At 42.5% G+C, this 277,157-nt stretch overlaps 23 protein-coding genes and 1 long non-coding RNA gene across 35 annotated transcripts; 6 read left to right on the top strand and 18 right to left on the bottom strand.

The window, feature by feature from the left end:
- Window positions 1-13,710: 13,710 nt before the first annotated feature.
- Window positions 13,711-15,229, bottom strand: LOC147216369 (uncharacterized). The gene is made up of 3 exons (XR_015109177.1): window positions 15,169-15,229; window positions 14,653-14,763; window positions 13,711-13,801 (listed from the first exon to the last, which is right to left on the bottom strand). It is a non-coding gene; the product is annotated as an uncharacterized LOC147216369 (long non-coding RNA).
- Window positions 15,230-16,495: 1,266 nt separating this feature from the next.
- On the bottom strand, window positions 16,496-39,580 carry zmym4.1 (zinc finger MYM-type containing 4, tandem duplicate 1). Its single transcript, XM_086178358.1, has 28 exons — window positions 39,379-39,580; window positions 36,758-37,304; window positions 34,997-35,140; window positions 34,340-34,498; window positions 30,947-31,020; window positions 30,597-30,746; window positions 29,842-30,077; window positions 29,534-29,729; window positions 28,443-28,646; window positions 28,214-28,364; window positions 28,014-28,129; window positions 27,100-27,282; window positions 26,829-26,979; window positions 25,469-25,644; window positions 25,239-25,383; window positions 25,044-25,139; window positions 24,932-24,954; window positions 24,159-24,303; window positions 23,867-23,979; window positions 23,467-23,692; window positions 22,556-22,780; window positions 22,207-22,316; window positions 20,813-20,990; window positions 20,508-20,659; window positions 19,843-19,957; window positions 19,513-19,761; window positions 18,683-18,815; window positions 16,496-17,065 (listed from the first exon to the last, which is right to left on the bottom strand). The coding sequence occupies exons 1-28, from the start codon at window positions 39,454-39,456 to the stop codon at window positions 16,828-16,830; spliced, it is 4,713 nt and encodes a 1,570-aa protein (XP_086034484.1). The 5' UTR covers window positions 39,457-39,580; the 3' UTR covers window positions 16,496-16,827.
- A 1,197-nt stretch (window positions 39,581-40,777) lies between these two features.
- LOC147216367 (peroxynitrite isomerase THAP4-like) lies at window positions 40,778-41,557 on the bottom strand. The gene has a single exon (XM_086178359.1). The coding sequence runs from the start codon at window positions 41,405-41,407 to the stop codon at window positions 41,054-41,056; it is 354 nt and encodes a 117-aa protein (XP_086034485.1). The 5' UTR covers window positions 41,408-41,557; the 3' UTR covers window positions 40,778-41,053.
- A 793-nt stretch (window positions 41,558-42,350) lies between these two features.
- On the bottom strand, window positions 42,351-45,921 carry LOC147216366 (uncharacterized). The gene is made up of 2 exons (XM_086178132.1): window positions 45,506-45,921; window positions 42,351-43,063 (listed from the first exon to the last, which is right to left on the bottom strand). The coding sequence occupies exons 1-2, from the start codon at window positions 45,718-45,720 to the stop codon at window positions 42,484-42,486; spliced, it is 795 nt and encodes a 264-aa protein (XP_086034258.1). The 5' UTR covers window positions 45,721-45,921; the 3' UTR covers window positions 42,351-42,483.
- Window positions 45,922-46,871: 950 nt separating this feature from the next.
- Window positions 46,872-67,598, bottom strand: sfpq (splicing factor proline/glutamine-rich). Of its 2 annotated transcripts, XR_015109175.1 has the most exons (12): window positions 66,557-67,598; window positions 65,728-65,916; window positions 65,331-65,632; window positions 65,134-65,229; window positions 64,315-64,511; window positions 64,125-64,209; window positions 63,909-64,020; window positions 63,776-63,824; window positions 63,117-63,223; window positions 48,397-48,445; window positions 47,102-47,182; window positions 46,872-46,983 (listed from the first exon to the last, which is right to left on the bottom strand). XR_015109175.1 is itself a non-coding variant. In XM_086178357.1 (10 exons), exons 1-10 carry the CDS (start codon window positions 67,487-67,489, stop codon window positions 60,021-60,023), a joined length of 2,181 nt encoding a protein of 726 aa, XP_086034483.1. In that variant the 5' UTR covers window positions 67,490-67,597; the 3' UTR covers window positions 59,353-60,020. The 2 variants fall into 2 exon arrangements, 1 of the variants encoding a protein (XP_086034483.1); XM_086178357.1 differs by lacking the exons at window positions 46,872-46,983; window positions 47,102-47,182; window positions 48,397-48,445 and adding an exon at window positions 59,353-60,131 and having other exon boundaries at window positions 66,557-67,597.
- A 2,172-nt stretch (window positions 67,599-69,770) lies between these two features.
- On the bottom strand, window positions 69,771-85,525 carry lypla2 (lysophospholipase 2). 4 transcript variants are annotated; one of them, XM_086178353.1, is made up of 10 exons: window positions 85,475-85,525; window positions 80,432-80,525; window positions 77,735-77,766; window positions 76,111-76,176; window positions 75,825-75,872; window positions 75,595-75,665; window positions 73,112-73,185; window positions 72,919-73,020; window positions 72,256-72,420; window positions 69,771-71,626 (listed from the first exon to the last, which is right to left on the bottom strand). In XM_086178353.1, exons 2-10 carry the CDS (start codon window positions 80,507-80,509, stop codon window positions 71,576-71,578), a joined length of 687 nt encoding a protein of 228 aa, XP_086034479.1. In that variant the 5' UTR covers window positions 80,510-80,525; window positions 85,475-85,525; the 3' UTR covers window positions 69,771-71,575. The 4 variants fall into 4 exon arrangements, with proteins under 4 accessions (XP_086034479.1, XP_086034482.1, XP_086034481.1 ...); XM_086178356.1 differs by lacking the exon at window positions 85,475-85,525 and adding an exon at window positions 85,244-85,264; XM_086178355.1 differs by lacking the exon at window positions 85,475-85,525 and adding an exon at window positions 84,784-84,893.
- Window positions 85,526-89,016: 3,491 nt separating this feature from the next.
- pithd1 (PITH (C-terminal proteasome-interacting domain of thioredoxin-like) domain containing 1) lies at window positions 89,017-95,125 on the bottom strand. The gene is made up of 6 exons (XM_086178352.1): window positions 94,784-95,125; window positions 93,344-93,387; window positions 92,897-92,974; window positions 91,425-91,529; window positions 90,200-90,308; window positions 89,017-89,502 (listed from the first exon to the last, which is right to left on the bottom strand). The coding sequence occupies exons 1-6, from the start codon at window positions 94,973-94,975 to the stop codon at window positions 89,401-89,403; spliced, it is 630 nt and encodes a 209-aa protein (XP_086034478.1). The 5' UTR covers window positions 94,976-95,125; the 3' UTR covers window positions 89,017-89,400.
- Window positions 95,126-96,369: 1,244 nt separating this feature from the next.
- Window positions 96,370-110,647, bottom strand: eloa (elongin A). Of its 2 annotated transcripts, none has more exons than XM_086178350.1 (12): window positions 110,505-110,647; window positions 108,163-108,219; window positions 105,602-105,714; window positions 103,905-104,422; window positions 103,031-103,362; window positions 102,747-102,858; window positions 100,225-100,377; window positions 99,998-100,095; window positions 98,959-99,139; window positions 98,748-98,877; window positions 97,559-97,716; window positions 96,370-97,460 (listed from the first exon to the last, which is right to left on the bottom strand). In XM_086178350.1, exons 1-12 carry the CDS (start codon window positions 110,574-110,576, stop codon window positions 97,399-97,401), a joined length of 1,986 nt encoding a protein of 661 aa, XP_086034476.1. In that variant the 5' UTR covers window positions 110,577-110,647; the 3' UTR covers window positions 96,370-97,398. The 2 variants fall into 2 exon arrangements, with proteins under 2 accessions (XP_086034476.1, XP_086034477.1); XM_086178351.1 differs by lacking the exon at window positions 110,505-110,647 and adding an exon at window positions 108,513-108,753.
- Window positions 110,648-113,080: 2,433 nt separating this feature from the next.
- klhl43 (kelch-like family member 43) lies at window positions 113,081-126,191 on the top strand. Its single transcript, XM_086178346.1, has 8 exons — window positions 113,081-113,268; window positions 120,328-120,445; window positions 120,525-120,859; window positions 120,939-121,087; window positions 121,843-122,189; window positions 123,470-123,769; window positions 123,847-124,022; window positions 124,107-126,191. Exons 3-8 carry the CDS (start codon window positions 120,546-120,548, stop codon window positions 124,897-124,899), a joined length of 2,079 nt encoding a protein of 692 aa, XP_086034472.1. The 5' UTR covers window positions 113,081-113,268; window positions 120,328-120,445; window positions 120,525-120,545; the 3' UTR covers window positions 124,900-126,191.
- Window positions 113,264-120,434, bottom strand: LOC147216361 (uncharacterized). Of its 2 annotated transcripts, XM_086178349.1 has the most exons (5): window positions 120,308-120,434; window positions 120,107-120,240; window positions 117,174-117,272; window positions 116,761-116,813; window positions 113,264-113,438 (listed from the first exon to the last, which is right to left on the bottom strand). In XM_086178349.1, the coding sequence occupies exons 2-5, from the start codon at window positions 120,199-120,201 to the stop codon at window positions 113,356-113,358; spliced, it is 330 nt and encodes a 109-aa protein (XP_086034475.1). In that variant the 5' UTR covers window positions 120,202-120,240; window positions 120,308-120,434; the 3' UTR covers window positions 113,264-113,355. The 2 variants fall into 2 exon arrangements, 1 of the variants encoding a protein (XP_086034475.1); XR_015109174.1 differs by lacking the exons at window positions 113,264-113,438; window positions 116,761-116,813; window positions 117,174-117,272 and adding an exon at window positions 119,309-119,642 and having other exon boundaries at window positions 120,107-120,332.
- Window positions 126,192-126,776: 585 nt separating the features above from the next.
- On the bottom strand, window positions 126,777-129,904 carry rpl11 (ribosomal protein L11). Its single transcript, XM_086178347.1, has 6 exons — window positions 129,846-129,904; window positions 129,084-129,234; window positions 128,865-128,971; window positions 128,284-128,415; window positions 127,205-127,315; window positions 126,777-126,854 (listed from the first exon to the last, which is right to left on the bottom strand). Exons 1-6 carry the CDS (start codon window positions 129,849-129,851, stop codon window positions 126,825-126,827), a joined length of 537 nt encoding a protein of 178 aa, XP_086034473.1. The 5' UTR covers window positions 129,852-129,904; the 3' UTR covers window positions 126,777-126,824.
- Window positions 129,905-131,641: 1,737 nt separating this feature from the next.
- LOC147216358 (elongation factor 1-alpha) lies at window positions 131,642-137,020 on the bottom strand. The gene is made up of 8 exons (XM_086178344.1): window positions 136,918-137,020; window positions 135,898-136,062; window positions 134,817-134,996; window positions 134,177-134,473; window positions 133,863-134,013; window positions 133,294-133,550; window positions 132,512-132,746; window positions 131,642-132,011 (listed from the first exon to the last, which is right to left on the bottom strand). Exons 2-8 carry the CDS (start codon window positions 136,039-136,041, stop codon window positions 131,887-131,889), a joined length of 1,389 nt encoding a protein of 462 aa, XP_086034470.1. The 5' UTR covers window positions 136,042-136,062; window positions 136,918-137,020; the 3' UTR covers window positions 131,642-131,886.
- Window positions 137,021-137,311: 291 nt separating this feature from the next.
- LOC147216357 (elongation factor 1-alpha) lies at window positions 137,312-140,708 on the bottom strand. The gene is made up of 8 exons (XM_086178345.1): window positions 140,568-140,708; window positions 139,657-139,811; window positions 139,094-139,273; window positions 138,597-138,893; window positions 138,356-138,506; window positions 138,031-138,287; window positions 137,720-137,954; window positions 137,312-137,584 (listed from the first exon to the last, which is right to left on the bottom strand). Exons 2-8 carry the CDS (start codon window positions 139,798-139,800, stop codon window positions 137,463-137,465), a joined length of 1,386 nt encoding a protein of 461 aa, XP_086034471.1. The 5' UTR covers window positions 139,801-139,811; window positions 140,568-140,708; the 3' UTR covers window positions 137,312-137,462.
- Window positions 140,709-147,684: 6,976 nt separating this feature from the next.
- Window positions 147,685-158,064, bottom strand: LOC147216356 (sialin). The gene is made up of 11 exons (XM_086178338.1): window positions 157,892-158,064; window positions 155,313-155,453; window positions 154,424-154,641; window positions 153,694-153,927; window positions 153,130-153,304; window positions 152,817-152,935; window positions 152,237-152,398; window positions 151,855-151,987; window positions 150,950-151,097; window positions 150,641-150,731; window positions 147,685-149,756 (listed from the first exon to the last, which is right to left on the bottom strand). Exons 2-11 carry the CDS (start codon window positions 155,395-155,397, stop codon window positions 149,589-149,591), a joined length of 1,533 nt encoding a protein of 510 aa, XP_086034464.1. The 5' UTR covers window positions 155,398-155,453; window positions 157,892-158,064; the 3' UTR covers window positions 147,685-149,588.
- Window positions 158,065-158,221: 157 nt separating this feature from the next.
- mycbp (MYC binding protein) lies at window positions 158,222-161,246 on the top strand. The gene is made up of 5 exons (XM_086178342.1): window positions 158,222-158,463; window positions 158,731-158,803; window positions 158,930-158,978; window positions 160,887-161,016; window positions 161,099-161,246. The coding sequence occupies exons 1-5, from the start codon at window positions 158,449-158,451 to the stop codon at window positions 161,141-161,143; spliced, it is 312 nt and encodes a 103-aa protein (XP_086034468.1). The 5' UTR covers window positions 158,222-158,448; the 3' UTR covers window positions 161,144-161,246.
- A 593-nt stretch (window positions 161,247-161,839) lies between these two features.
- Window positions 161,840-165,697, bottom strand: gja9b (gap junction protein alpha 9b). Its single transcript, XM_086178339.1, has 2 exons — window positions 164,017-165,697; window positions 161,840-163,749 (listed from the first exon to the last, which is right to left on the bottom strand). The coding sequence occupies exon 2, from the start codon at window positions 163,729-163,731 to the stop codon at window positions 162,220-162,222; it is 1,512 nt and encodes a 503-aa protein (XP_086034465.1). The 5' UTR covers window positions 163,732-163,749; window positions 164,017-165,697; the 3' UTR covers window positions 161,840-162,219.
- Window positions 165,698-165,922: 225 nt separating this feature from the next.
- Window positions 165,923-170,504, bottom strand: srsf10b (serine and arginine rich splicing factor 10b). Of its 2 annotated transcripts, XM_086178340.1 has the most exons (6): window positions 170,349-170,504; window positions 168,964-169,068; window positions 167,817-167,920; window positions 167,538-167,709; window positions 167,391-167,444; window positions 165,923-167,122 (listed from the first exon to the last, which is right to left on the bottom strand). In XM_086178340.1, the coding sequence occupies exons 1-6, from the start codon at window positions 170,411-170,413 to the stop codon at window positions 166,900-166,902; spliced, it is 723 nt and encodes a 240-aa protein (XP_086034466.1). In that variant the 5' UTR covers window positions 170,414-170,504; the 3' UTR covers window positions 165,923-166,899. The 2 variants fall into 2 exon arrangements, 1 of the variants encoding a protein (XP_086034466.1); XR_015109173.1 differs by lacking the exons at window positions 165,923-167,122; window positions 167,391-167,444; window positions 167,538-167,709; window positions 168,964-169,068 and having other exon boundaries at window positions 167,823-168,762; window positions 170,349-170,487.
- Window positions 170,505-170,708: 204 nt separating this feature from the next.
- Window positions 170,709-172,022, bottom strand: fabp10b (fatty acid binding protein 10b, liver basic). Its single transcript, XM_086178343.1, has 4 exons — window positions 171,941-172,022; window positions 171,702-171,874; window positions 170,942-171,031; window positions 170,709-170,759 (listed from the first exon to the last, which is right to left on the bottom strand). Exons 1-4 carry the CDS (start codon window positions 172,005-172,007, stop codon window positions 170,709-170,711), a joined length of 381 nt encoding a protein of 126 aa, XP_086034469.1. The 5' UTR covers window positions 172,008-172,022.
- Window positions 172,023-172,041: 19 nt separating this feature from the next.
- On the bottom strand, window positions 172,042-187,230 carry slc9a1b (solute carrier family 9 member A1b). The gene is made up of 12 exons (XM_086178336.1): window positions 186,856-187,230; window positions 180,964-181,424; window positions 179,139-179,389; window positions 178,741-178,958; window positions 178,365-178,561; window positions 178,145-178,234; window positions 177,957-178,027; window positions 177,680-177,853; window positions 176,115-176,229; window positions 175,920-176,015; window positions 175,666-175,741; window positions 172,042-174,446 (listed from the first exon to the last, which is right to left on the bottom strand). The coding sequence occupies exons 1-12, from the start codon at window positions 187,091-187,093 to the stop codon at window positions 174,205-174,207; spliced, it is 2,229 nt and encodes a 742-aa protein (XP_086034462.1). The 5' UTR covers window positions 187,094-187,230; the 3' UTR covers window positions 172,042-174,204.
- Window positions 187,231-194,830: 7,600 nt separating this feature from the next.
- cfap69 (cilia and flagella associated protein 69) lies at window positions 194,831-205,158 on the bottom strand. Its single transcript, XM_086178335.1, has 23 exons — window positions 204,876-205,158; window positions 203,621-203,680; window positions 203,466-203,531; window positions 202,978-203,087; window positions 202,814-202,890; window positions 201,795-201,965; window positions 201,477-201,629; window positions 201,056-201,233; window positions 200,303-200,426; window positions 200,160-200,208; window positions 199,957-200,078; window positions 199,637-199,868; window positions 198,913-199,077; window positions 198,706-198,821; window positions 198,442-198,560; window positions 197,626-197,707; window positions 197,326-197,518; window positions 197,095-197,232; window positions 196,956-197,032; window positions 196,691-196,888; window positions 195,680-195,766; window positions 195,518-195,589; window positions 194,831-195,341 (listed from the first exon to the last, which is right to left on the bottom strand). The coding sequence occupies exons 1-23, from the start codon at window positions 204,963-204,965 to the stop codon at window positions 195,177-195,179; spliced, it is 2,844 nt and encodes a 947-aa protein (XP_086034461.1). The 5' UTR covers window positions 204,966-205,158; the 3' UTR covers window positions 194,831-195,176.
- A 252-nt stretch (window positions 205,159-205,410) lies between these two features.
- Window positions 205,411-215,346, top strand: kdm1b (lysine demethylase 1B). The gene is made up of 21 exons (XM_086178102.1): window positions 205,411-205,581; window positions 205,779-205,921; window positions 206,963-207,084; window positions 207,166-207,255; window positions 207,360-207,471; window positions 207,625-207,738; window positions 207,827-207,865; window positions 208,199-208,391; window positions 209,350-209,534; window positions 209,684-209,854; window positions 209,944-210,018; window positions 210,623-210,757; window positions 210,837-211,008; window positions 211,127-211,254; window positions 211,364-211,495; window positions 211,565-211,639; window positions 211,986-212,102; window positions 212,191-212,316; window positions 212,461-212,583; window positions 212,659-212,811; window positions 213,789-215,346. The coding sequence occupies exons 1-21, from the start codon at window positions 205,566-205,568 to the stop codon at window positions 213,870-213,872; spliced, it is 2,505 nt and encodes an 834-aa protein (XP_086034228.1). The 5' UTR covers window positions 205,411-205,565; the 3' UTR covers window positions 213,873-215,346.
- Window positions 215,347-219,607: 4,261 nt separating this feature from the next.
- Window positions 219,608-231,953, top strand: LOC147216348 (putative C-mannosyltransferase DPY19L4). 3 transcript variants are annotated; one of them, XM_086178192.1, is made up of 19 exons: window positions 219,608-219,984; window positions 220,172-220,333; window positions 221,547-221,668; window positions 221,760-221,850; window positions 222,585-222,706; window positions 223,502-223,647; window positions 223,929-224,052; window positions 224,138-224,272; window positions 224,503-224,634; window positions 225,022-225,123; window positions 225,231-225,304; window positions 225,523-225,681; window positions 225,931-226,050; window positions 226,158-226,278; window positions 228,447-228,503; window positions 228,576-228,658; window positions 228,803-228,935; window positions 229,515-229,667; window positions 229,937-231,953. In XM_086178192.1, exons 1-19 carry the CDS (start codon window positions 219,894-219,896, stop codon window positions 230,099-230,101), a joined length of 2,292 nt encoding a protein of 763 aa, XP_086034318.1. In that variant the 5' UTR covers window positions 219,608-219,893; the 3' UTR covers window positions 230,102-231,953. The 3 variants fall into 3 exon arrangements, with proteins under 3 accessions (XP_086034318.1, XP_086034316.1, XP_086034317.1); XM_086178190.1 differs by having other exon boundaries at window positions 219,609-219,984; window positions 221,544-221,668; XM_086178191.1 differs by having other exon boundaries at window positions 219,610-219,984; window positions 220,175-220,333; window positions 221,544-221,668.
- Window positions 231,954-232,710: 757 nt separating this feature from the next.
- Window positions 232,711-243,967, top strand: ints8 (integrator complex subunit 8). 2 transcript variants are annotated; one of them, XM_086177996.1, is made up of 29 exons: window positions 232,711-233,059; window positions 233,933-233,978; window positions 234,366-234,504; window positions 234,978-235,152; window positions 235,266-235,406; window positions 235,550-235,621; window positions 235,736-235,787; window positions 236,075-236,254; window positions 237,824-237,931; window positions 238,091-238,243; window positions 238,825-238,925; window positions 239,167-239,308; window positions 239,491-239,561; window positions 239,808-239,983; window positions 240,063-240,193; window positions 240,341-240,451; window positions 240,802-241,006; window positions 241,132-241,253; window positions 241,600-241,784; window positions 241,867-241,900; window positions 241,984-242,043; window positions 242,133-242,194; window positions 242,286-242,404; window positions 242,500-242,603; window positions 242,732-242,782; window positions 242,878-242,951; window positions 243,041-243,105; window positions 243,637-243,680; window positions 243,779-243,967. In XM_086177996.1, exons 3-29 carry the CDS (start codon window positions 234,372-234,374, stop codon window positions 243,893-243,895), a joined length of 2,988 nt encoding a protein of 995 aa, XP_086034122.1. In that variant the 5' UTR covers window positions 232,711-233,059; window positions 233,933-233,978; window positions 234,366-234,371; the 3' UTR covers window positions 243,896-243,967. The 2 variants fall into 2 exon arrangements, with proteins under 2 accessions (XP_086034122.1, XP_086034121.1); XM_086177995.1 differs by lacking the exon at window positions 233,933-233,978.
- LOC147216346 (T-cell differentiation antigen CD6-like) lies at window positions 243,875-253,599 on the top strand. 2 transcript variants are annotated; one of them, XM_086177997.1, is made up of 13 exons: window positions 243,875-244,061; window positions 245,375-245,498; window positions 246,658-246,738; window positions 247,569-247,844; window positions 247,920-248,234; window positions 248,723-249,034; window positions 249,125-249,187; window positions 249,311-249,442; window positions 250,647-250,739; window positions 250,837-250,944; window positions 251,193-251,261; window positions 252,343-252,477; window positions 252,571-253,599. In XM_086177997.1, exons 1-13 carry the CDS (start codon window positions 244,014-244,016, stop codon window positions 252,657-252,659), a joined length of 1,845 nt encoding a protein of 614 aa, XP_086034123.1. In that variant the 5' UTR covers window positions 243,875-244,013; the 3' UTR covers window positions 252,660-253,599. The 2 variants fall into 2 exon arrangements, with proteins under 2 accessions (XP_086034123.1, XP_086034124.1); XM_086177998.1 differs by lacking the exon at window positions 250,837-250,944.
- Window positions 253,600-277,157: the final 23,558 nt, after the last annotated feature.

Genomic DNA, 277,157 nt, shown 5'->3' with positions numbered 1-277,157 from the left:
AGACCCTGATATACTCGTGAGCCTTGAGCAGACTCGTGCTGTACATGCTTGGTTTCGCAAATAAGAAAGGGTTATCTGGTTTTACACCGCATTCTTCTCTCTTGCTTATTAGCAGTGCTATTGTACTCAGCAGTTCAGGAGTCATAGTGAGGATGATATTTTTACCGCCTTCTCCTTGAACAACGATCTTCACACGGTGCATGGACATCAGGCCATTATTAATGCATGCTTGGTTCCTCTCGTTGAATGACTTGAGTGATAATCTGCAAATCTCTGAACAATGATTTAAAAGTGACACTTGTGTAATAGTAACTCTGAGAAGTGCCAGGTAGAGATGGGGGCGTGGACGGGCGTTTAGGCTTTCCAGTGCAGACATCGCAATCTTTTCAATGTACTGATATAAAAGCTGCGCATCCCGTGTGAACACAACGGTTAATGGTCGTCTTACTTCTGGATATGCCTGAGAGGCTGAAGACCACTGTTTGGCGCATAACTTCATGAATAACTCTGCATCCCGCTGAGTCTGTTCATCAGCATTTTGCTTGAGAGCATTTGCAAAGTTCAAGTCTGCAAGTACCTTAATTGAATTTCCCAGTTTCAGATTAAAACCGGGTCTATCGTAGGAATTTTTCTTTTCATTGAAACCGGTCATCTCCCTGACAGCTTGAATGAGTTTACTGAAGTTTTTGGGTTTGAGAGCTTCTTCAAAACAAAAGATGGACCTTTTCCTCAATACCAACAGGAGTCGGGCCATTTCCCTCAGTTTCTGTTTTATGTATGAAGGTGCTCTCGGTTTATCATCGTGGTTGTGATAGAAAAATTGTGCCAGCTGCAGTATGTGAGGATCTTTCCTAATAATAAGTGTAATATCATCTTTCTTCAGTCTTTTCATCATGGCGATCACATCTTCTTTGGACATGGGTGACTCTGCAAAGCTTGAGACTTTAGACCGTCCTGTGGATGCTCTTGTGCAATTGAGCACACATTTTTGGTAATGCCGCCAAATAGTTTTACGAACGTATGTGCCTTTACAGTACGGACAAACTGCATATTCTTTGGTAGGGTTGGAAAGACCTTCTGTTTTTTGCAAGGGTCCACCCTGACTATTCGAGGCGCCCTCATTATATTTGCGGTTTCCTCTCTCGCGTAAAACATTCAGTCGCCTTATCCTCTCCAATGAATTGTCGGGTAATGCATATACTTCGGCGATTTCAGGTACTTCCTTTCTATGGATGAAAAGATGACGATATAATTTGGTCGAGGCAATCCCACAAACATAACAGTAATGTTTGCGGCGAGGAGTGGGGTTTTCAGGTGGAACGTCACAATGGTTGGATTCCTCCGGTGGGTTTAATTCACCATCAATCTTGTTCTCTTGCCCCTCAGAAGTCCCGCATTGTGTCACATCTGGACTAGTCTTCAAATTTGGACACATCGGATAATCATCAACGGGTTGTGCAGAAACGGAGGTTGCCGATTCCTCAACCTAGAATAGAGATTGACATTTTATGAAAATACGTAAATCTTACATACATCGTTCTTATTTCTTCTTCTTTTCCTTTGGCTGTTTTCTTTCAGGAATCCCACAGTGACCAAGCTCGTCTCTCCGACAAACTAACTTCATCTAAGTCTCCTCCCTCGCAGTTCCAAATCCTTGAAACTCATCTTTGTCTCCAATCCCTGTAACCTCACCGATCCACTCAGGCTGCTTTCATTCACTAACTTGTTCAATCCTGCTGCAGCAAACTTTCACTCCTCCCTTCTACTGACATAGCACCACATCTCTCGATTCCCTTCCCCTGCTCCCACTACAGTTCACAATGTCATCTGCAAACATTATAGTCCATGGAGATTCCAGTCTAATTTCATCTGCCAGACTGTCCATTGACGGGGCAAACACAAATGGGCTCAGAGCCCATTTGTGCTCTTTTGATCTTTTATTCATTTATTATTTGCTATTTTATGGTACACTATGATCACCTCTTCCACTTGTTCTCTTCAATTTCATCAACTCTTCAAAGTACTCTTTCCATCACATTTCTGGCACCTGTCAATAAATTTACCTCTCCTAAAAACACCGAAGCCTGCAGCACCCCCCCCCTTTTCTCTATCTCTGCTCTGCCAACCTGTATAGATCAAGCTCTCCCAGCTTAATGTAAAACCCAGCATTCAAGTCTATCGTTCACTTTTTCTCATATACTTAAAAAAAAAAGCACAAAACATGAAATAGGCTAACTAAAGGCTGTGAATTGGTCACAGCTGTGAATGTGAATCGATTTATCTGTGTAATGTCAGCTGAGATTTGCTCCAGCATACCCGCGACCCTCAATGCAGGTTAAGCGGTAAATAATAGATGGTTAGCAGAGTGTCACGACCTTTGTGAAATATATGTTCAAGAGAATGTGGCTGATTAGACCCATGTTAGATGAGAATTGCTTGGAAGTTACCTTGAGGGCACACAAAACAAATCCATGTTTATTGGTCTTTTCCTATCACACCTTTTACTTTCCATTGAAAATTCACAAACACAAAATTACTAAGATAAAATACTGCTACCTAAGCATGTTTAATCCTGCTCTCTGATATGCAATTATTGATCGTGATTACCCATACAAACTGACCAAGCAATCCATTAATAGTGAGCATTTCTTTAATACTCCCTATGACCTCAGTCTATGCCTCTAAGAGTTGTCAATAGAGACAAGAGTCTCCTTAATGTCACTAGCCAATTATCTTCCCAGGTAAGGAAGTCATTTACTTAAACAGGAAAATTAAATAGGGCCCCATTATTACTTACTTTGAAGCGCCAGGGATAAAAGCAGTCCCCATAGTTGTAAGTTATCTCCTCGTCAGGAGATATATTCCTCACAGCAAACAGGCATATGTGGGGTACTTCTTCGAAAACAATTTTCTTGATTTCACAGTTGGGACTTGTGTGATCGTCATTCACGAGTCTTCCAAGGGTCCCATCCTCCTTCGATGCATCAATCCTGCAAGAATGTGTGTTTTCTTAATCCAAGTGCTCCAATCCATCACTCCTAACTTTCGTTGGTATTTTTGAATATTAAGCAATGTGTTTAGTCTTTTTGAATGGAAAATACATATTATTCTTGTATATTCCCCAAAATTATTTTTCAAACTCATACTTGTAAAATGAATTCAATTATCATTAAATACAGTATAAACGTCATGCAACATGCAGGGTTAAAAACAAAACATTTACTACTCGCAGACTGGTTATACATGCTATTAACATCCGATAAAAACATGGTGCCTGACTAAACAACAAGCAGTGAACTCACCGCCATTTCCCTCCATTGTACGAGAAGTCAAACAAATAATTGTTCAGAAAATCGCCCCGTTTCTTATTCCTGGTTTCCTTCTGAGGGAAGACTTTCCCCCGATATTCAATGACGAAGGAAGATGGTTCAATAGATTCACGAGTAAACACACCTTTCCCTATAAAATAAGATGAAAAAACTTACATCTATCTAGATATCACCTATCACCTTGATAGCTGAGATTTAGCTTAATGACAAGATTCCAACAGAATCAACATAGCTGCACAGACCTGCTCTTGTTTTTAATATAAAAAATAGAGGAAACATACTTCTGGCTAAAAACAGGAATTAAGCACAAGCCATATAGAAGGTGTGTATCACTGAGGTTCCTTTGTTTCAAAATGGTAGAAAGCTCCAAAGCCTTCCTGTTGAGGGCTTTCTTTAAGCCCCAAGGTTCAATATACAGTATATTTAATGACAAGCTTTAAGCTTTAGAGCTGTGCAACTTCTCAAATGATAAACAATGACTACAATATTAACAATATTAGAAATAATGATCACATCAATAAACAATTCATGTTATGTTTATTGAGGCGGGGGAAAAGCTGAAATTCAGCTTAGGCCAATCATGAACTTGGCAGTAAAACAGCAAGTCACTTGCATACAAAACAAAGAACTAAGTTCTGTGTCATCAACTTTCAGACACTCAGTGATTGCAAATGAAAATTCAAGGTCTTTTTTTTTTATCTTTTTTTTTTAACATGGATTTGCTAAACTTTTGCACCACACAAAATGTGGTTTTCAGTAGCATGTCGACATAAGTGCACATTCACACTTAAACAGGCTTTTCACAAAATTCACTCAAGGAAGACGGAAACGCATTGACGTAGTTGAGAGAACAAGCGCTTTCATGATATTAGAGGGTTTACAAGTCAACATTTGTTCTTTACGTACAGAGAAAAAAATGCATTTACTGCAGCAACCACATCATGTGTGAGCTCTGGTACTCCCATGAACGCACCTGTTTCTACGAGGGGGATTCAAGGTTGTCTATTATTCCACAAGAAATAATGTTTATGTTTTAAGAATAAATGCAATGGGAAAGACTTCCAATTTAGAGGATTAAGCAAATTCACACATTGCTGATTGTGAATAATAAATTCTAAATGGAATCTTGCATACACTAATTTTTCTAACTTGTGATCACATGTGATGATCTGGGTACCAGATGCATCCCAAAGCTTGACTTTTCAAGACAGACAATTAACCCTTCAGGTAATTCAAGTAACCGTTTCATTGGAAAACATTGTGGGATTTTGTTTTTTTGCTGCTTTCTGAAATAACAGTGCATAAATAATCCACACATCTCAAAGTAGAACTATGATGCATTTTGGACGAGGCATAGAGGGACAGCTGGAATGAATAGAGCTGCTTAACCTACCTTTGGAATGGTTGATAAACCTTTCCTCCAGAAATGCTTTGTCTCTTTGTGACTTGATGTGCTCCAGGGCATCTTCTTCAGGAGACATCTGACTACCATGTTGCTCCATGGTATCTAGAAAGAGATGGCAAAATATGGAAAAAAGGAAGTCAGAAGAGGCATGCATAAGCGCCCCATGCAGAGATAGCACTACTCTTCTGTAGTTATTTATACCACTCCCATTTTTTGCTAACTCAACCATAGTTGGGTACTCTGCTGCTAATGCAGCATTTTTCCCGGATATCTATAGGCATTTAAAACCAATTTACAGTTAGAACTTGTCACAACCCCACTTCTAAGAGTGCCACATTTTGCACCTCTAAATACCAACATTGCAGGCAAAGAGGCTGAGAGGTTTAATTGTTTAAATATTTCCATTTACTCTTGCAGGAAAATTAAAGAAAATCACCCTCTGAATGGTGTCACACATCATTAGACAAACACATGACCAAGAGCTCCCTTGTCAAGGGCCAGGCCCACTGATCATTCATGTCCTGCTGCAGGTGCCTTCACTGAGCAGCAGGTCCACATGAATATTGAGAGCCCAGAGCTCCCAGTCCACGATCTACCAAACTCAGACTTCACAAGCAAGTGAGAAACAGTCTGATTATCGACATGGATGCGCAACAGACGTGGCTCAAAATAGGCAGGATCACTGCTTCTAGCGGGAATGCAAAGCAGTTACCACAACCACACATCTCATCGAAGGAGCAAAATATTTTACAATAGCTAGAATCACAGTGCAATGTGTGTGTACAGTAGCCCTGGCAAACTGCGCTTCTACCCACCCATTATACAAAGAACAGTCAGCATCAGTTGATGAGTGTCAATAAAACAGCTATACTTTGTCCTGTACAATCAGGCCATGTGGCAAAAGCCAGCGAGAGGAGCCCGTTACCCCGCCTTGTCTGTGTGCGACCACGTGCACCTGGACACACAGCCCAATGACTCAAAAGTGTCTTAGTGATAGAAATGGTCACCCCAGATCCAAAAACCCTGTCCATTCAGCATGCACCCTAGACTGCATTCTGCTCATCACCACTTAGCGGAGACCCCAACAGCAGCTGACAGATCGAAATGAACAATATTAAGCCCCCAGAAACAGACAAACCATTATATATAGCCCTCTATCATGGTACCAGTGATAAATATTGATCTCTTATGTCTTTTCTCGAAGAAAATAGGTGAAATAAAGTATGATGATTTTTCCCGCTCGTGTGATGTAAATCACTTCCAACACTTTAGTTTTAAGTTTGTTTTGTGAGACTTGGAGACTAGGAGAAACTGTTATCTAGCTAATTACAGAATAGTTACAAAACCTATTCAAAATGATGTCTTAATAACATCAGATCACCTCTGGAAGAATGGAAAGATAGTGCAGCCGACAGGTGCCAGAAAGAACACTTACATGATGTGCCACTCTGCTGAGGAATACAATCAGATTCATTGTTCTCCTCAGTGTCACTGTTATCACTGCTACCCTGCTCCTCATCGGGCTGCAATTCATCTAGATTGAATAGGAAGGGCCGTTATGAATAGTAGCTTGGGAATATGCATATATTGATGTACTTATCACATACTTACAATTAACACATACCCTCAATCTCAATGTCCTCAAGGGAATTCCCTTTGAATCTTTCTAGAGATCCTTTTTCCATTTCAAGAATGAGCCTTGCTATTTTTGCAAGTTCCACAGCCGACTCCGGCGTGCGATAATACTCCCAGACGGCCTTGATGTCTTGCCCTAACAGTTTAGCTAGGTGATCTAATTCGTCATTCTTCAAGTGAAGAATTTGAAAGATTCTTGCAATATGCTTGTGAAACGTCATGGCCTGAAACTGCTGCGAATGCCTTACATTGCACAGACATGAGAAACCTAGGATGCAGTCCCTAACCCGATAGAGGCTGACGACAGAGGAGTCAGGCTGTGCAAATAAGAATGGATTGTCTTCGTGCACGCCACATGCGTCTCTTTTGTTCACAAGACGTTTTATTGCATTGATAAGCTCAGACGTGAACAACACTGCAACAGTTTGGCCCCTCTTGTTCAGAATATTCAGTCTGATGAAGTGCTTGGACAATACTTGAGTCATGTCATCCATTCCCTGGAACGTCTTCAGTGTCATTCTTGAAACTTCAGGCGCACATCTGTTTAAGATGGACAGCTGTACAAGAGTCACTCTACAAAGTGCACTGTAGGCCTCCGGGTTTTCATGCGTTTGCAGGTTCTCTAAGGCAGAGGTTGAAGTTTTTTCCAGGTATTTGTAGAAGAGCTGCACATCAAGTGTGAAAGGGACAGTGGAGGGGTTCTTTATTTGTCCGTCCTTCAGTTGAGAGAAGGCTGTTCGGTGGTGCGTCCACTCTTCTGAGCACAATTTCATAAATGTCTTAGTGTCCTTCAAGATCTGTTCGTTACCAGCGGCTGCTCTGAGAAGGATTGCCCCTAATCGTTGGAGTGAGTGTCCTAATTTCAAAGCCAGACCTGGGGTTTTATAACACTGTGCTACTGCATCAAATCCAGACATGTGTTTCACCGCTTCAGCCACTGTGTAGAAATTTTGAGGTTTAATGGCGTCTTCAAAGGTAAATACCGACCTCTCTTTCAGAACTAGCAAGAGCCTTGCCATTTGCCTCAGCTTCTGTCGAATGATGTTGTATTTACTTGGAGTATTTCCATACTTCATGGTCAAATGGTTTGCCAGCTGCATTAAAAGCGGATCTTTTTCAATAGCGATAGCTACGTCATCTTGCTTCATAGAGCGAAGCATCTCCCACACACCGGTTGCAACCCTTTCGGTGACAGATGAGCCGGCAAGACTGAACTCCCTCGAGACGCTTGTCTTTTCAGCCGTGGAAGAGACCGCCATTTTTGAGGGGCATCTGGCTACATGCCTCCACATCTCCTTCTGTTTGAACATGCCTTTGCAATATAAGCAGTGCACGCATGTTTGAGCACCGACTCCACAATTACTCTTTAAAACCTCTTGGTTATGTTTAGCATTTCCTCTGTTCCGCAAATTATCAAGTAACTTTTTTCTTTCTCGAGACTTTACTGGTAATGAAAACGCCTCAGCGATTTCAGGCTCTTCGTTAGCATGATTAAAGAGGTGACGAGCCAATTTTGTCAGTCCTTTCCCACAAACATAACAATAGTTTTTACTTTTTCTAGGAGAGACGTCATGCTTTTGTTTGGCCTCCTTATGTCTTCTGTCTTCATCCGAGTCAGCCTCAGAGCTGGAATCAGCCCGGGCCTCCTGCCGTGAGCATGAAGCATCAAATGGTGCTGTGCAGGTTTTCGACCTCGCTTGCAAGGACCTGGGCACTATCGATTTTGTTCCATCCCTCATTTTCATCTCACTGGCCATATTGGTAGAACTGCAGCTGTCATCAGGTCCACTGACTAGTAGGTCGTCATCATCGAAAGAGGATTCTGCAGAGCTGAAAGACGGCTGGCTCTGAAGCTGGAAATACAAACAAGTGTTATTGGACAAACCAAAATAAATAACTAAAATCAATCAATTATCCTCAAATACAATGAAACAAGCTTCTGCACTACATATACCCATTAGTACAACAATTACTGCGTTTTTTTAGAAAACAATCCTTAAGTTAGAAATATTAAACTGCTCTATATTTTGACTGACATGCTTCCTTTCCTTTTATTACGTCACCTTATTTGACTGTCCATACTCAGAAATACTGACTCGAAATTTGCCTGTCGTGTTGTGTATTCTCTTAAAAGAAATAAGAGCAAATTGACGTGAATGAGCTAGCAGCAAAACACAGTCCAAATGGTTTAGGCAAACATGCTTGACGGAGCAGCTATTTAAATTCCTAGAGTTGTAATGTGTAGACAAATGTACTACTGATTTAGTGGCGGACATATAGTCTCCGCGCAAAGGCCACTCCTCTGGATCGAACCAGGGACCTCCCTGCTGTGTTTTATTTGTCTTTAAGCAATCAGAGGCTAAAACTGTCGGTGTCTGTAAAACCAAGTCTAGGTATGACAGGGGCATATTTAACTGACACTGCATTAGGGTGCAGCAGTGGCCGGAAAATCATGTGTTCACAGTCTGTATTAAGCCTTACATGAAAGACAGTCTTACATACCCCATCATCCGACGAAGTTGAAGTAGGAAAGGGGTCCGTTTTTGGAGGACAGATTGAATAATTGGATTCCTGTGAACATTGAGGGGGTCAAGGAAAAAACAGAAGTTTCAACAATGAGGATTTAATAACGGAGCCATCGTCAAAGGCATAAAAATATAGTGTGATCAACCTGTGTGTGAGAGACACAAACTTTTTTGAAAAGAAAAAAAAAAAGTATATATATTGCTTATTGCTTTTAGAGAGTATGAAGTTTTTAATGCATTAAACACAAAACGCTGAATTAACTAAAATTAAAAACATTTTTTAGTTTCACTTTTGTATTGAACATGAGACAACTGACTTGTAGAGAACAATAGAGCTTATTTATATATTTTTATTATTTTGCGGGCCTTTAAACCTGAATTCTTGATAAATGTAATGGTGGAATTACTCAACTATACCGAATAGCTTACTAATGAATGAATTACTTTGAGTAAAAAAAAATATTAATTTTTTTTTACAAATAGCCACTGGATTTTTAAAATGATAAATGACATTCAACTCAAGAGCTGGGCCATAGCGAGTGTGATTCACCCTGGACTAGTCACCAGTTGATCACAGGGCAACATACTGTCGCATTTTAGTCAGGGAAACACCCAGGTGACAATAAAACATCTATTTCATGAGCAATAGCTGTTGTTGCCCACAACCCCACCACACAAGCCTACAATATAACATTACATTGCAGTCATTTGGCAGATGCTTTTATCCAAAGCGACTAACAAAAAATGCAATTCAGTAACCAAAGATCCGAAGTACCAGTTGTCAGAAGTGACCACTCTACCAAATAGCCATCTCAAAACCATATACATACATACATACACTTGTTTCTTGTTTTGTTTTTTTTCTCTCTTCTCAGGGGGGGGACTTACTGTTCCCACTCAATTCCAGGTAAAAAAAAACAAACAAACAAAAAAACAAACAACAGAATTCATCACACCCCAAACCACACTCACATCATTCCCAGTAACCCCAAAATCACACAGAAAACAAGCATCAAAATGAACCCCAACATTTATGAAATACATTCACCCTCGTTCACTTGTCATATAGACATAACCATTCTCTCCCTCATTTGCTCATCCTAGATCGACATTCAGCACGTCATGTCGATACATCCTTTCACTTTCTCATGCACTCGTCTTGGCAATTTAGGGTCTCCAACCAATTTGCTGTATGTCTTTGGACTATGGGAGGAAACTGAACAGACAAAGGTAGAACATGGAGACTAAACATGGGGGACTTTCCTGCTGTAAATACGAAGCACTAATCACTGTACCACCATCCATCCCTTCTCCTACTCATGGTTGCTGGGGATGCTGGAGCCTATCCCAGCTGCCATCAGGTGTGAGGCAGGTTACAACCTCAACTGGTCACCAGCCCATCACAGGGACACATATACAGACACACAACATTTTTCCATTTTTTGCGATTAACCTGCTCTATGTTTTTTGGACAGTGGGAGGAAACCAGAGATCCCAGAGGAACTCCCCACATGCACAGGGAGAACATGGAGATTCCACACAAAAAGGTTCCCTGTTGGAATCAAACCAGGGCCCTTTGTGCTACGAAACCACTATGCCTCCTGCTACTATATTTCCAACCTATACACACACACACACGCACGCATGCACGCATGCACGCAATTTTTTTAATGAATTGTGTCTAATGACAACACAATCCATTCAAATACAGAAAAAAAGGGAAAGAAATTTACCTTTGAGCGCCACGGATAGGACAATGCCCCGTAATCGTACGTTATCTCCTCGCCCGCAGATATTGTTTTGACAGCGAACAGGCACAAGTGCGGTTTCCCCTCACAAACAATTTTCCTCATTTCACAGTTGGGTCTTAGATGGTCATCATTCACCAGTCTGCCAAGAGTCCCATCATCTGTCGAAGCGTCAATGCTGCGAGCAACATATCATTGATTAATTGTAACCCTTTTCAGGTTTTCATTTTTTTTTCCCCAAAATAATCTTCATGTATAATGGATGAAAAAAAAAGAAGAGCTAATCAACAAAGTGGCTCGATGATAAAGTAAAATAAAAGCCAATAACTTACCACCAGTTTTCTCCACTCCATGAAAACTCATACAGGTAATTATTGAGCGAATCACCACAGTCCCTCTGAGGTGTTCCTTGTGAAATGATCTTTCCCCGATATTCAACGACAAAGGAGGATGGTTCAATGTTTTCCCGAGTGATCACACCTCTCTCTAGAGAAGAATAAGTTAAGTATAAAGAACATCATTAAACCATGTCTCTTTTTTGATTACAATACAGTATAGAGAAGTTGTCATGAAGAGATTCATTTTGCAGACTTGTGACTGATCCTGTTGGAGCAACAAATTAAGCAGAGTTGAAAAGTCAGTTTGTTGACGAAAGAACACTGGCAGTTTCTTTCTCTCCTCAACACTTCCTTCCCTGGAAAAAAGGGTCAGGACTCAATTATAATACAACTACTGTAATACTAAGCAGCTTTAACTCTTGTTTATTCGTCACCCACACAGCTTTCTTACATGCCGATGAAAACACACAGATTTGAACTGTGAGTAGCATCACAGAAATGGCTTTGGTGAACACTTTTTTCAAGGAAAGACAGGAACAGAGGGTAACTTATAGGAGCAGACATAGGAGCACCCAGGCAGACTACATTTTGTATAGCCGAGGTAACCTGAAAGAGATAAGTGACTGCAAAGTAGTTGTAGGTGAGAGACAGCATAGCATGCTGGTTTGTAGGATGACTGGTGACAAGGAAGATCAAGAGGACAAAGGCAGAGCAGAGGACAAAGTGGTGGAAGCTGAAAATGGAGGAGTGTTGTGTGGTTTTCAGGGAGGAGTTGAGAAAGGCTCTGGGTGGTCAGGGAGAGCTTCCAGATGATTGGACAACTGCAGCTAGTGCAGGGAGACAGGTAGGAGAGTACTTGGTGTGTCATCTGGAAGGAAAGTAGATAAGGAGACTTGGTGGTGGAATGAGGAAGTGCAGGAGTGTATACAGAGAAAGCGGTTAGCAAAGAAGATGTGGGATACCGAGAGGACTGAAGAGAACAGACAGGCGTACAGGGAGATACAATGTAAGGTAAAGATAGAGGTAGCAAAGGCAAAACAAAGGGCGTACGATGACCTGTATGCTCGGTTAGACATTAAGGAGGGAGAGAATGATCTATACAGGTTGGCGAAACTGAGAGATAAAGATGGAAAGGATGTACAACAGGTCCGGTTGATTCAGGACAGAGAGGGAAATATATTGACAGATGCTAAAAGAGTGATGGGAAGATACAAAGAGTATTCTGAAGAGCTACTGAATGTGGAAAATGAAAGAGGCAATGGTAGAACAGATGACCATTGTACACCACAAAGTAGCAGATTAGGAAAAGTGAAGTCAGGAAGGCATTGAAGAGGATGAGGAGTGGAAAGGCAGTTGGCCCTGATGATATACCTGTGGAAGTGTGTAGGAGAGGCAATGGTAGAGTTTCTGACTCGATTATTCTACAGGATCTTAAGAGAGTGAGAAGATGCTTGAAGAATGGAGACAAACTGTGATGGTTCCCATTTTTAAGAGTAAGGGGAATGTGCAGAATTGCGGCAACTATAGAGGGATAAAGTTGATGAGCCATACGATAAAGTTATAGGAAAGAGTCATGGAAATTAGACTGAGAGCAGAAGTCAGCATTTGTGAGCGCCAGTATGCCACAGAATGCGCATTTGTTTTAAGAATGCTATAGAGAATTACAGAGAAGGCCAGAAGAAGCTGGATTGTGTTTTTGTAGACCTAGAGAAAGGCATACAACAGGGTGCCAAGAGAGCAGCTCTGGTATTGTATGAGGAAATCTGGAGTATGTTAGAGAGAATTATGTTAGACTGGTGCAGGACATGTATGCTAGCTGTGAGACAGTGGCGCGGTGTTCTGTAGGGGTAACAGAGAAGTTCTGAGTCCCTTCTTGTTTGCAGTGTGATGGACAGGCTGACAGGTGAGGTTAGACAAGAATTTCCATGGACCATGATGTTTGCAGATGACATTGTGATCTGTAGTGAGGGCAGAGAACAAGTAGAGGAAAATCTAGAGAGGTGGAGGTATGCGCTGGAAAGGAGAGGAATGAAAGTTAGTCGCAGCAAGATAGAGTATATGTGTATGAATGAGAGGAACCGGGGTGGAAGGGTGAGGCTACAGGGAGTGAAGTTCAAGAAGTTGGAGATTTCAGATACTTGGGGTCAACAGTATAGATCAGTGCTTCTAAATTATTTTCTGATACGCCCTCCAGCAAGAAGAAAACAATTTGCGCCCCCCCACTCTCCGCCACGACTATAAATAATATAATATCTCTATAACGTTGTTATAAGTACACCTCTGCATAAAATTATATCCTTAGTAAAATTAAAGAAAACAAAAAAGAAAGAAATATAGTTCAACTTATATCAAAGAATAACTTTATTATTATTGTTTTTAGTCTAACAGAAAAGAAGTGTTAAATTTCCTCATCTCCCATTGTAGTCACAGTGAAGCCAAGCGCTACATACGCTTCATCATATTTCCTCATCTTAGCTTTCGGGTGACTTTCTTTTGTCTCATTATCTTAGTCTCTCGCCGCCTTTCTTTTCATCCCTGTTGAAAAAAATTTCATGTCTCTTGAGGGTTTGTTTACTGCACTTCATGCCCGCTTGGTGCAAAGGCATTGAACACCATTGAACAAATACTCCTTGCGCACAGTGACAGTGAGAGGGCCACTGCCAACTACTGTAGTGGATGTGCTATTACACTTCATTCTAGTGAGGTAAAAAAAAAAGGATGTTCCCCAGGGTCACACACACGCTCCCCCTGGCATCGCACCTCGCCCCCCCAGGGGGGCGGGCCCCACTATTGGAGAAGGACTGGTCTAGAGCAATGAAGACTGTGGAAAAGAGGTGAAGAGACAAGTTCAAGCAGGTTGGAATGGGTGGAGAAGTGTCAGGGGTAATGTGTGATAAAAGAGTAGTATAAAAGGAAGATGTACAAAACAGTAGTGAGACTAGCAATGCTGTATGGGTTAGAAACAGAGGCACTGAGGAAAAGACAAGAAACAGAGCTGAAGGTAGCAGAGATGAAGATGTTTAATTTCTCTCTGGGAGTGATGAGGATAGATAGGATCAGGAATGCATCAATCAGAGGGACAGTACATATTTGATGTTTTGGAGAAAGGGCAGAAAGGCCACACTGAGATGGTTTGGTCATGTACAAGGAGGGGATAGTGAAAATATTGGTGGAAAGATGCTGAGATTGGAAGGGCCAGGCAGGAGGTCTAGAGGATGACCAAAAATAACATTTATGGATGTAGTGAAAGAGGACATGAAGAGGATACAGAGAATAGGGTTAGATGGAGGAGGTTGATTTGCTGTGGCGACCCCTGACGGGAGCAGCTGAAAGGAAAAGAAGATACTTTGCACATTTACTACCTGTCATTATTTAAAATCAGATCTAATGATTAACTTTATTTAACTTCATCAGCTCACACTGCTTCTAGTGGAACAGCAAGAGCCCGTTTAAATCAGCCTGTATTTTTCAGAAATGCTATTGGTATCTGTGGTGGTCCCCTTTCCAAGTTACTAAATCACTGTGCGTATGATAGCTAGTGTGACTGGGCAAGATAAATGAAGCGAGTAAGATTGTGTTCAGATTTCCCACAAATTAATAAAAGGTGAGGTAACCATCAACCTTGGGGTTCTGCAGTAACAATATACAGTGTCATGGAAATATACAACATACCTTTGATGGGGTTTATAAACCTTCCTTCCAAAAAGGGTTTGTCTGTACAAGTAGTGATGTGTTCCAAGGCATCTTGCTCAGGACTGAGGTGCCCTTTCTGTTCCATGACAGCTTCAAAGGACATGAAATACGGTAAAAAGTTATATTGGCTTCAGAAACTTGCCGTACGTGCAGCACTTCTGAAATATAATTCAGGCATATGTGGCTAAAAAACACTCATGGTGTCAAAATAGTCTGTGGTTGCATGGATAATACCGGTCATGCATTATCTTTGTGCACATTGTATCATGACATGTAAGCTGAGATGAAACTAGGAACAAACTGGAAACACAAAAGTACAGAAAAACAGCTGGAGTGTTGCAAAAGTAAAAACAGAAGCTAACATGCTTTGCTAACTCGGTATGCTAGCACTACAATTGTACTGTAAATATTTCATGAGGAAGTAACACATTGACGTACTACGGCTTTTTTGGTGCGAATACAGACCGTGAGAAGTTTTCACATAATATAATTTACCTTTGCTTAAAAATTCCAACCCAGAAGCAAGAAAGGGTTACAAGAGCTAACTAGCTTGCAGCCATCTTCTTTCGTCTAAAACGCCACCTGACGTTGGTTAATAGAGAGTTCCCAGTGAGTGTCGACGGACGGCGCGTTCATCCAATCCCAGGGCAAGATGTCATTGCTTGACAGCAGATCTAGCCAATGGGGAACCGTGGCTGCATCTCGGGCGGGGGCAGTCGGGTGGTCAGAGGAAGTATCGTGTGGTTCATGGGGACACCGTCTCCATCACAACAAAGGACATTCTCAGATGAGCATTTATACAACAACCACATCCCGTAGCAATGTGGACACGAGATGTTTTGTACTTTTATTAAAAAAAGGACATACAATAGAAAATACTCGGGAGAACCTTACTAGCAGATACCCTACTGAATAGAGGATAATATATGTGGAGAAAATTGTCTTTGCACACCTAGTATCAGTGTCAAGGTTATGTTATGTCAACTGTTCAGAAAATTATTTGGACCATTCCCAAATTAACCCTTTAAACATTGCAGCATGATTAAGTCAAGACAATTTTATCACCCCGAAATAGCCTTTTCCAACTGATTGGAGCAACATATGGATTTTTTTTTTGTATCAAAGTATTGTTTTCTCCCATTTGTTAGAAATCAGATTCTATTTATGTTTCAGAAGCGAACAGAGAAAGAAAGAAAAAAAGGAACAGTCCAATACTCATTCAAGAAATCCAAGTCAATTTGACCATGGAAATCACATGACTTAACCGTTCAAATTGATTAGCATGATTGGGCAACACAAAGAATTTACGGCATGTGTAGATCCACGTTTATTTCCGTGCCAATTTTTAAGACACATTATTTATTGACGAATACGGTAACAGGTTTGATTTTGAGGGAGCGTTTGGTTTCAAGGTTTTGAAAATGAAGTTGCAATTTTCTTAAATTCCCCAGAACGTCTTTCCAAAAACCTGAAGGAGGGATTTGAAAAGAGAAAAATTGTGGATTGTGCACATTTCACTGTTTCCCTGCTGGCTGTAAAACAAATTGCCCCCCACGGGGACAATAAAGTTCAACTTTTACTTGTCTTTTATTTGGTGTTTTGTCCTAATGAACTTTTGAGGAAAACAAGTTTATTTGGGTTTTCAACGCAGAAAGGTCTCAAATCTGCACACCAGAAACCACTGCGCTTAACAACGGCAGATGAAATGGCAGCGCTCCCATAATAGGAGCCTCTATCCCTCCAACACGTTTACCTTATAACAGATTGGATTTGCTCTGGCAATTAAAAGAAACATAGAAGAAAATGAGTGTAGCAACATCAATAAGAGGGAACCCTTTATCAAACAAAACAGAGGACAGCTCTGCTCAGAGCTCTGCTCTGAACAGTAGTAAACAGTATTGATGCCCAACTGAGTCTAGCATCTTGGTCCTCAAGTCCCGTCAACACTGTGCATTTAAGGAGCTTCAGCTCAGGATAATAGGTGGCTTAGCAGGTCTTGACTGTGCAGTTCAGCCCAGTTTATTTTTCTGTGTGATTTGTTCCGTCCATTTGTTTTTGTTGGACCTTGTTAGACGGACATTTCAGTGAATGTACAAAGATTTACACATCGGCCTGTTGTCCCAATCAAAGATGACATGAGTCCATTGTCCCTCATCATTCTGAATCCTCATCATCCTCCTCATCGGGCACAAATGGCAGATCACTTGAGTCAGTCCCTCCACCTTTCTTTGTGTTTAGATGCAGCTCTCGAACAGTGAGGATCCGGGTGAGCATGGCCTCCATTGTCGTGTCGTCCAGGGGGGTGGACGAGAACCACAGCGGACTGTTGGGAATGCAGCAGCGTTCTGGTTGAAGGTAGAAAAGATTTGTGCGCTGCTTGACCGACTCAGAGCTGGATGGGAAACAATTTTTGACGTCAACAAGATAAGAGAGATTCTCGGGAGTCAACTGACAGCACAGATTACATTTCAAATCTCAGATCATATTAAATGGGGTCTAGAATGATTTAAAATTGTAGTGACACTGCAAATTAGATATTCAAAGCTGTTTTCAACATATTACAAAATCCCTTCATTGTTATCTTTAGATATTTGACTGAAGCACCAGACTGTTTCAAATTCTGGTTCTTTCACCCACAAGAGACTTTGTTTTGTCGGAGTCTATTCCGAGTGTTGTGCTAAGTCCGAGACAATAAAACAGAGACAATAATAAAAACACACTATGACGAAAATCTAGGAATAAAAAAAATATATATTTTTTTTATTCCTAGGTTTCCAATTGGCCTAATAGCAAGAAGGTCCCTGGTTGTATTCCAATGTGGGCACATTTCTGCATGGAGTTTGCATTTCCTCCGGGTTAACCAGTCTTGTAGGAGGTTTATTGGAAACCCAAAATTGCTAAGACATTGGCAAGTGAAGAGTTGAATGTCTATTTGATGCATGGATGCAAGAGCGAATGCTTGAATGTCACTATTATTTGTGAATGCTTATGTCGCGATATGACGAATGAATGGTTGTGTATATGCAGCCCTGTGTTTGACTGGCGACCTGAAATCACGCCTCTCACCCAATGACATGACAACTGGAGTAAAATGTATGAATGAATGGCTTTTAAGAGATATCAGGGTTGACATCCTGGCTTATGTAATTTCCCAGAGTATGATGCGTAAAGAGATGCTTTTCTGCTTTCTAATGCACTTACTGAGTGTCAGATGGTATATGAGGCTGACTGTGCTTTTCTTCTGTTTACAGACCTTCGCAGTACGGGAGTACAGTGCTGGGTTGGGAAATACAGACTGATAGTGTGCTGGCTTGTGGAGGTCTATTAAGCGCTTTTGTGGGCGAGCTGGTGAGATGCAACACTGAAAATGCATTGCTCTTGTCACTCATGCTTATCATATCTGTTGGCTGAATGATTTAGTGTGTAAATCAAAGGGCTCCGACAGTTGAGTTAGTAATGATGTAAAAGGAATGCAAAGCATCACATGTATTGATTAAAAACTGAAACAACTTGTGGGGGAGAATCTTTAGGAAGGAAATGTTTGTTTTTTAGAATTGCTTTTTGACAGAAAATTCCGCTTCAGATGCCATGAACTACGAGCGAACTCAAAGTGACTATTAATAATGAAAGTGAAAAGGTGCATATGAACAGTGTCTCCGATTGGGGTTTAAGCCATTAGCATCATCCTTTCCACAGAGTACGTTGAAGGATACAGATGCATGAAAAAGGAATAACCAGTTAGCCTGGTGCATTAACTGAAGTACACAAAGTTCAATGCAGAGGTATGTCTGGGGACGGGGAAATGGTGGACGTACACATCTTTACACACATAATTAATTTTATTGTAATTTCTCTGCATTACTGCTGGCCACAGAGATCCGAGATGTAATATACATAATTACATTGCAACGTAGTGGTAATTGATTATGCGGACAGAGCTTTGGAATTCATTGAGCGCATTTGACAAAGAGATGACATTTGAAAAACAGCCAGCAGTTACAATACGTACCATTTGGAGAGGTAGAACTCATAGAGCCGGACCGGACAGCGCAGAGGGTTGTCTGTGTTTTCCATCATTTCCAGGATTTCCTCTTTACTCTCCTCTTCCTTGCGCTTCTTGGCTGGAACAGAATCTGTATCTTCTTAAAAACATAAACACGCACACACGAAATTATTAGCAGTTATTTCTTGTAATTAATTCCTGTGGCATGTCAGGTTGAATGGCGTGAATAATAGTTTGCTAATAAAATTGCCCGGTGAAATATCACCAAAGCTATCAAGAGGTTGTGACTACTATAAACATAATGGATGCAGTTAAATAATGATTACATATTAAAATCATTAACCCTCTCAGGCTCAAATTAAGTTGTAGTTGCAGGAAAAATCTGATATTTGGCTGTCGCAAATCTGCAACATCTGCCTGGAGAAGGTTAATAAGCGTTGGCTTTTTCAGATAATAGCATCTTTGTTTTCCCGTGGTTATATTGTGTCAAGACAGGTATCTAAATGGTTGTCATGGTTACCTCTTTAAAACAAAATGAATTTGAAATGAACAGTTTGGCCCCTAAAATCTAATTCCATGAGTCCAACAAAAATATCGCATCAACCATATGTGAATTTATGTTATTTTGAGTTCAGTTGTGGCCTGATCTCTCCTGAAAAAGGCCTGGTGCCAATTCTTGAGGGGAAACATTTAGCCAAATCACACAGAGGAGACTGAAAGGAGACTGATGGAAACAATGGAAGAACAGCTTCTGCAAAACGATGACAAAAGTAACGACGGCAACTCGCTGTGTATATCCAAAACGTTACAAGACGCTAAACCTGTACAACTGGTACCTGTCTGGGGTTCATTAACGGGTATAGGTGGGTAAAAGCGCAAGAAGGTGGTCTTGGTGTTATTGGGGTTGGTTTTGGTGCAGCGCATGACATGGGCGAAGGACAACTGGCGATGCTGTTCCACTGTGGAGAAGCCGAAGTATTTGCAACAGAAGAAAAGCAGGGTGTTGAGGAGCACGATGGGGGAATACGCCCCCAACTGCTTACAGTCCCAAAGAAACTCCTCCTCCACACGGGAATGGATGTAACCTGCAGAGGGAGAGACACCCGCCATGTCATTGGCTGCAAAGAGGGGTGGTGAATGACATGACCAAAAAACACGGGACTCACCGCTGGCTGTGACGGATGGCTTGAAACCTCGGAGCATGTTGGTAAACTCAACTGAGAACTTGCTGTAGAAGCGATCCATGAAAATGTTTTCCACACGACCATACTCAAACAGGAACTGCAGACAGAGTCACGTTGTCATTAGCGGTGAGACAAGTCCGGTTGCCAAGGGAAGAAGATTTCCACAAGAATTCACCATGACCTGGATGACTGAGAACCTCCACAGACACGATGCTGATCTTTTAATGCATTTTCATCATTAGCTGCTCTGAGACAGAAAAGTTCTCAGGATAAAGGAATTATCCCACTCCAATTTGGTTCCAGGAATCAGCCTCCTCCAGGGGAACTTTTTAGATTTGCATTTTCACAGGTAGTAAGGGATTACAATGGCGCAGCTGACCAGTGACCAAATTTTTTTTAAATGGCACTCCACAATCATTGGATATCTGGTAATGGGCGTGGCCCCCACCAATCACTAAAAATACGGTCTGTGGTTCTTCAAGGCCATTCTGAAGCTGCCTATATTTGCAAAAATTTAAAACGCGCAAGGAAACTTAAGGGTGCGGGAGTGCATACATTAATAAAATAAAACATGTAGGTTTAATGTCAACAGTGTATCGCGTGTGCTCCAAAAAATGTGACAAATCCGCAGGTGTAAGGTGACTTGCCTGTTGAATGCCGAGGCAGAGGTAGAACAGGCTGTCGGGGGAGTAGGGCTCTCCGGTGGGCCGTTTCACCTCGTTGATGTAGCAGCAGAGGCCGTAGCTCAGCTCGGCGGTGGTGCAGCGGAGCAGATCCTCTTTCAGCTCCATGGGACGTGCTGAGGGGACAGATCAGCAAATCAAAGGTTTATTCCTCAACGGCTTTGCTCGGATAAAAAAAAACACGAAAAAAACAAAACACAAATTAATGAACAAATGCTGTGATTTCCAAAGTCCATCACGTGATGATGGACTTACATTGAGGGACTTACATCCAAACCTTGGCTTCTCCAGGTCAGGCTGAGTTTGTCTCCACCGGACCCACGCCTTCCAGGACTCTACTCCATACTGGCTCTTCAGTTTGGGGAATTGTGCAGCTGGTGATTTTTCAGTGGCGCTCTTTTGGGCTTCCTTTTCAGCATCCTTTGTCTGTCGCTGTGCCTTACGCCCCTAGAGTTCAGTAGAGAGAGAAACGAAGCTGCATCTTGGTAACGTAGTCATTCCATTATTATCCATACTGCTTATCCTGCATTCAGGGGCGCAGGGGAGCCTAAACTGTTCCTCACTGGGCGAGGGTGGGGGTAGATCTAGAACCAGATGCAAATCGATTGAAGACATATAACCGTTCACTCGTCTGGGCAATTAAGGGTCTCCAGTCAACCTCCTATATGCTTTTGGACTGCGAGAAGGGACCTTTGTGGCTGGATTCTGACCACTGGGCCACTGGGCAGGTAGAGCGATCGTCCTTTGAACCAAACATTCCTGCTTGAATTCCTGGCTCCTTCTATTGTGTCCAAGTGTGGTTGAGCAAGACACGGAACCCCTGACTGCTGGTGGACGGAAGCCTGATGCTAATGGATCATCCATGATGGGTTAATTGCAGAGAATGAATTTCCCCACGAGGGATTAAGAAAGGATGATAAATTATTATTATTATTATTATGTGTTATTTATCAAAGTAAATTTTACTTATTTAAAAACATGTAATAAAACTGTGAGGCTAGAACAGCTTTGTAGGGCTTCAATTTATTTTAATGGGGAAATTATATTGGATGTACGAGCAACTAGTTAAAAACTCTGTTACAGAACAAATTCAACTTGTAAGTCAAGGTACTACTCTATAGTATAACATCCGTATTTGCAACCTACAGTTATTGCTTTATGGATGACCACAGTTTGGCAGTCCATACATTTTTGCTTACATCCTCTGTTTCTCTCTGACTATATTGTAGAAAAAAGGAAACTTTTGCACAGACCAGTGAGTATTAAATTGACTCCTCACGAAACAGTCCCTCTTCTTCTTGGCTTCTTGGACAAAGGAGGTAAAGCTATAGAAACCAAAATCCCATTTAACACCTCAACTTGACATTCTCAAGGGAATCGCAAGCTTTTCTTTCGCGTTATCTCAATTCTGTATGCGTTCAATGAGAAAGAGTAACGTTTTTAATGACTCATGTACATCTGTGTTGACAAAGGGTGCACGGTGTAAATAAGGCCTTGACATTTTTACCTATTGGACAACCAAGAACCTTCCTCTGGTGCGAGGCTGTCTGCATCCACGTAGTGGCATCTTAAGTCGAGGAGACTGCAGTTTGCCTGCCTAAGAGCTGCTTTTAAATACATGGTCATCTAATGATGCACCGTTGTCACAGTTTCAGTCACTTACCCTCTTGTCTCTTGCTTTCCTGTGAGCTTGTCGTCTTCGTGACGTCACGGGCGGAGAACTGGCCGGCTGCTGTTCCTCCTCCCTCGCCCGGGCCATCTTCTCCATAGTTTCTAGTGAACGACAGCACAGGACATCTCTGAGCCACCACGCCCAAAATCTGCCGGTCCGTCCTTGGTGGTTGACGTCACAAAGGGCGAGGCCTTAGCTCTTCATCGCATTCATATGTGACCCCCTTTTTGTGGATGCAGGGACAGTCACAGCAGCTAAACAATTCAGATAAAAAACATCCCCCCCGCCCCCCAAAAAATGACATTAACTTGATGATAATATCTTCAGTTTGACTCCTCACCATCAGAGAGGTCAGCTTCTATGTCCATGGCAGGCAGGGCCGGGGCCTCGGAGAAAGGCTCACCGGGCACGGGTACAGGTATGTCCAGGATGGGGTTGAGTTTTTCAATGTTGTATTGCCGGCTGGGCGACCGGAGACTGGCGTCAGACGAGGGGTCCTCCCAGTTGTTCAGGAAACTAGCCAAGTCTTCGGAGTCCAGTTCGTCGCTGTAGTTACTGTTATGGTCTGTAAAATAAAATGTGAAAAGACCAACAAAATATATATAAAAAAGCTAGATATATATGCACTCGAGAGGAGTCACACAAGCCATTTTTGTTGGGAAAAAACGTCTCTGAACAGGGGAGGTTGCCTTTGGCATGACCTTTCACCAAAAATATAACAATGTGCCAGTATCTATCAGCTCCACCCTCCAAACTACCTGAGAAGATCCACCACCATGACCAGGCCAAGTGACTGCCGCCTGAGCCATCGTCCGACTGAGTGATCACTTTTTTGGCACGATCAGAATTTTAGCTGCACCTATTCAAAATTTTACTTGAGTAAATCTCCATATGTTCCCCCCAGCGAGAACCCAGTTAACACAATAACCCAATCCAGCCTCGCTTCTGCAAAACAACTCAATTATTAGCATAACACGCCACTGCAGCTAGGGTCTCCAATGAATCTCAGTATGTTTTTGGACTGTGGGGGGAAACCAAAGAACATGGGGGAAACCTTCTCTGTGACACGGGGGAGAACATGGGGGCTCCACAAAGAAAGCCCCCCTCGGTTTTCCTGTTATAGTATATTATTCATTGAAATAGCAGTTTTTATCCTAAACACTTAAATTCACTCTGCTATTTATCCTATGCCACTGAAAATGGCACATTTTACTAATAAACCAACCACGTCCTTCCTTTCACTTCTCTTACCTCCGTGGGAAATTTCGTCTTGCCTGAATTTCCCTTTTTCCTGCACTTTTTCTTTTGGTCCCTCCGGCTTGTCGTTGGATTCGCTTTGTTCGGCCACCATCTCCGCCATGAGGATGAGCTCCGCCTCGAAGGGGTCGGACGGGATCTTTTCCTTGATCTCCTTGATGGTCTCCACGATGCGCTCGGCATTGTTCATGGTTACGGGGAGGAACATGGGCACGGGCAGCTGCATTGGACAGGTCGAGAATATCCTAACTATGAATGACGGTGGAGGTTCATTGTGTTGTTTAAAATAAAAGTTTTCATTTCATTTCACTGTTTATGTCCTCGAAGGGCGCCCTCCCCCCGCAAGCCACTATAAGCTAATGATGATGGAAATAATAACAAAACAATAACATACCGGTAAAGGCACCCCCACAGCTTTGGGGGTACACTGACTGTACATGTTCATGGGCACAGGGATGTAGACAGGCACGGGAACAGGCAGGACCAGGATTTTAGGCTGACAGTCATCTACAAAAGAAAATATATATAGAGAGAGAGATTTATTATTGATTAGCGAAGCCGGTACATAGAGCAGATGCAGAGGCCAAAGTGTGAGCACATCAAACCGCTGATATTCTGAAAAGGAAAATCGCCAAGTCACAAGCATGTAAATATAATTAGTGAAACTCTAAGCGCCGTCGTCTCACCTGTTTGTGCTTCGGCATCGGCCGTCTGCGTTTTACAGGAGACCCCCTTGTTCTGCACCAGCGGCCGGCAGAGCAGAGCCTTGTTCTTTAGGATTTTGGGGGGAGCGGGAGGGTAAGCCCTCACAGAATCAGGAAGGATACTGATCTGATGGCCAAACAAACGGTAAACAGCGTCAAGGAAAGCACCAGCCCAAACACAAAACAACAAATGACTCAACATGGACCGGAGTTAGCTACATGTTCAAAATGAATCGCTTCCAAGATGAGAAAACAATAAAAATCCCAAAAAGCAGGATCTTCTTAAGTGGACCCTGACTGCTATCATACTGGACTGTCCTGACCACACACACTATCAATACTGCATGAGTCTAGTAACACCAGGGAGCTGCTGTCCATCTTCATTTATGTACTATTAAAGGTCCATTTCATCTGTAATATTGTATAGCATAATCTATCATTTGTACATTTCTATCTTTATAGTATGTCCATTGTTCCTATCTGAAGTCTACTACATGTAATGCACATATCACCTGTATAATATTTTCATAGTGTCCTATCAGGAAATCACTTGCAAGTTATTGACATAATACACCATGTACAAACTGTTCATTTATCCAGTATTTCTGCACCTGCTGCTTTTTTGTACTTGTGATGCTAAACTGCATTTCATTGCCCTGTACTTATACATGTGTAATGACAATAAAGTTGAATCTAATCTAATGTTAATGGTTTGGGTTTCTACTGTATATAAAACACAAAAGCATGGATCTTACCCGTCCAGAGTCAGGGATTGTGCCTGTAGAGGAAAAGACCAATATCAATACAGATGTATATATGACAGTATTTTCTCACAAGTACATACGTTTGTTATTTAATGTTATGTACTTTGCTGTGGAGCTGTGTTCGAAACCCCGGCTTCCGGTTTCCCGGGGCCTGCGAGCGAGACTACGTTCGCAATGATGGGAGTTGCCTCTCCTGTGGCTGAGGATCCAGTGACAACATGGACAAGTGAGTTTCATGTGGGCGCAGAAGTCAGACTCAAACATTGGATTGCCGCAAGGCGAATGGAAATGACCAGACCTTTGAAGACGTCGCCCTGTGCGGTCAGTTTATCGCTGCAGAACTTCAGCAGGCAGTTCAGATCACAGAAGTGTTTGACCTCTCCCAGCAAGGAGAGACTCTGTTTGAGCTTCCCCTTCTGACCACAGGTGTCGCATTTGGCAACCTGTCGGCAAGTCAGAGATGTGAAACGGTGAGTTATCTCTACTAGTGCTATTTCGATTTGATTAATACAAACGCTGCTTGCTTACATGGCAAAAGAGCATTGTGTATTTGGACCGGCACTCCTCGGAGCAGAACTCTTCGGTAGAGCCGCCGTACTGTGCAGTAACCAGCTTCTTGGAGACGCAGCGGCAGAAGGCGCAGGAGTGGCAGTGCTTCCCACCCCAGCTTTTCGCCAACTCATGCCTGTAGAGCAGTTTGCAGCCTGGGAGAGAAGACATGCAGGAGACACCACCGCTGAAGACAACCAGGACAACTCCTCAGCTACCCCACCGTTAGAAGACAGAAACCACAAATGCAAAAGAGGAACAGTCCTTAACGTAGTAGATTTGCTTATTTCAATGCATTGTCACATTGCTCTGTCTGTTAGAGAATTTTCAGTTATTTGCAGTTTGTAGCCAGGTTTTGTATAACTTAACATTTTTGTCCGCGTTGCGAAGCATATTGAGAAATATCGCCGGTCTTAAAGCTGCCCATCACCAGTGAGTATTTCAAGCCAAAAAACATGTAGCTGGAGGACTGTTTTTCTTTTTTAAAAAACACCGATGGCCATTGCATTGGAAAAACAATAATCCATTTTTACCTGCTTTGTTCAAAGTCCCTTGACTTATGAGTTAAATTCACTCTATGACCAAGCTCGTAATTCAGTTTGCTTCTACATTAAATTTCCCCATTAAAATTAACCAAAACTAATCAATTCCACCCCCCTGGTTTTGTGACATGCTTTTAATATGAAAATGTACTTTACAAAATTGCGGAAAAAAAATGATACATAATAAAAGAGAACGTAAAGAAATGAACTGAAGCTATCAAGTGTATTAACCATGAAGAATGGACAAAGATGTTGGCGGTGGTGGAGGAGCAGGTCAGTAGAGGAGGTTCGGGGATATTTGCATTTCATACTCTACACTTAATTTATTTGCTAAACACTTAAGGCTACAATGTATCGCGAAATGCAACTTGCACACACAGCTACACTTCATTTCTTGACTTAATTTAAAAACGATATGCTCCCATTTGCTGCACCAAATCCTGGCAAATCCACTCTCACAGAGGATGCTCTCCATCACGGGATCTCACCAACATCCTCTCCATCTCTTCATGGGCAAGTCATCAGCACGCACAACTCGCTCATGTTTTTGCAAGACTTTCGCTGGGCTCCCTAGCGGTGGACGCCGCATTCAACTGTTTTTACACCTCACTTGACCGAGACCGACATCCACGTCATCATTAACCCTCTCACTCCTAAACTCAGATCTCGCCTCTTATTGCAAAGCTAAAAATCGACTGAGCAACGGTTCTTATCTCAAAAAAGTTCCTGAGTTGTGGTTTCACTGTAGTTTCCGTGAAAGGGACAAACATGCCAGCTTCTGAAACCGCTTCACTTACCGTCGCTGCAGAAGAAACAGTCTTTGAAATTGATTCTCTTCGCATCTTTGGTGATCTTTTCCATCTTGCAATAGTCACACACATTCGTCGCATTGTTCCCCCTCTTGAACTCCTGACAGCAGTCCACGCTGCACAGGAAAACCATCTTGTCCTGCGCCATACAGTAAACATGGGTCAGTGTATTTTTCCAATATTACACTATCTACAGCAGCTTTTTTGTGTGTAAGGGCAGACATCTTTAAGTTAGATGTCATGGACCAGGATAGATTACCTTGATCTGAACCAGCTCAGGCTTAAAGTTAATCTTGCGGGAACACTGGGGGCAGGTCAGCTCCACCGGGGCTTTTGGGGCATCTTGCTGCGATTGCTGGGGCGGGGTGACCGGGCTTTGGGTTGACCCCACGGGCAACTTGGTGAAAACGCTCACCTGTTTCTGCGTCGCCTTGAACTTTTCCTATTGAGGAAAAAAAATACCACTTGCTAATTCGATAAATGAGATAAAGATAAATCACTTTAAAGTTTGGTAAATAAATAAACTCAAGAGACAATCCTGCAAAAGAAGTGGAAAACCTGGTCTGCTGAAGGATTCATTTTTACTCATTAACCATGCATCTATTTAATAGTATGGATCTGGAATTATTTCATTCCCCATGCAAACGAAGACCCTTGCAAAAAGAAATCATCACAACAACTTAAAACATTTATTCTCTTACTTAGTCAAACATAATGTCATTGTTAAATGGTCTCAACTTATGTCGTGCCTTAACACCATGCAAATTCAAAATGATTTATGCTACATATCAAGAAGCAATTTTTTTTAATATGTTGTTCGAGGATGCTTCTGCATGGAGACAGAAAGAGTCGGTAACTGAACCACCAACTTTCTGAATCTGGGTTGGACACCTGTTCAACACATCGAACCAACCCTACCATGTGGTCATATTACATGCTGTGATGTCATGTTACGATGGTTTGCTTGCAGAAAAAACTAAATACTGGTTCACGTAACACCAGACCAATTAAATTAAATGTCAAATGTAGTTCCTGAGACTCTTCCCAAAGTGTTTTCCGACCAAGATCTGTTTGGTACCTGCTTACACGTGGTATTTTCTATCACTGCTTTTGTCACCATCCCTCAAGACTATTTTTCTCCTTTTTCTGTGTATGGAAAAAAACAGTCCTTACCTGAAACGCCATGACACACTGTAGCGTGCAGAAGTTTCTGATGGAGGTATCTGACATGGCGAGGTGGTACGCTGGCACTGTGTTTTTTCCGCAGCTATCACAATTCAAACGGGCACCTGTTAAACAAAAGCACCTGTGAAGACACGGCGTTGAGAGCTGACGTCCACGGCTCAGGCAAAGACTAGACGCCGGCCGCGTACCTGACGAGCTGACGCTCTGGACCATGAACGCCATTACACAGCTGCTGCTGCAGAAGAGATTCACCGAGTCATCGTTATTCTTGTTGTCCACCATCTCTGAGAGCGGCCGGGAGGTGTGGCACATGGTGCACGGTAGACTCATCTTGGTTTTCTTAACAAGAGAAAAAGGGTCGATCAACCTGGCCGTTTGAGTTTTTCTCACCGTGCTTTTGCACCATGCGCTGCATACCTCCTTGAACTTGAGCAGACACTCTGTGTTGCACAGGGTTTTGTTGCTCTCCTCCAGCTTCAGCAAGATGGGCTTGATGTGGCAGAAGGAGCCGCAGCTTGCACAGCCAGCCATGGACAGGTTGTTCACCTCCCGGAAACGGTTGAAGCAGGCGTCGCTACACATCTTATGGACAGAGCCACTCAGGATCACCTCGTGTTTGCTCTGAAGGGATAGGTGAGTGTATGATATGAAAACATTCCCCCTTTCAACATTCTCATTTTGTTTTATTTATAAATAACATTCTGCTATAACAATTCTAAAATAAGAGTTTTAGATGATGATAATATAAATAATTCGAAAAAAAACTTGATCATGACCTTCAGCCTTCCCTATAAATCAAAACATTAGTTTAATAGATACAGAGTTAGTCAATAAAATCAAACATGAAAAACATTACCATTTATCAGTGGGACATTTTCACTTTTCATTCAACTACAGTTGATTTCTAAAGGGGGAACACATGTTGAAGAGTGCATCAAGTAAATGCTGACTAGTAATTTGAATAACTTGTAGCAATTGAGCAATCGACTGATTTGAAGTGCCAGCTTAAACGGACCACTGTTCTACACGTCGGAAAATAACGATGATGTACAGTAAATGTCTCTGATTCCTGCATGCGAACATATATACAGTACCTAATACTGCATGCGTAATCTTATGAGACAGCTTTTGAATCTCCACTACTGTAAATGATGAAACCTAGAATTAAAAACATATGACCAAAAGTACAAATTGAATAAGACTGTTTGCTCAGGAAACGGCTCCCAGGCCAAGGTTGTCCTCGCCGCTCAAATCCTAAATCTTAAGCTTGACGAGACGGGAATAACAAGGCAAATCACAGATTTCTCTAAGATTGATGCACGTGTCTCCATGTGAGTCTCCTTGCATGTGTTAATGTCAAATGTTCATAAGAACATGATTGGCAATGACACTGAGCTCCAGCCCGATCAAAACGGGATGCTGATCTGGTGTCAGATCTACCTCTGACATGTATGGGAAGGAAAAAAAAAAGAAGATGAAAAGATTGCCAAGTTTTGGGTTGGACTTACAATGCAGCATCTCATGCACATGCTGCACAGAGACTGTTTCTGCGCCGCTACCGGCTGCTGGGATTTCTGGGAGGCGACGCCAGATTTGGAGAATTTCTTGCCATTGAAGGCCGTCAAGCAGCTCTGGCTGCAGAACTCCTTCATATTTCCAGACGCGTTGGGTGCCAGGATGACGTCCTGGGGCCGAAATATAACCCTGACAGAGTGAATGGGAAACAGGGCTGATGCATCATTCAGTAGTAGCACTATCTGATCTCTCAAAGCAATGTGATCAAAACACATGAACCACTCTCTTCCAACAAACTCACTTTTGGCAGTTGTAGCAGATCTTGACTCCTTTGACGGTGGTGAGCGACGACGAGAGGCAGGCGGTGGAGCAGAAGAGGGCAGAGGAGCCCTTCCTCTGGAAGGCCGTCTGGCCCTTCATCAGCCCCTTCTTGCAGTGCGAGCAGGACATGTGCAGTGTTGACGGCTGGGCGGTGGGGAGCATCTGCGCGTCGATGGTTGGGGTGACGGAGTACACCGACCCGATCTGTAAGTCCTCCTGTTGGCCAAAGAATCGTGACATCAGTTGAGCCGGTGAGCTTTTGGGATGAAAATGGTGAAATGACCAATGAAGTTCTGGGGAAAGTAGAGTTTCTTCTTCCTGTTACTTTGCAGAAATGTAAATTGAATTAGATACTGCAGGAGATGTTTGTATGATATAGAGTCAGCACCAAACCATATTACAGATATCATAGATGCACAGCCATTTCTATACATGTACAAATGTACAGTTTAGGATACAGTTGTATAGTACATTTATAGAATAAAGTTACATGTCTATGGAGGTTAATCAAAGTGCTTTTATGGATATGAAAGGAAAGTTATTGTGATCACCTGAGGTATAGAAACTAGAGATGTGTGTCACATGGTAAAATCACAACAATGACAGTGATAATCTGCTGATAAGTATTTGCTTGCCTGGTGAACATGTGGTACACCAAGAGGTTCGAAGTGCAAAAGTATTTACACACCAGTGACAGTTTCCTCAATTTCTGAAAAGAAAAAGTGTGTGACCTACGTTCGCAGTGCTGGGCTCATCCTTCACTTTTGCATTGGAGGCAGACGACGTCAGGGCTTGTTCGTACTCCTCGTCGATGGGCTCATCTTTCACCTTGACCAAAGGCAGATTGGGAGACGACGCAGGCTGGGGTGCTTCCTTAAGGTCCTCCTAAAACAGAGGGAAAGAAAAAAGAATTCCTTGGTATCACCCAAAGCCATCGCTTTCTGTCTCATGAAGGATGGTTTAAAATAAAATCTATAATGATGACGAACACTTTAAAGGTTCAAGTGAGAACAACTACCAAGGTATATCGAGGCAAAATTGGTTTGTCCATGTCAGTATTTACATATGGCAGGGGATGTACTCACTTTGTCCAACCTTGGTATCAAAAGCTTGACTACCTTCATCCCATTGACCACGGCTGGTGAGGAGCAGTCACTTTCTGCAAGAACATGAGCAGCACATGAACAGATGTAACGGGAAAATTCCCCCTTTCTGAATGAACACGTTGAAGACACTAGCTGGTTCGAACCATCTTTGAAATTCCCTCCTTATCTTATGCAAGACCGAAGTGGCTGTACCGTAATCTATGCACCTGGCTACCCAAGGCTATGTGCATTTTTGTGATGGTGCCAAGAAGTAAGTGGATGTCTCATATGCCATGCTCAAGTTTAATTAGGATGAGCAGAGCCTGCCCATCCCATTCTCCCTTGAACTCCTATATAACCTGATATTATGTATCCATCCATTTCTATAACAGATGTATTCAGCACTTGTATCAATATATGTATCCTCCAATCTCTCTTAAAAAAAGGGCCGCAGCCTCCCAAACTTTGGAGACTACCGTTGTGTGCCTTGCACATATCTATACTCTGTCTTCTCGTGAGAATAAAATAAATGACTGAAAGATCATTGTCTCATCAAAGTCCTGCATCGGCAATTTGGGGTCACAAACAGGATTCCTCGGATGGCCGTGGAGGACGAGAGGATCAGGAAGTGATGATTTGTGAGTAAATTAAAACTCACTCCAGAGCTCTAGAATGAGCTGGAATCAAGCAAACTCAAGAGTAAATAATATCGGGTGAGAACATTTTCTTTTCGGACTGTTTATGACAAATTGACAATGTTAAGCGCGCAGGACTGAAGGGGAACAGCTGTGATGATCGTCAAGATTACCAACTTGTAAGCACAGTGATGTATATGTTGTTGAACAATGGATAAGGAAATGTATAAAGACAATAGAGATTATCTAGGATCTAAGCAATTTAGGCCAAACAAAACAAATTACTTGGAGGGAAACTGTAAATACAGTTGAACCGCGAGCAAAATCATGGGTTCCAGACAATCCAAACAGAGTTATACAGAAGGTTCCATCATAAATTTGCTGAAAAAAAAAAATACGGCGAAGAATGTTTGGATGACTGGATTGAGAAAAATGGGTTTCCAAGGGGAGAAACATTAAGTGAGTTCTAACAACATCTCAGGGAAAGAGAAGGTGAAATAAGAAGGAAAAGAATGCGCAAAATACAAAGTTTAGGATGAAGTAGAGAAACGAAATGTTTGAGAATATGGAAAAAGGAAGCAGAAAGTAGAGAAAATGAAAGAGCTAGCAGGAAGCTGTTCCAGGGGTGAGCACGATCACACTGATCACCTGATTTTAATCCGGCCCGCCAAAGACTGGTACAGAATTCATACTGGATGTGAACGATTGAATGATTGGATCAATGAATATGGGAGGTCAAACAGGAGGTTATTACATTTTTGGAGCTGCTTGAGAATTTTCCTGAGCTGAATGTCCATAGCCTTTACCTTGAACATACTGACACACATGAATGAGCTGGACGTGAAGCCGGTATGCACATGAGATGCAAGCAAATGTCAGAGCCTTCTAAACTGAGCTGGTTTTATTTTCAAAGTAAATGTCAGACAACGTTCAGACAAATGTCAGACGAGTCTGAAATGTACTCTTAAGAATGTGTTTGTTTGTTTTTTTTTTTTATATGTATTCTATCTTGTGCTGATCTGGCACGTCTGTCAAATTTTAAAAGTCAATGTGGCCCCTTAGCCAAAAAGTTTGCACACCCCTGGTGTAGGTCAATGCTTAGTAACCACATTCAAAAACCGCACCGTAGTAAAGCATGTCTTAAACCACGGGTGGGCTCAGGGGCCGCATTGACTTTTAAAATTTGACAGACAGGCCAGGTCAGCACAAGATACGATACAAATAAAAAAAATGCATTTGTTAACACTACATATCAGACTCATCTGACATTTGTTTGAACATTGCCTGACATTTGCTTTGAAAATAAAACCAGCTTGGTTTTGAAGGCTCTGACGTTTGCTTGCATTTCATGCGCAAACCGGTTTTTCCTTGTAGCTTCACGTCCAGCTCATTCATATATCCACAGTAAAGGCTAAATCACAAAGCCAATGTGTGTCATTCAGCTCAGGAAAATTCCCAAGTGTTCTCAAGTAGCTCCAAAAATGAAATAATCTCCTGTTTGAGCTCCTATATTTATTGATCCAATCATTCACATCAAGTATGATTTCTGTACCAATCTTTGGCGGGCCGGATTAAAGAGACCAACAGGCCAGATGTAGTTTGCCCCCTTGACCTACATGTATATAATCAATATATATTTACCGTATCCAAATGTAAGGTGCTTTGTTTACTGTATGTTATCTTAGTGCAATTGATCGATGTAGCCAAGGGTTTAAATGATCAATAGGGGGAAATGGAATGGGAAAATCCCTCTTTTGGAAGCCTATCTGAACAAACTTTGAAGACACTGCTGCTGGTTAGAACCGTCTTTGAAAAACTTTCAATAAACTGTTGATCATTAAGAACTTTTTGTACTCCCTCCTTATCTTATAATAGCAAGACCAAAGCAGTCAAACCATAATCTATACCTGGCTACCCGAGGTTATGTGCATCTGTGACCCTGCGAAGATGCAACTCGATGAACCCTATTTCATGCTGAGGTTGAACAATAGGGATGGTCAGATGGGCCGCCCATCCCTACCATTCTGCGCTAAACTCCAGTGTAACCTGACGTTATGTATCCACCCTTTTTCATAACAAATGCATCCACCCATCTCTGTTAAAAAAAACGGCCGCACACTCCTAAGCTTTGGAGATTAACATTGTGTGCCCTGCATGTATCTGTACTCTCTCTTCTTGTGAGAAGAAAATATATAACTGACAGATCATTGTCTTATGGAGATCATTCATCAAGAAGGGGAATGCCATGCGCGTCAAGGGAGAGAGCGGACAGTGCCTGTAAATTGTGCTTCTGAGACACTTTGGTCCAAACAATCCAGTGACTCCCCTTGTGATAGAAAATATTTTGACTAAATTGCGTCTGAACTTTGACCATGTTGGCACTTTAAGGCAAATTTAGTCAAAACAGTATATTAGGAATGGTCCCTTCACTGGGACAATAAGATTCTATTCTGGATTGCAAACAACACTGCAATGCAGAGAAGCAGTGAGAACCAAAACATGGAATGACATCAACCACATTCTAATTAGATCTTGTTTGTATGCGACTTTGTTCATTTATCTCCAGAACTGATTTGCTGGATCCTACAAGCCACGCAGATAGTTTTTCTCTCCCTCCCTGCCCTTGTCGGCCCACCAGGCTGTTTCTATTACCGATTCATTTCTGAATCACACACTTATGTTATAAACAGGATTTGAATAATAATTTTTTGTAAAAATGCTAGCGCTATCCTCGGGGTTGGTAAATCCAAACAAACACCTGTACTGGCTGCTGCTTCCGACCTCGGAGATGAGCTGGACTGTATCACATCTAAAGGCACTTTCACATCCTCTGATGGGTCGTCCTCCGCTGACGGTGGTGGCACGGTGTGTTTCACATCACTATGCCCCTGGCAGTTTGCGTCCTCTGGCACTGGCACTGGAAAAGAGAACCAGAGCACCAGCAACATCCATCAAAGTATCCACGGATTGATTTTTTCATCATCTACAACGCTTATCCTGCAGTCACGGTTACGGTCAGACTTTATGATGCAATTTGTGCTATTACACACTTTGTCTTTGCATGGTTTATCATCCAGTCTCCTTAATACATGAAATAAACTTCCTGCGCAAGACATCAAATTTACCACTGATTTGTAAAAACTTGTTTGACAATTACTAACATATAAATGTTACAGGTCTTCTTCATTAAAATATTTGAATTTACCAGGTTAAAGCACAAAGCCAAATAGAACCAAGCTGAAAATAAATATTAGTCCATCTCCCTATCATGCTGATTTTCCCAACAGTGGAAATTGGAGCAACAGATCAATAAGCCCCTACCCCTCCATTCACCCTTTTTCTCCAAACCACTTCTTGTTCTCACAACAATCGAGTTCCGTACACTGTCAAACACTGTCACTACGACATCCCTTACCTGTACTAGCTGCGGGCTGTGGAGATGGTCTGGAGCACGCGGCAGCTGAAGGCACATTCACGTCCTGCGACTGGTTATCCTCTGCACTTTGGGGCAACACCGCTGGTTTCACATCAGGATCCCCCTCAGAGTTATTTTCAGCCACTGAGAGTGGGAGTGGGGAAGAAGAACTTAATTTACAGATGTGATCTACAAACAACGATTTCTTTGCGTATGAAACTGAGTTGTCTTTTTGCTGAACTGCTAAAAAAATACAATGCAAACTTTCAATAAGTAGTTGCCAGTTTGGCTAAATCAATTCATTCATTCATTCATTATTTATACCACATATCTTGCAGTCAGTGGTTAGCAGGGGACTAGAGCCATTCCCAGCTTCTCACTGGACGAAGGGCAAGGTTCACCCTGGGTTACTAGGCCGCATAAGGGAAAACGGCAAGTTCCGGTCTCAAACTAACCTCCTGCGTGTTGTGGACTGTGGTAGGTAACTGGAGAATCCGGAGGAGAGCGCAGACAGAAAGAATATACAAACTTTGTCAGAATCAAACCCACGGACCTTCCTACTGTGGGGTGGAGAACCCTACCGCTGCACCTCACCCCTAAAAATCATGTTAATGATGATTCATTGTGATGATTCACTACCCTCCCCCCATAAAACACATTTCACTGAAAAGACATAAGATTAAGTGGTCAGTCCCTCGAAAACTACAAAAAGCCTCTTCTAAAGCAGGCACATACAAACTGTGAACAAAACCCCAATATTTCTGCTCAGCTTTGAGGGTCTCAGTAAGTAAGGCTCTCTGGGTCGGACAGACCTGACGCCTTCAGGTATTCAAGTAAGGTATTAAAGCAAATGTTTTCATCACTAAGTACCTTGACCCTAGTGAACACACTCCCTTACAGAAACCTTAGCTTCTTGTCTTCCCATGTTAAATAAGAACCAAAAGAAAAAACACATCCTGCATGGGTCACATGCAGTCCCCCCCTTAAGTCCCTCTGACCCCCTTTAGAGGAGGACGCCTACACGGCACCTGCACCTAAAAGCAGTCTGACTTGCCTTCCAACCCTGGGGAAATGTGGCACTGAAACTCCCTGACCTTCCTTACAGCTTCAGAGCCCTGCCCTTTGCTTATGCTTCATTCAAAAATCTGTCCGTTAGCTTGATCTTAAGTATGAGCACAAATGCAAAGGTCAAGGGTCAAGGTGAGAGCAAGAAGACAAGAGGACAAAGTTCTCTTGAGAGGCACAGACACACCAAATTCTAACATTCATAGAGACAAATTAAAACTACTTTAGTTACATGCGATATTCCATTGTCTTGGTGTTACATACATACATACACATGTATAACAGACATATATACATACACACACAAACACAGACACACACACACACACACACACAATCTGGTAAGTGTAACTAATGACATCTTAACATTATTTAGATGTCAGTCACCAACTCTGTTTTCAGTTACATTTCTGCCATTAAACTGGTGAATCCTTAGTGTTCTGGATATATACTGCTACAAGTGGGAGACTATTGACAGTAATGAAAACAATAGTAAATTTGTACATCGGCTCATTAATAAGTCAATATCCAGTCACGAAACATTTCTAAATAGGTTATTCCTCAAATTTTGACAAATTGGCACATCATAAGTTTCGGGCGGATGTGACCTGATTACGCTTATTGGCAAAAATTCTTACCTTCCCACAAAAAGATAAAATAAAACTTGCTAAGAAGGAATCAATTATTTGTCGCTACCGATATTTGTAGTGGCAGGTGAAGTGCTGCGATCCACATCCATCGAATTACTGTGCTCCTCTTCTTTCATTTGAGCTTCCTGCTCCACCTGGTCCACCGTTCCAATGTCCATCATCTCGTCCAGGTCATCAGCTGTAGAAATCCTAGTGCCGCAGCCAAGGGACATGTCCTCCCGTGTGCCTCTGCTTTCCTGGTCCTCAGTGTCTACATCGTCCTCGGGTCCTGCATCATTAGTCTCTTGTTCAGTGTCTGAGGGGCTTTCTGGTCTACCACTTTGAATCAAAACAGTGCTGACAGTGTCTGATGGCGAGGGGGACGGCGGCGGCGAGGGTGAATTCAGAGGTGAGATTCGACAAGGGACCAGCTTAGTGTTCATTTCCTCATCTCCCCGCTCTTTTCTTTCCGTTTCTGTTTCAGCAGCAACAACGTTTTCCTTCTCAGTATGTTCGGAAAGTCTAGGGGAAGATCTGTAAATGTTCTCAGAGTCTCCACCGTCTGCTGATGCTCCTGGATCCAAAACAGTGTCTCTGCCTGCCCCACCTGTCAACTGCAAAAGACAGTGCATAATTGACAGTTACAATACACTCCTACAAACAATAAGTCAGTCTAGTGAAAGACCTTTGTGGAATATAAAAGAATGCTTATTTTATAGCAGCTGCAAGAGGGATTTTTAAGAATAGATTGTAATATTCTTCCTTTATTTGATCACTTTCCATCATTTATTCAAGAAAACCATAATATAAACCATCAACCAATTGGATTTGTTCAGCTCAAGCAACAAAAGGTACTTTTCATAGGATGTTTTATTTGTTGTGCACTATGTTTAGTGTAATCCTGTTATGAAGACTCAGTAACGTGAAAAAGCGTATTTTGTTAAAATAAAATGTTTAACAAACTCTTTACCATAAAGTAAAGAAAGTCACATTCAGTAATCATTAAATGGAGTTCATGTTCAGTTAATAATCCTGATCAGGTAGGTATTGCAAAACTGACATTCTTTTACTACATGGTGGCACCAAAAAGAAAAAAAGGGCACATATTATTCTGTTGCATATAGTAATACGTTTAAAATGGGTAAATGATGCTAAATCATGCATAAACATTTAATTATACTGTAAATAAGGGATTGGTCCTTCTGAGTTAACTGAAAGAGATGCAAACCTCTTATTGTAACAGGGTTTACGCTCCATGTTAATGGTAGCCTTTTTCAACAATACAGAGGCTTGCAAGACTATTCGCAACCCTTTAACTTTTCCGCATTATGTCATGTTACAACCACAAACATAAATTTATTTTATAGCAATTTTAATCTGATAGACCGACACCACCTTGTGGGGCGTGGGCCAGGTGGTCCTCTTGGAACCGGTAGTACCTGGTTCTATTCCCGAGCTCAGAATGCTACTTAGCGAGACATTGAACCTCTGAATGCTGCACCGTTCAAGTGGCTGACCACTGATCTGATGACGGTTCACCCATGCTAAGTTAAAAGCTGAGAACAATTTCACGCAAGTGACAAATAGTCATAAGTATGACCTATTCAAATACAACATTTAACAACAGGTTGATGTGGAATCACGAAAACTTCACCAAAGCAACTAAGCAAACTTTGTAGATACACCACTCATACGCTGAAACGTTCACATCTGTACTTAATGTGCCATCGCCTGTGACATTGTTGGAAGGGTTGATGACCACGTGTCTAAAGGTATGGCGTAAACATGATATTACAACTGAGTGCTCTGTGTGTTGCCTCCTATTAATAAAAACAAATAGCATTGCTACATGACTGACATTTGAAACCCCTCATTGCCAACAGAGCACAAATGTACCTGCAAGCTCTATCATAGTACTTCAACCCTTATTTTTTAGTAATGCAATTCAGAATAGACTGGGGGAAAAATAAAATAAAAGTCAAGCCCAGCGCTCTCTGGAAGTTTCAGCTAGAAACCTCAGCTGGAAGAACAGGAGTAAGAGCACGCCTTTGACTGGAGGCAGACTTTGAATTATCTCTACTTTGTGAAATAGGTGGCCATGCTGTCTGGTTATGTTGTCCGTGTCAAAATAAATAAATATTTGAACAAAGCACACGTCGGCTGTACACTACAATAGGGAGTTCATTCTTCGTAAAAGAAACGAGCCGAGCATATTACTATTACTTTCTTTCTAAGTTTCTTCAAGGAGAGGCGAACACGTTAGCTTAATGCAACCCATCGCATGTAATGTAAACACGGCTAGCACTCCGCTAGTTAGTGCACTGTTTAGCAGGTAACTAACTAGCTATAGGGTGTAGCCGTGGTCCTTAATGTTGTAAAAGCATTCGTTTTAGTCCCTTTACACGATTTAACTCAGCCATGTCGATATTTATGTCATGAACTGGAAAAGTGGCTCACGGTTTGCAAAGCTAATGCTAGAACGCTTGTAAACTGCCACCCACCCCCCCTCACCAGCCTTGTTGTTAGCAAGCCGAGGCTAGCTAGCCTCAACTCACACACTGTTCAATAAATCACCATAAAGCTACACAAAGCTATCGGGTATTTAATTCATCTAGTGCCGAATACCAAAACGCTCCGGTAAGGTGTTATGTTGGATGTATACCGCCGTAACAACGTGCAGTGGATTACCGCGCCAGCGACTTGGACAGGCGAGTCTTGATTGGTGGCCAGGCGCTGGTGTCCACCGCCAGTTTCCGTAGCCGCCATGTTTGCTCCAATGTTCTAATCCTTCTATTTTGCAAATGAAGTCCAACGGCAGACGTTTAAACAAGACAAAGCCCTCGATAAACAGCCATTTATGGCCTCTTTCTACATCCTATGCAGTATGCCTTGCTTGTTGCAGGGCATGATCTTCTTCTCTTGTTTACAGTTGGTGTTGATCAAACTTTAGGCGCTCACTACCGCCTCTTAGAGGCGGAATGCTTTTTGGAAAACCCCGACTTGGAGGCCAATTTTAATAAACAGCCGATTCGGCAATTAAAAAAAATGCTTTCGGCTTTGTATTTAAATAAATGTCTTATTTAAATTTAGGAAGATCGATTCCACTAGTGTTTATGATGCAGTGCATTTTGGGCAATGACAGTGATGTTAGGATGGGGTTTTCCACTCAGCCGTTACAATTGGAGTCCAGGTGCACGAAGAGGGAGGATGGCTGTGGCCGTAACTGAAGACCACTGAACGGTAACGGGGGCAATGAACCGGCGGATTGTTAGGTCCCGCCATGTCCAGGATAGGGTCCAACGGTTCGCACTCGGACACCGTGACAGGGCCGGCTGTGGAGCGTCCAGCATCTCCTGTCCTATGTTGAGTTGCCCTGTGACAGAAAACTGTCGGCACTGCATTTGGTTTCAGCCTTAGCTGAGGTTTCAGCATGGGACCGTGGCAGGTGTTTTTGTAAATCCACTATCCAAGGGTAAGAGAAATGTAGCCCCAAACTAGCCTTCACTTCCGCTGCTGTTTTTAAGCAGAACAAACGTATAATAATTACAGCAACAGTTATATTACGGTCAACAAAGGCTAACGCTCGGGGTTCCCACCCAACCAGATGAGCAGTGGAGCCGTTTTTCTCAGACAGGTCATCAGGTGTAGTTGGCAGTACTGAAAATCAGCTTTACATAATATCCGTAAAATGAAACGCCATTCAGATCGGCAGGGTAGAATATTCAAGCAAATCACTGAGCTGATTTGATTTATTTGATTTATTTTCTAATGTTGAGCTATTTTGGTACAACATCCCGCTTTCACAGCTTTTTATGACCGTCCACTCTGACACCTCAGTTTAGACATTCCAAGTGTGTCAAATGTGTAACATTTTTTTAAATGCTGTGAAGAAACAAAACATTTCTTTCCAATGCTAGTTATTCCACATATCCTCTGTTAAGGTGCTGTCAGGTGTCTTTGAGTGTTCTGAAAGGCACCTTCAAATAAAATGCATCATTATTATTACTATTATTATTATTATTATTATTATTATTATTATTATCATTAATCACTGTTTACATAATTAGTTAATTGACCCCTGGAGGCTATTGCTTTTGCAGAAGCAGCTCCGACTCAAAGGCTACAATATAAGAAAATAGAAGCATCAAATGAAAGAAAAATATAAAAATCAATAACGGTTATAAAAAATGATATTAAAGTATGTACAACTATATATAGAGGTGAAAAATATAGTTCCGTGTTTTGCACTGTATTAAAATTGGATATAGGTCGTTGCACAGAAGGAAATATTGCAAATAGGGAGTATAGTTACAAGTCCCTCCTGCTGTGTGTGTGATGAAGGTCGATGTCGAAAACCCAATAATTAATCTATCAGCTTATTGATCCAGACCAGCGTGGATGCGGGCGGCGGGCACGGAGGGATAAGGGACGGTCTCACCGTGATGCCCACGGACGGTACCGCCGTGTCCTTCAGGACCAGGTTCAACATCTTTCCCCCGGATCTGAACTCCACTCTCCGGCCGTAGTCCTCCGGGCAGAAGTGGTCCGAGCAGACGAACAGCTTCGGGGTTTCCCCCGCCGCCTCGGGCTCGATGTTCAGGGCCGCCAACCACTTCCTCATCCGCTCCGGGTCTTTGGACGGGACGGTGTGGAACTTGACGCCGGACCACTTCTTGGGTTTGTTCCCGCATCCCCGCACGCAACACACGAAGCCCATCCTCACGGGTTCGACTTTGAGGCGCTTTTATTTTTTTTCTTCAAGTTCTGTCATGACAGAGACTGAAACCGAAGGTTTCTTCGGTGAAAGGTGTGGGTTCAAGTCCTCTTTGGGGTTTATTTGGACACCATTGAGCGCTAAAGACGCTCAATCGGCTGGCACGGTTGTTTCTACTAGGCTTCCAAATCCCGCGAGATGTGCGAGACCTCGCGATAATCCGCAGACTGAGTGTTTATTTACACGCTTCCCCGCCGCGTGTTTCCGACACGCACAACTCTCGGGTGACTCGTTTATTGTATGTATTCATTTAGTCTACTGTCATGAATTTCAATCCATCGAAGAAGACGCAACCTCCAGCCAAACGTGGAAAACGGTGCATTAATGCATTGATGAACAACAACTAAAAAGAAGAAAACAACTCAAAACACATCTGTTGAAAGCGCCCCATTCCTTCTGTCACTTTTGTTGTTTTATTTTTACCACATTGCTACTTCTATTATTTTCATTGTTTCTTTTAACGTTTATTTTGTGTTATTTATATGTTTGCAGTGTCCTTGAGTGCTAAGTAATGTGCCTGCAAATAACATTTATTATTATTATTATTATTATTATTATTATCATTTAAATATAAAACATCAATAAAGAACTCAACTGCTTTCTGAGCGGTGAGGCCATAGGCTACAGGAGTTATTATAAGCAGGGTAATTATAAGATTTTAGCCGTGAGGGCTGGAAGTAACAAGAATGAATATTTAATTTAATATTTTTAATTCAATTTAATTTTATCTTGCAACACTCTTGCAATCCTGGCAAACTAAAGAATCTGTCCATTTCTTAACTACCACAGTGTCACAAAGTGGTCGTTTCCAAAGGGGCAGGAAACCGATATGGAGAAAGGCCATCACCTGCTGGAATAAAAACGCCACAACCGTTGGTGCAGATATAATAATGGATTGTTTATTTACTTTTAAAGACAAGGGAAATCTTCAGCATACGAACAAGTGGAATGAGTCGGTCTGAAAAAGACACTGACAGAGCAACAAAGATGCTGAAACGGCTGCTTAACAATAGCAAACTTTATTGTGTCACCATATTTTGTCCTTCCGGCTGGAGTTTCAGAGACATTATCTTGCTCTCCTGCTCATCCATGAAGCCCTCATCCACAGACTCTCTGTCCACTTCCTCCCCCTTGGCCCCAGTGGGCAGAAACACATGAAGGTGGGCGCATCCTGGACCAGAAGCGGCGCCTGTGGCGGGGCGGAGACCGCAGGACAGGGGACAAGGCCTCCCGACAATCGACAGAGGCTCCGGTTGAGAAGACAAGCAACAGATAGGCGTCGCTGAAGGTCTCAGGTCGACCTGCGGCATTTCTGCGCGCAGGACTGGGTTGTAGGAGTGACGCCTCGCAGCTTTTGTCTTGCAGCTGGACTGGATGGCTTGGGAGAAGTGAATAAAGCCCTGCCTGCCGCCGTTTTGCACACGGTAGTGCTGCCTCTGCGGCAGGTGAACTCGGCCGGCGCCATAGGAGCCCCATGACTTGCAGAACGGAGGAGGCGGAGGCGGCGGTCGCCTTTGGAAAACACCGGAGTTACAGCTCTTGGAGAAACCCTCCAGTAGGATATTCTCTTGTGGGGCGAGGAGGGCGGGTTCACTGATGCTGTGGAGGAGAGTGAAACAAAAAGCAAACTGAAGCTCCTGTGCTCAATAGAAGAACACCGATCTCCAGCTGCATCTTGTTATCTGGACCAGATTCAAATTATTACATGACATTACAGTCATTTAGCAGACGCTTTTATCAAAAGCGACTTACAAAAATTGCAATTCAATAACCGAAGATCCGAAGTACCAGTAGTTGTTATTCAGAAGTCAACACTCTAACACATAGCCATCTCAAAACCATATACAGTACATACATAGCTTGGTTTAAGAAAAGGCTTCAAACTTTTGTTTTTGAGAAAGCGCATACTGTAGTTGGTGCTAGGCTACCCCCTGGTGATGCTGCCTGGGGCTTAGTCTGATGATAGACATCCCATGATGAACTTCTTGTCATTCCTCCCACTCTTCCAACCCTGTCTGCACCCATGCCCCACCATCAATGCATGAGGGTAGCCTCATATCTCCTCCTGAGTCCTTGGTCAGCATGATTTGCCGCAGCATCCCGCCAGGCGTCCACCAGTTATTTCTTTTCTGAATGTAAAAAGCTATTATTGTATCTTGTCAGCTATTGACTGTCATTATTAGCATGAGAGGATTTGTGCCTGTACCTCCCAGCCCTCATACCACCTCCGTCTCAATCGTTCCTGCTTTCTATCTCTCTATCTGTCCTTTTCTCTCACTCTTACTACCCCAACCGGTCAAGGCAGAACTACATCAAGCTGGTCAAAGGCAATGTTTCGTCACCGCCGTCGCCAAAGCCTGCTCATTGGGGGAATGCTGGGCTTCTGTCAGTCATCTTAAAGAGTGATGGTCCAGACTTGTTCTGTGTGGAAAGTGTCATCAGACAAAAGGGTTGTGATATAAATAAGTCTGACTTGACTTGACTGACCATTTCAGTGATTTTCAAACTTAAAGCAGCAGCGACTGCAGCTTGTCTCGGCGTCCATCGACATTAATATTCTCATAGAATACAAATAACCACGAAGAATCCTAAATGAATGAACCAAAATTCAGCCTCAACATTTCCAACAGTGGTCGAACATCAGGGTGACCAAGGGGGATTCATCAATGTGGATTGGGTTTCTTTTCAGGGGAATAATTTATTCGCCAGTTATTGAAAACCCCTGCTTGGGTGAGCTGCCATTAAATCCGCGCTCAGGTTTCATCCCCTCCAACCCAACCCTCTTACCGAGAGGCTGCAGCAGGGCACGGATCCATTTCCACACCTGAGATTTATGCTGCTTATAAACACCATCTCGTGGGGAGGGGGGTGGCGAACTGGGTCGGACCCATCGCAGGGGAAAGAGTCGCAATGTAATTCCACTCAAGTGCCCGGCTGGCACCGTGACAGACACTTTTGCCGAAACAATTAGTGGAGACGGCGGCGGGGGCGATACATTCAAACCCACGGCGGTGCTGAGTCACCTGGACGTCCTGGCCATTGTGTTCTTTGAGAAGGCAATTTGAATCTTTCATTAAGCTGGCACAGAGATGACACAAAAGCAACTAATCTAGCAAGATCGGGTTGATGGGCTTTATCATCTGGAGTTCAGACAATCAGACGGAAATCCTGTGCGATAAAAGGCTTGATTTGATCGTCGCCTCCAGGGCAGGCGTGAGAAAGCAGGAACTCATCTCATGTAAAAATCAGTGTGATGATGTTGTGACACACGAATGCATCACCGGGCTCACTGTATTCAGATGATTTTCATGGGTGTAATAATCTAAATGAAAAGCAACATTTTTGGTTAAACACAATATTTTTTTTAAACTGGCAGTGAACGTGACAGAGGCCGTACACTTTTTTTTTCTCTATTATTTACTGAGATTTGGAAATAAGGCTGTAGAGTTGCTAAACTTTTTTTCTATTGTCAATATGTTGTCAAAATGTTGTTTTTCACCACTCTCTGTAAAGTGTGCTTGAGTTTTAAGAAAGGCCTTGAATAAAAAAAAGCATTATTCTTAGGGTTACTTAAGAGTTCATTGTCTGTAAAAATGCATGAAACAAAAGGAAGTGAAGTCTTCCAGCTTCTTTCCTTGACGGACAAGATCACTGCTGCTCTACAACGTAGTCTGATGGTAAACCCTGACAACACTTATATTTTATTACCTTTATTTATTTCTCTTCATCATCTTATTCATTTTTCAATTTCCTTCTGAATGGATCATCAGGAATCATAACTTCCTCCAGGAGCAATAAAGTATAACTGATTCTGATTCGGAAAGAATCGCTGCAGCGCGTCGACTTCTGGCGGGTCATTCCCAAGCTACACTTGTGCATATGAAACATTTACAATGTATTTGTAGGGCGATTGATCTAAATATGCATAACACAAGTGGAACTGTTGATGCATGTGTATGTGTATATGTGCCAGATGAATTTCACAAACACTAAAACAGAATCAATCAGCTGAAAGATCTCATCTCCCACGCTTGGGTTTACCTGAAACGAGCAATCCTGCGCTTTTGGGGTCCTCTGGCCTCAGGAACCAGGGAGGGCAGCCTGAGCGGGGGCTCCTTCTTCTCCTCCTCCTCCCCCCTGTCTTCCTTTGCAGCCGGCAGCAGGCAGGTCCGGACCAGAGGTCTGCTCCTCTGCTGCCACGGCCCACCCAGGCCGAGCACGACTGTCGGCGGGGATGATCCAGCAGGCCAACTCATTGGTCTTCAAGCGTCGCTTTGAGAACGGAAAACGAAATTCACCGGTTGCCCTACAGTGATGGCATGACTTCGGCCAGGAGAAGATCCTCTCGCACAGAGGCTGGTTGGACCTGGAGCTGACCCTCTCTCTCTCTCAAGGACCTGAGGAGATATGCTGCTGCTAGTGCTCCAACGTTGGACATCAATAATCCATGTCCATTAATGATGAATGGCTGGAGCTGGTCAGGTGGACGGCACTACTTCACTTCCTCTCCCCCCCCTTTCGCTCACCTGAGGGTCACTTTACAGGGGCAGCTGGTAAACATACATGTGCACGTCACCGCCAAAAGACCCTTTCCCACTGCTTAAGATGAATGTGAAATCGGTTGGCTCAAAGTTATTTGTGAGCACTTTTATTTTCCATCTTTGTGGGAGGAGGGGATCCATACATTTATAAGTACAAAATATTTTGAGGTTAAAAATGATCATATTTAAACGTTTCATTTTGTTGTATGGCTTTGTGCCCGGATGTATTGTCTCTGATCAAATTCTATTTGAATGTAACCACTTTGAAAATAAGGGTGCTTTTCATTTAATCCTGCAGTGCTATAGAGAAGGGCCGGCAGTCGGAAGCGTGTCAGATTTTGAGGTGGTAGTTTTAATGTAGTTTTATATTTCAATGTGGTTCACACACACACACACACAAGTCATTTGTTTGACAAGTCTTGGTCAAAAGCAGGACAAACAAAACTCAAATGACCCACAGACTAATGATGCCTTCAGGTGTCACTGGATCATCTTGCCACCTCGGGACTGAACCCTGCTGGGTTTGACACACAGCCAAACCGCAGGGGACAAGTGTGTTCCAGAAACACAGCACCTTCATCCTTAATTGTCATTGACCTCGAACAGCTTCCTGACGGATACCGAGGCGAGTCGGCGGCGGTTAATCATCCGATCAGTCTCCGGCTGCAGGAGATCATTTTCTTAGGTGCTGATGGGACGTTTTATTTGTGTCTCTGGCTGCTCTTTTGTTTCAACACACTGTGATTACTTCCATCACATGATTCTTTGGAGCACTTTTAATTCACAAAGATAAAATATTTAGGTACCGGTTTTAATGCGGTTCATCCCGGGTTTTCTCTCGTGACCCAATAACACCAATATTCGAGTGATGTTTCAATATTTATTTTAAAAACAGAAAAGCAATAGAGGCATCCATCTGCCTTGTCCTTCATGTGGACAGCAGGTTGTCTTCTGTGGGCTGCGTTACCCCCTGCAGCTCTGCGAGGACAAAAAGAGGATTTTACAGGTTGGTCGAACTGTAACGGTGGTTTTTTTCCAACTTGTTCCACAGCCATCTTTTTAAACATATAAAAGATTTAGGTGTCAGGGAACTTACATGCAAATAATCCTGGCATAACAACACTGCGGGCCGTCGCTCGTCTGCTGGCATTTGATCAGACACCAGTCTTCATTTTACCTACAAATCAGTAAGAGAAGCGAATTATTTTGGCATTTTCACTGAAACCACGAGGCGTTCCCCAAAGGGCAGGTTGTTTGGAAGTTCTGAGCTGTCAGTAACTGAATTTATCAAGACCTGGTCAACGTGCTGTGACCGAGGATGCTGTTCAAGAACATTTTTATTCACCGCAGTGAGAAGTACAGCTGCCAAAGATGAGGTGTTCACACCATTTTATCGTTTTGTCTACTTTACTGCAAATGGAGCCTTAAATCACACACTGATGAAGTACCTTTTACAAAAATATAAAAAAAACAAAAACATCTACTGAGACTATATCTACTGAGACAGACTATATCTCAATTGGAGGAAATACGGCAGTTTTGTTCCAGATGTGAGTGAAACCAACTAAGATTTTGTTTAGACATTAAATACAGTGGAACCTTGACTTAGAAGAGCAGCTTATGAATTTTCAAAGATACAAGGAGTCGCTTAATCGATATTTTTTTAATTTGATTTGAGATATGGGCAGATATCTGAGAAATTAACATGCAGGATGTGGGTTTGACACTGATGCGGATTCCGCTGTCGGTGAAGTGGCGTTTTTAAAACAGTCGGAAGCACCGCCCACTGCTGGGTAGTCCATTGAAAATCAAAGACACCCATGAGCACGATGTTTGTATTGTCAACTTGTCCATAAAAAAAATTGAGTTGTTTTTGAGATATTGCGACTGCACGACATTTATGGGGATTTGGAGCAGCAGACGGCGACACTGGAAGTCATTCAAAGCCAGTCAGAGATGATTTGATCATTTTAAAAAGAGGACTGACATTCAGTCTTGAAATTAAGTTTGATGAAAAGGCCCCTCGACCTTCTCTCCTGTCAATTTTGTCCAATCTCTTAAGTTAAACCCACTTAATAAAACAGTTTTTCTTTTGTCTATCACTGTATATTATTGTATTTTTAATAGACTATTTTGCTATTTCTGTACATTTATTCATTCAAAAAAGGGGCTGGAATGGATTAATCGCGTTTCACTTCATTTTATAGGGAAATTTTATTTGATACACAAGCAAAATGATTTAAAAGCTTGGTCAAACAATGAATTACACTCGTAAATCAAGGTATGACTAGTAATGTCAGTGATGCAGACAGCGATTTATGCTGCACGACCTCTCCAGATACCACACGTTACAGACACGTTTGCAAAATCACTGTCTTGCGTGGACCTTACCGTGTTTTAACAGCCTGGACGATCACCCTCCTTCAACCCGTCCGGGCTCCTGTGGCGAGAGACAAACGATGAGAGCCTGATAATGGACCACTCGGCTTTTACCAAATAGTTAGAGGGGGGGTTTGGGGGTGATGAGGTTGCCATCCTCAAAAAACAAACAAACAAACAAATAAATAATATAAAATAAATAAATAAATAAATAAAATCACAACTAATCCATCTATATGTATTTGTTTTGTGTGTGGCTGAAAACTCAACAACATGCCCCAGCTGTTATATTATGGACATGCATTATAAGGGGATGTAAGTGTGAGGCAGTATGTGTGGTATGGAGTGTGTGGCAAAGATTGTAGACATCTCGGCACAAAGTTTGCGCTGAAACTGCAGGGGGTTGGGGTAGGAGGAGGGTCGAGACAAATTCTTGCCAACATTCGGACGTTGCGATCCCCGGAAGTGTACTTCTGCGACAAAGCCGTGTGAGTTGGTTTGTTGCTAACACGAGGGGGTTCTACTGCGAGACCCCCGAACGCAGCTGGAGCTGAGCCCTGCCATTTGTTCGGAGGAAGCCCTGGTCGTACGCAGGTTCAGTCTAGGGCCGAGCCCTTTTTAGACAAGGTCTTTAGAGACCGAAGAGGGAAATTCTGGCATCACACTCTGAGACAGGGATTAGAAAAATGTGGCCAATGAGGACAGAGGACAACTTGAAATGGATCACAGTGCAGAAAGACAGGTTTTCCTGACAACCGTTAAGATTCATTCATCGTGACGGCCGAACAGTGATTCCTCTTCCAAGCTCCTCTGAGCTTGCATGGAGCTTGAACCACCAGGAGGCAGCGCGTGCCCTCCGAGGCTAAAATACAACACTATGTACAAGAGAAGCAACAGGCCAGTCATTGTGCGCTCTTCTTGGTGGAAAAGAGTCTGCTGGACGAGGGCATGACATGGCAACCAGGAGCAACACACAGAAACACGACAGAGAGGAGACTGGAAACGCAGCGAGTGCAATTTCTTTTCATAACTGAAGTACCATGTACAGGTATATGTGCTCCCAACTCCAGCCTGCCTCAAGCGGTGTGCAGGCCTCTAGGTTACCACTGAGTTCCCGGGCAACTGCTTATCGAACGACTACTCAACAGGCTGCTTATAAACATATTTCAAGTGAGGGATCGGGTTGAAGTGACACCTAGAGTCAAAATTGTTTTTCACGTCTGCAGAGTCACCATTATTGGCCCACAATGCAGTCCGCCACTAAACACAAGTGGACTTAAAGGCTGAAAGCCAGATTATAACTGTTTTGATGTGTTTTGAACACAAAAGCTATATATGTAATATCATATGTGAACTACTTTAATTCAAGTGTCTAAGAATATGGTTGTTTGAATTAAATGGTCTATATTTGCTCTACAGTGAACCCAATGTGGGTGGTTTCAAGGCTACAAGTGGATGGTGGAGATAATCTCGTAACACACGGAACAACTAGTTACTAATACACACCTATCAAAGAGTTGCGGTTCGACATGTCAGCTGTGTTCAGAACTTCACCTTTGGTGGGAATGACATACAACCAAATGAAGGAATATACGTGTGAACGGTCTACTGATGGGTTATTAATAGTTTTGCTAGAGAGCAAATTTAATTGCAAGTCTGATTCAAGACATATTGTACATGATGGTACCAATATTGAACAAAAACCAAGTTTGTTTAACTTATCAAGTAGAATTTTAATAGCAGAGACATGTGGACCAGAGGAGGTCAGTGGCCATCAGTTTCAGTGTCAATATGGACAACAGGAGGAACCAGCCCGAACACACCAAAGTCAAGGTTGTGGAGCAAAAAGATTGCCGAGAAGTTCTCACTGTTTGTTTGACTACCCAAAGTCCCACCCGGAGCAACCCAGCACACAGACGCAGGTCATTTCCCAAAAGGTGGGGACACGTCAAACCAATATGGGAAACTCACATTTACTCGAGTGTTTCAGTGTGACCTCGCGGATGAAACGAGTCAAGGATGGTGAAAAACACATTGCTGCTCTGTGAATAGATACAGTGGAAAGAGCCTGCATTCATGGGACTTTCTGTTGTGAAGGTTTTCTCTGATAAAACTAATCAGTGATCCATTCCTTGTGTAATAGTTTGCAAATAAATCTGAAATAATAGTTTTATTTCATGCTCACCAACTACAGTTGACAAATCAGATGGATGAGCAGTTTGCACTTTCATTTCATTTCTAAGAAGCAGAGCTGGTCCTGCCGAACTTCTAAGAGTAGCACATTAAACTCTTGGGAAATTAGATGATAAAAATGTGTATATAATTTAAGGCTTCTCAATACTAGTGTGAAAAGATGAGTTCTGAGATGACATGTGTCATTACCATCACTGAGGGCAAGGAATGTGGGACTATACTGTAAAATGATGCTTCAGTGATCTTTGACTATGGGCTATTGGATTTCAAATTTGGCATAAAACCTTGTAAACCTCATAAATCTCTGAAGATATGAATGACAACTGAAAATTATTTATACACTATGTGATATAAAGGGCTATGCTATAAGAGATTTGTGCTGTTGACCGATCTTTACGTGTGTATTTGAGCACAGAAGGCAGCAAGTGAAAACATTGAGATCTTTTGAAAAGGTTGTCATTAACCAGTTTGTCATTCTTCTGAATCCTATTGCATACAACCTGCCTCTTTTTAGCTTGGTCAAGTCTCCATCATCATGGGAAATTGGCACCATGAATGTAGAGAGAGGAAAAAAAAAGCCAATGACGCAAAATTATTCCATATACAGGAATGACCGTTTACACATTTACAGAGGCTCCTTGTCAAAAGTTGCCTTTGCAAAATCAGACCTTTAACCAAAAGAAACTCGCAGTCCGTTTGTTTGCAAAACACAGCTGTGTGTAAGTGTCTTGTGTCATATTCACATCCGACTTGGAAATGTAGAGCCACTCACATGGCCTGGCTCATGTCATGCATACATGGAAGAGAAGTACTTGCACCATACTCACATACATACACACACATACGGCGTGACCTACATTGTGTTGCCACCAGACACATAAAAGAGTAGAGGAGCAAAGATCTGCACTGTGATGCCATTCTTCAAAAAGTGTGATGCCAGAAGCCCTGTAACTGTCACCTTCAGCAGTGACATGACATGAATGAGGACAGAGAGTTACGTTATGGGAGAACTGTGCATCTTGTATTATAAACATGGATGGGACACTTACCTTACTTGTTCAGCTGATCTGTGTAAGCATACCTCTCTGGCTGCAGTGCAAACAAGTCCAGGCTTTACTGTCCACTGACTTCTGCAGCACTACTCATCCTCAATGCAACCCAATGCAGAGAAGAGCCTCTATTGTGGGCTGGGGCAGCCTGTCTTTGACAAGCTGGCTGACAGCGGCTAGCACACTTCATGTTTCCCAAACACGACACACACACACACACACACACAACCGGTCAGCCACATCATGCCACACTTCTTCCGACTGCACGGCGCACAGGACTTCTTGCCTCATGTAGTTTAAGCTGAATTGGGGGGAGGGGTGTGGCGATGTGTTTTTGAAAAAATATAAACAAATAATATGACTGTAGATGACGCTGTTGTGAATGACTGACAAGCAGCTGAATGTGTTTCCCATCACTCAAGTACATTTAAGAGAGCTTTTGTTAATTTTTGCAAAGATAAAACCAAAGTGTGAGTATGCGTGTACGGTGTTTTTTTTTCTTTTTGCTTAAAATTTCTTTTGAAGGACAATTTTACCTTTTCCCCAAACTGTGGTTTTTACATATAAAATGAAGTGTTTGCCGTATAAAAAGAAAAAAAGGCATGTGTATCGTACTTATTTGTGTGTGGATTGCAATACTGCTCTATTACTGTGAGCCCACATCTCTTTATGATGTTTACCAAGCTTGAGAGAACATTAATAGGGCATTTAGTTTTTTATGAAGGCAAAGATCCTCAGTTCTATAAATTCAGAAATGGGCCGTATACACAGGTTTGGAAAAAAAATATTTACCAACATACCTTTTCCCCAAACTTGCTAGAAAATTTGTTTCTAAGTAATGAATACATTTTACTTCGGAAGAAATAATGAATCTAAGAATATCAAAGAGTGGGTTTCCATCCAGTGTGAATTGTTCCAAGTTTTCACTGTTTAAGTGACGATTCATCAAGAATAGCGGTTGGTAGAGTTAGTTAAAACCGTTGAGGTTGTTAGGACTTAATTAAATCACATGGCGGTTTATTAAGGCAGTTTCCTCATTCTATAATGGCTATTACAGAGTAGTAATTATAACACTCAAGTGTTTTTAGGTTGAAATTTAACAATTTTTGTTTCACAAATGTCTATTTAAACAGCAATATTGTATATAGCTGGTGTCCAGCAATGAGTCAATCCTGTTCCACTATTTTGGCGTGGGGAATGAGGGGCATCCATGTTCTGGGCCTCGCTGAGAGCTAGTCAGGGCAATCCCAAAGTATTTAAGCATATGGAGAAATTCTCTTGAGGAATTTCAGTGTTTTGAGTCTAACACTCATTTTTAGACTTAAGTTATGCAGACTATCAAGGGAAAATTACTTGCTACAGAACTTCATATACTCAATATGCGATGTATCAAAAGCATTTGGCATAGTTTGTTTGATACAGCTTTCCAAATACAGTCTGAGCTATAGAGTAACTTCCTACTATGTACAATAATGAGCGTAGCAGGTTATTGAGGGGTAGTTTTACATTACCCACAGCCACTGAACAGAAGCTACGACATGACCTTGGCTGAATGCTTAACCTGCCAATTACCATACATTGTGCATTTCTTGATTTGGAAAGTTCTCTTCTTTAAAGATGGTCAAACCTGTTAAAGAAAACAAATTGTACACAACACGAACACACAGACATAACAATACAAGGTTTCAAATTTACACATGGCTCCAATTGTATTCAAAAATTGTTCAAACCATCGGTGTGTGTGTGTATATATATATATACATATGTATATATACATATATATATATATGTTTTGACAGTAGTGGACCTAAAGTAGATATTTGAATAGTTTACCTAATGTGAACAACAGAGGTGTGTGTTATATGGCTTTATCTAGTCTGCTAAGCAACTGCTTGGATCATGGCACAATAGGTCCCATTTAGCACTTGAAAAATGTCGCTTTTTTTACAAGTCTCTCACAAAATCCAAACTGCCAAAAGTATCTTACAAAACAGAAAATGTAATGGTCAGTTATAGTAGGACTCCTCTGGAAAATATCGGTCTCAAAAAACTGTGGCATGGTCTTATTTGAGGTAGACAGCCATTACGTGGATGTTTTCCTTAAAAAAAATAAATAAATAAAAATAAAAAAATCTGTATTAATCTGCTGGGGTCGTTGTAACAAAATGGCAAGAAAACCATATTCTAAAAAATAACCAACGCATTTTCCTAAATGACAATGTGGCTTCTTTACACAGTCTTTGTAAAGTAACAGCGCTATGAGGAAGGGATAGTGTGAAATTTATTTTATTCTGGATGCCTTCAGTGTAACCTTTAACCAGGCATGTTCAAAAAAAGGCTAACTGCATTATTTGTTTTCCGTATGTGGATTTGTGTAGCGTTTTCAAGAAATGTGTTGTATGAGACCAGTAATGCAGTGTTGGATGGGTTCTGGACAAACCTGAACTGCTGAGAGACTTATTGTACACGCAATGCTAAATCTTGCCACAGTTGTCCCTGGAACATCACCTGTTCAGGATTCTCGATTAAAACTTGTGAAACGCGCAGTGCTTTTCCTGTGTATGTGTTGGGGGAATGATCCTGTTGTTGATATCTAGTAGTGTTTTCACAGAAGAGAATTTGAGGTGAATGAGTTCAAACAATCATGTGGTTGAGTTATCAAGAAAAGGTAACAGGTCCGCACAGGACAGACATGCTAATCATGTCATGTAGTCTGAGGTCAAGAAGATTTGCAAATTTGCTTGTCCTACATACAGAATGACATCAAAATGGTACAATGCCATTTCAGTGTATGAATAACCCATAAATAGGACAATGTTCAAGTTTCCAAGACATTACCTTTCCCTGCTTCCCAGGCATACACCCCTAGACTAGATACCTGATTTCCATTTGGTGTGCTTTCTAGGAAGAAAGGATGTTTGCACTCATTGTTACTATTACTCAATGTAGTAATCTTAAACGAGAACATTAATATACCTGACATCCAATCTCTGAGCGCTGTTTACACAGTGTCCATTCTTCGTCCTGTTCTTTCCCCGTCTGCAGGTGTTAGCTTGCTCCTAGCAATTCACTATTAGCTTAAGCAATGCACGGCTCTTGTGTGGAGCGATGAATGCCATTTAAAGACTCCATGATCTGAGGTGTTGAATACTTGGTTCAAACAACATCCGGGTGTCCATCTCGACTGTTGTGGGGTCTGCTCTGTTTGGGTGCATGTGATCTACAAAAGCACCCGACGATCTGTCAAAGCCTCAGAGCTATGAACAGAGTCACTCACATAATCATCAGCAGTATCAGCAAAGCATGGTTGATAAACTTTAACCACAGTGTATCTTCATTTGGTCCAACACTGTTTAGAACACTTGCATGCTGCTTCTGGTAAGACCGAAAGGCTTCAAATAGCCGCTGGGCTTATGGCGTCTCGACATCTCCCTCCAAACTTATTAAGGTCGAGATGGAATCAAAACGGGGGTCATATATGCAATAAAATACACATGTTTGTTGTAGCAGCAAAGTCCAAGCTACAACAGCCAATAATTCCTTCTCAGACCAAAATCTTTATAGTTGGGTTAAACCTGTCAAAGAAAAAGTGTACATTACACAAACATTAAATTTCAATCAATACTCCATGACCTTGGAAACCCAATGTGCCACGTAGACACCAAGGGTCCAGAATGGGAGAGAGATGGGGGGGTGGGGTGGGGAGAGAGAGAGAGGGAGGGAGGGAGGAAGTGTGAAGGAGACTGGGATATCCAATGTATGAGGAAACACAACCAAGTAGATGTAATGTTCTACTTTGTAGCAACGTCAAAGGCCACGCAAAGATGGTGAAGAAATTTGGTCAATCATTTCAAGAAAGACGAATATGAAAATGCTTAACATCAAAGTTGCATTGGGTACGTAACCACTCTGTACACTTGGGGTTTAAGGGTGCATCGTTATTCAAGTGAAATTAAGAAGTCATGATTCGGAAAAATACTTTTCCACACGTTTTTTTTGCAAATGTTACAGCAATAGACGATAAGGGACATGGTCCACTCATCATAAAAGGGATGATGAAAACAAAGACAAGGAGTTTGACAATCTTGCCGGTTTTACTCTTTGCCAAAAGAGAATAGTTCAAATATAATGGTTTTAATGGAAGGTCAGGTGTGTTATTCAGTGTGTCTGAAATAGGATCTGTTTTGTCCAGATACTCAAGCTAATGTTGAATAGGACCAGATCCAGCAATGCCCTGTTCAGTCTCCTTAGGGGCATGAGGAAAGGCAGCCATTTTAGTCTACATAGGTTTTTGGGATCTCAGAAACTTGCAGCTTCTCTGCAGCATGTGAAACACATTAAGGATTATTTTGAGGGGCCATCAAGTGCCATGGAGCAATTCAAGCAGAGTACCAAAGAAGTAGGACATACATTTTCTATCTCCATTCTACACAAACAAATATAAAAACCAAATGGGATTATGGGTTATAGTACTATATCTATGTCGTCAACCTTTCATATTTGTGTCAGAAAACCCTTTAGTGGTGTTTGACACAATATCTCCCTCTCCGCTTGGTTATGGAGGATTAAGTGGCATTAAGTGTGAAGAATACTATGATGATACAGCATGTATAGCCCTTTTTCGCCCTTATTTTCAACAAAACGTGTACCATTAAACCCCTAATGAACACAGAAGTACAAATTACTTATCAAAATCACTTGTGTGAACCTTTTGTCACAAAACCAATCAGAAGATTAAGGATGATATAATCCAGTAAAATACTTAACTTTGGTGGTACCAAGGAATGCAAAGGATGCGACTCCAAAACGTAAGGCAGAAACCAATAAGGCTCGTTTCGGAGATGAGAAACAACAATAACAGTTAAGTGATTCACAGGAGATCCACAGAATGTCCAAGTCAAGCCGGTCCCTCGGGAGACTACACAACAAATCTACTTAATCTATCTGCAGAGAAGGTTCAACAAATATAGTTAAGATTTCACATACTTGAACAATTAAAATGTGCTGTTTCAGGAACTGTGAATTATTTCGAAATTACTTACACTCATGGCTTCACCCGGTCTTCACCTACCAAAGATTGCTTGCCGGTGCAAGAATGAACAAATGGACAGAAGTTGTTCCTCTGAATCCAAAGGGTCTTATGAAAACACCATAAGACATTCCCACTTGCAAAAATATGTCAATGTGAAGTTGGGGGTCTTAAACTTACATTTCCTAAACAGCGTGACCCAACTGTTAAGAGTTTAATTAATATTGTACAAACACTGCTTACAATTTCAAAGAAATTCCGTCGTGGTGGCAGCCCTTGTAGAGGGCAGCCTCGAATGACAAGACCATTGAATTTTGGAGAGTTTTGGGAGATCATTTAAACTTTTCAATCTTTAATCTGTTCTCCAATAGTTAACTGAAGAGAATACTCTTCGGGTAAATAGTTATGAACTTCATGAATAATAAGATTCCTTAAAGCAATATATTGAGAATTTGAACTGCATCATTTAAAACAGGGCTTCACAAATGGAAAAGGCTTTGCCATCAGCAGATTCAGCCTCTTTAATGATATCAGCTTATTTTCAATGGTTCAGACATCATCATCGTGATTAATTTGAAACTTGATTAATATATTGCAGTTCTTGTTTTATTATAGTCCCCTGACAACAGCCATTCATGCTTTTGTAAATAACATTTCCAACTGTAATCAAACCATTATTATGTACTACATAAGAGCAAAAAAAAACAACCCTCCTTTAGATCGATAAGGGGTAGTAGCCGTTTGCAGCGCAATGCGACATAGACCTTTAAAACATATCTGGCAGTTTTCTGACAAAAAAAAGGTCAGAACTCTGCAGGATGAGCACAGCTGATGAAAAACAACTACAATGTATGACGAGAAACATGAGCTAATAATAATAATAATAATGATGGTGTAGGTTTTCCTTTTTTGTTGATAGGACATCAGTGATCCTGTCATCAATGCCATTAGTATAGTTCCAGTGCAGCTGATGACAGTTTATGTATGAAATCCTGGTTGACAACTGCAGTATATGCAAATAATATCTTCCTGAATAATTACCACCATACACATGCAGCTAGTGAAGCAAGTCCTGCATAGTGGTTATGATTTGTCAACTCAAGAGAGCATACATGAAAAATGAATTACTTACAATTAACATAAACTAGCCAGTTTTAAGGCCAACAACACTAATTTTGGCCATGTTACATTTTCAGTTTACCTCCCATTGACAGATGAACCAAAGCTAATCTAGGATCCTAAGGGAAATGTCTGTGTGTCCATTACATTTCAATGGTTATACCTAAATCATCCTTATTGTTGGTTATTTTCATCTACGCCCACAGAAAAGGTTTAGCTTGCGCTCCTTTATGTTCTTTGAACCGACCACACCGATCTCTTAGCAGTAATGTTAATTCAGATTTACACTTTACACTTTACTAGTGCTGCGGATGTGATCATGTCATCTATTTCTGAGAATGAACATATTCACTGTTTTTGTTTCTAAAATATTCAGGTTAAGTCAATTAAACAGTCCCTATAAGAGATGTTTTATCAGCAGAACAGCCATTACATACAGGATCATCAAAACATAAGATTGTTGGTACACATCAAAATCCTGCACTGAAACACAAACATTTCCATGAACTTGTTTCAATGCTTCCCCCTCAATCAATGACATGAATACTTTGAGCTTTTGTCTAAAGATAGTGAATAGAAATAACATTGTCAGAATAAGGTGCATGTGACAGAATTAATTGGTACTTGGGAAATTGTGAAATATTTTTTTTGGAAATGTGCCTTGAAGTTGTTGGCAGCCACCAATGAAACCTCCAAGCACATACACAAGGTACACCTGAATCATTTATGGCAAAGACCATGCGGTGGTAGCCGAATGATGTCATTGAAGCTTGGTGGTAATAATAAAATTTAGTACATAAAATAATATATGTTCACAACTTGTACCACCCAAGAGAAAATATTTAGATATTCCTGGCTGAAAAGAATTGATGTGGAAAAATGACAAAGACTTTTTTCCATCTGCACAATGCAAGTGTAGTATGGAGTAACAGATCATTTATATAGAGTACAGGTGCCCGCACTCAAACAACAGTCAAATCAACTGTCAAACAAGAGACATTGTAATTCCAACCATTCTGCCAATCCCATCAACTATCCTGATTCATCTGATATCTTATGAACCAGGCAGGTTTCTTGGTGCCACCTCCTTGCTATGTTGCAGATAAAGTTGTGACAAGAGCTGTCATGTTTGTGCACAGGTCATTTAGATGGAACTCTAACAAACATCTGGGCTCTTGACTGCTCATTTCTCTAGATTTGTCTGTGGGTTTCTGGAGGATACTTATTCTTCTACAGGTTAACACACACGCACACACACATACAAGTACTTCAACAAGTCCAATGTTCAGTAGACTTTCATCTCCATTGCTAAATGCGCTATACTGAGGAACATTAGCAAACTTAAGTTAAAACTAGGATTATAAAAAGAGAGATCAGCATCACATCTCCATCAATTAATCCAGCTGTTTGAAGCAATAAAAGGGATAAGTTGATTAAATTTGACAGGACATGTAATTTACATGTCTAATTTCAAAGCACACTTAAGTTTTCGTGATTTGATTCACTTGAGTGTATGAATGTGTCTATCGGTCAAATTTCATACAATTGGAAAGTCCACGTAAAAAAAAACCAACTTGATTTGTGATTTTAGCAGTAATTTATTAGCTGTATTTTAATTATTACAGAGCCAAATCCTTGGAAGTTCTTTCTGTGAGGCACTGCAAATGAGGCACAAGGCTAGCTTGAAGCAACACCTTGTGTTTTTCTGATTTTCCTTCAGGTATTTGCAAGAAAAGATGTCAGGATAGTAAGAGAAATGATACATAGACCCTTTCGTGCTTAACTTAGCATATCTTTTGAGAGAATAATCAACTTCTGAAACTTGGTTGTTTTTGTACTCAGCAAGTTTTAGGAATGAATGTTAAAAGGTTTGTCCTGATAGAACCAATTTCTCTTTATTATACATGCTTTGACTCCAAATGTATGGCACAAAACACAGCCATATAAAGTTAAAAAAAAGTTACAGTTATCACTTCACGACGACTCACAGAATGAGCGACATCTACAAAAGAAATTATACAAGGGTCAAAAAGAGCTAACGGATCACACCAGGGCAAAACTATCGTTCCAAACTACTGACAATACAAAATAAAAATAAAAAAAAATGAGTATACCGACTTTCATAAAATGAGTAAATTATCAGAATAAAATGTAGAAACAGTTTAAACTTAAATACAAGAAATGTGAATCAACATGTTTTGAGAATCTATACAAGTGATGCTGCAAGGAGCATTTAAGGAGAGCGCTTAAAAACGAGGTTTCTTAGCAGGACCTTCAAACTCCTCGCGGACCCTCCCATAACTGCCGTTACCAGGGCCCATTCCCCTAGGACCACCCTGAGCAAAGCGCTCATTGCGCTGTGGGGGTTGATTTGCCAGGGAGGCAGATAGAACAGTGGGGGATATTAGGAATGGGACGAGGTCATTGCAAAAGTTCATGTCCATATGGAGGTGAATAAGTAGATATGGCAAGAGTGTTTTGTTTTGTTTTGTTTTTTGTTTGTTTTTTTAAATATGGCCAGAATTACAACATGACCAGCAGGAGACACATCCGAAGAAACCGTTCGTTCCAATATGAAGATCCACAGGTGCCACAGGTTACATACGGAAAAGGAAGAAAGGTAATGCTTTCGTTAGTCAGAGCCTACCTAATATGGTATCTCCAGTGCATGCCAAGACTTGCTTAGAGTCTTATGTAGCTATCAGGTCAAGTATTTTGTACATGCTAACCAAATCTATCTCGCAATGATTACCATGGCAACAGATAAATCCAAATCTCTTTAAAAGAAATTTGTTTTGTGAGGGAAAAAAATCTAAAATTATGCCACAATAACTATGGTATATAATAGAATTCCATTAAGAAGTTTAATTTGTTGTCCTCCTTTCACAGAGCCTTTTATGGTTCTGCATTAGATGTTGAATTCAGCAACTTAACATACTGAGGTTCGGCCTGAGGCACGTCTTGAATATCACTACTTTGACAAAGCAAAATCTGAAATTATAAGACATGTACCAAACACTTCTAATATAAATACGGCCATTTTACCCATATTCATCAGCATGACAGACTGAATATCTCAAAGCCCAAAATTCCGCACTGCTGATTGTGAATTGCAATAGAAAGTTATAAGACAATACGGAAAACATTGAGTCAGTGTTTCCCATAAGTTTAGATTTCATTTGTGGCAGCAAGTCAAAATTATAATCGCAGTTGTTTTGACAAACAAGGAGTTGAGCAACTACATTTCTGGTTGCTCCCTTGATCATTTTTGTGCCAACCCGGAACGTAAAGCATCCTGATCACAGTTGTTATACAGCATTACAATATGTTAGAATACTCCAATTTTTCTATAAGCCGGGACAAGCTTGGTATGTGGGAATGTTTAGTTGTCAGGCCACCACAAATAGACTAATATATGTGAAACACTGAAAGTGGATGCAACAACTAAATTTTTGCTTTTTTGTTGTGATATGAGTGATGTTCCTAATTTGTTCAGCAGAAATCATTATTGTAGTGATGGGCCTAGACTTAATAATGAGCCATTGGTTATGGCAATTTTACAACTATGCAACTCCCATGTCAAGACAAAATATATTTTCCTTTTTCACAACACTTTCTACTGTGCTTCTTTGATCAGGGAAGAAAATACACTAATCATCTGCTGGACATCCGCTTTTGAATGATAGTATAATGTAATTTAAGGTTCAACAACAAATGATTACTTACCTCTAGTACACCTGTTCTATGTGATAAATGTCCAGATAAAATATTGATGCTGTATGAATTTTAAAAGCGTGGTGGATTTTCTTTTTGTGCTGTACTGGTATTCACTTTACATGAGACGCTGTAACAAAGGTTTTCCACGCTTATGCAATCAGGAATCAAGACCTAGGTTTGTTTTCATTGTCTTTGTTAAATAGACAACACTAGCCCTTTCTTTTGTTTTTTAAACGTGTGGGTCAAAGCACTATGATACAGTGCCATCCAGTACAGATTAACGGCATCTCAATGGTACACCTTTCAAAATAATTTAAATAATCCAACATCAAAATGATTCCAGAAAATGTGCACAAAAAAGCCTCAAAGCTGTTAAGTTGGGTTTATATAAGGGAAACTAATATGCAAAAGTATAATGGAATGTCTAATAGTGTTGAGTGTAAATGTAATGCAAACTGGATCTGCAGAGCATCTAGCAGTGCAAAGTAAAGATTATACTGAGCATTGCTCAACTTATTCCTCCAACATCAAAATATTCAAATAATTCCTATAGAAGTTTCCTCTGACAAAAAACATGGGTCAAACACTGCCATGAATCCAACACAAGACTCCTTAAGTTAACTAATAGAAAGAGTGAACCCGATGAATTCACTACAAAGATTGAGTGGTACACAACTCCATAAACACAGTGGAAGATAAAGCAATAATGTGCCTTCAAAATTAAAAATTAGAAAATTATGGTTGAAAATGAATTCAGAATCTCTGGTGTTGGCATGTTCAGGCATTCTTAAACTGTAATCCCAACACTTGAACTAAGCTCCCCCAGTTTTGAATTTATATTATGCTTCCAAATTTACCTCAGAACAAAGTCACAAAGCTTTGCTCTGCCAAATCAGTCCTGCAATGATCTACAGTAAGTTTTTTTATTCAGTTTAGTTAACTTAAGACCATCAACCGGCACTAAAACACAATTCAAATGCACACAGAAAAATATTTAACAAAGTGACAGAAGGTTCAGAAGATGGACTACAGTCCTACTTCATTTATGAAAAATTGGTCTGGTGCAAAAAAAAGGATACGCAACATTTCAAAATGCCACCTAAACCATTTATACTCTTCACAAGATCAATATATTACGACAAATGAAGCTTCAGACTATTAGTACTGCATGTGAAAGTGATTTAGAGTACATAAGCGCATTGTCAACAGTTCTCTGGGATGAAATACTGCCATTCTGCCTCCAACCATGAAGTGCCTGTCCAGCTCACATGACAGGGCTTGCAAAAGCACCCCACTACACAAAACATGTGATTGGAGTGATGAACAATCACTTTAGGATTTAGTGCAGGTTGATGGTACAAACTGAAAAAGTTTTCTCTATTGAGTTCAATTGAAGGGGCTCTGCAATATCGGAAAACTATCAAAAGGCACCATATCTTGAACATTCAACAAAACAACAAGCCATTCCGAGAAAGCTGGGAATGTAGAAACCGCTTCTGTCTTAATCTCCAATTCTAGTTAGCCAGCTGGCCATCAATATTAAAAACTGAGATTCTTAAGCAAATAAGGGAAGCCAGACACAAGGCAGATTAACTACAAATTGTCCCAAAAGTGGGATACATTACCATTTCGTTGTTGATCAAGCCTCCAGGTGAGGATCCCATTCCTTGCTGTCCCTCAAAGCCCAATCCACCCATAGCAAACTTCTGGGCTGCTGCACCAAAGGCCATTTCTAAAAGAAACAAAAACATCAAGTTCACACATTTTTACTTATGAAATTAATACATCATTGGAAACATTGATAACAAAGGAAACCCACAGTGCAAAGTCCCAACGTATAAATTGTACCTTGGAATTTTCGCAACGTAATAACTGATATTATTAAAAAGGCGGCAGTAACTTTCAGTTACAAAGAATGAACTGATATTTCCCCCATTCAAGATAGCAAACAAGCTTGTAACATATTGAAACAGACTTTGGGAGCTTGCATGTTTTCATATCTATTGAAAGCAACGATTGGGAATGACTAAGTGGGAGGAGTAAGCAGATGGAACAAAGAGGCAAAATGAAATGCTTGTTGATTTGAAGTTTCTGCTTGCAATTAAAATATTGGTATGTTAAACACCCTAATGCTGGCTAACAGGAATCTAGCATGGTTGTTTTTTTTTTTGTTATTGATTTTTCTTAGGCCTAAGGAGTTAAAACCTTAGGACTAATACAGACTGACAAAAAGCCAAATGATTCGATTGAATTCCCTGATAAATTATTTGATAAATTGACTTACCACCCATGCTCAAAGTTCCGCTGGAATTCATTCTCATTTCCCTATCCCTCTGCAATGACAAACAACAGTCAAATATGTTTCTGTTACATTCATTTTTTTTACTTTATTCAAGAGAGGCAAATATTTAACTCACATCCATGAAATTTCCCATTCTGTAGCTCTCTTCGCGCTGACGGCGCATCTGTTCTTCTATCTCCCTCTTGCGAATCATTTCTTCCTCCCGTCTGCGACGCTCTTCCTCTTGTCTGATACAACATTTGGGACAAACCAAATTCCAAGTTGTTAGACATTTGTTCCCTTTTCTGCCAATAATATAATTATAATTACTCATTGTAACTAAAAAAAATACCTCAGCTGCATCTCCTTCCTTTTTTGCATCTCCTGGCTATGTAACTCCTCCATGCGTCGCAATTCCTCCTGCCGCCTCAGTAAATCTGAAGAAAAACAGTGATTAAAAAAACTTGAGCGTTCAAAGTCTCCTAGCGGTAATTTGTAAAAAATAATTAAAAGCAAGTGATCATAACTTCAAAAGCACTTGCCTTGACGAAGTAGATTAGCCTGGTGCTCATGGTAAGCATCCTCCATCTCACTTTCTAGCTTCTCACGGGCCTCACGCATGTTCTTCTCCACCTGCTGCCTCTGCTGCTTCTCCATTTCATCAAGTGACTTCCAACGCTTGGAGTACTCAAACTCAAATGTGCCAGGACGAGCAAAGCGCGGGGGCTCTTCCCGCTCTCTATGGAGGTGCAGAATATAACAGCAGGTGAGATGTATGTAATCACTTCAGTTTGCCATTGAACGATACGATGGCTAAATTAGTTTATTAGGTGTAGATCAATGGCTTATGCTATTTGAGATATATGTAGTCATAAGCAGTTAGAATTTTATTTCTTCTTTTTCTCAAATCGTGAGACAGGGCTTGCAGAGACTGCACTGTTTAAGATTTTATGTTTAACTAGTACTTAGATGGAGCCAGATTGGCTGCGACTCCTCAAGGGAAGAGTCGAAAGGAGGTTTGGCCATGACTTAACTAACACACTATGTACGTTTGTATGCACTGTCATTGTTACTAGTGCCTTAATAAAATACGTCATTATAAAAAAGTCTGGTATTTTCAACCAACTTGGTATAATAAACAAGTGACTGCAGAATTGCTGAAGATTCAAATGAGGTGGTCAGTTCTTTGTATGTCCATGTACATGCTTTACATGTCTACATTTTGTTACAAAATTGAGTTTGGTTGAGGATGTGAAGAGAAAATTAATGGCAGTCATTACTACAATGTCTCCAAATCAAATCAAACAGATTGCAACAGTAAAAGGAAATAAGTCTGATGTTCACATGTCTAAAACACTTACACCTGATATCTTGGGTTCTTCTGTGCCAATTTCTCAGGTAGACCATCTTCATCATCATACTGCTCAAGAGGCTCAACAAGTACTGGCCGAGGAGATCTGACCAAAGAGGTAAGGACACATGACATATCAGTGTTCTTGTATCTATTAAAAAATGTCTTCAATTTAAACAGAACAAAAGTATTTTGATTTTCGCTTACGTTGTGAGCAAGAAGATTCCCTCATTGCACCGATCCAAGGCTTTTCGAGCTGCGGGTTTCGATGCGAACTCTACGATACCCTTTCCTGTGGAGCGGCCACGGTCATCTACAATGACAACAGCCCTTTCAACCATTCCAAATTGAGAAAATGCTTCTTCCAGCAGTTCATTGGACACATAGGGGCACAGATTCTTCACAGACAGAGCTGCAGAGTGTGTGGCAAAGCGAACACGCAGGGGTCTGCCTTTCATCGGCGTATCATCCAACTCTGCTTTTGCAATCTCCGCCAGTGCACGAGACTCCTACACACGTCAAGGGAATATTGCATCCATCAATGATCTAGAACTTACAGGATTGTGCAGATTTCCAAACATCAAACTGATCAGGTGTCTCTTACCAGTCTGATAAAACCAAAGCCTTTGCCTTTATTGATGAAGACCTCACTTGGCTCTCCATATTTTGAGAATATTTTCCTGAACTCGTCCTCTGTGATGTCATTGGGGAGGTTGCCGATAAAAAGGCGACAACGCTGAGTGTACGTCTTCTCGCCGGGCTTAAGCAGCATGGACAGAGTGGCCTTGAATACCTATGGGTGAATAAATGTGATACAGAGATTCGTACTCCCAAAAAACATCATGTGAGACTTATGTAACTGGAAAAGAGTGATTGCAAACAATATTTAACTGTAAGTTGCGCAGTGTTGTAGTACACGAAGCAGTAGTTTTGGTCAATAATTACAGACGTCCATTCAATTCCGTCAACATTCCGCCCATCCCCCTACCCTCTATGGCGTCGGGAAAAACAAAACCTGTTTGACCTACATTTTCCTCCACGTCGCTGAAATAACAAACAAACTGACACGCTCGAGGTTCGGAGGGGTACGTGTTAAGCAAATTTTACCAACATAGTAATACTAATTTCAAACGTCAGGTTCGGCGAGTTTTCGCTTTTTGATGTCGAATATTTTGTACAAAATGGCGGCCAGGAGAGGCGACAAAATAAGGGCGCGTTAGATTTCTACACCATTGGCACAGGCACGCGCGTAGTGACCGGAGGAACAGACGGGAACACGACAATGCTCGTGACATGTTAAACTCTAACCAAGCACCGCCCGTCCGGGCCGCCGGGGTAACAAAATCGAACATACAATTTGCAAAACGAGCTAACGCCCGTCAACATCAACGTGTATCAACCTGGATAAGACGATGTTTAGTAACATGACCGACCTTCGACTTGTCATCCTCCTCGGTCCCGGTGTTTGAGAGGTTCTGGTGTAGGTCCTCTCTGCTCTGCTGGAACCTGTTCTGCATCGGCGGTCCCGACTTTGGGCCTGTCCTCTGTCCGTGTTGGGGACCTGACCTAGGTCCGTGTTGCAGGCCCATCTTCTGGCCCTGCTGCATTCCCAGCCTCTGGCCTGAAGATGGTCCCTGCTTCTGCATTTGCTGCGGCCCGGGGTTCAGGTTTTGCGGCGGTCCACCCTTCTGGTTCTGCATTGGGCCCGTCTTTTGAATTTGCTGGGGGCCGGTCTTTGGATTTTGCTGCGGGCCCGTCTTGGGGCTTTGCTGCGGCACCGTCTTCGGGGTTTGTTGCGGCACCGTCTTCAGGTTCTGTTGCGGGCTCGCCTTTGGCCCTTGCGGCGGGCCTGTCTTCTGGCCTTGCGGCGGTCCTGTCTTGGGGCTCATCTGCGGAGGCTGCTTCTGCTGTTGGCCGTTGGCGTTTCCTACCGGAGACTTGAGCTGCTCAGCCGGGTTCTTATTTGCCGGTGGAGATGTGATGTTTGGCTTCGGCGGTTGTGTCTGAATCTTAGCTTGGGGTGCAGGAGTTGTGGGTTTATCCTTATCCTGTTGGGTTGCAGTCGGCGGCTGCTGCTGCTGCATTGGGCCTTTCATGGTGAGAGCCGGGCCGGGAGTCGGCGGGGGGATTACCGCTAACCCCTGGTTATTCTGTGGCTTCTGAGGAGTCGCCTGTGGTCCCTGGTGTGGCGGTCTATTGAAGTTATTTGGTCCCCTCCGGTTTTGGTTATGATTTTGAAAAGGATGGTTCCTGAAGTTGGGGCTTCCCATAAGCCCACCTCGAATCGGTCCGCCCGGGCCACCACCCCTTCGTGGTTGGAAATGATTCATCCCCATCCCCCCGCGGTTGTTATTAAATCGAGACATCGATTCCAATACTACAGAAACTCACAAGTTAAACAGCACAAGACGTTGTCGAGATACTGCGTGACGGTAGCCGTCGGTCGGACGCTTCAAAATGGCGATCAGTACATGAAGCTTGAAAACGTCTTTCTTCCCCCAGCACAATAAGATCCGCCCTCCCCCGGTGATTGGTCGGTGATTCGGCAACTGGGCCAATGGGCGGCCAGAGTTTTTCGAAGGAGCCATTTCGTGCCATCTGGCTTCCTGTCGCCACCTCTTTGTTGTTCAGAACCAGTAGCCTGACCCCCAGGGAATATAGCAGCTGCTCATCAGAGGAAAACCAGAAACACAAAACCCTCGGGGCGTGGGTTTATGCAAATAAGGGGTTTTAAAAATGTAAGATTTTTACGTCGAAAGCGAAAGCTATGATGTCACACAGCCGCCTCGATGAAACAATGGGGGAGCACCTGCTCACCCGCTTCTGACAGAGAAAATTGTGTTGATCCCAGATGCTCCATCCATAAAGAATTAAGTATGAATTAAATAAGAAGAGCTGAATATAAAGTAAAAACAATAAAGATAGTTAATTACAAGTGGTTCAAAATAAATAAGATACAAGAGCGAAATACAACCAGATGAGGTTGTGTGATGTCATTAAGAATAAGAATAAGAATAAGAACAACTTTATTAATCCCGAAGGAAATTGCTCTTTTATTACCGGGCTGAATAACAGTCTCATCACCACAGGCAAGAATTATCTCCTGTGACATTTGGTTGGTCAAATCAGTCTACTGGTGAAAAAATTTCTGGAATTGGCCAGGTCACGGAGTGGGTGAAAAGTGTTGTGAAGTTGCCCCATCCTGGTAAAACATTCTCTTCTTAGGCACCACTTGCTAGCCTTATCAGATTAGTTCATTAAGTCTGTTGGTGTCAGCCTGCCTCGAGCTGCTGCCCCAGCATGCAACAGTGTAAAAGGTGCCGCTGTCCACAACAAACTCATGAAAACATCCTAAGCATTGGAAACGGCTGTGGCCCTTCTTATTGACTGCATTCGAGTTTTTTTGCCCAGTACACAGGCCTTTGTAGACTCATTTGCCTCTTGGATATGTTAAGCTGCAGATGAATGCACCAAGAGACAAATAAGTCTACAAAGGCCTGTTTTTCCAATTCTTCCCCCCCGCTGAAGCAATCCATCGGAAAATTTCTGAAGGTGTCAGGACTCTGCTGTGTCTAAAAGCAGAGGTGTAGAGGGTGAAGAGGTAGGGGGAAAGGGCCGTACCTTGCAGTGCTCCAGTGTTGCAGACCACCCTATCAGACATGTACTGTTGTAGGTAGGCAACCATACTATGGTCCTTTGCACCAGGTAGAGACGGTCCGATCCAGTTGTATTCAGCAGGTAGATGATGTTAATCCACATCTGGAGTAGGTCCAGATGTGGATTAACCATGGGCTTGGGTTAATACAGGCTGGACCTCTCGCATGGGGCATCAGCAGTACAGGCCTGAAATCCCGTGTGACACGAGGACATGTCGTCTTAGGAACCAGGAAGATGCAAGATGTCTTCCGCAGCAAGGTAACCCTCTGTAAACAAAGGTCACTTCTAAAAATATGCCAAAGGATACCAGCAAACTGGGTCGCACAGGCTTCAAGAATACGGGTGGTCACCCTCACCTTGAAAGTCGGGCATAGCCCACTCCCCTAAGGAGGACCGTCCTCTACCACACGCTGTCATGGATGATCTTGACCGAATCCTCCCTCTTGAATATCAGTATCGTTCTGTGATCCCTGCGTCCCCATTACCTTTGCTCTTTTACCGCTACTGGTTCTGAAGTGCTCCCTGGAGTTCACAATGCTATGCAGTGAGGGAAACCTTTTTTTATCCAAGAAGACAATCTTTTATCAATACCTATTTTTACACACCTCATGTCATTTGAATATTGTATGTTTTATGAATTTGTATTTGAGAGAAATAAGTGAAAATAGTACAGGGGCAAAATTTAATCAGCAGTTTTATACTGACAATGATTTCTGGTTCTGAATACTAATATCTCACATTTGGTACCTTTTAAAAGTCCAAATTGAATTCGAATGCACTTTGTGACAATTATAATTCAATTAATTGTGAATGAATTAAGTCAAGTTATATAAAGACGATACTCTGCAGACATTAATTTTTGTCTTCCTGTGAAAGAGGGACATAACTATTGTGAGTTGAAGTAATATGGGTGTTTTGCACATTCAAATTTGTGCTATGCATCTTATGACATTCATCTCAGACATATCAAATAAAGATACTCAATTGGTCTACTTTTTCTCCTTTTCATTTATTCCACATACAGGTGTTATGGAGACAAAACCTGGATCATCAGTCTCACTTCACCATGTCTTCTGATCGTTCATCATTACAAACACGCCAAAAAGGATGAGATGACAAAAGTGACAAAACACAACAAAAACCTCAAACTGTTAAAGACAAAAAAAGAAACGTATGCAAAAAGAACTTACAACATGCAACCAAGGAGAAAACACAGGACAGGGCAATGCTGTCAATACATATATTGGAATAATACAACTTTTTAAAAGTGAGGGTATTAAAAAGGAGGGGGGAAAAAGGAAAGTGGGCTATGAAGTGCAGAACACAAGGCAAGATCGGGAAACCATATATAACACAGGGAAACATTCATTGATTTGTCAGTAATAATCAAAGCAGACATCTTTCCTTTTCCCCCGCCACTTTTTCTAAAATCAGGTTAGAGAATGGCAATACAGAATAAGAACGAGGAGAGCAAAATCAACATTCACAAATGAAAACGCAGAACACCTGATATATATATAGATATATAAATATATATCTATATATATATATATATCTTTACACACACACACACACACACACACACACACACACACACACACACACACACACACACACACACACACACACACACACACACACACACACAAAACTCCTCAGAGGTACACTCCTTTGTCCAAGAATCACAAGTTGTTCAAGGTTACTTCATCTTCTTCATCTTTTTTTTTAAGTTGTAAAATCACTCATCAGTTGTGCTGGAACAGCATCCTAACACTATCCCAGTGGATAGTCTTTTTCTTTTTCTAAAGATGTAAATAGTATTAGTGTTGGGGTTTCATCTGACCTTTTAGGCATATCAGGGAGTTACAGTAAGTTGTCCAAGGATGGAGCTGTGAGTGTGTATGGCGTTTGTTTTTTTGGGGGGAGTGGGGCAGCTGAAATAGTGCGTGTCATGCAAATGAGTCAAATTTTCCAAACTTTTTTTTGTTAACCAGTTATTCTGATAAATGAGTCACAAATCAAAGTTACCATACCCCATCAATACCCCAATATGGTTGTAGAAGTTGATAAGTTGTCTTTAAGTTGAATTTAGATCTTATGCTTATTCTAATGTCATGATGTATAATTTCATTACAGTCATTAAAAGAAAAAAGAAATGTTGGCCCCGCAGTGGTATTTCAGACAGGGAGCTCCCATATTCAAGCAGCCATCAAATGCGAGATCGGGACAGGCTGCGTGCTGGTGGGGGATGGAAGGCGGTGGGAGCGAAGCGTTGGTGCTGCACCTGAGCAAGATTCCGGCACTGTGCTATGTTAACTATGCTAAGACGGTTAGCATGGTCACAGACAGAGATCAGGTCTGACAGATTGAGATGCTAGAGGGGGAGCCGTGCAAACAACAGAGATGGCGATGGCTGCGAAAATGAGGTAAACGTGGAGTAAAACTTGGGACACAATGGAATGGAGGTGTCAATTTTGATTTAAAATGAACAAAAAGGGAATGTTTCGTGTGAATGGGTTTCTCCCTTTGGTGGCTAAGACTTGAAAGCCACCCGCTATTTCAGTTTAGTATCACCATTGTGGGCTGGGACCGCATGAGGAGTGAGTAGCAGTGTGGGTTAAAATTCTTGTGTGCGCGTGATCTTGTTGGTGTTGTGCAAGTGTGAGTGAATATGTATGTATGTGTGTGTGTGGGGGCGCTCATGGCTGTTTCCTATGGGGGAATGGCAGATCACGGTTGAGAGGTCAGTGTCTCGGGGAAGGGGACAGGGGGGTCACTGAAGGAACGAGGTGAGGTCAGATCCGAGGGATCTCCTTTTCAATATATTTCTTTACCTCTGACATCTCCTGCAAGAGAGAAAAATATAAGAGGAGCAAAGTAAGTATGTGAACATTTACTGATGTGTTAATACATCTTAATAAGTTATCCTTGATGATGTAATGATTTACTTGCCACTAATCCAGCTCGTGGGGTAACAAGGTCAAAAACGGCATGAGCAGCACTCATGTGCCTCAAAGCAAATGTTGCTTATTTTGGGAGTTCATGTGAAGTTGTTTTCAAAATCACACAAATTTGAGTGGAATCGAGAGTCCCACGAATTGCCACCATGAAATAATTCAGGTTCATACCACATATCGTAAATGGTGTTCATTCTCATTTTTAAACTATTGTAAAATGTAAAAAAACGGCACTTATAAAAGGGATTTTCACAGGATCAAATAATTAATCAAATGGGAACAGTGCTTGTTGGGTGATGATGCTTTTGGTTTCTGACTATTGCTTTACCTTGAATGTAGAGAACAAGAGAACATCTAACTTGTGTTAAAAGGTTTCTATCACACTGTCTACTGTATGCAAAACTTTGTATCTTTTTTCATTTTTTTTAGCTTCAATAAAAGGACATTTTTGATCTCTGGGAGTCCAACGAGGCTAAATAAAAGGCGACCTTGATCTTGATGCTTTAGTGGGAGTGTACCTCAGGACAGGACATGTGACCAAGCCCCGAGATGATTTTCAAGGTGACGTCCTGAGGGTTGACTATGGTTTTGAGCTTCTCCCATGTCATGACACCATATTGCAGGGGAATCATGGGGTCGTTTTCACCATGGACTTGAAAAATCTTGAGGTCCTTTCGGACGACCTGCAGATGAGGACGGTGATAGTTTACTTCCCTAGCCTTTCACCACGATCACAAGAAGGAATGTCATGGGAACATGAAAAGATGTAGGCGGATGCCAAATTATGCCTTTTTTAGCAATAAAATTATTTTATAAAACAGAACAAGAAAACTACAAATCTGGAGGATTAACAGGGACCTACATATCACATCTCAGTTTTACATACCCCAACTAACTTATATCCAAATATATATATTTTTTCTCATAACCTCATCTATTCCACACACTTAAGACTTTTTATCAGATATATATCTAGAAAAAGCATATTTCTGACCATAATTTTGAGATGTGACTGTATGCCTTTTTGGACTCCTTAAATAAATGCGTCCATATGGCAAACCTTTACACTCTCATGTAGTGTAGTGACAGCATGGAGTTTTGTCTCCACAGTTCATTTAGCATTTGAAATAAATTGCCTTTTAAGCATTTAAAATTAAGTGGAACAAAATGGGGGACTGCACCTCTGGGAAATTTCTGTGAAGCGGTAGCCAGCAGCTGAGGGCCAAAACACCAGCCAGCTTATACGGACAGGTCAAGCCAGTGTACAGGGATAAGGCCCCACCCTATGGGTGGAAGACATACCAGGAAATGTGGTTTAAGGTATTCAGGAAATACTGTTGCCATACATGTGAAGTTGCACGGGGGGATTCCTACCTGAGAGAAGCCACCCAGCATTATACGGTTTGAGGGGATCCCATTTGAAATTTCATGCTCGATTATGGCCCTGACTGCAGAAATCCAGAGGGGTCATTAGGTTATTTGGTGGAAAGGCAACAGACAAGTATCACACTGACACACACAAACATCTATCAGATATAGATGTTTTAACTGTCTGAGGTTGAAAAAAAGGGGCGCTGAACAAGAGTTCTCACTGTAAATCCTGTGCCTCAGGGTGTTTTAATGTAGCCAAGATGTTTATTGACATTTTCGATAAAGGAATAATAATCCATTCTGAAATAATCAAATTCAACCAATGAGAACATAAAAAACATGCCTGGAACCAGAAAGACAACATTGTGTTGGATGGACTTATTTCAAGGGTTTTGGCAATAGCGACACTGCAATTTTTACCATATTTTACAAATCCACTGCAACCGAGAAAATTGATAATCCAATTATAACGAAAAGGAATATCCTTTCTGGTTCATTTCAAAGAGTCAGCAAGATCCACTGCTCACAGTCTGTCCTGTGTGACAGGCAGAAGAGGCGACAGATCCAGAAGTTCTGAGGGGCGCTGACAAACGTGCTCATAGGTTACCAAAGAGGGCACACCCAGGACTTCTATAGATTTGACATCTGTTGCAATTCATATGATATCGCAAATGAAAACGATGTAAAACTTGTCTATAACACAGCTAAACTGACTGCCCGACCTGCCCCCGCCATGAAGCAATCAGAGGTGTTTTGAAATTTGACCACTGGGGGGCAATGCAGAGCTGAATTATCCTTCCAAGCTCTGTAAACCGCTGGGATCTGATAATATTTGACAAGTTCCAGTTAGGTCCAGAGCACATGTGGCGAGCTGGCTGTATCCATACCCCACAACCCACCTAATTACATGTGGCCCAAATCAATATGATTTACATGATATAATTGAATGCAGAGTTATTTTCCATACGTAACATGCCACCCAAGGTTTCCAATTATCATTATTATCGAATGTATAAATGTATATTTGTCGATTATGTTCTGCCATTATATTTCATTCAGTTCCGTTGTCAAAGCTTCAATTGATTAATCAATGAAATAATTATGTCAATAAAAAGCAAGGGGATTTATTACTATATATATATATATATATATATATATATATGGTCTTAAACTCCTTGCGGCCCTTTTGATGGCTGATGTGGCTTGGTTAAAAAAATAGAATAAAATAATCTAATATGACACCTCTGCTCCAGAGGAACCACACAAGGAGCCTGGGGTTAAGAGATGGGATTATAGTATAGATAAGGGTAACTGGATGGGACAGAAACATAACATTCCCCTCTGCAGCATGTTCATGAATATACAATACGGTGTAATAGCAGTTGTACACCCTGTACAAAGAGCTGTCTTGGACTACTGCAAACACCCGGAGAAGGTTACTGACCATCTATGAAAGAGCAAAATGAACTCCTGCTGGGCTGCATTACTAAAATTTTTGCTTCTTACTAGGTTTATAATCTCCCAAAGAGAACATTTACAGAAAGGAGTAATGGTCTCCAAAAATTGAATTAGAAAAGAAAAGTGAGAAGGTTAATGTCTTCATACTGAAGGGGACTAGGCACAGATGAAACAGGCTAATGGTGCAGTCAAACAGAAACTGAATGAAAATGCGCCAGTTCTTAAAAGTCGGAGCACTCAAAGAAATGTCAGCCACCGACTTAACGTCTAATCGACCTGTACGCTCTCAAAACAGGCTCTCCTTTCTTCCCTCGTGATGCCATGGTATTTAATAACCCATTAGACTTTCTCAATCAACAACACAAAAAACATCAGGAGGGGTGGGTGGAAACGGCAATATCTGAAAATGATCCCAGGCTGGTGCAGGAGATAAAGAGAGTGGGCTCAGTGGAGCGCGTGCGCACATGCACACACACACGCACGCACACATGCACGCACACGCACACGCACACGCACACACACACACACACACACACTGGTTATATTTACTGGACAGGCAGCAGGATCGTGGCCCGTGCTGACCGTGATATATTGATCAGAGAAGGGGAGGGATCTCCCATGAGCCTCTGCATTTCATTCGTTGTGAAAAAGCAACATGGGGTACGACATAAAAGTACAACAAAGTGCGTCAAGCATGAGGGGCTTGAGAATTTGCGAGTCTGTGTATTACCCTTTAAACACGAATGCGGACAGACATTGTTTGTCTGCATTCGCCTTTTTCCTTCATCTGATAATCAAATGATCAACCTTCGAAAGACAGGGAGTGTGATATGTATATTGTGAAATGACCTGCCTTTAAATCATCTCCACTCACTAAACGCAAGCGAGGGGAAAACCTAGGTAGTCTTAATTTCGTGAGCCATCTGGCCTTTACGAACTAAAGATTTCCCCACAACAACACGACGGCAGCTCTGCCACAGGTCTCACTGAAATGTTGTTCCGATAATACACAGGATTCTTCCACTCACTGTCTTCCGCGGCCTTCTTGATGCCGGGTACATCCTCAGGGGCCTCGGGGGTCAGGCCCATCTGGTCGAACCTGCACACACACACAAAGGCCAGTGCTTAAGCAGATAGAGAAATACAACTGCAGTTATGTCAATAGCCACATGGCTGCCAAGTGTGGTTTATGGGAGGGGAACTACAGCAGCCAGTGTAGAGTTGAGACGCTGCCTCTTCCTTCTGCACGCCAACTCACCAAGCAGGCGTGTTCATCTTCATGTTGATAGTGACAGGAATGGTGGACCTGTGGGCAGGGACAGAGGGATAATTATAACGGACCACACACGCGCACGCACGGACACACGCACACACACGTTGGTTTATGATAACAATATTCGCCCTGACAAATGGGAAGATGGATAAACTTTTGGTTCCAAGGGCCTTTGCCTTTTGCCAGACGGACGAAATAAGATTTTCATGCAGTTATATCGGGTGTGCATGCAAAATGTGTAAGAGGAAAGACAGAACAAACCACGACTCACGCATGGGGGCAGATGATCTTGACGTACGGCAGCTGCAATTCTTTCAGAGCTTCCGCCCACCTATTCCTGAAAGAAAACAGAAAGCAAGTCTTTGTTTCTAATCGAGTTTCAGTGGAATGACTGATATGCAGAAGACCAGCCCCTGATGTATGCAGCTTATTGCAATTCATGAAATACTCAGCAGCGTGTCGGGTCGGCTCAAAACGTTTGATTCAGTTAGACATTGACAACATGAAACCACAGTTCTCTCTCGTCAATGCATGAAGATTTACACAATAAACTGAGAAATATCTCGGTGCAACATGTAGACGTGCCGTATGTCAGACTGTCATCGGTTCTTGTGTATGACATGGGTGAACTTCTCTATTCTCTGTTTGAATAGACCAGTGGTTGTGAGCAGGCCGCAGGTCTGGACCCATGTTTTATCTCTGAAATAAATCTGTGACGCACATTATTGAAACACTCAGATCTATTTTACAATTACAAAAAAAAACTTCTGAGACAGAGACACAAGCTGTCATGCAAGTGGCCATTAAATAAAGCATGACTTGGGCTGAAACTCAAAAGTGAAATTGAAGGCCCTCGTCTTGAATTAGATACATATGGTTTGTAAACATGTCTTTCCAGCAACACAATGAAGCTTTGTTTTAGGTTTGGTTGTGTGTGTGTGTGTATGCATATGGAGAAAATGGCCCTGCTGCTAGTTGAGAGCTAATGTGACTTTGATTTTCAAAACAGGATTAAAAACTTAAGTGGAAAAATGATTTATAATATCTCTTTGCTATGTGACTTTTAGCATGCTGGGTTAAGTGCCGCTGATGGATGACTTTATTTATGCTTAGTACATCTTGAACTGGATGTGTTTTTATTTAAACAAGTACATTTGATATGGCACACAATTAAGCTTCGAAACTTTTAAATCAAATGAGGCTAACAAATCCCACAAATCAATCAGCAGCAAATGTCAGAAATAGAAATGCAAGTGCCTGTTAATTAGGCATGTTGTACATTCTATGTCTGAACAACTTCATGGATCTTTCCCAGAATGGAGAGGAGGGTCTGAAGGGCTATAAGTAAGTCTCTTCGTTTTTCACAGACAAAGATATGGTACTTACTTGAGATACAGAAAACTAGCAGGGTGTTTTGGATACATAAGGTTAAAATAACCCATTTATAGCAATAAAACAATGCTCTGGCACAGTTTCCATAGATCAATATGGAGTTTACTGCAAACAAAACACAAACCAATCATTGTTTTCTGTTGGCAGACCTCAAAGTTGATTAAATTAAAATTAAATATTGCAGAAATAAGTTTACCTTAATCTGACCTGAGAACAGATAGAGAAGAGTACGGATCCTTGTATCCTTGTTAAATGCTTAGCACAATAGTGTAAGTGTTCGACAAATATGAAGTTTAGACACTGAACCCGTGTTGTTTAAGTGTGTGTCTGTGTGTGTGTGTGTGAGTGTGCGTGTGTATGTGTGTGTGTGTGCGCGCGCGCTACGCAAACCAGGATGATGTCACAGCACAGATAATTTGTTTTTTAACACTGAACATTGAGTGTTAAAGAAGCTTTAATGTGCCAATGTTCTTCTTGAGCGTGGAGATGAGAAGGAAACTCACCCTTGGTCTCCTAAACCATGGAGGAAGATCAACTGTAACAAAAAAAAACACAAAAAAAGAGGCAGTTAAGCATTTCACTGACATTTAACACTGGCCGTTTTCTCCGCAGTTCATCCAAAAATTATTCCAAATATTTGCCTTCATATTCAGACAAAAAGGCATTAAGGTGTTCCTCACATCAGTCACTAATTACTGACGAGAGGGAACTTGTGATCTCCCTGAGAGAAGCACAGTATGTTCCAAACATCTAACTACGCACCAATTTGTCACACTGAGCGGTTCCCCTGCACAAAATGTACTCGCGCTAGATGACCACATGTGTGGAAAGACAAGAAATCAAATATATATCAGCCAATCCGCAGATCTTGCCAAACTATCTGAGCCATTCTGGTCATACACTCATCCGTGCAGAGACACTATGATCATCCTTTTTAAAGGAGCTTGCAGATCACAGGACCTTCCGTATGTTCGGTGTGAAGCTGGAGAGGAGGGTCAGAGCTGAAACCGCTGCCGGCATGCCATCATCCGAGAGTTTGACAAATCCCGGTGCTGCACTTTGCCGCAGCTTGATAAATCCATCAGGTGAGAATATAATAACTCCCTTCTCTAAACCTTTAAAACGGAAGACAATCTTTAAATGCATTTAATAATGGATGCTGGCATGGTGACACAGTGGTTAGCACTGTATCTCACAGCAGGAACGTTCCAGGTTGTGTTGGTTCTCTCCGGGTTCTCCAGCCACCTCCCACTGACCGACAACATAAAGTCAGCTAACCAAAGACGTGAAATCGTCTGTATGCGCAAGCGAGAGCGTGAAAGGTTGTATGTCTCTGATGAGGGCCCTGTGATTGACAGCCCACTGGTCCAGGGTGAGCCTAGCCTCTCGCCAAATGCCAGCTTTGATTGGCTCCAGCACCCCTTGCTACTGAGTGCAGGACATCGGGCTGATTATTTTGAGATTTTAACGTAGTCAAAATACTAATTTGAATTATATCTTTAAACCTTTTATACTGCATTTGGACCTATTTCCCTGTCAGCAGATTATATGCCTTTCATGATCTGTCAAGGGTCCGTCATGTTTCCATTTGACATTCAGTGGTTACCTGCACAATGATGTAACACACAGAAAAGAGCAAGTGAGTGTGGAGGTTAGCATTGCAGGGGTGTCTAATGAGAACAGCTTTATCACCAGTTGTAAAATTATTTTAATTTGGTCTGCTTTATAATGCCATTTTTTGCAGAGGTGGACACATTTTGTTCACTGTATCACATTCTTTTACCAATCAGCTGCAAGTCGCTGTTTAAGACGCTTTTCTAGATTAACCTCACAGATCCATTTTGAAGAAACTTTATAGCGGAGAGAAATTTTGACTTATCTTGCAAAAATCAAACTGGTTCCTAAAGACTGCAGCCATTATATTTACCCTGCGTTCGAGAAGGGCCCCAGAGGGGTCAACTCACCATTAAACTTGATACAAGTCTCATGTTTTAATAAGAACAAATGAAAAGAAACTAATGGCTTATTTTTCATTCACTCCCCATAGACTAAGTATTTTTCTTCCAAGCCAAAGGCCAGATTTTAAATCAATCCTCTAATTACAAAGGGAAAAATATCCCTGGTTTAATTCTCACAGGAGGCCGTTCTGTGTGGAGTTGGCATGCCCTCCCCGTGTCTGCGTTTTCTTTTGGTTTCTCCGCTTTCCTCCCTCAGTACAAAAACATTCAGGAAGTTCATTGGAGACCTAAATTGCTCAGACAAGTGAATGAGAGTGAATAGTTGTGCATCTTTGATGTGGCCCTGTGATTGACTGGCAACCAATCCAAAGTGAACCAAACCTCTCACCCAAATGACATCTGGGATCGCCTCCAGCCCCCCCTCCCCCCCGTGACCCCGAGTGTATGATAGGCGGTATGGATAGTGAATGACTGAATGGGTGATCAATAACCTAAATTAAATTGATTCATTCCTGACTGCCACTCTGTGACCTAACGATGACTGACTGGTGTTTGTGTCTCCTCAAGCCAATCTGGAGTTTTAGTTTATGAGGTGTAAATGTTGACTTTGAGCCAGAGATGAAGAGCCATGTTTCTTCAGTTTCAGCGACTCGATCTGAGTACAGTATCGCCTCTCTTGAGCTTCCCATCTCAATCTCCATTGAAACTTTCCACCATATCACTAAATAAGGCTCATCAGGTCCATCAGTGTTTAAATGAAGTGGCCTGCAATAAGCAGTCAGATTAAATAGTCTGCAGGCTCTGCTTTAAAGGGTCCGACATATTTATTTCACATTTAAGGCAACACTAAAAAACTAAGGGCCATAAAATTTTTATTAGGACTGTCCTAATTATTTTCAAAGCTTGCATCAGCTCAAACTGGGCAAAGAGATATATTCAGAGACGAATGCTTAAAACATCAATGGGCGCTGGACAAATGAAAACTGTCTCGGCGAAGAACAGCTCCTGTGAGAGAGCGATTGCACTCGAAAGAACCAGGGAGGTGGATGACAAATGACGGTGCAGATGATCTAATTTAATGCAGCAAAAAGAAGGTCCACAGTTCTCGCAGGAAAGCCATGTGCCCATTTGAAAACACCCTATCCTCCCTCAGTTGATGCCAAGATGCTCATACTACATGGGGCTACATTAGAGACATTGGAAAAGAAAAATAGGGCATCAGGTTTTTAGTTTTTCACTCACCACAGCTGTCTCCTTCTCTCTCCCAGACACGATCACAGCCTTTTCAAGCAGCGGCAGAGACATGTTGTTGCCACACATACACTGTTGAGAGGTGCTGAGGGACAGGACAGGAGAAGCAGAGGTCAATTCAAAGATACTGAAGATGTCAGCGAGGACAAGAGTTACTGAGTTCATGCTCCTGCACGTAATCTTCAGGATCATTTGGTGACACTATTCATACAACAGATGTGACCCCCAGTATTTGACTCCAGTAGTTATGGAGAGGTGAGCTGAGAAAATGATATTCGGTGAATTCAACTGTTAATGTTTTCATGAAACAAAAGAGACATTGTGTTCTGCAAATTATTTACCAGTCAAAGCTGCTTTTAATACATCAGCACGGATCCCTGGAGTCACTGGATCACATCACATTCAATTGACGAAGATATTTCTGTGGTTTCTTAGATCTGTACTGCAAGTAAACTGTGAAACAAAATGGAGCGTCGATTCCATTGGGGAAGTTAAGAGTTCATTTCATTTAGTCACTATTATGTCCCTAAATCCTCCACTGTGACACTTCATTTTACAAACAACAGACAAGAAGGGAGTTCATTTACATTTTCTCATTCTTGCTCGCCCGAGTGGCCATCCTTACTGTCAAATGCTGCAGTGGAAAGCTTCAAGGCTGCAGCAAGTGGAGTGACGTGGAATCTCATTCCCCGGGCTTTGCCTCTAAGGCTACACTGAGGCCCATTGCAAACACAAGTCCTGGAGTATTAATGTTTGCAAGGCCCCTCATTATGCTTAGGCTTTAGGGATGAGCCATCTGATGACACGTCAGATTCTCAAGAAATCTGTGTTAGAAATATCCTTTCATTACTGTCACAAAATAAAATCTGCGTCGGGATTTACTGTTGTGGTTTACATCACTCGAGGACTCCGATCAGCATTTACAACCACGTATAGTCTCCGTGGATTATTAGACAAACAGAATGGGGGGGGGGGGGGGACACCAAACAAAACTCAGACCGAGCAAGGAATGAGGAACTTGCAGCTAATACAGGGCATTTCTCTCTTAGTCACTTACCAGAAATTCATACGATTTGATGTATTTCAAACATGTTTTTGTTTGTTTTTAAGTATCAATGGTAGTGCAACGAGAGAGGCTGAATTACAGAAAGACATTTAGAGAACAAAATGAACAATCAGACTGGACACTTTGGCAACATTACTATTGGGGATTTATGGATAAAATCTAAAATTTGCAACACAGTTAAACAATAATGCAATAATACTTGCGAATACTACAATCATAGTGCTAACATTCCACACAGCTGCATTTCTAATAGTGATGTCAGAGCACTGTTAGGGCAGTTTTTATAAATGAGGCCCTTGTGTGCATCCATTGTCTGACAGCGATCATTTTAAAAATGGCAAACCAATCATTGATCCGTCACTCTAGTGTGACAAAAAAAAAATCCAAATATGGCTTTATGCTTGATGAAGACACAGAATAACTGTGTACTTTCTGGAGCATCACAGTATATCATGGGTAACTGTGAATCCCATTTTGGATAACTTAGCAGATCACTTTGGCGATATCACAAACAAAGAAGAGCCTATGACAGAATCAGTCGTGTGCTGTGACAAAGAGCATCACTCTCTGACAGTTACAATTCCAACTGGTTATCAGCACAGCCTTTCATCCACCTGAAGGCAAAAACAGAGCTAGACATACCGTTTTCAAACACAGACACGTCACAGTTCACGTGGCTGTGTGTGTAGAAGGAACCAGACTCATTAACTAAATGGACCTCCTTCTCTGCCTCTGGTGTGTTCTGTAAATCGTCTACACACATCCACTCTGGTGCACAGAGTGAGTCAGTCACAGATAGCACCATGAGATCATGTTATTTTACAGTAAAGGCCCGCAGTAAAACCCGTATGCCCTTTGTCTATGTGACTGTGTAGAAAATGATTGGATATGAGGGTCAGGCGGCATTCTGACATGCAAATAAGTGGTTGAGGGGATGGGGAAACGTCTGCAATACAAAGGTTAATGTGTAAACATTGTGCGAAATTATGCCTGATGGGTGTAAAAAAATTCCACTGCTGTTATGAACGAGCAGCTCACTTACTGCAGTCTGGGGTTTGTGGGTTTGCACTCTGGCCGGTGACAAATTATCACCCGGCGGGTCAAATTCACAGCTAAAATACAAGGAAGTGGGTGGGAGTTAAAACAAAAGAAGTTTGTGGTAGCCCTGAAATATGACCTCTAATAAATATGTAGTAACTGTTAAACTCAAGGGAATAGTGCCTCTCAGTCCAGAGGATGGGACAAAACACTAAGACAGAAGAACAGGAAATCAGTTTTATGCCAAAATCCAGCATCAAATACAATTAAATCAGTGTGGACAGTAACATTTGAATAATAGGAAGATATTACATATTGGCAAATAAAACAACTTAAGAACAACACAATATCTATGTTAGCTGCATTTATTGTGCTAACTAAATCATGGGCATTACACAATGCCTACATTTAACTGTATATCGGACTTGGGTGCCTGTTGGGACGTGGACGCAACAAAGGGATTCAATATTTTATGTATGAATATTTTTCTGGCTCTTAAACCGACACCACCAGAGAGCTTAGACATAGCCCGTTTGGTGTATTCATTATCATTGATATTCAAATTGTTTTACCGATAAAAGAAGACAAAGTTGTGTTCTCAAGTAAATTACCTTTGGAAAAATCTGCTCTAAGAACTGGGACATGCTCTGAAATAAAAAAATTTTTTAAAAAAGTAAGAGCACAAGCACAGGGGGTGGTTGATCATTTTTATAACCCCTTTCCTACCTGATATAATTCATCAGACTCACATGGAACAAACCGAGTGCCGGCATGAAAACAAGTGCAGGTATCCAATGTGTGCTCCAAGAAACAATGGCTCACTCTACACCTCTGGAGGAGGATGCTGGTTAAAAATAGAGTTAAGCTTTGGAAAAGCATGCAGTCCAGCCCAGATTGGCTCTCTAAAAACAACTTAATACAGGGCTTCCCACAGTTTGGCAATCTGATTTGCAGTCTATCACTTGATGTGAGGCTTTCATGAAACAGCGGCGCACAAGCCCATGGTGAAGGCACATCTTGCCTGCAGTGAGGTCTTCATAAAAGATCTGTGTGTAATACAACTAGCCGAGTTACAGTCTCCACTGCAAAGGGAATTAGAATAAACCCGAGCTTCTACTGGTGTCAAATACCTTAACTGCTGTTTCTGTTACTACTGAGGAACAAGCATTTTGAGTTATGCTTTGAATTGAAACTTTAGCAGCAAATGGCAGAGGAGATGAGATTATCCGTAAATACTGATTATTAGTTGTAACCTGTTTTGCAGATGATGGTGATACAATGGCAATAATATCTAGACCAACAAGACAGATAGGTTCATGGAGCATATCAGCTAATGAAAAAAATTAATAATATTTTCCTTTTAAAGATCAACAACAGGCATATATTTTGAGTAATTTCGCAAGCATGTTAAACAATTTTGCATTTTCTCCCCATGGCTGCATGGGTTTACATCCAGTTTCCTACCACAGTCCATGTCCATACAGGAGGTTCATATGAGACCCTAAATTGGCCAGATGTGTGAATGGTCGCATGGTTGAATGATTTTAAGACTTGTGAATGGGAGAGTGAATGTCTTTTGGCTCTATATGATCTGTGAATGGGAGACTGAGTGGTTGTATGTCTGTATGGTGTTTGGATGGGATAAGTTCTTGCGACCCTGGGTGCAGAATAAGCTTTGTCGAAAATAAATGATTGAGTTAATGAATGAGCTACCGCCATTCCGTCCAGTTAAATTAAATTTTGTCTAGTATAGCATCATTGTGGGTTTTGAACCATCAGCCCAGCTCTGTAGATATGGGAACAGCCTATTTGCATTTGGCTCATGAACGAAGGCTGTCAAAGCATCTTTAGTATTAAGTCTCATTTAAACATGATAATAAAGTGTTGTGCTTTTTTTTACTTTTACCAACATGAAATTGCTTAGAATCGTTTGGTTTGTGTCTAAAAAGAAGAAGAGGTTAGTTTTGGCCGGTTCAAAGCAAAATTCCGTCTGTGTTGCAGCCAAATTTAAAGTAAATCACGAGTCTCCATCCTGCATGACTCCAATTACATGAACGTCAAACACAAAAACAGGGTCTGCGTGTGCGGGCACTGCAGACAGCTCCCTGCTCAATGGCCACGGGTGGCTGGCAAACAACAGGATAATATGCGGCACTGAGTGACAGGCACCCCCCACCCTTTCTTCTTCCTCCTCCTCCTCCTCTCCCACACACAAACACACAATACACCAGCGGCTAACCTTGCTCTTTGCCTGCTGCTGTCCACTGATGGAAGTTCACCGCTAGCATGCTAGCAAGTGTAAGGGTGCCGCAATCTGAGCACCGTGCACCGAATAGCTGACCTGAAAAGGGAGCTTCTATCGGGCGAACGGGTCGCGTTTGAATGTGGGAGAGGAAGTGAGAGGTTGGGGAGCGTCACGAAGGAGCACGATGAATGGCTTAGTATTAGCTTTAGTAACCGACCTCCCGTTCATCTTCACTGCTTGTGTTGGCATCCGTGATGCAAAACCAGTACTGGCCGATACACCACGATCCGACTGCTTTAACAGCCGTCGCGGCCAGGATTAATCCCGATTTATCCTGCCGCGAGCACGCGCACGCACACGCACACACACACACGCGTACAAACAAACATCCGGCCAGACGCGCACAGGGGAGCGCGCACACCCGCATCTAGACAATCATCAGGATTGTAGTCACCTGTGTTGCTAGCTTCAATTCCAAACACCGATACGCTCTTCTTGCGTTACTCTAACGTCGCCTGTCTCCACCAAACGTTATCATTCTAATTTACACGTCATACAAGGGTTCTTTTAAGGCCGAACCTTAACACCAAAATCCCACCACACGCAATAAATCACTTAGGACCGCGGTAAACTGGTTAATCTCACCAACCGCGGCCCGCAGGCTAATACAGACTGATACACTCACCGCTTGTTGTCCCAGTTGATAACGGAGCGGAACTTCCGCTACTGTCCGTACCATACAATTGTAGGGGGCGGGGCCACGACCACTGACGTCATGGCATCACCACGCCCACTACCGCTCCAAGAATACGTGACTCTGTAAAGAGCTGATTTATGTATTGTTTCCTCTTAATCCTTCACAGAATAATACAAAAACACACCCTGGCACTTTATTGTGTAACAGAAGTGAGAATTATACATTTCTATTATTTTGAGAGATGTCTGTCATCGATTATGCTGAAATCCTTTATAGACGCGATCCGACTGATCATCTTTAAATCACGATTTGCGTTGATCTATAATCGATAAAACCCAAGGCATACTGTATCATATCTAACTGTAACCTTCCCCGAACAGAAGACTGACCTAAATGTCAACACTATAACACTTTGCGGAAAAGAGGCAAAATGTTCAATATTGTTCAATGTTATGCTGATAAAAAATTGTCATATTCTACATGGTTACTTTATAAAGACAAGTTTCAATTCAAATTTATATATATATATATATATACATATATATATATATATATAAATTTGATATATATACACACAAATATATATATATAAACATATTATGATGTACTCCATTTTCAAAGTGAGAACTTGTGTGAAAACTATTCCATAATTTGAGCCCCATCCCTCATACTGTACATGCAAACATACACTTAGTTAGTAGTAATGACTTGTTTTTGGCGTGGGCATAGCTGTCGTGATCACAACAGAATAACTAATAATAACAACAATATAATACAAGTTCTTACAAAGTATTTTCCATCAAAATGCTGTACAATCAAAGTGAAATAGGAGTAGGACACAATGCAATCAAAATCATTCATACATTCATTTATTGTCTATTCTGCTGGTCCTGTAGTCGAGGATATGGTGACTAAAGTAGGCTTTCAACCGTTTGAATGAATATATATGTATAATATTAATTTATGTATAAGTTAATACATCTTCTGCCTATTAAAACTACAACAACGCATTGACAAATATGAAAGATTTCCTATTACAAATGCTGAACTCCTGATTACTCCATGTATCCTAACTGCTTTTAAAGACTTCGAGTTTTAACATCACAGTTAGCTCTTAAGCGGTCGGACATGTGACACATATGATGCTGCATATTATGTTAATTTCTCCTCTCATTTTAAAATTAGATTTCCATTGACCCAAGAAAATATGAACTTAGATCAAAATAATGAAGCCATTGTTCAATTGAAAGTGGGTTAGGATCCTGAATTTTTCCCAGTGGCCATTTATATGAATCTTAAAAGTGAAATTGATTCACTGCAGCCATTAAAAAATATTGTAGAAGTGATGTCAAAAAAACACCTATATCTCCAAACCTATGGTCGTTCATTCTTCTCGTAAATGCATCCATAGTGTGACGCATTTAGCATGAGCTCATACTGCATTACTGACACAGACAGCAAGAAGCAGCACTGCAAGCATTTCTGAACAGACCCATACACACACACACACACACACACACACACACACGGAGTGTGCGACAGTCCCTCTGCTGCTACTGCAGTGCAAGAACTTGGAGCAATTCTACCACAAATTGCATTTTGCATTTATCATATAATCAGCATGGATACAGAGAATAGGGTTAGATGGAGAGGGTTGATTCGCTGTGGCGACCCCTGAAGGGAAAAGCCGAAAGGAAAAGAAGAAGAAAAAGATATCATCAGCCAAAAGATGATGGCCAAGAGCCTCCTGAACTCTGAAAAGAACTGTCTATGTGCAGATAGTTCAAGACAATCTTGTGTTCATGTGAAAATGTCAGGCGTTAACTCTCACCCAGGTGGGCAGTGCTATAACTTAATTAAAAAATAGTCTTTTAAATTACTTTAGACTAGGACACACAAACAAAAAACGGGATTTTGGACCAGATCAGTCAATGCGAAGGCTCTTTTGTACAGTTCGAATACTGTTCTGAATGCACATTCTCACCACTTCTGATACTGATCTGAAGTAAACAAATAAGGAAATAAATAAAAATAAAAAAAATTCACATGTTTTTCAAGCCTGTTAATCCTTATCAACAGGATTTATTTGTCATTGTGTTAAAAATGTGATGATTTCATGCAATTTCCTTGGTTCCAACAAGGGGTTATCTCGATCTTCTCTAAATTGATCTGCAAACATGCATGAGCAAGATTATAACCCTTCTAATGGAAGTCTTACCTAAAACTTTGGTCTAAGTTGAAATCCAAAAGGGTCAGCGCCACCCAGCAGCCGAGCAGTCACACCATGCACCCATCCCCAGGTCACCTGAGAAATAATCCCACCCAGATTTCCACCTGCATTGCATCGTTTAGTTTTAACTGCTTCGTTTATATTTTCACTATTTTTTAATCTATTTTTGATTTTGTTTGTTATTTCTGTTGTAAGAACTGCGTGAGCTGCAGGGCAAAATCCATCTACTGTTATGGCATGCATGTATCCTAAATATGTCACAGGTTTATTGAGTATCTGAAGGGCACTTTTTGTAAGTCGCTTTGGATAAAAGCGTCTGCCAAATGACTGTACTGTAATGTATTTAGCAAATATTTGTGTCCCTGTTACATCATACCATGCAAAGTGCTTCCCTGTCCTCTGAGCAGAATAGCCACAATGCTTTCCCCCTATTGCGCCCCCTACTGGTGACTATGAGCCATCATTGCAGTCCATTTCACATAGCAGGTATGTACCACTACTTGAATTTTATCTACATTAGCTTCACTGTGAAAACTGCATCTGCTTTTAATGTAAAAAAAAAAAGAAATAATCATTGACAGCGATGCTGGATGATGAAAACACCGTTTTGGAGGAAAAAGCTTTGGAAACCCTCAATGAATAGAAAATGACGGAAACATTTACTTTGAAACATTAGAACTAATTGCAGGTTGTTTTTAGTTGAGACAATGGGACAATGCAATTGGTTTTCAAAAGAAGAATAAGCAAATTATACTACTAAAATTTGTCAGCGTTTTAACACAATTGTCTTCTTTACTGGAAGTGATGTAAAAAGCTAAAAGAGATTTAAAATACCTATGGTGGTCACCTTTACAATGGATCCTATGTTCTATAGAAATGTGCAGACATACAAACAGGTGTAAATCTACGTTTGCTAAAAGCAGGACTGGAGTTATACATTTTAACCAAATCATAGATGACCTATTGATTCACAGGCAATTTTAGATAATTATTGGCCCCAAATTATCAAAAAAATAAAGAGTAAAATAATCCAAAAACATTAAGATAAAGTCACTGACAACATGAATTTAGAAATTAACCAAACACTTTTAAAAAGTAGCAAAATACACAATTTTAATATATCCAGAAAAGCAAACAGGCAGAGAAAAGAGGCCGCTAATTATTTCCCTGATTAAATATATTTTGAACACAGAAAAAAAAATGAAATGGGGGCACTGCACCAATTCAAAGGGGGCCTGGATCCAAGGGAAAACATGGCAAAAAAAAATCCTTTGAAATAAAAATAAAAAGGGCAATCAACTTGTTCCATTTTCGGCAATCAATATATTGATAGCCGGTGCTTTATTGCAGCAGTGGATATATTCAAACATGAGCGTACAGGGTTAACAGGAAGCAGACCTTTGTGTCACACGGTTCATGCATTAATAAAGCTTTTTGCCCGCATTCTTCAAGCCCCCGCTCTTTATTGCCACGGAAACAGTGGCAACTTGGCACGTCCAGACACCTCTGCAGCTCTCTGGGCTTCAGTCGCCGTCACGCTACAACAAGCTGCCAGCGCATAACATTCAACTCATCTTCTCTGCTTTTGATCCGCATCACTGACAGTCAGCAGACGCTACTAACAATTCTTCCTCTTCTACTTCTTCTTCTCCTTCACTTCTGTGACTTCCTTCAACCTGTTCTTTCAGGAAATGAAGTTGGTTTGTGGGATGATGCTCTCCACCTTGTGATCAGCTGGATTTGCCGTCGCCTCGTAGCTACAGATCGTCACCTCGTGTCTGTGAGCCTTGGAATGATATAAAAGAGACGACAGGCTGATTTTGGGGATTCCAAACGATGCAAAAAATCCGCCACGCATACATTTTTCAAATGTGGAAATCCTGAGCATCCACGTGCATGAAATTTGACAGACAGAACACGCCTTGCTTTCAGTGTTTTAAAAAAATTGCCAATATTTACCGGTGTCGAATATGGCGTACCTCAAGGGTTGGTTCTCGTTACCTTTAAGGTGTTCTTTCCTATGCTGTGTTTGTCAGGTTTTATGTGTCTTAGCGGCTAATTTAGCAGCTAGATTGTCAGCGGAGATGACCTGAACATCGCACAACCTAACCCGTAAAGCCCAGCTTTCCGAGGTCACCGTTCCCTTAAAATCAAGGACGTTGGTGATTTATTGGACAACATTCTGTCACCTGCGCGACATTGCTCAAATCAGATCCTACACAACATTGGTTGATGTTAAATGTTAAATCAAGCTTTAATTCAGATACGTGTTTATATTTTAATCTCACAATGACCAGGGGGAAGCTCCTCAGATATGTGACCTTGACAAAGTAAAGGCTGAGGCTGATGGCAGTTTGGTACATTTGGTCAATTGCCACTTGCAAATTACACAGAAACACTGCTGAACCACGACATAATACATCATGGTTGAATTCTTTGTTACTTGAGTCTTGAGAAAATGAGTTGAGTCTTGAGAAACTGACCTCTGCGTATTCTCCCCTCAGGCCGATGTAGTAGATCCGGGTGTTCTCTGCTCCGAAGTTCTTGGAGATGTGGATGGAGAGGTGCTCGACGTTGGAAAAACGCGTGATCCTAAAGATAACGAAAGGAGACGGATAGGGGGGGTGACAACCCTGAAAAAAAAACAAGGACTCTAGAAACGCTCAAAAGAGGCGGCAAGGCGGAGAAGATTAGCGCTGAGTCAGACAGCTCCTTTCAAATATGTGAATAGAGCTCCGCTACAGTGACTCATGAGTGCTTAAATAACGTGGCAGTAGAAAATGAATTAGATATCAGTCATTCTGAATGGCAGTTGGTTCTCATGTCCTGGGATGCAACTTCAAGACTCGCAGAAAAGGCAGGCACCTGCTTTATTGATCGCCCCGAGGCAACGAGTGCACCATTGATTATAGACAATCGGATATTTCAGAAACAGGCCCTTTGAGGGTGATAAACATATGTTGGGCTGCACGCTGAGATTAGGAGATTAAATTACCATGCTGCTTTCCAGGGAAAGCAAATCGACTACGTGAGTTTTATAAATGGTGAAAAACAGCGTAAGACCTTATTTCAAAGCTCTCATTCGCTTCACTTTGCCATTTTACTAATCAGCCATATTTAAATGTAGGACGCCACACCGGTTTTCCATCCTCAACCCAGCAGCCGCTCTAAGAAAAAGACCTATTTACTTGACAAAGTTGTGTCGCCAAAGCGTTTTCTTGAGGGAGGGAGACCTTATCATATCACCTTATCTCGGTTGGATTCGAGCGGCAGCCAAAGAGGCCCAGATTAATCTCGGCGAGACACCGGGACTGTTTCTAAATCTGCTCTGATGGGAGGATGTGCTTCCTGCTGCCTTCCGCCTTCCCCCCGTGGTGATCTGTACTGATGTGTTTAGCGTCAGACAGCAATAATAATTGGTTCGCCATACCTTAGTGATGGCAGATGGTATGTAAAAACAGATGCATAAAAGTATATTTTCTCCCCCCGGTGCTTGAGGGACCAAAATGTCTTCACAGTGGGATATCGTTCCAAATAAGCAGATGACGCAGGTGAGAGGCGGCGTGGATGATAGCATTTTCACATAGGACACGGGTGACAATTTGAGAGTCGCGATGGACTTGGATCTAAGAAATGTTTGGATTTTGGTAACGTTCCCTCTCCCCCCTCTGTCAGGGACGGGTTCTGTTGTATTTCCTATGCTCTCACTTGGTGGGGTACTCCAACTCGGCCCTGGGATCCCTGTTGATTCTGAAGGCCTGCTCAGGTTCCCTGCCGGTGTCGTCGAAGGACATCTGAGGGATGTTCTTGAACCTGAAACGGAACAACACACTGTGAGCACATGTAGGAAATACCTGACGGTCTTTGTTGTGATGGTAAATGACTTGGCCCGAGTCTGGGGACGGTACATCCCCAGACCCCGCAGGCTGCAAACACTGCAGCTTCCAAATGACCTGGTGCTGGACTCGGACGTAATGGCAGCTGCTTTAGCAGCTACTAAAAGGTGTCAGACAACCAATTCGCTTTTCATTTTAAATAAACCTCGATATTTTTGCCGGGCACTTTCGTGACTTCTCTCATTTTGAGCTTTTCATGGATGCGTGGGAACCCTTTTGACCACCCCCTCCAAAAACAGTATCTATTCAGGAATTCTTTAGCGAAAGAGAGCCTCTATTTTGCAGGAACGCCCTGAGCACATTCAGCCCTGGAGGCCGCTCAATAGAAACAACAGCCTGGTCTGCTGCGGAGCACCTCATGTGAATCAGTTGTGTGTGTGTGTGTGTGTGTGTGTGTGTGTGTGTGTGTGTGTGTGTGTGTGTGTGTGTGTGTGTGTGTGTGCGTGTGCGTGTGCGTGTGCGTGTGTGTGTGTGTGTTGGGGGGGGCTTGTTGCGTTTTCATTCTGCTTGTCCGGATTGTTTCTTACCAAATTGTTTGATGTGATGTTTGTGTTTTATTTTCTTCATAAATTTTGGATACTAATGAAATTTTGAATGGTGAAATTTTGCCAGGTTTGGTGTGAAAAGGTAAATGACATGTTCCGGGAGTAGCAGCGGCCTCGACTGCCCTTGAATCCAAGGGAACATTGGGCTCAAGGAGACTATTCCCCTCGGATGAAATTAATTCCAAACATTGTTGGCGCCCTGAAAACCTTGAGACACAGCGTGTAACTAAACGCATGTTGCAGCAGTTTAAGAAATTGTTGAAATTGAATTAACTGCAGCTAAAAAGTATAGTTCGGGAAAAAAAAAACACACACAACTGTGAAGTGAGCTGGATAAATCTAGCCTTACAAAGACTTTTATCGTCATTTAGCTTTATATCAAATTAAATACTGTGGCTAAGAGCATAGCAGGGAGATTGACAGAAATAATATGTACATATAAAAAATTGGGATGGATTAGCATCTAGCTTCTAATGACTTAGCACAGAGTTTTACCTATGGAAACGTCACTTGAAATATCATGTGTATGTCAGCGCGCTTGTACTCTCAGTTTACAGAAATGGTTTTTGTTTTCTTTTTTCGCAAAGCTTGCAACTAATTTCTCTCACATCCCTTTTGGTTTGAAGCAGCCCAGTCTCAAAGACTTCCTTATATCACAAAGAAACATTTGTTCATTCACGTGTTGACTTTAATAAAACACATTCACGCACACAGAGGGGCTCGTGTGTGCCACACTCACAGTCGTATCTCGGCTGGATGAGAGTCGTCGTCCTCGCCTGAGATGATGATGCCCTTCAGCTTCACGCTGCCTGTAAAGCTACAAGAGATGAAACACAGTTCCCTTCAGGGACAATCTTTGCCTTAGCAGACGCCCTCGGGACGGAACAAAAGCATTCGGACGCCTTTTGAAAGCATTAAATATCAGCCGTTCATCACTGATCCAACGCTTTACGTGTACAGTTTAAGATGTGGTTCATCGATTTTCATTTCTTAATAGTACTAAACCCTTTGCACTGTGCATTAACGCATATGAAAATTATTTAACAGTTCAACTGTTGTTATCAACAAACTGTTTCGACGAGCAGTAAAGGACAAAAGCACGCGTGTTCATCCATAACAAAAGATCACACATATCGAAAACTGATGATGATTCTTATTTGGGTGAAACTGACACCGCCGGACTTACGGGACGTTGAACAGCAGCTCTTCGTCAGCATCGCTTTCCACGTACTGGAAAAGGAAGCGCACAAGTGAAATCAAAATGAGGTGACTGTGTCTTTTTTCTTTTGCTTTTTTTAAAACAGTTTTATTTCACTGCCACCTTATATCGATTATGGTGGAACCCGCCTGATTGATCAAGATGGCAGGAAGTGGTCCATTTTTAGCTTTCAGGTCAAACAGCTGTCTGTTAAGACCCATGCTGCGAGGAATACACACTTTCTGTCTGAAGATTTAGTGACTAAAATAAAGAAAATATCTCCATCTTGTATGGTCTCGATCGGTGGTTTAATCCTTTTCCGGGCATCTCGTATCAGAAACGAGTAACGTGAAAAAATGACTCCATCAGAGTAGAGATGTACACTGACGGTTTCAATTTACAGACAAACAGTGGAAATGCATCGACTGACATGGCAGTTTGTTTGCATTAAGAGATTAGGGGCATAATTTGATACACAAAATCGATTTATTGTGCAAACATTTCAACCAGCTAGAAAAGGAACATCATCTGCAGGACAGTTAAACCAAGCTGTTTTCCTTGAAAGTTTATATCAGGACCCAACAGTTATTTACTTGGGAGAGATAACTTTGTTCTTAATTAGGTGAAAAATAGAAAATCATTATTTCAAAATACAGGAAGAAATGTTTCTGTCGAGAATACATCTTATGGCTTTTATTCGAAATGTATAAGATGCCCATTGAAATGTAGTTTATTTGTTTTATTGTAACATTTTCCTGTGGTCGTCATTTAAAACACTATCATTCTGTGTAAAAGGCCTTGTCCATTTCGCCTGCAGATTTATCCAGTGTCACTTTTAACTCATTATTTCTACTTTTCTAAAATTAAACCACCAATGAATAAACACGGCGCACGTTTTTATCTAAAAACGCCGAGTCATATTTGGCATTTTAATTCAGCAAAGGGCAGCTGTTTCTGTGTGTTCGTGTACGTAGGTTGGTGACAAATCCTAAAATTATTTCCATTCAAACGTATCATTATTCTGCGAGCAAACGAGCAATAATACTACTGCTACTATTATTATTATTATTATTATTTACAATAAAAACGACAATTATAAACCCGACTATTCATAATAAAAGCAACATTTTAAATAATAACAATAATTAAAACATTATTCATATTAATAATGGTTATTATTATGACAATGGAAATATCAAGATAATGTTGATCATTTTGGAAAGAGATGTTTCCACGCCTTACTTCCGTAAACAAAGCACATTGCTAGTAAAGTTTTGTTTACTTCGCAAGTCCTAGCCCGCCATGACGCTGCACTCTCCGGTAGACACAGGCACCGACGGCGGGGGTTCGCGTCCCTGGAAAACGACGACGGACACCGGCGGATTTTGGTGTCGTAAGACCGGCCCCGGAAGCTCCGAGCTCCGTTACCTTGTTCCGTTCGTTCCGCTGCTCCCACGGTTTGAACACCACCTTCCCGTCGCCGTCCCTGCTCTCATTCAGGCACTGCAGCCTCTCCAGGTCGATCCGTTTGTACAGTCCGTATTCCAGGCCCCTCTCGGCGGGTTGGTGCTCGCATTCGCACCCGCAGCCTTGCCCGTGGCTGTGACCGTGACCGGACATCGAGCTGGATTTACGGGAGGCTGAGATTCGGTAACGGCTTCGCCGGTAGTTGTAACACTCCGAGACTTTCAGGCGAACTGCTCTTTATTGGAGACGAAGAAGTTTCACTTTAAAGCGTGAGCCGAACTCACTTCCGCGTTAAGCTAACTGGAGTGTGACGTTTCCTGTTTCAATTTTTCAAAATAAAATCACACGCTCGCTTTTGTTGACAAAAAAGGTACCGAGTCACACATTCTATCAAAATTTTAATTGGACGTTTTTGTGACTAATTCAGAAACATGTCCTCCTTTTAAACATTGACAGTAAGATATATTAAATTAAGAGAGTATATATGTATATATACATACATGTATATAGATATACAAACGTATAATTGAAAAAAAAATTGACCCTTTTTTAAGTATTTCTTTATATGTGCATTTGTATTTTAATACCTATTTGTAAGAAAGTCTTAACTGCTTTTAATTCTCTAGAACAGGGGTCGGCCACTTTTAACACCCAGAGAGCCACTTGGACCCGGTTTCCACGGAAAAGAGCCGCAATTACTTTTTGACATCTAAAATAAAGGTAATATTGTATAAATTGCTTTTTATTACCTTTATACTTTGTATAAACAAATGTGGATTATGTTGCTCATGAAATCCACGAAGTGCTACAGAGAAAATTAATTTTTATTTATGTGATGAACACATTTTGAACATTTTGAGCTTTGGGCCTCCAGAGCGTGTAGCGGAGCCTTGACCTGACTTTTAAAAATAAATTAATAAAATAAAAAATATATCAAATTAAAAAAATCACTGTGTAGGTAAACAATAAAAAGAAATATTTGTAAGATATCTTCATAAATATTTATTTTACCTGGTTAATGGGACTAATTTTATTTAAATATTTCAAGATCACAATAATCTTCCAATTAGAACTGAAATTAAAAAAGGAACTAACACAAATAAAATACAGTTCAATACTTATAAATTATTTTCTCAAGCCACCCGGAACCGCAGTGTAAGGATAAGAGCCGTAAGTTGCCGATCCATGCTCGAGAAATTATTCTCACGTATGCTTTTATTTTGGAGAGCGCTGACTAACTGGGTCAAGTGCAGCTTCATATGTTAACGAGGATTGTGTGTTACCTTTTTGCAATACTTAATTATCTGTCTTCGGTCATTTTACTGATTTTAACAAAGGGACTATTTACTATTTCGTGAATTTCTAAATGTACACGTTTTTGGCAAAATCTTAATTCGCTGTTTATTCAAATTACTTAAGAAAATACAAAATCAGTTAAACCTTAAAATAGTATTTGTTTGAAGTATGGATTAAATCATTTGTTATAATTAAATACAATATTTATTTTTTTATTGAAACCACACACAATGACTTCTGCACACAGGCTATAAGGGCAAAAAGTCAATTTTAATAAAAATGACCATATAACATTTATTAAAATCTAATAAAATTACAGTTTTTAATCTACCACCTTCAGGGCCCAAGTTGTGGGTTTCCAGGTCCCAGTAAATAATATATGTCATAAATACATTTTATCATCATTGCAGATTCAAGCTGGAGAAGTTCAGTCAAATTCCTTCCTTTCATGTTTTTTACCATGTTCTTCTCTTCCTTTGCTCGAGCTGTTCATCACAGTGAAGCAGATAAAGACGGTGGGGGCACATTTGACAGCAGGGGAACATGGGGTGGGAGGGGGCCCAAAATTGGACAATTTTGTGTATCATTGCATGAGTGTGTGTGTGTGTGTGTTTGTGTATGGGTGTGTGTGTGTGTGTGCAGTTCATCATTTGAATCGTAAACATTAAAAAGACGCACTGGGCAAAGTCTGTAATTAGTGATGTGTGTTTTTAAAAACAAACCCGACAATGACTGTTTCAGGTGCAGTCTAAATGCTGCAACTGATTTTTGTCACTCTGTCATCCAGGTCAGAAAAGAAAATGGAAAAAGAAAAAAAAAATTAAACAGTGTCATGTCTTCCTAATGTGGTGTTTCATTTCATCTTCACTGAAACCAAGGAATGACCTAAAGAAGAAATTCCTTTTTTACCTTCCCCCAAAAAAACCTAGATTCCTGGAGACACAGAAATGTAACAGTCTGCTTTACTGGTCCTTTGTTTCCATTAAAAGCCTCTTTTAAAAAAAAAAAACACAGACATTGCATCCACTGACCGTAGTGTTAGATTTAAATATATAATTTAAAAATAAATTGGAAAGGTGTTATTGTTTAAAACCTTTTTTTTCACCAATTCTACAGAGTTCATGATACGGATGGTAAAAATTATGATATGCATATATGTGTGTACGTGTGTGTGTGTGTATGTGTGTTTGTGTGTGGGAAGTGGAGAAGTTTCCAATGAAATTGAAGCTTAAATTAAGAACACAGGTGGAAATCATAAAATACATTCAGTCCCTTTCATCCTATCGGCGAGAGAATCTGTTCTTGAACGCTTTGATAGTTTTGGCCATCATGGGGGCGATTTCTGCCAAAGGTAAACACAAAGACAAGGTGAGACGTGACGCCGCTTTTTCCAGGAAACATTTTACTATCACAAATTCTAGGTACATCACACACACGTACTTTTGACCTGTGGCTTGTCCCGGGCAGCGTGTCCTCCTGCTGCGACTCCAGCACCGGCGCCCAGTGCCGAGGGCCGGGACGAGCTGGCGGGAGGGTTGCTCAGCAAGGATGAGGAGCTGCTGGGTTCACCGGAGTAGTCAGTGGTGGCTGGTCTTATCCTGCAAGACACAATGAGAACAGATGTGGAGAGCAGAACACGAACCCTTCTGCTGGAGCACAGGACGTTGTGGATGTTTGAGTCTTTCTACAATGAAAATGTTAATTAATAGCCTGAATAGTGGTTTTGCAGATCATTATATAACAGTGGAGCTGGCAGTTTACCCTGCGGGTATTAAATACCCTAATTTTATCCTGTGAGATAGTTGTGTGACATTTTAACACAGTAAGTGTACGAATATCAGATGAGTAGCAAACAAAAAAAAACAAAACATAATTTTGCAAGGTTACAGCCACCTTGACATTTCACCACCCGACTGCAATCGCTTCATCAGGGAGTCAAATGGAAATTAATCCCCTTCGGCTTTTCTGGCAGATCACGGATGCACAAGCAAAGTGGACAGACGGCCCTGACACACAAGGAAACGCTTTCATTTTTGACCGTTCTTGTGGTAAAACGTGACTAGTTTCCCGGCAGGCTGTCGCCACAACGATCCAGACTTCTTTTAACGCTCTGGGTTTCATGCGTCGCTGCGACGTTTGAGACCAGATTAGGTTGCTGCCTTTATCCCATCGCAACAATACTCTATTGTTCTCCCGGTTATGTTGAGCTGGACACTTATCAATATCAGGTGCTAATGAGATGAGATGTACTTTAATGTACTTGGGAAAACTGTTCAAGTACATTAAGTACAAATGTAACCAGGTTTAAATAATACCAGGATGTGAGAAGCGCTAAAAGTATAAATAGGCCTGCTTTAGAAGTGTGCCTTCTGAGATATGTTTTAATATAGAAGAATTGTGTTCAATCATTGTGTCTTAAAATGTATTCGGTATCATAGATCGATCTTTTAAAGGTCAAAAAAAATATGCAGGTGGTGGGATTGTAAGGGATTACTTGAAAAGTATTGTGGTGTCAACAGTTTAATCTCAGGTTTGTCATATAGGGTACTGCAATAAAATTCACATTTGTAAAAAGGTGTCCATTGAAAATAGTTCCCGAAAAATCAGTTAACATTACACTCCTACTTACTTGATGGGAGCAGAAGCCATGATAGAAGCAGAAGAGGAACCGTCAGAAGTGCCAAACTTCTCTTGGCGGCGTCTGACATCGCGTGGCGGCTTCGCAACGGAGTTCACAAACGCCATCTTTACTTGTCGCCCTGCCAGGACACAAAACAGTAATGGCATTAAAACACTTGAAACCTCAGGTAAAAGTAACAAAATTATCCAGTCAGTCCCACCTTTGGGTTTGTTGGCGTGTGCGGAGCTGATGTTCTGGGTCAGCATCCTCAGCCTGGCCTCGCGCTCGTCATGCAGCCTGAGGTACATCTCCCGCCAGGACTCGTACTCCTGAGGCGTCTCACGCTTGAAGTCCCGCTGACAGTGACGCATCCACAGCTCGTCGGAGTCCTCCGTGAACCACTGAAACGACGAGGCAAATATCTTGTCAATGTTTCTGAGAAGCTGATGGCGTTGTGGTAAACAGAACAAAAGATGGGTGACACGTTCACTGTGAAGGTTATCATCCAACAAAAAATGCACCACTTAAAGTTTTTATTCAATTTATTCCCCTAAACAACTGACCTGCCACTACTACTGATTTTAAACAAGAAGTTCTGTGCCTCCATTGTTTTCCCCCCAAGTGCTTGGACAATGATAATCAGATCAAAATTCTGAAGCTGAGGAAGGTGTCTGATATTATCTTGACATCTTTAGCAGCCATCCTGCACAGCTGGTGTAATAACTGTGAACCATGTTACATCTGCGCTGGCTTTCGAGCATTTCTAAAAAAAAATTAAAATTAAAAAAAATAAAAAGCTCCAGCCCAAAGCAGCAGTCTGTCCTCAACAGTGGCTCACACGGCACGGGAGCGTAGGGGTAGCAGATGGAACAGAGTCACGCACATGTTACCCAGGTTCTCTGCCATCCTCATCCTTTTTGCATGATTTACATTTAATCAATACATTTTTGTACACCACCTCCATGGAATATGCTTAGAAAACAGTGGATGGCTTTCTTTAAGAGAAAAAAAACAGGGGGGATACGACCTTGAACAGCTTCCATTGAAATTAATGAAGGCTGGTGCAGTGACAAAAGGAGAGGGCGTAGTCCCCGAATAATTCAGGCAAAAACATGTTTTTTCCCCCTTCAATCCTCCCACTCAACACCCAAACAGAAACACGGATAATTTAAAGAGGAGCCAATCTGTCAATCGACCTGACAATTACAGTCCGCAAAGTGAGAGATAATCGCGCCTCACTTTTCGGGATTGGGAGTCACCTGGTTGCTCTGCTCGATGCGATACAGCTGCTCGGGAGTGCAGCGCTCCAGAACTGGTTCCAGGATCTCAAACGGCACTCCGCCCACCTCCGCGATGGCTGAAAACACGACAGCACACGGTCACACCTGGGTCAAATCTAGGCTTCGAAAGACTCTTGCAGACGAGACGACATTTCTTGACAATTTTCAAGTAGAAACGCTACAGTGAGTTCAGTTGTATTGCTCACAGTCAATGTTGTTCTGCAGCACGCGGATGCACTGCTCATACAGCGTCATCATTCTGGGCAGGTAGGAGGTCTTGGATCCCGAGTAGACCACCATTTTAGAGTTGAACCGCTTCCCAGTGAAGCCAGCATCTTCTTCATCGTTGCAGACAGCAACTGAAAGAGGGAAAGAGGTGAGACGTGTTAGTCGGCAGGCCGTTACAAACAATGTATATATGATAAGTAATTCCAAACAAATCCAAAAAACAGACACAATAGTATAGGCAAGCAGCAATCTTAATTTCTGAAAAAAAAAGCATGACATACATGAACTAAAGAAAATATTATCCAGTTCTTCTGTAAAGTAAATTTGATCCCATCTGTTAGGCTTCTTTATTCAGGTTATACATGGAATAACAGATCCATAATTCCAACAAAAGAGACTGGAAATCCCCGCCTGACCAGTAAGATTCTTGGAGAGTATTCCTGGAAAAAGTGGTATTGGGTGAGGGTCCAGATTGAGAACGATTCAGACACATTCTGATAACTGACACCAAGAGGCAGTGAAGACTATGGGGGAGAGAAGACTTGCTATGTTGGGGCTGGAAACCCAATCAAACAATGTGGGCTCGACACCCTCAATTGGGGGAAAGAGGCGAACAGCGTCTGGTGTGTCAAACTGGTGCTTGGTTCTTAGAATGTTACCTCTCTGTCAGGGAAGGAGCTAGAGGTGGTGCGTGATGTATAGCTGCACCAGCTGGAAATAGCTGGACTTTTTGTGTAGCATTGGCTCTGAGATCAAGATCTTGGAAAGGGATTGGCCTCTAGTCTTTTCTGAAGGGGCTCAGGGGGGAAAGGCGTTGGTCTGGTTTAAACGTACTCACACATCCCTGGGTGAACGGCAGCGTGTGGGGAGTTTCACCCCTGAGACAGATTAGGTCACATTCTTGCAGTTACGTAGGGAGGAGAGGATCACCGATGGCCATTTGCATTGATCCAACAAACAATCCATCAGCTTTCTTAAGAGTCCAACGATCAATAATGGACTTTATATTCGTATCATCAGATTTGTGGCTGTACATCTCGAACACTGAGCTAAAGGAAGAAACAGAGCTGTCAACTGTGCGAATGTTGCTGGAGCTCGTGTCCTCCTTCTTGGCGCAATGTCAACTATGTTTTCAATGCGTGCTGGCTATACATGGGCTGCCAATTTTGACGGATTCCGCATGCGGTCTTCAGATAGGAGTTCTAGGCACAGTCTGCAGGAGGAGAGCCGGTACCTCCATGTTGGAGCCGATGGTTCTTTCCTGGAAACCAGAGGGTTGTCCTCCACTGGGGTGGACATACTGCCTCAAGTAAAGGAGTTAAATTTTCTTGTAGGAAGGAGGGTTAACTGGACAGGTGCAGCATCCATGGTGCTGTGTAAGCTGCATCAGCCTGATGTAATGATGAAGGAGCTGGGCCAAAAAGGGAAGCTGTCATTTTAACCAGTCCATTTATCTTCCAACTCAGCTTTAGGTCATGACTGAAAGGAATGCGCTCTTGGATAAAAATATCTCCTTGTTACTCTCTTCCAAAGGACGGGAGGGCCAGGCCTTCTAGAAAGTGTGAGACGTTCAGATATCCAGTGGGAGGCTCCGAGTAGAACCACTGCTCCTTTGTGTTGAAGGAGTCAATTGGGGTAATACAGGCAACTAATAATGACGCCTCCTGTTTGAGGTGTTCCAGGCACTTGCACGTGGCGGGAGGCCCTGCTGTCAACTTAGAACAAGCTGAGTATATCCCATCTGGCCAGGGAACACCATGGGGTCCCCCAGGGAGAGCTAGAGTTCATTGCACGGGACACTGGTGCCTGGGTCAGACTACAACCTATCCAGGTCAAGGAGTGGGACTGATCATGATACAAATAATGAACTGAATTTATGGATGAGTCAATGAATACATTAAAAATTAATAAAATCTGATTTTGAAGGGCATTGATTGTTAAGAGGAAAAAAATCCAAATCCAATTCTTCCAAATTTTCAACTGCACAGTATATTCAGTAACACTAGTGGAATTGAAGACCATCAATGGATGTTATCTCATGAGGATTGCTGTGTTTTCAAGAAAAAAAAATCAAAAGGAAATTCATTGAGACTTGATCAGAGTTTGCATTCAAATTGAATGTCAGTAGGTGATCACGCAAGACTAGTGAGATATTGCTGTTTGAATTTCAGATAATGTTTAACTGGAGGTTCAGGCCTCTGAAGCTGCAGGTACACAAACACAAACGGCTCAAAATGGCCCACTCGTCATGCGTTCAGCTGAGCATACTGAATAGCCATTAGTTAACAAGTGGTGTAATGCGAGTGTTCTGAACATTGAATCTATCTGTTGGGCTACAAAACACTGTTTCACAAGTAGCATAAAGTGCTGATGCCAATAACCCTTAAAAAAAGCTTATGAAACAGAAAACAATGATCTGGAACTTTAGAGGAGTTTGGTTTGAACATAACACGGGTACCTAGAAATTAAATTATATCAAAATTTGAAGCTGGGCCTCTACCTTTCCGTCTCTGAGGCGACAGCGGCGTGACGTCGATTGAGGGCAGAGGTCTGTAATTGGGCTGAATTGCTGGTAGCGGAATTTCGGGGAGTGATGGCACGGGCTCTACCACCTGCAAACGCATTAAATCATCAAGGTCTGCAGTCTAAATTTACAGTCAATTCTTAATTATGGTACAAAAATTGTGACAGTTGTTATGACAATAAATAACTAAATCACTTTTTTATAATCCTTCTAGGCAGAATGAACATCTTTTTTTTAGGGATATCTGCTAAAACTCTTACCCTCCTGCGTTTTTCTGACACGGCTGGAGTGGGAATGGAGTCTTGATGTGACCTCTTTGTTCTCTGAGCACCGTTCGCCTTGCTTGCCTTGGAGGAGGAGGAGGCAGGGGAAGAGGTGGTCACAGGCTGCTGGGTGCGTGAATGATGGGAGGAGGGCGTGGAGGAAGAGTGACACGGCCGACTTTGTGACGAGGACGAGGACGCTGGCTTCTTCTTCTTCTTGACAGAGGTCGGGGCATCATATGTAAGAAATGACTCAAAGGACATGGTGGGGGTCTCAAAATCCTCCTCTTCTTCCTTGGTGGGCGAGTCCTTTGGGGCTCGCTGTCGCCCTGTAAGAGGTTATAAAGAGATACCGTTACCAGACATTTAATTTAACTTTTGTGTTCGTCCTGGTGTGTTAAAAAAATAATTAGATTTAAAAAAAGACTTGAAGCTCTTTCTTTGCATATTGATGGTTAGTAAACATTTTACAGCCAATACAGCTGTTAGCATTAGATAAAAAACCACTGACAGATTTTGTCTGTTAACTGCCAAAAGGGGAACCTTTGAAATAGGAGTGTTTTTTTTCATATTATTAAACAAATAAATAAATTTGACTGAAGCTGCTTTTGCTTTCAGCTTGTGGTACGAACATTACCAATGTGCCCACCAAGCTGTTGTGAGAGGTACAAAAAACGTTTGTGGGTTTTACTGGAGTTTCCTGTCGGCGGAGTCACTCTGCACTAGCCAAGCTAGTCATGTTAAGCTTTGCATTATGTTGATATAAATTGAATCTCATCCAATAGCCCATTGTGGATATTTGTAGTGGTAAAAATAGTTTTGGAAAATTATACTGGCAACATCCATACACCGGGCACTACCTGGCACTCACCTTCATCCCCTCCTTTTTTCTTCTCCTCCCTTTTGCTGTCATGTGAGCTGGACTTCTTGCTGTGCTTGCTGGGTTTCTGCGGCGGACTCCGCTCTCGGTCCACGCTCCGCTTCTTGAACTCCCCGCTCTCTCTTTCGCTTCCGTTACTCTTCACCTGCGCGTGACGTTGCCGCTGTCCCTCGTCCCTGTTTCGGTCACCATGGGAACCGTGGTGGTTCTTGCTGGGCTCTTTGTTTGGCTTTGTGTGACGGGCTTCTTTGCGAGGAGGGGGAGGAGGAGGGGGGCTTGGCTCTGGCTCGGGGCTCTCGTACTCATCTGACTGGTAGCCCCCTGGCTGTGGGGGGCTGTACTGCTCTTGCCGAGTAGGCGAAGGTGAGTAGGCAGTGTGGTAACCTCTCTCCTCCTCTTCCTCCTCTTCCACATAGGAGGGCTCTTCCTCAGGGGAGGGCTCACGAGAACGTTTATGAGAAGAGTAGGTGTGTGACCGCGAGGCCTCTTTCGGGTGACTGTTGGTGGGTCTGGCAGGAGAAGGTTGCGGTGGAGGGAATTTTCAACGGAGCAAAATAGAAAAAACAAGTCGGGGCATTCATCAGCTTTAGTACTTCGACACAAATGAAGCAGCAGAGATTTCGGACAAAATAGGAACGGTGTTTCATGTTCTTACTGTGTCTGAATTCAAGTAAGTTATCTTTTGGACTTGAAAGCAAATTGATATTAGAGACTCTTTCCTCACCCGTGAACTTCTGATTTTGAAATCATGGCACTGTAATGCCTTTCCATAAATAACACTGACTGGTTTGCAGGAGGCCATGCGTATGTTATCAAAACCATGAAGATTTTATAGTATTATCATTAACATCAGTATTAATGCTGCAGTATTATTACCTCATTATCTATCAAGGATGGCTTGCAAACAATTTGTACTTTTACAGGCTAGTGCCTGTGACAAGCTAAGGAAGAAGAAAAAAATAAAAATATAAATAAAAAAATCATGCACTATTAATTTTGTGCAACATGGTGATCCATCAACTTACACATCATCACACACATGCAACTATGAGTGCAGTAAAAATGAAGACACTGTGAATTCTCTGAGGACAGATGTGCTCTCAACGTAAAATAAAACCATTAATATTCAGCCAAAATAGGACTGGACTGGAATAGGACTGACCAATAAGGACAAACAATAGAACTATATTTATCAATAATATTTTCGGTTATGTCGAGAGAAAAAAAAATCACAGTAAGAATTTGAAAAAATTACTTTTGTTTGTATTTAGTACAACATTAACTTTATCAACCCCTGAAGAAAGGAGTAATTCAGAGGCATTCATGTCATATATGTGACTTTTCCACATACATAATAAATGGTCTGAAATAAAAAAGTTTTGGTAATCGTCTGCTAATTCCTTCAAAGTGTTTGGATGATTTCCAGCTGAGTTTTGGGGAAACTCATTACTTTATTAAATTTCAGGTTATATCATTGATTATTTGTACTCTATGTCTTAATTATTTTTTCAGGCAATGTTTGAAATTTTCTGAAGTGACTGATGGCCATGTGACGAAGAGAACTTACCAAGGAAGACGATAAATGGCATTCGGATGCTGACGGTGAAACTATGTATCACAATCATCACAATCAATCAACATTGGGGCGGGGAAAGGTTTACATATTTAACTCAGCGTGCCAAACGTACCTGTCTGCGGACTGAGGGACCAATTTCTTCCATTTGGCGACGAGATTTTTTGCCAGCTCAGCTGCAACTTCATGTTTTCTAAAAGAATTCACAGTCTTCCCCACGCCAGTTTCCTGGGGGAGAGAAACAGAAAATGAGTGCGTGTATGATTTCAACACCGAAACCTAAATGTATACCATAATTTCCGGACTATTGAGCGCACCTCAATATAAGCCGCATCGGCTAGCCAATCGCTATCTTGGGCTTCCTCCTGCGCACTAAAACCGTCAGAGTCGTCTCCTTCGATGTCGGAATTGAACGGACTCAGAATTTCCTGGTCATTTTATCGGTCCGATGTGACAGGGGTATATGTTTTAGCGGCGTGAAGCTCGTTAGCCCCCCCCCAAAAAAACACATATTAGCCGCATCATTGTTTAAGTGAAAAAAGTCGCGGCTTATCGTGCAGAATTTATGGTAGGTTAAATTGGAGAATGTGAAATGTCCGTCTTCACGTCAATGACACAAAGAGTTCCAATCGCACGGGAAACTCAGCCTGTGCCCATAAATTTAACTTTGACTTCTCTTATCATATCACTTGAGGCATCAATCCAGTGATCTAAGTGGAAGCCGGCATGTTCAGGCTGACATAAAAAACAACAGATAATATTAAAATGTAGAGGTAAATAGTCCAAATGATGAAGAAACAACAGGATCATGATTTTAAGACAGAAGTAAAATAATCTTTGTTTGGAGTTCATTCTTGCTTCAATAGCTGGAATAGGTTATCAAAAAAAAAAATAACACACTAGAAAGACTGATAGCCATATAATATTAAAAATGTTTACAGCTTATCTTTGCCACCATGCGTTAAAAGAGGCCATTAGCAGGTATTTTGTCTCTCGCTTTTCGGGAAGTGCTAGTCCATATTCAATTATCCAAATGAAAATGAAATATTCAACACGTTCAATGCTTTACACAAAATAAAATCCCTCCAAAAAAATGACCTTTTATATGACTTTAACTCTGAAACTAATTAAAGGTCTGCTTTCCTTTCTGCATTTGGCCAAACATGATGGACTCAGCAGTCACATGAGAAAAATCCAGTGAAATTGAATTAGAACTGCAGCCTCCAGGATGCAATACCCTTGTTTATTGGGGCTGTAAACTATTACTGTTCAGAATTATGGGCATGGGGACAAATGTAAATATTTATTCTACATTGTTGTTGTTGTTGTTGTTGTTGTTGTTCTGCTGTTTCTATTTAGCCATGTCATGACAAAATAAGAGGAGAATGAGCAATAAGTCACAAAAAATGCAAGCTGAGCCAAGAAAATCAAGAAGCCCAAAAACTGGGTTTTCAAGTGATAACCATTTTAATTTTTTGAAAAGGTGATTCACCTCAGTATCTATGGTTAAAGCCAATTCGCAATCAACTTTTCTACCTTGAATTGAGGTCGTGATTCAGTACTTTTCTTCTATTCATATAAACTGTGCAAATTCAGCAACAAACGTTTTAGATAAAAATCTGATTTCCATTGTCCTGTTTGTTTTTCTTACAAATCACAAGTCTATCTTTTTGCCTCATTGAAAATCCTTTGCCAGTCCTTTTCAGCTGATACCTTATATTCTCTTTGCTGTTACGGTCACTGAGCAGAATGACGCTGGACACGATAAGGCTGTTTTCAAAGCTACTGATTGAAGTGTAAATCTCTTAGCTCACTGAAAATACTATATCAAAACAAAATCAGACACTTTTTAACAAAATAATTATTGGAAAGGGGCAGTCATTGGTAATTACCTATCAGTTTACATAATAATTACTTCTATTGCAGGTATAACTGGATTTTATTGGCTTGTAACCTACAGTTACATCAGAGGGGGACAGGGCAAAGGTCACTGTGTGTTTCACTAAAAAAAAAAAAGGAACAGCATTACAATGCGTCACAGAGTTGCCCCTCTAATTTTTCTCATCATTTTAAATTTTGAAAAAGATCCTCTTCGCTGAATACCTAATGTTCTGAACACTCTTTGTATGCACACTTTTTTACATTTAGATTTATATTATGTTAAACGTATGTTCATTTGCTGTCAGCATTGGCACACCTCAATCGTTTGCTGTTTTTGCACTTTTGCCTCGGCCATCAACAGTCAACTTGTTTTTAATTTAAGTCCTAAAAAAGGGCAATGCAATCACTTCATTAAACTATTTGGGTGTAGTTGGAGAAGGCCTTTGGATCATTAGACCCAGATGCACTCACTGCACTCTTTGGGGCTATAGCACAGTGTTTGAATCAGGTCGATGTGACAGCTGTCTGTTGCCCTCTCACTCACTGCTACAATGACTTATTAAATTAAGCCGGCCGCTGTTTTCTGCCCTTAGTGGAAAAAATAGAGGCAAAAATGAAATTAAAGGATGGACAACCAACGGTCTGGTATGTCGGCAGCCTTAAAATGGAACAGGAAGCCAGATCTCAAACAATCAAATGATTTCAGCCCAGTCGATCGCCTGAGCCAAAAAAGTCTGACAACTCCGTGACCTCTTTTATTTATACATTGTGAACAATGAGTCGACAAATCCTCACCACCAGTATGTCCACTGTCATCGGAAGTTCTCCCAATCTCCTCAGGGTCTTCAGTAGCTGAAAAAAAAAGAAAGAAAATAAGCTGTTAACAGACACCATTGATTTAACTAGTCATAAAGACTTCTGATGTTAAAAAGATACCCGTGCAGCTCGTTGTTGAAGACTTTTCAATAGCATTTTCCCACAAAAGTATCAGTTAAGAAATATAGGTATATGACTATTAACAGACACATCTGATCCCTATATTACGTTGACACTTGTACTTAATACTCTTAATTGCCTATATCTTGTGGGGTCAAAATACAATGGTAGATAGCAAAAGATGGATGATAGGAAGTAAAAGTAGGTACCTCTGGCAGAAGACGTGAAAGTCACAGGTTCTTAACGTTGTGGTCATGATTTACAGTTGAGTTTACGTGCCTGCAACTAAGTTTTAAATATGTCACTGTGTGTTGGTTGCCTGCTTTTCAATTTGCAGTTTTGACCTTTAGGATCACTGCACTGAACTCTAAATCAAATCTCTACGTTCACAGGCATGTGGTACTTTCTCCATTGAGTAATACCAATTGTATCACTCCATTTGTTTGCTTATCACTAAAATTGTTCAAAATGAAATGATTCATACAGGAATGCCCCAAAGAACAAAATAGACAAAACCTTTTCTGTAGCCTTTTTTTCTGTGAAAGGTTTACAACATTGCACGAATTACTGGGCCACGATGATCAAAACAATTTGAGGAATACAGATTTAATCTCAATTTGGGAATGATAACTGGAATTCCAAGACAAAGGAAAACAAAAAGGCTCGCCAAATGCTGTTGCAATTCGACTGGGTATGAAACACTGCACAACAGACAATCTTGACTGTTTTTAAATTTTATTTATATATTTTTATGTCACTGCTATATCTCACCGCAGCCATTACGGCTCCATTTACTCCCGACTTCAGATTCAGCTTTGAGTGGCGATTGACAAACGTCGAGGATTAGCATATTCAGACTTTAACAAATATTCAGGCTTCAAGCAAACAAACGGCTTCTAATTTCACAAGTTTTAAGTGGAAAAGGGGCTCCGGCTCGGCGGAGGGACACCAGCGGGCTGGCGTCTTGCTTTGTTTTGGGAAGCACAGTTACATTTCGACATAAACAAAGGGACGTCGTCACTTGACATTCCGTGGCCTGTAAACTTCCTTGATATAAAATAAATGAATAACAAATAGCCCCGGAGAGGCGAAAGACAGGTGGCATAAACTGGGGTTGACAAATTCCGTTTCACGTATAAGGCCGGGAGTGTAAACTGTCACCGCGTTCAGCGCTAACGTGAGTTAGCTGGTTTGGCTAACGGCTACATTGGCCCCGAGCTTCACGAAAAGAAAACTAGATTCTTTTATCGATATTATCCGGTTTGCAAGTGATAACTGGCATGTGGGAGGTTACTATAGCTCGCTGTCTTGTATTGGTGTTGGCAGGGGGACAAAGAATTCGAAAGAAGTAACGTTATAACAAGTTAAAGCCTCTTCGTGACGTTCCCCGTGATGCCTTCACGGCGGTCAGAAAGTCATACAGCCATTCGACGTATGGAGATGAAATACCCAAATTCGTACTCATCCATAATGCCGTGCAATACGCAAATGACGTCCGGCGCGACGAATAAACTGAAATCACGACTTGGTTTTATATGAATGACATGGATTTTGGTGCTTTTTTGCATAAACACAAAAAATTATACATTATATGTTTTATTATTTAATACCAAGAGTCCGCTGAGCCCAAGTGCATATGACATGTATGGCATTGGTAGGAAAAGAAAAATGAGAAAGAGTAGTCACCTTCGATAACTCGAATCAGATTTCCTAGCGGAATGCGAGTGTCATTGGAATGTATTTGAAATACACCAAATTGTAAAACTGTAATATATCCGCGTGGTTATGTTGTAATGACGATTTGTCCATCGGCTCTCCGTAGTAATACAGTTGTTCCACATTGTTTGGGGTATGTAGGAAAAAACGTTAGGTCTTTTCCATGGCGTCCCATTTGCGATTTAAAGGATACATGGGAGGAGCAATACTCAATTGTCACAACGAAAAGCTGTGACACGTTGCCATAAAGGATTGTTTTATAGAATATTGCCCAAATAAAACATTACATTGCTGCGTTAGGTGAAGAATTACTAGTATTGGGAGCTTGGTGGCGGCCCGTAAACGCAGCATTAAAACGTTACGACTTTCAGGGACCCGCCGCGGCCTCGGCCTCAATTCGGGGTCCAGAGACAAACGGTCAAGTTACGGGAACAAGTCGGTGCCAAACTGCCGATCTCCCCCGCTCTGTCCCCAACAACCGTTACCTTTCGGGGTTCCGGACTCTCCAAGAGCCGGGACTGAAGTCTGTCCACTGTTTCCAGCAGGTCCTCCGCCATGTTTACTGCTGGCAACCTGTTCCCGGAAGCTACTTCATCTGGACAGTGGGGGCCGGTAGTAGGATCCGCCGCTCCGCTGACCGCTCCGGTAGTATTTAGCTGGCATCCAACGATATTGCAATGATACGGAAGTAAATTAAACTTTGAACAACAAAAGAAAAAATATTTCTGTGGGAAAATGAGGGTTAAACTCAAGTTTGAGCGTAAACGGTTTGCTCAACGGCGGAAGTACGTCACAGCACAGCTGAGTGTCACGCAATGGACAACTGCTGACGTCACCGAGGAGGCCTTTTAAATCAGTCGCGAGATATCACTTTCAAGTTCCCTGAATTATTTTAAAGCCAAACAATTTGTTAGTATTAATAATGTTCACAAAAGGTGCCCTGTTTAATAACACTGATTTAGGGTGTTATAAAAAGATTAATACAATAGCTTTTTATACAGCCGGTTTACTGTCTGATTGATTGAAAACACTGTTGGAATCAGTATTGGTGATACTTGGATATGTTTTTTTAAAATATGCAACATTTTGTGCGTGCTAAAAGGCAATGTGGCACACACTATATTATAAAATTGTTCATTCAGTCCAGCAGTTTATTACTAAATACGCATCAAATGTTTCTGCATATTGTCTATACTCTGATGATGGCACCAGAGCAGCTGCCTGATGATTTTATTTATGCATTTATTCTTGAAATTAATGTTGAAATATAAATGTTGAAAACACCTGTTATATGTAACAAAGATATACTCACAAATTCATTTTTTTAAATCACGGTGAGAATAGCGTGGGAATTTGTAATGTGCTAATGTTTTGTCAGTTGTTTTTTTTTATGCTCACTATATTTCTAGAAAGTCAAATGGTGTTGATCAATTTTCACCTTTCCCTTTCTCTTACAAATATTTGAAGAACTGCTAAATGAAAACTTTGAACCTCTATAATGGAAAATTATGTATAGCCACTTGTGTTCTTGTTTGGTCATTGTTCATTAGTTTTTGTCATTAAGTTTAAATCATTGTGTTTTCTAACACAAGTTTACTGAACAATGAATAAAGCGCTTCACTATCACAATACATGGATTATTATAATGGTTTGCTAAACTGGCAAATTAAAACATTATTATGAGGGCTATTGCAAATATCATAGAGCTACGAAATCTAATCTTAGAATTCTACATCCACTGTTCAAAAATATGTTTTATGCAGCTAATTGGAGACCATAAATTGAACTTTGAAGGTTTTTAATCAAATTATAAGATAAATACTGATTACAGAATACAAATCATTTGGTTTAAGACGATCGGTGATGTATTGCATCAGATAAATGCTCTTTTTTTTCAAAGACTATTTTACTTCATAAACTACAAAAAGAAAACAATGTCTGATATCAAACGGCTCAGTCATTTCCCAAAAGACAGGAAACCACACTGTTTATCATCTTTATCAAACAGTGTTGAAGTGCTAGTCATCTCCGTGGTGGCGAAAATTAACTGAATACAATATAACTTCTTATTTCAACAACCTCACCCACCCCAAAAAGAAGAAATATTTTATGTCTTACAATTTGCAGCTTCATGGTAGATCTGCAGTACCACCTGTGGTCGACAGATGGCGGCAGAAACAAGATTGGATCACGACCTCTGGCAACACACGCAAACACACCACACATAAGAAGCTTGGAGACAAAAAAATAAAATAAAAAATAAGCAAACAAAAAAACTTGATCATTATGTTTAACTTGATCCGTGAGCTTGATCACTGTACTTATCTCACTATGTTCAAATAATTAATTCAAATAAATAGATCCGCTCACATTGCTGTGCAACCACAGTAAACACATATACAGTTGTTTCATGATTCTGGTAACTTAAATAAGTCCCTGTCACAGAATTGACTTAACATTACAGCACATTATAGATGTTCTTCACAGATATTTAAAGTATCATCCAGTCATCAGCTGTGCTGTTCCATGGTTTTATTCATAGGCATGTTATTTTTAGAAAATCACACAACATAAAAGATGTCTTCTGACCGATTTAAATGTTTAAATTCATCACGTACTTTGAACATGAAATCAGAAAAAAGTTAAAATGACATCTCTTTGTTTATTTTTGTGCATGTCAGTGCTACATAGAGGAGGTTTTAGGCTGCTTTGTGGCCTGTCTATTCATAAGGACGGTTGCAGGCAGAATAAACCAAAAGCACCAAAACAAAATTCATCTTTTATTGTAAAGTAATCATTTATTTTTGACTAACAACACCAAGACTGTGGAAGACCAAACCAAAAAATATCTTTGCTTGTGTGTGTGTGTGTGTGTTGGCAGTGGGATGGTGGGGGCTTCTAGCAACTCTTGTGGGATATTTTTGGAGGGGAGGGTGCTGATGGGGTGCCTGTATTTGGACATGGAGGAGGAAGTCAGAGATGGGTTGATTCCAGCTGAACGAGGCAGGGCTTGAGGTCCCGAATCCGACGTCACCACCGTTGTTTTGACTCCGATGTCCCCCTCATACTCTGTGTACGCACACGCGCACATAGACACACACGCACACAGCACTCTGATAGGGACAGAAGGACCGGTGTGAAGAGGAACCCCTGTGGGAGACCATCAACCACAAAGTAACAGAAATAAGGAAGAAGGAGGTGAGAGGGGAACAGAAAGAAAAGCAAGAAGTGACCAGGCAAGAGAAAGAGGTAAATTGCCTTTCCGGATTTGAAGACTGTGGAGTCTGTGATTGTGGCTAAAAAGCAGTTTCCTCTCACAAACACCTCCCTTGCACTTTAACTCACATCTCTAATCTCCGAAGCTGTTGACATGCATGGTAGTGCCGAGGTAGCCGGCGAAGCCAGCAGGCTCTTCTTCTCTGCACAGAAACAATGTGGAGCATTTTGTCAGCTGCTGTGAGGATCTGACTTTATTGCAAGGAGTAGGGGGGAGGGTTTTTTTTTTTCCAGTTCTTAGCTTTAAAACACACACACACACACACACACACACACACACACACACACACACACTTTCACACAACTGCTGCATAGGCCCTAAACTATAAATACCCCCATGAGATGAGAAAAGAATAGAGATATTCTGTGTATGTTTCTGTTTCTGCAGATTGTGTGCGGATACCAATGACATTTATTGATATCGTCCGTAAAACTAACGATTTAATTTTAAAGGAAAACTTTGATTTGAAGAATCAGACTCAATTTAACCGCTTATCATCGTTGGAAACACAAATGAGTTGACCACTCATGTTGTATGGTGCAGTTAAACCTGTACAAATCAACGTGAGAATTAGAAATTAGCATTATAGCTATGCTAAGCTAAAACCAAATACAGCATCAATATAAAAATGATTGCCCAAAGGAAATCAGTAGCTTTTCCTAAATTATCAACTTAGGTCAAACTGATGTTCTGTCTTGTTTTTTTACCACACTGGCTATGTCATTGTTTATTTAAATCTCAAGCTTCTGTGACACTGCATGAAAGTATTAAGGGATTTAAATTGGGAAAAAAAAGCATGATATTATCTTGTAAAGTAGTTTGCCTGCAAGGAAGTGAATCTCTGATAATGACGATCTGTCAACTACTACAAAACATCAAGTCTGATGACTATCTCGCTATGGGATTCATATCAAAAGTTATTTCAAAAAACCCAATCTGTTCCTCATGTGTGGAGTGTTTGTAACAACTTCCTTTTGTCAGCACCATTACATGCGTCAATATCGCATCAGTGTTTTATTACATGCGTATTAACAACTCAGCTTATGACAACATCCCATGACCTTAAAGTTGTAAAATGTCTGTCAGCTCAGCAAGAGACAACAGGTTCAGTGACCTTCAAGATATTGGCTCAATTTCTCACCGGATGAAGCGGTAACCTTAAAATAATCCTTTTATTTTCTTTCTAAAAATAAACAGAGGAGCTTTGTTTTTCTCAAGTTCCTGAACGTGACATCTAAATTAAGACACGGCGGCCGTCAGTCGTTTATTTGAATAAAAAGGATTGCTGCAGTTGGAAAATGTAAAAATTAAGAATAATTTTAATTTATCATCCGACCCAATAACCTCACAAAATAAATTGAATAATGACGCTATTTCTCTTGTGCTTTCATGACATTTGGGGGAAAAAATCCCAATAACTGTATCATGGGAATTAAATATTTTATATTACAGAGCTACTATGATACTGCCTCCCAGGTGTAATTTACATCATATTTTAGAGCAATGTTTCATATGAAAAATAGAGAAAAATGAAATGTCGAAGCATGTGAGAAAAAGCTAGGGAAACTTTTAAACGTGTTTTTTGGGGTTTGTCAGCGTCTCTCACAAACACCACCTGTCCGCCGCCATCACTTCTGAACTCTGCATCACATCCGATGCCCTCCTCTTCGTTTCACCCTGCTCCTCTCACCCTTCATGGCGGATTAAATTGTTCGCCAACAGCAACAGGTCAGACAAATGACAGGAAGCGGCACGTCGTCATTTAAAACAGCAGTGTAACAACCAGAGTGAAAAGACAGTGGGAGACGCACAGGTGACGAGGACACACTCCAACATAACAGTGGAAACTATGGTGGGAGGTGTGTGTGTTTGTGAGGATGGTCATTGTAGCTGTATCAAGGGTATAAAGCAAGGGTGGTCAATTATGTTAGCTGGCGGGCCATATTTGTCATTTAATTTTTATGTGTGGGTCAACTTGGTATCATGACAATTTAAAAAATCAAAATTGCAATTTCAATATTTAAATTTTTTGGCATTTTAGTTGAACTTTAAAATCATTAATGATCACATAAATGTACAGACATTATTTTGTATGTAACCATCCATACGAAATTAAACAAAAGGAAAAAAATAAGGAGTTTGTAAATTCAGTATTGATTGAAAATACTTATTAAAATATTCAAAAAAAATTGTTTGGCAGGCCGGTTGAAAAAGCAAAACTGGACGGATGTGGCCCTCAGGCCTTAAAATGACCAGGTCTGGTATAAAGTGTATACAGGACTGTCTCAGAAAATTAGAATACTGTAATAAAGTTCTTTATCTTCTGTAATGCAATTAAAAAAACAAAAATGACTTATCATGATATTCTAATATTTTGAGATAGGATTTTTGAGTTTTCTTAAGATGTAAGCCATAATCAGCAATATCAAAATAATAAAAGGCTTGCAATGTTTCAGTTGATTTGTAATGAATCCTGAATGTATGACATTTTTGTTTTTGTAATTGCATTTCAGAAGATAAAGAACTTTATCACAACATTCTAATTTTCTGAGACAGTCCTGTAAAGGGAATGCTTGACAGGAGAGTTAAATCTCAAAGAATCGTATATATACTATCATTTCATTTTTTTAAGTGGGATAAATTACTAAATAAACAAATATGACACTGCAAAGGCAGCAGTACGTTTCAGCAACCAGGATTTCTGCCCACAGCAAGAAGGTCTGGCTTTCCTCCAAAAGCATGCAGGTTCATAGGAGAACCAAAATTGTCCAGATATGTGAATGAATGGGGGAATTATTTTTACGTCTCTTAATGACATGTGAATGATTGAGTGAGTGTGACATGTCTCTATATGAATGACAGTGAATGGTTGTATTTCTATATATGACGATGTGAATGACAGGGTATTTTAGCGATAGGTATTATTATATATAATATCACATGTTAAATCCATGCCTGCGGGCCATAAGTGGCCCGCCACATCATTTTATGTGGTCCGCGAGAATGTCTTAAAAGGTCTGATTATCTTAAAAGAAGTAAGTCAAACGCATGCATTGATCATAAACTACATTTCCCACAATTCATGCTGATCATGTTACCCCTGAAGTGACGGCATCAGATCACAGTGTGTGATTGCAGTAACATTTTGGATTTGGATGAGCGATAAATTAGGTTTTTTTAACATTAAGGAGTAGTTACATTTATTTTAGATTACATTTGGTTACATTTGGTTACATTTATACTGTTACCCTTACTTGTGGCCCTTTGAGAGCATCAATTATGCTGTTGTGGCCCTTGTTGAAAATGACTTTAACACTCCTGTATTTTATGAATGAGTGACTGATTGTCATATATCATTCGATTGGCGTGTTGTGTTTAAAATCTCATATCAACTTTCTTCATGCATACAAACTGTAGCACACAAAAAAGCACATTTAATTAAAAAAAAGTTATTACGGTCTTACCTTTACTGAACAAAAGTGTCGATAATTTCTTTATAGAAGTTGTCCTTGTCGTCCTTCAGTTAAGAAAAAAAATGCAGTGCAAATCACTGATAAATATAATCATTTAATTCTTTTTGTCATTTTAATTTTTTTTTTCTTTCCGAGATTGGCAAGTGAGGCACGGCCTCTCCTGCCTCACCTGACTGCACGTGAATGACAGGATGAATAGCTGTGTGTCCATATCATGTTATATGAAATAGTGAGTGATTCTTGTGTGTCTCTATGAATTTGGTATGATTGTATTTTACTATATGACGTGTAAATGGTTGCCTCTATAATAATACATCATTAATACATCATCGCCTCGCCTGTGTGTGCGGATACAAAAATGCCTCTGGGCTGTGTAAAAGAAACACGCAAAGTTTCTTTCATACCAAACTGCAATGTGGCTGCAGGTTGTGGGCGACAGGCTGGTGGGACGCTGGAATTGGGGGTCACGTGTGTGATCCCGGAGTCTGGGCGGGGGGTTGGGGCTGCGGAGACGGAGCGAAAAGATCATCAGCGTCTTAATTAGAATTCTAAAAATGATCCCGCAACTCCCAGCAATCACCCCTAACAGTGGGAGTTGTAATAAAACAGTAATTACGCAGCCAAATTGGCCTCTGGGCAGAGAGCAACCAAATGATTTTGTTTGTATTTTCCAATTGGTCAGCGTTCGATGCTCGACGTCCTTGTCTTCAGTTTGCTTCTGAGCACCCTTGAACCCTCGCATATAAACATGTAATACCTTTATTTGTGCGGGTGTTTGTTGTCACAGTGTTGATACAGTAAAAACTCCCGGCGAGCCTCGCTGATCCCAAGTGTGTGCCCCCCTTCTCATCGGCCCTCCCGACTTGAGTGTGAACTTGGCCGGATTTAAATAGCACATTTTGGCCCCGCACATGGACAGACCGGGACGGAGCGGCAGCTGCTCCCGGTGTCAAGTGAGAGGGAGGGGCTCGCAGATACAGACATGCTGGAAAAAAAAAACTCAAACAGCCTGCTGAAAAATGCTCACCAGGAGCACGACCTCTGATAGACAGTTAAAAAAAAACAAACAAAAAAAAAAAAAAACATTGACTCCAAAGAAGAAAATCCCATGAACATTCAAGTGATTTATACATTTGTAATAGATGTGTAATAGATGTGTAATAGCTGTATAATTGTGTTTTTTGGCCAGCACTGAAGCCAATAAAAGTCAGACATAGCCAGTGATTCACTCAAGGGCCGTTGTATATATTGGGGGGAGTGCAGGGCGCAGCTGGTCCGTCATCCACCATTCTGGGGGACAGACGTCAGCCTCCAGCGCCCCCCCCCAAAATCATCCTCATCCTCACCACAGAGATACAGTGTGTCTATGTCTGCCACTGTATACTCGTACAATCAACAGCTTCTCCTTTCAAAACAAAACGCCTGCTTCAATGAGGTATGACCATTTCTTTTATGTCTTTAAATTAATGTATCAATAATCCTATATCGAAGGATATAACTAACATTATATACATCATATAAACCATATCATTGATAATTACAGCTCCATAAATTCCATGATTATTTTTAATAGTGTCATCTGACCACAGCTCTCTTTAAACAGCGACAAACAAATCCTAAAACAGTTGCGTTTGAATGGATGATGTTTTCCCATTTGGAGTCCTGTGTTTCACACTGAGTTAGGATTTATTCAATTAGCGAGTAAAGTTATCAACGGTGAGATTCATCCAATAACTCATTTATATCCAAAAAAATTTACTCACTAACTGTGATGCACACAAAACATCCGTACTGGCAATATCACATCAGATTAAGATTAATCTCTAATCAATATCTCCTCAATAATCACATTATGACACCTGCTGTTGATAAACAGTAAAGGATTTGTTGGCAGTTTGGTGTTGTTTTGCTATTAAATGTCACTTAATCAATGCTTTTAATGCTAAAAAAACAGAAGGTTTAGGTTCATTTGTATGAAATGATATTATTGGGTTATAAAATTAAACAATCATGAAATTGTTATTTCAATTGTTATTCTATTTACAGCAGTGGTCTGATTAATAAAGGCAAATAATAATAAAATTTGTGAAGAAAGGCGGGTGGTGATCTCAGTGTCAGGGTCACCGCCGCGGGCTGACGTTTTATTTTGGGAATCGGATTCAGTCCTCGCAAAGGAAGCAAAGTGTGAAGCGCTAAAATTCATTAAATGAATAAGACACGTGAGCGGTCACTCTCCGCTTACGAGTTCAACATCTTACCTCGGACGTTACCACGTGCAATAAACATGTAACAACATAATTTTCATATATTCTGGGCTTTTTCAGCTTGTCGGCTTTGCATACGTAAAGAGAAAAGTAAATAAATAAAACCGAGGCTGAACGAGCTGTTACAATTCACAATATGTCATTTAAATTTTTATAAATTTAATTTATCAGAATTAATAACACGTATTGGATTTATAATAATCATATTCCTACAAACAATTTAGAAATATATCGACAAACCTTAGATTTTAATTTTTTTTTCTGAATATGTGTGATTCCCCTTCTCAACAATAATAAAGAAAATAATATTCATCAGGCTGAGGAAATAAGTAACATGAGTAACTCTATCTGGGCAGGGACTGGATATCTATCAACACTGATTATTTTGTCTTCCCACATCAGTCACATGTACTTAGAAATAAATCCAGGAAAGTTGGAATCCCATTTTCTCTCCCATTTCTTTATTTCGGGCACTTTCTCCTCCCGAGCATGTCGGCGCTTTAAAACGTGATCCCTCTGCTCCGAAACCCGCTGAGGTCTGCAGCTCAGATTCCACCGGCGGAGGCTCCGAGATCCCTCCGTGTTGTGAAATGATCAGGACCCTCACACCTGTCATGAGCGGTCAGTTATGCTGCTGTTGGCTTACTCTGCTGCTCGCAGGCATCCACCATTGTTATTTCTTTTAAGAATATTAAAGCTATTATTGTGTCACATCAGCTGTAAGTGTGAAACTGTTAATGCTATTATTACTAGGCGATCATTTATTTTTGTCACGGGAACTGGACTTGAATTTCTTCACTTGAAGATGTTACACCCGTCATCCAAGAGGAGTCTTACGGGGTCATCAGAGTTTCCGAATATGAGTGCAAGGGTGTGGGCAGGTCTCGGTTATGATGGTTTGTTATGCAAATAAAAGAGTTGAAACTAGGTTATTGGGTGGAGATAAAGGTACAGCTTTTGGGGATTTACCTGGATTACAATTTGAAAAAGCCAAACCTCTCAGAATGTGAAACAAAGGAGTGCGCTTGTCCAGTTGCAACTGTTGCCTGACACACACACATCGGCGATTTTACCTTTTTGACCCGACCGTTCGAGGCAGACGGCCGCCCACATCGAGCTGGGATCTCTCCGAGGTTTCCGCATCGGTCAAAGGCGTTTCCTCGCTCATGGGCGACTGTTGGGTTTCTGTCAGTCATCTTAAAGATCTCTGCATGGAATATGTCATCAGACAGCTGGGTTGTGACTTGGCACGGGATAAATCAAATCTGACTCGCCTTATTTCTATCGTCACCAGGTGCTGTGTGTCGTGTTGAACGGAAATCGCCATCTTGACCGAGCTTCCTTGGTTCGATCTGTCCAGAAGAGGACACCGACGCTCCACCACAGCTCACGTCAGCTGTCTGCAGGAGAAGGTAAACCCCGATCTCGAGGTCGGCGACTGGCTCGTGTTGCTGATCGGGTGGATTGTCGCCAAGTGACCTCTACCCCTAGGAAACAGACACAACACTCGCGATGGCCCCCAAGAAGAAGCCTATGCGCCAGAAGAAGACGGGTCCCGATACTATTGCCCAGGTCGCCATGGAGACGGCAGCAGCGCCACTAAAGGTGGAGAGACGCGGCGATGGAGTGGTGGTAGTGGAGGGCGGCGCAAAGAAGATCGAGCAGATGGCGGCGCTGGACATCGCCCAGCTGAACAGCCTCAACCTGCCTCTGCCCCCGCCTGTCATCAAGCCCGGAGAGAGAGGCCTGGGCCTGGGCAGCGAGCTGACGCGGCCCCTGCATGGCAACGCCCTTCTGGAGGAGCTCAGCAAGATGCGTCAGGAAAAGTATGTACGGCTAAAATGCCGTATTACGCCGCGGTAGAGCGGTAATAAAACCCCTGTCCGCTCCAACCCGCTTCCTCAGGTTCCTCACTGACCTGGAGTTGAGCTGTAAGACGAAATCCTTTGACGTGCACAAGCTGGTCATCTCCTCCATCAGTCAGTATTTCCGAGAGATCCTGGCTAAAGATCCCGACATGAAACGCCTGGAGCTCCCTTCCCTATCTCCTCTTGGTACGTAGAGCTTGAGCAATAGAATAAATTTAAAACATGTGTGCGTGAATTAGTATCATTGTGATAATTATTATATAGTTATAATTACTATCATCATCATCTTTATCATCATTAGTATCACAACCAAGATTATAACTATTATTATGTGATTGCTTTTGTAATGACTTTGTTAGAATGGAGATGATGATGATTGTAATTATTATTATTAAAGTCAATGTTAGTGTTTGTCTGTATAATGATTAACATCATCATCACTATTATCATTATATTATTGTTTATTGATATTATCAGAATCAGAATGGGGATTATCATTGAAATTATTATTGCTGTTGTTATTGTATGTATAATGATGATGGCAATATCATCATCATTATAATTATTACTTTTATTGTTATTAAGATAAGATAATCTAAGATAAGAACAACTTTATTTATCCTGAAGGAAATTGTTGTGCCAGAGTTTCAAGCAAAACATAACAATAATAGATAATAGTAGGAAGGAGGGAGAATAAGAAATACAAGTGTTATGATTAATATAATTATTATTATTTAGTTGTCCTTTTTTTAGTTGCTATTAGTTTTTAGTATTGTAATGATGGTGATGATGATTATTATTAGTGATCATAATTATTATCACTCTCAATATTGTTAATGTGATGATGATTATTATTAATACCATCATCATTATTAATACCATCATCATTATTTTAATTATTGTTGTTGTTGACCATTCATGTGTGACCCCTCTCTCTGCAGGCCTGGCCAACGTCATCACCTTTGCTTACCTGGGACGTGTCCACATGTCTCTCTACACCATCGGCTGCACCGTCTCTGCCGCCGCCACCTTGCAGATCCCCCAGCTGCTGAAGATGTGCATGGACTTCCTTCTGGCCGAACTCAATGTCCAGACCTGCGTGTACGTCTGGAACATCGCCGCCGCCTACAGCCTGCTGCCCGTGTGCGACGCCGCCCGCCGATTCGTCCTGGAGAACTTCGTGCAGTTTGCCGAGACACCGCTCTTCACCCAGTTGACCCTGGAGCAGATTTCTGCCTTCCTGCAGGACGACACCCTGGTGCTTCCATCTGAGGTCACCGCTTTCCAGGTCAGAGGTCACGTTTATAAATGGAAACCTTTGAGTGACAACAGCAATTGTAAACATATTATAAACAATCTTGTTACACAATATTCACTCATTTCAGGTACCAACAGATATTTTGAGTAATTTCACAGCTTTGTTCTCTTCGGGTTTTCCGGTTCCCCCACCGTCCAAAAACATGCAGGAGCTTCATTGGAAATACATGTACCTTTACAAATTTATTGACCTAAAATAAAATAAAATAAAATAAAATAAAATAAAATAAAATAAAATATTGCCTTTAGTGTGATTACATTATTTTTGAAAAACGTGTCAAGATGTCCCAATTCCCAGCTGAGGAGAAATGCAAGGACTTCCAGGAGGGACATCCCCTAAAAGTGTGTCAGCCCTCCCGCTATTTTCATCTGGGCCTAAAATCGGACCTTCGACCAGCTGCTCTGGGCCAAAAGTAGAGGTGTGGGTCAAAGCCAACCGCCAAACACACAAAGTATCCACAGCTCGAGTGTATTTATAACACGCCTGCGTCCACAGATCGGAATCAGAAATGAAGCGTTTATGAACGAAATGCGACCGTACGAGCGATTCCTCAAAAACCGAAACATGACACCGAGCGACCGCGGAGGATAAATTCTGAAGAAGAGTCACCGTTACTGGCCGAGCCAGGGAGAAAAGGCAGCTTTGCGTGTGTGTATTTGTGTGTGTACAGTGAAATGGATACTAGATACTGGATAGGCCCGGGTCTCATTCATTTCCATGAAAGCTGCTGAGAAGGCATGGGACTCCCATGAGAGTTCAACCCCTGACTGTAGTTTTCACTTCGTGTAACCAATGGAGACCCACGCCCCTCGGAACGATCCCTCGGTTTATTTAGAAACTTACACTTGGACATAGTTTTGGGTGGGACTGGGTCTTAAAAATGTGCCACCTGAGCTGTGTGGCTCACGGAATCAAAAGGTCCTGAGACTCCTGTTCTTGGATTTGCAACAACCTGATGGATGGATGGATGGATGGATAGAAATAGATGATAGATGGATACAGATAAAGAGAGCGAGGGAGAGGGAAAGAGGGAAAGGGAAAGAGATAGACTTTATTAATCCCCAAGGGGAAATTAAATTTTCATAGCAGCCAGGCACATCAAAAACAAAGAAAAGAAATATAATAAGAGGAAATTAAAAACCCCAAAAAACTGCAATAATTAAAACTATGTCAGATGCAGGCAGATCAGACGAGGGTCAAAGAGTCTGGATGCATTTATTCATCCTGGCCTTTTTTACGCCGTTTCACAGCTCGCCATGAAGTGGCTGGACTTCGATGCCGTCCGTCAGCCTCACGCGGTGGAGCTCCTGTCCCACGTTCGCTTCGAGACCATCCCGGCCAGCGAGTTGGTGAGCCAGATCCAGCCCGTGCCCCGCATGATGCTGGACCCTCAGTGTCACCGCCTGCTGGTAGACGCCATGAACTACCACCTGCTGCCCTATCAGCAGAACACCCTGCAATCGAGGCGCACGCAAGTCCGCGCCAGTCAGCAGACGTTGCTGACCGTCGGAGGTCGGCCGTCTCTGACCGAGCGAGCCCTCAGCCGCGAGGTTGGTGCTTCCCTGCCGTGCGTTTTACGTCATCGCACCGAGGCATTCCGACGTGACCTCTTGACCCCGGCATACAGGTCATGTGGCGGGACCCACGTGAGGGAGGCGCCACCTGGCGCCATCTCACCCAGCTGCCAGCGAAGAGTTTCAATCAGTGCGTCGCCGTGATGGACGGCTTCCTGTACGTGGCAGGAGGGGAGGACCAGAACGACGCTCGTAACCAAGCCAAGCACGCCGTCAGTACCCTCAGCAGGTAGGATCACCACAGGCTTCCTGGAAGCTTTTACGCACTGCACATTCCTCAAATGACACCTATTCCTGCTTTACGACCTCTCAGATACGACCCTCGTTTCAATACCTGGCTACACCTGGCCAGTATGCGCCAACGTCGTACTCACTTCTCCCTGGCGGCCAGCGGCGGACGCCTGTTTGCTGTCGGAGGCCGCAACGTGGAGGGTCTCCTGGCCACGACCGAGAGCTACCTGCCCTCTTCCAACACCTGGCAGATGCGTGCTCCCATGGAAACGCCGCGCTGCTGCCACTCCAGCGCCACCATGCCGTCGGGAGACATCCTGGTGACGGGCGGGTACATCAACTGCGCCTACTCTCGCTCCGTGGCGTGCTACAATATAGGGAGCGACACCTGGACTGAAATGGCACAGATGGAGACGCCTCGTGGCTGGCACTGCTCCGCCACCCTTGGCGGGAAGGTTTACGTGGTAGGGGGGAGTCAGCTGGGGCCCGGCGGCGAGCGAGTAGACGTGCTCTCCGTGGAGGTCTTCTCGCCGGAGAGCGGCCTGTGGAGCCGAGCCGCCCCTCTGCCCCTGGGGGTGAGCACCGCCGGCCTGTCGACGCTCTCGGGCCGGCTGTACCTGCTGGGAGGCTGGAACGAAGCTGAGAAGCGTTACAAGGCGGCCGTGCAGAAGTACGACCCAGATACCGACAGCTGGTCCGCGGCGGAGGATCTGCCTGAGCCCACGGTGGGGGTGTCCTGCTGTACCCTGTCCCTGCCACCCCGGCATGCGCCTCGTCGGCAGCAGCACCGCAACACGCCCGCCCATGAAGAGCAGCCTGCGAAGAATCGGAGCCGGGAGAGCAGCGCGACGCCGTCCCAGGTCATCACGGCGTAGGAAGACAGGAGGGACTGAAGGGAGAGGAGGGGCGAGTTCATCTCAGGGAAACACCTGGATCACATCTGTGCTCTCTCTTCATGAACAGTCATAGTGGTTTACCGCTGATAATACTGGAAAATAAAAGCCCGGGTAATACAAGAGAATTAGCTATCAGAAAATTAAAGACATCATGAAGAGATCAAGTTAATTAGGCCCAAAGAACAAAGTCCTCATGTGTATTTTGTTGTAACCCAAATTTGTGATCGTAAAAAATGTCTTACATGAAGAGTATTTTAAATCATAAGATGTTGAATCCAAAGAAATTAAGGCAAAGTGACTAGGAAATAAAGCAGACTGCAATACCAAACCCATATAAATTACAAGTATTGGCCGTTATCAGGCTTTGGCGAGTCTTGAAAAACCAAAACCCGTTTTAGATGCTAAAATCAGACTTTCTTAAGAAATTGATAATAGCAATGCCCATGCTACAAAGGGCTTGGATGGTCCAGTGTTCTCTGAGCGTCTGATCGATGGAAGGGTTTGGAGGAAAACAGGAGAAAGAAAAAGGTGGAGGCAGGGAAGGTGATGACGGGCGGAAGGGTGGGTTCAAAAGGGACGAGCATCACTGTGAACGGGCCGACCGCCCTTTGTGAAGATGTAAAACTGTGAAGGGTGAACGCGAGGAAAAGACGTGTGCGTCCACTGTAGGAAACCAGGCATTTACAGAAACAAATCAGTCAATTCTCCACTAATATTCACCACATTGGTTGAGGCAGGCCCACAGGTTCATAATCTGGTGTATATTTGTTCAGGAATAGCATAGGTTACTTGCAACAGAAATGTGAGAAAAAAAAAAAAAAAAATCGTAGCTGTAGAATTAGTTTTGTATGTCAAGGGGTGGAGGATGACAACACAGGTAATAGGAGGGGAGAAACAGGTGTTTGGAGTTTTCGGTTCGTGAAAACAAGCGGAAAAAATAATAAAATATATAAAAAAATAAATGTAAAAATAGTTGAAACTTAAGTAGGACACCTCACCTGTGTTTGTTTCAAACATCCGCCGGCATAAAATAAAACATTTTTACCGAAACAGACAACGCGCCAACTGAAGGACCAGTGAGACTCCCAGCAGACAGAAAGGAAAACTTAAGAGCAAAAATCAAATATTGTGGAGATATGAGCTAGTCGGACTTGTTTTTTTTGATTGGCTGAATCCCTCTAGAACTGTCATCTGGGGCGGCGCAGGTGAGCTGCAGGACAAACAGCATGTGGGGTTTCACTGAATAAAGCCAACCTGAATCAAAATACAAATGCTGGCATGTGACTTCATTATTTTGCAAAGAAGTTTAGAAAGGAAAAGGGAAATGTCATAAATGAAAATAAGGAGGTGAGTGGGGAAGTTTAGTTTAGGAAACCAATCCTTCTTTTTCCTACATTTCTTCACTCTTAAAGTCCCCATTTATAAGTTATTGAAAATAGTAACATATTAACAGGAACATAATTGTGATATTTGGATTTCTAGGTTTAATACCAAATATAAACTTTGTCTATCTTTTGTCAGCATTCCTGGCATCTACAACTTGTTAATACTGCACCTGAAAAGCTACTGGAAGAAATAACCACTGCTTATACATAGTACTTTACAGCGCTCATTAGTTATGTATGTAAGCAGTCACTGCTGAAAACTAGCCACTGCTTGGGTCATTATAGCAAAGTTTAAGCTCGACGGCGGCCACTTCATGGAAAATAATGCAATGTTGCATTAAGGTTTTACCACAAGTCAAAAGGTTTCTACAGAGTGGGGAGGAAGATTCCAGTTCAAGATGATGTCTGACGGTATGCAGTTTGAATGTGAAAACTGCGGTGGGATTCGAATAGGATCACAGGACAACACTATCTTTTTCATTGTTTTATTTGTTACAAACAAGACAAAAAGGTGGTCCTTTACTTGCCAGGGAGGATGATACCGTCATACTGAAAACAAAGAGATGGCAGTGTGTTAACATCCAGTTCAGCAGAGAAAAGGGACATGAAAGCCGATTTGTCCCTGCACTCAACTGGCGAGTGATTTAAAATGACAATTCATTTATATGGAGCGATAAGGGCTATAAGCGATATTTCTCCTTTGACAGCTCAGTGTTAAAAAATTTGAAATTTCCCCACTTTGGGACCATTAAAGGAATATTCTATTCTATTAAGATGCTTGAGCACGTATGAAGTTCAGTATCACCAATTGAACGTATTCTTCATGAGAGTGTGATATATCACGTCAACACTTTAGGCTTCAGGACCTACAGGTTAGCTTGGTATGTCTCAGCACTTACTTTCTGCTGGAACCAGCGCATGGCCTCCTCTTTGCGGATGCGGTGCTTGAAACCGATGCGGCCTCTTTTCCGCTTCTTGTCAGCAATGCTGAAGCCTGGCCTGCCCAGAACCTACAGAGGGACAGGGCAGTCAGTTACTAATACTTTAGGAAGAAACTTTATTTCTTAGTTATTTTATGTAAACTACTGAAATATGCAAGACTGAGCAACAAAATTTATACAGTCATCACCGATTCACCTGGATCCGTTATCTAATAACTTTCCTTCCACTCTAAATCCAGAACCTGAAATTTTTACTTGATAAACAGTTTTCAAACCCATTTACAAATTACTTTCCCCTCTATTAGATAAAAGTGTGACTTCCTTCCAGCTTGATCTTTAACAATCTAATCCTTGAAATAAAGTTGAGATTTCATTTACCATATAAAATAACTTTCAGGGAATACGTAGTATAGAATGATGACTATACAACCAAACAAGTACTTCATGTTAACATGGTTTATTTACTGCAACTTCCCTCTATTTCACAAATACGCATTTGATTTAAGAGTGCAGAATAGATTATAAAACTGGCTAAAATGTGCATAACTGGTGGCCTTTCTGACAGCTAAGATCATGAAAATCAACCAAGAGAAAGGAAGTGGAAGGTGAACAAATTGGCTGAGTAAGTTACTGACAAAGAAAAATGTAAAACAAACCAAGTCTTAGTTGTGCTTTGTGTTGGATATAAAAAAGGGCAGCCCCTATCTTACTTGAGTGTTAGGAGGGTATAGGATGTGCTTATCGTAATACAATTTGACTATTTAGTAATAAATAGTTTGTGATAGTCAACTTCACTGAACAGCTGCGATCTCAAGATATCGTAGTCCATTTTATCAATTCATTCAGAATGCCATCATGTCTCCTTGGAAAATAAATTACTGCAACTTTTCCCTTAATCTAGCAGACAACATATCTTGGAGATGTGTTTCTCCAGCCCAAAAACAAATATTTGAAGCATTAAGAGTTCAAGTTTTTTTTTTTCCAACTATTATTCCAAACTATCACAACAAATGACCAGTAGGAGTTGTTTCACTTACCACATAGAAATCCAGTCCGTAGATGCCAATGCTGGGATCGTACTTGATACCCAGATCGATATGCTCCTGGATGCCGAAGCCAAAGTTTCCCGTATCTGAGAAGTTGTTCTTTCTCAACTCGTACTCACGCACCTAGGTGAAAGGAAGAGAGCGACAAGTCTTTACTTATGACACTTGTGCGCTCAGGTGAGAATTTAAGCAATAACATTAAAATCCAACTCTTTAGGAGTTAAAAAAAAAACATGAAAAAAAAAAACTCTCAAATAAAATCTGATTCTTAAATCTCGACTACATGGTGTGCTTATATGCTTGCAGTTCAATTCCATAAAAAAATGTAATGGTAACAGTACTTCTTAATCTTTAATTATGACATCTGACTGAGAATTCTAATACCATGGTCATATAGTAAGGAAATGCCAATTCACAAAAAGGATCTTCATATGGCATCTGAGACTTGCAAATTTTATTTATTTTTACAATAACGAGATGAAGGATGTGAAGTGACTTCATATCCCTCCATTTCCAAAGGGCCCAAAAGCACGAACAATCTAAAAAGGAAACAAATCATTAAGTCTCCTAACCTTGAGTCCTTTCTCGAGGATCTCTTCAGCTTTGGCTCCACGGACGGTGCAGTGGACAGCAATTTTTTCATTTCTGCGGATACCGAAGGATCTCACGGTGTAGCGGGCTGCAGGGAGAGGGGAAGCAACATGTTACCACAAAACAATTACAACTGAACCCTCAGTCAGGGATCCGAAAGGTCATCGGTTCCCTCGCTGTTTCAGTTTTCCTACACTCACCCTTGGAGAAGACAGGGGTCTGTCCTGTGAGCTGTTCCAGCACCTTAGCTGCACGGGTCAGTCTGTCTCCACTCTCACCCACACAGATGTTGAGGCAGAGCTTGCGGATGCGGAGCTCTCTCATGGGATTCTCCTTCTTTTCACCCTGGTCCTGGAGAAAGCACAGCACACGGCCACTCACTTTCATGAAGTTGCAACTGAGAGCCAACAGCTACGAAACTATTGGTTATTGTAGCTAAAACTTACAAGTAGCAGTGCACAAAGAATTGACAACCAAATATTTTGAGCTGACAATATGTAACCAAAGGGTCTCAATGGAATGGCTGGGATAAACACATGTCCAACCGAAGGACATGTCCGAGCATATCCTCGGTGCGATTCCCCACAGCACAGTGTAACACAACACATTAATAACCAAGTCTTAACCACGAAATTTACATTATGACATGCGTGTTAACTGTACTCACACATTTCCCAAGTATTTTTAAGTGTCAACTAAATAGGCGAACAGTTAGAAATTAGGTATGAAGTGAGTACCGGCTACTTTCCGGCAGCTAGCCTATTAGCATGACTCGGTCTGCGAGTTTATTATGTTTTTTGACAATTACGTGACAAATATTCCTTTGTGAAAGTCGTTCTTATGTTTGTTTAATTTAGTGTGAGTGAAAACGCCGTTGGGGTGGTTTCACAGTCCCGATGATTGCGGATAACTACACCAAGATAGCCTTACAAATGTGTCGTATGTTAGTGGATTCCACTCACCGCCATGTTGGATCACTAGAAGAGGACGTAACGCTTCCGGTAAGACAAATTTATAGCAAGGTGTTCACTTCAAATCGGTCCGGGTAAGGATCATGATAAAAAAATAAACGTTCCGGTATTGAAATCGGACCGGACATAATTTGAATAAATAAATAGACAAAACCAGCATTAATAATGTCAGCACTATCAAGAGCAATAATAATAATCATCATCATCATAATCAAAAAAATATCAATAAAAATGATGCCCCCTGTTCACAAAAATAAATTAATACAATATCCGCAATACGATGTTTGAATTAAATTAATGTAATTCTAACCGTAACATCACCAAAAGATTTTTACAGAAATCCAGCTGAATTATGGTTGACATGATTTGTCAAAGGTAGACATAAATTGTACGAAAAAAAAGCTGAACAGCCAAAGTATTGTTAAATGTAGCTCTTTATTCCTCCGTCCCCTCGGTGGAGGTCTGGTTCTCAAAGATTGATAATAAAGAAAGAAATACACAGATACATACGTACCTATACATAAATAGATAGTTTAGTTGATTATTTTCATTGTTTTACACTGATTGGTGTCTTTGTCTTTTGCCACCACCAGTAGGCGCCAGAGTCTTTATACAAAACAAAACAAAACAGATTTCAAAACAGAAAGATTTCTGAGAATAATATCAACTGGCATTTAAAGAAATGGCAGTGCTGAAACCACTCTTATTTAAATAGTAACCTCAGACTGAATTCAGATGAAAAAAATACAACCTCAGTTCCTGACCTCCTAAACGCAAGAACTTGATTTGATAGAAATGATATGATTTTGTATGCTCCCAAAAAGTTGTTGGTCTTTGAAAATCGAGTGAAAACCTATGGAGATGAGAAAGTGCTAGGCTGCACAGTCATTCAGATCACTCAGTTTTTAAAGCAGTCAGATCACTCAGTTTTTAAAGCAGTTGTGCAAGGGAGCCCATCTCCCTCGTTGTTCTTGGCTCCCATTGGCGTGCAAACTTAAAGTCCTGCTCCACATAATCGGTCATGTATTTTTGAAAAAATCCAAGTGTCTCTCTCTCCTGAATATCTCATTCAGTTGTGATTTAATAAGATAGTGTTGAGTGCAGTTGCGATAACACTGGATCAATTAACATCTATAATTCAGAGTTGATTATTTTAAAAATTAATATTTTCCCATAGCAGGTTAATGGATACGGATATTAAAAAATGATATGACGTTTTTAAATCCTCCTGATCAATATTTTATTACTTCCATTCAACTGAATGCTCTTATCACATGAATAGAATAGTGGACTATTTTGTCGGTGCTTAATATTGAATTAATCAATGTTTATGTGTTGTTGTAAGGAGCAACAAGTACACTAGATGCACGGCTTAAAGACAGATGCTTTTTTGAAATTCTCACACACACACACACACACACACACACACAGATTAAAAACACTAGTCTAACGAGTGTATTTGTGTTGTATTTGCACAACATAACGGCTGCTTCAAATTAAATAAACCTGGACTAATGAACTGGAGCCCTGTGAAATGAATGTGATGATCCCAATCAGTTATGGAAACAGAAAGGATCCAGCATATTAGAGACAATACTTTAGAAATAATGTTTATGGGAGAAATATATGTCTTTTATTTAATGTGGTGCAATAAAAGTATCATGCATAGTGACTCCTAAATAAATGAATAAATGAAAAAGAGGGCCTTTCAGTAATTCTAATGTACCATGACATGTGAGTGTGGATTGGAGCATCACAATCAATAAACACACGGGAAAGGAGATGCATTTCTTTGGAAATGTTTAAGGATTTATTGATTTGTTTCTAATTAATCGCAATCACAGATTTCCCTAAAATGCACAAGCCCTCCTTTCCGGCGGAAACTTTTGCGATGGGTTTTAATCAGCATAAGCCAGTCCTTAAGAAGAGAGCTATGCCTCAGAGAAGATGGTCCTTGGTGGCAGGACGGATGCTGCTGTTGCTGCTCCCGCTGCTGAGACGGGACTTTGTGTTGGGTGTCCTGCATGACAATTCATTTCTTCTTGTCGGCCTTCTGTGCGGACTTGGTGACCTTTCCGCCGGAGGCAAGCTTTTTCTCGACGGACTTGATGACACCAACGGCGACTGTCTGCCTCATGTCACGCACGGCAAAGCGACCTTGGAGGTAGAGGAAGATTGAAGAAGTCAGTGAGGGATGATCGAGTTAGGAATTTTGGAAAATTAAGTAATATGGATATACTGCAATGCGGTGCTGTCAAAAGTTTAGATAACAAAATTTATTGTGGAATGAGATCCCCATTAAATGAGAGATGGCAGTGTTAACACTATGATTAAGGCAAACTTGGTATTTCAAACTCCACTTCACCCAATCTATTTCTATGTATTTTGAATCACCGAGTAGCATTTCCTAGCAATTTTTTGGCCTGCAATTAAAATGATATGAAATATCAGTGCTATTTAAGCTTTATTGAAACTGTAGTCGTTATAGAAATACAGAATTGAGTGATAATGTATTTTTTACGTTACAATAGAGAGGCACTTCTTACATTTGTTTTGTTTGAGTGGGAAGGATTTCCATCCATCCATCTGACAAATGTGTAACTCTAGTTAATTAGTCATGGCAGGGCTCACATTCATGCAGGAGCACATTAACTTACCAAGCGGAGGGTACTGGGAGAAGCTCTCAACACACATGGGTTTCCCAGGCAACATGGTGATGATGGCGGCATCCCCTGACTTCAGAGCCTTGGGGTTGTCCTCAAGTTTCTTGCCAGAACGACGGTCGATCTTCTCCTTGAGGTCGCTGAACTTGCAGGCGATGTGAGCGGTGTGGCAATCGAGCACAGGCGCATAACCCTGGGAGATCTGGCCAGGGTGGTTCAGAATAATGACCTAAGCAGTGGGGGAACACATGAGATGATGTTGAAGTGACTGTGGTCCCTCTGCTCAATGACGGCGGCAAGTCCAAATGATCAGTTTACAATATTTAGCATCCATATTTTTACAGATATGGCTCTCAGGTGGTCAATTATTATACCTTTTCCAGGCCCAAACCTAACTTGACTAAATTACCAGCTGGACAGAATTAGCACTGAAAATCAATAAAAAAGAACAAATATTCCCGTCAGGCTGTTCCGAGACATTCCCATAATTTCTGGGATAAAATGAGACAATTGTTCTGCAAATAAGCAACAAATGTTCTAAACAGAAAATAATACTTTTGTTAGTTAAGTGATAGTAAAGTGTCAGTAAAACACATTTACAATAATCATAATATTCAAAGGGAATATATTAAATTTTATTCAGGATGATCATGGCCAAAGTGAAAATTTGTGATTTTCACATTTTAAAAAGTGTATGTTAAAAAAAGAGCAATGATATTCAATATCCATCAACATATTTCTTCTTCTCCTCATTCCTCCTCTTCCCTCCAACTCACCTGTGAAGTGAAGTTCTCGGCCTGCATGGGGGGATCATTCTTGCTGTCACCGGCCACATTCCCACGACGGATCTCCTTGACTGACACGTTCTTGATGTTGAAGCCGACGTTGTCTCCGGGGAGGGCCTCAGGCAGAGACTCGTGGTGCATCTCAACAGACTTCACCTCAGTGGTCAGGTTGGGGGGGGCGAAGGTGACAATCATACCGGGCTTCAGGATACCGGTCTCAACACGGCCAACGGGGACAGTTCCAATACCTGAGAAAGAAAGTAAGATGTAGATGCAACACTCCTTACATATATGTATGTATATATATATTCAAAATTGACCTCAGTGGCTGGTGTGTGTAAAATAATATTTGGTGTTTGTGCTGGCTCATACATTAAAACCCTGCCTTTTGGAAGTTCTGCAGTATGAACTCACTCTACTAGGTGGATGTTTCATTGAAATGTGATTGAATCTCATTGATGAAATGAGAAGTACATGGCAAAGAAATGGACAACACAGCCCATTAGATGAGCTTTGCTCTGGAAATCTTGCTTGAGATTATGTGATGCGACACCTCTTACCGCCGATCTTGTAGACATCCTGCAGGGGCAGACGCAGAGGCTTGTCTGTGGGACGGCTTGGAGGCATGATGGAGTCCAGAGCCTCCAGCAGGGTGGTCCCACTGGCACCGCCCTCCTTGCGCTCAATCTTCCAGCCCTTGAACCAGCCCATCTGAAAAACAAACAAGAAGGTTTAGAGGTCACATGTGACAGAGGAGAAGGAACAGACATCTTCAGAGGGTTATAGGTCAAGAAATGTGACGTCTCTTTTCGAGAGAAGACATATACTGAAGCCACAGTGACATGTGACAAGGCTACTAAGATACACAGCTCACCTTGTCGCTAGCCTCCAGCATGTTGTCTCCATGCCAGCCGGAGATTGGAACAAAAGCAACAGCGGCAGGGTTGTAGCCAATCTTCTTGATGTAGGCGCTAACTTCTTTGGTGATTTCCTCAAAACGCTTCTGGCTGTAAGGGGGCTCAGTGGAGTCCATCTTGTTGACTCCGACGATGAGCTGCTTCACACCAAGAGTGAAGGCCAAGAGGGCGTGCTCACGGGTCTGACCGTTTTTGGAGATGCCAGCCTCAAACTCACCAACGCCAGCGGCGACGATCAGCACAGCGCAGTCAGCCTGAAAGGGAAGTGTGATTCCGTTTTTCAACAGTGAAAGAATGTTAAGTACAATAGGGTTTAAAGATGTAATTGACCTGTACTTATGTTCTTCAGCACCCCTTGATGTCTGTGAATCAATCTTAATTCATGCTAAACAAATAGCAATATATATCTATATCATGAAAGGGATTTCAGAGCAGTGTGTCATATCAATATAATCAAGGTCATGTAGCAGAGCTATGAATGTTTTACTTTGTACATCAATTAAGGCCGCTTGAGGCCCTTAACAGATTTTTTTTCGTTTCAGATAATTGAAACTAGTCATCCCAAACTGAGCTCTCGTTACTGACAAAGGGGATCACCTGAGAGGTACCAGTGATCATGTTCTTGATGAAGTCCCTGTGTCCGGGTGCATCAATGATAGTCACGTAGTACTTGCTGGTCTCAAACTTCCACAGAGCAATGTCAATTGTGATGCCACGCTCGCGCTCGGCCTTCAGTTTGTCCAGCACCCAGGCGTACTTGAAGGAGCCCTTGCCCATCTGATGGTAGGGACAGGAAAAAAAGCGGCACATGAGTGGGACGAAACCATCAGAAAGATTAAGTCGTCTTTCATTCATTATCTATACTGCTTACGTGAGGGGAAAGCGCTAACCACTCTGCTCCACTGTTGGAAACACTTGTAACAAAATGACTTTAATACCACTATGGTTTTTTTCACCAATATTTTTAACCATAAAAAGTAATCTAAATCTGAATACTAATCTAAACTATGTCGATGAGCTTCACCTGTTGGCTCAGAACCCTCATTAAAACGCCAATGGTTAAAATCAAATTAAGGACATATCAGACATATTTCTTAACACTTAAATCCACGGGAAACGTGGATAAACCTATTTATTGCTTCAACGAATAGTGCAAACTTTTGTTGAGAAATTTGTTGTTCATAGACTCTAGGTGTGTGGCACATTGAAAGACTGTTACAGCAGAATAAGTATTACATAACTTATAGAATCCAGTGATGGCTTTACACGGATCCTCTTTACAAAATTATATTTAAACTTAAATTGTACTCTGGAAAAATATTGGATATTTCCTCCTTGATACTTTGAGCTATTTTGGCATTCTTTTAGGTATTGTTTGGAAAAGCTCCTAAGTGTTTTTGTGAAATAAATACATATAAAAAACAACTTTGCTTGTTTGTGGTCCTTTGTATATTCTCAGGTTAGCTTCTTGATATCTTAACTAAGCTTTTTACCCGAGATTGTTTTGACGGGCACCGGTCGGACCTCTGAGAACCCAACCCGGAATGACTATCTTGAAATATTTTAAAATTTACTACTTGGTTTTCAACAGCAGGTGGCGGCTAAATACAACTGGAAGTCGGCGGGAAGCGTCGGAACCACACCCGCTCCGGGTGCCCTGTTCCCGGGACTAACTTACCTCGGCGGCCTCCTTCTCGAACTTCTCGATGGTTCTCTTGTCGATCCCTCCGCACTTGTAGATCAGGTGGCCGGTGGTGGTGGACTTGCCGGAGTCGACATGGCCGATGACCACGATGTTAATGTGGATCTTCTCCTTTCCCATTTCGATGCGCTTCTTTGCGGGCTAATTAGTATGAAAAGTGTGAAAACAAGCTCCGTCGGAATTAAGATTTATTGAGTCCCTGGATAGGCGGCCGCGTATATACTTGTGACGTCACGTCTGAGTGACAGCGATTCTGTATGTGACATCAGCGCCTTTATGACGACAAAAAGCAAAGTTGTATCATTCTATGACATCATAGCCATCCGAGTCATACTTCGCAACCACGAAGACAAAGAACCCCTTAAACCCCGCCAGAAACTAGACGTGTTAAGCACATCTAGTTTGGATACAATCCCTTCTCAACATCACTTGTCTGCCCCGTGTACCTCGATGCCGAGGCAGGCACACGCGCGCGCCACGTGCGCGCCCGACGTCGACCTCCATATTGCGGCGTGAACGCGCGTCCGCCATGTTAGCTCACTTCAGGCTGAGGGGTGCGCGCTCACGAGTGCGTCAGACTAGCATGACTCGTCCCGTGTGCCAAAGGGTGTGTGTGTGGGAGGGTTCCACCCTGTAACTCTCAAGACTTTAGCGGTTTAGACAACATTGAGATAACTAGCTTCCGGTTAAGGCTTAACGGCACAATGCACCCAGTGGGTCTCAGTCTAAAAAAAAAACAAAAAAAAAAAAAAAACACTTGAATAAGTTTGTTCTCCAGAATGCAAAAAACCATCAAAGCTGGCTACCAAGACGTACCAACCCATGACTTCCATCCAGCTAAGATGATCAGTTCTGTACATTTCTGATACTGGTATTTGGAATTATTCCTCCAACAGGTGGACTGTCACTTTGCAGCATTTGTCAGAATACCAGGATGTTCTAGACTAACAGTACAGCCCATTTCCCCACCAAAGAGCAGTAAATGTTCCTACTGACCTGTGCCTTGCAGCTCGGTGGCTATCCGGTTTGAGAGAAGGGGCAAAAAAGGACAGAGTGTGTTCTGCTCCTAATTTTTATACCAAACCAAGGGGGAGGGCTGTTTACGCCTGTTGCTGTCACACTAAAATTAGGAGGGCCATTGGCTGACTGACAACTGCGTCACTGGACAGAGATGGCACAGTCTGGGACAACTGTGCCACAGCTGAAAAGGACTGCAAGGAGTAAGACAAGCTGTCAATTTTTTTAGAGACTTTTATTAGTTACCAGCAGCTCTTTCCAATCAATTGTGGCATTAACAGATTTCTAAACCATTTCAAAACAACTGAGAAGAGGCACTGTCATTTGATTCAGGTAAGTGACAATGCCACATAGTTCTTTTTCCTGCGAAAACTTTTGCGATGGGTTTTAATCAGCATAAGCCAGTCCTTGAGTAAAGAGCTCTGCTTCAGATAAGATGGTCCAGGATGGGGACAAGCTAGAGGGGATGGGGTTGCCTGCTGCTGCCAGCACATATCTTGTTGGTGGGGGTCCTGAACAACCATTCATTTCTTCTTCTGGGCCTTCTCTGCAGCCTTGGTTGTCTTTCCAGTGACCTCCTTGGTATCAACAGCCTTGATGACACCGACAGCCACAGTCTGCCTCATGTCACGCACGGCGAAACGACCTGTAAGAACAAGATGGGGTCAAAAGCATGTTCTCACTCTCACGTGTCCTTCAACAGCAGGCGATATGGTTGGACATTGACTTGTTACACGAAACAGAGTGGATCTACACATTGATGTGCAGGTGTTTCCCTTACCAAGGGGTGGGTAGTTGGCGAAGGGCTCAACCACCATGGGCTTCTGTGGAACCAGTTTGACAATTGCGGCGTCGCCTGACTTGACAAACTTGGGATTGTCCTCAAGCTTCTTGCCAGAACGACGGTCTATCTTCTCGATGAGCTCCTTGAACTTGCAGGCAATGTGAGCTGTGTGGCAGTCCAGAACTGGGGCGTAACCCTCAGCAATGTTGCCTGGGTGGTTCAGGATGATGACCTATTTGGAAAAGTTAGAATTAATACCTCAGCAAATGCAATCCCTCTGCCGTCCATTGACTGTGATTGATTTCTACCTGAGCATTGAAAGAGTCAGCAGCCTTGGGTGGGTCGGCCTTGCTGTCGCCGGCCACGTATCCACGTCGGATCTCCTTGACTGACACGTTCTTGATGTTGAAACCAACGTTGTCTCCTGGGACAGCCTCCGGCATAGACTCGTGGTGCATTTCAACAGACTTCACCTCAGTGGTCAGGTTAGGGGGAGCGAAGGTGACAACCATACCGGGCTTCAGGAGACCAGTCTCCACACGGCCGACGGGGACAGTTCCAATGCCTGAGAAGGCAAATTTGTCAGTGTGCGTTTACAAACATGCGTGCACGCGTACACCCATAGACACACACCTCCAATTTTGTAGACATCCTGGAGGGGGAGACGCAGAGGCTTGTCGGTGGGACGGCTGGGGGGCAGGATGGCATCCAGAGCCTCCAGCAGGGTGGTCCCGCTGGCATTGCCCTCCTTGCGCTCAATCTTCCAGCCCTTGAACCAGCTCATCTGCAACGAGTTGCAAAGGAAAAATATACATCAATGATTGCCGCAAGACCTTATCAGTGTTCACCAAGTTATTGAAAAAAATTTGCTCACCTTGTCGCTAGCTTCCAGCATGTTGTCTCCATGCCAGCCGGAAATTGGGACGAAAGCAACAGCGGTAGGGTTGTAGCCAATCTTCTTGATGTAAGTGCTAACTTCTTTGGTGATTTCCTCAAAACGCTTCTGGCTGTAAGGGGGCTCAGTGGAGTCCATCTTGTTGACTCCGACGATGAGCTGCTTCACACCAAGAGTGAAGGCCAAGAGGGCGTGCTCACGGGTCTGACCGTTTTTGGAGATGCCAGCCTCAAACTCACCAACGCCAGCAGCGACGATCAGCACAGCGCAGTCAGCCTAAAATGATCAGAAAAGAGTTCCATTTAATAAATGGTTGAATTCCTCAGTGAAAAGGTTTAGAGAAAAAATTGAGTCCATGATTTTACTTGCTGAATACCACAAGTCTGATTGGAAGGTATTTTATTCAGAATGTTTGAACATTCCGAATTTTAACAAATCCCAGACCTGACAGTTTTGAGAAATAAGTTTTTCCTTACCTGAGAGGTACCAGTGATCATGTTCTTGATAAAGTCTCTGTGTCCGGGGGCATCAATGATGGTCACGTAGTACTTGCTAGTCTCGAATTTCCAAAGAGCAATGTCGATGGTGATACCACGCTCGCGCTCGGCCTTCAGTTTGTCCAGCACCCAGGCGTACTTGAAGGAGCCCTTGCCCATCTAGGATGCAAACAATCAATTTGGTTATTCTGGAGCAAATGGCTGTATCACCATATCGTGTTCCTACCAAGCTAGTCATTTAGAGTGCAGTTCCTCTTCGCAGCATTGCAACAGTTCCTCAATCGTAACATTTGAATGTTAATTATTGAATACGAATTATAAACGCTTCAGACCATTTAAAGTTTAGCTTTAGAAGCTATTCATTATAATATTTAATTTAGCCCCCCGCCCCCGAGCCATCTGGGCTAGCCAAGCTAAGCCCCACCCCGCGTGCGCGTTCATGGATACACCCCAGTGCCGACAGCCCGCAGTGGGCACGCTGACGCCGCCATTTTGGAATGGCGACCAGGCTGTTAAGAATATCTGTGAAATAAAGCGCTTACCTCAGCGGCTTCCTTCTCGAACTTCTCGATCGTTCTCTTGTCGATTCCTCCGCACTTGTAGATCAAGTGACCGGTGGTGGTGGACTTGCCGGAGTCGACATGGCCGATGACCACGATGTTGATGTGAATCTTTTCCTTTCCCATTGTTGTTCGTGCTAAGCCCAAACGAAATTAAAAGTCACTTAAATTGCGCCACCAATTGCTACGCTGATATTATTTGACATACAACACTCTCTGACGGTGTTAGCAAGTTTGTTGAGAGACGCCGGGGTTTACTTAAACGAGGCGCCATGCCGGTAGTTTGACAAAAACGCCACCACAGGTGAATTAAAAGGGCACATTTCATTTTAAAATCGCACAAACGTTTACATTTATAGCCTTTTTTTGTCCGAACGGCGTCAATCTTACGCCGCTAACTAGGGGAAGGCCACTAGGCCTCGCTGGGCCACAGGCCAGTCGGGACACGTGTTACACACCCCGGGCCACGTCGTATAAAGTTACAAGGATCGCCAAATATACAGAGGCTGTTCTGTGAGGAAGGCCAGCACCTGTCGCTGGTTTGAAGTCCCAGTAATATTTCAAGGCAGAGATGCTACTGCGGGCATCCTCGGGTGTCAGTCTCCGCAGCCCACCCCTTTGTTCCCCTCTTTCGGTCTCTCCTCCCGCTTTCCCACCTTTTGTCTCAATCACATCCTAGCCACAATCCATAAAAACGCCCCAACTCGTACAAAAAAAATCAAGACACTAGGGCTGAAAATACAACTACATCGATCCTCTCAGTTTGTAATTGTTACACAATAGCAGAACATACGCCCGAGCTTCGTAAAAGAATAATATCTCGAGTTGGTGACACTACGGTGGATTTGAATATGTCATATTTTGTCAGGGAAGAGGACGGAAACGCCGCTTACCGGTGATTCAGGACGTTCACGACCAACGTAACTGCCCCCTGACCAGGTAACAGAAAGAGAAAGAGGGCGGCCGTACAGAGGCTTTTATACCAACTGGAGGCGGCCTTTCCTTCCCGTCATCCTCCCCGCTGCAAAACCCCGCAAATCACACACATTCCTGCAAAAAAACGTCAGTGCGTCACCGGATGAGGAGCCCGGCGGACACGCCGCGTCTGGCCCGGAAGTGCGGTTCTCGCGCAGCCGCACTGCGTCTCAAAGTCATCGTCGGGCTGAAAAGGCAGAGGGGGGAAAAAAGCTGCAAAGCTGAACGCTACTGAGATTTAGAGGCGAAACAGAAATAAAACACAATTGAATGAAAAATATGACAATAGAGACTATTACAGCCTCTGATTTTACTGAAATATGTTTAAAGATAAAACGATGTTTGCGAAGGTAGGGAAAGTTTCACATTCTAATGATTAACCTTTATTTGATAATGATAAACATCACTGGTATGACTTTTGAAAACACCTCATTTAAGATGATGCCATCTTTGTTGGCCAAATTGCTTGTTTGCAAGTTTTTCTCCCTCACCAAATCATTTTGCTGGTTCAATTTCAGGAGTTATATTTCCATATGACCTAACTTGATTCTCTTCATTATTTTGAAAACGATGAAGTGAATTTATATTTCAAAAAGGGGGTTTGATTACAATCAAACAAACAAACTAAAAAATAAAACAGCAGATTATAAGATCTTTGCGGTGAACATATGCAATGATTTTCATGATAGACAATATCACAAGTCAGTATGAGTTTACAATTGTATGGAATGTCATATATATTCCCCGTCCCTGGTGCGAATATTTATACTGCAGTGCTGAGCTGCAGGTCGGGTATATTGAAGAGCAATATCCCTCCCAGACGTGATGGTGATAACGGTCCAACTCATCACCCCGAAAAGATATTCTCAAACCCACTCAGATTGCAGAATTGAAATCAGAATCAGAAACACTTAAATGATCCTCAAATTTGCATTCAAACGGACTTTGAAACTGATGAAGCCCAGCTGCTCCTTTTCCAAAGACATTATCTACAGGCTCTTGACATTCAAAACGTATGCAAGTATTAGATAGAATTAAAAAGGTGTGAAACTGCGGGGATACTGTCAAAGTGAAAGTCTGCAACAAATTTATGCATATTCACTTTTTAAAGCTGCTCCATCCCAATGATTGACTGGTGATGCTGATCATTGTGGGTCAGAGGGTGAGTCTCTGCCTCCTCCTCCTCCTCCTCCTCCTCCTCCTCCTCCATCACTTTGGCATTATTCCCATGAACCCCCACCCCCGCCCTCGTGGTCCCACACAGTTCAGGTCATTGCTGCTTCACTTGACAGCTGCTGCCGTCGGTCATCCGAGCTCGGAGACGCAGCGAGGGACAGAGTGGAGCTGGGCCGAAGGGAATGTAAACTTGGGGGGGAACACGGAGAGGCAGCACCTTTAAACTGAGACCTGAATGACCAGAACTGAGTTTTTTCTGCAGCGTGAAGAAACCCGCTGTACAACAAGTGGAATGTCTTGGCTGACAATCTGTTTTTTCAATCAGGCTTTTTAAACCTGAAAACAAAGGGAAACTTCTTATGGCATATACTCACTTTTCTTTGTTTATCATAAAGTGATAAGCAATGCAGATCAGTCATGTTGCCTTCAGAGAAATTATACTGAAATATTGCTTTTCAGTGACGACGTCTCACTCAACTTAAATCATGCTGTTCTCCTGCCAGCAGATTTCATCCCTCAAGCCCTCAAACGTCGAGGCATTTTTAACTCGAGGTGTCGACATGTGATCCGGGTCAGTTGGATTTAGCATGACGAAGCCAATAGATCTTTTTAAACATAGATTTTTCTCTCTCTTTCTCTCTCTCTCTCTCTCTCTCTCTCTCTCTCTCTGTTTCGGTCTTATTTCCTGCCCGTCGGTTCAAGAGCTGTTGATAAAATCTGAAATGTTTAAATTTTGCCCAGAGAAGTCGTTCGTTGATAAAGTTCAACTTACCTGCCAAGAAAACTCTACAAAATGCAGCAGTTTAAATGTGTTGTCTGTTAAAAGAAAGTCAGACTCTACTCATATAGACAAGATTATCAATATATTTCTGTGTTATTGGAACGAAAGAAGAACACACGCATGATTGAAATGTTTAGAGTCTGGCGAAGGCTGGAGTTCAAAAAAAGAATACAAAAGAAATAAAACGACAGTTAAAACAGAAACATGGACTGATGGTGCATTCACATGAACACAATGACAACACTGACAACTAAAAAGCTGATTCAGCTGGTCTCGGATAGAAAGGACCTTTTTATATATATTTGTTCAGAGGCCGATATGCTGGTTTTCGCCGTGACAACATCCTTGGGTGTGTCACTCCGAAGCACATTGTACAACCGTTTACGCTGACGGGGAAGGTTGCTCTATCGATCTCCCGATTCACGGTTCTCCCTGTCAAATCGGCAGTGCCGGGTGACTCAGAAGACTTTCCCTGCTGGAGGAGAAGGAAGTTCACAATAGCACAGACAGATATATAAGTCAGCTGACTTCATATTATCATAGATAATATCAGTATTGGCAAATGTTTTGGCTGATATGAACTGCTCTCCAGGGTCAAAGTTTGTCCTCAATATGCATGAGCAGTTTGTCATATCCTCTCCCCTGGCAGACCTTGTGTTATACAGTTGTTGATATTGAATGAATGAATACCTTTATTGTCATTGCACACAGGTACAATGACATTTGCCTAGCTACATCTCGTAGCGGCACCAAGAAACATAAATGAATAAATACCCACATGTCATGGATTGCACATTCACTTGCGTTAAAAGAAGCATTGTTTAAAAAAAAGGCTAAAAATCTATCTATCTATCTATCTATCTATCTATCTATCTATCTATCTATCTATCTATCTATCTATCTATCTATCTATCTATCTATCTATCTATCTATCTATCTATCTACTATCTACCCCCAAAAAATTAGCTTTAAATGATGGTGATGAGGGAAATGAATCTGAAATACTCTCAGGAATAACACTGTCACACCTTTGTCTGTCTATTTAGGTGTCTGAGTGTACGTGTGAGCGTCTGGGTCTGGGTTCATGTGCTGAAATAAAATTGTTTCTTTTTCCAACTCCTAGAATACTGGGGTTCATGCATCTTTGTCACCTTTCTTTTGGATGTTGTGACCGGGAAGCATGTTCAGCAACACTTTGAGATGTTTAAGAGGACAGTGCCTGTGCTCCACACATTAGCCCCCTGGGCTTTGGTTGATAAAAAAAGTCAGTTATCCTAAATGAACTGGTCACGCGGTAACATGCTGACGATCACTGATGAGGAACACTTTGAGAAATAAGATTGAGATGTGCACATATAATGAACAAACAAGTTGATAAAGACAAAAGCTTTCAGAGATCACTAACGTAAGCCAGGTATGTAGTCCATATTCAAATAACGTCACTGTCATTCCTATGATGGATGCTGGGATGTGTCTCCTCTGATGGGCAGACCTGAAACACTTCCTGCAGGTCACTGGGCTGTGCAATGATACGATGACAGCCCAGACCAGGCTGGAGCAGCTGACGGGCGAGGGAGCTAGGTGTGTTTGTGTGCGTGTGTGCGTGTGTGTGTGTGTGTGTGTGTGTGTGTGTGTGTGTAAGAAAGAATGTGATTCACCCGGCAGGCTGGCAGACAGTCAGTTGGCATACGTCAGCCATGAGTCATTGCTGTGAGCGGTGGCCATGGCAACAGAGGACATTTAAATAGTTCAACTCTTTACTGAGGAAAATACAGTAAAAACCCTGGTATTTGTTTTTCTCTTTTTTTGGAAGAAAGATGATTCAAGCTACAAGATTAATAACTCAATGTCCAATGCCTGAACAACTTTTGGTGATCATACTAATATTTGTGAGTGACATTAGAATCAATGGTTCAATTTTTAATTAGTGAGAATTACACAAAAACCAATAGGCTAATCACAGTTTGGAATGAATAGAAAAAACATATGGCTGTTTGTATATGAAAGAGAAGCTTGGAAAACTTATCTTTTTTTAAAATGACAATGAAAATGATGGATGCACAGATACATTAATAACGATTGATATAGATAAATATGGATTAATTGGATTAATTAACTATCATTACATCAATGATTATTAACAACAATAAAAAAGTGACTGTATAAAAACAATAACAGATAAAAGAATACTTTTAAAAAGTCTGCCCTCAGATTTTGCTCCTTGACTTCCCTCTTCCTTTTCTTTATGGGGATATTTTAAGTGACGCCTTGCCAAATACATAAGGAATAAATTAGATTTCTCCAGCACAGACGACAGCCATGCAAACTGATGCATATATTCATGTCTCGTATGTTTGGTGTAAAAACTATTTTAATCCTTTATGACTGGGATGGTGAAAGCCAAGGAAGGGAATCACACTTTAGTGACGCGAGGGCCGAGGCGTAACATGCTACTTAGTACTGTAGCATTAAAACTTGGCTAAAAGAAAAATGTTCTAAACTGGTTATAAGCATTGTAAATATATGCAGGGAGCTGTTTCAATATCAAGTGTGACTTTTGAGACATGTTTTCGAATCCAGTCTATTCTCGGCCCACCAGAACCCTGTTTGTTTTGGCCAGTTTTAAAGAACACAGCATGGTGTCTGTTTGTTATTAAGAAAAAAAGAGCCCTTATTCTGGCCTGTGCCTGTAGTCAGAAAGTCCTTTCACATCAAAAAATGGTTGAATCAGAGTTTCAGGTAACACAACCTGCATTGCAATGAAACACCATACCCTTTTTTATTTTTGTGGGAATAAGGTCTGGACGGTTCATGCAAAATAGAGCATATAAGCGAGACAAACTGTAGCAACATTCACTGTCTCGCTGCTAAACGCACGACTTCATACGTACAAAGCATCTTACTTAATATGCTTCACACGGAGATAACATGGACTTCACCGTCAGTTTGGAAGTGGGAGTCATCCTGATGAAATCTTTGGCTTCTCCTTTTGAGATGCAGCTTTTCCATTTGACCACCCACACTCTTCTTTGGTTGCAGTATCTACTGGGGGATGAGGTGTTCTGTTTTATGCTTTTGGAAACTTTCCTACATTTGAGGGAGTTTTGCTCTGAGAGTTACTTTGGACCTATGAGGCCAAATTTTGACACGCCGCACAATACTGAGGGAAAGAAATGGGGAGAATTTTAGACTCAAAATCAAACTGTCTTGGTTTTAGGCTTAAATTAATAGCTGACTGCTTTCAAACTGTGAGAAATGTTCAGGAGTTGTACAGTGTTTCATTGTCTGAGGTCTGGACTTTTCCAAAATAAATAGTTCTATGTTAGACTCTAAAAGTCCCAATATTATAACTGAATAAACAAAGTAATGATGCGGAAAGGTGAAAATTCACCGCAAGAGGAAGATCTAAGACTGTAATGGCCTAAATATTGCAGATCTATCGTCCATGAAATTGCCCCAGTTCAAGATGTAGACATTAGAAAGGGATTACACAGATGATAAAGTACTTTGAAAGGAGGTAGATGATTGCGGATTTTGAAAGAGGAGTTCAAAGAAAAAGATTTTGTCTGTGAATGTTTTGAATGGGAATTAAACATGTCCTGAATATAAAGTATTTATGACTCATTTGTCTTATAGCTATTACAGAGCTCGTGCTGAGAGACAGAATATATATGATTTCAATTATAATGGCCTTAAAAACTTGGAAATAGTGAGTGCGTGTGGAAATTGAACGTGATCTTTGACTAATTTGAACTTTGCACTGTGACAGGGATGTAGTTGTGTGTCACCTCAAAATGCGTCCTGAACGGATTTAATACAAACTGTTTTGAAGCCCCTGTTTTGGTTTGCTTTAGGAAATTCTTCACTTAATTTGTACAGCATATTTGACATGACATTTAGGATGTTAGCTTTAGCCATGGGGAGTACTCACTAACTTTATACACTGAAGTTGTGATGTGTTCACTTATTTTGTGAATAAAAGCTGAAAATTAACAAAACAAAATAAATATCTCATATTTTGGTATTTTTCAAAGTATTCCTTCTACTTTCTACTTAAAATATTCTTTAAGGGTGACAAAATCCCGTACAATTACATACACATGAAGACTACTTATGGCTTGAAAATTGAGTGTATTAACCATTTTAAATATGGCAACATTTCTGATTAAATTACGTCTTTCGTCCTGTTTTAGAAGTTAAATTAGTTTAGAAAATTCTTTTTAGCGGTCTGCTTTTCAACGCGACACGACGTTGTACCGGCGAAACGTTCCTGCAGAAGTAAGAAAGGGACAACTTTCCTTGTTACACCCCGCGGGGTTTTTTACTTCCGGGTCACGCGGCTGATGCAAACTCAGGCAACGGGCGAACCGCTCTCTCAGCGCTTTTTGACCCGTTTGTCTTTCAATGGCCGCTGTTTGTCACTCAAACACTGGGAATTACATTAAATACCAATGAGATTAAAAAAAAACTTTTTTTCTACTCTTGGTCATGAAATAATACGCAAAATAAATAAATCATGTATTATAATTCTGACAAAGTAATGTCAAATATTTAAGATCAATGGTGTTTATTTTTCCTGAGAGGAAAAAGTTGAAAAGGATATTACAGTTATGAAACTAGTATATAATAAAAAGTCAAATAACCAGTTAATCTATTTTTAGGATACGCCCGGCCCCTGGGATACTTTGCAAAGTAATGTGGCCTCTTGACATAACACTAACTTGTGACATGTGGTGGAGGATGCGGTCAATATTAGCTCTCCTGCGCCACCCAGTGGGGCAGAATGTGATAAATTACAAGTACTGGTAGTTTAACGAAAACACCGACGCACGGGGTCAACGCTGGTTTTATGCATGAGAAAGAGAGAAAGTTACCTCTCTCATTAGATGTTATGCCAAACGGATTTTCCAGGTTGTTGTAAAAAATTGTTGAATACTTTTGAAAGCTTTGTAGAAGCCGAGTCATTGTCTGGTGTTTGTGCCTTTTGAAAAGATCTGGAGAGAATAAGTGAGGACCTTGGACACAAAGTCACAGATCTGACCCTCAAATATGTCAATTGATAAACAAAGACACTGATGTTTATTTCTGTTTTTTTTATTTTTTTCAGCTAACTTGTTAAAGTCTTTCAGACAGCCCCTTCATATTATTTTTAAATCTTAACTTTCCCAGTTGTTCTCTCTGCAGATTTGTTTACTAAATCTTGAATAAAAATACAGAAAGTACATTGTCAGGAAATTCACCTGAAATTCCATATAAAGAATACTTCAATTTTCATAAAAACAAAACAAACATAAAAAAAGACTAGAAAAGAGAATAATCAAAACAAGAGAGATGGCAAGAGCACTTTTTTCAAATTGATCAATCACACAGCTTAAGGTGAGTTTGGTGATGTGTGTACTAATACCTGTTGTGTTTGAATGTTTTGAAAAATCAACTAATGCAACTGGTGACATCCACCTATAGTTCCTTGCTGATAAGAGCTGACTGTAAAATCTCAAAGGTTTAAGCACAACAACACGATTAATCCTGTATATATAAGCACACATTGGGAAGAATTGGAAAAACTAACAGATGTCTCTTCAAAGTATTTAAGAAATAACAAAAAAATATTGGACATATAACATAGCACAGAGTTGAAATATATTGCTTCCATTTCAGAATAGCACGCCTTTCCATGTACAATAAATTTAAAAGGCCAAGAGGAGACCAATCATGAGATGTTTTTCTTTTTTCTATTTTTCTTTAAACGTGACAAATGAAAACAGGCAAAACGTCAGCACTTGTGGCAAAACATTCTGAAGCTGGCTTTCATGGCTGCTTTGGTGAGCAGAGGTGAAATGTTAATATTTTTTCAAATCAGTAAAAAAAATGCTTCTGTTATATTAATGATTTTGTGAAAAGTGCTTCTTTTGGTCCTGTGGCACTGGAAGAGAGAACCGTAAACACAGGAGCTGAGGAAAAGTGTTGAATGAATACTTTTAAAGTTTACTGATCAATGAATACGGAAATCAGTAAACACCAACTTTCAGCTCAGTCCCACTTTATAATTAACGGAAAAGGTCCAGCGTGTGGACCTGATAAAAGTAGACCCTGAGACAATTTGAGACTCATGATCTCCTAATTGAGGAAGGAGGCCACTATTAAGTGATTTCCGTCTCCACCCTCACCTGACCAGTGTGGATAAAATATGCATAACTAGCTTTTGATTATTAAATCAGCTAAACCGAAGAAGAGGGGACTTCTTTGATTTGTCAGATGCCTGAGATCCCAACACGTGACAAAAGGAGGATCGTATTTGCTATAAGCAAGAAAATGGCCCCCGTAGTAATGACCCACGGAGAGTGGTAAAAAACAAGCACAAAAACAACGAACACTTCAGACTTTTGTGGAATTTCCTCCTCATGGGAATCACAGTTTGCAGTTTACAGTCTGAGACGTAATGTAGCCCGAAGGCCACCATAGGGCACGTATTTAGAGAGGGAGGGGTATTCAGCTCCGTATAATCTCAGACTTCTTCAATAACTCAGACCCAGCAGCCCTAGAAATGTAACTTCGATCTGGAAGACGGCGTTTACGTTGTTGCTGTTTTTAAATGCTGCATGGAATTCATTGGTCTCATGTAGGTTTAGGTTTCAAAGTAAGCTTGAAATATTTGCAACAAACATCCAAAGTCAAAAGTAGACAGTGCAAATGAGTGATATGCACAGATGGATAATCACATTGTGTTTGTTCAGTTGCCTCAAATACAATATGTGTGACTTCCCACTTGTAATTCTTCCCTGTCATTGTGCATGAGCCGAAATAGCTCAGTTGAGAGAGCGTTAGATTGAAGATTTAAAGGTTCGTTTGACCCCAGGTTTCGCGGCACACTTGGGCTTTTCCCTCCCGTTCCCAGCGCAACAACAATTAGTTCTCACAATAAAACCTTATTTTCCTAGTGTGTCTTCCTGTGTCGCACTTTTTGTAACACTGAGTCTGTAGTTTATGTTGAAATGGACCTCTTCCTCTTTATGTCGTCCTCTGCTCTCTCCTCTTCAGTAATGGCCCATGCCTGGATCTCCCCGCTGCCGAAAATGGTGAAGAAGAGAACGCCGGCCACGTTGACCACCGCGGCAACCCAAAACACCTTCCTCCATCCCGCCAAAGAGTGCTAGTGGTGAGGGGTAAAGTGCAACGAATTAGATACAATGGAAAACCAGTGCACTGCAATGCAACCTACCCAGCCTGGAGCACAATCCGGCTTTGTCTATCGGGAGAAGCAACTGGAGAGGTTTAAAAAATGAAGAAGGTCAGAGGGTGAGTAGTTTCCATCTAATGAGGCCCCCCTGCCTAGATGCATAAAAAACAATTTGGCCAAGGCTAAACTTCTTTTTCGTTTTCTTAACAGGCAATAGCGTAAGGGGAAAAAATGGTCACGTTAAAGGGGAGATAATTTTATGGAAAAGAGGAGTGAGCTCCTGTGGACCGAGGAGGACATGAAGAACATGCTCACCACTGTAAATGATTATTATATCAAAATATTTCTATCTATCTATCTATCTATCTATCTATCTATCTATCTATCTATCTATCTATCTATATATCTATCTATCTATCTATCTATCTATCTATCTATCTATCTATCTATCTATCTATCTATCTATCTATCTATCTATCTATCTATCTACATAGGTGTTTACAGGTGACTGACTCATGTCAAAAAAAAAAAAATCAAACAATCCTGCATCAAGTGAAAAATGCTCTAACTATCTAAAATTTCCTTTGCATTGTTGTAAGACACCATGAACTACCAGGCAAATGTGTCTCACAGCTTCAAGAGACTTCTAATCACGAAAAAGTTTACATTGATCAATCGATTTTGCTGCGGCTAAAAAAACATGACTAAGTAGATACAATTCAAAATTGAACTTGAACTCTGATCTGTCATGTTTGTGTTCCTGTCTCTCTGTGCATAGTGTTGACACGGCTGTGCACACACTCAACTGTATTTCCTATTTAACAGCCTGATGCCAAGAGAAACGGTGCGACACTCACGTCTTCGGTAAAGTAGCCAGCAACGATCGGTGCCACGACTCCAGGAATGGTCCCAAAGGTGTTGGTGATTCCCAGGAGGAATCCAGCGTACCTGGCAAGGAGACGGGAGTTTATTTTGGCTCCCCTCATTACCACCACAAGTTCAGTGACAGCTGGTGTGTGTCATCAATTGTCACACAGACATGCACATTAATGTAGCTTCATCTCATTAATACAAATTCCCTTTCTTAGCACAGAAACACTGTTCACCACAACTGCAATAATAAAATAACACAGAGGAAAAGGAAATGATGTGGATGTGAAACCCACCGAGGAGCAATGTCAATCTGGTTGATGAAGACCCCGCAGGCACTGGTCCCTGCAATGGTCATCGAAAGCGTGAGGAAGGTGACGGTCAGGATATGGCTGCAGCCGGCGTAGCCCACTGCTATGAGAAAACCTGCTGCAGGAAGCATGCCTGCAACGTGAGAAGGGGTGATGCGTCAAATACTGCGTCAAAGTACATGAGTTCCAGAGGCCTAACAGGAACTGAAATATCTAAACTGATATTATCAAGCAGCAGAGTTTCACAGATCTAGCACATGGCTTACAGATGATAAAAGGTGGCTCTTATTCTCTATCACACAAAATTAAAAGGCTGAAACATGGATTACAATCACACTTATGGGTGAATGTAAAAAATGCATAAAACGCATACATTTGTGAACATCTGTGGAATACCGTTGATGGATTGCTTACAGACATTAAAACATTGCTATCTGATGCTAACAAAAGGCTAGCAGAGGTCAAGACATCATTAAAGGTTGCTAACATACGCTAATACTGGCTAACAATCTTAATTCAAGGTCTACATTTTTAGTATATTATACAAATACTGTCAAATGTTTTTTCAGAGACCAGATGTTTAAAATATAGTGTCATAAGGTGTTAAAATAGCTGAAGGATATTGAATCGATAGCAATAAAATGCAATGCAGAAATTCTGTTTTTCCAGAGCATTCAGAATATTGCATTGATTTCGTTTGGTTTACCTAAGCATTTCTATTTTATGGCACTGGCACTGACACTTAAAATCTGAATTCCGTGTACCAGAATCAACAGTGATTTTGCAGCACATTGCTGCAGGCCTCTCAGTGAAGGTTAGTGTGGAGATTTTATGGTCACGATTAGATCAGGAGCTGTGCACTCGTGTTCTGAAGAGAAATATCTGCTTGCCTGAGAGTGTAAAGATCTTGCGCACGTTGGTGACAGAAAACACCTTCCTCTCGATGAGGTGGTCTGCCACAAAACCTGACAGTGTGGCAGACACCCAGGCACCCAGGTAGGGTAATGCGGACAGGAAGCCGTTCTTGGCGGGGAGAGAGAGAGAAAAACAAGTGAGACAGAGAGCGAGAGAGATCTTGTATTTAAAAGGTACTAATTTGAAATAATATAATTTGTCATAATGGTACAGCTGAGCTTACTTTGTTTCTAGATGATTGCTTATTTCTGCACTACATGTAATGCATTGAACAATTCTTATCTATCCCTGTTTGCTTTTGAGATGTGTGATTACATTAAACCAAATGCATGGTTGCGTATGAATGAATGTGCTCACCGATTTAAGGTCAAAGTGCAGGACGTTGTCCATGTATGTGGGCAGGGAGGTGAGAAGGGTGTAGTAGGACCAGTTTGAACACATCTGGGTGATGATGATGGCCCACAGGGGGACCGACATGGTCATAGGCAGCAGCGGCAAGGACCAGCCATGAGGTGTACCCTGGAGGATTAAATCAGGTCAAATGAAAATTATTTTAATTTATTTGTGCACAGACAGACAGACAGACCGACAGACAGACAGACAGACAGACAGACAGACAGACAGACAGACAGACAGACAGACAGACACACACACACACACACACACACACACAAATGGGAGTTCTTATTCAGAGACGATAAGTGACCAACTCCGTAAACTATAAGAGATGCTCTAGAAAAGATGCTGTCATTTTAACGTCATTTAAATGCTGATAAAAGCACTGAAAATGAAACTATTCACCTTGCCAGGGACATATTTATAGGACTTCTGTTGTGTAACTGACACTTAATTCCTATACTGACCTATAACTATGTCCCAAAACGGGCTTCTGAATAATATCGTATAATTTTGCCCTTCATATTAGCCAGCCCTGTACCTGTGTTCCAAGGGAGTTGACGATGTAATCTCTTTCCTCTTTGCTGATTCGAGGATGGGTACGAGGGTCATCGGTCACAAAAATAAACCAAAAGATTCCCCAGAGGCAACCAGCGCCTCCTGAAACACACATTGTTGTGATGTTGGTTAATAATTACGGGATTATATACCTACACAAGAGTAAATATAAGAAAACATTTAATGTGACGGAGAGAAGTATCATGACTGTATCAGAAATAAATCATTTAAAGAAGGTAGCAAGTGATATTAATCAATCCGAATTTTGGACGTGTCTGTGTGTGTGTTTGCCTCACCGCAGAGGTAGAAAACAGAAGGCCAGCCCAAAGTCTGGCTGATGTAACCAGTGAGAGGCAACACTAAGAAAGCACCAAAGTTGCCCCCAGAGCCTGACAGGCTCATCAGGCGAGATCGTTCCAAGGGAGGCGCCCATCTGGCCCACATCGCCATCATGGCAGGGAAAGTCGCGCCCTGAAAGAACCATCAAGAGAAAAAATACCGCACATGTAGGGAAGTATTTCCATCTACAATACTGCAACCAAAACGAATGCACACCAAACCAAGAAATTGAACTTGCCAAAGTATCCGTGCTACACAATGAAATGTTGTCACAATTGAGCAGTTATGCATTATGGCACTTTCTTAAGTAACTGAGTATAAAGCTCCATCAGGTTACTTGAGACTTGGAAAAAAAATGACTTGCAATTCTTTTTTAAGAAGGCAACGATATGGTGCAATCTCTGCAATATGACACCCGAGTGGCCAAATGCACATCAGCCCTCATTGCAAAACACTGCAAAATTCTGCTCAGTATTTCACTATAGAGTCTTGACACGCTCGCGCTTGTTGTGTCGTCGTACCTCCCCGAAGCCCTCCAGTGCTCGCAGTGCAAACAGCCAGTAAACCCCCCACTGAGCAGCCAGTGGGGTGAGCATGGTGAGGGCAGCTGTTCCCAGCACACCCAAACCCAGGAAGAGCCTTCCGCCAAAGTGACCCGATAGGTAACCCCCGGGGATCTGTGTGCACAGGTAGCCGAAGAAGAAGGCGCCCAGCAGCCAGCCCTGGGTCTCAGAGTCCCACTGGTACTGGGGGATCTTGTGTTCAACAATAAGAAAGACAGAACACATGTTCACTTAATCCTCGTCATAATTTTCCATCACTAATAGGTTTTAATATAGAATATCTATAAAATTCAGAATTTTGGTATTATCAGCAGAGCATAGCATACATAGTATAACTTTGGTCACATAAAACAATGTAAAACTGATTCATAAATGCTGAGCGATTCATCTTTACAGAAAATGTCAAAATATACAAAAACAAATTCAAGAATGCACAAAATTCTACATTTTGATATCTTGAACATAGAAATTGCACTCGTCCAATAATAAAGTGAAGTGTAAAGCTAATGTTGGATCTTATCAATCGGACATCAACTCCAACACTATCCCAAGTCCAACAGTGATAGGTGGAATCATCAGTCCCATTCAACCTGACTTGGTTAAAAGCACCAACTTGATATGTGCAAAGCTATACACATATAAACCTATATACATATATGACCAGTCAAAAATATATAAAAAAAGTTACCCCATTAGGCTGTGGAAAAGTGTCACTGGTGTTGTCTTGCCCTGAAGGGAGTGGACAAGCACGGGGTACAGAGTGGTTTGCCAGTGGATTGGGGTCTGTGATGTTCACCATGGCTACCATAGCAACGCTCAGGTTGACACGGAGGCCGTAGACCACGGTGAAGCCGAAGAACATCAGGATGGCCAGATTGAGCCGAGCTGAGCAGCACTGGGGAGGAACTGTTCATGAAAACGAACATCAGTTTAGATTTTATGAACAGGTGATCAGACTTTGTAGGAGCAGCAAAGCTATTGTCATTCACCATTCAACCTAAAAAGGTATTAAAACAATGCTGTCTTAGGATAAAAAAAAAATTGAATGACTGTTTTAACATTAATTCAGGCATTCATTATCTACACCGCTTACTCTGCACACAGGGTTACGGGGAGAAGGGGTGGAGCCAATCCCTGCTTGCACCGTACTAAAGGCGAGGTAGACCGGTGGGACTGGTCACTAGACAATCACATATTATTTAGTTCAGCAGCATGTGATCTCACTGCACAACTAATTTTACTGCGACATTAAAATTACCTCAGTAAAGGCTTACAAAGAAGTCATTTGCAAAATTGGGAAGTGATTAGGTGTCTATCACAGCCATATTCTTATTCTTATTATTCTTATTCTTATTCCAACTACGAGGTCACGAACATCTGGCGTTAACAGAAGTAAAATCCAAGGTAAATATTGCGGAACTGTAAGTATTACAACATGGCACTTTCTGTGCTTCCGAGGGCTACGGAGTCACTTTTTGGATGGTGTCCATGAATTGCATCCAAAGAAACACAAAGCACAGCTAAATTGCAGTCATGTGAGCTATGAAAGATAAAAAAGGTTTTGCATAAAAACACACCCTCGTCATTTTCGATGAGAGGCTCAGTGTCTTCACTCTCCTCCGGTGGGGCAGCGTTGATGGAGTAGCCATTTGGTCGCGCCATGGCTGACCCGGGAGGTTGTCTGCAGCGATATCACTGACCCATGGCTTCAAGGGATCCTAGGCAGGGTCAACCCCCAGAAGACAGACATGGACAAAAATAACAAAGGAGGGCGTGAGATGTACAAATGACACCTGAGTGAGCACAGGAAAACATGTCAAGTGACAAAGACATGTGAACATGTTACTATCTAAATCCTGATAACCAACTGTGACTTCTCACAGAAAAACAGGGAAAGGTCAGACAAGAGCGACAGGATAATGCTGGCTAACTTGTGACAGTACACGTTTCAAAGGCCGCCAGTCTCACAAGATGCTTGACCCATATCACCATTCGTGCACTGCGAGGAGTCACTGTGTTGCAGTTGCTCCACTGAACCAGTGGACAGTGACCTGAGTGCAGATGAACCTCAATGCAGATTCAAAAATCTCCCGCGACCCTGAGTGCAGGATGAGCAGCAGATAATGGATGGATGGATGGATGGATGGAACCTTAATGCTCTTTGTATAGCAATGTCTATGTAACACTTTTTATGTTTATTTTATTCAAAGAATAAATCTTTATTTTAGCACTGTAAAATGGATACTTTCCATGCCAAAAGCAAATAGATTTGTGGAAGTCAAATAAAGTCAGCCAAATAATAAACTGACTGAGCTCTACTAATGCAGCATACGAGTATGTACTTACAACTAATGGGATACAGTAACGCAATGTGCGGTGGACTCTGTAAAGAACTTGTTCAACTGAGGGGTATCAACATTATTCACTGAATCATTGTTATGAAAGGTTTCCATCAACAAGTGCCTTTTATTTTTGCAACCATCATGGTCACAACATCCTCCAGACAGAACAATTAAGGAACTGAAACAAATTTACAGCGTTAGGATGGTGCATTTCAGACTCTGTCCAATAACACAAAGGGATATGGTTACCACCCACAACACCAAAGGGATAAGAATTTATCTGGCTAGAAATTAGGAGAAAAGAGTTTAGAATACAGATTGGTGAGATGCTTTACAACAGGCCTATGAAATAGCTGGGAAGACATTATCTTGTCAATAAACTGTTAAAATATGATAAATTACCCTAGAATAAACCCTTGAAGTAGGAGAGTTTTTGACAAAGCAAACAGATCCTCAATACAGAACTTGAATGGTCCATGTTTGCAATACAAACAGTTGCTTGACTAAATTTACATATATCAGAAATACTCTTGAACTACTGTGCAAGAAATTAAAAATGATATGTCAATCCTATCTGAAACAATAGTGCTTTGAATATCTATTTATTTATTTGAAGCACCAGTTTAATTTATTAGGAAGTGAGCAGGTAAAACAGTTGTGGCAACCTAAACGTTGTTTTCTTTGACAAGTGACAACAGATTAGTTGCACTTTGCTCAAACATGTCTGCCCGGTTTACTTCCAAGAAGAATGACAGATCATATCAATTTTAAGATTCCTGCAAAATTTGAAAACTAAACATCTGAGAGTCCTATAAGAAAAAAATAAGTGGAAGAGGAGGAGCATGTGTTATTTTATTTTTACTTCAACCAGATAAAGCAGTTCAGTACAGTAATCTATATAATTATATCACAATCAGTGCTGTATACATGTTTACTACTCTGTTTTTATATCAATTTATTTGTCCATTTGCATCTGCAGCTTCTTTGTTTATTTATTTATTATTGCTGAGGTTGCACTGCAGTACCTCTGGTGGGAATAATAAAGGATCATATTTGTTTCTGAAATCACATCCACAACATCAATGTCCACTTTTAATTCTACTGTAAAAACACACAATAATTTTTTTTCCACCCAGATGTTTTAGATGAATGTTCAATATCGTTTCACATCAGCTGATTCGGATAATAATTGTACTGTTATTTTTGGATGCTTGGAAAAGAGTCGATTGTGACTCTCGCGTATTTATTCAGGAATATTTACAATTTATAAACCATTTTAAGCTTGTCTTGGAAGCACATAGCATAGTTTTATCAGTGACTGGAAAATATCTTACCGGACTTCTATCACACCACTTGATAGTTTTAGTTTTCCTACATTATGCTTAACTTGCCAAGGGGAAATGTGAGAGTGGTTGCAGTGGGTATGACAGTGCATCATGAGATCCTCTGTGAAACAACTCAACTCTTTCTCTGTCCATTCATTACATTTCATACATTATAACAATAACAGGATTCTCTGGGAATAAATGACATACCTACGATTCCGACAGAACTCCCTGATATAATGTGAATATCATTTCAACTCGAGTACAAGGTAATTGTAAAATATAAACACAGGTTTACACAGCTGCTCCGCATGTAAGTGAACTAGTTGTAAAAGTTAAAAAAAATGTTATAACTTTACATTTCTCTGAAAAGCTTTAGTTCAATTGGAGCTAGCATCACTGTAGCTGCCTAGCTGGCAACTTTATTTACAATCGAGTCATCGTTACTTCGTTACTTCTAATATGCCAAGTCATTGTAACAAAGTTTACCTGCGAAGAGACAAAAAAGTCGGAACAGTTTGACACGTCGTTTCAAATTTCTTTGCCTCGTTACATCCTCGATTTGCCGGCGAAGCGCCAGTGATGGTGTTTTTCTTCGCCCGAGTCATGTGAGCCATCGATTCATGACGCACTTTGCGGAAGCGCCAATTGAGAATCGGCTAGTCCGGTTGTGGACTGATATCCGGTGACAGTTCATGTTTTGTTAGTCAGCGCAAGGGATATGACGCAACCATGTGATCAATAACGGGCCAATCGTCTTGCAGTCGCCGCCGAGAAATAAACAGAAATTAAGAAAATTCGTCAAAACGATTTTTTTTAATTGCTTGTTGTTCTTGTTCATTTATCCCTCACGCTGTTTTATTTTTGAGGAAAACATTAAATTGATTATATTTTCCATATTCGGGTTGCTATGTGTCGTCATGGCAACGACACAACCTCCCGAGCGTTGTCATTGTTGATAGAGGTAAATCACCTGCTCAGAGTTCCAGTTGTTTAACGTGGCACAATTCCTAGGTACTGCAATATACACAGCTATTTTCATACACATGGCCCACTACAGAGTGAGTGTCCGCCGATTTATTTTTTTGTCAATTTTAATTCGTTTTTATACGGGAAAGTTAGACGTTTGCTCTGGTGGAGCAACGCTAACTAGCTAGCTAAATAGCAACCTGCCCTGGGCTTACTATAAGGAAACAACGACTGGCGCATTCTCATTTCTTCTGTTTGGCAAATTTGATTGAAATTAATACCTAGCGTTAGATAATGAAATATTGATATCTGTGTTTTTATAGTATGTTTACATAATTGGAATATTTGTCCTATTTCAGGCCTCAGAGTCGAAGCGAGAACAATTTCGAAGATACCTTGAGAAATCTGGGGTCCTCGACACTATCACCAGTGGTAAGTTAGAAGCAGTTTACACACAGGATATACAGTGTTTTATATCAAAAGCTAATAATGTGGTGGAACATCCACCCTCGCCCAGTGTAGCACTGCTTGTTCATTCATGTTCATGTCTTTTTCCAGTCTTAGTGGCCCTTTATGAAGAAACTGATAAACCCAACAATGCCCTGGAGTATCCTTTGCTGTCTAACTAATTTGTATGAAATGACACTTTTAACAGGTGTGATCATGCTTAAGAGTTCCGAATAACCTAAACAAAATGTGTTTAGTTGTATTTCCTAAATTTTCAATGTTTGATTTGAAGGATCAAATTACATGCCTTAATATTTTGCATTATCTTGGATTGAAAAGTTCTATGTATGACATGAAAGAGAGAGGATGCCTTCCACTTTTCTTAAAAAAAGTGCAATATATTTATTCCAAGTGACCTTAAATAGCTTGTACCTTCCCTTGCTCAATGCTCTTTGGGCTCTATTCCTCATGTTTTGCAAGTTACTGGACCCTTCAGATCAATTACGTGTGACACTGTCAAGATAGTTGTTTGGTTGAGTCAGCATCTCTGAAGACAGGCAGAGTCTGGGATATACTCTGTCCCATTCCATCATCTTACCACAGTTTCAGTAAAGGTGTAGATAGGCATGTGGGCTTGATAGGATCATCGACAATTCTAATTTCTTGCACATTCGCAAGTGTTCTCTGCAGGGTAGGTATTATAACAGGAGAGGATGTGATGTCAGATAGGCGAAACTGTCAAAGGTAATATACTGTATAAAGCTGTGATGTCACACAGGGAAGGGGAAAGCAGCAAAGGACAGCGTCTGAGGGAGAAAATTTACATTCAGTTTTTCAGGGGCTGAAATTGTGCACACCTGCATACAAGATGAAATCGATGTTATTTAAAATTTTGAGAACAAAAGGGGATTGGAGTTTTTAGTGGAAAAAAAATTGTTTACACGAGTAAAAAGTTTGAGGGAGGGACCTAAAAATATTGAGACATTCCAGAGAGATTTGTTTAAAATTTCTTCAAATATTTAGACTCCGAATGAACACTGTGTGAATATGTTAAATATGTTGTTACTTGATGTGCAAGCAAACAAAATGAGATCATAGCGAGGAGTTACTGTCACTATTCATGTGACCTGGATTAGACCAAAAATATGCTCAGAAAGTTGCCTGTATTATCGATAGCACAGTATGTACTAACAGGCCTTGATGTCATGCAAGCTTTGGTTTCTAAGTGTGAGCTGAGATGAGTTACCTGCCCCCACTGAAGGCAGATGAAATGCTACTGGCTTTCCAATTCATGGTAATTACTAGCCAATTACTGGGACAATGGAAGAGGAAATAGAGATAGCAATACAAGTAAAAGTGTGCTGTTGTCATGCTGGTACGAGGAGAGAATGGACAGAAGTTTGGGTTGAAGGCTGATTGGGAGAGTAGAGGACAGAGTTTGGCACAATAGTTAAATGAAATAGTAACACATGTGTAGACATGGAGTTATTTAATAATAAACAAAACAATGGAACTCCAGGAGGACCAAGCAACATAGTATTATAGTATTATCAGACCGAAGGCTTTAATGTGAGAGAAACACATTATTGTGGCAGTAGCAGTAGGGTAATGCATGAAAGAGAGATTTGTAGTTAGTCCAACCTAAAAGGGACTTTGGGCAAGATGGGGTTAAAGTACAAAAAACAAATAATTCTTCCGTGATGAACACTCTTTTTCTACACTAGGTAGCGCACAGTTTCTTCCCTATATAGTGCTAGTACTCTATTTAGTGTGCCTGTGAAGGAAGTGGTGAGGAAAACATCAAATAAACTGCAGAATTTGTTTAGAATTTGCAGATCTAAAGAGGAGTCTGACAAAACGAACAATATGCTTGACTGAAAGATTGAGTCGGGCTTTTCTCCTCATAACTAACCCACTGAATCATCACTGTGTTTTCATGTCCATTAACAGTGTCACAAGCTGCTGTTTTTTGTGTCGCAACCAATCTCAGAATACACGTATCTGACTTTATTAAAGCGACCTTATTTTCCCAGAATATGACATGTTTAAGCCTGAACCATTTATCCAGATTTATAAAGCTTCACCTCAACACAGCCAGTCCCGAGCCGGAAGATGTGGAGGCTCTTCGTATAGAGCTGAACGATCTGCAGCAGAAGTATAACCTGCTCGTAGAGGAGAACAAGGAACTGAAAAACAGGGTAGGATGCTGCTCCAGCTTCTTCTGGATGGAGAATCAAAAAAATAGATCCTCTAACCATCTATCTTGTCATCTTTTTTCAGCTGATGCAGTATGAACCCCTGACTGATGAGGGAGCAACTGACTAGAAGGAAGGCATATATTATTCCTACTATTGATTTAAAAAACAAACAAACAAATAAAACACTTAGGAATTCTATTTTTTTGTTTCATAAAGATGGATGAACAGTGAATACAAAGTCATTGTGAATTTTTGTTAAGAATCAACAGGACAACATTTGCTTTTTTATTAATAAAACATTTTTTTCCAGCATTCAGTTTCAAGTTGTGAATATCTTAAAGTGATAAATGACTGTGTCTTGTTTTCATTCAAAAGATTCTGCTTGTAATTAATTAATTGTATTAATCAACTTTTTTGGGCACATTCATTTTAAAAACTTAAATAAACTGTGAAATTTCTGATCAGCAAAGTTCTGGTACTATGAGATTATCATGGCATGATATTTAGGTTTGCAATCCATTAGATGCAGTGGCCCTTAAAAAAAACTTTTATACATAAGACCTCAAAAGATCAAGTCCGGACGGACAGACATGAAACATATTACAAACTTAAAATCGCAGAATTAAAAACTATGGATTGAAAAAATGTTTCAAATATGCTTACTCTCAGCTTTCCCTGTTGCTTCAGTGAATACACTACAACTTGACTGCTCATATGCCCGATGAGAAATTAAGGTCTGACAAAGTAAAGCATTAAATGATGCTGATCTTTATTCATGTCAGTCTCAGAGATACTGTTGTCACGGATACGGATGTTTCATATTGGTGTTTTTCAAAGCAAAGTCATACATGCTGAGATAGTTAAGTTCATTTAAACTGTGCAAGTGGTTCGAATATGTCCTGTTTCATAGCAACAACTAGCTTGGATCCATCCCCAGGAGTTGCTCCTGAAGAACTTATCTGTACATGAATTAGACTCAAATCAGTTTTTGGTTTACGTGCATGAATCTGTAACAAGTGAGCGTTGTGGGGTCACCCGTGGAAATTGATTGTTCGTGTACATACTAAGCAGTTCCTGTTGTTTGTTTATTTAAAACATACAACAGAATCGTCTTTGGAGCTTCTCCACCCAATAGCTGTGTGCTTGAGAAAGAGGGCAGTGAAAAAAGCATGGCCTCCGCTAGGAAAGTGGTCAGTCAGGGCTTCATATCTGCAGATCAGTCGGGGCCCGTCTGCTGCTGCTGGCGCTGCTCGTGGCCGACACTCGGCGGTTTGGAGAGGAAGCAGTGGGGCTGTTACTTTCGTGGCTGTGTCGTGACACAGAGCTCAGCTCCCCCGCGGAGTCCGGGCTCTGGGACCTGCTCGATCTCTTAATGTCCGATTTAGAGAGCATCCGCGCTCTGGGGCCGGCACAGCCGCTTCGAAGCTTCATGCTGTTACTGCCATGGTAGGAATCTCCGCTGTCTGAGCCGTTCCCCTCCATCACGGTGGAACAGTTCCACTGTGGACTGATCCTCCTGCCTTTCCTTGCGATGCCGGACAGTGTGGTGCAGGATGAGGTGTCTGCTACAGGCAGGGTGGGATACTCCGACCTCGCACAATCCAGGTCCTCGCTGTGAGATGGTATCTGTTCCTCTTGCTCATCCTGTTTGTCCGTCAGAGGAGACCGGTTTTCGCTGCTCGTGTTGTTGGAGTTGCTGTTTTGCTCTGTGGGGCTTGGTACCCCCTCTTTGCCATCCTTGTGGCCGTGTGGCTTCCCAGTGGGATCTCCTTGTATTGGGACAAAGGCAGATGAGGCATCGAGAAGTGGGTAATTGGGTCCATTGCCCTGCTTCTCCAGCAACAACGTGTACCCACTAGGGGCTGTGGGAATAGTAGTCTTGCGCCCCACTGAAGTACCCGTGCAAACTTGATGCACAACCGAGTTCTTCTTGGACTTGTTGCCGTAATAATCATCAATGTCTTCTTTAATATGTGGATAAAAGTCCAGGATGCCCTTTTTAATCCGCTTGTAACCTAGATGCATGATCTCCAGCAGGCTGAGGAACAGGGAGATGCTGGCAATCACTTGCATGAACATCATAAAAACAGTTTTCTCTGTGGGCCTGGAGACAAAGCAGTCCACCACATTTGGGCAGGGCTCCCTCTCACACTTGTAGAGAGTGTTCAGCCGGTGGCCGTAGAGCATGAACTGGCCCATCATGAAGCTGCCCTCCACCACTGAACGAGTCACGATGTGGGCCACGTACGTGCACAACAAAGAACCTCTAAGCGGCGCCTTGTTGAGCTTCCCCTGCTCCAGCTGCCTCATCTCCTTCTCGATCCTTTTCCGCACCTCCACCAGCTCCGCATCCACCGACTCCAGCTCCCGACGTAGAGCAACCTTTTTGCAGTGGCGCTCCTTCTCCAGGGCTCGCAGCTGGTAGATGGCGTGACCCATGTAGACCAGGGAGGGCGAAGAGACGAAGATGACCTGCAGGACCCAGTAGCGGATGAGGGAGATGGGGAAGGCCTGGTCGTAGCAGACGTTGCGGCAGCCGGGCTGCTCTGTGTTGCAGATGAAGTCGGACTGCTCGTCGTTCCACACGTCCTCCGCAGCGACGCCCAGCACCAACATCCGGAATATGAAGAGGATGGTCAGCCAGATCTTCCCAACCATGGTGGAGTGGATATGAACCTCCTCCAAGATCCCCCCGAGGAAGTTCCAGTCCCCCATTTTTTAACATTTATCGAGCTATAAATGGGACCAAAACAGTCTGGTGGGTTTTAAGGTGAATTGACAAAAAGTTGCATTGATTTTGAATGAACTTTTCTTTAATGTTCAGAGAAATGGTTCTGTCTGTCAATTGCAACTACCCAACCTCAAGGAAAAGCTCATTTGTTCAGTTACGTGGCAGAATAAGATGACATCAGGAATAAGAACATATCACTGATCGCACAATGGCAGCGTTTCTCTTTTGCGATGTTCTCGTAAAATTCTCCCGAACATCACTCAGCTTACCTTGCATCTTGGATATGAAATTCAACTGCAAAAACCCTTTCCAACTATGCTGCTGAAAAATAGTCCCGCACATGCCCACGCTGATGCTCCATGCCTGGTGTTAAACTAGTCTGAAACCAATGATCCCTGCTAGTTCACAGCTTATAGCCCGGGAAAAATCAATGCTGTTTCACTGCTCCGTTGCCATTTGCCTCACGGCATCAACGGTGGGCTGTCAAACCCTGCCAGTCATTGGGGGTGAAATGTGCTGCGGAGATATTCGATGGTTTGTTGCATTGTGCCGCTGGTTGAACCCAAGGGACCTTGTTTGATCCTGTTATGTTGTAAAGCAGGGCAGGAAAGTTTTTACAGCTGACCAGCTCCAGTGGATGAACTACCTCATAACGTGACCTTTAATCCTCACCTCATTAAACGATGCATATCTGCATTAGCCTCCAGCAACATCTGCCGGGGAAGCTTTTTTCAACCACAACAAGCTACTGGGTTAGATAACCTTGGATCCAAACGACCCTCAAGCTGCTTTCTCCACCACTTGGTGCATTTTCAGTCGGGAAAACCAAAAATGCAACCCAAAAATCTGCAAATTTTTGGGCTCCTCAGTTTATTTTTTGTAAAAACATTCCCAGTTGAACTGATGATTGCTTGATGTGAGTATGACACTGAAGAATTGCTGTCATGAATTTGTCTCAAGTATTATGGGATGTATTGATGATTAACTTAATAGATGACAGGAAGTTTACAGAAGTTTTTTTGCTGATATTTAGAAAGTAGATAAACCTATATACTGAATGACATTTATACATGCACAGCACATTTCTTGCAATTGGAAATAAGTCAAAATTGCACAACCTTAATCCCCCCTTAAAATAACTGATTGTGAAAATTCCAAATGCATCAACGACATAAATTCAAGGAGACAAAAAACTTGTTTCAATGTGTTTGACACAATTGACAGATAACAACAATAAAAACTGTGATAACATAATAAAATTACTCGAAATAGAACAAATAAATGGCTTTGTCTTAACCTTCACTGTTCAAACTACCCTTTAATAAGAAAAATAAGACACCGTTTGAAATAAATAGAAATTCAAAGTTAACAGGGTTTGGGAGCTAGCTATACTCAAAAAAACCAAAAAAACATGCACCATTGTCGTTGTTATGCAACAGTGAACATGTCAATTTCTGTTTAGCTCTGTAAAAACGGGTTTAATGTAGATGATCACAAGCCGGGTGATTATGAGTAGGGACCTGGCACTCAATGCAATGTTCTGATGCTGTAGATGGTAAAAGAATGAAACGGAAGCCAGGTCAAAACGAGCCACTGAATCTGCTGTGGAAAGGCGTGCCTTTTTTTCTAAAGGGAATGCAGTTTCGAGAAGCTTGATGTCTACTGCAACTTCTGAAAACCAGACGACGTTGTCAGACCACTTAGTCGTCATCAGATTATCTGAATGCAAAAAGTCTTTTTCAGTGAGTTACATTTTGTCAAGACACGCACGTAGAGCCCCGCGACCTCGTGGTCCATGTATTTTTCGGCAACAAGGATCAATGGGTCACGTCCGATTTCATACATGGTTGCCTCCACATCTAAGTTGTTCCTCCCGGCTACTGTTCCATTAAAAGGAAATCGAACATCGCGGCTGGACTGACTGTACAGCCGTTTTCCATGCAGATTTTCTCCAGCTGAACTGTAGATGTGTCATTATTCATGATGTTGATCCACCTTGAAAACCCAGGTGTCTGAGAGGGAAAAAAAGAAGGTTCTTAAATCAGTTCAAATTCATTTTGGGGGAATTTACAGACACGTCTATCTGCACTCAACATGCATGAATCCTTGGCTGTTCCATCAGATAAACCACTGGGCTTCACTCGTAGGTTACAAACAGAAACTGCAGACAAATGCTTTATACAGAATGTTATCCATTTATTACTCAAATAGTTTCTTCCTAGTAAACTTTGAACAAGAGGAAGATTAAAAACATGCAGTGACAGGAGTTATTCTGGGGGGGGCATTACGGCAAAATGAAAAAAAAACCTTGTGTTCCATCTTTTCAGAACTATTACTCGGACAAATATTCCAATATGAAACAAAAAGTTCGACTATTACATAATACAAAATAAACAATTTTATAAAGGACCTTTACAGAAGGTGACTGTGTTTTAGTGTTCGAGCAGACATTAAAATATGCAATTCACAAAACCCATTTCCAATGAACATTATTACTTGTCTTCCTTCCATTACAACAAAACAAAAACTGGATTCTTTTGAATCTTCTTTTTTTAAAATACCTATAGCAAACGTTTTTTTTTTCAGTCATGTTGAAACTAGGCTACCGTGTAGTGACTGTATGACTGAAACTATTCTATCACAGGAGCACACAGCCACACAAACAAGGTCGTGGAAACTGATGAACAGCTAAGTGGCTGATGGAAGGGAAGACAACACAAATGCACCACCGCTTTGGAAAATGGTCGGTCGTAAAGTCAGTTTACTGTAAATGTTCTCTTTATAAAACACAGAAACACTGACAGCACAAGAACGGAGCAAAATGTTTTAAATACTGAATGTTTGTTTTTAGGAAAAAAGGGGTGCATAGAATTTAGAGACCACAACCAGTTAAATGTACTTTCCAAAAAAGAAGATATTCTTGGCTAGCTACCACTGAACAAAAATTGTTTAATATCCTACTGGAAAAATGGAAAATATTAAGTTTACAAAACCAAGCAAAGGACCAGCGTTGAACACTGATTTGTAAAACAAGGATTCTACAATTAGTTCAGTGGAAGTTACATTCATGTCAAAACCAACACTTCTTTTCCTAAAAAAGGACCAAACCTGGTCCAGCTGACTGATGGCCTACAAAGTGGAGCAGGAACTTTCTAGCGTCCTCCTGTCTTGCGTCCGGCCCAGGACCGGGACCGAGAACGCGAGTGAGAGCGGGATCTGGATAGGGAGCGGGATCTTGAGCGGGATGGGGTTCGTCGCACCTCCTCCTCGGTATAATGAGAAGTCGAGGGGGGGTTGAGGACCTCTCGTGGAGACGGGGATCGGGAATGTGATCTGGACCTCCCTCTGGATTCTCTCTGCGGCCTCGGCCTGTATCTAATGACAGAAAGAGTCAAACCCGAAGAACACTTCTGGACCATTAACAGACTACCTATTGGCTACTCTGCTGTCTCGTGTAGCCAGTGGTACCATTATGGAAAATTATAAACAGAAAGTCACATGTCCGGGAATAATGAACCCTTATTTAGTTCTGCCTTTGTTTGGTGAATGCTGAGTTTGAAGAAAACAGTATTCATCCACTATACTGGTCATAAGATGTGGAATATTCCAGTTATCATAACACAACAGCTGCAAGCATGTATACCTTTCTTCTTCTCGGCTCCTGCTTCTTCCTCTTCCATACACGCGTCCACGAGACCTGGGGGGGGGGGGGGCATTCAAAAAGGTATTTTGTACTGTCAAAAGTAAAATCACAATAGATAATTGAGCAGCGAACGCTTGAAGAACTCACTCTCTTGGACTCTCAGATCGCCTACGGCGGCGATCGTAAGAAGGGCTGCGAGATCTGTAGCGCTCGTAGCTGCGGCTACGTGAGCGCCTGCGCCGGCTGTCACGATCGTAGTCGTCGTATCGAGAGGACCTGCCAGGCGATCGCCTTTCCTTTGCTTTCATTTGATTGGGTGCTATTGAAAAACAGTGATCACAGGAGCTAGTTCAATAAAAAAGACTTAAAGGCCGACAGTTACGCCAATTACTGTCAAGGAAAAGATATAGACACAATTACACTCACTTTTTCGATCTCCCTGGGCAAACTGGATTTCAATCTGCCGGCCACACACCCACTTCCTGTCCAGACTGTGAAGAGCATCTTCTGCATCACGCACATCTTCAAATATGCTGCGTGGTTAAGGGTTTAGTAGGCTTTTGTTTTTCAAGAAGGCCACACAAATTTACAGTTATGTTTTGCTTTTTTTCCACCCCACCAAAAATGATAAATAAAGAGTACAGAAAAAGTAAAAATGACCTGCCCTCGCAAAAGAAAAAGGATATTTCATCAATTCTGAAGCCTTTTGCAATTCTGCTGTTCACACAAAACTACACAGTCCCTTTGGAGCAGGGAAGGCGGAGGGTGTCAAACATTTTGTTGAATTTGTGTGGCCCGATTAATAACGCGAACCAGCAGCAACACTTGACACTGTGCGACAAGCGAACACACACAAATACATGCTTGGTTGATTTCTGGCGATTGAGGAAGATGATGGAGCAGGACCAGGTATTATCACAAATTAAGTACAAAAATAGCTGATTAAATTGCTTTGGTAAAATTAAAATGCCATTTATATCACAAGGAAAGCGGATTTGTAATTATTGTTTTTTTTTTGCTGTATCAAATTTACGGATTTGTCTCAGGAGGATACAAAATAATTCACTTGTTACCTTGCCCACGCTTGACTTTGAACTTCATCTTGATCTTTACAACCTTTAATCGACTCCCAGAGAGACTTGGGTTTCCTGCTTGCTTTTTCCTCTTAAACCTCTTTTCTTTTCCTCATTCTTTGCCGCCATATCCAAGCCTCGTCTCCGTTCCCTTTTCCTCTTCATGCTTTACTTTCTCTTTTCAACCTTTTTCCCTCCCACTGTTCCTGAAGGTCTGTGTGACTTGTCTTTAGAGCTACTCTATACGGGTCTTTGTTACTCTTTGTGGCCGGTTCCACAACTGGACGCTTTTACATTTTCTGAAGCAATAACAGAGAAATATGGATGTTAGATATCAATCAAATTGTGTGAAAGAAAAGAATAATAATAATAATAATAATAAAAAACACAACAAAAACAACAATAACATCAAAAACAGCAAGTCTTCTCTGCTGAAAGGAAATTCAGAAGATTGCTTTGTTAGCATGACCACACAGTTACACCTCATTGGGAAAGGATATTGAATGTATGCAAATCCTCTTGGTTGACGTGTATAGAAGTCAAGTGGGATGTAGACATCTACTACTGGCCCATAGCGGCCAAACTCACGCCGCAAATCCTCAGGCCTGAACACCGTAAATACAAGTATAACTCAACTGAGCGTTATAGGCAAGACTGCCTGCATCAAGCATGAACAGCTGGGAGAGCAACTGGTGAGGAAGCCCGGGCACTGTTCAATCTAAAAATGGGAGCACATTCCACCGGCCCAAAGAGTCTCGGTGCCATTCAGATCATTTTGAAAGCTACCACCTGTTGCTCGTCCCAGAACAAAGAGGCTCAATGACATTTTATTTTCAATTTTTTTTTTTACTTGTGCACAATATCATGAATAACAATGTACAGATCCAGTCTTATCTAAATATATATAAAACATTTTGAGACAAGAGGCCAATATGATTTCTAAATGAGAAACAAGAACACTGTCAATGTGTAAAGGACAAACAGAAACATTTGCAGATTGTGCTAACACCTTGATGAATTGTCTATATTTATATTTATTAATGTCAAAGAGTTATATAGAGAAGAGGATTTAAAACTCATTGTCATTAAATTTAGAGCCATTAAAACTTTTGATATTTGCATTTTTAGCACAGGCACAGGATGAGCGTAGCCCCTTGATGACAGTTCGTATGCTCTTTATTCAACCAAATGGAAGTCACTCCATTTAAAACCCTTTGTGTTTGGACTACTTGCACCTTTTCTGGGCATTAAATAATTAATCAAATAAATCGACCAATTAATTCAATAAATAAATTGTTGGACATTTTGGAGTGTAACCCTTGTAAGATGACCGAATAAAAATTCTATTTGATGTGACACTGTGATATCGTGAAACACTCGTTTATCGTGTAACAAACTTTCAGCTGAGACTACTTGTCATTCAAACAGTTTCTATTTTATGTCACCCGCTTTCACTATTACTTTTTAAGACAATGTTTAAATGGTTTGGAGAAGAATATGCATTAAAATGCTTTCACGGTTATAAACTTTTGACGGCTTCCTCTTGGACAAATCGTTTTTATGCTGGCATTACCTACCGTTAACCCGTTGGAAGCCATTGAGACGAGAACGGTCAATGCGCAGCACGAACAAAGAGATGCTATCGTTGCAAATAGAAAATAAGAAAGTAATTACTTCAGTTTTCAGTTTGGCAGATTTTGGACGTTTTTATTACTAAATGCTCATAAAATTCCGTCGTTCTCCTGCTGTAACGTAAATGTATCCCGGAGGTCCTTTGTATAGGTTAGTCGTCCCCTAGCTAGTGGGCTAACGAAGCTAGCGAAGCAGAAACAGTTGTCCAGCGTTTGTGCATTTTTACATTTCAAACACCGAAATGAAGACTCACCTGGATTCATCGGAGATGTTTCTGACGAACAGAGATGTGTTTGGAGGACGCATGTATCTGGCCATAGAGTAACACTCCGCTTGCAGGAAACAAGTGTTAAGGAAAAATGTACAACAAGCTAGGGCAAGCGCTACACCCCCTAAACGAACGGCGTCTTCTGCTTCTTCTTCGCTGGATTTTTGATGCCCAAAGAAAATCAGTGCGCCATCTACTGGTGAAGATGATAATCCACCGCTCACATTGGACTGAGTCAATGACAGACCAGTACTCTAATATTTATTTTGATCATAAACGTTTATTGAAATGGTTTTCTTAATATGTAACTTAACGAGGTTGGAATGGCTGCTGGCATGGTGACGACTACACACGTTTGCTTCTGCTGATGTACTTCACACAGCCGGTTATGACGGTCTGGAGAGAGGCAGAGAAAGACAGGAGTCACTTTGTGTCATTTACCCTCCAGAGCAGTCTGTTTGTAATTTTACACGTGAAACACTACCGCAACTATGCCTATGAAAAGAAAAAAAAATTTGCATTACAGATTTTTCAAACATGATGAAATGAACCGGTCCAAGACAATCACCATGACTGACCTCAATCATGTGGTCCCCCTGGACTTCTCGGACTGAGGTGAACTTGTCACTCTTTACAATAAGCGACCCGTTCTCCTCATCTACGACGCACTGGTCAAGATCACAAACATTGCATTGCATGAGGAAGATGACTGGGAATAAACGATACTTGTCTGTTGGAAATAATAAGACTCCCATCCAGCGATGCAGCAAGATCATCCCATGCAGCACACAGATGGGTAGAACTCATATATACAAATCCAGACAAGTTTTGTGCTTTTTTTTTTTTCAAATATCATTATAAACTACTCCAGAATAAAAATGTAATTTTGTGGTACAATTCTGTTTTGTTACTTTGCAAATTAATTCTTTCCCTTACAAAATCCAGGATTTTTTTTTTTCCAAAATACAATTGGCAAAGTCAAAATTAGCAGGAAATTGTGAAAATAAAACAAGATTTCCAAAAGCAGTTACAAGAAAATCTGATATCATATAGCCTGAGAAATCATTTTGAGATAAATGACATTATTTCCCAATCAGATCCTTGATGTTGAGTCAGATTTCAATCCGTTCATATGTTGTCTCTTTAACCTGTAATTACAGGTAGCAGGCATTATAATATGTATCATTAGTCTGAGTGGTGCATTATTGATTTTTTTAACACGTTCCCCACTTTTGCATTGTTGATCTGATCGACTTAAAAATGATTTGTCAAGGAAACGTCATGGGTGATATCAGATATTACTTCATATGTTTTCTAAGAACTCAGCTGTAGGATTACTTTGAACTTCTTGCCATCCACAGTTGTCATCTCCGTCTCCTTTCCCACGCTGAAGGAATGGTCTTTGGTACAGAGGGGGGTCTTCACTGTGAGGGTGAAGTCTTTGCCATTCTGCCGTATCACTATCACAGGCTTCACTCCCTTACGCATTTTGATGACCGTCTCAGGTGCACCTTATGAATGCATGAGAATATGTTTGCATAGAGACACAAGTCACTCCTATAATTCAGTTTTCTTACCCAATTCTTTCAGGAACTCCTCCAGGTTTTCCTCTGAATAAACCTTCCATGTGCCATTGAAATCCATGCCTGCAGGCTGTGTTGCTCAAGGATGTTTGTTGTTCATGTAGTCAAAATCCCATCAAATACACACACAGTCGGTTGGCAGGTCGGGGAATTTGAACTCCCTGTTATTTGAAGAAGAATTTCCAGTGGGCTGCAAGCGGATAAATATTTCTTAACAGACAAGAAACAAACACAAATGTTAGTTATTGTTGTGTGGTGGCTTTAATTGACTTTTTATCTTATCGTTGTCTAATGCAATGATAAAATATGTCCAAACATATTTACTTTTCCACTGGATTAAACAGCTGTCACTCCTAAATACATTGGCAGTAAGATGACATTCAGAAGGGGATAATACTTCAATATCGTTATTTCCTCCTTGCCAGCCACAGAGATTGCTAGCTGAGATAAAACTCGTGCATCCCATTATTATTAATTCTATCATTTGATATGACTTCATCTCTTGCCCAATAAGCAACCGTCAAACATTGCGGCAGAGTGGATCACTCCCTCCTCACGCGCTGCTTCCCCTTCATATCTTGCACGGCCTATTGTTTTCTGATCAACTAGATCCCAGCTTCCCCTTTCAAAATGTCCTTCGGTTCGGCCGTGCAAGCTTTTAGATTTTTCCCGTTTTAATGCACAACTTTTCTGTTAACCATCTTTCTTCTTTTTGTATCAATGTCATACATACTTTAATTATTCTTCTGTTACTCCTTAATGTTTCCTCAAAAGAATACACTTCTGCATTTTTTAAAACAGACCATAATGCTCTCAGATATGATTGTTTTTTTTCTTTTTAAAGAGCACTCCAAGCCGAAGGACACCCACTCTACCAGCTGAGCCACAGCCGACCCTGGAGGTTTTCAAGAATTTGCAAGGGACATTCACAGGTCGTTGGTAATGACAAACCTTTATTAAAACTTTCTTTCACTTTGATAAATATGGATTTTCTTTTTTCAAAATATAAAAATACTCCAAACTGGCAGAGAGACAAGGAAAAAAAAAAAAAAAAGCAAAACATTTTAAGGCCACCGTGGGCGGTCCAGTGCCGAATGGGAAGCAAAAGCTTTGTGATCACATTGTGGTTTGAAGAACAGGTATTTTTATGGCTTCATTTCAAAAATGTGATTTTCGCCATTTCGTAAAAGGCCAACCTCTACAACTGCTAGGATGTTTAATAGCAGCGGGTCACATTTGAAACACACTGGAGATTGTTGTCCTAAAGCTCTTTATGCTATGCTGTGATTTGCAGTCCCTGAGAAGAACATTGAGTAGTACTGCTGTGACATTAGTAAAAACAATACAGACTTGCACCCAACAAACACATTTTCAAAGTATACTTTCGACAGAATAAACCGGTAAGGTTCGGAGATCCACACAATTTTCCCCATTCTGTCGATGCACATTTGTTTTACACAAAACATACAGGAGACGGTTTAGAATTTGAAAGACGTGAACCAAAACACACGCAAACCGACTGAATGGTTCTGTTGCTTTGACAATGTGTGTGTAGGCACATAGTAATTTGCAGGGGAGGGGGAGGGTTGAGTCATTGGCTCATTTTTCATTGGCTAGGAGTATGAAAATGAGCTGTCCATCAAACAGAGTGTAAGTTAAGACACTGCTTCTGTAGCACATGGCCGGCGGTGCACGCTTTGGTGAGGATTCACATGAAAATACACAAAAACAAAGCACATCCAACCGCGTGATGGAGCGGATTTGTAACAAGAACCTGAAAATTGGTTGGTTTAGGAATAAAGCGGCTGGGAGATGTATGGATACACATTTCGAGGTGTCCCACATTCAAGCCCAGAGCAGCGGCGGCTCACCGGTAACACACCTTGTTATCGCTAACGTAAACCAAAGTGAAGCAAAGATCATTATGTGAAAATCGGACCTGTCAGTTAAAAGCGTTGACGGACTCGCTTACGGGACGAGACATGGTTTTATAAAGTGCACGGAATTTTTTTTTTTTTTTTTTGCACAATCAACTGCATTAATCACTGCAGACCCTCAATGGCATGAAAGTGACATTTCTGTTTGTGGAGCGTGAACATTTGGAATTGCTCCCCAAGCAGCCCTCTGAGGGTCAAAACGATAACACTATAGATATTATACACAAAGCCGTCGTATAAGTCAGCGAGGCGTTTGTGGTTGTTAGATAAGATTAGAATTTCTGCTTTGGCTGCGACTTCAAGTGCTTTAAATGTCCTGCATCAGGAGATGAACGAGTGGTCCTCGTCCGTGGTGTTGTCCGGCCCGGGGTCGCTGAGGCAGCGGGACAGCCCTAGCTGCTCTTGCTCTTCCTGCTCACCGCTCTGGTCCGCCTTCCTGGTGCTCTGGCTGGGCCTCTGCCTGGTTTCGTTCAGGAGGCGGACGGCGTCGGGACGGCCCCGGCTCGGCTGAGCGACCGGCCGTTTGGGACTGTCGCTGTCATCGTAGGTGTAAACCTGGTGTTCTGGGACAGCGGGAGAAGCGGGGACGGATCACTGAATGATTTCCAAAGGTAATTTGACAATATGACCAAAAACCTCTTGGGGCCTGAAAGAAAAGGGGCTGATAACTCCCTGTGAAGTATGAACGAGGGAGTGAAATACCAAAAAACACTATGGGACCGACAGAATGAATGGTTTTATAGCTCTATGATGTATGAATGAGAGTGAATGGTTGCATGTCTCCATATGTGGCCCTGTGATTGGTCTAGGGCAGTGTTTCCCAAACAGTTTAGGATGCTGTGAGAGATCATCAGGTGTGCCGTGGAAAAATGCCCACTTTCACCTGATTGGTCCAAAAATTATTTATTAAATGCAAACAATGCGTCTTTGTATGTCTATCTATCTGGGCAGCGTGTAGTGACAGGCAGAACAGTTATCAGTAAATGGTCTTCCACTAGATAGCCGCAGGTAGTGAATTAACCTGTGTATTTACTGAGTACGAAGTAATGCTTCCAGTGAGACAGCGTTAGTGATACGTGATGCTACGTGTTTTAAAGGAAAAAGTACTCAGTCAGGATCCTCTGGTCCTGAAAAACATTCTGACCCAGATGAAGGCCCAAGTATATGTAGTGGTCAGAAGAAAGTAAAAAAGGTGAACTCATGACAATACAATGAAAGTTCAATTGCTTTTGGATCTACTTTCTGGGGAACCAACCGAGCCGACTCCTGGTGTGCTGGGAAAAGCTGTCGAACAGCGCCAAGCAAACTTAAACGGCATCTCCAAACTAAACACTCCTCACTTCAAGATAAGAACACGGACTATGATTAAATTATTATTTCTTATTATATTTCGTTAATCGGTGGCGTGGCGCAGGAGAGGTCGGAATCGAACATTCCTGGTTTGATTCCCCGCTCCTCCTAGTCTGTCAACGTGTTGTTGAGCAAGAGACCGAACCCCTAACTGCTCCCCGGCCGCCGGTCGACAGCTGCCTACTGCTCATGGTTCATCCATGAAGGGTTAATTGCAGAGAACGAATTTCTCCACGGGGATTAATAAAGGATAAATCATTATGATTATTGAACAGACTGAGAAACAGAAAGTTGTTGAAGAAAACCACCAGGACAAGTGAGAAAGCTCCCTGACTGCAGTACAAGTGGTGTCGAGAATGAATGAATGAAAAACTCAGAATATACAAAGTGTAAAAAGCTCCAGTCATTTATAGGAATAAATCTTTAACTGACCTGATTCAAAGCAGACTTTTCTCACAGGAGGTTTGAATTCCTGTTGGTTTGCAGGGACGGTGAGATAGTGACTCATCTGCGAAGGAGATGCCGTGCATTTCAGATGAAAATTTACAAATCAAATCAAATTCCCCAGCCGGACAATAATCATTAAATTGTCATTAGTTTCATATTGAGATCGAGTTTATCATGTTGTTGCTGCAACTCAATCACCGGGCAAAATTGGAAACGGCGGAAACCAGATTGAAACTCACCCTCCTCTCCATCTCCACCCTCTGCTTCCTGAAGCGCACCTCGCTCATGTCCTCATATGGGTCAGCCATCAGGTCGTGTCTGCTGTAGGAGCGGAGCTGAGGACGCACGGCGGCAAACAAACAAACAAAAACAATGCAGTCACAAATTTCCGTGCGGCCCAACGCTAGGTTTACGGTGGTCGAAGGCCTCCTTACTCTCTGCCTGGTCTTCTGCATGTTGGCACGCAGGATCTTTCGGATCTCCTCCTCACGGCTTTTCGAAATGTTTGGTATCGCCCTCCGCCTGCCCTGCTCTCTCGGCTGAATGTTTCTGTGAAGGAGGGACACGCCTCATCAAATCGTTCTGTGATCAATACCCATTATCAGAGTGCATGTGTGTGTGTGTGGAGGAGGAGCCGTTGGAGAAATGCAATATATTATTGTAGCGTGCAGTTCCATTTGTGGTGCCCGAACGGTACCTTAATGTCCACGCTTTCACATGCTTCAAAACAACCCTACCTCCTTGTTGCTCACCACATGTCCACAAACTGACCATTTAGAAGTAAAGAACTCACACGGGGGCAACAAAGTGTGAGACTTAGCACTCTATCTAATTAAAAATACATATATAGATCATAATCAGCAACATGAACATGGAAAGCCCTAATCAATATGAGCATTAAAATTGCTTTTTGAAACAAATGAGCAAATATACCAGGAATAGACGTTGACTGATAATCTTATGCTTTACGCGTATTGATAATAAGTCCAAAAGATGAAGCTGCTGGTGTCATTGAGAAGAGACGGTGCCTCTCGGATCACAAGAGGTTCTTACTTTGAATTGCTGACAGTGGGTTTAACATTTCGCCCACGTGGCTCACCTGCAAAGCTTGTCATTGTACATCAAGCTGCTAAAATCATTTGACCTCTGTTGCAAGTTGCATCCTAGTGATTTAGCTGTGACCCCAGTCAGACTAGACGATCACGAGCCCACGACAAACGTGGAAAATAGATCAGGGATCCACTGCTGCAGTCTGCAACCCCACCACTAGATGCCGCTAGATCCTGCAGGTGTATCTTCAAATACCCGTTGAATAAGTGGCAAAATGATATTTTTCTTCATATATATGATTTTATAGTCTTCACATTTGCCCTGGGTGGAATCACAAGTAATCACACCAGTTTAAGTTCAACAAACTGAACACCGAAGGTGGGGGCACACGCCTAAAGATTATGTTTCTCATTTAATTTTCTATTCCGATTAATGTGTAAAACTATTCTGCAGGAAATACTAATTTATATTCAATATATACTCAATTTGAGCAGCACAGTGGTGCTTCTGCCTCACAGCAACAAGGTCCCTGGTTCAATTCCGACGAGGATCTTTCTGTGTGGAGTCTCTCTGTTCTACCTGCATCTGCGCGAGTTATTTCCGGGTTCTCCGATTGACTCCCACGATCCAAAAACACGCACGAGCTTCATAGGAGACCAAAATGTGTGAATGGGAGGGTGACTGGTTTTATGTCTTTTTATGTGGCCCTGTTACCCTGACTGCAGGATAAGTGGTCTAGAAAATAAATGAATGAATGAATGAATATTTATTAATCCTCCTTTCAGGTGACATCTAACGCTTACCCATCCATTCAACTGCAAAATTGAGTTTGACCTCAAATGTGTTTTGGTCTGTTCATGAGGTGGACCGTATAACTCCTTCCATGCCAGATACCATTTCAGACCTGATAACGGCCAAAAGGAATCGGATCCCCACGCCCGATACTCACTGCATGGAGACTGACGACGCAACCGAGGGAACCTTGGGAATGACGCCGCTCTGCACCAGCATCATGGCCTGCTTCATCTCCATCTTGTTGTAGAAGGACAGGAGCTGGGGCTCGGTGGAGCGTTCGCCTGCGATCAGCCACCGCTTCACGTAGGCCTTATTGAAGCGGTTCAACCTTTAATCGGTGGATGTGAAAAAAAAAAACAAAAAACGAAATAAACAGATTTCAGCAACACATAATCCATCGGTTATTGTGAAGGAATCTTCAGGAGTCATACTTGTTTTTCCAGTGGTGGTGTCCATAATGGCCGCAGATGCCCTCGATCCCCGTCAGGAGATGATCCAGAAACTGGAGGGGAAAATAATCATTCGTCAAAGTTTCATCCTTAAGAAACCGGAGCTCCCACATTGAAAACGTAGTACAAATTGTACTGTTAAAATATTGACGAAAGGTCAGCGTCCTCACCTGTGTGTGAATTTCCTCATTAATAGATCCTTTGCTCTCCTTCTTCTTCTTCACCTCTAGAAGTTCTACCAGGGGCCTGATTGTCATTCCCTGGACGCAGAGAGAGCTTCTCTTGTAGGCTTCGGGCGCTATAATGCCAATTATCATCTCCCAAAATGACTAAAGTAAAATCCCTACAATTTATTTCCTGCAGATTGAATAATGTGCCATGTGTTTTAACCTGCACAAAGACGGTGAAGAAGATGACGGTGATGATGGCGGTGAGGAACAGGTGTTTCATCTGGTTGTCCGGCAGCAGAAAGCCCAGAGAGAAAGCGATGGCCCCTCGCAGGCCACCGTAGGCCACGATGAACTGGTCCTTCTTGGTCAACTTCACGATACGGAATTTGTTGATGATGAATGTGAGGCCGATGACTCCTGAGAGAGGGAGAAAACAAAAACGGTCATCAGGCTTCTTATGAAGACTAAAATCAATATAACGTGTCAACTGAGGAGCAAAAATCATGGCACTTCAGAAATACTCCACAGGTAAAAGCGCCACATTAAAAACCTTAGATCGCGAAAATGGAGTTTTAAGTATCGCGCATGAAACTGACCGAGCACTCTGGACACGAGGCAGAGGACGACCGTGGTGATCACGAAGGTCCAGTTCCAGCTGTGCGGCCCGGCGACCGTCGACACACCCAGGAAGATGAAGATGAGCGTCTCGCTAACACTGCTCCACATCTTCAGGAAGTATTTGATGGTGGTGTAGGACTTGTGTGATATGTTGGCCTCCACGTACGGCCGCATCATCACGCCGCACGCAATCAGCCTTTTCAGGATGAGACAGAAAGTGACAGACCATATAAGGGTGCGTATTCCGTAATTTATATTTTTGGCTATTTATTCGACATTTTGAACGCAGACAGACTCCAATGGGATTTTATTGTATTGAAGAATGTCGCTTAAAAGACTTGAAAAATATGTGGAGAAGCAAGAAACATCAACGTACGACATGATTCCCGAGAGGTGGAAGACCTCGGCGGACAAATACGCCATGTAGCTGTAGAGAAACACGAACAGAGGCTCAATGACACGCGAGTGTGACGTGAAGCGGGACGTGAAGGCGCCCAGGATGCCGTATATGGCTCCCACCAGGACGCCGCCCACAGACACTACGAAGAAACAGACCACGCCGAGCAGGGCGTCTGTGACGGTCACACCTCCTGCCTGGGAAAACTCCTTGAACAGGTGGTACAACACCTGCAAATACAGATACACAAGAACGGTCACTTTACATTTCCTGTTTTCTTTCTTTGAAAAAACACAACAGAATGACAAACATAACAAGGGAATCAAAGGGAGCAAAAGACAATTTTCTTTGCAGACGACTCCCTGAGGAACCTGAAAGGTTGACTGGGTCCTCCTTTATAACCTTCCTCATGACATTAAAATATCTTGAGAAAAATACTCCGAAGCCTTTAGATTCAAATGTGTGCGGCAGCTGGTGGAAGCCCTTCAAACTGGCATTTCCTGGATTTTAATCTCAACTGACGTTGACATTAGCGGTTCAGTTTTTTTTGCCAGCCGCAGTCTAGATCAGGGGTGGGCAAACTACGGCCCGCGGGCCACATCCGGCCCATTGGTCGTTTTAATCCGGCCCGCCAAAGATTGGTACAGAATTCATACTTGATTTGAATGATTGAATGTTTGGATCAATGAATGTGGGAGCTCAAAACGGAGATCATTTCATTTTTATAGCTACTTGAGAATTTTCCTGGGCTGAATGACACAGATTGACTTTGTGATTTTAGCCTTTACCGTGGACATACTGACACACATGAATAAGTTGGACATGAAGCAACAAGGGAAAAACGGGTTTGTGCATGAAATGCAAGCAAACGTCAGAGCTGGTTTTATTTTTAAAGCAAATATCAGACTAGTCTGATATGTACTGTTAACAAATGCATTGTTTTTTTTAATCATATGTATCATATCTTGTGCTGACCTGGCCCGTCTGTTAAATTTTAAAAGTCAATGCGGCCCCTGAGCCGAAAAGTTTGCCCACCCCTGGTCTAGATGCAAATGGAATATCAAAATAATCCTTTCACCTCTCGGCACCATCATTTAATTCTACTTGTTAGTTACATGAGGAAATCATTGGCAGCTGTAATTTTGGCTCGTTACGACAACAAAACTGCAGACGAATAGATCCGCGGTCGACTTTACTCTGGCCTTCGGAGGAAAACGCAGTTACAGCCTTGAGTCGAGGAGGAAACATCGGGGCCGTTAATCATGGTGCAGAAACCATTTGGAACTTCAAAATGGCGCATTAATGTTGATCTCTATTAGCAGCCGACCAGAACGCCAGAGTGGGTTTTCTTGCGGCTGAGTAAGATAAAGTACCTGTCACTTAATGTTCTTTGTTGCATGGACTGATATTCTCTTGCTCGTCCTTAAATTCACACATTCCACTGTCCTGTGGAAACTGTGGTTTGGTCTAGACGTTATAAAACTAAATCAAGTCATTACTGAGGCTGGATTTATGCACTTGGACTGCTCGGAGAAAGGATTTCCAAAGTAACCATAATGTGAAATCACGTTAATATAATATCACAGCTTGTGTAACTTCATCAGCCGGGGGAAGTCACAGCACGTCCTCAAATGTAAAATAGACCTGAAATCACTCAAGAGCATTTTTTAAGCTATCAGACGTCCTAAAAATGGAATATCTTGTTTCGTATTATCGTGACTGAAGGAGGAGGTCTGGAGCAAACGGTAGAGAGACGGGTTCCCGTCTCCTTTACGCGCTGCTCCCGAACGCCACGGCGACTCACCACGGTGACGGCGTCGTTGAGAAGCGACTCTCCGAACACCAGGATGTGCAGCAGCTCGTTGATGTGGATCTCCTCGAACACGGCCAGGACGGCCACGGGATCCACGGCCGAGATGATGGAGCCGAACAGCAGGCAGGACAGCGCGTCCACGTTGGCCAACGGAGCCCCTTCCAACTGACACACTCCGTACATCATCCCCCCGATGAAGAAGGCGTTCCACAGGGTGCCCACCACTGCAAACACCAGGATGGTGCCCATGTTCTCAGTGAAAGCCCTGATGGGCAGGAAGTAGCCCGCGTCCAGGATGATGGGGGGCAACAAGTAGAGGAAGAAGAGCGTGGAGTCGAGGAGGGGCGGCGTCTCTCCGATAGCTTTGATAATGCCGCCCACCAGCAGGCCCACGAAGATGAGGAGGCAACTCTCCGGGACAACATTGGACACCGTGGGAATAATATGGAACCCTGCGGAAAGATGCGGAGTTCATTTGACCTTTAAACAAATCAACGGGTATCGTCTCGCCCTTATTTGGTGGCCCCTATATTAAAATGGAGGGACTTTTCTTTTCGGCTTCTCCCTTCAGGGGTCGCCGCAGTGAATCGACTTTCTCCATCTAACCCTATTCTCTGTATCCTCCTCTCTCACACCAACTACCTTCATATCTTCTCTCACTACGTCCATAAATCTTCTCTTTGGTCTTCCTCGAGACCTCCTGCCTGACAGCTTCAATTCCAGCATCCGTCTACCCAAACATTCACTATCCCTCCTCTGTACATGACCCAACCATATCAGTCTGGCTTTTCTGACCTTCTCTCCAAAACATCGTCACCCTCTTAAAATAATCACCTAAGTCATTTTTTCAGATTTTTCAGGAAACACAAAAAACGGAACAATTTGACACACTCTTGACATAGGCAATTTCTACTGAAGGGGTAGAATTGCACAATCTGTTTAACTGAGGATGTGGGCAATTTTGCCAGAAGTGGTCAGCATCATGAGGAGATGATTTTGACAAAAAAAAAAAAAAAATTTGTAAAAAAATGACTTAGGCGATTATTTTAAGAGGTGTTTCTCTGATAGACTCATTCCTGATCCTATCCATCCTGGTCACTCCCAAAGAGAACCTGAGCATCTTCATCTCTGCGACCTCTAGCTCTGCCTCCTGTCTTTTCGTCACTGTAACAGTTTCTAGTCCACACAGCATCGCTGGTCTCACCACTGTCTTGTCCACCTTTCTTTTCATTCTTGCTGATAGTCTTCTATCACTTAGCATCCCTGACACTTTTCTCCACCCATTCCAACCTGCTTGAACCCATCATTCCACCAGAGTTCCTCTCATTCAAACACATATATTCTGTCTTGCTGAAAATAACCTTCATTCCTCTCCTTTCCAGAGCATACCTCCACCTCTCTAGATTTTCCTCGACCCGTTCTCTGCTCTCACTACAGATCACAATGTCATCTGCAAACATGATCCATGGAGATTCTTGTCTAACCTCATCTGTCAGCCTGTCCATCAACACTGCAAACAAGAAGGGGCTCAGAGCTGATCCCTGATGGAGCCCCACCTCCACTTTGAACATTAATAATAAATATGTTTATAGAAAGCTTTCCATCAAAGTGATGTACAAGTGAGAAGGGATAAAAGTAGGACACCAAGGATTAACAGCGCATTCAATTAATTTAGTCCGCCTGTCCCGTAGTGAGGGACTCGATAGAGTGAGAAGCATTGAACGAACTTGCTGCATTCAGCCTCCCATTCACACGTCATGTAGTCTGAGCCATTCACTCACAGACACCACTCAGGACTTGTATGTAGATGCAAATAAGTTGGTATTCCACATTTTTTTCCACACCTTGGGCAGACTGGCACATCCAGGCACGTAGTAGCTTTACCAACTAAGATGGCGCAATGCCATTGACTGGTTTATAGGTGAGGAGCAGGACCTTTAAGTCTGTGCTGACCATGCAAGCCATGGATAAACCCGGGCAAAAGGACGTTACAATGAGACAATCCTGATATCACAAATGCAAGGATTAAGAGCTCGGCGTACGAACAATTGTCGAGTTCCGTAACTTTGACTGGTCAAACTTTAGCTGAAGCAGGTTCTTCCGCTCAGCCAACATAATCGGCTGAGGTTACAATCACAGTTTGAGTCCTCGATTCAAAAATAAAAAAAATTTAAAAAAAAAAAACCTTGAGGTTTAGACCCCACAAGGCTCTTTACAGAGTTTGCATTCTTTGGTCATTTATTTCTGCAAGAGCCGTTTAAACCTCAGTCAACGCTTACATGAAATGCAAACGCTTCATACAGATTTGAAAATAAGGCCTAACTCAAAACAATGAATAGAAGAGACACCAAACAGATGTCAGGCGCAAGGTAATGATCATTTATTGATCAAGAAGTGCCTGAATAGCAACTGCTAAAGAAAAGAAAAAGATTTGTTTGAGCAGCTGCCTCATCGTCATGAAATATAAAAGAGTCGGACGCTGCGGGTCCATCAGCCACTGCGGCACCAAACACGCCGCCTCAGCCTATTTTTACACACCTTCACTCTACATTTTACTAGTTTTACACTTTCCAGCCTTTACACGACTCCCAACATCAGGATCCTTCACTGGAGGTCAAGCTGTTAACTCAGATTATAAGGAAAGGTGAATTACTGCTTCCCAGACACAAAATTGAAATCGGATAATGGATAAACCAGCCAAATAATAATCTATTATTGACAAAACGCTGACTCATTTAGACATGCAATTTAGAACGATGAGATTTTTCCAAAGTGTATTAGAAATGCATGTATTGTTTCCCCCGAGGTGGGGAACTTTTTGAGCTCCTTAAAGATGGAAAGACTGAATAATTTAATACGGGAACATCTAATGACAGACAGAAACACAGAGTTGAGGTCGAAGTTGCGTAAAAGGCCCAATCGCTGTGTAAGGTGGCAGCTGGTGATGGAGCAGATTTGCTCTGAAAGGAGCCTTGTGCCATCGCTCTTCCTCTTGCTTGCCTGCAAATGAGGCCTGGATATTCAGTACCGCGGGTCATGTGATGCGGGCCGAGAGAGAGTTTTTCTGCAGTTGGCGGCCTCGTCTGCTGCCGCCCTCTCCAATCTGACTCTCTCACACTGTGCACTTTTGTTATCGAGCAGCGCATTAGGACAGGAAGTCGGGCCGGCCCTCTGAGACAACAGCTGCGCTAGCAGATAGCATTCCACACTGCCTCGCTCCGCGGCCGGCCGGCATCATCTCTGCCTTGCATTCTGACACACTCGACCCGGCGGGGGTATCCTCGGAACGGCAAACGTCTAAAAACATTGGAGCTAAATCACATTTGATCCAAAGCCAAAGATGCCCTTCACCCTCTGGGATTCAAGAGCTAAAACGGTCTTGTTGATGCATTAATATGCATTAAATATATGTGTGTGTATTTACAATATATATGTGTAAGTGCATGTGTGTGTGAGTACATACAAACACACACACATACAAACATACATATAATGTAATATAAACTACTTCAAAAAGACCACTGCAGTTCTTGAAATGTTGAACTATATATGTGTGTGAGTATATATACACACGCACACACACACACACACACACACACATACACATATACAGGTCTGTCTCAGAAAATTAGATTATTAATATTATTGTGATAAAGTTCTTTATCTTTTGTAATGCAATTACAAAAACAAAAATGTCATACATTCTGGATTCATTATAAATCAACTGAACTATTGCAAGACTTCTATCATTTTAATATTGCTGATTATGGCTTACAACTTAAGAAAACTCAAAAATCCTATCACAAAATATTAGAATATCATGAAAAAGTTTTTTTTTTTAATTGCATTACAGAAGATATACAACTTTATCACAATATTCTAATTTTCTGAGACAGTCCTGTATATACTGTGTGTGTATGTATATATATATATATATATATATATATATATATATGCATATATTTAAGAAGTGAGCAACAGCTACAACATAGTCTTTGTTGATTGATAATTGATAAACCCAATAAATACAGTGGTGCAATGGTTTGCCCATCACCTCACAACAAGCTTGGGGGACAGTCCGAAAACATGGAGGAGGTTCACCGGAGACTCGTCCTGATGTGTGAATGGAAGAGTGAAAGGTCTATATAAACGGCCCTGTGATCCACCCTGGGTGAACCCCGCCTCCCGGGCCAATGACGGCTGGGATCGATTCCAACCCTCCCACGAACCTGAGAGCAGGATAAGCGGTATAGATAAAAAATGAAAGCGCAATCGATAAATTGTTTTTCTACGCAGCAGCTTCATAACAGCAAAGTTCGACTGTTCATCCCTCCCTCCGGGAGTTAAAGAGCATTGGCCTCTGGGGAAGGATAGAAGGGGCTGCACTAACCAGTGACATCGATATAAAGGTCAGGAGGCTGGTCATGGGGAGGACAGCAGATGGACAATTTAAAAAAAAAAAAAAAAAAAAAATCTGACAGATGAGACTTATTTCTATAATTAGCCTTAACTCTGCCTCCCTCCCTCCCTTCCTTCCAGAGGCCCCAGTCGAACTCTAATCCTTCAGCGTTTGCTCGCTTTCCCAGCAGTCGGACGTCTGCCTGGAACGAGCCTCGAAGCAGGACATCTGCAAAATCTCTGGAAAATACTCAACTGGGGTTTCTGCAGAATCAGAGGCTGGAAGGGCTTTACGGCGAAACCGAAGGTTTTTAGATTAAAAAAAAGTTCGGCTCGTCCTGTTTCGGGTCTTGATGGGGCTATTCGGTGACGAGGTTGGGCAAACGCATGCACACGCGACTCCGAAAGAACTCAAAGCGGTTTGTGGAGTTTCTGCGATAATCGAGCGGCCGTTGGGTACGATGGAAGGTCTGCATTGGACGAACAAACAAAGGTGGGGGGGGGGGGCCTTCAGGGTCACGTGACTCGAGTAAATCTGTGACAGCGGAGCCCGCTTAAGGCCAATCGGGGGGGGCCACTGTGACGCCGCGCGCTCCAACGGCCACTCCGAAGTTACAGTCGACGTTTCCAAGACGGCGCGGGATTAAGAGTTGAAGTCATTCTTGTCAAAATCTTCTTGCTGCGGCGACCGGACTTGAATTTCTTCATTTGTAGACGCCTCGGTTCAGAAGCCTCTCGGCCGAAGGGCGAAACATCTTCGCGTGAAGAAATTCAATCCAGTTGCCGCCATAAGAGGATGTTGACAAGAATTCACCGCGACCTGGATGACTGAGAACCTCCACAGACAGGAGATGAAGTCATCTAAGTAGAAACTACAGGCGGCAGGTTGTGCGGCGGTTAGAAAGAAGGTCCCTGGTTGGATCGGTCCATGTTCTCCCCGTGCGTCTGAGAGTTTCCTGCTGCTTCTCCCGTTTCCTCCCACAGTCTAAAAAACATGCAGGAGGTTCACCGGGTCAATGAGAGTGAATAGTTGCACGGCTCTTTCTGAGTGAATGAGAGTGAAATGTGGGATGTTTTGAGACGACGCCAGTCTCGGTCCAGGAGAAACGCCACGCAGAACCAATGAATGAGCGTATGAACGACAAGGAGGCGATGGAAAAGGCGAGCGTTACTCGGATTGGAGTAAGAGATGAGCAGACAGAACAGATCTGATCTTTTAAACCTTAGAATTAAGGTTTTCTACTCCAAACACAAGCGTTTATCCGCATCCATCAGTTTAACTTTCGGTAAACTAATCCAGTTTAACCATCTTGGACAGTTTGGTGTTGGAAAATGTCGAAGCCTTGTGGTGACATTTGTGAAATCCCCCTCCACGTACGAGTTGTGTTTGCGTCCACGTTGAGAGAACGCCACCTGCAACGCCCGACCGCCCACAGTCCAAACTGTGCGTGTGCGTGTGCGTGGGGAAAGTCAGGACACGCTTACCGAGCTTCATGAGCAGGGCGAGCAGGATCCACAGGGAGATCTCGAAGGGCTTCCGGACGTGGTCATAGTTCAGGTCGAGCACCGGGAAAGCTTTCCGGGGCGCCGACGAGTTCCCGTCCCGGTGACCTTCCTCCGGATCCCCGCAACCGTGGCCGCCGCCGCCGCCGCCGCCGTGGGTCCCCGCAGCCGCGACGACGAGGAGGAGAATCCACGCGGGGCTGGCGACGCGCACGGCCATGTTTCAGAGGATGGAAGGCCGAAGGAGGAGGAGGAGGTGCGGAGGCTGCGTGAGGCGCGCACTTTTACGCACGGGTTCCGCGGGAGTCTGGGAGGAACGCATCGCTGCGGGCGCGTTGCGTGACCCGCGGGCGCGCGCGCACCACCCGAGACAGGTGGGCGGGGATTCAGACGTCACGCACAGGCGTGCGGAGGACACGGATGTTTCACAACTTGCGTCAATAATAATATCAGACAGAGAAACCCCACCTTTTCTCCCTGCATGTCATTTCATCCCAAACTATTTTATTAAGGAAAGACGACATCTAGTGGCACGGAGGAGCATTACACACCCAAACTTTTTAAAACTTCAGGGAAATAAGAATAAGAATAAGAATAAGAATAAGAATAAGAACAACTTTATTTATCTCGAAGGAAATTGTTGTGCCAGAGTTACAAGAAAAACAACAATAATAAATAATAGTAGAAAATTGTATAAACAGTCAGAAGGGGGAGAATAAGAAATCCAAATAAAGTGAAGACAATAAAGTGTCTTAAGGTCTTAAGTACCAAATGAAAGCTGATGAGTGCACAAGAGTGTGAAAAAAATATTGTAAATGAAGCTGTTCTGAAATGAAATATTGCGCAGTTATGAATATATATTCAGATAAATTATTACAATTTACAGTAACGGGGTGAGATTTTTTTTCTACTGTTTATACAATTTTCTACTATTATTTATTATTTATACATTCAATTAAAAGTCACTGAGGAACAGTTCATAAATATTCTATATATTTGTACTCATATGTATATATATACACACACATACATATATATGTATATATATATATATACATACACACACACACACACACACATATATATACATACAAAATATTGTACATTTTCAATGCACGAAACGTTTGACAGAGAGCACTTGTATTGTAAACAGTCAGTCCTTTACCAGAAATAAAAGTATCCATCCATTATCTACCACTTATCCTGCAGGCCATCCCAGCTGTCATGGGGAGAGCTGGGTTCAATGAAAGAAGTCCCAGAAAAGAAATGTAAGGCCTTTATTGCAAATGAAAGAAAACAGGAACGTCGGAGTAAAATAAATAGAAAGTGTGCAATCAGAATCGGAATAGCTCTTTTCATTCCCAGGGGGAAATTGATGTTTTTTTTACGAACAGCACATACGCAAAGGGTGCGGGATAAGGGTACAAGAAAATATGAGCATATATAAAAAAATATATAGAGATTAAATGATAGTGCCCACACATAAAATCAATTTAAAAGATAAAATACAAAAGTGTTCACAAGTATCTATGCGGGTGAATGTATAGTTCAAGGTTATTGCATGATATTACCATTGGATATGGATATGGGTTGAAGAAAAATTATTGCACATAGTGAGTGCTGAGTTGTGCAGTTTTTCCTCTTAAATAAAAAGACATCTTCAACATCTTCAGAAAACAATGGAATAGCAAGCGGCTCTTTTAGGAAAAAAGCAGATGGAAACAAAAATTGACTCTACATTTTTCCCTTTTTTTCTTAAATTAAAGACATTTCAGCACACAAAAGACCCAAAGACCAATCTTTGAAGAGAAAAAAAAATCTTCAGAAAACAATAAATAAAAAGAAAATGCAAACAATGCTTTGAAAACCACCTTGACAAAGAATGATACTTTTTATAATAATTTTTTCATGTTGCCGATAAGTTTAAGATATGGTTTTTAACATGCCTGATTTTAAGCTGGGTCAGCACTTCCACCTCATTGCAAGAAGGTCTGGAGTCTCTACCTTCTCCACGTGTCTGCGTGGGTTTCTTCCGGGTTCACCGGTCTCTTCCCACAGTCCAAAATCATCCAGAAGGGTCATTGGAGACTTTAAATTGCGGCTTCAATGGTTTTTTTGTCTATATAATGTGAGAATGTGGGAGTGAATGATCACCCTCTACTTCTTGTCATAACAACGGTGCTAATAATAATTCAGGCTGCTTTATTTGCATCTTTTGGCCGCTAAATGAATCTCAACAGAGACGGAGACGGAGTGTTTGCGCCGGAGAAGCCTCCCAGGTGAACGCACAAAGTGAAATCCTTCCAGTCCTGTCACCTACAGCCGTTCTCTGAATTTGATTGCAGGGAATTTTCACGACCCCATCTCCTCCTCCTGCCGTGGGGTCGATGAGAGGTCGCCTTCACTGGATGAGGAAAAGGGGCCCAGCAGCCGTGAGAAGAAGAAGAAGAAATGCTCCCAGTTCTCGGTAAAAGAAGGAGGGACCGTCCTTAGCAATAAAATAGGAAGGGATCATTTTTCCAAGACCTCAGCCCCCATCAGCGCATTGCATTTCCAATGAATTTCATTTTTCTTCAATAACAGATCCTGTTTCAGATGGGCTTAAGAGTCTGTATCTCATTCTGGTATCTGTCAGAGAAATAGCTCGCTGGATGTTTTTTAAAAACCTCAAAAAGCTCGTCAAGCCCTTAGGAATGATGATATAAGTAATATACTGTCATTTCTGGACTATTGAGCGCACCTGAATTTAAAATAAATAAATTAGTATATGTGTACATATATAGGCTGCGCTTGCCTATGAGCTGCAGGTGTCCACGTTGTAAAATGAGATATTGACACAGACAGATGTTACACAGAAGCATTTCTTTTAACTTTTAACTAAATACATACCGGAAACATCCACAAATACGTGGCGGAAATGCTTTTTTCCGAACCGTACCTGTAACATGGCTGTTCAAAAAGATTAATGCTAAAAAACACAAGGAAAAGTCCATCCATTTTCTATCCCTGGCTTGTCCTACTCCAGCTGATCACTATTTTTGTCTTCCTTCTGCACACTAAAACCATTAAAATAATCTTCTTCAGTGTCGGAATTGAACAGCCTCAGAATTTCACGGTCATTTAATCGGTCCGATGTGACGAGACTAAATATTTTAGGGGTGTGAAGCTCTTTAGCTTCCCCCAAAAATTAGCCGCATCATTGTTCAAGCCGCAGTGTTCAAAGTGTGTGAAAAAAGTAGTAACTGAAAGGCTAGAAATTACAGTATTCACCTTTTTGAATGCTTCCCTTTAAATGTATGTCATAATTATTCATCTATTTTCAGTTTCTGTTCTCATTTTCAAGGAAAAGTGTAGAAGATGGAGGTGCGCAGCTATGTATTCTGGTTTAGAGACACTAAGGTGAAGGCAGGAGGCAGAGGATGTTTATGGATGAGGATATGAAGTTAGTTGGCGTGAAAGAAGAGGATGCGGTTAGACGGAGGCAGATGACGGAGCAGGCCGAAGTCTGCAGAATCATAAACAAGGTCATGTGGAAAAACAAATAAAGCGTGAGATTCAGGGACGGGCGTAATCATCAGGAGGAAGATTTGTTTGTTTATTTGCATCACTTGTGAAAACATAAGTGGAGAATCAAGTTATACAAAATCCATGGATATGAAATTACCGCTGACCCTTTTATCATTATAAGCTTTTCATCTACTTCCTCATACGTACCTAACTTTATTCTTTATTTTGGAAAGCGGCTTTGGATGAGAAAAGAAGGATGGGGTTAAAAAATATATAAATACTAACAAGTTGACGAGCTGCAAAATGTCATTATCAGCTTTTCAGAAGGATCTTGGGGTCCAAGCAGTCAAATCCCTTTATTCACGGAATAAAACAAGCATTGACGTATTTATCTGTCTGTGACGGGCGGCATGGCGGTGCAGTGGTTTGCTCCGTCTCAAAGCGAAAAAGGTTCACGGTCAGATTCTGACACACATGTTCACCCCGTGTCTGCGTGGGTCTCTCAGATTATCTTTCCTACAGATACAGGAGGTTCACTGGAGACCCTAAATTGACGTGGCGTTTACGCTCAACAGTTCACTGTCTCATTCACGCTCATTCCGTGAACTGTTGTGTGTGACACGAGAATGAGAAAGTGAATGGGTGTTTGTCTGTGTGTGTGTGTCCCTGTGATTGACTGGCATCGTGACCCCGAGTGTTGGATAAATGGTAGATGATGAATGAATGAATGAATGTTTGTATGTCTATCGGACTGTCTCAGAAAATAAGAATATTGTGATAAAGTTCTTTATCTTCTGTAATGCAATTAAAACAAACAGAAATTACTTTTTCATGATATTCTAATATTTTAGATAGGATTTTTGAGTTTTCTTAAGATATAAGCCATAATCAGCAATATTAAAATAATAAAAGGCTTGCAATATTTCACTTGATTTGTAATGAATCCAGAATGTATGACATTTTTGTTTTCGTAATTGCATCACAGAAGATAAAGAACTTCATCACAATATTCTAATTTTCTGAGGCAGTCCTGTACATATGGCGTGAGATCGAGAGAGTGGATGGTTTTTACGTCTCTGTATGACATAATGTGAATGAGAGTGAATTATGTCTCTATATGTGGCTCTGCGGCTTATTTAAATATAGTGTTGTTTGAGTTTCAGTTGCTCATGCTGAAACCCAGCGCGTCTGCACAGTCACAGCAAACGTTTTGTCACCATCATTAACTCATTTTGCTGACATTTCATTGACATATTACCCGCCTGCCGCAGCACGTGCACTGCACACTATTTAATACGACAGAAACAGTGGTATTAGTATTGGCTCAGAAAACTGCAGCACTATTAGCAGTGAGGTAGTGAGGACAAATCTTCCAACTGGGTGCCGAACAGTGATTCACACTTTCTTGCTCAAACTCCTCCCCCTCTCCCTGCCCGCCCCCCCCGTGCAGCACGCCGTCCTGCCGCCCCTCTCGACTTCCCCCGCGCTCGCATCCTCACGACGTTCACAGCCCATCAGTTGCACCGGCGGCCCATCGGTCGGGCGATGATGCCGAGCCGCGTCAGACGTAGACGTGTTCCGGCGCTCGTCTCCCCGCCATACGCCTGGCGCTGTACAGGCTCACGCCGATGCCCAGTGCTGCCAACGTCGCAGCGATGGGATTGATGAGACCGTTGTGCGGCTGCATTCGGACCTCACCGGAGACCTGTCTCTGGAAAAGACACCCTTTTTTCAGACTATCGGATGGATTTGTTACTAAATAGCATCAATAAAGATAAATGTGAGGTGGTGTTCAAATTCCTTCACCATACGTTTCGCGTTTTGACCTCTGGCGACCCCGAGGACACGTTGGAGGACATTGCATTTCAGGTTCTTCATATCTCGTACGTCACTCTAACTATTTCGACTCATCTTTATTTCTTTTACAATTCACTCTTACACTTAATGTCATTGATTTTTACTTCTAAAAAAATGTTTCTTACATCCGCACAGCTATAGCAGTGAGAGTTTCTCTGTACTTTGTACTTTCTAGCCCACACGACCCGAATCTGACCGAAAAGATTTGACACCCAAAAAAAATAAAATCACTAGAAATATTCCTTTGGCTTAATGCGTTGCTTTATGTTCTTTTGAAAAAATACATACATATATATCTTCACGAATATTGGAGTGATATATAAAATTGATGAGGTTCTACTACCGGTTAATATCCCAAATCCACCCTACAAATCACCGGGGCATGTTATTTTAACATTCTAATTCAACTGGATTTCATTAATGCATTTTAAGTGGATCATCTGTAATATTAGAGGATATATTATTTAGTTCATTCATAATCTTTCGCTTATCTTGCACTCAGGGTTGCAGTCACTCCCTCATTCATATGTAATATAATGCACCCATTCAGAGATTTAAAGTCTCCAATGAACCCACTGCATGGTTTCGGACCGTGGGAGGAAACCCATGCAGATAAACGGAGAACGTGGAGACTCAACCCTGTGGGAATCAAGCCGTGGACCTTTCTGCTTTGAGGCAGAAGGGCTTGTCATTGCACCATGGCGACGCCCTTCACTTCATTATTCAAAATATTGTTTTTGCTGACTGTGTGTGTCACAAACTCCAACCAATGCCAAACGGCATCAAGGGTGAGGGAAACTCCGTGTCCTTGAGGGGAGAAACAGACGCAGTCGGAGCACCTGTGCTTCTGCCGAGGTTACATAATACTACTTCCTGAGATGCACTCGACGCCCTCTAAAATATTTATCCCCCTCCTTTGCTGTGCAAGAATATATGTGTTATGTAACTGGGATAATATTGAATATTCTGTGAAGTAAATTGGCTTTTGCAGAGTAATAACGATTGAGAGAGGCAGATAATACCGTGTGCAAACACAAAAGATCTCAGGAAGTATTTGGGTGTGTGAATCTAAGTTTAAGACTGACACTGACCTGGAGGAGGCGGGAGTAACTCGGCGTCAGTCTCCCCAGTCTCAGGAGCATCTTCGAGCCTGGAGCCTCCTGGATCTCCTGCCGTGAAGGAAAGTCTGAGACAACCTTCCAGAAACTAACAACATCTGACTTCTATATATGTTGTTGTGGTTCTGACTGATCCAAAGAAAGTGTTTCTTGAGAGCATAAATATATATACATATATTTTTATATCATATCATAAAAATAGAAATTGGACAAACCTAGTCTGAAATAATGATTACTTATAAATGCCCAGGGTTTCGTATTGCCACACTTGCACTGTTGGTAAATACTCAAGTAGCATTCAATCTTATACACTGCCAGAAGTAGTTGTACTCAAATGTCGCACTTGATGTTTCACATTGCTTAATCTTCAGGGGAATGTGTTTGATTTTAATTGTCTTTATTCGTTATTTTAAAGTCTCGTATTTTTTTTCCAGGAATAAAAACACACCTGCAGTACAATAATGTACTTTCTTTACAGAGTGTTTGTTTCCAACAAATCTGCATCAACTATTAGTGGTGCATGTGACGGCGTGCAGAGTGGTTACTCAGAATTACTCAGAAATCACAGGTTTGAACAGTAATAGATATTTTTCGGTGTAAAAAGTACTCACAGTGTGAAGTTGCTGTCACGGATCTGGATCCAACGCCGGTCCACGCCCTCGGCCCGACGCTCTGCGCCGCTGACCCGCTGCATGTAGAGCCCCTCAGCAGCCTGAACAGAGGCTCCTGTGTGTCTGGGCTTTTATACAGTGGGGGTGAACATCCCAGACACACACACACACACACACACACACACACACACACTGTGTGAAAAGGCCCCGGACCTGTCAGGGATGATCTGGTCATCCAGCCGGCAGAATGGCTGCAAGCGGAGAAGAAGTGCTTCCATGCTCTGGTGAACATGTGTGCTAACATAGCTGCGGCGACTTATGTAACCAGACAACACTATGGAGGAAACACTCTGCTCCTGAATGGACTGTTGGACTGTCAAGACACACAGACGGAGTGGGATTTCACCCTCAGGACTCATTCATTCATTAGCTTTACTGCTTATCCTGCACTCAAGGTCATGGTGTAGCTGGAGCTCATTCCAGCTGTCATTGGGTGAAAGGCAGGGTTCACCCCGGAGAATTCACCGGTCAAGAAACGTGCAACTATTCACTCTCTTATTCGCATGTCAAGTTGGAGACGTACGACCGTTCACTCTCAACCACATGCCTGGGTAATTTGGGGTTTCCACTGAACCCCCTGAACTTTTTAAGACTGTGGGAGGAAAACGTAAAAACCTGGAGGCCCCCCTGTTGGAATTGAGCCAGAGATCTTCATAAAAATGTAAAAATCATATTCTCTTTAAATCAACCTGGTTACTCTGATTCACTCGTTTCCATCATGCAACACTGGCTGTCTGCTGCAATATGTTTACTTCTTTAAATGGCAAATATTTACATATAAATGCATTGAAAACCTTTGTTTCTAATCTTTTATTTAATTTATCACCTAGTTGACAAGCAAGCTTTATCAGTCAGACAAGACAGCGTCCGTCCGTGTGTGTGTGTGTGTGTGTGTGTGTGTTCATGGGCAAAGGGCGTTGTGATCGCGACCTGTTGTCTATGCCTGCCGGCCGCCACTTCGGTACCTCATGGTGGCGCCACAACATCTTCATCTCGCCTCTCAACAAAGATGCCTCTTTATGAAATGTAGTCCGGTTGCCCTGGTAATATTCATCAGTGATGCCTGGGGTGACTGGGAACCCCCCCCCCCCCGACATTGATAACCCATGCATTTAAATCTAAAATGAATCTCCATGTCCCTGCTGAGGACTCAGTCTATTACAGGGATGGTGCTGAAATACTCTGGATCTCGTCTTGTGAGTCCCACTTTGTCCCGAGCGGCCGCCCTGACGGGAGCCCTGGCCAGCGTGACCTTCACGCCCGCCGGACCCTGACCGTCGTTGGTCTCCACGTTCAGAATGCGTCCGATGAAATGCTGAGGGAATAATAAGATATAAGGCTAAAAGTGTGCAGAGGAAAACAAAACCAAGCTGTTTTTTTTTTTTTTTAAGCAGCGTAGAAAACCGATTTAACATTAACTGTGGGTCAAATCAACCAGATAAAATGTGACATAAGATCAGATCAGTGTGTGTGTGTGTGTATGGGAGACACCTCTGCAGGATGGAGCGTGGCACCCTCGTCCTCTGACTTGCTTCTGGATGACTCCCTCTGTGCTTTCACCTTCTGTGTGTTTAATGTAAGAGAACGGATGCACGTTTTAAAAATGAATTTCCTGTCTCACACGTCGATTTGCAAACTTGAGGGAGGAAAAACCTTCAGGGTCTCGTAGTTGGAGGTCCTGGACACGTAGCTGTCCCACGACTTTGCGGCGAGCTCCTCTTGGTTCCTGTAAGACTTCATCTGGGAGACAAATAGTGACGCTATGACAACAGATCTGGCGTACCAGCTGAAATCAAAATTAGCCTTCTTCAACATCAGTTAATACGTTGACTGCTGCACACAGATATGAATACCCGATCGATATCTTACATAATATATATGTGCAATATTCAGAACTGTGCAATATTTCATTTCATAACAGCTACACTACAATTTTTCCTTTTATCATACTATTGTGCACTCCTTACCTCACTTGTTACTAAGACACTTAGTTTTATCACTTGTTTACTAAGACACTTTATAGTTTCACTGAGACACTTTATAGTTTATAGTTCATAGTTTATTTTTAGTTCTAATTCTGCCTTTTTCTTTTTATTATTTATTACTGTTATATTTTCTGTAATTCTGGCGCAACAATTTCCTTCGGGATAATAAAGTTGTTCTTATCTTATCTTATCTTATAATATATGATAATAATATCGTGATAAAATCCCAACTTCCGACACCAGATTCATGATACTGAACAACAACTGGCATTTCCATGGTGTCAGGTTTGAGAGTTTGATTTTATTTACTTACTCAAGTCTTTAATACTTTAAACATCCAAATCATTTCAATGTGGATTTTCTGACCTTGTCATGTGGTCGGGTTTTTAATGACAAGCATTACAAATGACATAAAAGGCTTTTTTGTGCTTCATGTGTATAACTTTGTGTTACAGAATGTTTAAAAGTACCATTTAAAGAGGGATTTTTTAAATCTTGATCTGAAATACAATGCAAAGAGCACGGGCCACAAAAAAAAATCTGGTATTGATCGTGCTGTGCTACTAACAAAGGTAAATAGTCAATCTCACTAAATAGACACATTAATAAATGGTATATGGCTGATCAATATGAAAGGGGATAATTGCCTTTCTATTAAATACTGTGAAAATGGCGGCACCTCTCTGTACATGAGCTCCTCCTCGCCGACGTCCTCTTTTCGCTGCCGCTCCAGGATGGCACTCTCCTCCGCCATCACCATCCTGGCCATGTCCTCCGCGATGCCGCTGATGACGCCCAAGGCCTCCTGGTCCGGCGTGACGGGCCTGACTCCCTCCGCCCTCAACTCCTCCCCGATCTCGGCCCACACCTCGCCAACCTGGAGAAGCGCGGGAGAAAACGTCTGTGCCGCCAAACGGGGAGCTGGATGACAACGCATCATTTACCTTAAAATCCAGGTATCGCTTCACGATCGTCAAGGTGACGTAGTCTTCTGCTGTCAGCCCGGGGAGCTCCTGGAAACCTGGGGGATAACAAATTAACATCTGATTGTTTATGAAAAAAAACGTCTGATGGCAGCCTCACCAAGTTTGCAGAAGATGGAGTAGATCTTTGAGCGCAGGTTCTCTGAGATCTCCAGCACGGCCGCGCTCGGCCTGTCGGCCGGGAACGTCATCTGTGTCTCTTCCTGCTGGTGTTGAGTCAGGATGGGCTTCTTTGGATCTTCGGTCAAAAGTGACACAAGCCAATATATCATAAAACACGGACATAGTGTTTTGCATGCGCACAGCTATTTTTCAGAACCGTTCGAATCACCTGAGAGCCCGCCCTGGAGGTTGCGGGAAACCCCCAACGCCACCTCCTCTCTCCTCCACATCTGCAGCAGGAGCCCGGGAGCCGTCTGGCCGCTCTCGGCCTTCCAGGCCAGGATGTGGGAGAGCGTGTTTACGTTATCGCTCAGTTCCAGGAGGGTGGCGAGGATAATGCCGTGCACGCACTTGGGGCTGGACTGAAACACGCAATTCAATATACACACATATATATGATTTATTATCACTATTATCTTTTTTATTTTTCTACATAATGAAACAAAAGACTTCAGCATCATCCGCTTACGTTGAGCAGGTCAAGCAGAAGAAATGCCCCCTCTTTAGCTAAGAAGTAGTCCTCTGTGGTGTAGCAGCCAACGATACACGACCTGAGGGGGCAGAAAGGGGGATCAAGAGGCGACTTTTGCCCCGGATGTGTCGCCAGTCCATCACAGAGCCACATATAAAGATATACAATCATCCATCATTTGGAGACCATTCACCCTCTCATTCACCCATCTTAACAAGACACAACTATTCAGTCTGTGGAGGTTCTCTGTCATTTTGGGGTGAAACGTCTTCAAGTGAAGAAATTCAAGTCCAGTGGCTACAACAAGAAGATTTTGACAAAAATATGAATTCCCGCATTCACACATAATTTAAAGACCATTCATTCATCCATCACAATGAGACATACAAATATCCACTCTCTCATTGACACGACATAGAGATACAACCATTCAGTCATGCACACATCATATAGCACCAAACAACCATTCATTCTCTCATTCTTCCACCATAACAAAACATCAAAAAATGTACCCCCTCATTGACAAGTCATATAAAGACATACAACAATTCATTCATTCACATGTGAAGCACAGACATAGAACCATTCACTCTGTCGTTCACATATCTGGGCAATCCAGGGTCTCCCATGAACTTCCTGCATGTTTTTGGAGGTCATAGAGGAGCGTACTCAGAAATATTTCCCTTGACCGAAATCAGACGCTTCAAATGTCCGACCGGCAACGGCAGCGGGGGATTTCAAATCCACTTTTCTCAGGTTCTCAATCCGCGTGGTGACATTTAGTCGATCCGCCGGCGGCTCGGCTGAACTGACCACACACAGTCGACGGTGGAGAGGAGCAGCTTGTTGTGTCCCAGGCCGCTGTAGAAGTCGCCACAGCCTTTCCTCAGGAAGTAAACAGCCATCTCGACTCCTTCCGACCCAAAAAGTTCCTGGAATACAACGAATCATGACTGCGTAACATGATTATCTGCTTACAGGTGTTGAAAATCACACACCAGATACACAGCGCAAAGTAAATCAACTGACATGATTCCAGGGATTTGTTGAAGCTCTTTGAGGGTGGAGTGTTAATACCTTTCTGTGCATGTCCGTCTCACACAGCGCCGAGAGAATCAGCTGGATATCTGACTTGATCTCCAATGAAACCAAGTCGTCCTCCTTCATACTCGCTTCCATCTGCATTAAAATCCCTGTGAAAAACACAAACAGAACACTGTTTAAGAAAACATACAGCCTTAGTGCACTGTGCATGGAGAATTTTTGAGTTTTTACATAACTTACCAAGGAGCTGGTTGATGATTCCTTGATCACACAGGTCCTGGTTGACAGACTCCTCCCCCTGAAATGTCACGGCTCTCAACACTCTGATGGTTTGACGCATCTGGGCTTTCTTTCCGCTGCTCCCTCCACCGTCACTGAGGCTGTAACCTTGACCTAAGTAGGCATCTTGGGGGAAAAAAAAAAGGCAGAAGTGTCTCAATGATTGGTCAAGTTGAGATATTTAAAAAACAAACAAACAAAAATGATAGTAGAATTACGCTTCGATATTGAACAGCCGCAGGACATGATTAAAAAAAAAATCCACGCTCATTTACAAATAACTGGTAGAGCTCCTGTGTTTGGGCCTGGCGTCCCTCAGGGTTCCAGTCCAGGCCCACATTTATTCTCCATTTGTATTCGATTAGTGAAAAAAGAAGACAGAATACACCCTTATATTGCCCTCTGCTGAAGTTAATTCACAGATCTTCGGATCAGGAGACTCCGGAGAAGGTCGTACCTGATAGAGCTGTTAAAAATTTGATCAGTGAACTATCTTGGGTAACTTTATTGTTGTATATCTTGATATGTGGCCAGAGCAAACCCTGCTTCTCTCCCAGTGAGAGCTGGGATAGGCTACGGCCCCACCCGCGACCCTAGCTGCAGGATAAGTTACATAGATAATCAATAAATCGATCAATGACACTTGGGAGGGACGCTTAAATGCCTTTTCCTTGTGACTCCTCACCTTGGCCAACACACCAGTCCAGCAGGAGCAGGAGACAGGCGTTTCCCTGACAGGACATCCAGTCATCCAGCATGAGAGGAGCAATGGTGGTGAGGACGGCCAGTGCCTGCAGCTGGAGCTCCTCCTGCTGGACGGAAGACCACTGATGTGAGCCCGACCTCTGTTCAGAAGAAGCGGCGGGCAGACGTGTGAGAGCGAGAAGAGCCAGCATTACTCTCTCCTCTCTATAGAGCTGCAAATATAGAAGGAACATGCAATCTGAGAAATGTGACATTTGAATTTCAATTATTATTCATTGCCAATTGTTCACAGAGTCGAACCTTGATAGCAGCCAAGTCCTTTGACATCAAAACCAACATGTTCAGAAGAAGCCTCTTCATTTTAAAGTCTTCGTTATTGTACGTGAGCTTGAGATTGTGGATCAACGGGTTTTGACTTCTCACTTGAATGCAAAAGAAGAAAAGATGAAATGACGGGAATCACGGCACGCATCCAACATGTGCTATTAAGCATTTTGCCTTACATTCTGGGAATATGATGACGGCGATGAGATCTTTGGCAAACAAGCTCTCCTAAACGGGACGAGACATCGTGTTTTACAGAACAGCGTTGGCAAATTGACGTTTAATCTGATTTTTTTCATCCTGCGGTCCGTCCCGCACTCACGATGAGATGGGAACTGGGGAGTTCGGCGATGAGACTTGTGATCACGAGGAGGTCGTTTCTGAGTCGGAGGTCGAAATTTCTGAAACTGTTCAGCAGCTGCTTGAAGAACGCCTCTTTCAGAGATCTGACGATGAAGCAGGTTTATGTATCATTGCTCCGTGCGCCATAAGAACACAAATTCATCAAAATCGTTTTCCTCATTCTATAATGGATTATATACATTATCCCCATAAACATATGCAGAGAGGTAGCCCTACCCAATGTGGCGCCTTTACAAAAAGGAAATCTCCTAACACAGTTTTTATCATTGTACTTTAAAGATAACATCTCACCCATTCCCCATGTATAATAAATTACAACTAGCCAATAGTCTGAAATACAATATACATACCCTTGCCACAAAATAAAAAAATCTGTAAATAAGTGAATAAATCATGAAAATGATTTTTTCACATTTATAAATTTGTCCCTCCCCCCAAAAATAAGCAGGTACTGAGCAGAGAAGGGCTGGGGCTTATTTGGTATTATTTGCAGTACTATCAATTCGAAATTGGTTTACATTTGGATGAGCTTTTCCATGTTAAGAAATAATAGTAATAACTAGTTTTTATTATAATTATATAGCAGGTGTGGCCCCTCTGTGGCCAACAGCGCCCAATGGACCAGCCGGCTACGCATATGCAACATGAAGGGAACTTCTGGTGAACTTCTGCCCTTATTTTGAGATTGTGAAAATGACTCTAGACCACGTACAAGACGCATTTGATGCTGCTGAGCTGCGACGTGACCTCGTCCTTGCCGCCTCGCTCCAGGAGGTTCCAGAGGATTTCGGAAGAGCGAAACAGGACCTGATCGGACGGGTCGGGTTCGTTCATCTGGAGACAGATGGTCTCGGCTCCCCGGGCGCTCAGAATGAACGCGCAGTTCATATCTGTGTTTGTCAAACAAAGAGAGGTCACTAATGGTAAAACAACCCGCTGACCTGTTGACATTGACACAAGGACACTTAAAATCAGTGTTTTGAGGCTTATTCTGATTGTTATTTAGTAATGAGATGATTTATGCTCTTGAAAGCAGGCTACTTTATCTAATGAAGGTAATCTCTTGGACTGACATGTCGTCTTGCCCCCCACTCTGTGGTTCCAGAATAAAAAAATTAAAAAATAAAGCTGACCCGAGGAGCTGGAGAGGATCTGAAGTGTGTGGAGGAGCTGCAGCTTGAGGGCCGGCTGGCTCTGCAGAGCGGCCATGGAGAGAAGCAGCGACCGAGCCAAATCACTGCGCTCCAGCAGCTGCAGCCTGTAGCCGGGAGAGGTCGGCTGGAGCCCTTTAGAAGGGAAATGAAATTTTACGATGAAAATGAAAATGAAGTTGAAGGAGATAACCAGTCACACGAAAAAAAACAAAACAAAAAAAAACAGAGAACTCAAGAACAGCAAGGAAGAACGTTAGAAAAGAACCGAGACACCCGGAAGCCATGAAAGAGCCTCACTTAGCGGGAGTCTAGAAAAGGAGTTTTCAGAGTTGGAAGTCCGAGGCTTTGTCTTGGCGGGACAGTCCGTACCATCGAGCAGTTGTTTGGGAGCCACGGAAGCATAGAACGATTTCACAGATTCAACTAAGTGCTGCCTCACTTCGGTGCTCGGCACCCGCATCAAACCCCCTGCAAACACAAAAACAAAGGGTCGAGTCACTTCCGTTTCGGACCCTCGAAAAAACAAACACACTGAAAAACCAGCTGCACGGGTCCAAATTGGAGCAGTATGAAAAGAATAAACGGTATCATATCAGAAATAACTTAATTTCCCACTAATCGCACTTAGCCCCCAACTCCCCCAAAAAAAGAAACAAAACAAAAAAACGAAGAAATGAATGTATGCATGTATATGGTTCTGAGATGGCTATTTGGTAGAGTGGTCACTTCTGACTTCCGACTACTGGTACTTCGGATATTCGGTGACTGAATTGCTCTTTTTGTGAGTCGCTTTGGATAAAAGTGTTTGCCTAATGACTGTAATGTAATGTAAAGAAAAGAAACAGGACTAAAACACAAGAATATTACCTATTCTTTTCTTTTTGCAGGAGAATTTATAGACTACTCCACCCCCCCATCTACCTCTAACACACACTCTTCCCCTCTCTCTCGCTTTCTACCCTAACGGTTGAGGCCGAAGGCCGCCCACATTGAGGTCAGATGGTTTTCTGCATCGGTAAAAGGCAGCGATTCACCAAGTGCTTGCTCATTTGGGGAATGTTGGGTTTCTGTCAATCGTTTTTAAGAGTCCAGATGTGTTGTACATGCAAAAAATGATTAGAGAACTGTGGTGTGATTTGGTGCCGGATAAATACAAATCCGACGGCTGTCACTGTTATGCTTCCTTTTGACAGAAAGGTGTTATTTTTGGACGAAAAGGTCTTTTAAAAAGTTAATGGTGAAATTGAATTGAGAAGATGCACATGCCATTAAAGACCGATGACACGGTTCGGAAAACACTTCGCCCGGTAGGTTACCAATGTGAGACAGGAAGTGTGTGACATCCTGAGCGTAGTTGAGCTCATCGGAGATTTTCTCCTTCAGGAAGGGAAACCTGCCACGGAAACGGAATAAAACATTATTCGGACGATGTTACAAGAGGCTTCTCCCCCGGCTGCTTACGACTGTCAGGATTTCGTACCTGCAAATCTTAAGCGCCTCACACAGGACGGGGACGTATTCGGGATGGTCCTTCGCTTTTTCGGCACAGAGGCTGATTATTTTCCCAGTGTCTGTCAGCTCCTTCAGCAGCTTTGAATATACGAGTCAAAGAAATCCGAACCGTTCTGGCATTGTTTTTACATGAGGTAATAAATCCCAGGGAGGGAGCCGATGCGAGTTCTCGTGGTAAATGAGATTATTCTTAATCAGGGAAAATGCTGACAGACACAGTGAAGGAGCTGTAAATTAGAGTCTGGGGAATCATGTTAGCTGCCGCGTTCAGGTTTCATAAGGGACGATCTATTTCTATCGCCCCGCCGGGGGACAGTCCTGAGGAAAATCTGACAGTTTGCCGTTGCGTGTGACAGTTGTGGGGGGAGAGGGGGCGCTTTCGGGAAAAGAGATGCTTCTCGTCGAGACTGGCGACACCCAAAACTAAAACTCTCGGGGAGGCAAGGGTGAGGATACAAAGCCGTTTTGGCTTCTCTTCAGGAGCTTCCGCAGCACGAAAAGGTGACGCTCCGTCAAGTTCGTCTTCAGCAAAAACAGAATATGAGGTTGGAAATAAGGCAAAAATTGACATAAACAACACAACATCTGGCAAGACGCAAGTTACGACTTACTGTCAAAGGGTCCTGGAGAAGACGGATCACCTTATTTAGATCGAAACCTTTCGTCTTGACCTGTTAAGGAAACATAAGTCAAACATGTGGAAATGCTCCTCTAACACACACGTACTCCCTATTTTCCAGGCCAGGGGTTAAAGTTCAACTCAAATAGACTTATAAATTCAGCATTCATAGACGTTTCCAAATCACGTGGCCTCCTCACCACTGTTTCCATCAAAAAACGTGAACATTTTGGCCATAGCTTCTTCCAAAATGTATAATTTGATTCAGCTCAGTTGAATTTAAAACACACACAATATAGGTTTCAAGAGGAACATTAAAATCTGCGTATTTTCGATTGACTCAAGATCCTCCGCTTATTGTCATGCGATTGATGAAATCATTACAGGCAATACTTTATAAAAGGATACAGCAAAGCACACAAGACAAGCCTTTCATAATGAAAAGCATAACACACAAGAACTTCATCACTCATAATCAACACAGTTAAAGTTCATTAGAACAATAACAACCCTATAATCAAGATCATCTTTTCCTCCTGTAAGCAATATTATAATGAAATTCAACCGTAAGCTCTAGTGCAGGATCATTTGCATAGACTGGAATCAGGTTGAAATTAAATTTAATTTGACCATAGTAATATGTTTTATCATTACATCCGTCTGATATCTGAGTGTATTAGTTAGTAGGAAGTTTGAAAGTTCCTGCTATGCAATTGCACAAATAAACCATGTTGAATAGCAATGTTGTGATTTAGATTTGCAGGACTTAAACACAGGCCGATCTACCACCAGCACAGAGTACACACACATACACACACATACACACACACACACACACACACACACACACACACACACACACACACACACACACACACACACACACATTCTCTACTTAGATACAGGCTATTGCAGTGGTCAGTCAATGACGTCACACGTAGTGCCACTCCCTTGTATGACATCACCTCTTGCTCCCATTTGCCTCCCCTTGTGACATCACAAGTTCTCAATGAGCATCTCTCTCTCTCTCTCTCTCTCTCTCTCGCGCGCGCACACACACACACACACACATACACACATACACACACAGATTTCTCAATTAACTGGGAGATTAGGAGATAATTTTGAGATGAGAACAAGAATTAGTTCATAATAAAAAACAGAGATAAAAAAATGACCATGGACTTAAATTAAACAGCTTTAAACCAACAGTTTTGACAGCAGAAGGAAAGAAATAAGGATTCTACCTCCGGGAGAATCTGGCTCTTGTCCGGTGGTCTGGGTCTGATCGCAGGTGTGTCCGGTTTCCTTTTGTGCTCAACTCTGTCTGACTCCATCTGGGAAATTGGAGGCAGTCAAAACAACAGGCTACTTCACGGTAAACATTGCCAGTTGACGTAAACCTCGCAAAATGTCACGTATTGGTATTATGGTATTTCGCTCCCATGTGTCGGGAGCGCTTTTCACTTTTTATGAGAAAACATAAAGATCGCTTTTATTGCTGAATAAAACAAATCCCCAAGGGGGAAATAGGGGAAAAACGAAATACTTTTCGTTAAAGAATTTTAAATAAAAATCCAATAAAGCACTCGTCGTCTCCAAAACATGTTCCTCTGTCAAACTGCACGGCGACCTCCTTCCTCGCCCCTTTTATTTTGCCCCAAGTTTGACGGCGTGCTACCGTCGCCATGGTTACAGCGTAGTACGGAAAGCCGCGCGGCCCAAACACGCGAAACGCCCATTTCCTTTTCAAAACCGGAAGTGGTAGTCTGGCAACAAACAGCGCACCGATCCCCCCCCTCACTCTCACACACACACACACACACACACACACACACACACTTCAACAATAAAAGGGAGACAGATGTAATCTTTCTAAAGCATCAGGGAGTTCAGATAAACGTCCTCGGAGTCCGGGTTTGACGGAAAAAGACGCCATGCTGTCGGACGCAGGTCAGTTTCCACCGGCGCCGCCGCTTTTTGCTAAATGCTAAATGTGACAGTTGTCATTCTTATGGCTGCCGTAAAGGTGTCTCGCTGTTTGCCGTCAATTTGTCTCCCCCTCCCTGTTTGTAGTTTTGTAGAGACACCTTTGACTGGCATGTTTTCTTTCAAAAGCCCGTGTAATGTCGTGCCTGTGTGTCTGCTAGACTATCCCGGTAATGCCTCCGGTGCCCGGCGAGCTAAGAAGAGGAATTCCGGGGAGTCGCCGGGGGACGGGCAGACCCTGCGCTCCTCCGGCAGGCAGATCAACGTCCGTGTGAAACGAACCAACAACCCTCCACCTGGGCAGGTAAACCCGATCGCGTCCCACGCTTCGTGTCCTCTGAGCTCGTCCACGCCCCTCCGTCGCATCCCCCAACCCCCCCTTCACACACACAGACAGACACAATGGGGCATCCCATTGTGTCTGTGTGTGTATGTGTCCTCTCATTCTTGTACCCTTATCAATACTGTTGTCACTGTAATCACCTCAATCAAAATGTATGTATATTTTAAAGAGAAGTCACTTTAAGCTGTTACATTCATTCAAGGATTCAAGACTTTTAATGTCAGTACACAGAGTGCAACGAAATTTAGAGATCTCTCAGGTTCAGTGGAATTAAAAACAGACACAAACAACCTCAAATAGCAGGACACTGCTCAACAATACAACAATATCATTATTCATTATCTATACCGCTTGTCCTGCAGTCGGGGTTGCAGGGGGTGCTGGAGCATAGCCCAGCTGTCATTGGGCAAGAGGCCGGGTTCACCCTGGATCAATCACATGGCCAGTGACATATGGTCATTCACCCTCTCATTCAACCGTCTTTTACAGAGATACGACAATTCGCTCTCTATTTCATGTGTGATATCTAGATCCACAACCATTCAGTTGATCACTCACATCTCATATAGAGACAAATAACCATTCGCTCCCTCATTCTCACGTCAAATAGCGGCAGAGTATCTCATTCCCCGATATAGACACACATCTGTTCACTCAATCACACATCTTACAGAGACATACAGACTTATAGCAACATGCAGGGATTTATTCCCCCATTCACACGTCTTATAGCAACAAACAACCATTCACCTGTTCATTCAGATGTCTGACAGAGACATACTGTATAACCACTGACTCTCATTCACATGTCATATCTGATACTGCACTGGTTTAAATTCAAGTCCACTTGATTTTTAAGTCACCTTAAAAATCTGTAAGAGGTGTTCCCCATAAAGAAGCCCCCAAAATGGCTTGAAAACCAAAATGATGTCACCTGAGCAGTGTTACGCCTTGGGATGGGGTGGGCATAGGATGGTCACCGCTGTTCTCACTGCGTTCCAGAGCAAAAGGAAAGCGACGGATACGGAAGAGGAGGATGACCAATCAGAGAAGAAGTACAGGAAATGCGAGAAGGCCGGCTGCTCTGCCACGTATCCTGTTTGTTTTGCCAGCGCATCTGAGAGGTAAATAATTTGTTGGTAATATTAATATCAGTCATTTTGCAAAAGAAGAGGTGGAGAAGATTAATTAGGTTCTCTTTTCAGATGCGCCAAAAATGGATACACTTCCCGCTGGTACCATTTGTCTTGTGGCGAGCATTTTTGCAACGAATGTTTCGATCACTACTACAGAAGGTAAATAGAACGAAGGAAAGGACCCCCCCCCCCCACCCACCGACATTATTTCCACGCGAGAAATCGATGCCAGCATTGATTTTCCTTTCCTGACATATTGCCAGTCACAAAGATGGCTACGAGATTTTCTCGACATGGAAGAAAGTCTGGACGAGTAACGGGAAGAGTGAACCAAGTCTGAAAGCTTTCATGGCCGATCAGCAGCTGCCCTTTTGGGTAAGAATAACCCTTCTTGAAAAATATTTTTGGTATATTTACAATTTGACAGACCCAGCATAAAGGGCAGTCTAAAGCCTCCTGGTCACAGATCCTGGATCAGTCTGCCTGGGCCTTGAGGCTGTAATATACATTTTTATTTGACAATCTCAGGTTCAGTGTACGAAGCCGGACTGCAAGAAGTGGCGTCAGCTGACAAAGGAGATCCAACTCACTTCTTCCCTGGCAGCGACGTACCGCTGTGGGATGAAATTCAACAACATTAAGGTCATTGATTATCTCGGCGGTCCATTGTGGGGACTTTTTCCTTTATTATTTTGTGAAAATAATGATGTGTTTGTGCATGCGTATACAGAGTGAGGGACCCGACCAGTGCTCCCAACCGGAAGACTTGGTAAGCTTGTGATCTGTGCAGGATTAAGAATTACACATTTTTTTATGAACATTAAATATATCAGATTTTGTTTGACTTTGTCTAATTTATCTCAGTGCTGTTGATATTGGCAGCTGTGACTGATAATTTCATTTTCTTTGCTACTTTTCTGCGTGTAAATTACTCAGTAAATTCACCTCACTTAATCAAGTGTTTATAATAAGTGAAACAGGTCATTTTGACAGCCCTTAAATCCAGGAGAAGGACTGTTTTTAAAAACCTGAATTTTGTGAACGGTTTCACTTGGAATTTGCTCTTCAATTGAAACGCTGCGGTGTCGCTTCGTTTCCAAAGAGAGTGGCCGAGGTGTCCGACAGCTGGTGGCACTCCATGCTGATCCTGCCTCCGCTGTTCAAAGACAGCCCGGCCAGCCCTTTCCTCGCCGCTTACTATCCCGACTGCGTCGGCATGAGCCCGTCTGGTTCCCCTGGCAACCTGTCGCAGGCAGAGCTCAGGGCAGATCACTGCAGAGCCGTCCAGCCGCAAAGTAAGTCTCTGATTGGGCTCTTGTCGTGTGTTCAGTACGTGATATCCACTGTCACATGGAGACGGGAATATTGAACCAACATATTGATTTTAATCTGAACAACAAAATGAATGGACTATGTTTTGTTCATTTATTTATTTTATTGTTGTGCACTGAAACGTGTCCAAAGGGTCATCCAAGATGCCATGCAGTCCAGCCTTTTCTGCGCTGATGTACTTTACGACTGCAAAGACAGAAAAAGAATGACAAACATGAGGGTCGATGAACATTAGAGTTTCAGATTAGAGCAGAGGAGGACAGATACTTTCAAATCATTGTCAAACGCTTACTGAGAAATAAAAACAAATACTGTTAATATACTGTTTTAAATTGAGACGGTGCAGTGGTTCACGCTTCTGCCTCATTATGAAAAAGGTTTCGGTCCTGACGGTTACTTCCCACAGTGCAAAAAAAGGCAGTGCGCTAATTGGAGACTATATATGTATACAAACTTGGATATGTGTATATGCATATACATATTTCTGCATATATTTATATAGGCAGATGTGTATGTGTGTATGACACATACAGTATATGACCACACAATGTGCCGTGTAGTGAATAAATAAATAAATGTTTATACACACATGCACACACACACACACACACACACACACACACACACACACACACACACACACACACACACACACACACACACACACACAACACAAATACATGACTACAGGATAAGCAATAGTTGATAAATGAATGCCTTGTTTTCAAAATACGGTGCAACACAATATTTTCAATATATATTTTTTATATAAATTAAAGACATCAGAAAAAAAACAAAAACAATTCTCCTTCGACACAGTGAATATATCATCCAAATCCTCCATTCAATGTAAACATTTATCAACAGAGTATTTTCAGGCGGCGTAACACAGTGCTCCTATCCTAGCATTTTTCCTCTCAGTTCCAGGTATGTGTCCGTACTTCCAGCCCTTCTACCAGCCCAATGAGTGTGGCAAGGCTCTGTGTGTGAGGCCAGACATGATGGAGCTCGATGAGCTCTATGAGTTCCCGGAATTTTCTCGGGATCCCACCATGTATTTGGCTTTGCGGAACCTCATTCTGGCTTCCTGGCACAAGAACTGCAAGGTACTACACTTTTGTGTTGACTTGTATTTGGACCCATGACAAACATAGCTAGTTTCACTTTGCAGTTTTTCCCTTCTAACTGTGTTTCTCAGAATTAACAAGTCATGCAAACATGACTGAAGTTTTTTTTTATTTTATTTTTTTTAAAGGAGGTACTGACTTCCCAGAATTGCGCCCTGCACATCATTGTCCGGGGGCTGGTGCGTGTGCGCTGTGTGCAGGAGATGGATCGGGTGCTCCACTTCATGACCAGGAAAGGTCTAATCAACACGGGTGTGCTGACAGTGAAACGACCTCTTCTTCCCGAAAAGCACCGCCTGGTTGGTTTGATTTTTTCATCACTAATTCTAAACAACGTGCTAGATAGTCAGACAAAAACAATGAGGAAAAACAATTTCTGGCTTTGCAGAAGAATGTGATCGTCATCGGCGCGGGGGCATCGGGGCTGGCGGCTGCACGGCAGCTGCAGAATTTTGGCACTCAGGTAAGAGTGCTCGGCTCACTTAGATGAAATACAAACAGAAGGGTTTCTGCTTGGAGGAGAAAAGATGCCACAACAATAAGTGATTACTGTGGTTGGCGCTTCTTCCTCACAGCAATAAGGTCCATGGTTCTGACTGGTAGCCTTTCTGTGTGGAGTTTCCATGATCTCCTCTTTGGTTTCCTCCAGGTTCTCCGGTTTCCTTCCACAGTCTAAAAACATGCAGGTTCATTGGATACCCTATACCCTGTCTCGACATGATCTATAAATTGAGTGGTTGTATGTCTCTATATGAGGTGTGAATGAAACGGTGAGTGGTTGTTTGTCACTATGTGGCCCTGTGATCAGTGTGTGATGATCCACCTATTGCCAAATGACAGCTTGGATTGGCGCACCGGACCTAAGAAGTGCAGGATAAGTGGTGTAGATAATGAATGAGCAAATGAATGAATAATTTGGATACACCGGTTGAGCGCGTTGTGACCAGTGATGCTCAGCTCCTTCGCTCCTTAGACACAAAAGAGGAGAAGCAGCTGAAAGTGGACCGTATTCTTCAGATCGGAAGCGAATGCTAAGTAATGCAGCGTCAGGATGCTTCTGCGTGCAGGTGGTGGTGCTGGAGGCGAGAGACCGTATCGGAGGTCGCGTGTGGGACGACACCACTCTCGGCGTCACTGTTGGCCGGGGAGCTCAGATCGTGAACGGCTGCGTGAACAACCCCATCGCTCTCATGTGTGAACAGGTGAGATTTCAAAGTCTTCAGAAAAAAATGAAACCCTATATGTTTGTCTTATGATTACATTTTCACCATTCCGCTGCAGATGGGCATCAAGATGCACAAACTGGGTGACAGGTGCGACCTCTTTCAGGAGGGCGGGCAGGCCACTGACCCCGCCATCGACAAACGCATGGACTTTCACTTCAACGCCATTCTGGATGTCGTGTCAGAATGGAGGAAGGACAAGTCACAGGGCGAGGACACGCCGCTGGGAGGTGAAGAAAACATCAACCGGGAAATTCTATTGAAAGACTCCCGCATTTTCTTTTAACAGCTCAAATAAAAAAGGTTTCTCCGTTTTTTTTTTTTTTTCACCTTTTTTGTATTCTTCAGAAAAAGTCCAAGAAGTTAAAAAGAACTTTCTTCAGGAGTCTGGCATCCAGTTCAGTGAACTGGAGGAGAAGGTGCTTCAGTTTCATCTCAGCAACTTGGAATATGCCTGCGGGAGCACTTTAAACCAGGTCTGCCAAAGAGAAACCCTCACTTTGACTGCATTTTTTAAATCTCCTCTTGTTACTTTACATCAGTAAATTCTTTTTTCTTTGTTTATGTTGTTACGTTTCATAAAAGGTCTCTGCGAGATCCTGGGACCACAATGAATTTTTCGCCCAGTTCTCAGGAGACCACACCTTACTCACCCAGGGCTACTCCGCTCTGCTTCACAAGCTGGCCGAGGGCCTCGACATTCAGACCAACTGTCCGGTGGGTGTTCGCCCTCTACGCTTTAAAAACAACAATAATTATAATAATGATTTCTTGTCGTTATTTTAGGTTCAGAGCATCGATTACTCAGGTGACCTTGTCAAAGTGACTTCCTCAAATGGGTCTCAGTGGACGGCAAAGAAGGTAAATCGGTCGGTCTGATTTGGATTTTAACCAAGCGCAACACGAAGCGCATTGTGGTAAATGATTGCAATGAAACAAAATGCTATTAAAGCAATGTGTGTGTTGTACAAAATTAGGAAATTAGGGGTTGAGAGCACAAAATAAAATAGTAAAAGAGAAAGTGCTTATGACGCGTTAAAAGGAGAATGATTATGAATCATAATATAAACACAGTGAATGAATGTATTAATCATTTCATTAGTTTTGTGTTGTTGTAACCAGACAGATGGTGAAACTCATCAGCATTCCTTCCGTGTCAGAAGGTGGTGCAACATTATTTTCGGCATTGACCTCTTTTCTCTTTCAGGTTCTTGTGACCGTCCCACTGACGCTACTCCAGAAGAGCCTGATCCAGTTCAACCCTCCCCTCCCCGAGAGGAAGCTGAAGGCCATCCACAGTCTGGGAGCAGGGATCATAGAGAAGGTAACTATGGTAACTGTTATCGTAACATTCAGAAGCTGAAAAGCAGACCTACCCCGTGCCAAGTATAATTGTGGCTTTCGCCCGACAGATTGCCCTTCAATTTCCATATCGATTTTGGGACAGCAAAATTCAAGGGGCGGATTACTTTGGTCACATCCCGCCGGGTCCCGACAAAAGAGGCATGTTCAGTGTCTTTTACGACATGAATCCACAGGTTTGTTTTTCCTCTTTCTTTTAGCTATCACACTCCGACCGAAACGATCTTACAGATCTGTTTATATCCAGTTTTTCCCCTAACAGAAGATCTAAAAGCAATAAAACCAGGAAACACTTCTCCTGATCATGCTTGTGTTTGCAGGGGAAGCAGGCCGTCCTCATGTCCGTCATCACCGGCGACGCTGTGCCCTCCGTCACCGACCTGGAGGACAAGGAGGTTGTGGCCGAGTGCATGAAGGTGCTGCGTGAACTTTTCAAGGAACAGGTAATGTTTTCGCAAGACATCTGTGTGTATGTGTGAGTTTCCGAAACCGTTGACGTCGCCTCCCGTGTCTGGCAGGAGGTGCCGGAGCCGCTGCATTCTTTCGTCACACACTGGAGCAAGGACACGTGGTCCCAGATGTCTTACAGCTTTGTGAAAATGGGGGGCAGCGGGGAGGCCTACGACATCCTCGCCGAGGACATGCAGGGAAAACTCTTCTTCGCCGGCGAGGTAACGACGTGCTTACGTGCCGGTCGACGGCCTGCCTTTTACTACTGCGATGTTTGCCATTCATCCTGAGAAAAAAGGGCAGTCAATAGTACTTATCCAGTATGGAAGCAAATAACGATCATAATTCAAATTAAGATTTGACATTTCAAATTGAAATTTGAAGGGGTTGGTCTTTAAAATGAAATCGCAAATGTCTTTTGATTTTAATTTGGATTAAGTCAGAGAATGAACATTCTGGAAGAAGAAAATGAAAATGCAGTTTTGATGACCTTTTACCCCATTGTTATGCTTTACTTGAGACTCTGGCACAACAATTTCCTACGGGATAAATAAAGTTGTTCTTATCCTTGTTCTTATTCTTATTTAGTTAGCAGACAAATTATGCAGCCACATTCTGAAAATGACCAGGCATTCTGCTAATGCATTTTAAATTTAAATGTGATCATTATTTGCTTCCATAATGCAGAGACACATTGCTGCAATTGCAGATATGCAAAAGATGTAACATTCTGAGACTGTGGATGCACTTTGAGAATTTTTAATTTTCCCTTGTGGCATCCTAAAGAAATTCTTTTAGTGATTTACGCAAGTGATTTAAAAAAAAATTGATCAAATTGAAGGGATTTTTTTTAGCTCTTTCTTGCAACCAGGTATAGGTGTTGAAAGGGAATTTGAAGACAACACTCAGGTTAGATTTGTATGACATACATCATTTTACAAACCATTTTGGAAGCACAACCTAGATAAATGCTCTTCACTTTACACTAGAAAGCATTTACCCATTAACATGCATATACCTACACATCGATTAGGATTAAAGCTCCAACCTCCCGCTCTTGATAACTTGATATAAAACTGAGGCTCTGTTTCATATCATTTCAGATAGTTTTCCTTGAAGTAAATTGGATTTTTTTATTTTTTTAATCTAACAGATGTATTGTGTTTTTTTCACAATATCCCTGCATGCCTTTCACCAGGCCACCAACAGACACTTTCCTCAGACAGTTACCGGTGCCTATCTGAGTGGAGTCAGAGAGGCCAGCAAGATGGCCGCCGTGTAAACTCAGTCCCGGGTCTCTTCGACACACCAGCATGGACACAACGGCTGCTGCAGAGCTTCAGACTGTTACACACAGACCAGAATCGCTCCAGATAAATGACCTTTCACTGAACTGTGATTGTGAAGGTGGCGTCAGTCGCTTTCCAATAATGAAGTCAAACAAGGGCCTCTATCTTAATACTAAAAACAGGTTCAAGGTTTTTTTTTTTTTTTTAAATATAGCAGTAACATTGCCAACGGGCAAAACGGCAACAAAATGCAAAAAATTGAAACATGAAACGTAGCAAGCCACGAGTGATGGATAATGACCATACGGTTCAGAACGTGCTGGGAACAGGATTATACATTTTGTTTTGAGTTTCATGAACAATGTCCTACGCACTTCTTTCTTGGTAAGAAAATGTTGTGAGAACTGGATGCTTGTTGAATCAATGGTTAACTGTCAACTGTTATGGTTAATGTCCTGGGGTCGACCGTGTAGAGGTTGTGTTGCGGTGGAAAAAAAACAACAAGCATTTTATTTGCATTTCTACCATTTTTTTTTTTTTTTTTTTTTTTGCTTGTGCGTTATTTTTGTAATTAATGTGTTCGTGCAGACGGTGGGTTAAAGCCTAGAGACACAGGCGCAGTTTGAACTTCAAGGGTGGGTTCTCACAAAAATAAAAAAGTAATAATATTAAATTATATTCTCAACTTTCCTTACATACACACTTGTGACAGACCTAAAACACTTTAAAAAGATTTCAATTTATTTGAGATTATAAAGTTGTCTATTTATTTTACTTTTCTCATTCTCTTGGACTTTCTCTCATTTTTATTTAAGTTTTCACTCATTTTCATCCTGTTTTCCCCACTAAATGTTTCTGTTCAGTCCTGTCCTCTCAGTGGCATCAGTCTAAAATGTAACAGCTTAATTGTTTGTTCTAAATTTTTACATTTCTGCCCCTGGTAAAGGAGGGTCCTGTGAGCCCCCTGAACCAATCCAAACTGCGCTTGTGCTTAAAAAAACACAGTAGGAGTACTGATACGATAGCACTTTTGATTTATGACCGGTAATTGATTTAAACTGTAAGAAAGGAAATGTGTGTGTGTTCAAAACAATTCCTGTTGGACCGTAAGATGAGAAGACACCAGACTGCTCCCTTGCTTTCTCAGGGATGTGATCAGGACTGAAAATGACTGAAAATCTGACCGAGGTTGGAGGGTGTGGGGATGGGGTAGGGAAACACAACCAACCAAATGAAACAAAAAAATATTCATCTTGTTTTCATACCTGAGCGATTATTTGTGGTCGAGCAACAGCACAACAATGTCTTATCTGTCTTTGGATAATGTTGACTAACGAAGCTTTACATGTAGGTTGTCATACCTCTGTCTGGATCCACACATCCAGAAGACCGTGTCCTGTTTGTCACACATTACAGTGCTGAGTATTTATCTTGTATGTGGGTAATAAACTGAGCGACGAACTGCCATAATTATCTGCTTAAGTTTGTCACATAGAAGTTGTGATCCATCAAGGAAATTGGGACAGTGATACAGTGCCGTTCTGTGGAAGTACCTCAAGATTTGGTGAGGAACTGTTGGCAGAAATGGGGTTAATGTGCAATTGTATTTATTCCAAATTATCAGCGGGTTATGTTTTGGTTTGGAGAGAAAGTCAGACTTTGATGGAAGTCAGCGACACAGAAATCACAGCCCCCAAAAGTTAACAGTAAATGTCCGAATCTTGTGTGTTGCTGCAGATGGACAGTTTTACACCAAGAAATAAAACTGTCCATCTGCAGTTAAACATTTCTCATAAACCATAGATTCATTTCCGTTCCAACGTACCTGGTGCAATTTTACAGTTCATACATGTCAAGAACGTTTAGCTACCTAAAGGCTTGTTGTTCGCAAATATTTGAGTTTTGATCTTTCCACCCAAAGTAAATATTTATATATTTTCGGGGGGAAAATACATGTTTATAATTTAATAATTGTTGTGACTTTCATGTTGACTGCATGTTATACAATTTCACTGGATAGGCTGATAACAAAACTTCAAGAAGCTTCAAGAAGCTAAGAATTGCAAGTTCAACAAGTTAATGCAGTGTGTTCGACATTTTGTGTATATATATGTATATATATACGCATACTGATGATGAAAGTCCAATGGTAGAACTTGAACCCTCCTTGGTTGAACAGCTGGCAACTGAAAAGCAGTCTGCAGGTCGTCAGTAAATGCAATGTTAAATTAACAGATGCTACAAAAGGAGAGAAAATCTAAACTAAACAAGGTATTTAACTTACAAAAAAAACATGGGGATTGATACAAAGCATAGGATACAAACGGGAGGTACAATGCTCTTTTATGAAATATTTTGCATTTGCAAGGAAGCAGCAGAGTCACACAATTCTCTTTTGCCATGGCTACTACCTGGGGAAAAGAAGAACGGGATATATGTTTTAAAGGGAAAATGATCAATGTTCAATGAATTTATTGATGAAGTTCAAGCATGGACAAAAAGTTCAGATGTTTCGAATCCTGTCAAGATGTAAATGAAATGAAGAGTGTGTAAAGTGAAATAAATCCAAATAACAGCTTTTCAAACGGTGAAAGCAAACAAATCAACATAAAAGTCACACATGGGCAGGGACAAGCAGGTTCAGCGGATCCTCCATTAGCCTGTAAACAGGCAGAGGCAGAGTGAGCTGCACTTGCCATCCATGAGCTGGAGGAGCAGGATCAACTGTTCGGGGGGTTCCTGAGGTGTTCCAAGACTAGCCTAGAAACGTAGACCTTTTGGCATGTCCTGAGTCTTCCTCGGGGCCCCCTCTTGGATGGACATGCCCAGAACACCTCACCAGGGAGGCGTCCGGGAGTCATCCTGACCAGATCGTCTGGCTCCTCTCCATGCGGAGGAGCAGGGACTCTACTCCTCACCCTGTCTCTCAGGGAGAGCCTGAACAACCTGCGTAGAAAACTTATTTCAACCACTTGGATCTTCAACCGTATTCTTTTGGTCATGACCCACAGCTCGTGAGGGTAGGAACGTGGATTGACCGGTGAATCGAGAGCTTCACCTTTTGGCTCAGCTCCTTCTTCACCAAGAAAGACCGACGCATAGTCAACATCACTGCTCACGCTACACCGATTCACCTGTCAATCTCCCACTCCAACCTTCCCTCACTCATGAACAAGACCCCAGAAATACTTGGAACTTCTGAGAACCATGGTCTCAGATTAGGAGGTGCTGATCCTCATCCCGGCTGCTTCCTATTCTGCTGCAAGCCGAGGGTTGGAGATCACGATCCAAGGAAGCCAACAGAACCACATCGTCTGCAAAAAGAAAAGACCCAATCCTGAGGCCACCACACCGGATCCCCTTGCCATCCTGGCTATGCCTAGAAATTCTGTCAATAAAATTTCTGAACAGAATCAGTGACAAATGGCATCCCTGGTGGAGTCCAACCATTACTGGAAATGAATCTCAACTTACGACCAGCAATGCAGACTATGTTCAGACACTGATCATACAGAAACCGAACAGCCTGTATTACAGGGCTCAGAACTCCATACTCCTGGAGCCCCATCTGGAGGATTCCCCGCAGGACGTGGTTGAATGCCTTCCACAAAACACATGTAGACTGCAAACTCCCACGCTCCCTTGAGGACCCTGGCGAGTGTATAGAGCTGGTCCACTTTTCCACAACCAGGACAAAAACTACACCACTCCTCCTGGATCCAAAGTTTAACGACCCAACAGACACTCCTCTCAGCACCCCCGAGTAGGCTTTTTATAGGAGGTTGAGGAGTGTGATCCCACTGTATTTGGCCTCCCTGAGCTCCTCTTACACCAGAGGTTTTGCCTTGCCGACCACCAAAGCCACATACTGCTTGGCCTGCTAGTACCTATCATAATATGTTTAGGTCCAGCTGTCATCTTCCCCCACCATGGTTCGTGGTCCACTGCCATTCTCAATTACGGACAGGTGTGTTGGAGCCAAAATACATTTTTGTTTGTTTGTTTCATTAATTTTGACCTCAATTTAATAATTGGTAAATGGGTGTGGCTGTCGTGTTCATTATGGGTGGATGTGTGATGTGGGGCGGGTGTAGAAGGACAGCCCAAAAATAATATTCTGATGAAGCATCATGCAGATAGGTCCGCGGTTTCAATGTGCCTTTTGTTTGTGTCATTTTCTGCAGGTTTTTTAACCTCTCCCTGGGCCAAGCAGTCATCCCCAGCTACCTGAAGTCCACTATAATCATCCCAGTCACAACAATGTCACCCACAACCAGCCTTAATGACCATCGCCCTGTTTCCCTCACAACTGTTATTATGAAGTGCTTCAAGAGACTGGTTCTCCAGCATATCAAAGACTGTTTTCCCCCTTCATTCAACTCCCACCAGTTCGCATTCCAGGCAAAGAGATTCACAAAGTACACCATCGCCATTGCACTACACGCTGGACTGAACCATCTGGAGCAATAGTAGGACTATGCCAGGATACTCTTTTTGATTATTTCTCGCCCTTCAATACAATCATCCCGGATATTCGGACCACCAAACTAGACACGCTTGGCCTCTCCCCTCCCACATGTAGCTGGATCAAGGACTTTTTGACCAACGGACCTCAGACTGTGAGACTTGGCCCAGCCTTTCCTCCAACTGCATACTGACCCCACAGTCAGAACAGCATCAAGGACATTTCACATCCTGGTTCCCAGCTGCATCAAAACAAGAACAAAAACATTTTTTTTCCAAAAGCCATCGCCCCCTTGAACTCTCACATGCAACAACATAACTCTGGCATAAATCAATCAATATATCTCACCCTTTGCATAATCATGCCAATAATCAATGAAATACTTGTTTACATGTGCAATACTTTTTAAACTTTTTATATTATTTTTCTACAGTCAGTTTGCACTGTCTTGCACTGTTTGCATAGTCCTCTCTATAGTCAATTTCCAGTCTTGAAGGATTATTACAGCTCACTGTTTGCACTGAAAGAATAAACTTTCCAGTCTTGTACATTCAGTAAAATGACAATAAAGGGCATTCTGTTCTGTGTATTTTGTTTTATTTTCAAAAAGTACTCCCAAACTCCTCTGCTGTTGGTTTTTCAAGTTCAGTTTATTCATTTCATATTCTTATGCACTTCATTGTTTTAGGTGACTCTGACTATCAATTCATAGCTTAATCTATATGTTTTACACATACCTTAATAAAGCAAGTGAAGTAAACATGTGGAAAGGAGAGATTACTGATTATGTGATGAAAAAGTAGAAAATCAAGTGTCAGAAATGTATTTGTGAAGTTGGTATTCTAATACGACTCATTTCTTATTTATTTTGGTGAAGTTGTAAAATAGAAATGTGTAAATTAATTTACATATGTGAACCTAAAACTTAAGTACAGTTGATAGCAATTAGCAAGTGCAGTTACAATTACAATCAAATAGCATTTGCAAGTAAATAGCAGGTACACTTAAATAGCACTGCTATTAGCTGAGAAATGGGAAATACTCCACGAACTAATACAAAGTTTGTTTTAGTTTTCAGCCACTGGAAAGTATATCAAATAGAGAATAAGAGTGGGTGACTTCTGCGTTGTAGCTAAAATACATAAAAGTAAAAGTTTTGCCGGGTGTTCTCAGACGGGCACGCAGTGTTACTCTAGGCTCCACTCTGCTTCTTCTTCGCTGCTTTCCGTGCCTCCATCATCCGCCATGAGAGGTTACTCACCCGCCCCCCAGCCGGTCAGCGATGGTCACAACCCGGCGGCACTATCATCTCCACTCCGCCCAGTCAGCGGAGGCTGAGCAAGGAGCTTAGCCGTTGCCGCCTCCGCCACCAGTTTGCGAGAAACCCACGGGAAAAGGCAGAATCCCGCGGGGAAGCTGGCACCACGAACTTGTCACTCGCCCCGTTCGCCTGGCATTAAAAGTCCCGGGTGGTTTAGCTAGCTACCCGTTAGCTAGCATGCGGCTGTCTTACCAAAGATAACTCCTTGTGGAATAGTTTCTGCTCGTCATGACCGGGCTAAAGTGTCGAAAAACAGAGCGACTGGAGGCAGGCAAGGAAGAGGAACGGCAGACTAAAGAACCGGCGTTACAGACTAAACGTAAGTTTAGCCAAGTTAGCTTTTTGCTAACTGAAGTAATGTGGCTCACCAAGCTCATTAGCTTCCGTCACAGAAGCAGCCGGCACCGGTTAACGCACCCTGGCAATTCACGATTATCCACACGAACAGAAAAATGCACATTTTGGCTGTTAATCAGGCTGTGTGTGTATATCGTTGATTTACCAAGCAGGAGTGAGTGACCCCAACACACCGGGGGAAGAGGAGGAAGAGGAGGATGCAGGTGAAAGACAGATTGAAAATGAAGGTGAAGACGAGGACCCTGGTCGTGAAGAGGTGGAATCCAGGGAACCCGAGTCGTCAGACAAAACAACCAAGACCGCTCCTGCTAGTATGTTTTCTGTACCGTCTGAATGTTGGGAGCAGTTTGACACACAGTCAGCTGTGACTGCACTCTCTTCACTACTCCTCAAAGTTTAACATGTTTATCACTATCAGAAACAAACCATGATTCCACTCATAGAGGGCCTTCCCTTTCTCTTTCTTCAGGCTGCTTCCTTTCAATATCACCGCAGCAAATAACTTTCTTCCATCTAACCCTCTCCTCTGCATCATCTTCTCTTACACTACCTTCATGTCCTCTTTCATTTCATCCATAAATTCCTCCAGTCCTCCTGCCTGGCAGTTCCAACCTCAGCATCCTTCTACCCAGATCCTATCCTATCCTTTCTATGTCCATGTCCAAATCGTCTCAGTCTGACAATATCTCCAGAACATTTCACAAGTGTTGTCCCTCCCTCTTATGGATCTCTAAATTCAATTCGTCATCCAGACTCCCAAAAGAAAACACTGACATCTTCATCTCTGCTGTCTTTATTTAAAAATTTAAAGTATTTATTGTCATATGTTCAGTCTGGAAACATGCATCCCTGTACAATGAATTTCTTATTTTGCTGTCCACAGTGAAGCCAGATAGATAGCCAAAAACCAAATGAAAAATAGTAAGCCTATAATTTCAAAGAACTGTAAACATTGCGGAGAAACATAAACAGTGCAAACAAGTACTTTATTTCAACTGTCTCTAAACCAGACAACATTGGTAACACCTCTGTCTTCTACACCTTTTCCTTTAATTCTGGCTGATGCTCTTCTATCACTAATCCCACCTGACTCTTACGGCAAGTGAACTGTCATAAAATGACTGAGAAATAGCAAAACATAGTGTGAATTTTCAATAAATGACCAGAGGAAGAGGTTAAAGGATTTGTTTAAAATGACCAAAAGTTTTTTTTTTTTCTAGAAATGACTTGAAAGAGGCAAAATTATTCCCATTGAATTATTGGGAATAAATTATAAGTTGCAGGAAATAATGAAGCAATGCATTAGAAACGTTTGGTTCACAGAAACTCTGCATTATCCCTGTGTGAAAGTTTGAGTTCAACACAAATGTGTCTGGACACATGAGTATGCTGTGTCACAGTAACTATGGAAATGACATTGATGCTCATCTTCTCAGGAAATGTATGAGAACAGAGGAGGTCAGGGAATTTTAAAAGCGTTCATTGTACCTTCCAAGTGATGTCTGCTTTTGTGTCTCCCAGCAGGTTTCCTGCAGCGCCTGGTCAGGGTCTTCTTTGGCTGTCTGGCAGCCGTAGCATGTGGAATCCTGTATGCAGCTTATTTATCCGCATATCATGACAGAAAGTTTTGGTTTTCTACTAGGCAGGTGGGTAATCTCTGTGTGAGTGATATGATTTCGGCAGCTATGCTGGATTGGTGTCCACAAATCAGCTTTTATTATCCATGTGGTATCACAGGAGGTGGAGAGGGAAATCACCTTTCAAGGAGGCAGTGGACTTTATTACTACTACTACAAACACATGCTGACAGCATCATCTTTTCAAAGAGGTACTTGCATTATTTTTGCTTCCCATAAAGAAGAGAACTGGAAGACGCTGTGTGTGAACCAAATATGATGAAGTGATTTGAATGAAAATGATTTTAAAACGTCTCTCCCTGAGGCATTTTATCAGCACATCAGACAACAGTGTAGATTCACATTGTGTCATTCGAACCTTCTTAGAAATGGAACTGTTTTTAAGTTTGGCTGAAATGGACATCAGGGACAGGGATACTCACAGCCCCTTTTGGTAAAGATACTTGGATATTTTATTTACCATACTTGGGTATAGAAAATCACATTTCCTTTACATAATATGGGTACAAAGAGGAGTCTTCTGATAGCATTTCTGTGTGTCTGGAATTCAGCTGCTTCCAGAAAGCATTTCACAAACCCACAAACAAATGAATGAGCATCCAACGATGTAGATTGCACCATTAAATTCATGTTTTTTTTTGTTTTACCATTGAGTGTAAAATCTACATTAAAAATGTGCACTTAAACCAGTGGCACCACATCACAGGGTAACAACATCCTGTATGATGTTAATATGTTTAATTCCTTAATCTCTGCACCATCTCCTCTACTTGTCCTGGAATCGTTGTCAGTTAAAATTTTCACACAATAATATTATTGAAGTGCTGTATCACTGAAGGAGCAAAGTATAATCCTTGGTCATGTTGAACCAACAAATCAAGGGTTTCTTCAGTGTTGCTGATTTTATTGGCTTTGTGTGTTTCAGGATTATATGAGTTGATGGTTGACAACAGGACTGTTTCAGGCCAAACCATCAACGCTGTGGAGCGTCTCTATCTGTATCCAGAGCTCATCGCCAGCTTCATGTACAGAGTCACTGGCAGCCAGGTTGTCAAACATGCTTACTGAAGTCTTTCCATGTGAGACTCAAATAGTCCTCTGAGCGTCTATATCAAGTATCTACAACGCTCATCCCGCACTCAGTCACGGGGGTCTTGAGCGTATCCCATCTGTCATTGGGCGAGAGGGAGGGTACACCGTGGATAGATCGCCAGTCCATCACATATTGAGGCATACTACCACTCTCACTCATTTACACAACACAGAGGCATAACTATTCACTCTTTAATTCATAAGTCTGATCAATTTCTGGTCTCCAATTGACATATTGCACATTTTGACCTGTGGAAGAACACAGGCCAATAAGATACAGGGGAGAACATGTTAGCTGTACGCAGGAAAGTCCCCTGGTTGGAATTGAACCAGGGACTGTCTTGCTGCAAGGCAGAAGTGCTAGCCACTGCGCTGCCCTTCATAAAGAACAAACTTAATGGACTCACATTAGCAATACAGATGTACTCATAACTGATCCAAGTCACAGCCATTTTTGTTGTGTTCACTTTAAAAAAGCACTTGCACCTCCACTTCGTCTTTTTGACCTAGCCGTACTACCTCATCATAACTTGTTGTCTGTGATATATTATTTATAATTTTTTGTACAATTGTGCCGTGGGTCTTCGAGAAATGCTATTTCAATCCTCTGTGAAATATATGGCAGTAATGAGAATAAAGCTGACCGACTTAAAACCACGGAGTTCTCCCTGTAACAACGGATCATCAGAAAACAGATTTTCCTTTTATTTTGGATTCAGTCTCTTGACAACTTTGTCACATTGCTCACAGGATGTTGTGGAGCCAATCTACTTCTATGTTGGAGCCGTGTTCGGCCTCCAGGCGCTCTACGCCACGGCCCTGTTTGTTTGCAGCTGGGTAATGAGTGGCACCTGGGTGGCTGGCATGTTGGCGGTAGCCTGGTATGTTATTAACAGGTGAGAGATGCATTCACACTGTCATCCATCTTATATTCGGAATTTTCGTTCATTTTTGTTTCATCTTTTTTTTTTTGAAACGTAAGATTATAATAAGCAGGTTGTTAGAGGCACCCTGCCTTTGCTTTCTGTTCTTCTCATTTCGCCTTATCCCTTCAGGGGCCGCCACAGTGAATCAACCCTCTCCGTCTAACCCTATTCTCTATATCCTCCTCTCTCACACCAACTACATTCATATCTTTTGTTTTTTTGTCTTCTGTGTTGTTTTATTTTTGTTTCAGACCAGATGCAATCAAAGTGGATCATGCAGTTCCCCTGCGTGACCACTGGGCCCTTCCCTACTATTCCTGTCAGGTGGCAGCTTTGACTGGTTTCCTGTGTAACAACATCAGCTCTGCTGCTGAGGTTACCGTTTCATCACACATATTTGTGAATGATGGTGAATGAACACATGCTTTCATATGCTGAAAACATTTCCCCCATTCTGTAGATGTTCTGCTACCTGACCATGATTGCCACCACCTTCTTCTTCCTTCTGGTCTGGGAACACAGCCATTACGTGCTCTTCATTCAAGGGCTCTGTCTGTTTTTGCTCGATTCTTTTGACCTGGTGCCGCCTAGGAAGGTAACCTTGTCTGTTGTAATTTGATTTGATTTTTTTTCCTCCTTTTTGATATGAGTTTGTATTTATAGTTTACATTGAAATGGTGGACGTTGCTTTCCCCTGCCATTGTTAAATTACAAGTTTTTGATTTTGTGCCTGCAATTGTTGTTAACTCACAAAGCATTTCCTTGTTCATTTTTCTTTGTGTCGGTCTTTGCCCCGTCTGGGTCTTTTGGGTTTTGGCTGCACAGATGGCTGACATTCACAAGGTCTACCTGAGCTCCTTGTTCCTGGTGTACCTGTTTCAGTTCCAGAACCCAGCCCTGCTTAGCTCGCCCCTCCTCAGCCTGCTGATTGGCTCAGTGCTCGTGAGATACTTCCAGGTGGGAAGCAGCTTCCGCAGACAACAATTTGACACATTCAGGTGTGTCAAATTGTAACAAATTACTGGTAATATTGTCAAAGGAGAGAAACTTTTTATTGGTATAAATTGAGTAGTCTGAAGTCATTTGTTTTTACCAATACCCAAGAAGAAGGTACATGTCCTAAAAATGCATTATTATTTGATTTTTTTTTTTTTTTTTTGTGATACTGTCTTATCTCCAGTGGAACAGTGAAATAGTTTATTCATATTAGAGTTGGTGGAGAGAAACCCACTAGTTTCTCTCGGTTATAATTTTCCAAGTAATTTGATACTGCACCTCTCTACACATGTAATTCATAGGGGTAAGCTTAGAGGCAAAGAAACATAGTGTTTCTCTGTCTTGTAGAAAAAAATGAAGATTGGACCCCTCGTGGCAAGAGTGATGAAGTTGTTCCTACATTTCCACCTGGTTTTCTCCACCGGCATCACAGTCAGTTACTTGATCAAGGTGAAATCCTCAGGACACAAGCTGGCCAGTTCTGTTGGGCCACTTCCAAGATAACCCAATGTTTTGATTTTAATGTGTCGTCTAATAAAAATGTTCCTCATTAACAGAAAGTTTTACCTGGAAGTGAGGGGGACTTCATATTGAAGTTCCTTGAAGTAAAATTTGGACTCAACACAACAACGTAAGTCACAAAACATGAATCAGCAGTCAATGTCAGTTTATCAATATATTATGAATAATAGTGTTGGTCGAGTTTGAAATCATATTTCCCTTATGTTGTGATCCCAACTTTCATTATGTAGGAACGGTTACCCCTCATTTTGTACCATAGTATGTAGTTTTATTGATTTATTTTATTTTATTTTTCAAGTAGAAATTGTGTCCTCCTTTCTTTTGCAGAGACTTTGTCACAAATTTACTCCTGTGCCAAGAAAGCCTCCAGACACCTGGTCAGGATTTATTTCTGCGACTCACCCAGGCCTCAGTTCTCCCCTTCTATCTGCTTGTTCTTGCCATCTGCTCGCTGTCCACTTTGCAGACCATCTATGAAAGACTCAGGTGAGTGGCTTGTATCCCACAACAGAGCGCTCCATGTTCTCTTTCCAATATTACATTACAGCTGAGGGTTTAGTGATTCAAAGATTCCATATTTTATAATGTTCTCAGTTAATGAATTGTAGGTGATTCAGCCTCAAATAAACCTCTATATGAAGTTTGAAGACTTTATTCTAGAGGGCTGTTTTTGTGACTGGTAGAAATGCCCGAATGAAGATTTAATGTCAAACAATGCTTTTCACTCGCTTTCAGTGGTCAGCCAAAGAAACCCAAGCTGAAGCTTGAAGATGGGCAAATAGGGGAACAGCCCGAGGTCATCTTTCATGTTTTTCACACATTGTTTTTTGGAGGCCTGACCATGTTGTTTGATGGGTAGGGTCACCAGTAAGAGACGGCTTTATGTCGTTTGTTTTATTTATTTATTTGTTTGTTTGTTTGTTTGTTTATTTTCAAATAATGAACAATGTTCTCATTTGCAGGATAAAGTACCTGTGGACCCCATACATCTGCATGTTCACAGCCTTTGGGGTGTGTTCCCCAGACCTGTGGATGACCGTGTTCAAGTGGCTCAAACTGAAGTCCATCCACCCTGTGTTTCTGGTGAGTAGACTGACGCCTTAACACACGGTGTATCACAGCTCTAAGCCATCACAAGTGGACAGTACAATTGTCTGCTCAGATCACATGACCTGTAGCAATCTTAATGTCTAAAGGGATAATTTTATTATATCATCGTCCCAACAGTTCATTAGCTCCAGTAGGTTGAGCTGTATGTTCAACCAGGGGCCTCAAACTACATTCAGCTACAGTTTACCTGCTGGAACATGACTGCGAGATAAAATGCAAGTAATTAATTGCCTGAAATTTCACTTGCAAACAAATGTATCAATTCTCACAGTGTGGTCCATCAGCATTTTATATATATTTTAGCCATATCTTCTCTGAAAGCTTTTGACAGACTTATTGAGGTGATAAAGAATTAAGATAAATTTTATTGAATCCATAGGGTATTCCTTTACCACAGCCGCGTAACGATTATAATGTCAAAAAAAGGTAAATAAATAGGAATATAAATATGAACATTAATGCAGCCAATGATGGAGTCACTGGAGAACTTCTGGAGGTGGCAGGAGCTGGAGTTGTACCGGAAGTCGGAGGTGAAAAGGGTGAAAAGGACGAGTGGGGAAGATGATTGCATCCTCCACACCCATGTGCTGCCTGTACGCAAACTGCAGAGGGTCAAAGGAAACAGATGGCCGGTCTTTCAGGTGCTGGAGCACAAGCCTCTTGAATAACTTCATGGCATGTGATGTTAGTGCCCTCGGCTGGTAGCCTCGGCTGGACGTCCCTTCTTGGGTACAAGGACAATGCAGGAGGTCTTCCAGAGGTCAGGCACCTTCAGCAACCTCAGAGAGAGGTTGAAGAGGTGCTGGAAGACCCCAGCAAGCTGCCCAGCACACACGTTCAGGACCCTGGGGCTGATGTTGTCCGGCCCATTGGCTTTGCTCTGCTTCAACCTGGAGAACTCCCTCTGCACCTGGCTGGAGGGGAGCGTGAGGCCGTGGTTGTGGAGAGGGTGGGGGTGTCTGTGTCAGTGTTCAGGGGGATGGGGAGTGATGTGGGGGGGATACTGACCGAGGGGGCTGCTGGTGATGGGGGTAGGGGGGAAAAGTTGTGTGTATGTTAATGTTCCAATGGATGTATTAGGGGGCTGGGGTGGGGGCTGTCAGTGGAAGCTTCCAGTGGGCAGCCTGACCCCCCTGTCAGGTGGCGACCATGTATGAGCTCGGGGAATGGGATGGTGTGGTGGTAGTGGGGGGGAGGTTGTTCTTCAGGGATGGAGGGGGGGCTTTGTGTGTGAGTTCCTGGTGGGCGGGGGGACGACTGGTAGTGGCCATGTCCATGCTCAAGAGAAGGGGTGGGTCAGTGGAGGAGGGGGGGCTGTCCGTGGCAGTTGTGGATGGGCGGGGGAAGGGGGGGCAGGTAGTGGTTGCATCCGGGTTTGAGTAGATGGTGAGGCAGGGTGAGTGGGAGCTGTCCTTGGATGTTGCTGTTGCTGGGCAGAGAGAGAGGACGGGGGGGGCAAGGTGTTGATGGGGGGTGCAGAGCATATAGCAGAGATGTGAGGAGGTGAGGAGGAGGGGAAAGGGAGCCCAGAACTCACTGGGGTGTCAAACCTATTGAAGAAAAGGTTTAGCTCCGCAGCAAAATCAGGGCCGCTCTAGGCGTGGTTTTCCCACAGCCTATCATCAACCTCACCTCCCTCCAAACCCCCTTGATTTTACTCTGCTCCATCTTAGACTCAACTTTTTTTATTATAGTTGAGTTTTGCCTCCCTCAGTTTCCTCCATACCCCCCTTGGGACAGCCCTGAGGGTCTGGTGGTCCTTAACCATTAAGAAGGCCTCTGATGTCCTTGTTGATCCATGGCTTGTTATTGAAACAACAGCCCTTTTTTGATGGGACAATGTTGTCCTCATAGAATTTGATGTTGCCTGTTATGCAACGGGGGAGGCCCTGGATGCTGTCACTGAATTCCTTTTCAAACAAACAACTTAGAAAAAACATTGTTCCAACATACACTTCTGGAAGCACTTTAAAAGAATCTGAATGAACAAATATGACATTTTGAATTTTTGAATGGCCTTTGATCTATTTCTTTCCAGTGCTATTTTAGTATTTACTGTTTCATACGCACGCAGAATTAACTCTTCATCCAGTATGATCATGACGCTTCTTTCCGTTCTCCTGCCGTCTTCTCCTTTTCAGTCTCTGATTCTGAGCACTGCGGTTCCCACCATCATCGGGATCAGTTTGTGGAGAGAGGTGAGATTCTCCGCTTGTTATTTGTTAAAGCAAGATTACAACTCTTGACTCTGTCCCTCCTCTGTCTGCCAGTACTGCCCACGAGTCTTGGCAGAGCTCTCAGACTTACAGGAGTTTTATGACGGTGATACAATTGAGCTGATTAATTGGATCAGGTGAGTCACTTTGGAGAAATACTTTTCCACTCATGTCTCTTTCTATTTGCCTTTCATTTTTTTTTCCCTTAACCATCATTTATGTTGTTTGCTTTATTTTGTTGAGCCTGTATGGTGGTATCAAATGTCTCCCGGTCCTTCCAGAATGCAGGCCCCAGTGGGAGCGGTGTTTGCTGCCAGCCCTCAGCTGCTGGGAACTGTGAAGTTGTGTTCAGGTTCCGCCGTCACCTCATTGCCGCTTTACTCGGATATCGACTTACTGCGGAGGAGTGAGGAAGTGAGTGTCTCAACACAGCTGAGCAACATTGGCTGGTGAAAGACAAAACGCAATTTACAGCGTGTTAGAATACTGCGTTCTCCTGCCAGTCTCCCAGTCTCTCATTGCCTGAACTTTTACAGATGCACAACAGAATTATGGCACATGGAATTGATTGATTTACTCAAATGGCCTAATATTTAAAAACAGCTGATAACATGTGTTAGTCTTATCTGCCGCTGATACAATGAAGTATTCACTTTCACTTATTATTCTTAAGCATGCCACTGTTTTCCCATAATATTACATGTAATTTCCAACTTGTACTAGATCTTGGTAATTGGGCAATGACTCATGTCAGTGGATGAACAATGATCTTGTAGATTTTGATATAACAAACTATTTTGCGTGACACAATATGACGGCTTGGTGATTTTTCAGAATAAGGCCATATATTTCCCAGCCCTATTTTTCATATCCAAAGGACTGGGATTTCACATTCAGATTAAGAAAAATAGACTGACGCCTGAGAACGTTGTACATTATTTTGGGAGACCAGAGAAAAAGGATTTATGTATATTTACTCTCTCCTCCCTGCAGACTTATCAAGTTTATGCATTGAGATCTGCAGAAGATATCTACAAGATTCTGGCCTCTCAGAAGACAAACTATGTTATTATTGAGGAATCCATTTGCAATGAGTTCCACCGGGGCTGCAGGATCAAAGACTTGCTCGACATCTCAAATGGACATGTGAGTTTGTCACATTTTACTAAAATAGATCATTTTAAAGTGTATCAAATGACCACGTAAATGTTACTGGGACCATGCAATGCAAAATAGAATATATGCGGGTTACCTGTCAGCCAAGGCTTCAGTCTGAACCAGAGCGTTCCTTGGTAAATGGAAGGCATTCAGAGGAACAGCTGAAATTCTTGTTGATGAAATCAATGCATCTTGAAACATGATCTTGAGATGAGTTATAGATGAAGGAATGTCCCATGTATTCTTGTCCCTTTCAGGTGGTTTATGACCAGGGAGAGATTTACTCCTTCTCCAAGCACAGACGATTTTGCCAGGAGATAAAAAAGAATTACTCGCCTTACACAAACTACTTCACGAGAGTTTTCTGGAACCGCTCGTACCACGTCTACAAAGTCAACACTGTCATCTCCTTTCAGTACTGACTGCAGTGTTCCCGATGAGACGTGACCGATCCCGTGTCTGCCTTTCTCCTCTGCTTCATATCGTACCCCCGACCTAACCCGATGCACTGCGAAATGTCTCTGGCTCAGTGTGTGGTCAGGTGTCACATCACTGCGATGTTAAACTACACAAGTGCGGCATTGAGGATCTGCACATTTTAAGCAAGGAGGTCAATGAGCACATTATCGGGCCCGGAAATGGACCCTGATGTTTTTGAAATTTGCCATAATAATGCCTGTACTGTAGTTTTATAAGCTGTCTGTTACTGATACTTATACCGATGCATTTTTGAGTGAGGCTACTGTGTCCGCTGATGCAGTTTTTGAAAACAACAGCAGACTCACACTGCAAACCTCTGCCACAACTCAATGCCACAAACCTAATGTACTGCATTTTGGCTGGCTAATTTTTTGGAAAGGAAAATGACTCCCCAAAGAGTCATGGTGTTGCAGAAAAAAGGTCAAAGCCCGAAAAAAAAATCATGTGAAAACTATCCTATAAGTTATCAGATTCTTCTTCGGACCATGCTTCTTCACAGTATGCTCCCCTGCCTTCACAGTGTTCAGTGAAAATGAGCTTGGTAGTTTGTTCGAGTTGTTCTGCCGACAGACATCTACCCAAATATGGAATCCCTGTTGGCTCCTAGATAAAAGAGTGGATTTTTGGAAAGGAATACAGATACTTGATAGTAAAACAAATTCTGATGCTGATAAACCGCTGATATTTGAGTCAAATAATCCATTACAACCAGCTGTGCGGGATCGCTGTTTTAACCCAGGGGAATGTCAGATAGACATAATGCTTAAGTTGATAAGGAAAATTATGTTCATGGTGAAAAACTACAACGCGACCTCAGATTTGCTGAACATTCATATAAGAACTGTTTTAATGTGGATCTTCGTATGTGGAAGCTTTGATTATGTCCTGTTTTGACAATGCGATGCAATATCAGAATCGGCTGCCGTCTATCCAAGTGACAAGGTTGCATTTGATGTCCTGATATTGACCTCACTGGCCACGTCAAACCGCGTATCTGGGTATCTGGTTTGCTGTCTGCAGGGAATGGTGATAAAAGCAAATCAGACAGATGTTTCTCATTTCTGTTAACATGTTTGCTCATGCCGGTATAATGCTGACAGCTTAGTATTGGCTGATTAAATCCATCAGGCTTCGTTCTCAAGACAAAATGGTGTAGCTATAAGATGGATTACAGACCCAAACTTTAATTCAGACAAGAATAGCTACAGTCCCTTTATTTCTTGTCAAAAAGTACGATTGCGTGTCATTTGTTTGTCAATATTTGACATATTTGCTGACCTTGTCCTGTTGACTCCTAGAGACACCTAGATGGCTGGCCTTGCTGTAGAATACCCTGCAGAGGAGTTATCTGAAAATCTGCCATACTATCACATTATGTATAGGGTTTATCCTTTCCCTTTGAAAACAATCTAAATAACTACGTCCAGATGGACTGGCTTGCTTGCGTCCCAGCATCTTCAGACATTCTGTAAATGGTGACTGGAAGGGTTATGGGATTTTTTAAGGAATGACCACAGACATTTTATTCCTGAGCTGCTCATTTAATCTTGTTCTCCAACCTCATCTCAATGCCTTACATGAATCAAGCGATTGACACTGGCAGCTTTCTTTTTCCGGAAACAGGACTCCTTTCTTCTCTCCCCGTCTCGGTCGTTTCTTCACTTTTATGTTTTACTTCAAGTATTTGGTGGTTAATTTACTTTTGCTATCAAATGTAAAATAAGTCTCTTCAAATGGCCATGGACATGTTGTCATTCATGCCATAAAAGTTAATCATACTGTAGCGACCCTGCAGAACTGTTGTAAGCATTGTTTCCCAACCACTGTGCCGTGGAAAAATGCCCACTTTCACCTGATTGGTCTAGAAATGACTTATTCAGCGAAAGCATGTCTTCGTACGTCTGTCTATGTGGGCTGCGTGCAGTGACAGGCAGAACAATAAGATGCTCTTCCACTAGATGGCAACAGGTGGTGAATTAACCAGTGTATCTACCTGCAGCTGCTCAAACAGCTGCAGGTAGATACACCTGGCTGACTGTGGCTAAGGAGTTCCTCAGTTTGGAAAATAGATTTCAGCTCTGCTCCTTTTCTCCACAACATGTTTGATGAGCTTTTCAAGCAAGACTGCATTAAAGACTAAGAAAAGGAGACTCAGAGCAGTTGAAGGATGTCTCTCCTCAGTTCCTCCAGCTTTAACAGGGCCAGATTTCACACTAAGTAAATTGAGACTACAGTTTCATTCTATTTCATTAAAAACTTTTTTGACATATTTATTTGGTGGTATGCCATGTGATTTTTCGAATGTAAAATATGTTTCGTGGCTCAAAAAAGACTGGGAACACGTTTTTTAGAGGACTATTCGGAGTTCGGTGCTTTCCAGCTGGCTGTGCAAGTGTTTTGGGGGCAGGGAGAGGGAGAAGGCGAAGGAGGTTTAGTAGAGGCATAATTGTTCTAAGGATAAAGGATAAAGTTTGTTAACCAGCAACTAGTCATCATTGGGCACGTCCGCTCAGACATTACATTTGATGACAAGTTGTTGGTTTACATTCCTCTAAAACAGTACCGCAGTGTCGCTACAATACAAAACCGGGCCAGTGATTTTATACATGTGAGGTATTTTTAATTGATTTTTTTTTAGAACAAACTTCCGAAAATATTTTTCGATTCGAGTTTGACGATCGTGAAACTGCTGCGAACTCACTTTGAACGCTACTTAAACGCGGCGCTGCGCGTCTCCTTAGCGACGAAACGGAACCGGAATTACGCGAAAAGGGGATGGCCCATCGAAGAATGAATTATGTGAGAAACACACTGTTCCTTTAGCGCGTCATCTATTTTTGCAGACCCTGTCGCATATTTACCTCTTGTGTGTTCTGCCTGTTCATTTCTAGTCCGATAAGGTAAGAGACTTTCCCCATTCTTGACTTCTGCAGGCCGTAGAGTTAGCTTCTAAGCTAGCTAGTTAGCCGAAGACTTGTCACAACAGAGAAGCGAGGGAAGGGGGCGTTTGATATTGACTGCGGCACCGCGCTGCATGGGCTCTGTTACAGGCAACGATGCAAAGCCCCGCCCGGTGGGGATTACCCGTGAAGTAAATGGAAGCCCCCTTTGTCTACATGCTACATGAAATGAATTAAACTCATAGCTAGGTAAATAACACAATTTCTGTGTTATCTCGCCGATTTAGGACTAATGTTGGGCCTGTAGTTTTGCCTATTGTGAAGTTAAGGAGAGTTAATGTACTTTGGATTTAATATGATTTGGCTATTTCTCTAGCTACACTAGTATGAATACGTTTCATAAATGTTTCCAAGAGAAATCCCATTTAATGTCTTGTTGATAAATATCACTCTGAATAGTTTTAACAACTTTAACTTCCTGAATGTTTCAGTTTTGGTTCAGTTTCCAGATGAAATTTCGTATTTTATTCAATGACAGCTCTGTAAACGATAAATCCATTTAATTTGTGTATATTTAGCTTATTTGATCCTAATTTGACCCCTCTGACTTTCCATCTGCATATTGCTGCAGTTGCTAATGACCGCAGCCCAAAAAGAAACATACAACTGTTTGTTTATTTGATATTCACATTTTCACTTATGTCCTATTCCCATATATTCAGATGTTTTTGGCTACTCACTCATCAATGTTTGATCGATACAATGCCCATCTAAAGCTGTCCCGAACATGAACTTGGACCAACACACTACAACTAACTTCATATCTTCTTTTCCTCCATAAATCTTCTCCCTGGTCCTCATAACGGCCTCCAGCCTGGAAGTTCCAATCTCAGCATCCATTCACCCAGATGTTAACACCGTAGGAACTCAGACTCTTTAAAAACTCTTGTTAAATCACACCTTTCCCCATTTCTAACAGATTTTCTACTCTATTTTGTTGTGCTTATCTTTTGTTACATTGTACAATGTCTTTGAGCATCCTAAAAGTGCTATAAGTATCTGATGTACTATTATCATCAATATTGTTATTATTAGTCTTATTATTATTCCCACCCCTTCCCTTTGCTCCACTTTGTCAGAAGAAGGATGCTTAGCCGTAAGGACTTTAGAGAACTTGTCCTATGTGGGAACCCCCAGGATCAGAGATTGATTGAGACTCATTGATTCTTGAAAGTTCTACACCTTTGGCCACCATGACGCTTTGAAGAAAAATGTGAAAACCCCCAGTCTGTTGCTCTTTTGCCAGGGGGGGATGAGTGCAGAAGCAGCAGACAGAGTTGCTGCCGTGGCCGGCAGCCGGCCCGGCACACCTCTTCAGACTTCCTGGTTTGAGTTCCTCCTGGACAGCGCCCTGCTGGAGAAACACCTGCAGAAGTCCAACCCAGGTTTGGCTTATGAGAAATAAGAATAGAAATATTTCTTTGTTTGAATTCCCAGGTGGATATGATGAAAAGTTTTGAATGGAGACATAGATAGTTTTTAATCATTTATTGCTGTGATATTTTTAATTTTCTCATCTTGGCAAACTCATTTCTTGTTTTTTTATTTCGTCACTAGCAGATATTTAGGACTTACCATAAATTGTTCAACTAAGTTTGATTGTTTGAAGTTTTAAAGGTAATTTCTTCAGACCTGTGAATCATTATGTAAATAATATTTTATTATATCCTTGTGGCTATCTGTGTGTATTTCAGAAAAAAAAAAGAAAGAAAAAAAAAAGCAACCTTTTTTATAATGTTGCAAATCTTCGATTACTTTTATGCAAGTCTCTGTGTACTATACTATCCATATTGTGATGCTAATATTACATCACATAATCTAATTCTTAAATTTTTCATTTTCCAAACCGTTTCCTCAGACCCGACGCCAGTGCAGCTGATTGTCCAGTTCCTGGAGCAGGCGTCCAAACCCTCGGTGAACGAGCAGAACCAAGTTCAACCCCCCGCTGACAACCGCAGAAACCGAACCCTGAAGCTGCTTGCGCTTAAAGTTGCCGCGCACATGAAATGGGATCTGGATGTTCTCGAGAAAGGGTGCGTGCGCAAATCTTTCCATTCGTCATCAAATCTATCTTGGGCTGAGGTGAAGGTCGAAAAGGACGTGCACATTGTTGTATAAAGTAGTTATTATTTTTTTTCTCTCTTAGCTTAACCATCCCAGTATTGAACATGTTGCTGAATGAGCTCTTGTGTGTGAGCAAAGTGCCTCCTGGTGTAAAACATGTGGACCTGGATCTGTCCACTCTGCCTCCGACAACCGCCATGGCTGTCATCATCTATAACCGCTGGTGAGTTCACCTGCCGGGACAGCAGACATGAAAGTCAGCCATTATTTCATGAAAATAACTATGTTGATGTCGTCGTAACAACTTGTGACGTGTGTGTGTGTGTGTGTGTGTGTGTGTGTGTGTGTGTATTCTCTCCGTCAAAGGGCCATTCGTACCATCGTGCTGAGTAGCTTCCCAGAGAAACAGACTAAACCCGGACCTCACCAAATGAACATGTAAATGTTCCCCAGTCCTTTATTTTAGTTTAAACTTGTTTTCTGCATGATTTGTTGTCCTTTGTGAGAAGAAAATGCTTCACATCTATGTTGGATGTTTTGGTTCTCCCCAAGGTTGAATGTGGTGCAGCAAGAAAAAGAGATGACTGACAACATCCTGTCTGTGGTGAGAGAACTGCCTGTTGGGACGACCTCAATACTTAGACATTATTAAGTGCTCCGAGGCAATATTTTTAAATACAGCAAAATAATGAAACAAGAAAGATGGCAAGAAATTGCCTAAGGATTTATTATATTAAGAACAAGCAAGAAAAAAAAAGAATAACATACAGTATGTACTTTCCAAACCCAGGTGGATGTCATGATTGACAGTGTTGAAATTGGTAAAAGTGCCTCTGAGTATCACTTCACTTAAGCCTCGTTGTAATCTCTTTTTTGGTGTGACACTGCCAGCTGAAAGAGCAGGCCAACGACTCCATCAGTGTCCTGGAAGGCGCAGCTCGCCTGAAGAAAGACTTCTACATCCACACCCTAAGGACTCTGGACCTGCTGGCGGCCGACGCAGCTGCGAACGGAGAGACGGAGTCCTCCACGGCGGGGCTCCGGATCAGTGCGGACGAGCTACACTGCCAGGTCGGTGGACTACTTCATTCTGTGGGTTCATTTGTTTTATTTCAGAGGAATTTCTTCCTTCCAACTCTTACCCACTGAGGAACAGTTGTCGCTGGAAATTACATTTGTGTTTGATGTAGGTGGATGCTGGCAAACAGAGGGACAAATGCCATTGGGTGGGTTTCGCTGCTGAACCGGAGCTATAAGCTTGGAAAAATCATTTGGTTGCAAGGTCACTTTAGTACCCAAATAATTAGAAGTAATACGTCTTTGTGTACCGTGAAAAGCGCTATACAAATCGTATGTATTATTATTATTATTATAACTTCTTTTTCCTATCAGCTTTTCCCCTCAGGGTTCGCCACAGAAATTACACCTTCTCCATCTCACCCTATTCTCTGTATCCTCTTCACTCACACCAACCAACTTCTTGTTCTCTTTCACAACATTCATAAATCTTCTCTTTGACCTCCATCAGAAGATCTTTCCACCAATATATTCACCATCTGTCCTCTACACATACCAAACCATCTCCGCCTGGCTTCTCTGCCTTACCTTACCTCCAAAACATCTAACATGCGCTGTCCCTCTGATGGACTCAAAGCTGATCCTGATGAAGTCCCACCTCCATACCTACAGTACACCTCACCACTGTCTCACATCTGGCATACAAGTCCTGCACCAGTCCTTAAGCCTCTCCTAGACATTTCCATGACATTGTATTAATATGAATTGTTTTGCATCAACTAGAATGAATGGGGTTTTTGTGCAAACGTGTCTTGTACATGGTATAAACAGACCATAACACACACACACACACATGCACACAAACCAGATCCATCTGCATCCTATGATTTCTATTTGTTTTACACAATCTACACATTAGCTGTATGATTACCTGTTCATATTCTCAGGTCAGTCACTGGAATTCACACCTCTGATCCCCAAACCACTCTCTCTCTCTCTCTCACACACACTCACACACACACAAAGACATACACATTGACATGACAACCCCATTCAACATATCAACTCATTTATTAATATTATGGGCCCAACTGCCAACCCCAGCAGTGGTATACCTGAAAATTCCCCTCAGTCTAGAAGAAGCCCTCTGGGATGAGAGGAGGAATGTCTTAGATGAAAAAAAAAAAGAAGTTCAAGATTAAATGATGAATCTTGACCTGGATGACCTTGAATCTTCATCACCAAACGATTAAACAATGTCCTAAAAATGAGCAATTGCACCTTTAATTGAGCCAAATCCCTTTTTCGGCATCCTCCCGATTGAGACAGATTCATGGGGTTCTCATTATCTGGTGATAATGGTCACTATTCCTACACTTTTCATTTTATTTACAGATTTAGTGCACCTGTACTGGGATTTGCTGTAAAACTCCTTATTTACTCATGCTAATGAAAGTAGGCATCCATGACAGTTAAGACTTGTGTGTACTGAAGAGAAATCTCCAAAACAAAAATGTTTGTGTTGAATAGAATTTAATGACCAAGGTTCATCTTTTCACTGTACCGCGTTACACCGCCGTGTAACAGTCTTCGAAAATAAATCTCAAATGTGGTGTGTTTCAGGTTCATTACGATTTGGGAGCTATTTTCTTCCAACAGGGCTGCACGGAGCAGCCGGCTGTTGAGAAAGCCAGGGATCATTTCCGACAAACGAAGGAGCTGCTCAAGAAGGTATGAAACTTGGACTGCTCAGTTTCCTCGATAATTAAACAAAGATGAACACCTTGCACTTTAAACCGTCTTTGCTATTTAGCTTTGAATCACAAATGTTGCACATGTCCATGAACAAGAGCAGTGTCACGCTAGCAGTTGCTCTCTTTCGTCTTCCAGCTGAGCTCCGCCGTCCACGTCCACCTGGACGAGAAGCGCCTTGCCGGCTACTGGAACGCCTGCAAGGCCCTGACAGGGGATTGTGACTCGTGCGACCTGCCGGCCACTTACTACGACCAGATTAACAGCCTGATCAAAGCGCACAACTACCAGGTTCGCTGGCATCCGCACCGCCGAAGCTTGCGGTAACAAGAGGGTAGTTTAGAGTTGTCCGCTTTAAAACGCCACATTACTACAAAGGTGTGCTTGGAACCACCTCAGAAAATATTCACAAGACGCCACAAGGACATGAAGAGCAGTAAGAGAACCTTGAGAACCAAGAGAATCTTGTCTGTGACGTGCGCCCTACAGCAAATATGCCTCTTTGACCGCAGGGGCTGGTGTGTACAGATGGATCTTGGCCCTGAAAGTGATCAAAACAATATAATTACGATTTCAGTCATGTTGTAGTTTCCCTTTGCTATTTACGTTCCAATGTCGAACCAGTATATTTGTCATCTATGCCTTTTTCCCTGTTTCCCCCTGAACAACGTCCCCACCGAACGCTTAGCTCTCATTGAACCAATCGGTACTGATGTCATGCATGCTAGGACTCTGCAATACAGTCGAGGGTGATGCATTTTAGTAAATAGAAGACTGGGTTAACAGTATCTCAGCGCACAGCTGTGTCACATCCCAGCTGAGGGATAAACCTGAAGGATAAAGGGTGATAAACTCCACCTCCGTCCTTCCAGGCAGTCATCGAAGCCTTCGTCAAGGACAACGTGAGCCGCAGTTTGCCAAATCACTTCAGGAGATCCGTCCTCCGGGAGTTCTTGTATAAAGTGCAGCAGGGGTGAGACTGCAGTTCAACTCTTCAGACCACTTCAGTGACTCTTGGCTATCTCCATACATTTGCTTTGATACGTCTGTACGGTAGCCTGCTATTCTTTTAATATGCCTTGCAATTTGGTTATTTCTGAACCACTTAGAGCTTGTAATTGCCATCTGAGTTTATCAGTCTATTTAATATGAAGGCTGACGTGAGAAGCCACCGCGTCGTCCGGTCACTCGGCCTCATCTCTGTCTCTGTTCAGGGAGACGGGGCTGGACGAGGTTTGCCACAAGCTGTGTGTTTGCAACGCCATCCGAGACGCTCTGGAGGGAGAGGTCCTCAGCGTGCGTTTCCAGCAGCTGCTATTCAAGCCCAGCAAACGTATGGTGGACTTCATTTTAGAGGTAATCGAGCACAAAAGAAAAAAACCCATCACATTACATTGCTTTTGGATACCAAAGAACGATGAAAAGGTTCGAAGCTTGGGAACAAATCTGATGTACTGATAAAAGATTTTTCCGTCTGTGTCATCTGAGGAGTTCTATGTGTATCACCAATTTAACCTCCATTTGATTGGTGCTGGCAGGTTTGCACGCGATCGCTGGAAAAAGAACGTCCATCGGAAACTTCAAGAAGAAACATGGCTAATTTTATGAAGTGAGTGACATCAATCAATGTCCCGTCTATCATTGTGGATTCATGTATTTGTCGAAAGGGAGACTTTGTAATATATATTTACTCTACTTAAAGGGCCAGAGAGCCCTTATACCATCATGTTTTTGTTGCACATAACAGTTGCCTTGGGAAAAGATGATATTAGATCTTTCTCATTAGATCATTATAGATAATTCCTATTTGTACTATTTGAAACAGGTTTAAAAATGCGTTTTCGTCTTTGTGTAGGACCCTTTGTGAAAGCCTGGAGGACCTCTCTCTTGTTTTCGTGGTGTCGTCTCATAAGCTCTTCATGGAGCTGCTGAAAGAGGAGGAGCGGAAGGTCCTAGTGGAGCAAATGAGGAAGAGGTCGGCCACCATCAACCTCAGCGCCAAGCCCCTGCCATCGTTCTATGACATTCCAGGTAAATCTTAGTTGTTTTTTTTTCCAGTCGGCGTTCCTCGCCGTGCCGTCTCTGAACGTTTTGCCGGATGCCTCCACAGCGTCAGCCAGCGTGAACATCGGGCAGCTGGAGCAGCAGCTCATCCTCTCCCTGGAGCCGCGCAGGATCAGGCAGATCCTCATCGAACTCCACGGCATGGCTGAACGATCCTTCTGGAGGGTCAACAGCAAGGTGGGACGTCACACCAGGCACAGGGATGGAAAAATGCATTGGTTTCCTGAATAAACAAACGATGAAAAGCAATGAAAGAGAATGGGAAAGATTTCAAACTAAACACTGTGTGTGTGTGTGTGTGTGTGTGTGTGTGTGTGATTTCAGTGGGAAGTTCCTCCGGATTACATAAACGTCATCCTTGGTATCAAAGATAACTTGACCAAAGACCTGGTGTACATCCTCATGGCCAAAGGCCTCCACTGCATCTCAATAAGGGTACGATTGCGATACGATAGATCATTTATGCTCGAAGCATCAAATCAAGTTGAAAGGGGAGATATGTGAATTTATCATTTTACAGTTTGGTTAGGTGATGAATTGTATTGAAAAAAATGGGAATTTAGAGAGTATTTTGTGATATTACTGTTTCTTAAAGTATGCTTATCAGGACCAGATTCCTGGTTATTGTTCTTGCTTGCTCACTACAGATACAAACACGATGTATTCCTAGAAATGAAAAATTAATACACATTTAGTCAGATTAAGGCAATTCAATAGCATTTGTCACCCTTCAAATGTTGAGGGGAGAACACCGAGTAGACTTATTGTTGTCTGTGTTCCAACAGGACTTTGCCCACGCGCGGCAGCTGTTCTCCGCATGCCTGGAGCTGGTGACCGAGTTTTCCCCCAAGCTGCGGCAGGTGATGCTCAACGAAATGCTGCTGCTAGAGGTCCGTGCCCACGAGACGATGGCGGCTGAAGGCAGTAAGGAGAGGCCTCCCCCCGATCTGGTCAGCAGAGTCCGAGGTTACCTGGAGATGAGAATCCACGGTTAGCATATAGTACTAATACTTTTGGACTTCTGTCGGACTTTCGTATTTTGCAGAAGTATGAACAAATTGTTTAGATAGTACCAATCCTAATTTTTCTGTTTTTTGTTCTTTTTCTGCGTCCAGATTTGCCTCTGCGTCAGGTTGTCGGTGAGGAGTGTGTCGCCTTTATGTTGAACTGGAGGGAGAACGACTACCTGACCCTGCAGGTCCCTCCGTCTCTGGTCATGAACAACCCTTACATCAAGGTAACGGCGCTCCCCTCCCACTGTGTTGTGATGGTTTAGAGCTTTACTTGAAGAAAAGACCAGCAGTTCTTGTTGGAACACAACAACTACTGCCATCTTCACCATGCTGACTCTTTGCTCAAGATAGAAGCCACACACTCCTGCTAGTAAGCTTAGCACAATGAATGGTAGCCAATGGAAGCTGTAGCTTCCCTCTGTTGGAAGTCATTAAACACACCCTGCAATAGCTCCAAAACACTCTTATACACATTGCGGCAGTCATGCATTTACCATGTTATGCAACGACAACACACACTCTCCAAAAGCTGCTTGGTGCATTTCTTAAATGCAAAAATGTGAATTTCAGCTGGGCCAGCTTCTGGCCTCCACGTGCAAGGAGCTCCCTGGCCCTAAGGAGAGCCGGCGCACAGCCAAGGAGCTGTGGGATGTGGTGGTGCAGATCTGCAGCGTGTCCATCCAGCACAAGAGGAACAACGACGGCCGTGTGGGCCTGATCAAGCAGAGGGAGTCCTCCATGGGCATCCTGCACAGGTGCTTCTTCCTCGCTATGCTCTTTGGTAGGCAGTAAAAACAAGAACAATGTCAACATTCTCTGTTTGTTGTCTCCCTCCAGGAGTAAATTCATAACATTCATCAAGAAGCTCAGAGTAAGTAACGCAGCAGTTTTTATTTCTTTTTTTTTTCTTTTTCATTGATACAACGCTAACCTGTTTCCTCTGGTATCCCTCAGGAGCCCCTGGTGCTGACCACCCTCATCTCCCTCTTCGTCAGGCTCCACAGCATCGTGCGGGTAGGTCTCAGCCCCAGCGCCGTCGGGCGTCAAAATCGTGACAGTGCAGCGTCGCGATGGGTTTACGCGCTATTTCCTGTCTACCTTAGGACGACATCGTGAATGAAGTGACGGCAGAGCACCTCTCCATTTGGCCGTCCTCCCTGCCAAAGTAAGATCCCTGTTCTTTTTTTCCCACCCCGAGGTGTTTTTTTTTTTTCTCCGTTCTCCCGACACTTCTAACCACGCGATGCTACGCGCAGCATCCAAGCGGTGGATGTGGAAGCGGTGGCGGTAACAGTCAAAGAGCTGGTGTCTTATGCGCTCACCCTGAACCCCAACAACCAGTCGTGGCTCGTCACTCAGGCCGACATCTACTTTGGTAAGACTTCGAACGCAGTCTCTGGGCTTGCCCTCCCCCGACAGTATCTCAGAGGCCTCCTTTTCACCGAATCCTTCCATTTCCTCTCCCCGCAGTGACCAACCAGTATTCGGCAGCCCTCAACCTCTACCTGCAAGCGGGAGCAGTGTGCTCAGACTTCTTCACCAAACCTGTGCCGCCTGATGTGTACACCGACCAGGTGGGTAATTCGAGCTGACGCTAGTGTAAAAAGAAAAAAAAAATGATGTGTTTGTTTTGCACATCAGCTTGTGATTATTGAGATTTTTGTTTATGCATATTTGGAAACCTCCCCTGTCCGATCCACAGGTCCTGAAGAGGATGATCAAGTGCTGCTCCATGATGAACTGCCACACGCAGGTCTGACCCCCGAACCCACGCGCGGCGTTCGGCACCCCGATACCCATCCACCCGTGTTATGTCACGTTCGGTTTTAAATACCCTCTCGTCCGCAGGTCGCCGTGCTGTGCCAGTTTTTGAGGGAAGTGGATTACATGACGGCGTTCAAAGCTCTCCAGGAACAGAACAGGTGGGTCGCCACCCCTGGGTCAAATTTAAAGACCGGCCTGATAATGTTTCGCTTACCTGCGGGAACTTCTGTGGTCTTCTCTCCCGCAGCCACGACGCCATGGACTCGTTCTATGATTACATCTGGGACGTGACCATCCTGGAGTATCTCACGCGTATCCTCTCTCAGATACAGAAAGTCTCAACTTGAAGATTTATACCGCTCATAAAGTACATGACGTGAATGCTTACTGTGAAAATAATAAAATTTTTGGGCCCATTTTCCAACGCCAGTGATCAAAAAGGTTAAAAAGATTGTAATCCAGATGACAGAGTAGACAGTTTTGAAGAGATGGGTTTAAAGTAGCTCTGATTGGTTTTGGGGGGGGAGAGGCTGTGGATGCATTTAGAAGTGAGGAGCAATATTTTGAAGTACATTCATTCATTCGATCATTCTTTCATTCATTGTCTATACCGCTTATCCTAAACTCAAGGTCGCGGGGGGCAGTGCTCGAGCCTACAGCTGTATTTGGGTGAGAGGTGAGGTTAACCCTGCAACGAGGGCCAGTTGATAACAGAGCCACGTATTGAGACATGCAACCATTCACCCTCCTAGTTACACGTCATATGGATGGAGAAGCAGTGACATTCGCGCAGGGTGGAAACATCGCCCACACAGAGAACGATAACTCCCTAACTTTCTTCAGACATCCACCACAAACGTGGGGAAGCGGAAAAAAGGCAGATAGCGGTGGGTCTCTCGGCTTTGGCTTACCTGAATGAACCTGCTTTACTGCCATTGTCTTTGGCGAGAGGCGACTTCTGCTAACGCTCTTCTCCCCCCCTCAGATAAAGGCCATTGGCCAGACGGAACTGAACACCAGCAACCCGGAGGAAGTTCTCCAGCTGGCTGCGCAGAAGAGAAAGAAGAGGTTCCTGCAGGCCATGGCTAAACTGTATTTCTAGTCAACATACCAAGGATTGTATATTGTTATTTCTTATTTTATTTTTTTGGTACAGAATAAATAAAATTAGACAGCTGCAGTCTCTGCTTTGTAAAAAAATAAAACAGAAACGAAAAGAGATGGATTCTTCAGGCTCCCTCCGTCTGCGACTCGCTGCACAGCCCTGGGTATGTTTCTGCAAAACTGCAAAAGTTTTCATTTGTATTGCAATGTGTGGTATTGCAAAGTTGTGAGGGTGGAGTGGAAGGGGCTGTAGCCCTGCCTCCGCTCTCAGCGCAGGATCAGATGTGGATACCATTTACCCACATTTTACCCACCATTTATTTTCAGTCAGGTTTCTGCTTTTTTTTTTGCATTTAGAATAGATGATCTCCTAACCTGTTACAAATACCTTTACAGCAGGAGTGCGCAAACTACGGCCCGCGGGCCACATCCGGCCCGTTCGTCTTTTTAATCCGGCTCGCCAAAGATTGGTACAGAATTCATACTTGATGTGAATGACTGAATGAATGGATCAGTGAATGTGGAAGCTCAAACATGAGATTATTTCATTTTTGGAGCTACTTGAGAATTTTCCTGAGCTGAATGACATTGATTGGCTTTGTGATTTAGCCTTTTCTGTGGACATACTGACACACATGAATGAGCTGGATGTGACGCTACAAGGGGAAAAACTGGTTTGTGCATGAAATGCAAGCAAACATCAGAGCTTTCAAATCTAAGCTGGTTTTATTTTCAAAGCAAATGTCAGTCGAGTGATATGTACTGTTAACAAATGCGTTTTTTATTTTTATTTTTATGCATCATGTCTTGTAATGACCCGGCCCATCATTTAAATTTTAAAAGCCAATGCGGCCCCTGAGCCAAAAAGTTTGCCCACCCCTGCTCTTCAGGCCACCTCTCTGTGCTGTGAAGCCACACACACACACACACACATTTTCTGACAAACTAAATCCATCGAATGGGACTTATGATTAGTTCTCGACAAAACAAAAACCAAATTCAAATTGCCTTAATTTACTTTGGTCTCTATGTAGCAAGACTATTATTTATCAAAATATTATTATTAAAATCTAAAGTGTCTTTATTACTAATACATATTTTTCACTGCAGTATTTGGAGTGTAAGTCTCCCACAAATATTTACAAAAACAAAATAATCAGAATCTGCGATGGTTTGAGATGTAGTTTGAATAATAACCTGTTCCAGAAAAAATGTCCTGCATTGCAGTTGCATTTTTTCATCAGGCAGAGGAACCGGGTATAATCAAAAACGCAAAATAATTTGCCATCTACTCATCATGTGGGGGATTTTTGATCACAATTGGTAAAAATGTTAACATTTGTTTCGTCTTGAAGGCCCGTGCCTCGGGGCGTCTTTTTTTTTTTTGGGTGTTTTTTTTTCAAACCTGTCCGCTTCCCCTCTCTGTCTGACATAAATGTCAAATGCGAGACTGGCGTCCCACTTCACTTGTCTGCAGCTGAGCGTCGAACTACAGCAGCCATTCCATCCATCCCTACCCTCTTCCCTCCCTCCCTGGGCACCCGGCAACATGAGGCTGAGGGAATTCATAGTGATCCTCCACCTGGGCTGTCTCTGTCAAGGTAACCATCACAGCTCTACACATTATTCCAAGATATCTGGCTTTTGGTTTGTCTAAAGTCAAATACAATCTGTGATAGCATGTGGGGACGGTGATATTACACATACACTGTGTGTTAAAGATATTTTTCCTTTGACATAATCTAACTTGGCCTAAAATCAAAAACGCACAAAACTATAATATCATTTCAACAGGAACAGCGGCCTTGCCCCGTTTGGGTTTTGAGATATTGATTTATTGTTTCATTTGAAGGAAAACAGGCACGAGGCTTAAGTTTTACCCAGTGTGTATTCTGCATTGTCTAGATTCCCTTTTAATATTTCTCTGCCTCTGTTTTACAACCTAATACTTTATTCATTGAGCAGCAAAGTTCTATATTTCAGATGCAAAACATTGTTGCCTTCTTAAAGTCTTCTGAGTTAATTTTTCAAGTTTTTCAGAAAACACAAAAAACTGAGCACGGAGTTTATTTAGGTAAAATAAATCTTATTTTGTCCAAAAGATAACTTGGCCTTTGTATCTTCAGAAGTTGAAGATATTGAGGTGAAAAGAATTCCACCGAAGAATTGGCCCATATTTTCTAGCCCTTTTTTTTAAATTTTATTTTCAGTCAAAATCTTGAACAACATTGAGTCAATATATTAAAATACAAAAAATGGAAAAATAGACCGGGTTCAGATAAAAAATTCGAATACAATACCAACTTTATTCACCTTACACTGTTCAAAGCTGCAGTCACACAGAACCTTAAGCAGACAAGAAGCTGCATGTAGATGGCCACTCATATTCCGTCAACACAAGAATAAAGAAATTAATTACTAGGTAATAACTTTATGCACGATGTGAACGTGTATAGGGAAATTGATAAAAGTGTAGACGGTAGAAAAGGATCGAATAGATGCGATTTCGAGCTGTTGATCAGAATACACACCGAAGAACATGACCACCACACGGCAATTATTTCGCGGCTTGAAATGAAAGCTGAAAAAAACACAGATGATGTGTTTTACCCCGCAAATTTCGACATATGAACTGTAAATGGGGTTAAGCAGTTGCTTTTTTTTTTTTCGCTCCAGCCTTGTGGTTGGTAAGCGGTGGTGTGTTACGAGGTGTGTTACAGTGATTATTGACCCAGGGCCCGGCGCTCTGTCCCCCCCCAGCTCTCGACATCTTGTCAAACCGCACGGATCCGCCCGGCACCAGCGAGAGTGGAGCGGGAAATACAGCGGATGACATCTCCTGTACGTGGGTTTTATCAATATTTTACATATATTGTCTCTCAAAACACACACTCACACCAGCATTACAACACCCTGCTGTTTGCAAAGTGTGATGGTGACGTGCATTGCCACAGCTACCACAGGATGTGGGTTAACCTGCAGATGCACTGAAGAAGGCAAGACCCCATGCAGATGCTACATTTTCTTTTTTGAGGAGCAATGCACTTTTTCGTACCTTTGGCAAATACAAATGTCCCAGCTGGGAGAATTTGCACAGATGATGCATTTAACAGTAGGATCGGAATACGCACATCTGCCTTTGAGTTTCAGTGACTCCATATTAGCATAATCTGAGGAAACATCAGGAATCCTTCCATTCCCCTGATTTCTTCTCCTCTATTTCTGTTTTGGTTTCCAGTTCTGCTCATTCCTACATCCTACAGCCAAGGTGCATTTTGGCTAAAGACCGAAACAAAACCTAGATTAGGTGTGATAGATTTTTTGTTGGGCGGCCCAGCGTTGTTCCTTCCGCCTCACAGCAACAAGGTGACTTTTCTGTGTGGACTCTCCATTTTCTCCTCGCGTCTGTTAGGGTTTCTTCCACGTTCTCCGATTTCTGCTCGTAGTCCAAAAACATGGAGGAGGTCCATTTGAGATGTTTGAATGAGCGAGTGAACGGTTGTAAGTCCATACAGGATGTGCCCCTGAGATCGAGTGGCGACTGGTCCAGGGTACAGATTTTGAATTAGCTAATATTTTAGTCTTGTTGAGCAAACTCAAAAAAAGCCATACATGAAAAGCGCAGACTGTGTGTGCATGTGTGTGTGTGTGTGTGTGTGTGTGGTCTGCAGGGCCTCTTGTCCACCGCCTGACGGCGTGCAGCTGGACGCTCAGAATGCCCGGGAACAACAGCACCGACCTGGCGGGCCTGGACTCAGACTCGGCCGTGGCGCTAGCCGTCCAGATCTGCGGGGATCTCGGCTGCGGACGGGTCTATCGCGTGAACCGAAGTCCCTCTCCGCCGAACACCACCTGCTTCGTCGGCTGCTCCCACCGTGACGGCCGTCTGGACAACTGCCGGCCGAGCGTCGGACGTAACTGTACCGTGATGGCCGAGGCTATTTGTGGTAAATCCTCCTTTGCGGTTAACACTGGTAGTTGAATCTGGCTGACTCTGACCTCTTGACTTTTGACCCCCCAAGAGCACCAGGCGGTGCGACTGGCGGGGGGAGTCGATCGCTGCGCCGGACGGGTGGAGGTGCGGCGCCGGGGCGAGTGGGGGACGGTTTGTGACGACGGGTGGGACCTGAAGGATGGCGACGTGGTGTGCCGCCAGTTGGGCTGCGGTTACGCCCTCGCCGTGACGGGCCAAGAGGACGCCCCCCTCCCGGGCATGGGGCCCGTACTGCTGGATGAGCTGAACTGTAGCGGCTCGGAGGACAACCTGTGGGCCTGCCCCGCCTCCCAGGAGGAGTCCGACTGTGGCCACAAGGAGGACGCTGGGGTTGTGTGTTCGGGTATGAACGCTCAAATATAAACATTAATTCATTTGTTCTGCTTTTACCTGCTATATTGGGTTTGGGGGTGGGGCTTTTCCAGCCATGATTCGATTCGAGATGGGGTTCACCGCATATATAGAGACATGCGTTACCATCCACCTTTACGTCATATAGATGTGCAACCATTCACTGACTCATTTGCACATCATGTAGGCAAACAATCGTTCGCTCTCTCATTCACCCGTCATTAAAAAGTGCAACCCTCTCATTAAATGTCATATAAAAACAGAGCCCCAAAGAGACATATCTTTATTGATATCATAAAACCATGACAGAATTGATTACTAGTTTTAAAAGTGATCACCAATCATGTTTCAAAATGCCTCATAAATCTTTCATCGGGGTGTTTGATATATATTCTATTTATTGCGGTCAGGCCAAGAAATACATTATGCTCTGATTTGTAACAACTAATGTTTTGAGTATTTTGGTTGGAATCCTGACAGAGATGAGGGCGGTGCGTCTGACGGGGGGTTTGGACCGCTGCTCGGGGAAAGTGGAGGTCCACCGCAACGGCACCTGGGGGACGGTATGCGACAACTGCTGGGACGAGGACACGGCCTCCATGGTTTGCTCCATGCTGGGCTGCGGCGAGCCGCTAGCCTACTCCAGGTTTCAACGCCCTCTCCGCCACAACCGTGCCGCGCTGTGGTACTACCGGTGCAGCGGCACCGAGCGGGACCTCTGGCAGTGCAAAGAGTACGTCAACAAAACTCACTATTGCGTGGACTCCAAGGCCTCCGCTGTCGTCTGCAACGGTGAGTGGCGTTCCGCGGTGTCAGCGTGTCCTCGCTCACCTCCAATCTCCGTCTGGGTGACGCTCACGTCCCGCTGTTGTTCTTCGGCAGGTTCCCTTGGGTTCCCCATTATGAGCAGCATTAATGCAACTACAATATCACCCGAAGGACCTGGTAATTACCTTCAGATCTAAGAGATACCTTCGGAGATGTTTACAAGCTACTCAGAGAGTAGATTTCTTTACTTTACTGGCATGTTTAGATTTTTATTATTGTGTTCAAAATCCATCGGTCAAGTTCCGACCACAGCGGGGGTCGAAGACGTCTACTTCTCCTTCTTCAACCTCTCCGTCCTCATCATGTGCCTCGTGCTGCTCGTCTGCCTGATCATCCACAGCGTGCTCTGCTGCCACTACAGGAAGAGATACGGTGGGTGTTTATTATGCTGTTGTATACATTTAAACACTTAATAGTAATAAAGCAAATCTCACCCATGTAACATGCTTACCAATAAATTGATGTCTGATCAATACCGCTTGCTTCTTTGCCATGTCGGATACCATCATTCAACCAAAGAAATACTTTTAATTGGCACAAAGATATTTAATATATTGTTTTCCTATATTAATAAAACACTATGTATATATTTAGGGTTTCTCAAAACCATCCCAGCTTTGGAGGTCACAACCTCTTTACCATGTTTGTGCTCCGTAGTTGATTGAGCTTTCCATCTTTTGTTTTGTGTGTGTGTGTGTGTGTGTGTGTGTGTGTGTGTGTGTGTGTGTGTGTGTGTGTGTGTGCGCGTGCACATTTGAGTGTGATGTGTTCAATTCAGTCATTTATTAATTTGTTCATGCAATCATTTGTTTGTTAATTTGGATTCACATGGCTGGTGAGGCACGCCTACCATGAAGCAGGGGAACTGCGTGCCTCACTTGGTGGCTCTTTGCAGCCGTTTTATGATCGCTCAGCACAAGAAACTAGTAACACACATACAAAAAAACTGTACTTTGGAAATGTAGTTCATTCAGCAAAAGAGTTTATACATTTTAATAGTGACATACAGAGAGACAGCAATATGGTCTTAGTGCAGAGCATGCCAGCTGTCAGCCGTTATTGGCAATCTACATTGAGGCTCAACAGTCTGTGGCCTCACCGCACATCTCCTCTCAGTATTTAAATCATACACATTATCAAGTTAAATCACAAATACCTTTATAATACTAATCGCTGAAAAATATAACCATTTAAGTCTTTTCATTTTACATTTTTTTTTCTTTCCAAGATTGGCAAGTGAGGCACGGCCTCTCCTGCCTCCCCTGCACGTCACAGATATAGTCATACAACGCTCTCAAGCACACATCCCATAAAGACATAAAAACACTCACTCACTCACACATCACATAAATACTTAAACCATTCACTCTCTCATTTACTCCTCAGACATATAACCATACACTCACTCATTCACTTCATAGAGACACACAACCATCCCCCCCCTTCATTCACTCATGTCATTGAGAACCATGTGCTCACCACTACTTTTACCTTTTATTATGTTTATCAGACAGACAGCCGCTTCCTCTTTCCCTCTGTGTTAACACACATCATCTCCCTCTCTTGCCGTCCACAGTCCTGCTGAAGCAGGGATCCTCCCGTCCGGCCTCCACCCTCGGAGAACCTGTCAACCTCGTCAAGGTCAAGTCCGACCTGCCGGAACCAGAAGGTCGGTGTGGTTACTTCTTGGATCCATTGCAGTAAATCGCACTGCCATTTCCCCCAAAACCTTCATTAAGACCTTTTATTCTCCTTCGCTTCCAAAGCCCCCGCTGAGCCCCGGTATACTCCGATGCATCTCTATGATGGCGTGTCAGTGGACACAGACTATTATGAGCAGAGCAGCCCACCTGTTTTTCTCTCCACCTTTACCAGTGAGCCATCCTACTCCTTCTATCTGCTCCTCTGTGTTTCCTGAACAAAAAAAAAAAAAAAAGCTGTCGGAGTTTAAGATCTGGTGGAAAACGAAACGTCAAATCCCCTCTGTGCCAGTCAGCCGCTAGTATCTGCGATTTGCAGTGGGAGCTTCGCCGCTGTGCGTGTTTGCAGTCCGTGCAGATCAACGCCGCATGTCGGCGGCCTTCTGTGATTAAACTGGCGTTCTTACCTCTGGTGAATCCAGGTTATCATTGGCAAGGAGGAAGCGCCGTACCAGTGACGAGGGCCCCGGGCCCCGAGTGCCAAGCGGAAGGTGAGTCACCGTAAGGTTGTGGTGAAGTACAGACAGGGATATCGTAAAAGTGAGAGTATGGGTGCGGTGGCGCTTAGCGCTTCTAGCTCACTGTAAAAAAAAAAAAGGCCGCCGGTTTGATTCTGACAGCGGGTCCTTCTTCGAGGAGTCTCCGCGTTCTCCTCGTGTCTCTGAAGGTTCCTCCAGGTTCCTACCACAGTCCAAAAACATGCAGGACGTTCACAGGAGACCCTAAATTGTCCAGGTGCACCAATGAGACTGTGAATGGTTGCATCTATCTATCTGGGATAGGCTCCAGTACTCCTGCTACCCGAATTGCAGGATAAGAAGAGCAAACAATGAATGAATGAATGAATGAATGAATGATTACAGAAGGACAGTTCTCTCCCCAGAGGAGCAGACCTACAGATTTATTGATCCCCGAGGGGGAAATTGCTGAAAACATACCTCTTCACCAAGCCCTACCCTACTAATCGCCCCACCGAGAAAACAAAAAAAAAAAACGAAGAAATGAATGTATATGTATGTATGTGTATATGGTTTTGAGATGTCTATTGGGTAGAGTGGTCACTTCTGACTTAAAAAAGTACGCCGTCGTACTTTGGATCTTTGGTGACTGAATTGCACTTTTTGTAAGTCGCTTTGGATAAAAGTGTCTGCCAAATGACTATAATGTTATGCTTTTTGTTGAAAGAAAAGCAGCTCCTGCTCACAGAGTAAAATGGAGAGGAATCAAAATCGAGCTTTCTATAAAAATGAGGAATCAAATCAAATCAAATGAAAATAAAAAAACTGTAAAGATCAAAAGAAATAAATGAGAATAAAGTTAAAGGTATATAAAAATATATGTAACGTATATACATGTGTATTTACAAGTACATGTATCTGATTACGTGTAGTATTTATGCAAAATGCAAAATCAGTGCTTGATATTCCACTGCTTGAAGTAAATCTCTAAAAAAACAAACAAACACACAAACCAAAAAAATGTAACCATGGTGATGCAGACCGTCAACTACACATTTACATATATATCCGCTTTCATGTGTTCCTTTACAAATATCTTTCCTTATTTTTAAAGTTTCAGGGCCGGACACTCTTGGCGGCAGGATGGAAGGCTACACAACCTCCCAAAGCGTCCCGTCTCAGTACTGCACCATCTTGCCCCGCGTCTCAGTGGACTCTTTTGACTCCTCCGATACCTCGAGCGCAAGCAGTAAGTGTGCATGAAGCCGTAGTCTGTAGAAGCGCTGGTCATGTGCGATTATTATTTATATGTTATATATATGTGTATATGTCTGATCATCAGGTGACACGGAGGAAAACATCTACTCCCCCGTCAGCCCTGACCTCGTGTCCTCGGCCGGAGACGACTACGACGACGTCGGGGAGGCCTAGACCGCGTGGCGTTCGGGTCGCTGTTCAACTGGCGCCGTGAAATCCCTCCTACCTGCAGATCCTCCTCTCCGGCAGACGATGTGCTCAGCGAGGGAGATCGCAGAGCGGCAGGAAGCGGTTTAGTCTCTGTTGCGGATTTGTCGCAGTGATGTAACGAACAGTTGGGAGAGGCGACCAGAAGACAGAGATGGAGGTGGGAGGAAGAAGTCAAAAGTTCAGGCTTGTTCAAGATGAGTGGAAGGGATTTGGGGGTGGGGTGGTATAAGGACATTTATAAAATGTGAGTGGTGATGGACAGAGGGGAGGGACGGGTGGAGGAGGAGGACACGATGCCAAAAGCCCTGAAGATATTTTGAAAATATTCATCCAAGTGGACATGATGTTGGGATTCTGGCAAAAAAAAAAAAAGGAAGAGCCTGGCTTTTTTCCCAAAATCTGTCCACTCTCTGGCTAAGTTACACATTGACTGTCTGAGAGGAACTCAGACAGACGCCCACCGGAAACCAGAACCGGCACTGAACCCACCGTCGGACGTTGTTGGCACGGGGCAACAGCTTTACCTCTAAATGTATTTATTGGTTTTCCCTTTATATACCTGTGCTTCTCAGTGAACTCCTCCTTTTCCCAGTGTTTATTCATTCATTCATTCTGCTTATCCTGCTCTCAGGGTCGCGGGGGAGCTGGAGCCTATCCAAGTTGTGATCGTGCAAGGGGGGGGGGGGTTCACCCTGGACTGATCATGAGGCCACATATAGAGACATCCGAACATTCGCTCACTCATTCACACGTTATATATAATACCTATAGCTATTCTCTCTTTCATTTTAATGGACTTTCTTTTATTAGTCATTAAGAGCCATACAAACATTCAGTCACTCATTCACACGCCATATAAACATGCAGCGATTCACTTTTATTCAAACATCATATAGACAGGCATTCACTCACACGTTCATGTTTCACAGGACTGTCTCAGACAATTAGAATATCGTGGTAAAGTTCTTTATCTTCTGTAATGCAATTACGAAAACAAAAATGTCATACATTCTGGATTCATTACAAATCAACTGAAATATTGCAGGCCTTTTATTATTTTAATATTGCTGATTATGGCTTACGTCTTAAGAAAACTCAAAAATCCTATCTCAAAATATTAAAGTATCATGAAAAAGTCATTTTTTTTTTTTTTTTAATTGCAGTACAGAAGATAAAGAACTTTATCACAATATTCTAATTTTCTGAGACAGTCCTGTACATCGAGACTTGCAGCCTTTGCTGTTATTCCCACATCTGGGTCATCTAGTTGTCTCCAGAGAACCTCCTACATGTTTTTGGACTGTGGGAGGAAACCGGAGAACCTGGAGGAACCCCACGCAGACACAGGGAGAACGTGGAGACTCCGCGCAGAAAGGCCCCCCCTGTCGGAATCCGACCAGGGTCCTTCTTGCTAACCGCTTTTTTATCTAGCTAAGTCCAATGTGCAGTACAAGACTAAATGTAAACAAAGAGAAAAAACAAGTATGTGATTAATGGAGTTTTGATTCCAAGTCTGTTGGGGGAGGAGAGAAGAGTTGGGATGGTGGGTCTTTAACCCGCCTCAATATCAGCCGCAATTCTTTTGGGAGTTTCTTTAAGTCCTGAGGAGCATTAATGTTTTTTTTTTCCTTCAATCCACGTTGTAGAGATCAGGTCTCTGCAAGCCGACCAAATCCGAATCGGCCACCAGATGTCGCCTCCAGCCTGAAGGTCTGAAAGCACGGTGACTGTGGATCTTCTCACACACACACACACACACACACACACTCAGCAAAGCTGTGCGAGGTTGTGACAACCGTCGGTTGCATCTGCAGCAGCTGCAGAGCATCAGCGCCCCAGGCCCCCGCACCCAACTGATGCTCTGGATCAAAGTGATGACTTCTTTCATAAGAAGGGTGTGTGTGGGGGTGGAGGGGGTGCAGGGGTAAAAGTTTTAACGTCGCGGGTTAGCCGCGGGTTAGCCGAGGCCCGGCTAACGTGAGAAGTGGGAGTGATGATGCATTGGACTGATAAGCGGCAGGGTCGGGTGTGTTTTGACTGGAAGGTCTGGCAGGGAAAAGTGTGTGTGTGTGTGTTGGGGAGGCCAGATGAATCGTCTTTTGGTTTGGGGGGGGAGTTCAGACGAGAGAGGGAGGAGGTGGCCGTCGAAGATAAAGCACGCGTGTATTACTCTCAAATTTAGTCCAGAACTCGAGATAAACAGGCGAATTAACGAGCAGATCTCCTTATGAAACCCAATCTCTTTCACATGCCACAGTCACACACACACACACACACACACACACACACACACACACACACACACACACACACACCAACCACAGCGCGTAATAAGAGATCCCAGCTGAAAGTACGTGGTTAAGATATATTACGAATCCTCTTCGAAACTGTTTTTTTTTTTTTTTTTTTTTTTTTTTTTGCTTTTTGTTTTTAATCCTGAGTCCCGATCTTGGAAAGCAGTGGATTTACAGTCCTGATTAACATCAAGGGGGGAAGAGACCCGTATTTCAAGGAGCTCCTCGTATTTAAGGGATTAAAAGATCAACCTTCTGTTTTCTCTTTGTTCATTAAATCAGTTACACACAAAGGATTACGACTCCATAAGTCCCCTTAGTTGCTTAAAGTGTCCCGACAACCAGATCCTGCCCGGCTTTCAACTTTTGAACCCCCTCCCTCCGTCCCCCGGCCCCCTTTGCTTTGGCGCAGAAAAGCCCCGGAGATGCCGCGTACCTGCCCGCGGGAAACCCAAAAAAGTGCATCGTTATTTTTCAATTTTGTGAAATCTCATCTGAAGACGGTGTCAGTGACACCGCGTTTGGATAGCTGGGGGTTGAGAAACGCTCGAAAGCGAAACTGAACTAGTTGAATCATTAAAAACAAAAATAGTGGCGGCGCAACGGTTAGCGCTTCAGCTTCACAGCAAGAAGGTCCCCGTTTGGTTTCCGACAGGAGTGACATTTCTGTGTGGGCTTCCTTCAGGTTTTTGTATTTCTTCCCACCCCACAGACCCTGCAGATGTGTGAATGAGTGAATGGTTGTTTTTTTTTTTTCTGACATGGTGATGAAAGAGTGAATTTTTTTTGTCTTCATACGTGACCCTGAGATCAACTAGCGACCTTTGCCGCCTCTCATCCAATGACAGCTTCGAATGGCTTATAAATGATGAGCGAATGAATGAATGCAAAGTGCGAGTCTTGACTTGAGGAGTTCTGGAGACCCCTAGAGTTGATAGTTGCTCACTGCACTGGTCCAGGATGTCGACCCGTGTTCGTTCGATGCAGGAAAAACAAGAATTGAATTAACTGATTTTTTGTTCAGTGTCAAAGTAGTATATTGTAGTATATACCCCAAAGGGCCACACATACAATATAATTACATTTTGATTATAATCGTGTTGTTCAGTGGCTGCAACTGGCTTTTTTTATAAAATTATTTTACTTTGTATATAAAATAATTTCTTTTAATACTTGAATATCGTGAGGAAGAGAATTATCCCTTCAAAAACAAATTTAAAAAGGTTTACAGGCATTTCAGCTAAATAAATAAGTTAATTAATAATGAGTATTCGAGGCCAAGATAAGTAACCAAAGAAAAGTAATAAATAAAACAAAATAAAATACAGTTTTAATAAAAACAAAAAAAATCAGAGAAAAGACTAGAAAAGAAAAATGTCATTCTTTTTCCATAAAAGCGAAGATGAACTTTCCTTTAACCCGTCTGAGTCATTCCTTCCATTATTCCATTTCCTCCGGAGATTATTATTCCTTTTTTTTTTTTTTTTTTTTTACGTTGCCCCCCCCCCTCCGGTCTCACCTTGTCTACTCACTCTGGATCTGCCCTTTACATTGGCGCTGCGTTCTGATTGCGGGGACGCGTTGGGCTGGAGGAGGGGGGGGGGGGGAATGGCGGCCAGCGAAACCTTACGTGAGGTCATGGGTTTGGGTAAAGCCCCAGATGTTTTGAGACCCCGAAAAAAAAAAAAAAATTCACTCCAGCTCATTAATCAAAGGGCTTTTCCTTCCCTCGTCGGCGACCGCTTCCATGGAAGCCATTAAAACTGGCCCGATGCCCCCCATTCACAATTCACCACGCTGGAGTCGGCCGATGCCGCCAATAGCGTCGGCTAACCAACCATTAGGTTGGTTTTGCTAACCCCTAATCTGTGAGGTGGGTGTCGATTCAAAGTTCAGCGGACCCGTCTGGGCCGCCACGGGTCAGAGCACCGCTCTCCTCTGGGAGGCCCTCGTTACCTCATTTCCTGTCCGCTACCGTAACCAGACGCGGCCTTATCTCGGTTTGTTTCTTGGGAGAGACGATCGGCGGGAGCGTTCTCGTTTCCGGACCCCCTTTTTTATGAGTCCGAAAACTGACCCGGACTTGAAAGGCGGGCCCCGCCCAGCGCCACCCTCAGCTCATTAACCTCCTTTTCTTCTCAGCGCCTCGCTGCGGTTAACAGTCCAGAGGCCTCTTCCTCGCCATGACATTCGTGTAGCCGCCCAATCAGGTCAGCGCAGCAATTAAGCCGCTTTAAACTTGCTCGGCGGTGCTTGGGGGCCGTAAAAATACTTCCGTCGGGGTGTCAACGGGGGGGCGGTGGCGGTTATCGCCGCATTCACTGGGGAGGACATTGTGTCTAGTTAGTGTGAGCGGTCTGGTCAGCGGGTCAAAAGGGCGGCGTGACTAAAGCATACAAGGAGGCACGGTGGTTTCCAGCTGTTCGCGGGTTTGATCAGTCCGACTCAAAGCGGCGCGCCGATCCCCCCTCTCGTCCCACGTTCAGATTCTCCAAGAATTTATGGATTCGTTTCCTTGTTTGCTCCCCGGACCAGATGGAGCGCATTTTACGAGTGTGCGGTGCATGTCTGACAGCGGCGTCCCGCTCCGGCCGCCAGTCAGCCGGGACAGGCCTCATCAATCTTGGTTGTCGGTGAATGGCAGATTGGCTGCCGTAAATCGGCCCCTGATTGCTGCACGGAGGGGTTTGTCGGGTCCAAAGGGAGGCATGGAAACAAACAAACAAAACAAAAAAACCACACACAAACGCCGTATGTGTGTGTGTGTTGGTGTGTGTGGGGGGGGAGTGCTGTGCGCGTTTCCATCGGCGTCGCGCAGAAAGCGGCCCCCGACAGGTAGCTGCCGCTTGAAATATACGGACGTGGATGAAATGGGAGAGTAATGAAAGAAAACAAATATAATGTGAGCGGAAGCTGTAGATTTAGGACGGCGGGGTTTGGCAGCCACGAGGGGAGTTCATCCGACAACCAAAACCAAATGTTGCTGGGTAATTTATTTCCCCTATTTTAGGATGTATTTTAAAGTCAATATATCTTTTGGAGGAACTGCGCTCTCGGACGGCCTTCCTGATGCCTGTGCAGTTCCTGTCCATTAAAAACGTATACATTTTGCAGGGCGGGGGGGTTCTGTGCATCGTGAGCTCCTGCTGATCGGCCGTGTCCGTGTCCTCTGCGTGGATTTATGTGTCTCCTGGGAGAACTACGCTCAAAGGATTTGCTGAACTACATTTCCCATCGACGCGCAGGTGTTGATCGTGCGGCTGAAGGCACCAATGAGGACGCAGTTTGACTTTGCACTGCTGGCTCTCTGTTACAGCGGGGCGATATTTCATGATATACAAGTACTGCAAAACATAGTTACTGCATCTGGTACTGCGGAGGTACTGTGAATATTTAAAGGTAGGAATACGTTTAATGGGGGATGATTCATTCATCCATCCATTCATTAGCTATACTGTTTTTCGTGCATTTGGAGTCACAGGGGTGCAGGAGCCGAGCCTAGCTGTCATTTCCAAGAGGTTGGGTTCATCCTGGACCAATGGCGAGGCCACATATAGAGAAACAACCATTCACGCACTCATTCACACTTGACATATGGACATACAGCTATTCACTCTTTCATTCATATAGACAACCATTCATTCAAGTCATTTAGTGACAGACAACTATTCGCTCACTCATTCATATAGACATGCAACCATTCATTCTTTTATTCAAACATCATGTGGACAAGCATTCACTCACTCATTCATGTCATGTAGAGACTTGCAACATTGTCTTTCGTTCACACGCCACATAGATACATACAAGTATTCACCCTCTCATCTATTGGACAAGTTGGAGAAGTCGGCTGTCAATCACAGGGTCACAAATAAGAGACCTGCATCATTCACCGTTTCATTCACTCATTCATTTGCACATCATATAGAGACATGCAACCATCCATTCACTCATTCACACATTATATGCAACTATTCACTCTTTCATTCTTGAGACATACAACCATTCACCTTCTCATCTATTGGACAGGTTGCCTGTCAATCACAGGGCCACAAATAGAGACAAACATCCATTCACCCTTTCATTCACACATCATATAAAGACATACAACTATTCACCCTCTCGTCTATTGGACGGGTCACCTGTCAATCACAGGACTACAAATGGAGACAATTGTTCACTCTCATTCTTATTGGATAGAAGTCATGATCAATCATACGTCAAATTGTGGCTTCCAAAAATTCACTCTGTCATTCATTTGTCATATAGAGACGTACAACGCTTCACTCACTCATTCGCACAGAAAGGCCCCTTGTCGGAATTGAACCAGGGACCTTCTTGATGTTTTGCATTTATCTTAGTGTTTCACAAGAATGTTCAGTGGCAGTTAAGTTGCTAATAGACGTTATAAGCCTGTAGGTACTGGACTCGGTTTGGGCTTGATGATGATTAAGGACTTCGCTTTTCTGGAAAAAGAAAAGAAAATATCGTGCGATTACGAACTGTATAGTAGAACGCCGGATTTCTGAAAACACCGAACTTCGTGGGACGAGGTTCAGAGGTGAAACGTAGAACAGAAAAACGAGCAGGTTACGGTGAAATCCAGGATCCCTTGGTCAGCAAGATTCCAAAAAGGGGAGCAGAAATGAAAAGCAGGCGGAGGGGGATTAATGCCGGAGCTGCTGCAGCGAAACAGATGATCTGTCAGGAGGAATATATCCTCGGCGGCCGGACTGGAGGGAAGAGAGGGGCAGGTGTTCCTGCAAACGGTGATCAGCTGACCGCAGCTGGGAGACGGCGGCCTCCTCTTTGTCCAACGCAGCTTCGTCTCCGTCACTTACTTTGCGGCGTCGTCTCGCTCTGGTGCGTTCAGGACAGACAGAGGAGACGGGAAGAGCTCGGGATTATTCGTGATTTGGTGCGTTGAAGTACGACGTGTCGGCGTGGTAGTTTGGAGGCGGCTGGAGATTTGCGTTGAAATGCCGTTAAGGGTTCAGGGAGCAGCGCTCACCGTTTCCACCTCGCAGCAAGAAGGTTCCCGCTGGATTCCCACAGGGGGGGCTTCGGTTTCCCCCCGCAGTCCAAAAAAAAACATGCAGTAGTTTCATTGGATGACGTGAATGAGTGTGTGAAGGGATGAGAGGGTGAATGATCGTGTGTCCCGATGTGACGTGAATAAAAGGGTGACTTGTTGTGCATCTCATTGCAGGAATGAGCAAGTGAAAAGCTCTATGTCCCTATATGACATTGAATGAGATGTGAATGGATGTAAATCTCTAAATGAAGTGAGAATGAAAGGGTGAATTGTTGTACATTTATATGCAAAAATAAGCGAGTGAAAGGCGGTATGTCTCTACATGAATGAATGAGTGAATGCATGTATGTCTCTGTAACATGTGAATGAAAGAGTGAATGGTTTTAAATCTCTATATCAGGGGTTAGGAACCTTTTTGACCGGGAGGGACATAAATATTTCTAAATGTATTTAATTGAGAGCCATACAGTATTTTTAACAGATAATAAATTAAGTATGTATTACTTTTAATGCGACTTCTAGTGCTGCATGGATATGTTCAAAGCGTCGCTTTATATTTGACCGCATCATCGATGCAATTTTATCACTGCAGATTAGACATACCGCGGATCCGAATGCAAATTCCTCTGTCCACACAGCCTGGAATGCACGGTAATCATTGTCTTTTTTTGCTTTTCTATTTCTTTTCTGTTACAAGGATAAACTACTTGGCTATCTGATAAAATTGATTTCTTCACCTTTACAATGACCCGGACGCGCTCGGAAGCCATCGGTTCCCGACCCGACCGACGAGTGACCCGTGAAATTTATCTTCAAATCTAATTTCTGTTTAGTTTAAAATGACAGTATTATGAAGAAATATCACAAGTATTTTAAAATCAGATCCAAACTGTTTTTTTTTTCAACTCAAAATCGTCTGAGAGCTATATACCGTCACCGCAAGAGCCATATACCTGTATATAAGACGTACGAGGTCCAGGTTGAACCCTGCCTCTCGCCAAATGACAGCCGGGCTAGGATCCACTCCTTTACAACCCTTACTTCAGGATATACAGTATAGTTAATGACTGAATAAATACTTAATGTACATCCTTAACCAATCAGTGATTTGATTTATAATCCATCCATTTCATTGCCACAAATTTTTTTCAATCTGGAAAGAAAAGGGTGAAAGGTATCTTAATGCCAAGATGACGGCGTTTCCACATTTATGTGCTAATAAAACCCTCCGCCCTTCATCCATCAACCCCGACCCTGCTGAGTGTTAAACCCGCTGAGCATCACATTGTCTCTATTAGCATGGTAGCGCTCACTGCTAAGCTCAGCTTATTCTTGGACGGCTGCGTGTATTCTCCGCGGAGCCATATTTGGTTTAATTAGTACCAAATGTATTTTAATGTACGCCGGCGTGTTTGCTTTATGGCACGTTGCCACAAACAACGCATAAAACACAACGCAAATTATACACCCAGCTCAAGTTTGCGGCCGTGAGTTGGCCCTTCGCCCTTCTGATAAAATGGGCTAATAAATAAAAAAGGGAATTGTTTTACTCAGAGTTCCTCTGGTGTGAACTCCCATTGTTTGCAAACCAAAGCAAACAAAACACTAATTTCACTTTATAGCTATTGGCACCAGGGAAACTCTATTTGGCAGCCCGGGTGTGGGCCTGAAGTGGGTATACGTGAGTCATCTGCGTTGTCGTGGCGACAGAGCGCCGTCATGTGTTTGTGCACCCCTGGCGAGGCCATTCATCACGGAGTCAATTTGGGACGGCGACAACAAATCATGGAGTGAAACGTGAATGTGCCAAAACGTTCCTCATTCAGAGGGACGTCGAGGAGGGGAGGAATATTTACATACACATTGTATAACAATAATAACAGTGTGGCAGAGTTAAGTGACGCTAATGCTAACATGCTAACCCCTTATCATGGCGAAACGAGCAGGCAGTGAAAAATGCGGTTCTTTTAAGTTGGAATATGTGCAAATAGAAGAACAAGCGGTGAATGTGGGTGAGATTTTTTCTTTTTTGAGTGAACGAGTCTGCTCAGCAAAGCATGCAGCAAAGCCAATGTAGTAACTGAGTTTTTTGATGGAAAAATATGGACTAAATGTAGGTTATGATCCTAGGTGTGATACTGGTGCGTGCACATCTCATGTCGCTCACAGTGGTCCTCGGTGTGTTCAAGGAGGTTGTCTGTATGCACAGACATATGAAAAATTAGAGGGAACTTTGGTGGCGTCTCCATGTTCTTCTCGTGTTCGCATGGGTTTCCTCCAAAAACAGGGGGTTCGCTGGAGACCTGCATGAATGAGTGATGTAAGGTTATACAGGACTGTCTCAGAAAATTAGAATATTGTGATAAAGTTCTTTATCATCTGTAATGCAACTGCAAAAACAAAAATATCATACATTCTGGAGTCATTACAAATCAATAGAAATATTGCAAGCCTTTTATTATTTCAATATTGCTGATTATGGCTTACATCTTAAGAAAACTCAAAAATCCTATCTCAAAATATTAGAGTATCATGAAAAAGTCATTTTGTTTTTTTTAATTGCATTACAGAAGATAAAGACCTTTATCACAATATTCTAATTTTCTGAGACAGTCCTGGATGTCTATAGGACGGATGAATGAGTGAGTCAATAGATGAGAGGGTGAATGATTGCATGACTCTACAAGTGAATGACAGAGTGAATGGTTGTATCTCCAAATCTGATGAAGAACGAATGATCTCATGTTGATACGATTGACACAGTGAATGGTTATCCGTCTGTATGCGTGACAGCGAATGATTATCTCTATATGTGGTCCAGTGATTGACAGGCAGCCTATCCAATAGATGAGAGGGTGAATGGTTGTATATATGATGGGTGAATGAGTGAATGAATGGTTGAACGTCTCCATATGTCATGCGAATCATTTCTCTATATGATGTGTGAATGAAAGGGTGAATGGTTATATGTCTCTTTATGTGGCGCTGTAACTCTGAATGCAGGATAAACAGTTTAGCTAATGAATGAAAGAATGAATCATCAATGCTTTCAGCACCCCTCTGACCCTGAGTGCAGAATAACAAGTGGAGATAATAAATGAATGTATGATGACACGGTTAATGTCGACTCTTGGAAACTCTTCTTATGACTTCTCTAACCCTAACCCTAACCCAAAAAATGGATTTAAAGTGTCGAGTAATGTCAAAATCGGGGGGCAGTTTAGAACCGGCGTCAGTCAACGTCCTCCGTGTGCGTTCGGGGAAGGATGTGGGAATCGATTGGAGTTCCTTCATATGGAGGAAAATATTCAACTGCAAAGAAAACAAAGGGGTCAAGTTCAAAATCAAAATTAGTCCTTGACAACATTAAATGCTCGCAACTCCATTTCCTGCCTTCTGGAGTCACTTGATCTTCACAGGACGGACGTTGTTTTGTCTCGACGGTACGCCGTGGTAGGTGAAGTGTGTGTGTGAGAGAGTCGGTGTAACGGGGCAAAACAAACTAGCCCCGAGTTGAAGGAGTGTGTGTGGGTGTGTGTGTTCGTGTGTGTCCGGTCAGTCGCTCCGTGGCACCGGCTTAACCCCTGGATTCCCGACATTCCAGTCCGAATTCAGGCACAAGTCTCGCCGCCGGTCCGTTTCAGGTGATTGACGTTATTTGCTACCATTAGGCAGTGCTCTGTAATTGACCTCTGACCCCTCACAAGTGACCTGTTGAAACAGCTTTAAACCAGATCGTCTAATCTCCATGGGAAAAGCCCTTAATCTAGACTTATGGCTCTGAAAGCAATCAACACCTAAAGGTGAAGGAGGGGAGCCGGGGGTCACTGCCGCCAGGCTGCTGCCATTCACCCGGGGCTGGAGGAGGGGTGGAGGCCATCTCCGAACCGCACGGAGACACACTTCATCAGAAAAACGAAACAAAATCTTCATCTTTTCGTACGAATCGTGCACCGTAATTTTTCTTTATTTGATCGGGTCACAAAACAGCGCCTTCCTGCCGGGATTCTCCCCGAAACCCTGCGTTAAAAACAGATTGCTACGAAATTTCCGGAAATATTTACGACTATATTACGAATTGGATCAACATCCTGAGCAGAGAATGTAATCCTTTCATTTGTATACACTTATTAATGATCAGTAACATGATTGTTTTATTTCTGACTATAATGTAATTCCCATGATACTATAATTACTGTGTAACAGACACGGGTAATTGCAATGTAATTACAGTCATGTGTTCATCTGGTTTGTAATGAGGTGAAGATATCGTATCGTGTTAGGGCGGAAGGGGCGTCACCTGACCGGCTGAACCGCCGCCGCTCCCGCGCCACCTCAGGAAACGTGCACTTGATCGACGGCCTTATCAGGAGGCACGCTCTTATCGCACGCCCGGAGAGCCGAGAGGGAGTTTTTCATTGGGAATCACTAGTTTTCTATTTATTTAAATCAAATGTAAGTCCCGTTGTTCTGTCAGAACTAATCCCAGAGCTTGTGAAGTTTGGGAAACTACTGATTTAAAACTACAAGTGGAAGTAAATGTCAAGTCAAAATGTCAAGTTTCCTGACGGCTTATACCATATAGTTGCCTATACTGGAATTTTTTTGGACGTTTCGCCGCTACTTTGTTCACGTGCTTGGAACACTGTGGCTTAAACGATGATATGGCTAATGTATGGATTTTTAGAGGATAACCACCTTCGTGACGCCAAAATATTTACTCGTCACATCAGATGAATGAAATTACACATACAGTGCAAAACACACGCGTGTGGTTTTTACACAGGTGACAACGACAGAATCCTTCCAACACTAAAAAAGACGAATTTAGTGGATTTAGCACAGGGTAAAGGCAATAGCGATCTGTGACTTTTCCTGGTAGGCTTCTATTTTTTTTCTTTTTTTTTTAACCCGATGTGTTACAGGCACAAAGCATTAATGATATGTATTCAATTAAAAGTTAGAAAACTCTTTCTGTGTAAATATCTCATGTTAAACATGGACACTTGTGGTTAAGTGTGGCCTAAAAATGTCAATTTTTTTTTTCTTTTCAAATGTAGTGGCCGTGGCTTATATATAATATACAGCATATTGTAATAGCTACATGCTTATAGCTGACGTAATACGGTAATGCCGTTTTTTTTCCAGACTATAGAGCGCACCCGAATATAAGCCGCAACCACTAAATTTTAAAAGAAAAAAATATTTTTACTTATATTACCCAAGGATATCCGTATTGTGAAATTAGATCTTTACATAGAAAGATTTCGTAGATATTTATTTACAAACCTTACGGCGGATCAAACAAAACAGAAACATCAGTGAAAGCTTTATTCTTGGTTCTCCTGTGCACTGAAATTACAGAAGTGTCGGCGTCGGAGAACCTCGGAGAATCTCCGTCACACACCTTTTCAGTCTCTCCGTCTGCATCTCGAGGCAAAGTTCCCTCTGAAGTTGTGCTGTTCTCTTCGCGAAGCGGTCCAGCATTTCGAAACCCGTTTAGGATCCACCGGCAGACCTCAGAAAAGGATGCTCTTTGCACGCTGCCAGTTTTTGTGAATTATTTCTCGCCACTGGTCATCCAAGCCTCCCGCTCACCTCAGGGTGCCACTTCAGATATTTAAAATATTCAAAGGTTCAAAAGCGAGAGAAAAAAGTAGCGGCTTATAGTCGGGAAAATACGGTAGCTTTAATAATAATAAAAGAAATAACAATGGTGGACGCCTGGCGAGACACAACAGATCAGGCTCTTTGTCCAATGGCGGCAGGCGTGACTGGTTACATTCGATTGTGTTTAATATTTCAGATGCAACGCGTTGGATGAGGAACCCAAAACTGCAGACGATTTCACCCATAACGCCCATTAGTCATTCCAGCGTCGTGCTGCCTTTGTGAGACGGTAATAAGCGCTGTTTGTCTTTTTAATGTTACTCTTCTATTTATAATTTTTCTTATCGAAATGCAATGCATTCCGGGCTTCTCTCTGTGATCAGAAACAGACTGCTTCACCTCCCTCCCTCTCTCTCTCTCTTACATTCTCTCACAAATCAGCGCAAATAGTCTTTTAAGGTGAAACTGGAAAATATTTGGGCTTCTGTTCTGCTCGGCATCTGGTCGCTTTCCCATCAACATTCCCTCCACATTTGCCTCTTCTTTGTTTTCCCTGCTGCATTTTCTTTTTTTTTTTTTTTTTTTTTCCTTTTTTCCCTAGTGGAGATAAAACCCAGATCCCACAGTTTATACAGAGTACAATGCTCCACTATTACATCCATGATATTTAAAATATTTCCTCTTGAAGTTACCACGCATTTCCTCAAACTGCTTAAAAGCCATAATTGGAAACAGACAGCTTGTGTACCTCTGGGTCACAGTAGCAAGATATATGTTTGAATCTTTACGTTTTTTTTTTTCTTCCGAAAAAATTCTGTTTTCAGAATTAAACAAAAAAAGCGTCGCTTTATTTCCAGGCCTCCGAATCCCCCCTAACCTCTTTAAATTACACCGGTTTGGTCAAAACTGATTGGCGGGGGGGCTCGAGTTTCAATCGAGGTTTAAAACAAATGTTTGTGTATGTATTTCTCTTCCCGGTCTGGATGGGACGGCGCCCCCACCGGCGGGACTCGGTGAACATCCCCTCTGCATAAATGCATAGGTTTATGGGCTCCTTGTGTGTGTGTGTGTGTGTGTGTGTGTGTGTGTGTGTGTGTGTGGCACAGCAGCGGGGCTTTTCCGTCTTGTCAATGGAAAACATTAGTGTCATGCCCCTGCAAACTCACCCGACACCCCCGCCCCCTCCAACCCCCCCCAACACACACACTCCTCCCCCTGTTTAATTCAGTCCATCAACACTTCCTCCATCAGCCTGTTAGTGTCACACTGCATTTCCTCTCCGGCCTCAACCAGAGCGGCTCGTCGCGACCCGCCGGGGTTTTGGGTTTCCCCCTGAACGGCAAAGGGCTTCAAAGTCAATAACGGCTTTTTTGATTTTTATTGACCCTAAGACCCCCCCCTCCCCCCGCGCCCCCATCTTCCCGTCTACCAAAACAGCCCCCACATTTTTTTGAGGGGAATAAATTACAGTGAGGAAAGTGCTGTCTTACGGATTTTTTAATGAGGTGTTTCAAAATTGTCGAGCATTCACTGCATTCAGAGATGTATTCATTCATTCATTCATTCATTCATTATCTACTTGTACTTTTTTCTATATAATTTTGTTAACGTTTGTGTGTGCGTATGTTGGTTGCAGTTTTGCTTGTTGACTGATTTGTTTTACATTCATCCATTCATCTATCCATTCGTTCACTCATTCATGATCTACTTTTACTCGTTTGGTTTCGGTTAGTCAACAATCGTGTGTGTGTCGGGGCACGGTGCTGTACGGTGAGTCATTTTTCATTCATCCATTCATTTATCCATTAATTCAGAATCCACTTGTACTGTTTCCTATCAGTTTGTCCATGTGTGTGTCTGCGGGGCGCAGTTTGTGTTTTGTGACCGAGTTGTTTTACACTCATCCATTCATTTTACATTCATTCATTCATTCATTCAATGGTTTACTCGTTATTTACTTTTACTTGTTTGATTTCAGTTTGCCAAAGTGTGTGTGTGTGTTGGGGAGCGCCTTGCTGTTTCGTGACCGAGTAAGTTTTCATTCATTCATTCATTCATTGTTTATATTGTTTATCCTGCACTCAGGGTTGCAGCAGTCATGGGGCCATATAGAAACATCCAGCCATTCACCCTGTGGTTCACATGTCTGGATAATTTAGGCTCCAATGAACCTGCTGCATGTTTTTGGACCGTGGGAGGAAACCCGTGCAGACATAGGAGAACAGGGAGACTAAGAAAGGCCTCCCGTTGGAATCGAACCAGAGACCTTCTCACTTTGCGGCGCTGTGCCGCCCAGCATGTCAAATTCCCATATGTTAACTGATAAAAGACCCGAACCTTGTTTCATGTGGTCGGGGTCTCTGCTGTTTCTCACATGGAGATGTTCCCTCGGACTTGAAATGGACTCGTAAAAAGTAAACCGGTTTGGCAGTAAAAGGCAGTTTTGCCTTTCATGGTTAGACCGGGCGACACAGCCGCATCGGATTTATATCAAGAGTTTATGCGTTTCTATGTCCTCTGATCAGCTGATATTTGACATCATGAGCATTTGTGAATTTTGAATGAGAGAGTGAATCCTCCGTACGTCTCTCTCGTTTGGCGAAGCAGTGAACCCCGCCTCCGAAAAGCTCCAACGCCCCACGAGTGCAGGATAAGCAGTTCAGATAATAAATGAATGAGTGAATCATTTCACATTTCACATTAGCATGTTAGCTCAAAAACCCTCTGGAATGACCTGTTGATGCCCGAGACGGTTTTAACCCCGACGAGGAGAAAGATCGGAACTTCCAGACGCCGGATTTGAACCTTAAATTGCGCACGGATGTTCTGGAGGAGCAGAACCCCTTTGAAAAGAAGTCTCCATTCATTGCGGTGAAGCTGATTTCCCACCAATTGCGGCGTTTCAGTTGAGCCGCAGGGTCGGCGAAGGCAAACACAAGCCGATGTGAAACGTAGCTTTTTCCGAAACTACAAACCGACGCCCCGCGTTTCTTATTTTTTTTGCTGACGTCGTTTCCTCCTCTGCCACGATCGGGTGAATCAGAACAACCGTGTTCAATTCTGGCGAGGTCAGACGGAGAATTACCGAGTCGTCACCGCCGGAGCTCGAAAATACAAACTCCGACGGGCCGTCGCCTCTGATTGAACGGGACAGCCTGGAAACCGAGGCGTGAGAGAACTCCACTCCGCTTATTAGTTATCGCTTATAACGCGACGGAGGTGGCGGAAGACGTGCAGGTAATCGGCGATCTCTATGATCTTTCCGTGTCGTTCCCTTTTGACGCGATGGGGCGGTGATGATCGGTGATCCCGGCAGGCCGAGCAGTAAAGACCTCTCAGCAGGCACTTTTAATTACCGGGTTTTTTGGTGGTGGTGGGGGTTCGGGGGCCGCGTCTGGTTCCCATTTCCAGCCGCAGACCGACTGTAAAACAACACGAGCAGCGCTGTCACCCAAAACCGAAGCGGCTTGCCGTACAAAAGCGGGCGCGGGCCCTGATTATCATTCTGCGCCGGCGCTCGTGAGCGACAGTTGCTCTGTTTTTACTTACAACCCCCCCCACCCGCCCGCCACTACCCTCCACCACCCCCAACACTCCCACCTCTCCTTTAAGTATCTTTCTGCACACATAAAAACGGATGTCAAGTGCACACGCAACATGCTCTATCTCAGACAAATCAGAGCCAGGTGCGTCCGTACGCGAGGGTTCATATTAGAGAGATATTGCAAACATCTGCGCGCTCTGCGTGTCCTCATCATTTAGATCCCTGTGTGACAGTAAAAGGCCGCGGAGAAAGACGGGGAGAGAAGGAGGAGAAGAAGAAGAAGAAGAAGAAGAAGATGAGAACACCCGCTAAAAAGTATCCCTGCACGGTTTGTTCTGCTGCCAAAGGGCCTGAGTGATGGGGCTCGGCTCAGAGGGATCAGGAGCAGACACACACACACACACACACACACACAGACACACACACTCGTACGCAGTTTTCATCTATCTGATGGACTCTGTCTCACGTATGTAGGTGTTCAACTCGCCCGCTGTCTGTAAGAAACGGGAGGATTCACGTCACATGACTCCTCTGATCGTCAACAGTCTGACTTGATTAACTTTACTTGCGATGGTAGAATCTCTCTTTCACACACACACACACACACACACACACACTCACAGACACACACACGTTGGAACAGGGGTGGGCAATCCACTTTTAATTTTAAATTTTTACACGCGGGCCAACTAGGTATCATGGAAATTGAGCAAAATGAAAATTGAAATCTAAATATTTACATTTTTTTGGCATTTTATTTCAACTTAAAAATCGTTAATGATCATATAAACGTACCAACATTATTTTGGATGTACACATACATACAAAATTAAACAAAAATAAGGAGTTTCTAAATTCAATATTGATTGAAAATATTTATTAAAATATTCAAAGAACATAGTTTGGCGGGCCGGACAAAAAAGCAAAACGGGCTGTAAAACACCCGAGTCTGCTCTGGAATCATCTCGATTCTCTACATTGTTCTAGATTTCAAAGCTTAAAATTAGCACTGGGCTAACGCCGAGGTTAGCAGCCATAGGCTAATTCTGCGGAGCGCCATCAGCGCATGATAGCAACCTCAAGACTGCCGAGAACTTCTTCACGAATATTAAAGCTATTAAATCATGTCAGGAATTAGCATGTAACTTTTAGTGCTACTTTTATTATTAATAAGAGATCACGCAATGTAAACTCCCTCTCGATCCCTCTCTCTTTTCTTTTTTACTCTGACTGGTCGAGGCAGAAGGCCGCTCGCATTGAGGTTGACTTTTCTGCATCTGTGTTTCCTGTTTTGCCAAGCGCTTGCTCCTGGGCGAATCATCTTACAGCGTGTAGACAACACTACGGTTATTGAAACTTGTGATTTAATAACAGATACGCACACACACATGTGCACGGACACACACACACACACACACAATATCAGCTTGAATCGGGTCTTTGTGTATTCTAAACATTCTATCCGTCTACTATCTTTATCACAACCAGCTGTTTTTCTCTTTCTGTCCGTGAAATGGACTTTTCCAGAATCTTATGAACATCGGTGACCTGATCGCTCGTGCTAATAATCTGATTTATCGGCAGATCTCTCTGTCTGTGATATGTGACCCCCCCCCACCCCTGTGATCGGGTTTCTGTTTTTTTTTTGTTTTTTTTTTTAACTTTTATAGCCTGCTAACCTCAGTGCGGAATCTGGTGTTTCTGCTTGTGCGATGTGTGAGGGTAAAAAAAAAAAAGTCTCCTGGTAAATATAAAAATCAGCAAAAATCAGATAATATTCACAAAATAAATTTGGAACAGACGTCGGAGACTCGGCTTCTTTCGCTGTTTTTTTTCCCGCCGCTCTTCTCGCCCCCCCCCCCCCCCCCCCCCCCCCCTTCGGAAACGACGTGGCGTCGCCATCTGGCTCCGCGACGCCGCTGCGGACGACGTGATGCGTAGCCATGCGGTGGGAAAGGTCACCCGGGATCCACGGCCTTGGGAAACTGTCATCAACAAACTGTTAGCGACCAGAGGGATCAAGTTTGAGGACACAACCGGAGGGTCTTGTTCAAAGCGCGGTCATATCACATGCCGATCTTGTACACGAGCTACACGAGCCAGGGACGGGAGGGGGGGCGGGATGGTTCGGAGCCAGAGGAAATCAGAGATAGACAGAGACAGATATGAGCTTTTAGACCAGGATGAGAAAGAGCCTCGCTCTGCCTGTGGTGTTTGCTGGAGAGTAAATATGGACTCAGGGGGAATTAATGTTTCATAACTGAGTTATTACAACAGGCACGTGAACCTAGAGGTGTTAAAAACACTGACGTTATGGGAAAGTAACCGTCGCAAAAACTGAGAGGGGACGGCGATGCAGGAAAACTTTTCGCCGAAGAAAAAAGGTCAACTGAGATGGTATTTGAGCATCGAATCAAAGAGATCAATAAATCCCCTCGTGGCTGCAGACGGAAATACATGAAAAGATTCATTCATTCATTCATTCTTTATCAGAACTGCTTATGCTGGACTCAGGGTCGTCGGCGGACGTTTCAGCCGTCATCGGTCGAGAGGCGCAGTTCAGCCTGGACCGTTCACTCACATATAGCGATAACCATGCGCCCTTCCATCCAAACACATACATGGAAAACCATTCACTCACTTTTTCACACATCATACAGACGCATTCAATCAAACACCACATCATACAACGTCACATCATACAAGCACTACCCCACTAATCCCACTAATGGCACTTAGCCCCAACCCCCCCCCCAAAAAAAAACCAAAACAAACAAAAACGAAGAAATTAAAGTATGTTTGTGTATGGTTTTGAGATGGCTATTAGGTAGCGCGGTCACTACTGACTTCCAATTCCTGCTACTTTGGATCTTTGGTGACTGCATTGCACTTTTGTAAGTCACTTTTGATAAAAAGCGTCTTCCGTCTGACTGCAATGTAATCTGATACAACCATTCACGCTCTCTCACACTTGGTGGAAATTTTCCCTGATGAACATTCATGAGCAAAAAGACCGAAAAATCGCCGGTGTTGGTTTTACTTTCCGGAGTCCTCTGAAGGATTAGGTGGAACAGGTTTCTAGAGACAATCGGTTCGCCGCCATTCTAACTGAAAGGAAACACTCCCGTATTTGGTTTTGAGAGGAGACGTTGGTTTTCACAAACACATTCGTGATACAACACAGACTTCTTGTGGTAATATGGAGATAGTGAGTACACTGTTCACTCTCTTATTAATGTGCTCCCTGTATATTAGAAGACATTGAAAAGATTTGGACTTGATTTTAACACGCACCTGCTCGCAGCTTGTTTTTTTGAGTTTCAAGTCTCAAGACTGTGAATCTTACAGGGTCACTATTTACAAGACTTGGACTAGATTGTTTTTCTTTCTTCCAGGTATTTGCAGAGCCTCTGGTATTTCACTCCATCGCTTTTCCTTCTCCGCTCGGTTCGTGATACGTCAGAGAGATTGCCCACAGCTCGACCATCCGCCTCTCTTTCTGAGCATCCCATTCCGACTGGGACGTCCTCAGCCGTTCCCGTTCATTTGCGACTGTGGGAACACGGAGTCTCCACAAAGACCGTCTCCATGTCGGTATCGAACCTTCTCGCTGCAAGGCGGAGGTGCCGGCCGCTGCAGCAGCTTTGCCCCTTGTCAGAACGAAGCCTTTTCCTCTACTTTCCGAGGCAAGCGGTGTGTGAGTGTGTGTCGCTCGCCGGCTTTCGCACCTGAAAGTGATTCTAGAGGTTTCCAGCAGGTTCTCAGAGGAGTGGACGCCGTGGTTGTCCGTCCCTGCGCAGGAAACTCCATTAGGTTATTTCCTCGCGACGTGTTTTCCAGGGAGAGCGGCGCTCCCCCTCGGCGGGGAGCTTTGCTTTAAATCGGCTACTTTGATAGCCGTGTGATGGTGGATTGCCGTGGCAACCGGGGTCCGCAGCAGCTTAAATGGAATCCAGCCACGTATTATTTGCTCACAAACGTTGCCCGGTTTGACCTGTTAATACGTAACTAGCTTTGTTTTCACTCTAGTTAGCAGTTAACCCTCTCAGCTAATCCTACAGCACCGCTAGAGGCAGGAGAGGCCAGGCCTCACCTGTTATCGTGGAAAAAAAAAAAAACAAAATGAAAAAAACAATTAAATGGCTTTATTTATCCAGTGATTTGTACTATAAAGTTATTTTCCACGTCGCTTCACCACTTTTAGTTTTTTTTTCAATATCGCAAAAAAAAAAAAATCCCATTTACCGTTCGAATATGAGGAAGAGCCTGACGTCAGTGCCTCACCAGCCGTGAACCTCAGCGCACGTCACCGACATGGACCAAACAATGGCTCGTGCAGTGGTTGCCGCTTCCACCTCACAGCAAGAAGGTCCCTGATTGGATTCCGGGAGCCTTTTTGTCTGAGACTTCATGTTCTCCCCTGGTCTGCATAGGTGTCCTCCGGGTTCTCCGTACATGCAGGAGGTTCATTGGACATTGGAATGAGAAGGTGAATGGTTGTATGTCTATATACAATGTATGAATGAGAGGGTGAATGTTAAATGTCTCTATATGACGTGAATGATAGACTGAATGGTTGTATATCTATATGACTTGTGAATGAGAGGTTGAATGTTGTACGTCTCTTTATGATGTGTGAATGATTCATGTCTCCATGTGACGTGCGAGCGAGCGAGCGAGTGAGTGAATGGTTGTGTCCTGACGTGAAGCCTCATTTTCGACGGTTCGACTGGCAACCTTTGCAGGTTGAACTCCGCCTCACCCGATGACAGCTGGGATCAGCTCCGGCATCCTCACGACCCTGAGAACTGGATAAGCTGTATACATAATGAATGAATGAATCTCTTGTTCTTCTGCCTCCATGTACTCATTCCACTCCATATCCCATTGTATCCGATGCTCCAATGACCAGCCTTAACAGGAGTTTGTAATTTAGCCCGCTGGCTAGCGTCCTCGCTACAACTGGATGACGGTCCATTGGATCTTAGGAAGCCACGCGGATTCAAATCCCCTTCATGCGGCAGAGGAGGATGGAGGAGCTTCTCACAGCTGATATAAATTACAACACATGAAGTCCAGCAGCAGCTGCACAAATCTGTTCTGCCTAACAGGTCATCTACTGGTTATGTTGTAATGCCTATGATAAATGGTAAATGGACATGAGTTACACAGCACTCCTCTACCTTAGCAGCGCTTAGAGTGCTTTCTGCCATTGCCTCATTCACCCCCCTCACACACACACACACACGCGCGCTGCCGGTCAGTTCGGATCCGGACAACATTGAGATTTAAAGCCTGTTCAGAACCCGGGATTTGTAAGTGACACATTTGTTTCATAAAAACGGCCTTGGATTTACGAGGGGGAAACGGAATCAATCACCGCAGAGAAGTGAATTTACACCTTGACTCTGGAGGAGACAGAATTCTCGGTTCCTGAATCGGGTATCGGGCCAACGCGGATTTAGATTTATCTGTTATCGGCAGAAGGCGGGCCGGCGGGGTCAGGTCGTCTCACTTCAGTTTCATGTTCTACGTCTGTGTGTGACTCACGCAGGACGCCAGCAAGGCATGATTGCATATAAATATTATTGCAAGTCCTCTTTGTAACAAATGCAGACAAATGAAGGTGATTCATCTCCCCGTACCGCTCTGGTCCAACACCTCGCTTTGACCTTACTGGATGTTGTTGTATTTGTTGCTTAACCCTTGTGTTGTCTTGCGGGTCAAAAGTGTAGTCAAAAGTAGAAAAAACACCTTAACCTATTTTTTCCAACTTGAAATTTTATGACTTTTCCTAAAGAGACCCCATCATTAAAAAAAGTGATACTTCTTTTTTGTTTATGTTTCCATGTGGGCTGCACACCACTACAAAGATTGTCCTATGGGTCATTTTTGACCCGTAGGAGAAGGGGAGTAAACACAATGTGTAGATTGCACGAGGGTTAAAGCAACGAATAAATACCGAATAATACGTACCAAATATAAATCTAGTTGCTTTGTATTTCCAGGTGTCTTCGGTATATTTGAACGGGTACCAAAACCGGTGAGGTTTAACGTTACCTGTGGACGCAGCAAGACGTCGTCTGATGGCGCTCTCCATGAGCAGCAGTTCTGGACCACACTTTTTACAAATGATTGACAGACACATTTCGCCCATGAGCAAGCACTTAGCGACACCGGTGAGGAAACAACCACCTTTTACTCGCAGACACCTTGGGCAGATCCCAGATCAGTGTCGACAGGCTTCTGCCTCGACCGGTTGGGGCTAAAAGAGAGAGTGAGAGAGGCGGACGGGGTTTTGAGAGGGGGGAGGCTAAGACACGAATGATTAATAATAACAATAATGCTAACAGCTACATGCTAATAGCTGATGTGATACAATATTAGCTTTAGAATTCCTAAAAGAAATAATGGTGGATGCTGCACCGATGAAGGGATATGAGCGCAGATGTGATGGCAAGAGAGGGAGGAACGAAAGAAGTGCATTGCGGTAAACCTATAGCAGCATAACTAGGGGCTAGCCTAGCGCTAACTATCCGCTTTTTCAAAAAGGAAGGTTTTAAGACTTCTCTTAAACAAAGCGGGGGTGCCCAACCCCGAATCCAGATTGGAAGATGGTTCCACAGAAGAGGAGCTCATGAACTGAATGCTCTAGTGTATATTAAACGTATCATTAGACACAAGTGCATACATTGATGTTCACGAACATTAGCTATTTATACAAGACATCCGGAAAAAACAAATCCGCTTTTACGCTTAAAATCCGATTCGACACAATCAGGGGGCGTCTTTTGAGATTTCTTGGCGCCGAAAGCGTCGCAACATAAATCCCGCTTGGTTGCATCGTGTCGCAGAGAAAGCGGATATCTCCGAAATTTGGCAACGCGCGCTAAAGTGATCCAGATGGACTGAAAAAAGGCGTTTTGTCCAAGAGGATAAAAAAAAAAAAAAAATTCCTTTAAACCTGATATTCAAAACACACAAGCAATCTGATGATTTGAAGCTTCAAATATTTCTCAACGCTCCTGAGGTGACGCTGGCTGAGAGGTATCTCCGACTCCTCCGCGCTCTGGATCTCCGAGGTGCAGCCTGTGCATGCCTCGGGTTTGAAAACAGTCATTTCGACACTTGCTTCTACAATATCCCTGAATATCTAGACATCTTTTACCCCCCAGAAGGCACGGGTCCGCAGGCTTCGAACCCTGTCCGACTCTGCGAAGGGGATTTGGCTTCGAAGCCCCCCACCACCAGGGTGACACCTGAGGTAACCACTTCAAGAGGAAGCGCTTATTTTCCCGGGATTCGCGAGGGGACTCGCTCACAGACGCCACGAGATTATCTTGTCCTTTTAGGAAAGGACTTATTCCAGATCTCCCTTTTTTCCCCCCTCCTTTTTGACTGCTTGGAACATGTGTAAAACATTTAACATCACAGAGAAGCTGCTAGAAAACAGAAAAACACCAGCTTCCAGTTATGCCCCCCTTCCTCCCCGTTTCCCCGCCGCCCCTGAATCCTGGACTCGATTTACATCCAGCTTTGTTTCCCCTGCAAATATTTTTCCTCCATCGCACTGCAAATCTGCCACGGAGCAGAAACGCCTCCGCGCGCCGCTATAGAGACGCCGCATTCCAGCCTTTTGTCCGGCGCTGGGAGTTTCAGGGCAGCTGCCCAAGACCCGACGCCCCTTTTTTATATCTCACCTTGTTGTTTGGCCGGTGACAGCGAGGCCCTCTGGGAGCATCGCGCATTCCTCGCCCCCCCCGCCCCCTTCTTGATTGCCACCCTTTTCTAAGAAGCTGTGTATGTTGTTTAATGTCCGCAGCCCCTGGAGACAATAGGCCACTTGACCTTTGACCCCGTGAGGAAAAGCCAGCCTTAATCTGATGTAGGGATCCTCCTCTGCCATTGTCTGGCAGGCCGGAGGACCCAGTATGGCTGGAGACTAAAGAAAGGTCAGTCATTGCATCTGCCCGCCAATT

The sequence above is a fragment of the Fistularia commersonii genome, chromosome 30 (assembly GCF_037954325.1).
Source record: "Fistularia commersonii isolate RoL2024-O1a breed Wild chromosome 30, RoL_Fcom_v1.0, whole genome shotgun sequence".
Classification (NCBI taxonomy): domain Eukaryota; kingdom Metazoa; phylum Chordata; class Actinopteri; order Syngnathiformes; family Fistulariidae; genus Fistularia; species Fistularia commersonii.
The sequence above is the reverse complement of the archived record's forward strand: the minus strand, read 5'-3'. Positions and strand labels throughout refer to the sequence as shown.

What these genes read in the sequence shown, in the direction of transcription:
- zmym4.1 (XM_086178358.1), bottom strand. Translation starts at nt 39,456, where the DNA reads ATGGCGGCTACGGAAACTGGCGGTGGACACCAGCGCCTGGCCACCAAT. An exon ending in GAACACAGCTCCACAGCAAA is followed by an intron (nt 24,955 to 25,043) that starts GTACATAACATT and finishes TTTCCTCTACAG; the next exon opens with GCACAATCCCTGACTCTGGA. An exon ending in CGTTAATGAACCCCAGACAG is followed by an intron (nt 18,816 to 19,512) that starts GTACCAGTTGTA and finishes TATGTTTTTAAG; the next exon opens with AAGATACAGATTCTGTTCCA.
- LOC147216367 (XM_086178359.1), bottom strand. Translation starts at nt 41,407, where the DNA reads ATGGGCTTCGTGTGTTGCGTGCGGGGATGCGGGAACAAACCCAAGAAG.
- LOC147216366 (XM_086178132.1), bottom strand. Translation starts at nt 45,720, where the DNA reads ATGAGTTGGCCTGCTGGATCATCCCCGCCGACAGTCGTGCTCGGCCTG. An exon ending in CGCAGGATTGCTCGTTTCAG is followed by an intron (nt 43,064 to 45,505) that starts GTAAACCCAAGC and finishes TCTCCTCCACAG; the next exon opens with CATCAGTGAACCCGCCCTCC.
- sfpq (XM_086178357.1), bottom strand. Translation starts at nt 67,489, where the DNA reads ATGTCTCGATTTAATAACAACCGCGGGGGGATGGGGATGAATCATTTC. An exon ending in AGGAGGATGACAAGTCGAAG is followed by an intron (nt 65,917 to 66,556) that starts GTCGGTCATGTT and finishes ATTCACCCATAG; the next exon opens with GTATTCAAGGCCACTCTGTC. An exon ending in GGAATCTTCTTGCTCACAAC is followed by an intron (nt 65,230 to 65,330) that starts GTAAGCGAAAAT and finishes CTCTTTGGTCAG; the next exon opens with ATCTCCTCGGCCAGTACTTG.
- lypla2 (XM_086178353.1), bottom strand. Translation starts at nt 80,509, where the DNA reads ATGTGTGGCAACAACATGTCTCTGCCGCTGCTTGAAAAGGCTGTGATC. An exon ending in TGCTGGGTGGCTTCTCTCAG is followed by an intron (nt 73,021 to 73,111) that starts GTAGGAATCCCC and finishes TTCCACCCATAG; the next exon opens with GGTGGGGCCTTATCCCTGTA. An exon ending in GTCACATGTCCTGTCCTGAG is followed by an intron (nt 71,627 to 72,255) that starts GTACACTCCCAC and finishes TCTCTCTTGCAG; the next exon opens with GAGATGTCAGAGGTAAAGAA.
- pithd1 (XM_086178352.1), bottom strand. Translation starts at nt 94,975, where the DNA reads ATGTCCGGTCACGGTCACAGCCACGGGCAAGGCTGCGGGTGCGAATGC. An exon ending in AGCGGAACGAACGGAACAAG is followed by an intron (nt 93,388 to 94,783) that starts GTAACGGAGCTC and finishes TTCCTTTTCCAG; the next exon opens with TACGTGGAAAGCGATGCTGA. An exon ending in TGAGGGGAGAATACGCAGAG is followed by an intron (nt 89,503 to 90,199) that starts GTCAGTTTCTCA and finishes TATCATTCCAAG; the next exon opens with GCTCACAGACACGAGGTGAC.
- eloa (XM_086178350.1), bottom strand. Translation starts at nt 110,576, where the DNA reads ATGGCGGAGGACCTGCTGGAAACAGTGGACAGACTTCAGTCCCGGCTC. An exon ending in TGTCAGAAAAACGCAGGAGG is followed by an intron (nt 102,859 to 103,030) that starts GTAAGAGTTTTA and finishes ATGCGTTTGCAG; the next exon opens with GTGGTAGAGCCCGTGCCATC. An exon ending in GCTGCAGAACAACATTGACT is followed by an intron (nt 100,096 to 100,224) that starts GTGAGCAATACA and finishes TCGTGTTTTCAG; the next exon opens with CCATCGCGGAGGTGGGCGGA.
- LOC147216361 (XM_086178349.1), bottom strand. Translation starts at nt 120,201, where the DNA reads ATGAGCGAGGAAACGCCTTTGACCGATGCGGAAACCTCGGAGAGATCC. An exon ending in TGCAGCCACATTGCAGTTTG is followed by an intron (nt 116,814 to 117,173) that starts GTATGAAAGAAA and finishes TCTTAACTGAAG; the next exon opens with GACGACAAGGACAACTTCTA. An exon ending in GACACTTTTGTTCAGTAAAG is followed by an intron (nt 113,439 to 116,760) that starts GTAAGACCGTAA and finishes GTTTCTGTGCAG; the next exon opens with AGAAGAAGAGCCTGCTGGCT.
- klhl43 (XM_086178346.1), top strand. Translation starts at nt 120,546, where the DNA reads ATGGCCCCCAAGAAGAAGCCTATGCGCCAGAAGAAGACGGGTCCCGAT. An exon ending in CCCTTCCCTATCTCCTCTTG is followed by an intron (nt 121,088 to 121,842) that starts GTACGTAGAGCT and finishes CTCTCTCTGCAG; the next exon opens with GCCTGGCCAACGTCATCACC. An exon ending in GCCGTCAGTACCCTCAGCAG is followed by an intron (nt 124,023 to 124,106) that starts GTAGGATCACCA and finishes ACGACCTCTCAG; the next exon opens with ATACGACCCTCGTTTCAATA.
- rpl11 (XM_086178347.1), bottom strand. An exon ending in GACCCCTGTCTTCTCCAAGG is followed by an intron (nt 128,972 to 129,083) that starts GTGAGTGTAGGA and finishes CTCTCCCTGCAG; the next exon opens with CCCGCTACACCGTGAGATCC. An exon ending in ACGGACTGGATTTCTATGTG is followed by an intron (nt 127,316 to 128,283) that starts GTAAGTGAAACA and finishes GTCCCTCTGTAG; the next exon opens with GTTCTGGGCAGGCCAGGCTT.
- LOC147216358 (XM_086178344.1), bottom strand. Translation starts at nt 136,041, where the DNA reads ATGGGAAAGGAGAAGATCCACATTAACATCGTGGTCATCGGCCATGTC. An exon ending in GGATGTCTACAAGATCGGCG is followed by an intron (nt 133,551 to 133,862) that starts GTAAGAGGTGTC and finishes TTTCTTTCTCAG; the next exon opens with GTATTGGAACTGTCCCCGTT. An exon ending in CTCCCAGTACCCTCCGCTTG is followed by an intron (nt 132,012 to 132,511) that starts GTAAGTTAATGT and finishes TCTACCTCCAAG; the next exon opens with GTCGCTTTGCCGTGCGTGAC.
- LOC147216357 (XM_086178345.1), bottom strand. Translation starts at nt 139,800, where the DNA reads ATGGGAAAGGAAAAGATTCACATCAACATCGTGGTCATCGGCCATGTC. An exon ending in TGATCACTGGTACCTCTCAG is followed by an intron (nt 138,894 to 139,093) that starts GTAAGGAAAAAC and finishes TGATCATTTTAG; the next exon opens with GCTGACTGCGCTGTGCTGAT. An exon ending in CTGACTCTTTCAATGCTCAG is followed by an intron (nt 137,955 to 138,030) that starts GTAGAAATCAAT and finishes TTTTCCAAATAG; the next exon opens with GTCATCATCCTGAACCACCC.
- LOC147216356 (XM_086178338.1), bottom strand. Translation starts at nt 155,397, where the DNA reads ATGGCGCGACCAAATGGCTACTCCATCAACGCTGCCCCACCGGAGGAG. An exon ending in CTTTTCCACAGCCTAATGGG is followed by an intron (nt 153,928 to 154,423) that starts GTAACTTTTTTT and finishes GTTGAACACAAG; the next exon opens with ATCCCCCAGTACCAGTGGGA. An exon ending in CTGGCTACTTTACCGAAGAC is followed by an intron (nt 149,757 to 150,640) that starts GTGAGTGTCGCA and finishes CCTCACCACTAG; the next exon opens with CACTCTTTGGCGGGATGGAG.
- mycbp (XM_086178342.1), top strand. An exon ending in CCTCGACACTATCACCAGTG is followed by an intron (nt 158,804 to 158,929) that starts GTAAGTTAGAAG and finishes GTCTTTTTCCAG; the next exon opens with TCTTAGTGGCCCTTTATGAA. An exon ending in ACAAGGAACTGAAAAACAGG is followed by an intron (nt 161,017 to 161,098) that starts GTAGGATGCTGC and finishes ATCTTTTTTCAG; the next exon opens with CTGATGCAGTATGAACCCCT.
- gja9b (XM_086178339.1), bottom strand. Translation starts at nt 163,731, where the DNA reads ATGGGGGACTGGAACTTCCTCGGGGGGATCTTGGAGGAGGTTCATATC.
- srsf10b (XM_086178340.1), bottom strand. Translation starts at nt 170,413, where the DNA reads ATGGCCAGATACATGCGTCCTCCAAACACATCTCTGTTCGTCAGAAAC. An exon ending in AACATCTCCGATGAATCCAG is followed by an intron (nt 169,069 to 170,348) that starts GTGAGTCTTCAT and finishes TACGGTGTTCAG; the next exon opens with GCCTGAGGATTTGCGGCGTG. An exon ending in CGATCTGAGAGTCCAAGAGA is followed by an intron (nt 167,445 to 167,537) that starts GTGAGTTCTTCA and finishes CCCCCCCCCCAG; the next exon opens with GTCTCGTGGACGCGTGTATG.
- fabp10b (XM_086178343.1), bottom strand. Translation starts at nt 172,007, where the DNA reads ATGGATTTCAATGGCACATGGAAGGTTTATTCAGAGGAAAACCTGGAG. An exon ending in TGGATGGCAAGAAGTTCAAA is followed by an intron (nt 171,032 to 171,701) that starts GTAATCCTACAG and finishes GATCTTGACCAG; the next exon opens with TGCGTCGTAGATGAGGAGAA. An exon ending in AGGGGGACCACATGATTGAG is followed by an intron (nt 170,760 to 170,941) that starts GTCAGTCATGGT and finishes GCCTCTCTCCAG; the next exon opens with ACCGTCATAACCGGCTGTGT.
- slc9a1b (XM_086178336.1), bottom strand. Translation starts at nt 187,093, where the DNA reads ATGGCCGTGCGCGTCGCCAGCCCCGCGTGGATTCTCCTCCTCGTCGTC. An exon ending in CGCCCTGCTCATGAAGCTCG is followed by an intron (nt 181,425 to 186,855) that starts GTAAGCGTGTCC and finishes ATCTTTCCGCAG; the next exon opens with GGTTCCATATTATTCCCACG. An exon ending in GCGTCGTCAGTCTCCATGCA is followed by an intron (nt 176,230 to 177,679) that starts GTGAGTATCGGG and finishes CCTCCTTCACAG; the next exon opens with AAACATTCAGCCGAGAGAGC.
- cfap69 (XM_086178335.1), bottom strand. Translation starts at nt 204,965, where the DNA reads ATGGAGTCAGACAGAGTTGAGCACAAAAGGAAACCGGACACACCTGCG. An exon ending in AGAGAAGCCAAAACGGCTTT is followed by an intron (nt 203,088 to 203,465) that starts GTATCCTCACCC and finishes GTATATTCAAAG; the next exon opens with CTGCTGAAGGAGCTGACAGA. An exon ending in ACACTTCCTGTCTCACATTG is followed by an intron (nt 201,966 to 202,813) that starts GTAACCTACCGG and finishes TTGTGTTTGCAG; the next exon opens with GGGGTTTGATGCGGGTGCCG.
- kdm1b (XM_086178102.1), top strand. An exon ending in CGAGGACACGCCGCTGGGAG is followed by an intron (nt 211,009 to 211,126) that starts GTGAAGAAAACA and finishes TGTATTCTTCAG; the next exon opens with AAAAAGTCCAAGAAGTTAAA. An exon ending in ACATTCAGACCAACTGTCCG is followed by an intron (nt 211,496 to 211,564) that starts GTGGGTGTTCGC and finishes TCGTTATTTTAG; the next exon opens with GTTCAGAGCATCGATTACTC.
- LOC147216348 (XM_086178190.1), top strand. Translation starts at nt 219,894, where the DNA reads ATGACCGGGCTAAAGTGTCGAAAAACAGAGCGACTGGAGGCAGGCAAG. An exon ending in ACCATCTATGAAAGACTCAG is followed by an intron (nt 225,682 to 225,930) that starts GTGAGTGGCTTG and finishes ACTCGCTTTCAG; the next exon opens with TGGTCAGCCAAAGAAACCCA. An exon ending in CCATCCACCCTGTGTTTCTG is followed by an intron (nt 226,279 to 228,446) that starts GTGAGTAGACTG and finishes TCTCCTTTTCAG; the next exon opens with TCTCTGATTCTGAGCACTGC.
- ints8 (XM_086177995.1), top strand. Translation starts at nt 234,372, where the DNA reads ATGAGTGCAGAAGCAGCAGACAGAGTTGCTGCCGTGGCCGGCAGCCGG. An exon ending in TGGTGGACTTCATTTTAGAG is followed by an intron (nt 239,309 to 239,490) that starts GTAATCGAGCAC and finishes TGGTGCTGGCAG; the next exon opens with GTTTGCACGCGATCGCTGGA. An exon ending in CCTGGAGATGAGAATCCACG is followed by an intron (nt 241,007 to 241,131) that starts GTTAGCATATAG and finishes TTCTGCGTCCAG; the next exon opens with ATTTGCCTCTGCGTCAGGTT.
- LOC147216346 (XM_086177997.1), top strand. Translation starts at nt 244,014, where the DNA reads ATGGATTCTTCAGGCTCCCTCCGTCTGCGACTCGCTGCACAGCCCTGG. An exon ending in GATGGCCGAGGCTATTTGTG is followed by an intron (nt 247,845 to 247,919) that starts GTAAATCCTCCT and finishes TGACCCCCCAAG; the next exon opens with AGCACCAGGCGGTGCGACTG. An exon ending in CGACCTGCCGGAACCAGAAG is followed by an intron (nt 250,740 to 250,836) that starts GTCGGTGTGGTT and finishes TCGCTTCCAAAG; the next exon opens with CCCCCGCTGAGCCCCGGTAT.